Source organism: Pholis gunnellus (genome assembly GCF_910591455.1).
Source record: "Pholis gunnellus genome assembly, chromosome: 13".
Classification (NCBI taxonomy): Eukaryota; Metazoa; Chordata; class Actinopteri; order Perciformes; family Pholidae; genus Pholis; species Pholis gunnellus.
Genome location: NC_136540.1, coordinates 7751408 through 7972018, shown reverse-complemented (window position 1 = coordinate 7972018; position 220611 = coordinate 7751408). Strand labels below are relative to the sequence as shown.

Here is a 220611-nt window from a genome sequence, read left to right as displayed (position 1 = left end):
TCCTCAAGTAGATATTACATTTTGTTTTGCCCGACAGTGTGTCAAATTCTAGTTGTTGTTTTTTTTTCTTTTCTATTTTGGTAAAGAACTTGGTTATTCTATTTTAATGCAGACTGCAGTGAAGCAAGAGGTGTCACTTTGTCTTTTACTTGTGGTTGTTGACACAACTGACATGGTCTGTTTTCTCTGGGTTGCCAGGTTGGTCTGTGTTCAGCAGTCTCAACGGCCCGCTTGTGGTCACTCAGTCTGTGTCTTTCTCAGTTTCTGGCGACGGTGCCCAGATATTGTTGCTGCTACTCTGTGATACCTGTTCGGTGCTTAATTGCATTAAAGTTGACTTTGACTTTTTGCAGTAGATTTCCGTTGACTGAAATATACTTCTCTTTTATTGTGGGAGGCCTAAAGTGCTCTGTCAATCAATAGTATATTTCCCAGTTTTAAGTTTAACAAATTTTACTATGAAACTGCCAAAGCAATTAATCACCGCTAACTCTAATATGAGTGATTTTGAATGCTCCTGAATATGTGTTGGGATGTGCAGCAGAATCAATACCATCATGTTTGGAGTCTCGAGATATATTTAGCCGTCTCTGGGGAGGTTTTCTCTTCCAGGAGGCGCTGCATTTTTCATTTGGTCAGAGAAGGCGTTTCTCTCTTTACATTTGAATTTAATTTTTGTAAAGAATGTGGCCTCTTTCTGTTTCATATTTCCTAAAGTGGAGCAGAAAATGTTTTTCTGTCATCGCATTTTGAGGGCAGAACTGACGCATCCTGTTTTCTCTCTGCTGCCAGGTTTGTCTCTGTGTATCTTCCAGTCTTTATACCCTCCTTCTGCTCGCTCATCTAACTTTGTGTTTGTCTGTTGATGAGTGGTTTGATTGTGTTTAAATGATCTCCCTCTGTTGACATCTACCACTACCGCAAAGGCAACAAGGCCTAAACAATTAGAATGTGAATTGTAACCGTTTGAATGAACTGTAGAGTGTGCGATGTGACTGGTGTGCATGTGGATTGTGTGTTGGGGTAGCTGTGTATGTGATTTGGAGTGGATGTATCGTATGTTGACATGTTTGTAGACTGGGATGTGTCGTTGCAGCAGTCCATCAGTTTATGTCAGTTTAAATTTCCACCCTTCTTTTGACAGTCCAGCAAGTCTTCTTGCCCACTTGATATTCATACATGCATCGACTTTTCTCAGAGTGTATGCTGACAAAAAAAAACAAGAAAAATTAAAAATGAATCTCGCTTAAGTTTTCCAAGTATGAGGAAACTGTCCCCTCGACAGCATCCATCTCTGACGCCAAACGCGCATACAGACCGAGCTTTTAAAGGGTGTATAATTCAATTGAAAGCAGGAGCAAGATTCATCATAGCTTAGTGTTAGCTGTCATTGTTGTAAAAGCAGGGAAGGCCTTCCTTGGGTACAAAACAGTGAAAACTGGGCCTGAGCATCAAGACAGGAGAAAGAGGTGACTGCCCCTATCGGTGCCTGTATCAAAATAAGTCAGACAAGGAACCCATGAAGAGTTATACGTGTACATTTAAATTTACATTTAAAACAAATAAAAAATGTATTTGTAAATTTGAAGTTGTTATTGTGAGCAAACATTTACCTTTTTACACATCCAGCAGACTTGGAGCCACATAAACATTCCTTCTGAGTTGTGTCTCTGATACCTGACAAATGTAAGTCTAATATTCAATTTCCTATTAGCACCGTATTGGACTTTCTTCAAAGTGGTTTGGCCTCAATGATCCCAAAGTTTCCCAATTCTACAATATGATATAGGAATAATTCATTAGAGAGCAGATTTTGAAAATACATTTTTAGTCACTGGCACTAGGAGTAGACTACTATCTGCTCCTAAATGCAAATCATGCATGTTAATTCCACACTGAGATGTAAAAATGAACACATCAGCAGTGCTTGTATCAGTCCATGCCATCAGAGTTCATTTGACTTTTACATGGTTTTGTGAATAGCTGCACTAGAGCCAAATCAGCTCTTAAATGAGCCACAACTCTGCAATCAACAAGAAAGGATTGTTACAGAAAAGAATAATACTCGCAAATTTGCTGTTTTGGAGCATAATAGTGTTTTGTTTTGTTGTTATTGGAGCTCGCTGCAGAATTAATTGAGCTAAATTCAGTGTTGTTGTACTCGAGATTGGTCTTGGTCTTGAAGATCTCGTCTTGGTAATCGATTGCATTTTTACGGGGTTTTGTCTCAATCTCAGAGTCTAGGACTGGATTTTGTTTCAAGACTAATCCTGTCCTGTCTTGACTTGGTCTCAACCCCTCAAAGTCTTGGTTTTGTCTCAGCCTCGATAAACTCAGGACTTGGTCTTATTTTACGTGGTCTACAACAATGATGTATGAAACAACCATACAATTTGTGGGGAATGTAATCTTGAGTCCAGGTTAGGAGACACTCATCGTTTCATATTATATAACATATATATATGTATATATATTTCACATAAGCAAGTATCTATTAGTGTAAAAGAAGAGGAATATGTATAATTTGTGTTTAGTGTTGCAGTCAGTTCTCTTGTGCTCCAGTCAATTCTCTAACCTCATTTAGCCGAACGCTCTGTTTATTTTATAGCTCCCATGATTTGTTGTTTCTTTAAAAATTATGAATTTAAAACTGTTGTAAATTGCAGGTCTAAGCATCCGATTAGTGTATTGAGAGTATCATAAGCACTCTTGTATAAAACGTGGACCTACGTGTCAAGCAAAAACCATGATACATTTGTTCAGATCATGTTACAGTGAGACAAATAAGTGTAACACTTGTATAAGTGGCCTAATAAAATATGCTGTGTGGTCCTCCATAATTCTAATACTTCTGCATTATAGGGCCATAAAAAAGACTGTGTGTAAGATCCAACTCTCAGGTTTTAATGTTATACAAGATCAGCAGCTCATTGTGAGCAAATGGAGAATAGAAAGTGATTTGCCTGGGGCCTGGATGCAGGGTTTTTAATATATCCATTTTATACTTAAAAGTAATGCGCTTTTGGGCCCTATTAGAATGAATCTGCGTATTTTCATGAAATTAAGATGATGATGGATTTGAAGATTTACTTGAGTATTCCAATAACTAACGTTTGACATTCAGTCTTCAGTAGTCAGACTTTATTCGGATGGTTCAGCATTGATACTCAGTATTAAATGACTCTAATATGTCACTAAAAATTGTCTCGCTAATTGTCCAGCAATACTCTTAATTGTGTGAAAAGTTGTCCATAGATGGTTGAGATCGGGGGTCGGATACATCTGTTGAGTAGAATATCAGAAATGTAGTCAGGGCTAGAGTTAAATGGTTAATTTAGGATGATTGCATGTGAAATGAATTATGAATAAGGGCAGAGAGAATTATGTGTAATATAATGTATCTATGGAGCGCAGTGTTTTACACTGAAAAGGGTGTTTGGGAGTACTGCTGCATATGTGGAAAACAAGTTGTAAAGCCTTGTGGCTCCAGAGGGAGCTGTGTAAAGTCTGATAAATTGCCTCAAGTGATGTCACTTGAAGCCGCCTCGGTTGGGGCTCTAGACGTTTGAAAATAAAAGAAATCTGGAGGTGTGGAGTTGAAACAAAGTGAGCCCGCCAGACCTCTGTGGCTGCTCCTCATCGTCACTTGGATGTGTGAGCTTCACAGTGCAATGAATGATGCAGGTGTTTGACGCTGTTATTTAGGTGATTTGCTGAAGGAGGAACATTTCTCTGTGCTCTTCTTAAATCTTAGTTTAACACGTACGAGTATGATTTTGTAACATCACGACTATAATTTTGTAGCCCACCAAGCAAACCTGTGGGATTAAGAAGTGTGATGTGGAAACCTGAAACTACTTGAGTCCAGTAGTTTAACTTTTAAAATGATCAATATTTGCATATGCATTGCGTTCTGGATTTTCCAATGATGGAGAAGGAGTTAATGTGCTTTTAAGAATATCAGAAACTAATTGTTATTCGAGGCATATTATTTTGAAATGTCTTCAAACATTTCCGGAGGGGATCTTCCATTTATTGGTACCTGACAATATTCACACCTCCTGTCGACTGCTATTGCAGTTATGCAACACTATCAGATCGTCAGAATAAATTACCTCCAAACCAAGTTTTACTTTTATGTGTGAAACCTTTTTCACCAAACAAGGTCTTCTTCCTGGTTTTGATGTCAACACCGGTCAGCCACCATCTGTCCATCCAGTCCCTCATCTGCCAAATGTTGCTTAGTGTTATCTACTTACGTGTAATTCTGGCAGCTAACCAACCATTGTTTGGGGATTGTATTTCATGATTAAAACTGGTCGGTGGGTGAAACAATCAAAATCTTGAGTAAATACCAGGAAATGTCTCTGTGAGAGAACTGTGGGCTTTTGAGCATGAACTACAGCAGTTGCTTGTATGGATAAAGTACTGTATTCTAGAGATGAAAGAGAAGTCATCAAGGACATCACATTAGGTTCATTCATCTTCCATCCGATTCCAATAGGCAGTTTGTTACGGCCCTGTTCAGCTTTCCTGATGATGCATAATACATATGAATATGTTTAATTAGAAACATGTTTTTTTCCCCCCTTTGCACTCTCCTCCTCCCTCCCAGCATCCCTGCATCACCGCTGTGAATTACGTGCTTCCCCTCCTTGTTATCTGCTCTTGTGAGGCTAATTTCTTTCTTAACCAGATGAACTGTACCTATTTTCTGTTGTGTTGGTCTCATCTAAGCCAAACGTATACAACACCGAGACATTAATAAACTCCTCTCTGTCTCGCTTTCTTGCTCACCTTGCAAGAATAGGTCACTCGCAAAGATGATGGACAGGTGATCTGTGCCATGCCGATGTGACCTCTATAACCTTTTAGTGACCTTTCACAACCTTCTGACCAGCCGATTAGTGTCCACCCCGGCCCTCTCTGATTAGCCGGAAAATTGGAGCTATTTGGACGACCTTTTCAGCGGAAAGGTCCGCTCGCTACTCTGCTTTCCCTCTTCATACACTCGTCTTTCGTTTCTACCGCCTTAATTTGGAGCAGAACAAAATCCTGCACTCCACAACATACACAAAGTCCAACCCTCCACCTCAAGCAGCCCATCTCCCATCTCTCCTTTTTGCTTCTGAAGGGTAACATGATGAGGCTTATCGACCACCATGTTGTTAACCACAGCAAATTTGTAGTTTTGTTCTCCTACGTTACACTGTGTCCTCGCTGAGGACTCCAGCCCGAGAATGTTCTTCAATTACTCTTAAGTTCCTAGAGCTGCATGCTCTCACTTCATACCTTTTACATTACAGTATGTCATTCCTTGCCTGTTTCATTTAGCTTACCGTGAAAACCGCAAATCCGGCTACATTATAAAACCAGTAATTCCACAAAGCACAAAGAGGCAGTGAGTCACTTTGTGAGGCAACCAGGGGAAACAAAAACAGCATTTCTATCAAAAGAATATCAAAAGACCACCAGCGGAGCTCACAATGTAACTTCATCCTCTGTGGTCAATCAACAGCTCAGGACTTAATTTCAGCCGGAAACAGTGCCACAGCTGCAGATGGAAATGTTCAATAGATTACATAAAGCAGTTACTATAGGCTAGATTGTAAACTGCCGGCAGTATCTGCCCACACACTGCATTTATTCCTCAGAGACTCAACCCAAATGAAGGAGTTATTTTATCTCCCCAATCCATATCTTTCACTTGTCCTATCGTTTATCTTTCTCTCCCTGTTGTATTTTATCACTGTCTATCTTGTTTTACAGGGTTTGGGGAAATGAGATACGGGGAGAGAGAGTGAGGGCGAGAGACGAAGACAAAGTGCTGTGTTTACTGTGGAGCTTCACAGCGTCTGTTGGTCCCTGTGGGAGAGCCCGTTGGCATTCACCTTGAGGTGTTCACATACAGACAAACATGCTCCTGCTAAGACACTGAAACATGCACAAGTGATTTAAGTGGTTGTACAAGTCAAATGTGGCCATACATGTTGTAAACCTAAATCTAAAAGGGTTATAAGCGTCAATTATTATTTCTGTAATCAACATTGAGTTGTTCATTAAAAGGTTCCTGTTTTGTTTTTTTAGGTTTCTATATCAATCTTTAGCTTTCCAGTGGTGTTCCTTATTCAACAATGAACACTTAAATGTTGGTCAAAGTACGCATGTTTTAGCGTCAAAATGCAATTTTCCCAGCAAGCCCTTCTAAAAACATTTCCCCATGTGAGCTGATGTTTCTGCATGATGACGTTTCTACATATACCCTCATATATCCTTATGCACAGTCTTATGACGAAGACACCGACTTCGTCTGCAGATGATGTTGATGTCGATATCTTATCAGAGCTCTGTACATCAGCTTCCGCGGAAGACCACCACTGATATCTCTTCACCAGGACTTCTTGCTAGTAATGACCATTCTGGCACGTCGCCGCCATTTTTATTGCCTGGCTTTCGTCTCGCCCCCTCTAGCAGACATCTGCCAGTGTGTCGAGTCATCCTGGCAGCAGACCCTGAAGATGGGAGGCGGGTTGCAGGTCAGGTGGATTTTCTCGGGGTGCAAGTTTGCATGGAGATATCTAATCGAAGCGTGCCCCCGCACGACAAGGGCCTCGCAGCCCACCTGCTTCCACAGTCAGCCGTCTGGAGAGGTGGCATGAAGCCTCTCCTACCACACTGCTGCGTGACAGGGAGGCGCCGGAATATTTTGACAAATAGCTCCTAACAGCTTGGGTGTGTCGGGCGTTTTGCTGGCATTTCCCCAACCTCAAGCCCCTATACCCCTCCATCTCGGACTGACATTCTAGACAGCTTGTTTGTGCGTTGGCATGTAATGTTGAACACACAGCCACCATCAGGCGCTCTGAACAACTGTTTGTGTGCTTCGGTGATGGTGTGACCGGTAAAGCCCTATTAAAAACAACTCCTGGCAGGATAGCTTTGTGAGTGCATCTCCCAAGCCTATAGGCAGGCAGGAGGACACCCTTCCTATACATGCAGTGTGGCAGTGTGGCAGTGTGGCAGTGTCGGCGGCCTTGGGTTATGTACGGCAGTGTTGTGGTTGATGCCTTGTACATTCATGAGTTTCTATCTGTTGGACATGTCAGGCTTTTTTTTCAGGGTCTGGAACAACACAGGACTGGTGGAAAGGGTAGGATAATGTTGTGTGTAGGGTGTCTACCGCTTGTCTTTTCATCACCTAAAATCCAGTAGAGGGCCTTATAAAACGTAGAATACAATATCGTAACCTTCGATTTGTTTTCTCCAAAACAGTCAGCTGTTTTCAGAGAGAAAGACCTTAAAACCCACTGTGCACTATACCTGCTCATCACGAAACAGCAGACAGACAAAGTCATGACTAGCTGGTGAACATAGTTAAGTATTTAGCAGCTTAAGAGCCAGATATTTCCCTCAGGAGTTGGTGGAGATCAAAAACAGAGCTAAAAGAAAGTGAATATTGGACTTACATTCAACAGGTGGCCAAAAACTAAAATATCATAGTCGTTAAAAATAGGTAAGAAATATATAGGTTCATTTTTTAAGAGCTGGATTGTATTTGCAAATGTAACTCAAACGGGAGTAAATGCTGAATTGTGGACTGAATATGTTGAGTGTTTTATAAAAGCCCCCTTTTATTGAAGTGGTTATATCTTATCTGGATCCAAGTTTTATTAGTACATGTTGTCTTCATTTGTTGCCAGGCTTTCTAGCACTTGGTAAAAACACTGCTTGCGGGGCAACAGTGTCACCTTTGAAGTGGAAGCTGAAAAAGGACTGCTGGACGACACAATTATCTGACTGCTATGAAAACTGCAAGTAAACATTTGCAAGCCGAGCACACCACCCACCACAGAGTGCAGAGCTTTCTTTGCCAAGCGACCGCTCAGCCCCTCGCTGCTCAACACATTTATTCTACTCATAGACAGCAAAATATCACGGACCAGAGCAAACAACTATGATTCACATAACGCCCATCTCCCTCCAACAATTAGCCTTCCCCCACCATTTCATCCTCTGCAGTGCTGTCTCACTAATTGTTTTAAGTTGTGCCACTCATTCTTAACATTCAACGTTTTTCAAATATGAAACATAATAAGATAATTGTCTTCACTCAAACATTTTAGCAATAATAAGCTTCATGAATAATTCAAAAGCAGAGGGATATACAAATAATGTTTAATTGAATACCACAGGGAAATTACAAGCCAACAATACCAAACCAAACGCATAATAACCTCGCAGATAGCCTCTCTGTTTTCATTCACATTCTTTTCTTGTTTTGTTCAGATTTTGAAGAACTGGATGAACTTATTAATTGCTGTTTTCAACAGTGGGCTAATAAACAGATGTGGCTTTTGAAAAAGAAAATTAAACGAAACAGCAGAACATCTTTTGGTTGTGAATAAAATATGTTTGGTAGAACTAACTAAATCAAATTGACATATTACCATTTGAATTTGAAATTGCCATAAGCCATTCAAATATCCCCTGCTCTTTTGGGTAGGCATTTTGAGAGGATAGTGGAAAGTGATACACAAGCTATGGAGCTATTCATGAGAAAGATTTGAAATGGAAATATGATAATTTGCTTTCTTGCAGAGAGTTAGATGAGAAGATTGATAACACTCTCATGACTACATCAGATATGAAGCTACAGCCAGGAGTTGATAAGCTTAGCTTAGCTAAGCATAAAATAGTGGAAGACTATTTCTTGGTCGGTTTAGGACTTTCTCATATTTGGACAGAGCTGGGTTTGCAGTTTCCCTGTGCTTTCAGTCTTTATGCCAAGCTAAGCTAAAAATCTCCTGACTGTAGCTTCATATTTAACAGGCAGATATATGACAGTGGTGTCTGTTGATCTTCTCATCCAACGTCTCAGCCATTTCATTTAACTTGATCAATCCTTGGCTACTGAGAGCACATTATTTGTGTCTGTCACTTTGGTCAATGCATTATAAGGAGATATAAATATATAACATCTTAAAAAAAACACCGTAAGTTTGTGTTTTAGAGACACTGTTGACCACAAATTGACCCTGTAAAGAGGAAAAAAAATAAAAAGCAATTTGTGGTAGTATTTACAGACAAAAGAAAACATTCTGGCAATAAATCAATAAGTGAAAAGATTCCTTCCTGTTAAAATGATAGAGCCCCCTCGGTGGCGAGGGATAAGGGTTGGTTTAGGTTTAGGTGGAGGGAAACACGTAACGACAGGGAGACAGTATTGAACACGACACCGGATTGAGCGATTGCTACTGACTTTAGCTGGTAGTAATTCAATTAAGTGTGTAAGTGGTGGGGCAGTTGCCCCTCCAGCTTGAATGGACATGACACTTCTGACTGAATCAACTCAACCTTTTGTCGTCTTCGCCTTCATATTCATCCACTATCATCCGAGGCCATGCCCAGCTCAAAAAGTGCCGTGGTGAGTTGCTCTTTGGTGTTTGCAACACCTTCTCCCTCAACCTGGACCCTCGGTGGCTGTAGGCTTAGAGATGGTTTTGCTGTAAAAAGCCCAACGCAAATAAAGATTCCATTCAGCCCATAAATGTATGTGTGGCCAATATGGAAAATGCAGCGGTTTCAGTGGACTTTTTAATGCTTACTGTGCAATCATCAAGGTGCTGCCACCAGTATTTTTCGATCGTCTCAGGATGTCCCCTATCTGTGCAACCAATGCAATTCTTAATTAACACTGAAGACGACTCGCCGCTCTTTAGTTGGCAGGACACAAACTCTCACACAAATTCATACAAGAGCATCCGAGGGCGGGAATGATACAGAAAGGCAAAACTAATTTATTAGAATATAAAAAAAATATAAAATTGAGCAGCCAGCTTGACTTAAATGAGTAGTCGGGTTGTTTGGCCGAAAGCTCTGCTTAAGACGGTGTTTTTGCAACGTTAGCTACACAGTGTTGGTGCTGTAGGGTAGCTGAAGAGAGTCAAGGCACCTGGGAGCGTGCATAAACATCACATCCTTACACAGAAATCAATCCGCAGGCCATTATAGGCAATCCAGAAAGTCAGGGAAAGTCTTACTTTTTAAGTTATGTTTCAATCTATTCACACATTGGCAATACAAAGCCATTAATATATGTTAATTGTGACATATTGTACCTTGAAATTGGGTTGAGTCGCAGTGAGAAGTACAGTGAGGAGAGAGGTTTTACATATCAGGTGTATTGAGGCTTCAGAGGAAGAGAGAGGAGTGCTGAGTGAGCTGAAAACAGACACACAAATCTTTAGCCTTCTCTTTTGTCAGTTGTATTGACCCAAGGGGCAACGGCACCAGATCTGTATCACATTTAATGTAATCAACACTGAGTTTTCTGTCCAGAGTGCACTGTGAGTACAGATAGATACCAAAAGCACTCCTAGAGATAGTGGGGAGTAGTGATTAAAACCTCCAGCAGTGAAACTTTAAGCCCCTCCTGGCCGAGGAGTGGGTCCTTACTGTTCCCTCTCCTTGTTGTCATCCCATACTTTTTCTTATTTCTGTCTTAAAGTGAACAGCAGCATTGTATCTCTTGAAAGAATACGATCAGGCAATTGCAGTCCACTCAGACCAGAGGAAGAGCCTGTGGGGAGCATTGTTTTTCACAAATTGAGACTTTCGACTCATGACTTTCTGCCCAGAAATGGCACTGGACTCTCTTTTAAAACTGAGTACGAGAGCTGGTCTGAAGTCCTTGAGACAAGTTCATTTCAAGTCTCAAGTAATTTGACATGTCCAAACCAACACACAAGTCATAGGCAAAGAAGAAGAAATACTTGTGAGTTATTATTTAGGCAGACGTTGCAGTAGCTCAATCTATATTGTCACAATCAAAATGTATGCATCAAACATGTTCGCGAAGTACAGTATTATCAGCAAAAAGGTGTACAAAAATAAAAGTACTCTTCATGCAGAATATTATTATGTGTATTATATTGTTGGATTGAAATGATACATGTGCAAGTGTCATTTTAATGTAGCTTTGTGTACATCTGGGTTATCTATAATTATGCGTGGCATTTTATTTATTGATCATGTTTTGTCAAATCTGAATCTCTAAAATAAATGTAATGGAGCAAAAATGTAAGTTAACATAAAATGTACTTCAAAATTGTACTGTTTAGCAGTGTTGTGGTATAAAATCAGCATACAATATGGATTAGGATACTGTGAATGTGTATACAGTAGGTCTTAGATGCTTTGTAATACACAACATATTACATTCTTCTATCCAACGTACACACACATCACTTCAGCACGCCACCTCGCTTGATACAATGTTATTGTACTAATTAATGATAATCATTAACAACAATGGGCAGCTCCCACATCTTTCATGAAGTCAGGCAGCTCATCGATACTAACACCTACTCTGCAGCCAAACCGAGACAGCTATGTCAGCCAATGTGACTTGGAAGCCATGTCAGGTGAGTTACAATGTGGAAAAGAAATGTGTAGCCTCCCAACAAATTACAAGAGAAGCAAAATGTTTTTGTTGGGAGCTCATATTTCCCCTATACAGCTCTAATTTACTCCTCTCTTCTTTCTTTTCTTCCACTATGCCGGTCTCACCCTGTCTCAATATGTTTTCTGCACTGTTGGATAAAGTAAAAATTATTCATGAAAACCAAGCCAGCAGCATCTCTATTGTATGCAGTCAAATACTGCATGGCCACTCCTAACTTTCCTGCAACTGCAGCTCTGAACTCTCACAGAAACAGAATACAATACCAAAAATACCAGTGAACAATACAGGGTACATTCCTGTTTTCTGGAGCCAAAACTCGTTAGAAAACACTCTTCTCACCACAGGAATCAGAGATGACATGGACAATCTATCTCCTCAAATGAATAAAATATAGCAAGGCCTCTTACTCATTTCCAAAGGGAATTTTGAAGGAAGCTACATGTATCTTGGATCTTATTTTCATTGTTTTATCCATCATTCATACCTGCAATATACACCACTCACTACCCAGCAACATTACTAGAAAGATGTACATTTTCCTGTTGTACTATGTATTTTTGGTGTGGTATGTCTACTCTTACGTCATCTGAATACCTCTTTCAACACTGGTTTCAACAGATACACTTGTCTGTTAAACACATTGTGTACGGAGTCCATGTATCTCTGGTATTAACGGTGAAAGAAAGAGGTAGGCTAAGAATATGTTCTGTCTCTTTCTCTCTCTCTCCCTCCCTCTCTCTCGTCTTATAACCATCTAACCCAATCTGATAGCAACTAATGAGTGTGATTACTTTAGAAGCTGCTAATAGCTGTAGCTAATCCCCCCCTCTGCCCCCTTTCATTTCATCTCACTCCACTCCTTCTGCATCTCTCAGCTTTCTGACTTTGCATGCCATTATTATTAGATGTGTGCCCCCTGAATCCCCCCCCCACCCCCTCACCACCTATTATCCATCACTAATGACGGGAGGAAATGTTGTAAATGTTTTACTTGAAGTGGAATTAGTTGGCGTGTGTCTGTGTGTGTGTGTTGTGAAGCTGAGTGTGTTAATGTTGTGCTGTTCTCTAAATGAGAGTGCTGCACATTAATACACCTGAGTGGGAGTCAGACCGGCTGACCCGTTAATGACAATTTGTCCCGCCACTACAGCACCAAAAGTGTCGTTCACTCTGTGGGAACATTTTCACCATTTGTCCGATTTGAGGAGCTGTGCTTGTTTCTTTTCATGACCGGCATTCACTTCCTCCCTCTAAACGGAAAAAAAAAGCAAAAAAAACGGGTCTATAGGACACAGTTGAAATCACATTACCGACATTTCCCGGTACAGGTTTTTGATGACGTTTTCAAAATGAAGGTTAAAAGGTGGTGCTGACTGGAGGTCCCCAGAGCAGCCAGCGTAAACAAATTGCTATCAAGTTAGGTACACAAAAAATGTAAATGTTCTGCCAAAGTGAAAGATTGATTCGTCTCGTGGTATTCGATATTCTCATTAACTGAGATCAGCAGTCGAGTCCCATCTGTGTACACCAACACCAATATTTCACTTTTATTATTATTATTATTATGTGGTAATTAAAATCTTGGAAATGCCACAAGCTCTCGTACTTGAAGCTCATAGCTAATGTGTATGAAAGTAATGTATCAAACAACACTATAGCAAACCGGCGGGTATGCGGCACATAAACATGTTGGAATGTATGCATTGCGTGTTTGTTGGGGGGTTGTTAGGTGAGACATGGTGCATGAATGAATGTGATAAGGGTGTGAAAGAGGCAACGCAGAGCAATACTTCAAAAGGAAAAACATGGAAGAGTCACATCGAGAAACCTTTTCTCAAGGTTATCGGCCTTTTCTCGCTGTCCTCCCTTTCTCTCTGTGCATGTTCTGCAGTGATAAGGTACATTAAAGCCACTAAATGAGCAATGGATACATGTACACGCGACTGTACCAATGCATGTAAAGCACACATTTCTGGGAAATCCCATAAAGTTGCAGCTCTCACTCACTGAAATGAAATGAAAAAGAAGTCTCAAAATGTGGAACGGACAAAGCAAAGACATCACATGGTGTATAAACGCACAAAGATGTACACAAATCACAAATGCATATCAAAGTGGTGTGTAGGTGCAGCATGTGTTTTACTAAATGTCCACTTACTGTTTTGATGTAGTTTCCTTTATGTTTTGGCTGATAGGAATTTTGCCCCTTTGCCTGACTTGTTTGTCTTAGATGCACATACAGACATTTTAAACCTCCTTATTCTCCTCTCGCTACCATCTCTCAGATTTGCAGTAGCAATATTATAATATTTCTGTTCCTCATAAATCACTGTGACAGGGAAGGGCCACATTACACCTGAGTATAGGAAGTCCCCACTTTCATTCTTCTCCTCCACCTTTTTATCACAGCCCTCTTATTTGCTCTCTCTCTCTCTCTCTCTCTCTCTCTCTCTCTCTCTCTGTGCCTCGCTCGGGGATCGTCACATGGCTCCTCATCAGTACCTTAGAACGTCAACAGCAGCCATGTCCCCTGGGTGTGTTTTTTAACTCTCCCTAATTGGCATGTGCATCACGACACAACAGTAGGCCCGTGTGCGCTTTCACAGCAACAAAAAGACCTTTAATAAACCCAACTAGCACAGCCTATATGTGACACCTCTCTAAAACTAGCGTCATGTCTTTAAGGATATAAAAAAATAGAAAAATAAAACAATCACACACACTGAGAGGAGACGGAGGGGCTGAAAACTCTTCTGGGAGCTTAGTTGCCTTGGAGCAGGTCCAGAGACCACACCTATTAAACAGCTGCCTCACTACCAGGTCCCAGCTGGGCTCTTTGGTAGCATGTAGATGCTCACAAGACTCTGGTTACCTGCAGGGTGCAGCTGTCTGGTCGCTGGCGTCTCTCTTTAAACATGCAAGCATTACCTCATTACCTATTCTTATTTCTATCTGAAGCCTGTTGACAAGGCAGATCAGATGTGTGAGGTGACATGGATATTCCACTGGGATGATTCCCTCTAAAGGACAACCATACCATTGTTTCTGCATGTCTCAGCTAGTATGACAATATTCCAAGTCATGCCGTCTGCTCTTCCTTCCTTCTGGAACACTTTCACTGCAGCGCAAATATCAACTTGCGAAGACTTAAAACGTGCTTGTTGCAGCAGGTGATCTGTCTGTAAGGCGATCGTATGTTCAATAGAGCTTTAACTTTGCCAGAAACAAAGTGGTTCTGGCTTTAGTCTACACTCAGCATGAAGCGATATTATCATCCCATTTGAGTTTTGTTTCTGGCCACCTGACACTCTCGTTTTAGTCCCCCCCCCCCCCAACTTCTGAGAAAATAATCTCGTTTGTTAAATGTTTAATTGACTTTGTTGACATCATTAGATATTTCTGTTCTGTTGATGAGAGCTGGGGAACTGAACCTTCACTTGGTTAGGTTTGGGGTTAAAATATATAATTGTTAGAAATAAAAATAAAATAATCTTGGTTTGAGCTAAAATTTCTATTTTATTAAGGTTATGGGGAACTTCTTCGCCATGGTGACAATATTAACCACGTGGTTAAGGTGAGGGAACAATGGTGATCTTGATTAATAAAACAACAACATTGACTTTTGGAAACAGCTGTCTCCCATGGCAAAGTATTGTGTTTTGTTGACCTATCCATCACCCTCTTCCATCTATGGACTCTGACTCTACAATAGTGTCACCCGACCTTGCGCCACTGGACAAGAGTTATAATTAGTACAGTCTCTCAAGAGGGCTTTGTTGCTAGCAAGTAAACAAATCTTGTTTCAGGGCATTTGTTCAAGCATTTGTTTAATAAGTGATGCTGCAGCCTCATTTTATTCAAGGTTGAGGAGAACAATATTGATTGGTGCAGCTTTTGTTCCCATGGCATGCAATGCAGTTACAAGAAACAACTCTTTTTGATTTGAAAGTTGCTCCGACATCCAAGACTTCATAGCTGCCCAACAACAACAACAACAACAACAACAACAACAGCCTCAAGAAATGAACTAAATCATGTGACTTGCACGAGGCACCGTGGCGTGGGCCTCCACAGATGGTGTGCAATCTACACGCACCACAGTATAGGTATTTGACCATAACACGTGACATTTCGGTATGGTCCTTTATTGTTACATTTTAAGAAATTCTGAGAATGTATTATTTAGAACAGTGGAACGTAAACAAGGTTGTTAAGGAGGTCCCAATAAAATGTGAGAAAGTATAGCCTGCAATTTTTTCTCTGCCTCTCCTGCGAGCCTCTATTAAGTTTCCATTTGCTCAAGGCAATTGAAATGCCAGAAGACCTTTCATGGATGTCTTTCTCCACGGTTTCTCTGAGAGCACCGATACACTACCTCTCTGGTCACCCTTTTCAATCTTCATCTTCATTGCCCACCGTGTCCACCCTTCTCCCTCCCTTGGGACACTTATCCTGCTTCCTCTGTTAGGAGCTGTGAAAACTCTCTACACAACCCAAAGTCACGAATATACAATTCTGCAAAAGTTCAGGGTCGTTTGTCTCTCTGAATGTTGGATGACAGATCCACCTTTTTTTTTCTCGAGAAGATCAGCAACACTAGTGACACTCGAGTCATTGCTTTGTGTTGACAGAGGAGTGGACTGGGTTGATATTTAATAACATATGCAGGGGTTACTTGATCTTGAAGTAAATGTAACACTAAATCAAATATTTAGCAGCATGTGAAGCAGATGATGGCGTGAGGATAAAGAGGGGGATTTCCCATGTTCAATGTTTGATTCCCATGCGTCTGATCATAAAATTTAATTTCTGGTAGGGCCATGGTTTCTTCCCTCGTCTAGACTTTCATCAATTTGATCTCTTTGATCTCTTTTTTTGATGTAAGCCTGCAGCCAAAAGCATCAGGACCACTTGTAATCCACTGAAGTTCTGCTAGCTCTGCATCAGGCAATGGGCTGGGAATTTGGACAGAGAGACATCAGTGCATCATTTTGAAACATACACCAGAGAACAATGTTGAGCAGCTTTCTACAATGCAAGAAAACTTCACCGATGTTCTCTTCCCCACATGTGAGAAAGAATTATTTAAGGCTAAAGAATGTTTTTCTCTTTGCTGATTCACTGAAAGGATTGGTTCACTTACTTTCAAGTCTGTAACATGCATGCCCATATATATATATATATATATATATATAAATGCAGTTTCCTTCTTCCTGTAATTTGTTCTCCTCTCCCCACTGACCTCGAAAATATCTGTTGCTTATGTGATTCTGATGTAAAAGTAATGTCAAATCCACAGTCGTCATTCAAGTACGAGTCGATACAATCAATCAATCCAACCGTGTAAAAATACTCCTGTATATGTAAAAGATCATTTTCAATAGGCTGAGATCATGTATATGACTTTCTTTCTGAAGAGTAATTAGGAGCTGTCAAATGAAACAAAAAGTACAATATTTTGCACTGACATGCAGTGCAAGTACATTCAGAATTGTGTAAAATGCATTCCATCACTTAAGTTCAGAAAAAATATTACGAGGCTTCAGCAGTCTGATTTTGCCAAATTATCCTTCTATCACAGCTCTGCGTTGAAAATCTGTCCAAAGATTGTTTTAAACTTTCAGAACAGGTATTATGCAAAAACACCATCGACATTTGATTTAAACAAACAAAAAGGTTTCAGAGTAGCAATGAGCATGATCTAAAAGGTCGTTCAAAATCAACCGTAAATTAAGCCACACTCAAGAGGGGCACATAAATCATCAAATGCTACTCAGTTACAGGAGAGTCAATTTGGATCCCAAATCTTAACAAATGTAACAGTTGGAGTCAGATGTGGAGTGAAAAGTATTGTTTTAAAACCTATCCTCCTACTTCACCGGCTTCACCTGTTGTATATGAATGAGTGAGGTAATGTGAGCCTCATTCCTACTAGTTGAGTCATATAGCACGGTTCATTCCCAAACACTAACCATTGACATCACAAGGAGTCCCTCCTGTATGTGTGAGTAATCCGAATCTTACTGAATGCTTTAAATAAATACTAGCTCTTAGATTTCAAGGCTGCAAAGAAGAAATAGTCAGTGAGTCACATGGTGTAAGGATTATTCCAGTGATTTCATAGGATGGGGACTACAGATCCAGTCCGTCCATCTCTCACTCTGATTATATCACATACCTCTGATTCTGATTAGCCTAGTGGGGCACGACAGTAATGTTTACTTGCGTTTGGTCAAAACAATAGTCTCACACTGATAAGCCGGATGGGAAAGCGCAACAAAAAACACGACAACAGTGTCACACACTGACATTTTCAGTCACAATAAATGGCACGTGTCCAACTTTTGCTGCCTCACCTGATGACATTTGTCCCACCACATGATGACATTTGTCAGCTGACAACAATACAACAACGCAGCCTTTTGCACTACGCTTGTCTTGATAAGAATCGTATCGTGGTGTCTCCCTCGAATACAACGTATAAGTTAAAGATAAACACTTCCAACAAGCATAGAGATAGGGTTTCTTTTCATCCATCTGCTTTTCTCCGAGGGGCATTCACACTGTGTATGGCCTACATCACCAGCTCCAGTGAGGATCGCGAGCAGACAGGACATTCGTCATACTCCTCTCCGTCCTCCTTTATGTGCACACAGACTTTACAGATCACATGGCAGAATGACAGGGTCTCTAATAATGTCACTGTAGAGGACAGTAGCACAGATCTTCCACTGGAGGACACAACCTGCAGGCCATTCTGACCTCATGACCCCCCCCCCCCCCCCACCCCACCTCTCTATTTTGGTTCCTGGCTCTGGCTGTGAAGCTTAACCTGTGTGTCCTCAGTGGTCATCTGCACTGGTTCCTGCTGTACATCAGCAGATGACTTTACAGTGAGAATAAATGTAGGAGTTTCTTGTTACAGATACTGTAATTCTCCGTCTGTGTTTTCTGAAATTTCCTAATTCCTAACTCCCCTCTCAATCATTAGTCTGTGCAATTACTTGCAGTGGATTAGTTTTCTTGTGTAGTCGCACACACAGGTAGGTTTAGCTTGCTGGTAGTATTTTGCAGCCAGGCAGGTGTGAGGTCTGCTTCAACCGTACAACCTGAAGTTACAGAGCACCACTGCCCCCCTGTGGACTATTAGAGGGAAGACCTGATTTAACCCCACAGCCATAATTGGTAACTTTTTATTTAAAATCTTCTTCTAAAACAGATTTGCCACGCTGTCTACCTTTGCCCGGAGCCATTCTCCAAAAATTAACACAAATGACAGTAATCACAATCTTTTCCACAACGCCACTTGCATGGATTTGAAGGTCTTTTTACATTTTGCTAGTTTGAAGCGCTCCTGCACTTTTAATAAGCCTTGGTGTGTTAAAAAATGTTTATCAGATATTTCTATGGTCTCTGCCCATATGCAAGGCTCATTATTCACTGTTCATCTCATATGTTGACATCTACAGTATAGTCTCATATTATAGCCTAATTATGCAGATTATATTATGTTGCCATTATAGACATATCTAAGGGTTGTATTCTATATTATGTAGGAATTAAGATAATTAACACCGTGGTTTATGATGAAATGCTAATTGTGATAGAAATGTATTTTATGTTCGGATGTGATCCTGCAAGTTTGTTATTGTTGTATTGTTATGTTGTAAGAGCCACATGAGTGCTCAGGATGCTGAGATTTGAATAATGGAAGATGTGCAAGTGTGGAGCTGCAGGACAGCCAGAGAGTAATATGTTGCAGCAAACAAATGAAACAGGGGAGCAGTTTGTCTCCACCAGTAAAGGTGTCTCTCTAGGGGAAGGACACATGGCTCCTCAACAGTGCTGGAGAACATCAACAGCAGCCTTGTCCCTTGTTTTGTTTTTTTCCCTTTCCCTAATTAGCATGTGCGTCATGGCCAGGCAACACGTGAGCTCTTTCAGCAAAAGATTACCTAATTGAGGGAGCCTGTCTGTGAGACCACTCCAAAAACATCATCAAAGTAAACTATCGCTCGTTGATGAAGACGCTGACACAGAAGCAGTGGAAACCGTCTCTCTGAATCAGAAGCTTGCCTTGCCTTCAGGCCACACCTACGAAACAGTCGCCATCCTCCCTACATTATTATCACATCCCAGCTGGGTAAACCCTGACCCTGAGCTCTTTCATAACACACAAATGCTCACAAAACACCTCGGTAAACATAGAAGGTGTGCCCCGGAGCCACGTGAATTATTTCTTTTTTTAATCAGTGAAAAGCAAAATAGGCTATATGTTAAAGATGAGTCAACAGAAAATAACACACCGGTACTACATTAGGAAAACATAAAACATTGTTTTTGGATGTCGGGAAGGAAAACGTGGGCAATGCATGATACATCAATGCAGAGTAAACCAGATTAAACTTCCATCTATTCTGTTTTTCATGTCTCACTGCTTTGGGCCATCCTCAAAACATTAGGAGGACTGGCAGAATGCCAACTCTTGCATATCATTCTGGAGTGAGAATATGGTGTTTGGGATATTGCCTTCATATGTTTGTCAAAAGGGAATCTGGATCAAAGATAATGTCTGTATTTTTCACAGAGTCCTTTGGGAGAACTGCGCTGCCACTGAAGCTGAAAGAGAGTCTGATAAGTGAGCTCCTGTGGCCTAGAATTAGCATTTCACTTTTATCTGTGTAGAAAATAAACTTCCTTGTCAGTTTTTTTTGGTGTTGTTGCAGCAAGATGAAAGATTTAAGTACTGAAAAAATGTCAGGATTTTACCAATAGCTGCTTTAGATGACCTGGCTCGCCTGAGATGTGGCAAGACACATTCTCATCTGAGTCTTTAGGGGTCAGCCTCTCACCAGTTAGCAAAGAGTCAATCCTCCTGCCCCAGAAATGCATGCAAACACTATAGATAGATATTTTTTTTAATGGTTACGATCATGAGTGTGAATGTGTCTTATTTTAAGTCCTGGGTTATGAATACAGATAAGAAACTGAGCTGCTCTGGCTAGTACCGGGCTTTCTATAGCCTGTTTATGGGGTGGCTGAGGCTCAGGAGGTAGAGCGGGTTGTCCTTTAATCACAAGGTTGTGGGTTCCTCGGCTCCTACTGTTTTTGAGCAAGACACCGAACCCCGCCTTGCCACCGCTGGTGTATTAATGTGTGTGTCTATGAGTGAATGAGAGGCTAACTGTTAAGCGCTTTGGTCGCTGGTAGAAAGGCTCTATATAAAGGCATTCCATTATTTAACTTTCAACTCTCAGAAGTTCAACTTTGCAGCATGTTTTGACAAATCTAAATCTTTATGTTATAACATGGAATGTGAATGGAATATAATGACACACAAGATAATGTTTTTTTCCTGTGGGAACATCATGAGGCCAAAACACTTTACCTCATTAAATCAACACAAGATTACAGTCATTTAGCTGAATGGTTGCTGCATCGTATGCATGAGCCATATGTTCAGCAGGCTGTTAATCAGAGCAGCCGCTGCAGGAAAGCAGTAATGTAGAAAAAAGTTTGATTTGAAAGGCTGTCAAAACTTCTGTCACTTTGAGCCACTACAGTCACTGAGTGTCATATGAGGAAAAACAGACTGATGAATGTTTTGACACGTCAGGGTCAAGCGAATCACGTTGGCTTCTTTAAAAACATTTTAAATATGACAATTTTGACAGGGTCAAGGGATATTTTTAAATGTCGAGGTCATGTTCATTTGCTATGTATTCATTTTTAACTGTATTCTTTATTTTATACAGTGGTAATGAGAAAAACATTTCAGTCACGTTTAGCAAGTAGGGTTTTATTTTGAAAATAATAAACGGAAGTACTGTTATTTTTTTCCGGCTGACTTCATGAGTTACACTTTCGGTATTTTATAAGCTACACTACTCTTCGTCTTTCAACTGCTGTGTACATTATCTGACCAGTGAAAGCGGTTTGTTGTATGGCAACGAATTGTTAGTCTTACATACCGGTATTAAAGTAAATATTATCTGAACTGTAACCGAAACTCCCTTCCTTCCCCGGCTAGCTTTAGCTAAGTCAGCTAAGCTAACTCCTCCATGGCACCTCTCCGGGTCCTGTGCATCCACGGTTACCGTCAGAATGGCAGCTCGTTCCGGGAAAAGACGGGAGCTCTGCGGAAGCTGTTGAAGAAACACGTGGAGCTCGTTTACCTGAGCGCGCCGCACTGTGTGCAGCAAGCCAGCGGTGAAGGTGGGTCAAACTCTCCACCTGCCTTCAACCAAAACACACTGTAGGTGTAAGTAGCTAGTTGACTTTTATGTTATTGAAAGTTTAGAAGTTGACAAGCTTGCTCTCTGTAGATTGCTGCATGTATTTAATGTGTGTTAAGCAATGACCCATTAACAACTTAGGAATGAGTTACAAGAATATTAAGAATACAGAATGTTAAAAATACATAGAATTAAGGAAATGTTGACCTATTTCCATGCACTAATAACCAAATTAAAGATTAAATAAATGTTTAAGTCCTAATGTAAAGAGTAATAAAATAAACTTTGGCCCACTACTCATCTGTGGGGCCTCCATTTTTAATTGAGTTGAGACTGTAACACAGCAGGATAACCACTTTCTTCTTCTGTCGTTTCTAAAGCTCTGGAGAAGGAGAAAGGACCCGGAGGCGACGAGGACTCGAGGGGTTGGTGGTTTTCTGATGTCCAGGCTCGGAGCTTTAGTGCTCAGCAGCAGTGTGAGGACAGCCTGGGGCTCGACGAGAGCGTGGAGGCTGTGAGGGAAGCCGTGAAGACCCAAGGTCCATTTGATGGCATCCTGGGCTTTAGTCAGGGAGCAGCTTTTGTGGCCATGCTGTGCTCCCTTCAGGAGCAAAAACTGGAGCCAGAATTCAGCTTCCGCTTTTCCATCCTTGTCGCTGGTTTCCGCAGCGCATGTGAGGAGCACAAGAAATTCTACAACCCTCCCCTCCTGATCCCCTCGCTGCATGTGTTTGGACTGGAAGACCGAGTCATCCCCGACAACATGAGCAGGGAGCTCCTCCCCTCCTTCCAAGACCCTCAGGTCTTGACACATCCTGGTGGCCATTTTGTCCCGGCTGCATCTGCTCACAGACAAGCCTACCAGGACTTTCTCGAGAGGTTCCAGTGAGAAGCCAAAGTTTCAGGAACTCGGGTCAGGTGCTAAATAAGTGAAGAGCCGCGATTCAGACTCAAGCACTTAAATAAGGCAAACATCTTGTGATGCCATAATTGATTGTAGAGGCCCATCTGGGTAAAAATGCCAAGTTCATGTCATGAGTTATGGCTTCTGATCTTATCTGTCCAAAACAGTGCAATGACTGCTGTCCTTCTCAGGGAAGATGTGTTGTAACAGACAATAAAATAAAGTGACAGTTGTTTCTTTCTTTCAAGTCACCTTTATTAACTATTGTTTAAATCATTGCTAATGCATTACTTAACATATATTTCAATTCATCATAGCAGAAAAACGTGTAACTAAAAGCCATCATGATGGCTTTGTTACAATATAAACTGAATTTCAAACGCTGCAAGGCGATCCAACAAGTACTTTGTTTCCAGCACACTGATGCCTTTAGACAGAGACCGGTCTGGTTGGCAGATGGCAGCAATCAGGACATTTTTGGAAACTAAATGAATATAAGGAAATCATTATTTTGGAATCAATGTAAATGTATTTTCCATTCTTTTCCCGTGCTGCAATCTCATTTTTGTATAAGCAACGCCACGTCATCACAGGACTGAATTTCTGAGGTCCTGAGAACACTCCTCCATAATTGCGGAAAGTTAAAACAAGAATTTTATTTCAGAGCCACGATGGAAAAAACCTTGATTTAATTAGTTTGAGAAATATTTTGCATAACATTGCTTTGCAAACTGCTTTACTCGTGTAGCTGTGTAACAATAGAACCTCATACGCAAACAAATAAGGTGTTAAAAATGTCTTTGCCTCAGAGTTTGTACAAATGAAAACGATTCAATTGTTGGAGTCAACTCTACACATCGTCATGTGGTTACTGAGTCATTTTCACCCACATGGAAGTTACATGAATGACAAGTTGGACCGCCATCCAGAGGCAGGGATGCATGAAGGTGGTACCTCATATGGGAGTTATATAGACACGTTTTTGCACAAGTTTAAGGACATGTTGTTCTTTTGCAGCTGAAGCATGTGCGCGTCAGACTGCACTCTTGCGATTGTTTCCAGATGTGTGCTCTCTCTCTCTCCTCCACCTCTTCCTCTCCCTCCTTCCCGTTTTGCTTTCATCTCCTTCTACCTTGCTTCGAACTCTCCGCAACATCCTCCTCCCTTTCACATCCTGTGTGTCATGCGCAATATATGTCTGCTGCATCCATGACATGGACAAAAATAGTCGTCTGGATAACTCGCAATCCACTCTTGATCTGAAAACTACAGACAACTGCGGGCTGTTGTGGGTGGTTATTTGCCACAGTTAAACATCTGAGCATTGACTTCCTTTCCCGTACACGAAAACTCTTGCTCTCTTAATCGGTCTTCATGTTTTTTTTAACATGTTACCTGTTTCGACATCTTATGAGCCACTGCTGCAACTGACACATACACACCCACATACTTATATACATGGCTATGTCGTGGTCTCGTTTCTCCATAATAACCCTCATATTCACTGTCTCCTGTGCTCCCCCGTGGCCCTTGTGTCCCTCCAAGACCTCGCAGCACACACACTCACACACTCATACACATGGTTTTGATAACAACTAGAGGCGAATGGAGAGTGAGAGTGAGTGAGCGAGGGAAACAGTGAAAGAAAAACACAGAGGGTCACTCTTGCCAGTAAGTTTTACAACAGAGCCGTGACTCCCTTCTCAGGAATCTGTTCCCCCTGTTGCACAACAACCGGGAAATAATGGAACGAGAGACAGAGACAGATGAGGGTGGAGTCATCCTCTCTCTCTCTCTCTCTCTCTCTCTCTCTCTCTCTCTCTCTGCCTCCCCCTTTTCCCTTTTATCTGCCTGTCTCTGGCTTTTGCGGTTAAAAAGGGAGAGCAAGGGCACATACAAAGTTTTCGCTGCAATTGAAGGATCACTTTTTCCCTCTTCCCCCGGTGGAGTACGGGGGTTGGAGCAGAGGGGTGTGTCAGAGCACAGATGGGCTCTATTTTGATTATGGAGCGTTTGTTGTTATGGGAGACGGACAGAGGGGAGGGGCCACGTGGTGAATGTGTCTATATAAGACTTGCACTTAAACTCCAAAGAGCCTGGTCATCCCATGGCCCAGGCTCGTCCAGACAAAGCTGACCAACTCTGCCTTGTTACTATTTCTGCCGCTACTGACAGCTCCCACTGGAATAATCTGTGATACTCCGCAGGAGGACTTGAGATTGTATCCCCTGGCCTACAATTTTTGGATGTTTGTACTTTTGTCATCACTGTAATCTACAATTGATCTGATCCCCACAAAGAGAAGATGCTGAAGACGGAGGGATTGTTGTGTAATTTGGATTTTTTAACTTGATGTTTCACACCTCTGAAAACGTAACTTAAGTCTACGCCGTGTCTGCATGCGTGTGCTTTCACCGTAGGTATGCAGGAGGTTGTGATGTAACATCGTGCTGGAGGTTTTCCAGAGGTATGGCCTGTGTCCAGTATCACATGGGATTTAGTCCATGTCTCCCTGCTTCCTGTGTTTGTGTGTATGGGCTGGTGCGTTTTGCGCCTGCATAGTTTGCACAGAAAAAAGAACCTAACCTCATGATGTGAGAGCTGGTTAGATATGCAGCGTGTTTGACGCGTGTGTGTGATGTGTGTTGACATATGAAAGAGGGAACAGTCAGAGTATATTTAGAGTTGTCAGTCAAATTGCTATTTAAAGAACGGAAAAGGCAAGAAAAGTCAGTCGGTGTCAGCTAATGACATGAAACTACACAGTGGAAGAAATCTATGCTGCAGTCATGGTGTGTAATCTAGGCCCATACAAACACGCAGAGGGTGTTTATGTCTGTGAGCGCATGGGTGTGTATCTGCATATTTCCTTTCCTCCATATGGCTGTGATTTGTTAGTTAATGCTTTCATACTTACACACTCTGCTTCGTGGTTCTCTTGTTTGTGTGCACAAAATGTACACTGCCTATAGGACCAAAACATGTCTGGTTGTCGTCCAGTGTAGCATTTTCTACATGCATTGTCTGTCCCTCACACTGATTTCAGACTTACTATATATTAGACTGTCCTGTCACCTGGAAAAACGTCCTGTTAACGGTCACATGTTTGATCTCCTGCAACGTTCTGCCTGTGATTGACCACTCAACCTGTTCATTGCGGTTGTGTCTGGTTAAAACTTTAATACCAGAGTAGCCATGGTCAGAGGTTGTGTGGATCGTTGACTGAGGAGGTGCAGAGGTGAACTAAGGACACAGCTGAGGCCATCCATTTGATGTATGAGGTCATCTGCAGTCGTTTGTCTGCTTGTGTGCTTTACTCGACTGTTTTAGAGGCCGTGGCCGGGCCCTGGCGAGGACAGCTGTGGTTTGGCTGTCCTTATAGGTGCCTAACTGACTCTGATGGGGTAAATATTAGTCATCGAGACTGTGGAGGAGAACTGTGGTAGGTTCTGGATAAAACAGAGAGAGGGGGAGGGAGAGAGAAAGAGGGCGGGAGGGCACGTCTTGGCTCACATTCTTTTGGGGATATGTGAGCCAAGACGTGCCTGTTGTGCAATCTTGTTTGGTTTTATAAAATATGTAAAAGGTTTGGGAGGGGAGGGTGTATCAATAATTCAATCAAGAGCCTTTGCTGTGCTTGTGTAGCTCAGGGATATAGATGTAGAGGAATACTTTGCAGACTAAAGATCTTAAACAAGCGGTAACAATTGCATAGCTACTGAAGTAAAGACCATAATAAAAGCCATAAAACCTAGGTGGGTGTTAAGTTACGCAATACTTTCTCAGTCTTGCTCTGGAACCTGATGCAAATGAGGTCTGAGACTAATACACTATTAATACTTTAATACACACGATATTGATTTGATATTAAAGATGTATAGGCTTCATAATAATTAAACGTGAATTCACTTTGAGCCATGCAATCATATACACATATATTTTCAGAATTGACAAGATTAAGAAATCCAAAGCAATGATAAACAGTAAACTGTGTGGTCTCTCCTTCGTTATGGGGACAAATGTGCACGACCCCATAACTTAAATCGTTAAGACTTAGTTTAGGTTTGGTTAAGGTTAGGTTAGGTTAGGGTAGGTTTAGGATTAGGTTAGTAGTTATGTATAGGGTTCAAGTATAAGTCTCCAGGAAATGAAAGTAAGTCAATGTAATGTCTGCAAAAGTCATGTACGACTGTGTGTGTGTGTGTATGTGTGTGTCAGATAACTTTGCTTCTCAGCCCTGAACAGTAAGAGTTTATGTGCTGTTGTTTATCTGTCAGCACATGAGCTTTTACGGTGCAGGGAGGCCGAGGATAAACAACTGTTCATCCAGCTTGCTTTTTCTTTCTCTCTCTTCTCTTTTCTTTTCTTCAGCACACAGCAAATATGTTACCGTTTTAAAACATCACAGACAAAGGAAATGATGCATAAATGGAATGTGATGGTGGAGGATGCAGTGAAGAGCAAAATAGTCTTTTCTCAAAACAACTTCTGTTAATCTTCAGTATGCTTTGTGATACACAGTGACAAGGCAATGTGTCTCAAATGACACATAGCCCCCCCCCCCAAATTCACCCTCTTTTTTCTTTTTTTTTATTCTAACTTTGAAGAACTGCAACTGTGTAGAGAATATCTTTGAACAGCTGCCACACATTAATTGAAAGACAAATCAACCTTTCTGTTATGGTGGAATCTGGAGTCACTCAAATAGCATCTGCCTTGTTTTAACCAGTTTTTCTACTCAGACCTTAAATACCACCGCCATCTGTCCCATCAGTTACAGACTGTGAACACTAAACACATGTTCAGTGGTACATCGAAAGGTAGCTATGTAAGCAAGTATCCACAAAACACTGGCAAATGTTTTATTTTATTTTATTTCATTCTATTAAATCAGGCACATATTTTGCTCCAAAATATTTCAACTTGGAATAAGTTTAGTAGCTCTGTTATAAGCAGATGACAGACAATTCCTGAACCTGTAGAGGGCAGAATAACTCTGAATATTATAGAGTGGTGCTTGAAGACGAGTAGGCCAAGGACTAGTACATTCTTTGTACACTATGTGTATGCTGGCTGACTCATCCGTTCAGCATGTGCTCTTTGCATTCTTTACTGTGATTAACAATCAAACCATGAAGAAAAAGCAGTACCTAATAAAGTTAAAGTGAAAAGCCATATGTGTCTATATGTGTCGTTGCAAACTTAATCGTTTATATATATATATATATGTATATATATATACATATATATGCAGTTTTGATAAACATCAATCTGACAACTCTGCTCCTCCAGACAGTAGTGTATGTGGATGAGTGAGCGACCTCTGACCTGCTTTTTAAATAAGTAATAATCGTATGCGAACTCACCTATTAGCTACAAACTAACTTTTTACCTTCCTGGTGTCACCTGCCCCTAACGACCATGGCTGTAGACTGTTACCTTGGTGCTGCTGCTAGAGTAACAATCTAAAGCCACGGTCGCCATGGAGACAGCAGGGTGGAGGGAGAGCTGGAGTTGTCATGGTAACTAGAAACCGCAGGTCTCATTGGTTCGAGGGTGGATACTACGCACTTACATGGTGTAGGACTCCCCCAATGCAAGCCCACACAGGTTTCCTTACTGAGCAGGAGAGACACGGAGAGAAATATCTGACATACACAGTGTGCTGAACAGTGTCTCCATGATGTCGTTTTCCCTTTGGGTCGACATCATCATACGGCATGGCCTCTGCATGTCCACGCTGTCTTCAGTGTGGTGTTTTGGTGCATTGCCAGGCTTCAGTAGCCATGACTGTAGACTGTTACTGTACTGTGACACTGTATAAGCAGTAAGCAGTCTAAAGCCAAGGTGCTGATGCTCTGGCCAAGTGAGGAGGCAGAGATGGCAAGAAGGGCAAACACTCCCCTTTGTGGAAACCTGCATTGGCAAAAAGAGGAGAGGATATATAGGTATAACATTACTGGAATCAAGCCTGACACAATTCCCAAGAGGTGGATGCTGATCAATAGAGTCCTTGTTGACCAGGGGTATCCCAGTGACCTAAATAGTAATTGTGAGAGAGTAGATTAGATGCTGAAGGCTACTGCTTTAACCATAATGGTCATATTTTCTTAAGTTGTACCACCATCTCTGCATCATTATGCGTGACCCTGTGCAGTTACTTTAAAACAACATGTTGCTGACTAAAACTTGAGGTCAAGACTCTTCAAAATTTGCTTTTACTGCCCTCCTCTGAACTGGGGTTAAATGAAAAGCGAATACAAATTGGTGGATGGGTTTTTGTTCTTTTCAAACGTTACAAAGTGTCTGATTGGTAGTCTTGTGCTATTTTCAAGATAGAGTCTCTTGTTCTCCAAAGCAGTCAATGAATCATCTAAACATTATACTGATTAGTCAGTCCGTCAAGCAAAGGTACAAACTGGAATAAAATGTCAACAAATATTCCCACTCATCCAGCACATATTTTTTTATCTGAATGTAAGATCCTCGAAAACTTTATGAGGAATTGTTTGATTAATTTGATATAATGAAACAAAGTCACCAAAACAAGAGGAGAATAAGAACTTTTTCGGGATATCTCCCAATCATGTACTCCTATGACCTTCCATTAGGTTGAGATGAAGTTGAGTATTTGGGTTATTGTTGCATTGGCTACCATATCATCAAGCAGCCCCAAACAAGTAATTGTTGAATACGAATTTTCGAATCTGTCTAACTCATTTTCAAAAAACAACTCTCTCCTATTCGACCTCACCACCCTTAAGCTGTTGGGTTGTTCGTCCCTTTAACCAGGAAATGCACTTAATTAGATCAGGTGACTCACTGGGCAAGTATAGGGGCCTTTTAAAGCCAGACAGTTATGGTGCATTATGCTAAAGACGACCACCTCTGTAAGAACAAAAGGCAAAATAACAATGAATCAAGTCTGTCGAGGAACAAGAAACATGAAAGAAAGCCATCACTTCTCACTTTTGTGAGGATATTCCACAAACAGAGCTTAGTTTAATTTCAACAAGCAAATAAACATATTCATTTCTGAGGGGGGTTTCTGCAACAGGTTCCTTGTCATGTGTTTCAGCACCACGGCGCTGGGACAGCGACACAACGGCGCTGCGGCTCGGCGCTGTCCGCGGTGCTGAAGTGGACGACACTGACAGCGGTGAGGCAACAGCAGATCAAGTCAAAGAGTCAACGTCCCAAACCTTAATAGTAATGTGTATTTTACCTTATAACGAATTAAATCTATAGAATGTGGCTCTGAAAGTATATCTCCCAATTAGCTTCTGCAACTTAACCGTGTCTGAAGCGGACCGCAGGCTCTGCAGTCTCTGCTCCCATTACCGAGTGGATGTTGGTCAGGTGGTGAGTACCGTCACGCGTGCCTCACTGCTCGAGAAGTCACGTGCCCGAGGGTACGGGCATATGACATCACGTCACGAGCAAACCAATCGGCTCTCGTCCCATTCTGCTGCCTGGCTTATCAGAGCGCGTGGGCAGTGGCTTGGTCTGGCTCGGTTTCCATGGCACCCGGGAGAAACTGCTTAACCTGACGAGCATCCAGTGAAATATGCTCGAAATCCTAAAAAGTGAGTCGTGAACTTGAGCCGGGATTTTGGTGGATCTTCACTCTTTTTTTTTTTTAAAGCCTAACAATAAGAAGACACCTAAACGCTTCAATTACTTCACAGGATTTCAGCACTATATGCTTTTATATTACACTAAGATATAGCATTCAGTATAATGATGAACAAGGCTGTTTAAATTATTGTTTTGGTATCACACACTGTTCTATCATAACAGCCGGTTAATCTATTCTTATCTCTTCATATTCTATTAGAATATTTCAATATTTCAGGTTGCTTTGCTTTAATTAACATTGTCTGATCAACGTCAGTGCAACAGTAGCCACAACAACGAGTTGTGAATGAACAAGGGGTTTCATTGACTCGCTCCACCCACTCCTCCCTCGTACTGTCCGCGCACGAGCTTCTCACATTGCGCATTCACACCCCCGCACGGCAGAGGATCACACTGCATTGTGCGTGCGCGTGTGCGTGCGCGCTATGCCCATAAAAGGGCTGTAGTAGATGACTGCGTATCATCTGCAAAGTGCGCAAGAATGACGCAGGGCTGACTTCACTGGCTGACGACGTCACAGAACTGAGACTGAGAAAAAAACATTCAAGGAAAAAGCCGACCGGAAGTGTACGAAGGGGAGGGAGGAGGAGGAGGAGGAGGAGGAGGAAAAAGGGAGAGGCGGAGGCGAGGAGTTTACCGCCACACCGGAAGAAAGTGATGGCTATAATGTCATCACTATCACCGGAAACCTCCCGGTGCCACGCGCTCCCGAGAATAGAGGGGTTGGTGAGGAACACCCCCGCCTCCACACTCCCCCAACGCGCTCACACAAGAAACATGCATATACACACACTGTGGGGCTCAGGAGAGGTATGTGCGCCTCTGTTTCTGCGCACGTGCCAGTGTACATTGCACGGTGGCATTGCACATCAGGTATACAATACCGGATAGGCTGCAGAGGATCCAGTGCTGCCTGAGTGACAAAGGGCAACCAAAACAGCGCCTACTTGTTTAATTGTGAACTAGTTTCAACCTGTGTGAACATACATGACCAATGGTGATATTTGTATAAAAGTACATTTGTCCCGTGCGTTATTGAAACAGATTGAGCCAGACTCTGACAGAAAATAACACATCTAGAAGGCAATCTTTGTCTGCAGTTTGTCCAAACTAAAAAAATTTTTTTAGGTTGCAGGCTGAATGCTGCCCACATGGGAGAGAAAATGAGTCACACTGCAGCAACTTCCAACCCAGAGAGTGAAGATGGGAATAGCGTCAGTCAAAGAAGACTATGGGGCTTCTTATTAAGGGGATGGCCCGTCTAATACACCCTCTCTCTTGGTTGCACTTAATCAAGGGGGATTTTTTTTTCCGCCAGGGTTCAGATAAAGTCACACAAAATCAGGTCTTTAGGAATAGGAATTTAACTTACCTCAGTCAAAGTTCCCTCTGTGGCCATGGCTGCGGCGTCTTGCTGTAGAAATATGTCTGCATCTCTAAACTTGCTGTCTTCATCAACATGAAACTGTCAGCGCAAATCTGTGCCATGCCGTCTTCGCGCACAGACGCTGTCGTCCCGATCTTCTCCAAAGTCGCTCTCCTTACAGACAGGGCTCTCCCATCAACCGTAGGCTTTTTATAGAGATCCCGTAGTAACTAGTAGAGGGAACGGGTGAGGGAGGAGGGGGAGGGTGGGAGGGAGGGAGGGAGGAAGGTGGAGAGGGAGAGCTCATTCAAAGATTCACCTACACATGTACGTGCGTATCCCACGTCATTGAAAGGAGTGCAGCTATTTATAAAGGGGGGGAAAAGTATAGCCTGAATCACTGTGCAGGTCTTTAAAAAGGAGGATGGAAATAGCATGTTTGTTGTGTATGTCGCTCTTTACGATGCAATGTCATATATTAAAAGCTCTGACGAGAATATTCCTATAGTATAAAGACATTTGAAGTCTCTGAAGTCGCTCGTTAGTGAGTGGCTAATCGCATTTCCATCTTCCAATATTGCTATAACAGCGTATTTATTGCATCGTGGTTAAATTTCGCAAGGCATACGTTTCAGACTGTCAATTTTTTTTTGCCTCTGTCGCTGGATTTAGTTGTTGCTTCGGTGATGGTGTTTAAATCAGTCAACCATATAATCCCAAAACAATCTTACAGTTACAGTTCTCTCTCGATGCAGTCTATTTATTGGAGAATATCAAAAAAAAGAAAAAGCTATACACGAATATATTCAAAATGTGTTTGGCAAATGATGATAGCGATGAGCAAATCGTTTTGTTTCCATTAGGCGATGAATCACTGCCGCTGTCTGCTTAGAGTGACTGGGCATGTTTGATGCCGTGCGTTGATGTAGTTTTGTGTATATTGGTGTAATTTCATGAATTAAACTCGACCCAACTATCCAGCTTAGTTTCCAACATAGTCGTAGAAACCTCGGCAGAGACGTGACGGGAGTCGTGCGTAAACCATCCCGACGCTGTTGAGCTCACAACACATTCGGGGGAGACCCTCGTGCGTAAAGAAGTGTGTCAGCAGAATGTAGATTAGATTCACTTTGGACGCAGGACTTAAATGCCCCTTTCTGTTTTCTTAAGAAGTCCTCTTGAGTTGAGGATGCACGCAGTGACGCCACGCGAGAGTGGAAGTTGAGAGAAAACTTATATGGCCCTGCACTCCTCCAAACACTCGCCAGGTGAGGATTATGATATGTCGCCCGCAACCCACCTCCACACACACACACACACACACACACACACACACACACACACACACACACACACACACACACACACACACACACACACACACACACACACACACACACACACACCCACACACACGCCTCCTGTATCCAGACATTGCTGAATAAATTAGAGATTTACAATTTATTTCAAAAGAAAAGTTAATTATAATTCCACTTTCAATTTAAAGTCCAAATCAAAGCAATATCATGCAGCCACTGCAGCCTGCAGGGAACGTTTTTTTTTCAGTGTCTCTAATTTGATACTTTAAGATTCAAATATGTCACAGCAGCAAATGTAGAATTACAATTCAATCCATTTAGACTCCAAGGTGTAATTTTAGACATTTTATGACATCATATTGTGCTTGATTGAGTTGTAACCACCATCCGACACAACAAACACAAACCCAGCACTCTTAGAGGAATACATCCTGAAATGAAATTCATAAGTGTGTGACTGTATTTCAAACAAACAGCAGGGACACACCCTGTTACTCAAAGTTATTCAGGTCACTCCCATTGAGACTTAATCTTCACCTGTGAAGAGGCTGCCAGGACTCCAGCAGCAAAGAATCCAGAGTTTCCTGAGCTTGGAGGTTGATTTTTAACATTGACAATACATATATATGCACCAGAAATGATAAACAGGGCTTACAATCCCCCCCCCCCCCCCCCCCCCCCCATACCATTTTCTGTTATCAAGTGATCAAAATTCTGTACTTGACGCATACCACATTACAAAGAGATGTTTGTTTAAACAACTCTTTTTGAGGATGTCGGTACAATTTTGTCCAGAATAATCATATATTTAGAAACTGAATTTGTTATAAAGAACATGTAGTGTTCTCAGCAAGGATATATCAGGTTATTTGCTTGCATTGATGTTTGAAAGATGAGGCAATATGAATAGATGTATTGATGGTTGCTTACTCCACCCATGACTTTAAAATGTACATTCGTATCCCCACTAGAGGCAGCCTACTAGGATGTATGCTTATCGCTTAGCAGAAAAAGAAAGTATCCTTGCAGTACGGTAGGAAATCAACAATACACCCACAGAGGCCATTGTAACATTAAGATTTAATTTACTTTGTTATTACATTTTTGGTCAGTGACTTGTGCTCTGTTTTCCTTCCTCTTTTAGAGTAAACTCGCCTCAGATATTGTTGCAGAAGAGGAGGAGCGTGAATCTCTCACCCTTGGGCCTCAAAGCTGTAGAATATCCTTTGACTGCCACCAAACAGAAATATAAATGTGCTGACGTGAGATGGAGGGTGAGCATTGTGCAAGCGTGCGTACACAAGCATACACAGTCCAATTTTCTCTTTCTACACCCCACATGAATATGCAAGCGAGGGGATGAATGACAAAAAAGTGTGAATGAAGTAGTCCCTCACTTACTCCCTCCTTAATTGTACACTGTCTCTCATTACTGGCCCCATGGTGCCATAAACACACAAACGCTGCAACAGTATCATATCCTTCAACTTATCATTTCAACATCTTTAATTTCATCATTTGTAGAAGTTCACCTTTTGCTTCTTGTTTTGACATTAGTCCTCAGGCAGTCCGCCTTCATCTCGGCTTCAACTTTCAGCTTGCTTACATCTGGAAGCTTGATTGTGTATCAGGATGCAAATAACTTCCTGTTCAAATCTCTTATCTGTCTGTCATGCCCAGTTGTTGGCTCACTTTCTATCTCCTCATCTGTATTCCAAACAGAGATTGCAGTCAGATAAGAGAGAAAGAAACAGAAATTCATCCCTCCCATACACTCTTTTCTCTCTCCTCACGACCGCCTACCTTGCCTTCCCACCTCCCTTGCTCCCATTCTGACTCATATTGAAATCCCAGTGAGCCTCCTCTCAACACCCCCCCCCCCCCCCCCCCCCCCCCTCCTTCCCCATCCACCCCCACCCCTCCGCTCTCATTTGTGTTTTCTCTCCCTTTGATTGCCAAGCTGGCTCAAACGCAGTAAGCAGGGCAAGAGAGAACGAGCAAATGAAAAGATAGAGAGGGAGGCAGACAGGGAGGGAGAGGAGGAGGAGGAAAAGGACTCCGTCCTGCCAAACGTGCCCGTAATGAGGATTCTGTCAAAGGAGAGCAGGGGAGGAGGAGGCGCGTGTGTGCGATGGTGGTGGTGGGGGTGTGTGTCGGAGTGAGATGGAGGTTTAGAAAGAGTGGGTGTTTATTAGTGAAACCCCTCTCGCCCCCGCGTCGTTACCTCCTCTGTCTCTGTGCACTTCTTGCCTGCAAGATTTGTGAGATCGCAAACCCACACTCACACACAGCAGCAACTCCACATCCACCCCCACACACGCGCACACGCGCCTAAGCAGTGACAGATATTGTGAACCCATATCTAGTCAGAAACTTTGGATATTTGTGTGTGTGTCTTTAAGGTTGTGTGACAGACGGGGAGGAAGAAACATGTGTGTAATGGTGCATTTACTTCCTCAGTGACATGTGTTCCTCTGCCTCTGGAGACGATTAAATGGCCCCAGCAAAATTGACTTACCTGAGGTGCACACGACAAGATTATTCCCGTGATTTCATTACATTTACAGAGCATCTGTGGCAAAGGATGCCTACATGGGCCGTCCTTTTGTGAAGTCATATGCCATCTAGTCTCATCTGCTGTAACTCCAACAGTGACTCACACAAAACTTCACAACATTATGCCAAAGTCATATGCTGAATGTAATTACCGTGCAGTGCCAGCTGTACGTGAGTATGTGTGTGTACAAGCGGGGGCGTCGTGTGTACTGCATATACAGCCTAGTTAAAATGAAGCAGGAGTTTCAATGACGGTGTATATCTCAAAATCAACACACAGACCTGTGTCATTACAACCTCATGCTGTGTGCAATCAATTTCATTTTACTGTGTTCCAGTCCTGGATACATATATTAGAAAACTTAAAAGCATAATATTTAAATGCCTGTAAACTAGTTTGTTCTCATGTAGACCAACTGGTTCCAGACAGTGGCACCGTAACACTGGAGGCCACTCTTGATTGCAGAATTATTGGCTGGGGCGAAATATTGTTCAAATAAGCAGAACTTTAGAGCAAAGATCCAAACTGAAGTTGTAAATGATACCAAATATATCGAAATTTGCAGCACAAGAAGAACATATAGGATATTACTATTTGGTGGATAAGTGCAGCCATTTAAAACGTATGGAGTTTGATACATTTACTCAGCTCCAATGAAGAGTTGGAACAAGATAATCCTGAAAATACAATGAGACAATAATTTATGTGGAATGAAATTTGAACAAGCCTGAATACTTAAAAATTGTATATTAAGGGTTGAGGATAGAATTGTTAGTGCACAACATAGTCAGGAGTAATGAAATGTAGGTTTTGTCTTTGATTAATGTCTTTAATGAAACTTTTATCAGATGATTTAATACAGTCGAGAGCTTCCACTGCTACAATATGGGATCCATTCTGCATTCTTTGTTTAAGATTCTCGGTTTTCCGTATGGCTCCTCCGCACCGACACGTCACTCTATCATCTCATATTGTCTTTTAGCTCATTCCTCCCGTCACTCCCTCTATCTCATTTTGTGAATTATACATTAAAAAACAGTCGAAATGGATATACTCCAAACATCTAGTGCCAGCAAATATGTGTCACACAAGTCTTTCTGTCTGCCTCTCCTACACACGCCCTTTCTCATTTCTGTCTCTCTCACCACTTACGTGGATCCCATTTCAGTCATCTCACTTTTCATTCTTGTTGATTTGTTACCCGATTCCTAACCCCAGCGTTTTCAATCAGCTCCATCCTCAACCACAATGTCCCACTCTTGTCTCTCCACCTTTCTCTGCTGACTGTATTCCCCCATCTGTCCTCCTCCTCCTCCTCCACCACTCCAATCATCTCTAAAAGTCATCTCCTCCCACCTCCCAGTGTCCCAGTGGGGGGGAGACAGAGAGAGACAGACAGACAGATAGAGGGAGAGAGAGAGAGAGGATGAGATGGGGGCAGAAGACATTGAGATATGATTGGGCTGGAGAAACCCCCTGGTGTCAGAAATTCACCTGCAAAAACTCCCTGCTTCCCCCGCTTTTCTCATCTGTATTCACAGTGTCTCCCCCTCCTGCATCATGCCTCCTCACCTCTTTACCTCGCTTCCTCTTTCTCTCTGTCTCCCTCCCTCACCACCTCCCTTCCTCCCCTTCTCTGTCCTTCTGTGTCTCTTATCATCCTGCATTGCTCCACCTGCACTGTGGTGCAGCACTGACAATCAGAACTCTGCACACATACACGGAGGCAGCACGCAAGCACACACACTTACAGACTCACGCACACACAGGGAGACACACGCCCACCACTTCCGGCCCCCCCCCCCCCTCTCTCTCACACCTCTCCACTGCAGACACGAAACATTCTACAACCCCTGGTGTGCCAGTGCTTCATCAAGAGACACTGCTCTAGCACTACATCAAAACAGTATTCTGCATTCACACACAAAGTGGCTTATTGTTTATACCTCAAACAAATTAGCGTAATTACACAATGAAAAAAAAAAAAAAGAGTTGATTAACGGAATAACGTGAATCATGATCAACATCTTAATTTAATTGCAAGGGCTTTACATAAAATATGAAATACATAAATAAAACATAATAATAGACAACAACAATAATGAAATAAGACAATGAGAGTAAGACCAAACCTAGAAACATTTTGAAATAAACAGAAAATGCAAACAATCGATAAATACATAAGACTATAGCCCAATTTAACGGTTGCCTGCCTGTTTTGTGGTATGGGACATACTGTAATAGGCAATTTAGGACCAAATTAACTTATATTATACACACACATAAGTATGTTTAGACATATCTGATTACTATGCCAAAGAAGTGAGCCATCCAGCACCTTGGATGAATAATTTAGTGACAGGATGAAGGAGCGTGTATGGAAAAAGAGGAGGTTTGGCTCTGGATAAAGAATCATGTGTGGGAGATTTATAGGAAGGACATGAGTCTCTGTCCCTTTAATTTGGTGTTGCTAGGGAAATGAAGCTGTTTAAACTAGCATCAGCCACACCGATGATGTCTGCCTGAACTCCTCACGCCCCCCCCCCACACACACACACACACACACACACACACACACACACACACACACACACACACACACACACACACACACGCACGCACTACTCAGTCTATCTGTGTATGTCTCTGTCATTTGTTTCTGCAGTCCCTCAATTACCCTCGTCGTGCAATGTGTCAGTTCACATCACAGTCATGAGTGGAAGACATGAGAGAAAAGATGTGATAAGGAGATGTTGCTTCATTCACATAAATTACTTAGATGGAAAACAAAAGTAGATGGGAGAAAGTTTGCTGTTGGGCCAATTCAGAGGATTACAGGACAGTTGAGCTAAAAAGTCAAATAAGTAATCAATCCTGACATCTAGTGGCTATTGTGTTGAATTGAGGGTGTGTTTGTATATAGGATATCTGTCTGTCTGTTTCTTTATATAATGTGCAGAACTTTAAGCCCACATCCCCCAGGCTGTATATGTAGGTCAAGGCCTATGTAAGAATTACATAACATTTTAGATTGACACGCATGTCAGATTAAAACAGAAAATGCATATTATAATTATAGACTTAATTAATAGCTAAATATTTTTGGAGAATTAACCAAGAGTGACTGTGAGGAAAACTTTGTGAAATCATCCACAATCCTTTTTTATTAAATAACACATATATACATAAACACATTTTGTGGCAAGCTGTAATCCCTATTTGATCATTTCTTTTTTAATTTTTAGAAAACATTAAGATAAAATTGAATACACATATTATAGTATAGTATTTAGGATAACAAGAGCTTGACATATCACAAAACCAGCAATTAGCCTACTTCAAAATAATATATGTCTGATAACCTAAGGGGACATCAACAAAAAATAAATATACAGATATGAATACAATTAACCGAAAGGCTGAGAGAGAGAAACATAGTAAGGATTTATTTGAGTATATTCTGTGTGAGACTAATAAGAACGTTTTGTGTTTCATTTAGTCTAAAAAGGGAAATTATTATTAAATTATTATTAGTAATGCTATCGTAGCCTAGTGAAATAGATGTATAATAGTTCAATCTTGAGTGCAAGACTTTTACTTATAATGTAAAATGTCTGATATGGTTACTTTTACCTAAGTAAAGGATCAGAGGCGGAAACCTGTCACTTAGGTTGAATTGACAGGGGACTGTACTCCATTACCCAACTGCCTGCGCTATTGTGTCTCCCGGTGAAACATGTTTGATCCAGCTGGGCCACCATACTTGTTGTGTTTGTTGTTTCAGTGAAAGCAAAGATGGCGAACGAACTGGACCGAGTACGAATCTCAGCTGCGGAACTCAGAGCTGTAGCGTCGAATTCAGTCGATATTATTGACTGTCAGAAAGGTGAGATGAAGTGAAGTAGATAACTGAAAGAAATACATTCGTGAAAAAGTCGATAAATCGAAGTACATAAGTATTCCAAGTTAGATAAAAGTAGCCTACGGAGTTGCTAAGTTTGTAACCAGCTAATGTTGTTAGCTAGCTAGCTATCTGTCTATCCGTTCTTTGGTCCCGCGCGGTCTGTTTTAAACGCCCCCTTTCAACCATAACGACACCAGATAATTTATGAGCGACTGCTTTCACGACTAAACCCTGTTTCTAATAGCCATATTGCTAAATATATTTACTCCATTTACTTTAAGTCGATTAGTAGGACGAACGAGTCCGTATTATTTGAATGCAATGTTGACGTTGAAAGGTGTTACGAGAGCTAAGCCCGACTCTCGTAACATTAATCCTTTAAACGTTCGTTAACGTCAGATATTTAACTGACGTCAACGGTCGTTAACATGTTTTCCCAGAAGAGAACAACAGGTGTATTTGAAACTGAATGTAACATGTTGGCAACCGTGTTGTGTGTTTCTCGTGCTTGTGGCAAGCAACGTTATTGCAAGTTTTTTTGAGGCTGCACGTTTACCATGTGGACCGTTGACCTTTCACAATTCCACAGCTGTCTGTTACTGTAAGGTGTTTTCTGTTTTTAAAACTTTGTGAACAGATTACTTTTTCCATGTGCAATGTTTAGTGAGGGGGGGGGCGTTATTGTGTGTACACGCACGTGTGTTTCCCGCCTAGGTTCTTTATTAAGTTGATATATTGTTTATGTTTCTTATTGTCAACAAATCATACTAAAAGCGCCTGTTGTAGCTGCAAAACACATGCATTGGACACTCCATTGCACTGGATGCCTGTTTCTTTATTGCAATGAAACATAACTTATTATAGTTTTATTAGTCAATTCAACATACACCATTCTGCTGCCACCAATACTTGCTAGATCACTAAATGCATATTACTGATGGCTGAAAATGGTCTCCAACAAATGCAATTTTTTTTGTTTTTATTTCTTAGTATTTGTGACACATTTTAAACATGTTATAATGTCTGGTTGCCACAAACAAGGAAGGGATGTCAGAAAGTACTGAGAGACAGTCTGAGGCATTTTTAAATTAGTTTTTTTGCATGGGATTTATTGACAAGAAGAGAACAACCTTATTCTTTAACACCCATACTCATACTGTTTGTGTTCTTGCTTCTGCAGAAAAGCAGGAGGAGCATCTAGTAAACAAGCAGCATAGGAAGTGTGAAGGAAAACGCCCTGAACTACAGCGCTACCAGCCAGTAGCTGGACATGGACGGTGTCACCGTGACAGTGAAGAGGGAGAAACTGGTCAAAGTGATCCCCTGGCTGCTGATTCACATGATCATGGTCAACCATCACAGAGTAAGAAAAGGGGAGTCTCAGAGAGACATGGGTGCACAGACGAAGGGGCAGACACCAACATAACGGAAGAAGACAGGATGAGAGGTGACGGCAGTAACACTCAGAACTGTAGAAAGGGCTTTCACTCACAGCCTAAATCAGAAGCAAATAAAGAGAAGGGCTTTGTTGAAAACGACAGAGAACACCAGGAAGCTGCTGGAGCTGCTAAGCCAACGCGGAAAGCCCGCAAACCCGACCGGGAATTTTATCAACCTGGGAGCCGGAGGAGCATCCAGGGAAAGGACTCTGGAGTTGGAACGGAGCAGGATATGCCTTCCCCCAAGCAGAATACGCAACAAACTGAGCCAGAATGCCAGTTGAGTGCAGGGGAAGGGGACGGTAACAAAAAAACATCCATTCAGAAGCAGGGAGGGAAAGCTAAAGAAGTAAAAGGTCTACCGGACAACATCAAATTGTCTAAATCCAGTGAAACAAATAGAAAGCATGGGAGCCGTGATGTGGAAAAAACCCCATTACCTTCTGATGCTTCAGTGGAGAAAATTACTAGCAAAGTAGAACAACTCTGTGTGAAAGACAGAGGTAAAGTGGGATGTGAAAGCCAAGCTGTTGAAGAGTTAAGTTGCGGGAGAGGGGAAACAATTGATGAGGAAAGGAGAGACCAAGGGGGAGGAACAAAAGAGGAGGACGAAAAGGTAGAGAAGAAGAGGGAAAGGGGAAACCGCAGGAGAAGAGGAGGGGATAAGGAAAAAGAGAGGAATCAGGATTCCAGAAGAAGAGAAGATGAAGCAGGTGGTGGAGGAAGGAACGACCACGGGAAAGCTGAGAAGCAAAGAGACAGGAGAGCAGCAGAAGACGCAGAAAGGGATACCAAAGCTGGTAAGACTGGAGACACACAACAAAGCAAAGGAAGAGAGAATCACAGAGAAAGCCGAAGAGGAGACAACAACAACCAATCCAGAGACGCTGAGAAAGATGCTAAGATAGAACGAAATGCAGACAGGGCTGTTGAAAGAGGCGATAGGAACAAATCCAATGCAAACATCCCAACACCAACCTCAAAACGCTATTCCAAATCAGATATTCGGCGCTCACGGAATCGAACTTACAGCAGTAGCTCAGCTAGCAGCGTGACCAGCCTGGATGGTCCTCGACTAGGGAGGGAGGTGGAGAGTACCAAGCCCCGCTTGGAGCCTGTGCACAATAACAAAGAGGGGATGGCTAATCGTGGAGTCGGACGAAGGAGTCATTTACAAAGCTGGACAGCCAATGGGGAATCATCTACGGAAGGGAGTGAGATGAGTGATATAGCAGAAGATAGGAGGAGGAGAAGAGGTGGGGGGGAAGAACTAAGCGCAGAGAGGCGGAGGGAAGAAAGGAACAGACTGAAAGGAAACAAAGGTGGAGGTCGAGGAATCCTGCGGGTGTCTCTCGAAAACATGTCTGGTACCGCGCCACATAGCGGGACGTCACAGCAACGCAAGCCAGCCGTGGTTCCTCGTGGCAGAGGTGGAGGTATCCTGGTGCTTCCAGCTCGCACAGACATCTCCAATTCACCTGAGGTTGGGCAAAGGCTTCTTTTTGGTGGAATTAGGGGAGGCGGAGCTTGCAGGAGTCGAGGAGGCCGAGGAGGAATGAGACGACTCTGGGATCCCAATAACCCCGACCAGAAACCTGCTCTCACCAGCTCCCAGTCCTCGCAGCATTTAGCTCTCCAACAGCCTATATATCTCCAGACCGGGACCGGATATGGACAACTTCACTTTCTGGACACAGACGACGAGGTAGCAGGCAGTCCTCCGGTCCCGCAGGGTGAGCACTTTCGCACCCAGCAAGCTGCTGCCATGGCCTACTACAAATTCCAAAACTCTGACAACCCCTACTGCTACCCCATGTCCACCAGTAATTCACATAGTCCTGGCACTACCATCAACCAGCGCTATCCATACCCGTATCATATGGGGCCCTACCAAATGGCTTCCCCTAATGGTATGTACCCGGGTCCTGGTGTGGGTCAGTTCGGTGGGAGTTACAGGGGAGCAGGCTATTCCCAGCCTGCTGCAGGAGGTAGTTTGACATTTGAAGAGGTGGAGCAACAAGCCAGAGGAGAGCTGGGGAGGCAGCTGAGGGCTGCGGATGCACAGGAGCTCCAGCTCAGTAACCTGCTGTCCAGGGACAGAGTGAGTGCTGATGGACTGGATCGCATGGCCCAGCTCAGGTGAGGACAGGGGACGAAAAGATGTGTTAGTGGCATTTTTGCTTTGTGTGTGTGTGTGGTTGTTTTACTCTTTTGTCTTATACTGTCCTGTTATGCCCTCCCGTTTTTCTAGAGCTGACCTTTTGGGGCTATATGAGCAGATCATCCTGACAGACATCGACTTCTCAGACTCCCAGAACGTGGATCAGTCTTTGTGGAAGAATGTCTTTTACCAGGTCATAGAGCGCTTCCGGCAGCTACTTAAAGACCCAACATGTGACGACACCCCTCATATCAGAAACATGCTGCTCACGCTGCTTGATGAGGTAAGGAATGTGTGGAGAAATTCAGACAGGGCAGGGTTTCTCAAAATCCGGAGGTTACTGCAACTAGCATCGAACATCTGTGTGCCGCATTCTTGCTTGAGGATATGTCAAGACAGATTATTGCTAAACTAAACTTAATGGGATACACAGTTGGGAACTTGCTTAGTATTTGGTTAAGCACTGGATCAGTAAACCAAAATGAGTACAATACACAGTGCATAAATATGCTATATATATTGATTGTCTGGTGATCATTGTTTGTGTTTTACAGGGGGCACTATTCTTTGATGGGCTGCTTCAGAAGCTGCAGACAGTGTACCAGTTTAAGTTAGAGGATTACATGGACGGCATGGCTATCAGGGCTCGGCCACTACGTAAAACGGTACAGCACCTTCTATTCTGTGTTTGGTTGTGTGTGCACTTAACATATGTTCAAAGATTTATCAAACTATGCATATTAAAATGATTGAATATATATTTCCAATGCATATACCTGAATTGGGCAATTTAAATTCAAAAGTATATAGTGAGTTGTTAAATGTTTTTGTCGTGTTTCTGTCTTTTCCAGGTGAAGTATGCGCTCATTAGTGCACAGCGTTGCATGATCTGTCAGGGAGATATAGCACGTTACCGGGAACAAGCCAGTGACTCGGCCAACTACGGCAAGGCTCGCAGGTAGGCTGTAACATTCAACACTCAAGCATTCTCTACGTATTTTTAAATTTCTTAACACGCATTCAAAAGCACTGGATGTGTATTGGCATTGAATATTTGATTTCGACTGAGTCGGGAGGCTACGATGTAAATATCTTGTAGCTGGTGGTCAGGAGTCAGTCTTGGATTTGTCTTTTCTGAGATGCTGGCTGCTAAAAAATATTAAACTTTGAACTGGTAGATAAAGTTCCTTCCGAGCTAAATATTACCAATTAGATAAGAACCAGAAGCAAATGTTGAAAGTCCACATTGTCTCTCTGACGGTATCTCATGATTACACATTTTCTGTAGCTGGTACCTGAAAGCCCAGCAGATTGCCCCCAAAAATGGACGACCATATAACCAGCTGGCCCTACTGGCAGTCTATACAGTAAGTGATGTGTAGTTTAAGTAGGGGTGGTAGGTTGAGAGCTGGAAAGGCTCTTTGCAGGCACAATTGGATAACTTGAATGTCACTGACTGTATTTTTCCTGGCTTGTCCATGGGATAATTGAAAAACACAACTTAAAGAATAATGATCTGTTGTCACCCACCCAGTGTGCGTCCATCTGCAGGATGCCTCCCTCCGCTTACTTGCTTTCCACTTTTCACCTTTACAGAAGCGGAAGTTGGATGCTGTGTATTACTACATGCGCAGCTTGGCAGCTTCCAACCCCATCCTGACTGCAAAGGAAAGCCTGATGAGTCTGTTTGAGGAAGCGAAGCGCAAGGTCAGGCATAAAGTTAAGTCGTTTAAATGTGCCCAATATTTTACCATTTGTTTTGGACCAAAAAGTTTCGGCAGCGTGAGTGCTTCTTGTTGACAGGCTTTGTTCTTGTAGGAAGAGCAGCTTGAGCAAAGGAGGAAGAAGGAGCACGAAGGAGGCTCCAGGGGGCCGGCAGTAAGAGGAAGAGGAAGAGGGGAAGATGGAGCACGTGTGGAAATATGGATTCGCACCAGCAGACATGTGGCAAACCCATCATCTCAGAGGGGAGGTAGTGAATCCAGCAGAGACTCCGAACAGGATGGAGAGCTGGGAAGTCTAAGCGCCAGTGATGTAAGATCCCTTTCTTTCTTTCTCTCTCTCTCTCTCTCTCTCTCTCTCGCTCTCTCGCTCGCATTCTCATCCACATCCATTCTCATGTGTCTTATGCCTTTACATGTATGCACTCAAAGACAGTATTTGTCAATGTATCCTGTTGGAAGAGGCATCTGTATGTGTGTCCTCTTTGCTCTTTCCAGCTTCAGTACCCTCTCAGTCCGCTTCCTCCCACTCCTATTGTTCAAATCCTCTGGTGCATTTTAAATGGTGACATCCGCTCCAAACCTCTCTCTGTGCTTCGTCGCTGTCACTGGATGAAGTCATGTGTTTTCTTGTCATGTGCTGTCGGGCTTTTAGCTAAATACAACTTGTTTCCCAAAGATTAGTAATCTTTTCCTTTTTTTCCAGCTAAATAAGAGATTCATTCTGAGTTTCCTGCATGCACATGGAAAGCTCTTCACTAAAGTGGGGTAAGTGTTGTCTCATGTATTCCAGCTCTTAAATTCATAGACTGAATAAGTCTATGGATTATTTATTTTTGTGTGTGTTTTTTTTTCTTCCTGTATGTTTTATGAATGTGTGCGTCTTGCCTACACAGCATGGAGTCTTTCCCTGGAGTGGCGAGCCGCGTTCTGCAGGAGTTCAAGACGCTGCTCCAGCATGGCCCCTCCCTACTGGGCTTCACACACATGCTGCAGATCATCACCATCAACATGTTCACCATACACTATGCCCACAGCAGAGGTGATACTGCACACAGGATCGCATGATAATAATACAAATGAACACGCACGTGCTGGGGCTGCACACAAGTCATTCGTAATGTTGATAGAAAGGGTGTTGAGGAAGTACTGTCTCAAGTACTTGTTTGTGTTTTGTCAGGTGAAGACGGAGAAGTGCGGTCCGTTTTACAGGAGCAAAGCACTGCCCTGGGCCTCGGCATGTTCGCACTACTGGTGCAGCGCTGCACGGAGCTGCTCAGGGATACTCCTGCAGGTACGGACACAGACAGTATCAGCCACATTTCTTGAAGTTGTGGCTTTAGACTGAAATTAAGGTTCTATTAAGTGTATTCAACAAAATTATCTTTCCCGCTTTTAGAACCAGTCCCCATGGCAGATGGAGACGAGCAGGGTAAAGGGGAGGAGCGTGAGGGTATGGTGCGGGTCTCTGCCTTTCCAGTGGACCTTCGAGAACTACTGCCAAGTATCAAGGTCTGGTCTGACTGGATGTTGGGGCAACCAGACCAGTGGAACCCACCACCCTGCAGTATAGAGTGAGCATTTTAAACCTGCAGTACCTAATGTTTTTTGGGCCACTTCAGAGCAGTGGAAACAAGTCGAGAACACAACATTGACATATCGTGTTTTTAAATAAAATGAAAAGGATTAGAGAGAATTATGTATTGATTTATAGTCTCTTTTAGATTACTACTATTGGTTCTGCTCATAGCCTCTACTGGTACTTTAAAATACTCATTCCTCAGCATCAGTTTTTGCTTTTTTTCTCTCTCTCTCTCTCAAGTTGCAGCCCAGATGTTTGGCAGTGCCTGGCTGACCTGTGTAACATGCTGGCCCGTGTAGACCATGAGGAAGTGCCGCTGTTCAAAGTCGACACTGAAGAAGTTGAGGGCGATGAGGAGTTGACTGTGCTGCAATTGAAGGAGGACCGGCTGCTTGCTGGCTTTGTCCCTCTGCTTGCTGCTCCACAGGAGCCGTGTTACACAGACAGACACACTGACACGGTGAGGGGAAAGTAAAGGCGTTGTTTATTTTTGATGGAACACTTCAGCCCTGGTACATGCTTCTTGTTAATTCTTCTGTCACCTTCAACGTGCCAGATTTGACCGGGTACCACTAATTGTCCTCTTCCAGTTCTCATGCACATCTACCTCCGTTCTCGTTCCTTAGGCAATAGCAGCAGATTGTAAGAGAGTGACGGTGCTGAAGTACTTCCTGGAGGCTTTGTGTGGACAGGAAGAGCCTCTGTTGGCCTTCAAGGGAGGCAAATACATCTCTGTGGCAACTTCTCCATCTACTAACTCAACGGATACAAGGAGCAGGCAGGATTCTCTAACGGAGAAAGAGGTGACAGATTTTCTCCTACTTTCCCTCTAAAATATTGTTTCCTCCTCATTAACTGTTTTCATCTCTGACTGCACTCCTTTCTTTTAAAACTTTAGCTACACAAAATGGTGTAAATTAGATCTGACTGTTGAAAATACTGGAAGCACAATTGCTAAAAATGTGTCTTAACCGTGTCTGTTTGGCAGGCTGATGATGTCATAGTGGAGGCGGAGTCATCTCTCTCTGCATCAGAAGGCGAGGATGAGGCGGGAGACAGCGAGAATGACATAAGACAGCTGAAGGCGCGACGCCACGACCTCACAAACAAACTGGCACAGCAACAGAAGCGCAGGGACAAAATACAGGTAAAACAGACGTATACATTCATAATAATTCATATTCAAACATGTATATTGTAATGGGTTTTAGTCTGGTTGTCTGAGATTCTTTATGTTCAGTGATTAATCAAAAAACGTGTGTGTTCCAGGCGGTGCTGCAGACAGGCGGGCAGTTGGAGCTGGAAGTGAGGCCTCTCTTTTTGGTTCCAGACACCAATGGGTTCATTGATCACTTGGGAGGGTTGAAGAAACTCCTTCAGTGTGGAACATACATAATAGTTGTGCCACTTATCGGTAAGACTGAAACGAAAAGAGGAAATACATGAAAGGACGAGTGAAGACGGATTAAATCGTGGTGTTGTGACGTGTGTAGAATCATAAGAATTCCCCATTTGGCTGACATTAAGTGTAGAAAAGGGACATCTTTGTTTACGTATACTTATTACTTTACTCACACGATGTGTGTTCTCTCTCACAGTGATTACAGAGTTGGATGGCTTGGCTAAAGGCCAGGACAACTTTGGTGGAGGAGTGGGCTCAGGAGGACGCGGCACTGGCGGTCGCGGCAACTATAATGTTAGTGCGGCCCATGTGCGGGCCGTGCAGGAGAACGCCCGGTTGGCTGTGGCTTTCCTGGAGAAAGGATTTGAGGCCAGGGAACCGTACCTCCGAGCGCTGACGAGCAGAGGAAATCAGCTTGATTCTATTGCCTTCCGCAGTGAAGACACCTCTGGACAGCAGGTGAGAGCCCAAATAATTATAGCTCAAAATGTTTTTTAGCTGGGAAGCAGTGGTTGACTTCTGATTGGAAAATGACAACTTATATCAAATGTTTGTACCGTTTTTCTATTTTTCCTCAGGGAACCAATGATGATGTGATTCTGTCCTGCTGCCTCCACTACTGCAAAGACAAGGCAAAAGATTTCATGCCTGATCAGAGAAGTATGTAACATTGCCTGTCATTCATTCAGCGCACAGATTTCCTAACACGCATGTAATCTGATGTGAATAACGTTTATCCCCCCCCCCCCCTTTTCCACTCACAGATGGGACAGTGAGGCTCCAACGGGAGGTGGTGCTCCTTACAGATGACCGTAACATGCGCGTCAAAGCTTTGACCCGCAACGTCCCAGTGCGAGACATCCCTGCTTTCCTTAGCTGGGCCAAAGTGGGCTGAACCAGGCTAAGTTGGAATCAAAGGAACCCAACTGCTGAAGCCTGCTTGCCACTCAGCCACGAGAGAAGACACACTTAAGCAGAAGAAGGAGGAAGAGGAGATAACAGGGGAGAGGAAATGATAAAGAGAGCGTAGAACCACTTCATATGAAATACAAGCAGATGCAATGACAGCAGGGTGGTTTCAATGAGCTTTTACCCTCCTTGTGATGAAGTGTGCGTCCGTGTGTGTGTGTGTGTATGTGTTAAGATCAGTGGGCTTCCCCAGAAAGAGAGAGGGAGACTTGACAAGTCTCAGGAAGGCCGGACTGGAAGGAAGGTTGGATTTGTAAGTTGTCCGGTCCGGCCTTGAGCATCTGCGTCTAGTTGGTGAGTGTGTAGAGAGAAGGAGTGTGTTTATGGTCATTTAATTGATTAAAGACGACAGTAATGAAGGCCATAACTGGCACTTCCACACTTCTCATAGGGCCCAGTCGCATACACTGCTTTGGCCTCTACAGCAGCGGTGAGATAAAGGTAGTCGGAGAGAAAAGCGCAGCTGGAGGCTCTTTGTCGGGACAGTAAACAGTGGGTGACTGTAGTGAGGGTTAGTTGAGCCCTTGTGCAACTTCAGCACCTCCAAGTCATCACCTGCAGGTGTGGTATTTCCTGCAAACACAGGAAGTGCTTGATGCTTGTTTGGTAGCTTGGGTTGTTCCTCCAGCTTGATGCTAATGTTAAGTCTGGATACTGTCAGGACATGTTTTGATGAAGTCAACAACAACAACAACAAAAAATTGATTCGTACCTAATTTTTGGTTTTTACTTGTTTTTGAGCTTCTGTGTAAAAAGTTTAGTTTCTTCCTCGGGGGGCCTTTTCTCCATTTGGTTGACTCTGATAATAAGCATTTGAAGAAATTTCCCCAAAACAGAACCATGATTTTATCAACTTGTTTTATTTTTACAGATCTGGGTCCAAATGTATTTGTGAATTATCATTTGTTTCTGGGTTTGAGCAGTAAAAACATATGCATAATATTTGATATATCAATACGACTCTGTTGGTTTGTAGTGAGTTTTCAGTTGCAGAATATTACGCTATGTTGACTATCTTTATGGGATTTAGCCTTTTTTGAACAAAATTCGACCCCTTTATCATTTAAAACCAAACGATACGAAATGAAAGGAAAATGTGCAACTAGTGTTTGACCCAGGTCTGCCTCAGACAGCCATGATGTTAGAACAAGGCTTGGTCTCTGATATTGATTTGCAGACGCTATTATCGAGTACTTTTAGTGTCTATTTTGCTTTATTTTCTATTTAGCTTTCCCCTCATTCTTGTTGTGCTTTTCAGTTCATACCACCACAGAAGTAATGTTTTTAATCACCAATAAGTTTTCCTTCTCAGTGTGTGATTTTTCCTTAACTTTCTTTCAAGGTCACATGACCCACTTTTCTTTAGTCGAAATAAGATACATGAGATATACCGCCACAAATGACAGCATGTACAATTACCATCGCGTTCAAGCAACACTTCACTGATACGCTGTAAACAAACATTTAACACAAATGTAGCATTCGTGTGTTTGCTTGCTCTGCAATGATTTGGGAGACACTTAGAAGAAGCTGAGTTATATATATATATAGTGTGTTTCTGTGTGCATATGCTGAAAATGCATGTAATCTACACCTATGTTCTCTTGTTATGTTGCATCATACACAACTCATTCACCCGTCACAGTTTGATCATATGGATTTAGAATAATACTGTGTGTAGAAGTGGCTTCCTTGCTTTGTATTTGTGCTGTACATCTTTCAGCTACAGTTTCCGTCAGCAGTTGATGTTAAAGTATTTGTGAGAACCTTGTTTTTTTCAGACCCTCTGTTCTGGTGCTACTGTAGTGTTTAGCAATCTACTGTGTTAAGTGGCTCTGCTGCAGATGTAGTAAATACATAGTCAATTTGACACATTACATTTTCATCATCCATCATTAAAAATGTTTTCAAGGCATGTTTTTTTTGTGACATTTTTGTAAGAAATCTGCCTTTTTCACAGCAGACATTTTTGACTTTTCTTGACAGGAAAGGCACAGGTGTTATGAATAACACTAATGAGGCCTTGTTATATTGAAGTGTCCTAGTAAGCGACCAGCGTGCACAATACCAGGACCCTGACATTGGAGCAGATAAATGGAACTCAGCCATCATTCTTGTAGCATTTACACCTGTACGTTTCCTACGGTGACCTGTCGAATGTCTGCAGTAACAGACAACCTGCTGCTTCTTCTTATTCACATTCACTTTATCTTAAAGTAGTAACATAGAGAGAGCCAGATCACCAAAACTTAACATTTTCTTTACTTTTTAGAATCACTAGATTTGTGAAGGTCATGTTTTTTCCTACATTCCTGCAAATTGAACGACAATTTAGATTACAACAAACTACTTTGGACAGAGTTGAAATACTATATATATACGTATATTTCTGAATACGAAGATACATTTTGAACATGCAAAATGTTGACACAATATAATAGCATCCAGTAATAAACCCAGATAGTCAAAATGATTACAAGAAATGCATACTACACATAACCACATTTTCTGCAGAAAGATATATATATATATAAATCACTTCCCAAAACCTTGACATGTATGCCCTCATGTGGTAGTAGAAGAAGGTGACACAGGCGGGAGTGATGGAACCAAAGAGCCAGCATTGAGTTTTGGGTATAGTACTTCAAAACAGGGAATATCTTGATAAACTGATAAAATAGACAAACATGAGAGATGTATAGGTTAAGGACGTCTTTGGGGGAAAAAAGTTTAATGACTGTAACTATTTTCCAGACATGCCTCAAAATAATTAACTGCTCTGGTTCAGTCCTGATATATATTCTAAGGCTGATAAATGGTCAAATATACATAAAACTCCCCATGATTTAACTCACTCTTCTATAACAAGCAGTTACTTGTGAACGTGCATCTTCAGAGAGCATATGTGAAAGAGATGCTTCTTCAGCATGTCACATCTGTAAACAAGCAGAATATGTTCAGTTCTAGTTTGAATAAAACATCTATACTCTGGGATTAATGCACATGTATGTGTGTGTATATCAGGGACAGGACGTTCTGCAGCCTGTCCATCCATATCTTTTGCTTCAGTGTACTTCTGTGCCTGGATACAGACCACACAGACAGGACCCGATTCACATCATCATGACAACAGGGCTACCAAGCAACCAATCAATGCCCTCTGAGCCCCACGCTGTAAGCTGATTGGTTCTTCAGCCTGCAGCCTGTTGTGGAATGCCCATCTTTAACCTCTTTGCTGCCATGCACACTTCATATATCCTATATTTCCTGCATGCAGATTGCAGTTACTCGTGTAATCCTTTGAGATGTGGTGTCACGTCTATGGTGACATGAGAGGTTGTTTTTCATGCTAGAACTGGAACAGCTTAGTTAAATGTATTTCTGTGTATATATAGAATAAACAAAGGCTTCAGCTACACACGTGTTTGCCTCCCTGATGTAATCATAACATGATGTAAAACTCAAAGTACCTGAAATGGAAACATATGTACCACACCAATGGATTTATGTCATTTGCCAAACTGTTGGAGACTGGGGTATTGAGCCCCCTTAAATTATGTATGGCATCCACTTAACTCTTGAATCATACTTCATATTATATAACCATGTAATAGCTACTAAGTCATATCCCGCCAGGTCATGGACTATAAAGTACTGTACACACCACATGATTTCATAGGATTCAGAGAGTGCAAGCTGACAGGTCCATCAGAGGATATAATAGTATTGGAATTAAATGTCAGTACAAAGTTAGACTGTATTGTTTTGACCACACTATTACTGATACTAGAAGAAATTATGGTGTTCTGATGCAAACCCCAATCTTCACATCACACTAGGGTCAAGGACTGATGAACTGCACAATGTTGTCCCTGGACAATCAGTCCTGACATCTGTCATTGTTCCAAATAGTTTTTAACATTAGTTAAACGAGAGGCTATTTATAGTAGACACCAGATTAGGACAGAAACCGTTAATCAGGTTAGGAGCTCAGTGACTGAAAGTGCATAAAGCCAAACACACAGAGAGTGAGAGAGTGAGAGAGTGAGAGAGATAATGTGCAATACTTTGTTATCCCCTGCTATAAAATGCATGTTGTGTTGACATTGTGTGTATGTCTCTCTCCATTCAGACCACAAACCTATGCATGCATTTGCTGGATGGCACAGCAGTACCAAACAGTGGGATTAGGGAGGGGGCCACACTTTCCCTGCAGGATACAGCGAGACAGCATCAACAAGACCCCAGACCTGTCACACGTGTACAGTCAAAGCTGACTGTACCGCTACGACTTTAGGCTTTTCCTATTCATTAGCTCGTTGATTCCTTGACGATGGAATGGAGGTGATTCTCATCGCCGCCATTTTTAGAGGAACTGCCTATTGAAGTGAGAAACTTTGCTAGCTACTGCCTAACGTTAGCAGCTAGCTGGTTGCCCGCTAGCTTGCCTGTCGTTGTGACAGTTAACGCTTGACAGTCGTCACTAGCCAGAGCAGCTTGCTTCACGTTGATGCAATTATTCCTGCGGCCGACCAGTATTTTTGACAAAGATAACGGTTATTGCTCAAATGAACAATTTAAGCTAACGCTAGACTTGAAGTCAGCGTGGCCGTCTTTATTGGGTAGGGCACAACTGTGTGGTTAGATGAGCGAATTAGCATTGCTAATTTAGCTTGCGATTTCACACTTTGATTTCTGTGGACTGCATCGCCTCGTCTGTGATTTATCGCCGCTGCCACATCCTCTGTTCAGGGGGACTGGACTCATCAGCCGTCTCAACCTATGTGGATTCATTTTAACCAGGTGAGTCGGTTGCTAACTTTAGCTTTCTGCTAACGATGGGTTCAACAACACGCTGCGGTGGATTTAAACATAGGTTAGCGAGAGCTAGCCAGCTAACTAGATTGGTAGCTACTCGACAGCTAACAGCTAACCAAAAGTTGCTGTCACAACTTGTATTGGTCTGTCGCATCGACACACTAGTATTCAGTGATCCATTGTTAGCATACGGGTGTTTGTTTTGAATGCCAGGATAACACATCAGCAACATATATCATTGTGCGATGAGCAAGGCAAGCGAGCTAACGCTACACTGTGAGTGGTGTATTGTAAATAGTAACGGTAATGATTGCTCTGCCTAAGAAGCGTCAGCTAGCTACGTTAGCTTGCTAATCCGCTTTATGCAACTATCGTTGCAAGCAGTGCCACTCCCTCATGTTTGTTTTTGTCCACTGTTGCTGCACGTTAAGTGAAACTCTGCTGTTGGATGTGTCTGTTTCTGAAGTTTGATTGTTCATCATTGATTCACAATCTGTTCGTATAGCTATAGCTGTGTGACGGTAGGTGACATTGGTCAGGACTCTTTCTGTGTCTGTCGCGCGTACATGTCCTGACATTGTGATTACAAGCATCGTTAGCCTGACAAGTCATTGTGATTATCAGTGTGTCAGCGACACGGAGAGCATCTATCTGCAGCTGATGGCTGTTGTTGTGCACCGACGTGAGTCGCATTCCTCAGTTTTCTGTGTTGATATTGCGTAACACTGGCTATTACTCTGCGAGCTAACGTTACCCTTCTGCTTAACTTATGCACGACACAGTGGATCAGCACAACACAACGACTTAACATACCTCCTTTTAATGTGCTTTCAAGTGCGTGTTTGAACCACAGGTTTACCGTTCACCCAACGTTAACCAAGACACTTTGCCATTTGTGGGAGTGATCTGTCAACTTGTGATGCCCACGATTTGATGGCTGATACACCCAAACTCCTACACATGCTTTATGTTGTTTGTGACATATATATACTGCTGTTTTATTGTTCAATAAGCACTGCAGTATTAGCAGCCCACCTATCTTTGTTGGTGTCGATGAACAGACTGTCCACGTTATTAATGCAGCCTCTGACTTGTACTCTCACTCTGCTATCACAGTTTTCGGCTAGGCTGCCTGTCCCTGTCTTCCTATGTTCTCTGCAACCTGTGCGGTTCTGTACACGTTTCAATTGGTCACGTACACCTCTGCACGCTTGTCTAAACAACAGTGCATTTTCAGGCTGGAACAGTTCCCCGTCTTTACTTTCAAGGACTTGCTGGTGGCTGATGATGATGATGATGAGAGGTACGCAGCTGTTACCTCGGTGCACGAGAAGCCGATGCAAAGTTGTGTATTCTTGTGTGTCAGTGTTATATCAGGGGGTGCTGAATATGGGCACACTGCATAATGGATTTAAGTGTCTCCCAGGAAAAATGGATTAGACACCGGCGCAAAGCCTGCCCTGCTCGCTAAAGTCTAGATCCAAGTCAGTGACAGTCAGCCACTGCAGAACAAGTGCTGTTTCCACAATATGAATCACTGCAGTACTGCCACCATAACTTTATTTTTTAGTCATTTGGAATATGTTACGCATAGTATGGACCTTATTTAGCGTACTGATTGTAAGACTATGTGCTTTTATTGTATTTCATCTTTTTCTTAACCTGGCAAAACTAATTGCTAATCAAATGACAGTCTGTCCTTAGGTCTTTGCTGTGTGACATTCTTCAGTAACATGGCAATTAAAGAACGAGTGAGATAATAAAGTTACGGTCCTCTTCCTTAAAGGAGTTCGTAAGCACCAGCTCAAGGTCTTTGATTGAGGCCGGCTGCTGAACAGTTGGATACCAATCACGCATTTGATGAGTCAGACTGAGAGAAAGAAGACACGTGAGGAGGGATTACGCAAACGACACAAAATATCCACCATAATGAGGGTCTGCATGATTTTCTGAAACTACAGTGCACATTAAAGGTGCTACATTTTACATTCAGAGCATTAATATGGAAACTTTTTGCCATGTAAAGATGTAGTGAAGCAATAACTCTGTGTATTTTTATCCGGGCTGGCGGCACGTGCAGATTGTCCTCTTTTTTTTTTTTTTTTACCCAAGTGTTGTTAAGAAGAAACGTGGTATGCTATTGATGTTTGGGACATGTGTCCCACACAGGAAGAGTGTAAATGGAGCTCAGTGAGTGAAATGGGATGGGTCAAATCCTCTTAGTGTTTGGTCACTCCTTTCCTCCCCTCTGTCGCCATCATCTTTATAGTACCACAAATGGGGATGTGTTGTTGTTGTTGACGTCGGTTAGCTAGAGAGCTTTCACTTCCTCCACTCAGTGAAAGCCACACTCTGTGATCAGGGTGGGGAACAGGAGCATGGTCACCCCACCCTCCATCATAAGAGATATAAATGTAGTGTGTCATGTAAAGCAGTTTTAAGAACAGCGCACATGTAGGTCATGAAGTTAACATTGTCCCTAAATGAACAGCTGTGGTGTTGCAGTGCTGTTTGTAATGGTTGTCTTTAAAGCAGAGATCCATCAAACCTGTCTTTTCTCCCTTGATATGTAATTTAATGCCTTAACTCAACATGTTTTATTATTAAAAAACATTTTAATGATATTGTTAATACAATGTTGCATTGTTACAGTTTTACAACAAGAGACAAGAAGTATTTCATGTGGACCAGTTACATCTGGATGATACAAGATCGTTTAATAAGCTGTATCCGCTCTCTGCATTCCTACTTTTGAATTATTTAGCAATTTAGCATCTTGCTGAGAGACTTTTTTGAAAATGTGTATGACAGAATATATGTAGCATTTGCTGAGAGGCTCCACAGTGTAAATGCCCTGCACACCCACACAGGTGATATCAGTTATTCTGGTTGACGGGATCTTCTTCTCAGGTCGACATTAAAGGTTGAAGCTTTGCTGAGATCAACTCCACGTACCTTTTTTTGTTTTTAAAGAATCATTACGGGAACACGTTGTCCCGCCTCAGCAGGTGCAGCAAAACAAGAGTTAGGGAGACGTCAATCAAGTACAGTATGCACAGAGGCGGCGTAATCAGCCCAAATAAATAAAACTAAAAACTATAATTGTAGTAAATTAAAATAAGAACCAGGACAAAGAAAACCAGTGTTACATTTGAGTCTCCTTACTGAGTGTTAAATGGTTTTATGTAGTTGTAATGGATTTTAATGAGCGAAAACATACAGGAACTGGGATGGATCATTTGTATTACTCTTGTGTATATCTCTCCTATCTATATTTTGTTCTCTGCGTTTTAATAAATCAGCAGCACGGTTGCTGCTCTGTAGCTGGCCCTGTGCAGCTAAGAGAATTCCACTATGGGGATCAATAGAGTATTTGATTATTTATCATCCCTCTCCATTTCTTTCTCTCTCTCTCTTCCTGTCTGTGACATGCCTTGCTACTCAGCTCGGTGTATTGGCTGCCTCTTCATTAGGCTCCTTGGTGATTTTACAGTGCAGAGGAAATCAATTCACATAATACACCGAGAGAGAATCCATTTTCTCGAGCAGTAAAGCAAAACAACTCTCGGTGCATTTCTTGAACACACTGTTCTTTGTGATAATGTGTGCTTGCGCACGCACGGATTGCAGTCCAGTCCATCACTTCCAGATTCAGTCTCATGACTTAGTGCTGTGTGTGTGTGTGTGTGTGTGTGTGAGTGATACCTGATTGTATCTCTCTGTACACACAGTCCAACTTAGCCAAAGTCAAGTCTTGTCTAGTTAAATTATTATTTAAGTAAAACAGTGAAGCACTGGTAACAATCCTCTTCCCCATGCCTAATAAAGTGGCCAGGAAGTGTATATACTGTATATTATAATGTATTTTCTTTTACTTTACAATATTATCTTACTATTACCAGCCAATAAAACCATCAACATTTTTTTTGTTTTTAACAACTCAACCCTTTCTGTTCTATCATCAAGAAAAACTGTGAGTTAGTCAGTATTAGGAGTACAGCAGTGATCTTTCCCTGCCAACTCTACTTCTTAGCCTTTTTGCCTTTCACACAAAAATGACCAACGTCTCTCTGACAAGTTAATATATTATATGTCAAATTCTCTAGAATGTGTACTGTTTATCTTAATCGCTTAAATCCTGAATGTCATTTAAAAATATTGTTATAATTCTTCTCTCTCGGGAAAGTCAAGCAAGCCAGCCCTCCTTGCTTCTCCTTTTGACTTTCTACACATCTGGCATATTCATTCACAGTGCTCAATTAAGACCCGCTTGAAGATGAGTCATTTTCCACCATTCAGTCAGATTGGATGCCGTATCTATGAAGGCAGTGCTTATCACCAAATGCACAGCTGCAGTCATCTGCCCTGCTACCGGAAAGCAAATGTAAAGTTCAAACTTTGATTTCTTTTTTCAACCTTTTTTTTTTTTTTTTTATAAAGTCAAAGTTCGGCGTTGTTGGTCCACATTTAGCAGCCAAACAATATACATTACAATGCTTATCTCATAACACTGCAAGCATTGTGACAGAATGAGACAAAATAAATGTTCAATGCCAAAAGACAGGATTTCTGCTCGTGTTACTGAAGTTTGCTCCCAGCAGCAGTTTTCTAGCTTCTCTCCACTAAGATATGTGTTGTCCTTGAGGACTGTGTATGTGTGTATGTGTGTGTGTGTTGGTATACCAGTTTCCCCTCTTGTGTTTTTTGTTTTTTCTCTCTCAGTCAGCTGGATAGCTTTTTTAGCAGGATGAACCTTGTGACATCAGCCAGCAGTGTGGTTTTGGTACAGCAGGCTCCCAGGCTGTACTGATAACTATAGCAGACCCAAAGATAAACCGAAGGAAGCAACTACTTTTCCCACTGGTTGTTTTTGTAATGATATCCGTGTGGTGTTTAGGTGTGGAGGGGGGGGGGGGGGGGGGTTGCTTCCAATTTCTGACCGGCTGAAGACGAGACACAGAGGTGAGGTTGTAAAAGATGGAGTAGTTCTTTCAGGCTGTGTGTTGGTGGTTATCTTTTGATAGGAAAAGTACAAAGGAGACGAGAGGAGAGTGCTTGTGTGTTCCCTACATACACGTCAGGCATGTTTAACATCAAGCCATAACGTCTCATAGGAAACTTTGCGCTCGATGTGTCTCTGCTCAAAATGTAAACGTGTCTCAGATAACTCGGGGTGATGTGGGTCTGTTCAATGAATGTCGGTAAATGTAGATGTTAGACACATACAGTAAAAGCTACAACGTCTGCACGATTTCAGTACTTATTGTAACTTAATAAAGCCGATGGGACCCAACAAGTCCAACCAAAACATTTTAAACAAGCAGCACATGTACATCAGAGCAGCGTCACTTATACAACACGGTATATAGAGCGTTGACATGCTAATTTTGATTGAACCTAATATAACCTCCATTTGTATAACTCTGTTTTTAGTGTTTGTACAGTTTATTCCAAGGAAATAGCTTTAGTAGTTTGCAGTGTAAGGTTCGGTACACAATATGCATACACTTGCATGTACGCACATACACAACAATGATACTCCTACATGCATGTTACTAGACTTAACTAGAGCAAAACATCTCCTACTCTTTAGAGTACACGGTAACTCTAATTGATCATCCGATGCAGCTCTAGACCTCATTACTGTCGGCCCCCTCGTGGCAGTGGACATGAAATCGACCCGTGAGCTGGGATATTTGCATTGCCCAGTCATTCCAGTAGCTTACATATCTGCGATAATTGCCGAAGCAACCTGAACCGATGCACTTGCGATGACTCTGCAATTAGTGGATTATATTAGGGTCAGCACTTGAAGGTGCGACTGTGACCTTTTCTGAAGAAACTTTATATCGCTCTCTTCAGGCAGTGGGATGTTGAATGCCACCCTGTTACATTTTATTATTGCTATGTTCCCAAAATATACCCTTTTCAAACGCAAATACTGCTTTAAGGGAAACTGGGGACATTATGTAGCCAAATTCATTTTTTTAATGTTTGTATGTAGACAAATTGTGTGCACGAACATGAAATCACTGAAGTAAAAAAAAATGTCAGGCTGGCACCGGTCCACCCAATGGAGGAGTTGTTCTGGAGGCCTGCAGCCTCGCTCTCCATTCCTGCAACGCCTTTTTCAGACTTATGTGTCGCAGCATTTTTCTTTTGCTTCATTTTGTAGCATGTCTTTTGTTGTGTGTTGTGGTTGGAATGGATGAAAATAATTTTTTTTTGGTCTATAAAATGGTGAAGAATGTAGATCAGTGTTTCCCAAAGCCCGAGACGATGTCTTCAAATGACTTGTTTGGTCCACAACTCAAACATATATTAAGTTTACAGTCGTAGAGGAGCGAAGAAACCAGAAAGTATTCAGATTTAAGAAGCTGGAGTCAGAGAACTTCAAAGCGATGAATCAATGATCTAAATAGATGGTGATTAAATCAAGCGTTGATCAAATGTGACTTTGGGTCAAGATTTGGTTTTGTGTTACAAGTTTAAAGTTGTGCTGAGGTTTCCTCCTTTCAAAGTATGGCCTTCGACTTTTCATCAACTGAGCAAACGGACTCTTCTTCATGCTGTGTTTTATCCTGTCCTTGCTTAACAGCTCTTGCTCTCTGCTTCCCCTCGCCCCTTTTTGTCCATGCAGGTGCCCATGTGCTGGTTCCTTCGGCCCGTCAACTACTGCAGATGAATCTTCAGCTGCTTTGGCGTAGCTCAGCAGCCAGATAGTCCCCATCCCCTTCTGCGTGGGTGATAAGGGACTACATTAACCAGGATGCCCTCCACTGTAAGGGCGGGGAGCCTGAAGGATCCGGACGTGGCCGAGCTTTTCTTCAAAGACGACCCAGAGAAGCTTTTCTCTGACCTCCGGGAGATTGGCCATGGCAGCTTTGGAGCCGTCTACTTTGTACGGCAAACTTCATCTTGACTGATTGTAATCAGGGTCATGATCCGTTGAATACAAGAGATGTTTATTCTGTAAAGACAGATTCTACACAGTCCCATGGTGGAGTTGAAGTGATCAATTGTGTGATCCAAATGTCTCTTTATATTTCATTAGCCGCCGTATTCCTTTCTGTGAATGATACAGTAACTCAAGGCTACTTGACTTTCCAATTACAGATAGCAACGGAGCCAAGTATCGCTTATATTTCCTTTAGGTACATCAGTGGGCTTACAATGTGCCAGAGTTTGTCTCAAAAGTCTTCAAAGTGTAGCTAATTCATTAAAGAACAGAAAACAATTTAAATATAGTATTTTTTTGCCAATGCAGATTAAATGTAATCGCACCAAGGTACAGCGGAGTAAAGTGACTCAAACTAACTTTTCTGATCTGACTCTTGCTCTTGAGCGCTGCACACAGTGTGGTTAAAAAAGTACAAGAGGTCTTGAAAAACGACATCCTTAAAGAGAGAATGAGATGTAGTGTATGTTGTGTTTGAAATGTGTACTGACAATTTACTTTTTGTCTCCCAAGGCACGGGATATACGCACAAATGAGGTGGTGGCAATTAAGAAGATGTCCTACAATGGCAAACAGTCTATTGAGGTGAGACAAAATGTGTTTTATATATATAATGTATGTATGTTTGTGTATATATCTCTCCACACATTACAGAAAGTATCAAACTTTTGAATTATTTACCATTAACTCTTTATTCTAAACTTACACCTCACATAAATATACCTACTCTTTGTTATACTCGCCGCAACTTCCGTTCTTTCTATTGACCAGAGAAGCCTGATTGTATAGAAGTCTACGGGAAAATTGCCCAACTTCTCTCTTGATTTGTTACCGAAGTAAACATGGTAAACATGAGTTTATGGTCTCCAATGCTAGTTTCAAGACTTCTTCAAAACAGCATGCTGTTGATTTAGTAAATTGTAGTCCTATTTAGAGTAAAATAGACCATAAAGCTGGTTATGCTTCAGGGCTTAGCTACCTTGTGATTAACAGGTCGCTACTATGGCGTTGTCCGGTCTGGGAGTTGTCTGTGTTTTTGTCTTACACCCTCTTTAACCCTTTAACAGTGTATTTTCATAAAAGTTAACTATAACATTTTTATATTCAGCATATTAACATATTCAGCGTTCGACTGTATCTAGCTCCACCCTCTCGTGTCCCTTCTGGTTGCAATAAGCCAAGATGGTGACGGCCAAAATGCAGATTTCGAGGTTTCAGAACGGCAGTCCACAAACCAATGGTTGACATCCCGGTGACCACGTCTACTTTTTAAATACCGTCTATGGTTATACCTTCTGTGCCACGTTCTGACAGTACAGGATCTTGATATACAGTACGTATATCTTTTACTAATGTTTGCAATCAGATATGAAATGGTATACAAATTTCATATTACCATTATTGTGACCAAAAATGATCTGCATTATTGTGTTTTTAACAGTACTGATACACAGTTATTATTATTATTATTATTATTATTATTATTATTATTATTATTATTATTATTTTGTATTATCATTCTCTCACTGATACATATGCACACAGTCTATCTTCTGTGTTGCAATTGAGTAATTGCAACGAGCCCAACAATAAACATAAATACAGAGAAGTCTAGAGCAAGAGTCAACCCTCGTTTCTGAACGGCTGGTCCACCTTAAAGATCAGTCCACCTTCAGGTTAAGTTGTTGCTAACTTCAGGGCTAACCTTCACTTTAATCCTTTAATCAGCAGATAGCAAGCAAGACACGGGAACGTCGCTTGGGTCTTGAGGAGTTGTGACATTCACACACCGAACAAATAGCTTAAACTGTGCACGCACTGCAATATTCACAGCTATAACGTGACCGTTAACTTCATAAGCACCATGTCTGTCTGTCTCTCTCTCTCTCGCTCACATTATGCACACAACCTACGCACAAGTTATTCCTTAGAGAATATCGCTTCTTGTATAATACATTTTAGTTTAAAAACGCCTTACAAATACATTATAAAACCCTTGTGGTAATCAAACGGTAATACTAACCGTCGGGAATTATGCAATGGTTTATCATGAAGCCGGCGACCGTTACATCCCTGTTTGAAACAAATTGTGACTGCTAATGTCTTCAATGAACGTCCACGTCAAATAGCCAAAGGTCACCCTTGTGCGCTCACTTTCAGCGTTGTCGTCCCACAAACAGTTCACACCGCTCATGATTTCAGATTAGCTATAATCAGATTACACATAATCTGTGAAGAGAACCACGATACTCCTATTTGACACACACACACACACACACACACATGCAGTCACCTCTAGTGCATAAAGCCAAGCGATGCATGGCGTGTTTTATGTTTTACGACCCTTCTCTCCCCCAACAGAAATGGCAGGACATTATAAAAGAGGTGAAGTTTCTGCAGAGGATCCGGCACCCCAACAGTATAGAATACAAAGGTTGTTACCTCCGTGAGCACACAGCATGGGTAAGTCAACGGCTAACAACAGTCGGTAACAACTGCAAGATTATCTCATTCTGCAATGTTGAAGGGCCTTCATGTGTCCATACATAGCTATTCACGAATCTATCGCTTGTTTCTAGCTGGTGATGGAGTACTGTCTCGGCTCAGCCTCAGATCTGCTAGAAGGTGAGCAGGTGTTGCATGTTGTTGTTCAAACAGATTTGACCCTTCCACAAGAGGTGAAATGTAGGACCGACTGTGTGAGCCCGCAGGAAAAGAAGCACGGACATTGTTGTGTCTTCATCAGCTGCTTTTGATTCCTGCTCAAACTGTTCTTCCTCCTTCAGTTCATAAAAAACCGTTACAAGAAGTAGAGATTGCTGCCATTACACATGGTGCTCTGCAGGGGCTGGCCTACCTTCATTCCCACAATATGATCCACAGGTGAATGCTTTTTTACGTGACCTATATTCTTTAAGAAACCTGTGAACACTACATCCCCCCCCCATGTATCCCCCTGCTTTGACACATCTTATTGTTTTTCTCTCTCTCAGGGATGTGAAGGCCGGTAACATTCTGCTGACTGAGCCCGGGCTGGTCAAACTGGCAGACTTTGGCTCCGCTTCCATTGCCTCACCTGCCAACTCCTTTGTGGGAACGCCATATTGGTAAATGTAAACCGAAAGAATTCAAAGTATATCATGGTAAATGTTGACGGTCTACTGCAAGAAGCATGGACTCATGAAAGTGGATTCGACTGTAAAGAGTATTTGCTTATATTTGCATATCCACGCACGAGTTAAAAGCGGCCTGCTGATGTATCCCAATGCTCTGCTGCTGTGACTGTTGTATGCTCTGGACTGAGACATAATTTTCAGGATTATGAACTCTATTCTCAGAAAATTGTGCTTTTTGTTTGTTACTTATGCTTCTGAGAAAGTGCTTAGATGACTCATGAAAAACACCATTATTTAATTCCAAACAATGAAGTGACATCGCCTTTTAGTTTGCAGATTAATATAATTATAAATAAAACACATTTAAAGACGTGAGCGCGACTGTGTATCCATTAAAGTCTTCTCGCTCTCTTTTTTTTAAATGGACTGTTAACCTACTTTTTTTTTTTTGTCCTTTTCTATTCCTCACATGCACCGATCTTTCTCCTCTGCTACATCCAGGATGGCCCCAGAGGTGATTCTAGCTATGGACGAGGGCCAGTATGATGGGAAGGTGGATATCTGGTCCTTAGGGATCACCTGTATAGAATTAGGTAGGTTGACAGCATGTGTGTATTTTATCTTTTAAAATGGAAAGTGTAAAGTTAATGCAAAGTATACTTGAATTTGTCTGTGAGACAAATGTGACCAAATCATGACTTGCTATCTGTTCTAAACGCATGATTTGCTGTTGATTAACAGGTCTTTGAGTGCAAGAACTAACGCCAGTCACTACATTGTCTATTGTTTATTATCTCCGCAATTGAGAAAGGCAAAACATTTTTTTCTTCTGAAACTTTAATAATTACATTTATTTAGTATCGCCCCCAAAATCATGAATCACAAATTTGCCTCAGAGGGCTTTACAATCTGTACACATACGACATCCTTTGTCCCAGGAAAAAAAAGGAGGGATCCCTCTCCCAGGATGGACAGAAGTGCAATAGATGTCATGTGTACAGAATGCTTGCATATCTGGAAAAAATCTGTGATTTCATAAGAAGGAACACACACACACTGACTTGTCATTTCTGTTCCAGCGGAGAGGAAGCCTCCCCTGTTTAACATGAATGCAATGAGTGCCTTATACCACATAGCGCAGAATGAGAGCCCCACACTGCAGGCCAGTGAATGGTGAGATGCCACGCCGCACCACAAGCATGCTTAACTTTTGTTAAAGGCTGTCGGTATCGGTGTCTTACCCTACAGCGTGTCATCTTTGTTACAGGACGGATTACTTTAGAAACTTTATCGATTCTTGCCTTCAGAAAATCCCCCAGGACAGACCACACTCTGACGACATGCTGGGGGTGAGTGCGCGCACATACTGTACACACTGCAACGCATAAACGGAGAGCGGGGTCGGTGTGTTAAGATGGGAGATTGACAAAGCCCTCTGGCGATGAATCTGCCTCTGATGTTTGTGCTCTGTTCTCTCCCCCATAAGCTTCTATTTTGATTCACTAATCCTCTACTTCCAGTTTCACACACACACACACACACAACCAGAACTTGCATAGACACACACAGAGCTTGGTTTTGTGGAAAGAACAGAGATGTAATTACTGTAGAGATGCGACTTCTGCATCCACTGTTAAGTAACTGAGCAGCTGTCACTAATGGACTCACTCTTACTAATGGAAGTTGTCCTTAGGGTACGAAAGCACTGCACACTGTGTCTTTCTTCTTTAAATGTCAACTTCCCAAACAATACTTGTTCTTAAACTGAACACTCTTTAAATGCTTCTAAATGTGATTTACTTCAGTTGGACTTCTGGCCCAACTTAACCTCCTAGTGCTGGAGAATCTTAAAACGAAGTTATTGAATTTAAATATATTTTTGTCAATTTTGACAATCGGCCGTCATCTGCATGATCCGCCATACTGCACAGTTTGCGTTGATCATAGAGCCTGACAAATGTTGGCAGTGTTAAACAAACGGCAAAAAAAAACAAGTTTACATGTTGATCTCCTCATAAGCTCTCGGTCACTCCAGTAGTTTTAGTTTTGAGAACAATATTCTTCCTCCTCCTCCTCCTCGTCGACTCTTGTTTTCATGATGCTCTGTCTCTTCCCTGTCACCCTCCTCTCCAGCATGCGTTTCTGCAGCGTGAGCGTCCCGACTCCGTGCTGATGGATCTTATTCAGAGGACCAAGGATGCCGTGCGAGAGCTGGACAACCTGCAGTACCGCAAGATGAAGAAGATCCTCCTTCAGGAGGCCCACAACGGACCCACAGCAGAAGCTGCTGATGGAGACGAGGTGTGTGGATGCTTGTTTGGTAACATCAATTTGTTTTTGTTTTGTTTTTTTAGCTCAGAAATACATTTGCCACTTTCAAGGCATTTTACCATGTTGAGAAAATAACCAAGCATGCATTGGTTTGTATGCATGTCTGTCCGTGTCTCTTGGACTTTCTTGCGTTCTCTCTCTCTCGCTCTCTCCCTCCCTCTCTCTCTCTCTCTCCCTTGCTGTCTCTCTTTGTGCTCTTTACTCTCGGTCTCCAGGAGCTGGAGCCAGGCGGCGGTCGGACGGGAACGGTGAACAGTGTCGGCAGTAATCAGTCCATTCCCAGCATGTCCATCAGTGCCAGCTCCCAAAGCAGCTCTGTAAACAGCCTGAACGAAGCGGCCCAGGACAGCCACAGCGAGCTGGACCTGATGGAGGGAGACCACACAGTCATGTCCAACAGCTCCGTCATACACCTCAAACCGGTGGGTAAAGTCACGCGGACACACACCTCTTTAGAGAAAGTATATCGGTTTATATTCATGATTTATTAAAGGGGCACTCCACCGATTTTTACACATGAAGATGAGTTCGTAAAAATGTCTGCGGCTCTAGTGGGAGCTTCGTGTACGGCATCAGTTTACTACAGAAACCCTGTATTGCAAATTGGGGATGTCAAGTTAAAAGGACATATAAACGTCTAATGAAAGATTTTATTTAGTTACACTACAGGAATAAAGGATCCAGTGTTTTGAGCTGAGTCTGACCCATACGCCGGACTAAAAGTCAGGATGTCTCAGGCTCTGCTGCGTCGGTTTTGACCGTCCTTCTTTTAATCTGTCTCTTGCAAACACCCAAGATATGACCAGAAACATGTTGATGGATTAGAAGGTTGAGTTAAAAAAACAAACACACAACGATGTTTTGGCAGGATTGTGTTTTCACGTTAGTGAGAAGTTTTCTCACAGCAGTCTGAGACACCGATTCGGAGTAACACCGAGCACTTAACTGCTGTAATATTAGTTTTTTTCTGTTTCTCTTCTGTCTCAATCTCTTTCTTGCCTTATCCAAGTTTAATCTGTGAAATACAGTAACTAAATAATTTGTTATTTCTGCTGCCTTATGTCTCCAGGATGAAGAGGAAAGTCTCTCTGGGGAGCCGGCAGCCAGCAGTGAACCCTCTGAGCCCCAGCCAACACCAGCTCCGGCCCCGAGGAAGCACTACCGCAACAGAGAGCACTTTGCCACCATACGCACAGCGTCACTCGTGAGAACACACTTGCTTACTCCTCCATGCATCTCACTTACTATTTGCATTTATTAGTGGCTGTATAACAGAAATGGCCAGATATTTAATGCGTTATGTTGGACAAAAAGGTCAGAAATAATTAGAAATGTTCTATATTTAACAAACTCTTTCAGCATTGCAGTTATACCTACACACTTGAGTAGGATGTCTTCATCCCCATGTCATATTTTTTATATTTTATAACCCTTTTCAAATAATCTGAACCCAAAGAGACTGCGCTGATTCTTACCTGCGTCCGCATCCTGCAGGTGACCCGTGAGATGCAGGAACACGAGCAGGACTCGGAGCTGCGGGAGCAGATGTCCGGGTACAAACGCATGAGGCGGCAACATCAGAAGCACTTGATGGGCCTGGAGAACAAGCTGAAAGGGGAGATGGATGAGCACAGGCTGAGGCTGGACAAAGAGCTCGAGAGTCAGAGGAACAACTTCACCCAGGAGATGGAGAAGCTGCTTAAAAAACACCAGGCGGCCCTGGACAAAGACGTAAGTGGACAAAGGAAAAATACTGTGATATTCAACTATTAATGTTTTCAAAGCACGTCCTTACAACTGAAGCTTTTTTTTTGTCTCCGACTCAATATTGGTGTTTGGTTTAGCTGAAGACTTTTGCCAACGATGAGAAGAAGTTCCAGCAGCACATCCAGGTGCAGCAGAAGAAGGAGCTCAGCAGCTTCTTGGAATCACAGAAGCGGGAGTATAAACTACGCAAGGAGCAGCTCAAAGAGGTAACACACTTGAACCGCACACATCTCCACCACATGATTAATACATGGCGACCACTACTATTTACCCAAATCAGCTAAACATAAATAATTAAGTATATACTTGGACTTCTTTTAGGTGTGTGGTCGAGGTCAACACCTGGAACCAGCTCTGCTCTATGTATACGCGTATTCCTAAATAATATTTCTTTTGTTTTAGTGCTATGTTTTTGGTTTAGATAGTTTATTTCTATACTCTTGTGAAGAGTTTGCTGAGCCCAACTGACAATATGTTCGGGCTACTGGTTATTTTTTGATATTTTTTCTTTTGGTATACAATATATATACAAAATTGCAAAATTACCCATCACACATCCTTAAAGCCCAGGGTCATGTCTTCAGACGTTTTGTTATGTTTGACAATCAGTCCAAAACCCCAAAATATATTCAGTTCATTATCACAAAAGACAAACATTTGCAGCAGATCCTCACAGCCGAGTGGCTTATTTACCGATATACTCTTTTTGCATTTTTGTTTGAAAAAAGGATTTAAACAATTAATTCATTACAAATTAGTCGCTGATTCCTTTTCTGCTGGTTGAGTAATACATTAATGGACTAATAGTATCAATATCTGTAATATCTATCAATGCCCTGACATACTGAAAGAAAACAAAATAACACCTGTGTGGCAGGAACTGAACGAGAACCAGTCCACTCCCAAGAAGGAGAAGCAGGAGTGGCTGTCCAAACAGAAAGAGAACATCCAGCACTTCCAGGTCAGGAACTCTCAAACAGTACACTTGACAAGCCCAAGACCAAAGGCTGAATTTTACACAGGCCTGGCAGTGAAGTCACACCGTCTGTAGAATCTGTGACATTACCAAAACTTGATTCCCAGGCGGAGGAGGAGGCCAACCTGCTGAGGAGACAGAGGCAGTACCTGGAGCTAGAGTGTCGACGGTTCAAACGCAGGATCCTCATCGCCCGACACAACGTGGAGCAGGATCTGGCCAGAGAGGTACTTAGTCACACAGAGAGAACCAGCCACCACCACCCACTCTACTGTTTTTCATTGATTTTACTTATTTGATTGCTGTCAACCAGCATTTTCTCCTCTTGTTTTAGGAGCTCAACAAACGGCAGACGCAGAAGGACCTCGAGCACGCCATGCTGCTCAGACATCACGAGTCGATGCAGGAGCTGGAGTTCAGGCACCTGGGGACGATCCAGAGGGCGCGGGCAGAGTTGATTCGGACCCAGCACCAGACCGAGCTCACCAACCAGCTGGAATACAATAAGAGGAGGGAGAGGGAGCTGAGGCGCAAGCATGTCATGGAGGTCCGGCAGCAGCCCAAGAGCCTCAAGGTACGTGTTTTTGAACACGGACCCCTCTACACACTCTCACTGATACAACACGTGCAGGGGTCAAGCTCCCTTACTCAACATTTTAAATGTTTCCTTTTTTTATTTTTATTTAGTCTAAGGAGCTTCAGATTAAGAAGCAGTTCCAGGACACTTGTAAAACCCAGACCAGGCAGTACAAGGCCCTCAGAAACCATCTGCTGGAGACAACGCCCAAGTCTGAACACAAGGCCGTGCTCAAGAGGCTGAAGGAGGAGCAGACCAGGAAGCTGGCCATCCTGGCCGAGCAGTACGACCACTCCATCAACGAAATGCTCTCTACGCAGGCTGTGAGTACCTGGAAGAGAAGGCCTTAAGAGTTTAGGAAACTAAAATGCAAAAAATGTTTCTACATTTCGTCACGGTCGTTTAAACTCACTGTTGATTCGGGTTGGTCATAGTTTTTAAATTGTCAGTACCAGTGCCAATACAAGAGAGATACCAAAGCATACATTGTCAATACCTCACATTAAGGGACTTGAAATTGTTTTTCTACACGACCATTTTACATTCTAAAGGTAAACTTTTCAAATGCATCAATGTTTAGTTTAGTCACAAAGCAGTTGTACAAGACCATGATAAAATACTCGAATTAGGAAATATCTAATTTAAGAACATGGAAACAAGACTTAAATGAACAGTGGGTAACATTTAGGAGGATAAATTGGCAAAAATTGAATATAATATGTATAACTATGATTTATTGATTACTATGACTTTTTGATGAGTGTATAATGACTGAAACTAAGAATCGTTATGTTTTATTTAGCTTTATATCTTTAGGATATAAAATATACTGCTGGTCACTGACATTGAGCCAAAAACAATGGTGCTTATAAAGAAATATCTGTATCGTCCCGTCTTTATGTCTTTCTCTTACTTGCCCTCAGCTGCGGTTAGACGAGGCTCAAGAGGGCGACTGTCAGGTCCTGAGGATGCAGCTGCTGCAGGAGCTGGAGCTGCTCAACGCGTACCAGAGCAAGATCAAGATGCAGACTGACGCTCAGCACGACAAGGAGCGCAGGGAGCTGGAGATGAGGGTCTCTCTGCGGCGGGCACTGCTGGAGCAGAAAGTAAGAAATGGCAAATGGCAGACTTTGCTTCGTCACTTGGCATGTATTTCTAACTAATTTAGTTCACTGTGTTTATCTCCGCAGATTGAAGAGGAAATGCTTGCGCTGCAGAACGAGCGCCTGGAGCGAATCCGCTCCCTGCTGGAGCGCCAGGCCCGAGAGATCGAGGCTTTTGACTCGGAGTCCATGCGGCTGGGCTTCAGCAACATGGTGCTCAGTAACGTGGCTCCTGATTCCCAGGGAGGCTGGGGGGGAGGAGGTGGAGGTGGCCAGGGGGCTCAGGGTGGAGGCCACTGGCCCGGTGGAGGTGGTGGAGGAGGAGGAGGAGGCGGCGGAGGCGGCCACCAAAGTCATCACCACCAGGGGGGCACCAGCTCACAACAGCCCTGGGGTCACCCCATGCTGGCTGGGGGCCCGCCACCTTGGAGCCTCCACCACCCCGGAGGAGGGAATCAGAGGGGGAGCGCGGGAGGCGCAGGAGGGGTGAGGAACAGCCCACAGGCTATGAGGAGGACGTCATCAGGGGGGAGAAATGAACAGGGCATGAGCAGGAGCGCCAGCATCACCTCTCAGATCTCCAACGGATCCCATCTGTCGTACACCTAGAACACACACACACACACACACACACACACACACACACACACACACACACACACACACACACACACACACACACAAGCAACACGATAATTGTCTTAAAGTCGAATCCTTGTGCACCGAGGTGACACTACGCAGACGCACACTATGCATGCACCACACATGCACCACACATGCACCACACATGCACCACACATGCTTTACATACACTTATGTCCCACAGTGCGTCTGACACATACTGCACAGTACTGAGACTGGGTTTACGGCAGCCCAGTTGCTCTCCCATCACCACTGCTCTCTTAAATCAGTGTACTGATAGCGGTAGTCTGTGGAAACCCAAAAGTCTAGAGACTAATCCAAGATGGCTGAGGGCCATATACCGTATGCCACAGTGCAATAGTGTCATTTTTACTGTATCTTACAGTGCTATTTTATGCGTTTTGCCATGTTCGTCTCTGTTGTCATAGACCCAAAGTAGTATATTCATATTATCTACCACGGAGTTTGTTTTGCAGTACGCTGTTTTATATATATGTGAGGTAAACCTGAGGCTTTCAGATGTGCATCATGGGAAATGTTGCATTCAGTTATGCAATTTTTAGAATCACATAAAAAAAAAAAATGTGATCCCTCAAATATCTCGCAGCTTGAGATTGAAGCACAGACATCTTACCGTTTAGAACGTTTATTGAGATTATTGTTTACGTGCAGTGACAGAGGAGTGAGAAGGCAGGAGGTGATGTAGGCGTCTGATTTCAGATGGAAGAACAGAACGTTTCGGAACACGTTGGAAAGGTCTAGAAGCATAGAGAAATGACGAGTGTAAGTACAAGTGGGTATCTCTGACTTCAAAGAAGTAGCACAGGAACAGCTAAAAGTATGCAATCTTAGTTAGTTAGGGCTGCAAAGATGCCAAAGGTTAAGGTGCAGAGTCAGCGTTGTCCTTATAATTATCCATGCCAACATAACTGTTGTGTATTTCATGAGATTGTGCCAGAGATGTAATTGGAAGTTCAGGTAATACTATGCGGAACAAGTTAGACGCATGCGTTGCTGGATTGGAGGCGAGGAGGGAGTCCGTTCTCGTGCGTACTCGGCCTCGTTGGCTCGGCTCTTGGGTTTCCACAGACCTCCGCCCACTCTTTGCTCATGCCCGCCCAGTGAACGGCCCGTCTGAGGGATACCGTGGCCTTACCAGTCCAAAGCCCTCATGACAGGGATGGGGTTTTCAGCAGCACCTAACCTCTACTTGAGTAGAGACTAGTGTTCACCTCTCACTCGTTTGCAGCAGTTTTCCGGTCTAATCTGGCGCCGCGTTGGTCGGTGAAAGCGACGCCTGTTGGTCTATACCTCAAGAAACACTCAAGCAGAGCTTCACCACAGGGTGTCGTGACTTGACTAATAACTGGCACTCTGGCACAGGCTTTCATGCACACGAAATGATTGGTCGATCAGATTTACACACATACATATAATAGTTATTGATTGCTATTCCCCAGTCAAACAGTATGTCCCTTTGCACACTTAGCTGATGAATGCATGTACAGGAGAAACATTTGTGAAAATGGGATTGGGACATAAGTGTTTGAAAAAATAAAGAATGCACTTAGCAGTTGTTAGCTGAGTTGGCTGTTAATGAGCAACACAGCAGCATTTCTGTCGGGGCAACAATGTCCATTTCATTTGCCTAGAAATGTGTGTTTTTAATTACTAAAGTAATAGTTTTAAGGGGGCTAGAGTTGCACTGAATGAACAGGGAGCGTGAAGGAGGAGCGTCACTGGTCCTCTGCTGGTTGGTGACTGCTGAATGTTGGGTTGATGGGCGGTGATGCTGGGATCTCCGCTGCCATGCGCCTGGAACCCTCTCTGGTCTGACATCCCGCTCTGTCTCACCCCCGCTGACCCCCGAAGTCGTGTTCTGACCGATGACCTCCCTGATTCCCTCCACGTTTGTTTCCTCCCCTCCTGAGCCTGATGTTGTCCTCACCCCTCCCTGATCTATCTGGGAAGAGCTCTTTAAGTGAAAGAAAAGAAGAAGAACAAATAAATATGTGTTATTATATAAATCTATTAAAAAGAGGATTATAGAGATAACGGTGGAAGTCTTAATTGTGAAATGCAGAGATTATGCATCCTATGAATTTCAGAGGTGGAATGTACAGTAAACCTGTTAATATTGTATATTTTGAATTTGAAAATATGGAAATATCTAATTGACAAATCAAAGACAAATGAAGTAGTTGTGATGCTGACACAGTGATGTGGTTTTGGACCAGCGGTATTCAAATAAACATTTGATTAACAGCCGCTGGGTTTTCACGGTCTTACTTGCAGCTGCAAGTTCTGAAACTTCTTACAGATATTCTGTTGTGAATGATAACAACACAACTCTAGGTCGGACTGCCTTGAGTATAAGGGTAACTTTTTGTTTAATGCCGAATTAGGATGATTTTGCCCCCTTGTTAGGTGTAGCCTTTGCCTTAGCGATGGTTATATTTAATAAAAAGTATGATACCCAATATAGAAGACTCGATCTATTTAGGTTTTACACGGTTTAGGCTCTGACCGAAAGTCAAGGTTATACCGTAGAACAATAAATGTCTTTAAAGATCTATTAAAATTTGGAAAACAATATTTTGCTGCATAAACAATGTTTCGTGCACTCCACAACAGAAATTCTTGCACAAGACGGTGAAAATATATCTGTTGTTTTGATATCTATAAGGGTGTTGTGGGGTCCACGGATATCATTTGGACTTAATTTATGAAACATGTGATCCTCCTCTGTTGTGGTTATACACAAAGCATTTTCACACTACACTGAAGTATCTGCCTTTTTTTTTTTTTTTTTTTTTATATCTTACCACCCTGCGCTCAGTTTGTCTGGGCTCAGTTCCAAAAACTGAAAAGAAAAACCCAGAATGTGGTGGTCCCATATTTCTCTTCAGCCAGTATGCCATTATTTCCAACATCTTTTATCAAACCTTTTTTCCAGTTCTGCCGTGTTTTATTTGGTTTTATGCCAGAAAGGGTCCATTTTTTTATTTTTTCCAGATGATGTCTGCAGAGGGCCAAACGAGTGGCGGGTTTTTACACCCTCTCTGGTGTTTACTAGAACTCCCAGGGGTTTTGCGAGGTGGTCGGGGGCAGAGTCTAGTTTTAGACCTTGGTCACTCTGAACTGGATCAGTTGCACTGCTTGCACAAGTGATTGACCAGATTAAAGAGTCTACTGTGATCCCCCTCACTGTTGCTGAGGGATGGCTGCCATTGGTTGAAAGTAGGCGGGAGGCAGGGTTACGTCTCTGTACAGTCTGTTTATCAGTATTCCCTTTATTGCTCCTGTCATTTGGTGGATCTTGCTGTTTTATCTCCGTAGTCCAGAGACCTGTATTAAACTGTATTAAATTGTATAGATTGTGCAAAAAGCTGAATGTCGCATAGCAGAAGAGAAAAGCTATTCCTTACAGATGACAGTGATTTAAAATGTATAAAAGAAATCGAGAAACAATGTTTAGGGGATAAATGTAATATTTTGTTTGTAATTACTATTTTTTGTTGGAAGAGGGCTACTGGATAAAGAATGAGCTGTAATAAAGTAATTTTAATATTTCTTTGTCCCTCTGTGTGTTTGTGTGTGAGGAGCATGACGGCTGAAAAACAACAAACTGACTTAATAACTTTAATATTTTAATTGTTTTATACTGTCATGAATGCCTGAGTTATTTGTGATTGATACAGTGCTACTCTCGACATGTATTGGACATGAACTGCTTGCTTAATTTGCTTCATTGCCTGAAAACCTTTCTTTAGTAAGTAACATTTCTGGATTCATCTTTTTTTATTTTCAAAGAAGAGTTGGAATTTCAAACGAGTGAAGTTCTGACACCATGTTTTCTTTTTTGCTTGGTTTACCAAAAGTCATGTCTCCTCTTGGATCAATTTTACAGATTGTACGAAGCAGTCCATTATCCTTATTTTGCTGATTTTTTCCCCCAGTTGTTTGTAGGAGTACTTTCATCCTCTTTAAACTCCAGCTGTGGATACCTTCCAAATATTGTCCAATTCTTTTTTTTAATGCAGAGCTCATCTCTCACCATCTCTACCTCCTCAGCGTGTGTAGGACCTCTTCCAGGTGAAGTTCTCTTCCTCTGCATCTACACTGCTCTCTTCAGGTGTCTCCAGTCTTTGTTTCCTGATCATGTTGGCTCGCCTCCTACGAGGGGGAGCCACGTCGCTGGTCCTTCTCCTCGGCCCAGCCTGACTATATTCTCCTCGCGGACCATCCGAGCTCACCCCATCCCTCTCCTCCCTTTTCAGGAAATCAGCCACCACTCTGAAGTACTCCAAAACTGCAATATGACTCCAGTTACCTTTCTCCTCCACCTCATTCCCATCCCTCCCTCCCCCCGGCTCTTCTCTGCCCTCCAGAGTGAACCCACAGTGCCCTCCTCTGTCTGTCAGCACCAGAAGGAAATAAGGATTGCTCAGGAAAAGGGGGAGGGGCAAGGTGGAGGCAGGCGGGAGGAGAGGATCGTCCCGGCTGCGGATACATAGCACAGGGACCGCCACCTCATCTGCATCCCTCAGGGGTTCGTTCCTCTCCCAGTAGTTGTCCCAGTCCTTGGCTGGGTAAGCCCTCTCTCCGAGTGCCCAGGCCACTGTGGGCGCCGGGCCCTGTGAGGAATGAGATCCAGTGCTCAGTCGAGACTTTCGAGAGCTTATTGGAGGGCTCGGGGCCCTCTGCTGAAGCTGGGCCGGAGAGCAGGACAGAGTTTCCTCCAAGTCTCTGAGGGAGGAGCAGCTGAGGGCCCGGTCCACATCCAGGACTCCTCTGAAGGAGCTTGCGTATCTTATGACGGCGACATGTCAAGAAAAAAAGTTTTAATAATCCTGCCCGATATACCATTCATGTTATACTGTTAATACATTTTGCTTTAATTTCTCTCACCTACTGAGCTGCAGTTTCCGGTGAAACAACACCCCCCAGCGATAAATTGAAGGCATGGCTGTTTCGAACCACAGTTGGCCCTGGAGGACAGGTGAGATGGCTGCAGCCGCCGTCAGGTATGAACTTGATCCACATTCCCCCAAGTAGGAAAGAAGAATCCCCGAGCCTGAACCCTCGCTCACTGCAACCATTACAGAGGACGGGTGGCGGTTGTGGACATAAGCCACTGCCTGAAAGTAGAAGACATCAAAGTTCTCGTCATTGTCAGCTAAAATAAACCATTAAAATATTGGGCATTTTGCAAAATAAATGACCAAAAAGTTTACAATGGTTTAATAAAATCTCAATCTAAAAAGAAGAGTGTACACTTGGCATCTTTCTATACCTGCTCAAGATCAGCTGGGTCTCCAAACTCAGTCAGCCGAGCTGTGGTCAGCGGGCATCCCGCTGTGCCTCGAGCGTGAACTACTACCACATAAAAACCCAGACGCATGGCCTGATGGCACAGCAATTTTAGATGGGGGGTCATCCCTCCCCAGGACTCAGGTATGAGGAGGAGGACAGGAGGCGTCGCCGTGAAGCAGCCTAGCGACTTTCCCCCTGACTGATGCTCCTTCCTGCCCTCCCACCGCCTCCTCCCGACCACCTCATCCAGTCTTGTTCCCACCGCCCAGTCCAGAGCCACAATACCCCCGTCTCTCAGGAACAGATTGTCTCTAGTGAACTGTAATGTGTGGCCCTGTTGTCCACATAGCAGGCTGGAAAGAGTCTGGAGGTGGGGGTCACCCTTGGGCCAGGAGGCCAGCCTCGGCCTGGCCAGAGAGCCACAGTGGTGGAGCAGATATTTGGCCAGCGCAGTGGGTTTGCAGATGAGCCTGTGACCATCTGTGGCCTGACCTGACCCAGACAAAATATCTTCCCCTGGTGATTTGGGCTCCGTGGTCCATGCTCTTATATTCCTGTCTAGCGGCAGCTCCAAGATCGCGCAAATAATGACCCAGAGTCTCCAGCTTGCGGCCCTGACAGCCAGCCTCGTCCAACCACGTATCCTGGGCCTGCGCAGAGCCAGATACAGCAGCAGAAGTAGCAGCGATGGACACAACCAGAGCAAATAATCCCATACAAATGATGCCATTGGTAAACAGAGAGGAGATTGTAGAAATCCAATGTTTTTCTCTGGGAAAGGTTGCTGTGATTTCCTCAGCGACGTCTGACCCCCATATTTGACAAACTCCTGCCTTGTTGCATCACGTACCAGAGTGAAATCGTTGCCTCTCAAGTGGACTGACGTTCTGGATTGTCGTCTTCTTTCTCCAGTTTGTTAAGAGGAGTAAAGGGAAGTCTTCAACGATTGGCAAACAAAGAAACAATAAGAACTGGAGAAAAGAGTGGGTCATGTAAACTGTTGTTTCTCAAATCCTGTTGCTGCTCCACCCACCCACCCACACACACACACACACACACACACACACACACACACACACACACACACACACACACACACACACACACACACACACACACACACACACACACACACACACACACACACTTTTTCTCCTCCCTCCATAAATCATTTACTGCAAGCACGAGTTCAGATAGACAGAGAGCAAACACAGGGCGCATAAATCTGTCCCATTAATGTCATGATTACAGTCGTTGACCTTGCCAAGTCTTTGACAGTTTTATTCTCTCACTAATGATACAAAGAGGTCTTAAAATGAACATTAAACTGTCATTCCCTTTTCAAGTTGGTCCGGGAGTATTGTTGATTTCATCATGATTTTAGAATAACTTTCTTTATCAAAAGCAGTTTTTAGGACCGATGCACTTGTGATTCATGCACTAACGACTCTTCCTTTATTCAACGGTTTGTGAGTTGCATGAGATTGCTTTGAAAACATGCATTTAAAGTTATGACTACTTCTCTTTGCGTTATAATTAGATAATTAAAAATTCTATGCAAGTATCCGGTAGTGGGTGTGTTGTTATCTATCGGTCCTATAATTATACTGTAGCACATACTATTATCTGCTGTCAGGAACATTAGGTTACTCACACAACTTGCTTGAGAAGTGAAAGAATAAAAACGGACACAGAAGAAATCTCTGTTTGCTTCTTCCAAAATGAGCAGTAACTCTTGAAGCATCCAGTCCTATGGTAACAGAGAGCAGTATGTTCAGCTGTAATGTATTGAATGCAGAAGAGAAGTCTATGAACAGCACTCAGCATATGGTTTTAAACTGGTTTATCTTGTGTAGACCGTGAAGATGGGACAGAAGCTCAAGCTACTTCTTTTTGCATTTGAATAAGTCAATTCAAATTCCAAAAGTGTTTTCAGTTGTAAAAATATGTGATGGGTGTATTGTAGCACATACTATTATCTGTTGTCGGGAACATCAAGTACAAAAGCAGGTTACTCGCACAACTTGCTTGAGAAGTGAAAGTGAAAGAATTCAAACGGACACAGAAGAAATCTCTATTGTTTGCTTCTTCCAAAATGAGCAGTACATCTTGAAGCATCCAGTCCTATGGTAACAGAGAGCAGTATGTTCAGCTGTAATGTATTGAATGCAGAAGAGAAGTCTATGAACAGCACTTAGCATATGGTTTTATTTTCAGTACATGCAGATGTTTTGAGACAAGGTGCATGACGGTGGCAACAACATCTTCAGTGCTGTCCTCTCGCTTGTACGCAAACTGGTTTATCTTGTGTAGACCGTGTCAGCGTGGGTTCCCTCCGGCTTCCTCCCACAGTCCAAAGACATACAGCTTATTTTATTTAAGGACTCTAATTTGCCCATGGGTGTGATTGTGAGCGTGTATGGTTGTCTGTCTCTATGTGCCCTGTGATAGTCTTGGGACCTGTCCAGGGTGTACCCTGCCTTCGCCCAATATCAGTGGAATCGGCTTCAGCCCCCTTGAACAGGATAAACAGTTCAGATAATGGATGGATGTTTACTTGACATACCTGGCAGGTCTGACCCCTGGGCCAATCAAACCCTTCTTCAGCTTGATGACCTCCTTTGGTGTCCAACAGGGTCAAAGACATACGGCAGAAGAACTGATAATAGGACCACAAAGTTGATCATCTATCTTTGGCCTGAGGTGTTTTGCTACCAAGTTCATTTATGAATCCCTCTATGCTCAAACATGGGGTCTGATATGGGCAATCCATGACTAGCACAGAAGTCCGTTGAAGTCCCCCAGCAGAATTATAGAACCCCTCTTAAGTTGGCCCCTCCTAAGGGACCAATTTGCGTTGGGAGACCCCACCAGGAGCTATTGCCCCCCACAACACAGCTACTGGACTCATAGGGACACACAAACCCCTCCGTCACAATGAGGAGGCAATTCTACAAGGGTCTAAGTGAAGTTACAACAAGCAAAACACATTTCTGAGTGGAGCGAGTCTTTAATTGTCCTGACCTCTCCAGTGATTTTTGACTTGCAGATATTGTCTCTCTTTACTAATGCAGAGCCATGAGTCGATTTCATGAATGATGCACTTATAATTCATGCACTGACAAGTTTTCCTTTATTGAACTATTTGTGAGTTGCATCAGATTGCTTTGAAAACATGCATTAAGGTTATGAGTGTCACTGCAAACTATACATGAGCAGAAGATGGGACAGAAGCTCAAGCTACTTCTCTTTGCATTTGAATTAGTCAATTCATATTCCAAAAGTGTTTTCAGTTGTAAAAATATGTGATGGGTGTATTGTAGCACATACTATTATCTGTTGTCAGGAACATCAAGTACAAAAGCAGGTTACTCGCACAACTTGCTTGAGAAGTGAAAGTGAAAGAATTCAAACGGACACAGAAGAAATCTCTATTGTTTGCTTCTTCCAAAATGAGCAGTACATCTTGAAGCATCCAGTCCTATGGTAACAGAGAGCAGTATGTTCAGCTGTAATGTATTGAATGCAGAAGAGAAGTCTATGAACAGCACTTAGCATATGGTTTTATTTTCAGTACATGCAGATGTTTTGAGACAAGGTGCATGACGGTGGCAACAACATCTTCAGTGCTGTCCTCTCGCTTGTACGCAAACTGGTTTATCTTGTGTAGACCGTGTCAGCGTGGGTTCCCTCCGGCTTCCTCCCACAGTCCAAAGACATACAGCTTATTTTATTTAAGGACTCTAATTTGCCCATGGGTGTGATTGTGAGCGTGTATGGTTGTCTGTCTCTATGTGCCCTGTGATAGTCTTGGGACCTGTCCAGGGTGTACCCTGCCTTCGCCCAATATCAGTGGAATCGGCTTCAGCCCCCTTGAACAGGATAAACAGTTCAGATAATGGATGCATGTTTACTTGACATACCTGGCAGGTCTGACCCCTGGGCCAATCAAACCCTTCTTCAGCTTGATGACCTCCTTTGGTGTCCAACAGGGTCAAAGACATACGGCAGAAGAACTGATAATAGGACCACAAAGTTGATCATCTATCTTTGGCCTGAGGTGTTTTGCTACCAAGTTCCTTTATGAATCCCTCTATGCTCAAACATGGGGTCTGATATGGGCAATCCATGACTAGCACAGAAGTCCGTTGAAGTCCCCCAGCAGAATTATAGAACCCCTCTTAAGTTGGCCCCTCCTAAGGGACCAATTTGTGTTGGGAGACCCCACCAGGAGCTATTGCCCCCCACAACACAGCTACTGGACTCATAGGGACACACAAACCCCTCCGTCACAATGAGGAGGCAATTCTACAAGGGTCTAAGTGAAGTTACAACAAGCAAAACACATTTCTGAGTGGAGCGAGTCTTTAATTGTCCTGACCTCTCCAGTGATTTTTGACTTGCAGATATTGTCTCTCTTTACTAATGCAGAGCCATGAGTCGATTTCATGAATGATGCACTTATGATTCATGCACTGACAAGTTTTCCTTTATTGAACTATTTGTGAGTTGCATCAGATTGCTTTGAAAACATGCATTAAGGTTATGAGTGTCACTGCAAACTATACATGAGCAGAAGATGGGACAGAAGCTCAAGCTACTTCTCTTTGCATTTGAATTAGTCAATTCATATTCCAAAAGTGTTTTCAGTTGTAAAAATATGTGATGGGTGTATTGTAGCAAATACTATTATCTGTTGTCGGGAACATCAAGTACAAAAGCAGGTTACTCACACAACTTGCTTGAGAAGTGAAAGTGAAAGAATTCAAACGGACACAGAAGAAATCTCTATGATATGGGGCGAATAGCAGCGACCTTGTGAAGCACCGCAGCTGTGACATGGGGGGGAGTAGGTGTTTTTAAACCTAACCCGCTCTTGCCTGTTGAGCGGGAATAAGCAGCTAATTGAAGAGATGAGGGTTCATTTTAAATATGTTCGGCTGTATTGTATTGATTGCAGCTGAACATAGACAGAACATGTAATCTGCTAGAAAAAAGCTTTTCATAGTCAGACTTGATGTTATCGCCAAGGCAACAGGTCAAACCGGTTCATCACAGTAATGACTCCTCCCTGGACTTGGGGCATTATAAAGTAAGTTGGCATGATGGATAATCAACAAGAAGACATCAAGACCTAAGGTACAAGACCAAGGTGCAGTATATTCTTATCTGATCAGTATTTGTAATGTAAGAAAAATACAATTTCAGATTTTAATATTGTCTAAATAAATGGTGCAAGTGTGTGTTGTGACTACATTAGATATCGTAAAATAATTTAGAAATTGTATTTTTATTATTTATTATCAAAACAAATTAGTCACTGTTAAAGTGTTTCCAAGTCTTGGATTTTTAAGGACTACCCTTTAGTAGTCAACATCAATTCACCAAATTCATTTTCATGTTCATTTTGTGTAAATTAAAATAAGTTTTTTTACGAATGATGTATAAGCTACTATGATTACTCAAGTGCTGGAGGGGATACTTTTTATGCTGTGGTAAAATTATTTATTGCGTTACGTCCAGTTCTATGCAAAGATTTGTCAGCCCGAGAAAGAATTGGTTGATGTTTCGCCACTGGGGATTAATAAAGCCATCTAATCTAATGTTCTCAGTAAAAAAAAATCTAAATTTTTTGTGCAAGCAGTAAATTTCATCTTAATTTTGGTTAAATGATGGTTTAGTAACGGGGCTGTACGTTGGTGTAGTGGCTAGCACTCTAGCATCAAAGCAAGAGGGGCCAGTGTTCCAGGCTGGGTCTCTTCGTCTTCCTCCTACGGTACAAAGACAGTTTAGGTTAATAAAGAACTCTAAATTGCCCATAGGTGTGAATGTGAGCGTGAATGGATGTCTGTCTGTATGCGATAGTCTGGTGACCTGTCCAGGGTGTACCCTGAATAGGATAAGCGGTTACAGATAATAAATGGATAGTTTAGTAAAATATCATTAAGAGGAAAAGATAACCTAAACTGTGATTCTCAGGGGGTCACTTAAGGGGGTTACTTTAATATTGGGATAAATGAAGATCCTTACCAAATGTCATGGCAGCCTAACAGACCATCTATGATAAACAATAAAAATGGCTTCTTTTTTTATCTCTTTGACAGGTTGTGTAGCAATGTCTTGGCTGGCTGCGTTGTGTCTCCTTCTTTTGCACACTGAAGCTTTTAAAGTTCACCTATTTAGGGGAGACTCTCTGACTCATGAAAAGATCACTGAGAGAGCGATCTTAAATGTCACTGCGCAGGTGTGCCGCGCTCTGGCCCGGGCTGAAGGCAAAGACTTCACTTTTCCTGTGAGGATAAAATTAAACCATATTTTTTATTTAAATGACCAATATATTTATTTTTTTGTGAATATTATTAGTTATTAATATCATTAATTGTGTCCACAGCGTTTGACTGCTGAGTCTGTTGCTGTTGCCTGTGAAGCGCCAAAATCATCCAAGAGCTTTCTCCAAACCATACAATTAATCCGAACCAAGAACAAGCGAGTAGATTTGTGGTATTTTTATTCCCCACGCTATCACTTTGACAATGAGAATTTTTCAGAGGGAAGAAGAATCATCACAGAAGGACTATCAGTTATTAAGGCCAGCAACAAGAAAAACAACTTTGAAGCAGCGAGAGACAAACTGGGAAGAATCTTACACCCTTTACAGGTACAAATACAGTTTAAGGTAGCTTATTTTCTATTGTTAGACAGTTTCTTACACAAATGTTATATTTCAAAACTCAAGTTCAGTAAGCAGCAGACAATCTATTTCTATTGGACCGTTGGAGATTTCATTTCAAATTGTGTGCACTGCATTTTTTTTACAACTGCCTACTAAAAAGGACATTGTTAAAGTGAATAATTCTGACAAAAATGAAATTAAGATATGTAAGAGTGATGCTGCCGTGTTGCAAATATTTAACTTGTCTTCCTCTTTAAATAATAGGACTTCTACAGTCATAGTAACTGGGTGGAAATGGGAAACAACCTGCCAAACTCCAATCTGATCAGATCAAACGCAGTCATTGGTGAAATCGCAGGTAAAGAGATCCAGAAATGCCAGTGTGTGTTTGGCTTTGTTATCGAAACTAAGGAAACCAAATCGAGGATGGATAATGATGAAGAGATTGTTTTACAAAAGAAAACTGTCAAAATATTCTTTCCCACAGCTAAAGACAGAGCAACCTGTCGCAACTGTATTGGAGACGACTGCACAAACAACATTTTGGAAGATATCCTACGGGACAAGATACTTACCTCAGGCTATTTTGGTTTAACCAAACCAACAGGTAAATCAAGTACCTACCTGCCTAGGTTAAGAATTGTATTTAATTAATTGACAGTACAAAAAGTTACTTAGAAAATTGAGAAATTCATGTTTGTCAGGGTTGCAAATGTAATTGGACCATTATGTCATCGCTCTGAAGCTAAAATCGGTGTCATCGTCCCCATGTATGAAGAAAAAACAGCTGTGGGCAATGGTAGCTGGCAAAATTGTTAAACTGAATTAAATACCCCAAAGATTTGTCCAACCTGAATCTGCTGCTCCCCCTCGGTACGGCTTAGTGTGTTGCTGATAGACCACAACTTTTGGTTTGTGATCACTGCTGTCAAAAAGCTGTAAAAACTCACTAAACCTGCTCAGCACCAAAGAACAGACAGACACATTTAGCAACTAGCTAGTGAACATAGTGAAGCACTTTGCAGCTAGCAAAAACAGCACAGAAGAAAAGGGTAAACGTTACATTCATCAGATTGCCAGAAACACGACACCGTATGAATGATATTGATAATGACAACAAATGGTTAGATTAAAATAAAAATGTATAATTTTTGGAAATACAAAGCAAGTTATTTGTATATTTAAATGGACTCAAGAATGCATATACAGATAAAACACAATAAGTGAAACAAAGCATAATTAAAATGACCAGTTGCATATCACCATGACAATCGTGACGCATCATCTAATCGCCCAAATTTGTTTTGTCGCTGTTGGCTACATGAAGGTGATAGAAAATGGGTTGTTTTTTAAACGAAAACGTGATCTGAGAGACAACCTGTGCCATTAAAAGCTGAGGTAACATGACCCTGAATACATTACATTTGGATTCATAGTGGCAGTCTGTGGTGGGTGAGGTTAAGCACAATATGTATTCTGGTCCTCATAGCTGATAGTGGCATAACGTGTTTACAGCGTAGTTTAATTGTTCTCCTTTTTATTTGTCATGTTATGTTTTGTTTTCTTAATTTTTGTGAAGGTGGTCCTCTGATTTTTTTTAACAATCAGAAGTGGGCCTAAAGTTAGGAAAGGCTGAGAAACCCGTGTCAGTGCATGAGCGTGCCCCACTGGCTCGCTCATGGCCGCTACTCTGCACTGTGCTCATAGTTACTATCAACACCAATTTCATATTGAACACCTTTTACTACTTTATAAAGCATAGCTTGTGAATACCCCCTGAGGATAAATAAAGGCTTAACTCAATCCCTAATGATATATCATTACTCATTTATTCATTAAATTGTGTATTCTTAATCTGAATCTGCAAAGTAACTAAAGATATTTTAAAAAATTGTAAATTAGAGTAAAAAGTAAAATTTTCTTGTAAAATGTTTTGAAGTATAAAGCAACAGAAATGGGGAAACAAGTACAGTGCTTGGGATAATGCATTTAGTGACTTTCACCACTGTTTATGGTATATTATAATTTTTTTCAGGAAGCATAAAGCAAGAAATCAATATATTTAACTTGTTTGTACTAACAGGAAATTACACAATGCGTGCCCTGCAAAGCAATGAAGTGACTTTAAAATATGTCTGCCAAATAAATTAAACAGAAACTGCAACATTAAATAGTTTTTGTTTTCTGAGCTTTTTCTGGATGTTTCATCACACATCCACAATCCGTTTAAATTCATTGTAGTTGTGAGCGGCCCACCCCCTTTGTTTCCACTGTACATTGAGGGAGAATAGTTTTATCAATGGCACACACATAGTTTGTATACTGCCTGTTTTGTTACTTTCCAGCGAGAACCCACTAACACTACTAACTCAAAACCTGCTAGAATTTGATTGAATTTGGGACACAACGCTACGTTTTCTGGATATTGGTGATGTCATTATAATTAATCTGCTGGGCTCTCTAATTGTCTGCACAAAATATAATTACAAACTATCTGTTAGTTGTTGATACTTCAGTCTGGGCCAAAGTGGTGAACCGACCAACAGGCAAACATTGCTACTAGTGTGGCTAAAATCACACGTTCACAGAGAAGTCTTTTCCCTAATATTTTCTTAAAAAGAGGATTTTTTAAAGCTGCATAAAACATTTTGTTCTTGTTCTGTTTCCAATGCTGAACAGGAAAATGCAGCCATGGAGGTAAACCTGACTTAGCAAGTTTGTTTGAACCTAAAGGTGGGATCAACAAAGACAATTTGGTTGCCAGCCACGGACACCTCCACATGAAAGCAGCAAATTTGGCGATTGCTGCAACCAGTGAGCTACTGGAGGACATTCGAGGGGCTGCTGGTGACAGACCATTCCTCCAGTATGAAACCTATTCTGCATGTTTCATGTATATCCTATGAGCAGGTGGATTGCAAAGTGTTTTTTTTTATTTCTTATCTCTTTTTTTCCGCCCTCCTCTCTTCGTCCCTCAGAATGATGGGAATCTCCAAAGGTAAAGCTCTTTGTTTCGTGATCGACACGACAGGAAGCATGATAGATGACATTGCAGCAGTGAGGACCGTCACTTCCTCTATAATCAACAGTAAAGTGGGAACAGAAGATGAGCCTTCAGTTTACATTCTTGTACCTTTCAACGATCCAGGTAGGATCCAAATGTCCCAGACTAGATGTTACAATCCCGTTTGTTTTTTCCCTCTGAAGTGAATTAAAGGGATTGTCGTATATTTCAAGCGACAGTGCTGTTGAAGTGATGAAGAAGGAAGTTCCGCGGACACTGCTCTTGCTGGTATAATGAAGTTTATTACAACAAGCAACACATGCCATACGGACGGTTAACACGACCGGAGAGTCCTCAGTCAATTCAAAATGGCTCTGCCGACCGGAGAGATCTCGCCTCATTATATAGGGATGATGGTCACTCCCCATCTGATGGAGAGTAACATGCAGTCCCATATAGGACTTCCAAGCAAAAGCATGTCTCAGACATGGGCCTCCGGCCCCCCCCTCGTAGGCCTGTTCGATAATCTAAACATCTGTACATGCCTCATCCATGGGCCCCCCTTTCTCCCATACACCTGCTCCTTGTAAGGACATATGCATGCAAGTATGCTGTTACATAAGATGGAGGAAAATACACGACATATTCTTTGCAAATGTATATCAAATTCATAAATTTGCTCTTTATCTGCTTGTTTGCTGAACTGTAACCAACAGATTCCTGTGCACTGAATATTATGATTGTTCAAATCAAATGTAAGCAATAAGAACAAAAACAGTATCTGTAAATCCTGAGGTACTTAACAAACATGAGCACAAGATGAAGAATAAAATAATTTATTTTTCCTACCTGAACCCCAGAATTTGGGCCGCTGACAAGGACTACAGACCCAAACGTTTTCAAGAACGCTATTAATTCACTATCAGCAACCGGTGGAGGAGATTTTCCAGAAATGGCTCTTTCAGGGCTTCAGGTGCTGTGATGTCTTTTAGACTGCTTCCTTATTTGTCTCTGCAAAACCTGATTATAAGAAAAAATGAAGAGTTAATCTTCTGCAGCATTGCTGTCCTCCCTTGCTCATAGTTGGCTTTAACTGGTGCTCCTCGAAATTCTGAGATCTTCGTCTTCACTGATGCACCCGCTAAAGACCAACACCTGAGAAGTACTGTGATCGCACTCATAGAGCAGACCAAGTCAGTGGTGAGTATCTACTAGATAGGCCTGCTAAGATAAAACATAAAAGTGATAATTTTCACATTCAGTGTTTTGTTTGCTAGATAGCTAACATTAGCTTTGATCTTGATCACATTGTAGCTAACATTAGGGCAGTGAGCTGAACATGTGCTCAACGTCGTTGGTACATTATTAGTAGTTGTTAATAACAAGGATCTTTGAATGACATTGTATAAAGTCATTACATTATGCACAGTTAACTTTACTCTATATATATATATAGCAATAATAAAGATATAAGTATGTATATTTGTACATATATAAACAGCTATTTAAGACCTTTCTGTTTTCGTTAACTTAAAACTTAAAGCCCTTATGAGTGGACTTTACACCTTACATTTTCAGACCATTTTCCGTTTTTTCAGGTGAACTTCATGATAACTGGCATTCTGGGACGTCGTCGTCGAAGACAAAGTGGTGATGGCCAACAACAACAATTAAGCAGTCGGATGTTGCCATCAAATGCCCAGCTGTACAGAGACCTGGCTCAGGCGTCAGGAGGTCTGGCTATTGAAGTCTCAAAGAGTGAGCTCCTTGTGGCCACCAGCATCATAACAGAATCCTCCAGCTCCTCTCTGGTATTAACACTCTCACTGGCCAATACTAATCACTTTTCTAGTTTAAAAAAAATCCAGTTGCGTCACCAGGTTCATTTAACCTCCTAGGTGACCATCCTGCAGGCAGCCAGGAGTCCAGGAAAGGCTGAAAACTTCACCTTCATGGTTGATGAGTCAGTAAGAAACCTCACAGTTTACATCATTGGGACCTTTGTCACCTTAACTGTCATCAGTCCCTCAGGTAAAGTTTTTATTTGCATCATTGTAGCATTTTAATAAGCAAAAACATCCACTTCACTGAAAAGCACAGTCATTTTAAAGCATTCAAGTATATTGATCTTGTAAATTGGCATAGAAAATTATTTTAAAGTCTCCTTATGTGGAAATTCTTGACTTCAATTTATTTCCATGGCTTTGCTTTTAGGTGTCTCTCAGGGGAGCGCTGACACCACAGGATCATTGATCACTGCATCCCAGTCAGTGGGAAACTTCAAGACTCTGAAGCTAAAAACACAACCTGGACTTTGGGAAATTAAAATGATGTCAACAAATCCCTACATTGTGAAGGTCATCGGTGAGTTCTCCATGATTATAGGGTTGAAACACATAATGACACAACTACCCATTACCTTGAAGGGCTGGTTCTTCCAAATCACAAAATGCTAATGCAGTGTTCTGCATGTGACCTCTTTGGTTGAATTTCTTTTGTTTTTTTTATTTGCAGGGGAGAGCCCCATTGACTTCCTGTTTGACTTTTTGGAGGTATCACAGGGTCCGTTTGGAGATTTAGATGTTGTAGACAATCGTCCCAGAGCCGGTAAAGGAGACAGAATTGTGTGATATGTCAAAGTAATTTGCTTCACGTATGTATTTCAGTGGACTTTCTTATCTTTCTTTGAAGGTGTTAATGGTAGCCTGATCGTGACAGTAACTGGGAGTGACTCCACCACGGTGACAGAAGTCATTTTGGTTGAATCGTCGGGCTCAAGAGAGGTTAATGGCAGTGTGGAGGCTCTGGGCGGAGGAGAGTTCTTAGCTAAGTTTGACAGGATACCAGCAGAGGAGTTTGTGGTGCTTGTAAAAGGGCAGAACAGCAATGGATCCTCAGGGGTCTTGCAAAGGCAGTCTCCCACCAGCATCAAAGCGTCTAATTTGATTGTTACTTCTGTAAGTAAAATGCATCCATCTAAAAACCTATCATATGACTTTTGAGTATATATAAGTTGCACTGCCACAGTCTTTTCATATAAAACAGATACTGACTGTTTCCTCTCCTTTTTTAGCCTGATTCAAATAGCGTCTTGGTTCCAGGAATACCACTTTCGGTTCCTTTCTCTGTGATGACGAGCGGTGCAGGAGGAAACTTCCGCATCCAAGCTACCAATGACCAAGGCTTTACTTCAAGTTTCCCGTCCAGTTTATTGCTGGAAACTGGAGGCAGCGCTAATGGTACAGTGAACCTCACAGCACCCTCTACCACCCTGTCTGGTACTGACGTCACCCTGACCATTGAGGTTGAGGCTCCGGGGAGTGCAGACAACAACTATGTTGTGCTGCGTTTCGCTGTCCTTAAAACGGTAACTCATCACAAATCACATTTCAATATATGTTAAAGGCAGTGAATGATCATTCTACCTCATTTAATCCTTTCATCATTGTGCCCCAAGCGAGGGTGTTCGGGCTCTTGTTCATGAGTGAGGGTAAAATTAAGCAAGAGATGGATGGTGCAGTACAGCAGTGATGCAGGCGTTGTACCAGAATGTTGAAGGAGGGAGCTGAGCCAGAAGTCAAATCTCTTGATTTACCGGTCCATCTACATTCTGACCCTCACTTATGGCTGGGACCGAAAGAATTAGATTGCAGATAAAAGTGGCCGAAATGAGCTTCCTTCGTAGGGTGGCTGGGCTCACCCTTAGAGATAGGGTGAGGAGCTCATCCGGAGTAGATGACCGAGTAGAGCTGCTGCTCCTTCCAGTCGAAACTGGGCCAGTTGAGGTGGTTTGGGCATCTGATCGGGATGCCTCCTGATTGCCTCACATTAGAGGACTCCCAGGGATGTCCAACTGATAAGAGGCCCCAAGGCAGACCTAAAACAGCAGGAAGAACTGGAAAATGTTGCTGGGTAGAGGAATGTTTGGCATAACCTGATAAGCCTGTTGTCCCCGCAATCCGGCCCGGATAAGCAGAAAGATAATAGATCTATGGAATAGATCATTGTGTTTATTGGTTGTAGGATGTAAAACCGGCTGTATTCATCCACATTTTCTCCTCATAGGTGACCGATTTCACTCAGCCGGTGTGTGAGGTGCTCAGCCTGCAGTCAAACTGCTCTGACATCTGCAGCTTGTCGATGTGGGAGCTCTCTGTTCAGGTGACTGATGGGGCTGAAGGGACGGGTGTCGACCGTGTCAGCCTCAGACAGGGCAACGGGACCATGAACATCAGTTCGACCACTGGCAGCGAGAACATAACTTTGGTGTCCTACAGTTCGTCCTGCTGTTCACCTGATGTAGAGCTGCTGGTTGTTGATCAGGTGGGTAATGTGGCCTCCTGTTTCTACAGCGTCCGGATAGCGGCCAGCAGCAGCCCACAATCTGCAACCACCAATAGCCCACAGAGTCCAGCAGCTGTTGTGTCTTTGTCTACCAGAGCTGTTCAGTCTATTGTTCTTTGCTTTAGCATCACAATCCTAGGGCTCAGTTTAACATTTTAAATGGGGATCAACTGACCTTCTACATGTTAGTATGAGGAAGAGTTGCATTTTGTAATGTTCTTTTGGCTTTGGAAAATCACCTACATACTATATGCCCTCAGTTTCCAGTTTATTAGGTACACACAGGTAAAACCAATGCAGTCTGGTACAACAAAGTGATGTTTTGTACAACCAACACTCAAAACAAAAAGATGTTCAACTTAGAAGCTACACATGTGTAATATTAGATTGGCCAGCACCATGGCACATAACCATCAATGGACAGTAGCATGGTAAAACTGACTACACGAGCAGTTAACTTTACTATACCACGCTAGGTTTTTGTATGGTAAAAGTTATAATGTTCAGCTCTCTTTATAAAGCATTTATAAAGAGGTACAATTGGATACAAATGGATTTAGCTCGATGAACCTAATAACCTGTGTATGTACAACTGGGTGATATACTGTAAAATGAATGCTGAAATCTTTAAGCTATGCTATATTATCTACATTATGTGCTGTATGTATTACAGAGTACTTTGTTTCATTGTAAAACTTTCTTTAAAAGCTTAGTGGGGTTATAAAATTAAGACATGGGCCATGTGAACACGTACATTTTATTATGATACTTCAATCAATCAATATTTTGATTACTACTGTTTATATTACATTGTGGAATAGTAATGCTGATTGAAGGACTAAATCTATTTGGTCATTTAAACATTTATCATTCAAAATCATATTTACATCTGAGGGTTGCTTCTTAAATAAATGACACAATAAAGCAAAGAAAAAAGGCTTATGTTGACCACTGTGGTTCTTTTGGGAAAAAGCCGTATGACAACATTTGAAGGAAGATGTATGATGTACAAGTGTCAGATTACATTACACCATCAGAGGGTAACATCTTTATTAGATATCCACACAATTGGTAAGAAGTCTATCCCATTCAATACATTGGTTTGTGTTGTATAACTAAATGTGACATAACAATGAAAGAAATGAATATGACATTGTTTCACATGGGGAGCAGCAGAAAACAAAAAATGATTTCCTCTTCAACCAAACAGGTATACAATCATTTGAGCTCCCACTAGTGGAGGAGCAGTTTTAAAAGTTATGTGTTTATACAGACAGTACTGTGGCCCTCAAATTATGCATCTTCTGCTGTAAGTGATGAGTGTAGCGTGAACGGATCCTGCCCCGGGGAAAGCGGGGCAGGCTTGCGCACCTAACACGGTGGTAACTCCATCGGCTTTCCCACCTGCGAGGATTAGGTTCCTCTTGGAGGTGTCAGAACAATACCTTCGGCCTTTTATCTCACATCGTAGCTGAGTCGTTAGGATTTCGGAATTATTGTCTTTTTGAAAGTCTTTTACGGCTAAGGATATAACCCTTTAACACTCCTACTGTAATAGGTTTTTTCTATTCAGCTTTCGCTGATTTGCTAAAGAAATATAATCCAGCTTCTACTCTGGAAATCTCCCCTCCTCTCTCTCTCTCTCTCTCTCTCTCTCTCTGACAATCGCTTGACAACAAAGCTGTTTTCAGGATCCCTCAGTCAGCTCTCGCTGTGAGTATTTTCTTTTTTTCATGCTGTCTTCTGATAGCAGAAAGGTCTTCTATTCCACCTCTGAGTGGGTAAGACAGCAGAATGTAATTATATTCCCCACCCCTAAGGGTCTATTAAAGAAGTCTCTCCCAATGTCTACTACTGGGGAATCGCCTTTTTTTCTTAAGTATGATCCAATCTCTACCATGGAAAATCCCACTCTTTCCTGGGAATCTCTCTTTTTTTCTCCTCCCTTCTCCATCTCTCTGCTCTTTTTATGCTGATCTAAGGCTGGTACCTCCTTCAGGTTCATGCGTCACTCACATACTGTATGAGTCCTCCTGCTTTTAGATCTGCAACAGAATGTAACTGGTTTGATCCTGTTCAGAAGAGGAAAGATTATATAAGTTTTGAATGACTATTTTATATAAGGCGTCTGTGCAGTTTGGTTAATCACTTCTATCATAAAATAAAACAGGTTATAGGTTTAATCACTTCTATCATGAAATAAAACAATTTATATGTTTAATGGTTGTACTTTTTAAATCAAACAGGTTATGTTATAATAGTTATACTTTTATGCTTTCATACTTTTCTACAATCTCTTAACATGAGGCAGGAGCAAAAGAAGGACACCTCAACTGGGCATACAGTTTGGGTTAGATTAGATAACATTATCAACCACGGTGCACAAAGATAAATTACAGCAGACAACATATGAAAGACACACTGTCACAACAGCAGTAACACTATCACACAAATTAATACATTTGGTATAGATCAGTAGCCCCCATAGCCATATTATACAAAATTATTTCAAATAATGGCAAAGAAAAATGTTATAAATCATGTTTCTACTGCATTTATCACAAATATCAGATGCTGTCAGTGTACCTGTGGTGCTAGAGGAAAGTCACTTTCAGGAGCTGTGTTCTTACTCGGATCATGATGGATAACATCATGATCTGTTTTCAACAGTCACATTAAAGGAGCCGCCCAATGCACATCTCTACAGTATACCTGCAGTGTTTGCTTTGCTTAGTGTCAGTGTGTGTTTTAGTTTAATTTACAGCTCTTGCCAATTTTTTGTTCATGTTAAGAAGAATGCGGGATGTCATCCAAGACCTTTCAACAACCTGTCAGTTTTGTTTCAGTCATTCCCACACAAAACAAATATTGAGTATGCAGCAGACACAAGCCTTACAGAGACCTTTACATGTAGATAATGTGATAATAATTGTATTAGGTGAATAACTTGGCATCACTCTGCCTCTGTTACCACCCAGACAAACACTAAAATCATACCCAAGGGAACAGGTAGAACGACTCATGCGTGACTGTAGCTGTGGAGTGCTGCAAAGCAGGTGTTTTTTTACAAAGACTGTCAGAGTGTAGAGGACCGGATTAAGACCTAAGGTACGTTACTCTTTCAACTCATAGTTATCAGTAATGTAAAGATAGACATTAAAGTTGTATTACATTGAATACAGACCATATTCTCTTATGTAGTACTTATCCTCTATTATGAACCACAGTTAGAAAATCTTTAAGAAAAATGTTACCAAAGAAAGCGTTATTGAGTTTAAAGTGCTCTTTCTTTAATTTAAGATTTGATGGTGAAATAAACAACATTGATACTCAATAACAATATATTATTGTGAGCTATGAGGAGAAGTATGAGGGCTAAAACTATATGTGAAATGTGATATGTGTGTAATCACAAATTAAGTTTGTTGCATAAAGTAGGTTATTTTAGTGAGGTGAGTGTTTGTGGCATTGGTAGAAAGGTGCTCCACTGCATCAAAATGATGTTTTCAGAGTTTCAGGTCGACAGCACTGCTCGTGTTATAGAAACAAGTGATGTTACCCTCATATCTATTAAGTTACAATTAAAAAAGAAAAACATAAAATCATTTACACTCATTTGTCTCCAGCAGTTGTGACCTTTGTTGTGACACACCTTTATGAATTTAGTCGACTGTAGGAATTGTCGAGAGCACTTTTGTTTGAGACTAAATAAAGAATAAATGAAAGGACCAGACACTAATATACAGTCTACCAGGTAATGAACCACTGAAGGAAAAATGGAGAGAAATGTGTTTCTATCTCCTGCAGACTATTCAACAGGTTGAGCAATGATGTCTTGTGCTGCGTTGTGTCTCCTGCTCCTGCACACTGGAGCGCAGGGCTTTGGGATATTGCCAGGAAACTCTCGGAATCACCAGGAAATCACGGAGAAAGCAATATTAAATTCCACCTTGCAGGTGTGCCGTGCTCTGGCCCAAGCTGAGGGGACAGACTTCACTTTTCCTGTGAGAATTCCCTTCAATTAGGTTGTTTTACTGGAAATGTTATGTCGTCTTTTAGCAATGTTAATATGATTTGACTTTGTGTGTTTAGGCACAGCCTCTCACTGCAAAGGCTGTTGCTGTGGCCTGCGGCGAACCAAAGGCGTCCAAGAGTTTCCGCCAAGCCATTATATTTATCATGTGGAGGAATATACGGGGGGATATTCGCCGTGCCTTTAATGCAAGCTTCCACTTTGATGATGAATTGTTTGTTCAAGGAAGGAAAATCATCACTGAGGGATTACTGTCTGTGAAAGCAAGCAACAAACAAGAGAACTTTGAGGCGGCGAGGCAGAAAGTGGGAGAGATTTTACATCCCTTACAGGTTCATTATTTCTCAAAGCATTACTGAAGCCGTAACTGTTTTAAAATATTCAAGGAAACGTGATGGATTATTAACCTGTGTCTTCTTTTGTCAACTTTAAGGACTTCTACAGTCATAGTAACTGGGTGGAACTAGGAAACAAACTCCCAAACGCTAATCTGATCAGATCAGACACCAGCATTGGTAACATAGCAGGTAAAGAGATTGCGTAATGTCAGAGATGGTAGGCTATGATGTGATGTCTGTCTCTGTGTGTTGACAAACAGATATGCAGTTTGGGACACACGGAGGAAAACATAATTCAAATGTTTTTTACTCAGATAAAAGCAGGGCGACATGTCGCAACTGTGATGGAGACGACTGCAGGAACAACATCTTGGGGGACGTCATAGAGGAGAAGGTACTGACCTCTGGGTATTTTGGTAGTCTGCCTTTTCTCTCAACCAAACCCAAAGGTAAGTGATTCCTTACATTTAACCGCTAATGCCACAGCATTTTATATTCAGATTTATAACTCAACACGTTTAAGAAGTTAAATCAAACAGTCTTAGAAGATGGTTCACATGAACAAGCGAATACATTCTTGAGATTTACTATAAAATATTTGGATACAGTATAATGTCTTGACTGCAATAGATAATATGTCCTTTTGACAATGTTTACTTGTTACTTAACCTAAAACACGTTTTGCATTATGTCTCAGTGAAGCCGCAATAATGTTTCAAGTGCATTGTACAGTATAATATGTCCTGTTAACAGCAATGTTGTTAAGTGGCCTAAAATGCACAACCTTTCCCAGTCAGGATACACATCCATTGGCTGTTTGGGGCCAATAAATATGGACTATAAGATCATCTCAGGAGTCACATTCCTCTTCTATTGTTTTGCCCTCTTCAGTTTCACTTTCCCCTGTTGTGTTTTCTGTTTCTGGAACATTTTCCACCCCCTCCACTTCCACAGTCATAGGGGATATATCTTGACCCTGCCTAGGTTGTTGTTTTGATGCTTTTTTTAAGCTTATGTTCTCAAAATAACTCAGGTGAAACTTTCCCTAATTACTGCACAATATCTAAAGTTAAAAAGAGATCTATAGAAATAAAAGCACACATTTAACCAGAATGCTCCTCAGAAAATGACTAAAAAAGGAAACGGATCTCCCTCTTATGCTATTTATTGCAAAGGAAAATGCAGTCAAGGAGGACCATTGGATCAAACAAGCAACATTGAACCTAAAGGTGGGATCAACAAAGACACTTTCTCAGCCAGTCACGGACACCTCCACACTGACGCAGTAAACTTGGCGATAGCTGCAACCAGTGGGTTACTGGAGGACATTCGAGAGGCTGCTGGTGACAGACCATTCCTCCAGTATGAAACCCATTCTGCATGTGTCAATTATGTACTATAAGGAGGTATAGAGTATGTTTTTCATCCATTTGTTCCATCTCTCTTCATTCCTCAGGATGATGGGAATCTCCAAAGGGTCCAGCAAAGCTCTTTGTTTTGTAATTGACACCACAAGAAGCCTGAGCGATGACATTGCAACAGTGAGGACCGTCACTTCCTCTATAATCAAAAGTGTAGTGGGAACAGAAGATGAGCCCTCAGTTTACATTCTTGTACCTTTTAACGATCCAGGTACAATCTTGAGGATGCTATACATTTTGTTGTTGTTCTTGTTGTTGTACATCATCATCGAGGTGTTTTTCTTTCTCCTGTCTCCAACTGAACCCCAGATTTTGGGCCACTGATGAAGACTACAGACCCAAACGTCTTCGAGTCTGCCATTAATTCATTATCAGCAGCCGGTGGAGGGGATGAGGGGGAACTGAGTCTTTCAGGGCTTCAGGTGATGTGATGTGTGATTGTTACTACTTCAAAATCTGCCCCCAGAAGCTTGTTGAAGTGTTTCCTGTTTTAACTAAAGCTGTCCTTGTTATTCCACACTCTCTTCCTCATACAGCTGGCTTTAACCGGGGCTCCTTCAAATTCTGAGGTCTTCCTCTTCACAGATGCCCGAGCTAAAGACAAACACCTAAAAAGCACAGTGATCGCACTCATAGAGCGGACGCAAACAGTGGTGAGTGTCTAAGTACGAAATAATTTATGGTCAGTATAGAATTTGTTGCAATATCGTGATAATTTCTCTTTTTTTTTTACAATTTTCATCGTATTTTTTGCATTTGTTATGTTTTGTCATTGATAATTCTCTGTGTACAACACACAATGCTGGCCTGGGATGTGCTATGTTGAGACAGACAGACTCAGCGGTGTGCATCTTTGTATGTCGATTACACACACCCATTTGATTCCTCTAAACCTGACAAAACATTGTAGAGCTGCAGCATTCCATCAACACATTAGTTGATCGAAGATTTTTTTTAAGATACTTTTTTCTCACTTCAATGGTTTCTCAAGGCCGTTCTGATTTGGTTGATTGTGCTTCTTGCTTTCCAGGTGAATTTCATGATTACTGAGTCAACTATGCTCAATCGTATGAAACACGTTAATGACACAAAGGAACATCCCAGGATAGCAGCATCAGATGCTCAGCTGTACAGAGACCTGGCTCAGGCGTCAGGAGGTCTGGCTATTGAAGTCACAAAGAGTGAGCTCCTTGTGGCCACCAGCATCATAACAGAATCCTCCAGCTCCTCTCTGGTAACATCACTTAGGTCTCACTACTACTGAGTTTGGTCAGTTCAAAGATTTCAGCTGTGTCATCTATTTAATGCTTATTTTCTAGGTAACCCTTCTGCAGGCAGCCAGGTCCCCAGGAAAGACGGATAACTTTTATTTTATAGTTGATGAAACAGTAATAAACCTTAGAGTTTACATCACTGCGCACGACATCACTTTCACGCTTACCAGCCCCACAGGTAATACTGCCTTTTTAAATTAAGTCTTCGTTAAGGCATAATGTAGATTATTTCATATTAAAAAAATAAAGTTACAGTATAGTAAGTACTTCATAAAAACGTCATAGTATAGTGTCATAAAAAATGCCATAAAATAGTATGCCATTAAATGTCATACAGAATTTAAAAGAGTATGTCATAGTACAGTATGTCATGAAAAAATCACTTTATAGTATGCAATAAAAAAATGTAATTGTATAAAATCAATCACATACAATCTCATTAAAAAAGTCATAGTATAGTGTGCCTTAAAAAAATCTTATTTGTGACAAATGTTTGAATCAATGAAATCATCATCAGTCTGTCAGATAATTAATTATTCTATTAATTGTAATTTCTGAAGGTGAATCTCAGCAAAGCACTGACACAACAGGACCATTGATCACTGATTCCCAGTCAGTGGGAAACTTCAAGACTCTGCGACTAAAAAGACAAACTGGACTGTGGAAAATTAAAATGGTGTCGTGTAATGATTACACTCTTAAGGTCATAGGTGAGACCCCATGAGTCATAATGTGATCACAAAATGAATGTTAGAGCCATGTTGATGTACGGCTACCAACAACTACCAACATTCTCATCAGCCTCAGCTGTATTTATTTTCTAGTGCTGCTCAACAACTATTAGCTAAATTGAGATGATGAACACGGTAACCATTATACCTGTTAAACATTAGCAATGTGAGCATGTTGCAGTAGCATGCTGATGTCAGCATTTAGCTCAATCAGCTTTATATGTCATACATTCACGCAGATATTTGAACCCCTTGTTATTTTAACAAAAATAAAAGGCGATCTTTTAGAATTCAGCTCCCACATTTAAAAATTGCAGGATATGTTGCTCATACAGTACTAGTAACCCATTTAATAAAAATAAAAAAGATAGAATACTCCAGTATCATGTTTAAGCTTTGTCGAAATAAACACTGAAAGAAACTGTATATTTGATCCTTTTTTTCTTTTTCTTTTCATGACTTTATTTGCAGGTCACAGTCCTATTGACTTCCTGTTTGACTTTGTGGAGGCATCACAGGGCCCTCTCACAGGATATGATGCTCTTGACACACGTCCCAGAGCTGGTACAGAAAATTGTTAAGATGTGAATTTGATGATATGCTGAGGTAAGGTAATCAAGTCAAACATGATGAATTTCTACTTTCTTTCAAGGTGTCAACGGTAGCTTCTTGGTGTCTTTAACGGGTAGTGACTCTGCCACGGTGACAGAGGTCACTCTGGTTGAATCGTCAGGGTCGGAGGAGATTAAAGGAGTCATAGAGCCACAGGGGGGTGGAAGCTTCTTAGTTCATGTTGACACGATGCCGTCGGTGGAGTTTGTGGTGCGGGTGAAGGGGCGGGATGACAGTGTTGCCCCCGGAGCTTCATCGATATTCTTCCAAAGGCAGTTATCCACCAACTTCAGAGCCTCTCAACTGACTGTTATTGTGAGTACCCAGACCATCACTGTGTCACAGGAACATCGCATCAAACATGAGAGGAGATGCAGCAACAACAAATTGTTGTAATGTTCACTTAAATCACTGGTCCTTGTCTGATCCCCTCTGTTTTTAGGCTGATTCCGATAGCATCTTGGTACCAGGAACACCGTTCTCTGTGCCCTTCTCTGTGATAACCAGTGGAGTCGGGGGAAACTTCACCATCCGAGCCACCAACAACCGACGTTTTGACTCAACATCTCCAACCAATTTATTCCTGGAAACCGGGAATAGTGTTAATGATACCGTGACCCTCTCAGCACCTCTTAACACCCCGTCTGGTTCTGACGTCACCCTGACTATTGAGGTCGAGGCTACCGCTAGTGAAGATACAAACTATGTTGTGCTGCGTTTCTCCATCTTTAACGCGGTAATCCTCACGCTAAAGAATCCCATTTATAGATTTGTAACTTCCTAGATGTGATTTTTTCCTATAGAGAATATATTATAAAAAACTACATATATACTTTTTCTTCTCCTCATAGGTGACTGATTTTACTCCTCCTGTGTGTGAGCTGCTCAGCCTGCCGTCAAACTGCTCTGATAATTGCAGTTTATCGACGTGGGAGTTCTCTGTTCAGGTGACTGATGGGGCTGAAGGGACGGGTGTTGAGCGTGTTAGCCTCAAACGGGGCAATGGGACCTTGACCTCCAGCCTGGCCGCTGGCAATGAGAACATAACACTGGTTTCCTACAGTTCGTCCTGCTGTTCACCTGATATGGAGCTGCTGGTTGTGGATCGAGTGGGTAATGTCGGCACCTCTTTGTACACAGGTTCACAAGCTGCTGTCTCTTCTTCCACAAAAGTCATTCAGTTACCTCTTCTTTGCCTAAGTATAGTGGTATTCGGCCTCCATATACTTTCAGAACTGGGCATCCACTGACTCCATGTCAAAGTTGTAAATCGTTAAAGCTGCATTAATATATATTCTTTATATACTGAATCAATTAACTGTGTGTAATATGAAAAGGGTTACCTACAGCTTTAAGCTATTTGTGTGCTACCTGAACTGAACCCAATGGCTGTTTTTGTGTGTGTGAGCATCGCCAACAGACAGACAGAAGAGGCAGGAATGATGAAAAAACACTGTTTTTTAATTGTTGTTATAATGTGTCATACATACAAAAAACTAAATATTCAGCTTTTCACATTTTGCCACAAATTAAACAAGTTTCTCCTGTTTCCCTTGTATTACTAATTCAATTTTTCAAAGGTTTTCAGAGAGTTAATAGACTGGTCAGTGATCATCTGATTCAGTGTCTGGTCTTTGCTTGATGTCTATCTTTCATGGCGATATGTTTCTTACACTATGTAATTTCCAGGCAGAAAGTATTTTTCTCTCATAATGTATTTCTGTAATAACAAAATCACAGTTCAATATGTAAGAAAAAAAATGTAATCAATATGTCATAAAAAGCCACAGTATATATGCCATGAAAATGGAAAAAGACATAGTAAAGTATGGCACAGAAAAGGCATAAAAAAGCCATCATATAGAATGCCCTAAAAATGTCATGGCAGAGTAGGTCATTAAAAAGTAAAGAAAATGGTATAGTATGTCAGAAAAAGCCACAGTCATAAAAAGTCTTTAAAAAGTTGTATTGTTGTGTTTTATTTAAAAAAAAATCATTATATTGTGTGAAAAAAAGTCATGAAAGTACATCGAAGTCAGTAAAAAGTCAGTCATAAACAGTCTATGAGTCTGGCTGTTGTCTCTTTTGCGACGGGTTGTTACTGTTTGTGTGGCGTTTGGAACACATTGTTATTGCGAGTGAATTCCAGTGCAGCCGTATGCCCATGTCATGATGTGACCACAGGAGCCACATGGTTACTGAAGTTATTGTAACTTCAGTAACAATCTTACTCGACTTGACTCTCGTGTCAAGTCGAGGGTAACCGCGGACGTTCTTGCTTCATTGTGAGGAAACTATTTGATGTAACATTTACGGTAATTCTGTGGCATCCCGGATGCCCAGGTAGGAAATAATATGATACGTTTTGCTTCATAGGAGAGCTCACTTTCTGGCGGTGTGTTCTGGTGCATTGCTGCAAATGAGGTACAGAAAAGGCAGACATTTTTAAAAAACACGTTTTTTTTTATTGTCATAATGTGTCTAATGTATAATCCTTTACAGAACACAAAACATTATGCTTTTCACATTTTGCTACATTTTTTCTACCGTTTCCTTTTATCACTATTTACATTTTGAAAAGTTTTCAGAGAGATTTAATGAACTGGTCCGTGGTTGTTTGATACGGAGGGACAAGGCAAATACATGTGCCGAGTGTGTGCGCTTGCTTGAGTCTTTTATGGTGACGTCTGTGTACTATGTAGTTTGAGGAGATTCAACTTAACAAAAAAGACTCCATTTCATGCAGAAAAGTATTTTTCTGTCATTTGAGTTTTGCTACTTTTTGTATACCTGTCCTTCTCTAACAGTATTGTTTTAGTACAGATGTAATTTATTCAAATTTGTTGGACTGCCAAATAACATTTACAATGTCCACATTCATATTCTTACACAATGGTACCTTTTAAACTGGACTTCTTAGGTGAGTGGTTCTTTGTCAAGACAAGGGACAAGTTTTTTCTTTAATAATCCTATAGATATTTTATGTATGTATGTAAATGTAGACCAGTTCTTCAAAAGGTGTGTGTCATGCATGTCAGTCAGTGCCATTGGTGTACTGGGAAAGCTTATTCTCCAAATCACAGATTCGCTTCTCTTGGGACAAAACTGTGGCCTTTAGATTATGAATTTCCTCCAACAGCCTCTCAAGCAGCTCAGGCTGGACGGGAAGAGAGTGGAGAGAAGGAAAAAAGGGAAACAGAAGAAGAAGAGAGGAAAAAAGACAGTGACAGGGAGGGGGGAATTAAGGATAAAGAAAAAAAAGATGAAAAATAGGTCAAGGACAGTGAGCAACTAGGAGAAATAAACCAAAACAAAGAAGGGAGCTTCTGGAGAAAAAAGGTTGAGGGCAGGTACAAATAGAGAAGAAATAAACAGAAACGTGTTAAACAGAGAGGCAGAGGTTCAGGAGTAACTGTGCATTCAGATTACAGGCTGAAAAGCTAAAGTGAGTCTTTTATTGAAAATGTATTAGTAGGTACCCGAAGGTATTATAATGGATGCCACAACTTACCGGCAGACTGTTGGTGTCCAAAGTGGACAAGCTTCGCCGGGTGGTGGGTCTGGAGTCCAGCACGTTCTTCTTTGCCACTTTGAGCTCCCGGCTCTTGGGCGGCATGTAGCCGTCCCTCATGGACACCAGAATTGGATCTTCATCACGACCATCCAGCCACTCTTCAGCCTCCATGGCGGGTTCGGCCCCTGCCGTGTCCGGGTACAGGTCATCTTGGAAGAGATCCGACTGTGAAAGGGAGTTGGCGAGACGAATAAAAGAGAGACAGATGTGTTTTTTTTTGTTTTTGGAATTTACTGTACAGTGGTTAATAAAAACGATTCATTTATTTCTGTCTGTCTTTCTTGGAGGATGGGTGGAAGATAAGATGAAAACACAGCAGAGCAGGAAACAGTATCAAATAAAACAAAGAAATCAAGGGAAAATGAATAAGACTCAAAGAGCATATTGTGGGAATGAGAATCAATTAAAAGTTCAGTAGTGGAAGTCTTCAGATCCTTTGCTTTAGTGAAAGTAGAAATACCACACTATAAAATTGCCCCACTGCATAAAAGTAAAAAATATTTACGTAAAACTACAGAAAGTATTGGAAACAACAAAACAAATCATTGAAGCATTGAAACAAGCAGCTCATTAATGTTGTAGCTGGTGAAGGTGAGGCTAATTTGAATCGCGTTACATACTTTTGGGGAGTTTAATCCTTAACAATGCATCACAAATCGCATATTTTGGAAAATTATGAAAAATATTGACCAGAAGCTAACAAGTAACTGCTTTGGAAAAAACAAATATCCCCTTGACATGCAGTGGAAGAATATGAAGAAGCATAAGATGTAAATAAAATAAAAGTATCTCAAAATCTTACTAAAGTACATCATTTGTGTAAATGTACTTAGTAATCCTCCACCACTGTCAAAGTAAAACGCTTGTAGAGTATGACCTTACTTTTCTGGGCACTGTCATTGTGATGGGTTCACACTTCTTGTCAAGGAGCTTGAATAACCTAAGAGGACGTTAAGAGATGAGACAGAGCAGAGAGATAAGAGACCCATCAGTTGTGCTTTTGTTACACATGAGTGTATCAGTTTATATTTAGTCTGAAATGATCTTATACACACCAGGGGTCACAGTTCAGTAATGATAAGAGAATAAGTAATGTAAATAGACAATTCATTAATGGACCATATCTTCAGTGATGGACAGTGCAACAACTTTAACATATATGTAAATGCCATTAAAGCACGGAAAAAGCGACAAATGGTTGTAAAGAAGACAAATGGTCTGCACTTTGAGCTGTTTCACGACTCTCATGCAACATCTGTAGCCTTTACATCCCATCAAACAAATACAATCCCATGAAACAATGCTGATTTTTATCTCACCTAGCGATCTCACATTTGGTGACGTCCACACCTCTCTTGGGCATGAAGCCCATCCCTCTCTGGGGCTCCTTAGTGCTGAAGGTACTGAGGTAGTGGACGTATGGCGGCTCATCTGTGATCTCAAAGTAACGGATACTGCTGTCCCCCTACAGACAAACACAGAAAACACATATAAAACATGTCAATAACGTGTCATTATTAAGGCTGGAAACACAATGGCTCTGCACACATTTCTGTATATATTACACAGTACATTTACAAACATGATTTGAACCAATAAACCAGTGTCTCTGTACCTTTCCACAGAGGTAGACCATGTTTGCGTCTGCGTCATAATATGGTAACAACACTCCGTTACTTGTGTCCAATTCCAACAGTGCTATGGGCTCCTCAAAATTTGTCTGTGGAGAGTAAAAGGGATGAACAAAAGCATACAATTTGCATGTAAGTGCATGTACATTTCTGCACCTTTTCATGTGCATGAACAGCACATGAAATGTTATTGTTGGTTACCGGGTCCCAGAGTCCGAGCTCTCTCTGGCTCATCCTGGTGAATCCTGTGGTGAAAATGTTTCCGTCTCTGGTGAAGATGGCTCTCATTGGCCGGATACCCTCATGTGGAGCCAGACGTTCCTGTCGATCGGACGAGGGACAGACAAGAGTTACTTCCTTGTTCACCTTTTAGGTGTTTATTGGACTGTATGTGCGTACTCCAATGTCAGCGGCTTTAGATCAACAAACCTGTACATAACCATTGAATTGTTAATCTAATGATCTATAATATAAACACTGTGCTTTATGTATTCAAGGAATAGTTCAACATTTTGGGAAATACGCTTATTTGGTTGAGTTAGATGAATTAGTACTGATCAGTATTCTTGTGTGTGTCCGTTTAAACGTGAAAGTATGCAGCTGGCTAGCTTAGCTTAGCATAAATACATGAAACCGTTAGCCTGACTCTGTCTTAAGTTATCAAAATCCGCCTAGCATCAACTCTAACGCTCAGTAATTAAGATATTTCATTGCTTTTCGTTAAATCCAAACAAAAACTGAAGGAAGTTACTTCTCCCAGCCAAGAAATAGTCATAACCCCTGAAAAACGTCCAGATATAACGAAACAAGTTATAACTTGTTAACTGGTGAGCTTCAAAAGGTGCTGGTTGACTGATTTTGATTCAGTTGGACAGAGCTAGACTAGCTGTTTCCCCCTGTTTCCAGTCTTTGTGCTAAGCTAACAGGCTACTTGTTGTAGCCGTATATTTAATGGACAGACATGAGTCTGGTATCAATCGTCTCATCTCAATTAATCCAAAATATCAAACTATTACTTTAATGGGTCCTTTCCAGTATCAGTGTTCAACAGATAGACAAATATTATACCCCTCATATGTTGCGCTCATCGTGGTGTTATTGTAATGGAATTAATTATACTGTGAGATATGTATTTATTAGTATTTTCTACTCACTCACCGCAACCACCTCCCTCTTGCGCGGGTCGCAGACACGCAGACGTCGGTCCTTACAGGTGGTGCAAAACAAGCTGCCGTTTCGGTTCCAGCTGATGCTGTAGATGAGGTCTGGGTGGTCGTCCATGGTGATGAGGGGCTCGCCTGTCCCCACGTTCCAGATTATAACCAGGTTATCACTGCCTGGGGAGAGCAAAGGACAGACATTTGAATGTATTCACACTCCTAACTGCTTACATAAAGTCAAACGTTTATAAAACTTTCAAGGAAAGTGTGTGTGTGTGTGTGTGTCTGTCCTACCCGCAGTGAGTAGTATGTTGCGTGCGGTGGGGTGCCAGGTGACAATACCGACACGTTTGGAGTGTCCCTCCAGGACGACAATGGGGTCGGAGATGGGGCGGGTCAGTGAGTGATCTGGGATCTGCCACACCTGGAGAGGAGGGAGGAAGGACAATCAGATGGATTCTGTTTCTGATGTTACACAAGAAGTGTTTTCTGTCAGTGTATTGTAAATTATAGTACATGTTTAATCCATTTAACCTATTTAATCCTCCTGGTCATAAGTATTATAATCACAATTACAGCTTTTATAATTTAATGTGAGAAGTGAGAAGAAGGCACACATCAAGAGTTTGACATTCTGCTATATAACAAGAAGACCCAGATGATGGAAGATGAAAGTAACTGCACTTATATACTGAATCAGAGTAAAGTATTTATATGTCCCTACTCTACACCTCTGTACAAACATCCCTTGCACATCAGATGATTCAGAGAATAGTTGTTATTAGGCCAGCATCTTTCATTGTTCCATTAAACTCAGCACACTGACGCAGATTTACTGCTTCGTCATTTTAGTCGGTTCATAAATTTACTGGCAGTCACTGCCATCGAAATACATTTCAGTTGCTTCATAGTCAAGGTGACAACCAATGACACCCACACACTAATGTCCACACACCTGTGTGCCACTCCAATAGGCTGCTTACTTTTGCTCTTAAAACTATGATTAACACTAATTCATAATTAATATTCACAAATACAATGGCATGTTTTTTTTTAATATCAACACTTTTTTTTTAGTTGTTTAGATACCTGTCCCGGCATACACTGGGTGAGCCAGGAATGTAACATGTAACAATTAAACATTGAATCAATTTGTTTAACTATTATATTTCGTGTACATTTCTTGTCTAAATTATGTTCCAAAGCCTTCCCCTTACTGCGAGGAATACATCGTAGAAAGTCCCTTTATTTATAATTTAAAAACAGTTTTGTCTGAAAGGGTGTAATGTAGAGATATTGAGTTTAAGACAGAATCACCCTTTAAAAAAGACATCATGTGACATTTCTGTTTCGCTGTATAATACACAGAAACAGAAACAACAAAACATATTCCTCATTAATGTCAGCATTCTTTTTTTTAAACCAGTTTTTAACCAGCTTTTTAAAATTCCATAAAATGTCCATTACAGCACTCAGTAGGTGATTGGTTGATCCACATATGCTCAAACACACACACACACACACACACACACACACACACACTCGTGAGCCTTTTCAGATGACACAATGAGCCGTCTCTGTGAACTGAAGAGGATGACTTCACAGTTATGACCTTTCTGCTTCACAAACGCAACACTGCCAAGACTGGACAGCTGGAACTGTCACGCGCACACACACATGCGCACACACACACACACATGCACACACAGCACTCAAACAGCATCCCAGCAGCTGTTGCCATAGGAGAAGCAGCGATTCAATCATGCGATTGCACGAAGATTCCTGCGATGTCGTTGTGAACAAGTGTGGGCAAATCTGTCCTCAGTGACAACTGTGCTGATGTACAGATACATGCTGAGTCAAAACACATGTTGTCATAATACAAACAAAAAAGGTTTAAAGTTGACACACGCTTACATACTGCACATTTGTGCGCACACACACACACACACACACACGTACACACACACACAGAAAGCAATGTAATGCGTCTTAGCATATCATCTCTTAAAACCAAAGGGATTATTTTATCTGTCTATTAAGCTGAAAAGACATCTGACATCTGACTTTAACATTGAATATTAGAGTAACTGATATACAATATTTGTGTTGCATTTTACATCAAGTACACGTTCATTTGTGCTACCATTACAAAAGAAGAAGAAAATATATCTATACTGACACATGGTGTAAACAATTCATCGATTAGTCTGTCGACAGAAAAATGAATCAGAACCTCTCTTGACAAGTTATTTGTAAAGCTTGCTACTGCTCCTCCAATGAAAGGTTTTTCTGTTTTATATAATTGGGAACTGAATATCTTTGTGTTTTGTAATCAGGCAAAACAAGACATTTGAAGATGTCATCTTGAGACTCAAGGAAACTGTGATTTAATTGTTTTTGTGATTTTATGACATTTTATCAACGAAACAACTAATTGATCCTTTTTTTGTGTCAGTGGAGCAGCCAAGCACTTAATTACATCCCAGACACTAAACCTGGTTCTCATTTCCTGCTTTTGAAGACTTTATGTTTATGTCGTTACTCATCACTGTCAATACATTCCTGCAATAATATGATTAACTGTCAAACACTATGGAATGCAATTGTGTTCATAATGGCAGGGTGTGAGAAAATATTGCACAAATAAAGGGGGATTATAAATCCTAGATGCCAAAATGGAATTTCACGATGGTTAATTTGTCATTCAGGGTCACAAGTTATTTGCATAAATAATAATACATAGTCATAATTTATCCGTCTCTACTCATCTCTCTGTAGTCCAGGTCTCACAGTGGCCCCTGCTGACTGCACTCAGTAATGAGCTTCAGGGCCACAGATGCAGCGTATCACAGCAGGTTTGAAAGAACCACCAGAGCCTCCGTTTTGTCTTCAGTTTAAAAGTGTAAAATGTTGTGTTTAAGATGGAGTTATAAGGTGTGTTTACAATCCCTCGTGACTAATCCTCTATGTGTGCATGTTTTAAGATTTGTTGTTGTGCTTTTCCTTCACTGTCAGAACTAACTTGTCCAAGTTAAACACAAGAAGACTTGGATGCCACAACATAGTTGGTGACAAGGTGTCAGTGACTTGGTGATTTGAACAGGTTATTTCCTGTAGGTGTGAGGTGATTGACGGCAGGTAGAGCAGAACATAATCACTGCAGACTAATGGTGAATATCTATTATATTATTGTCCTCCTGTGTGTACCAATCCTGCGTTCTCCAGCATTTTCTGATCTGATAAAAGGAAACTGACCGATTATCAAAATATTTCACGTAGGCACAGGAAAGTATTAGAACACAAGAGTCTGTCATAAAAAACATCCCACTGTGCCAAAAATCTGCCACAAACCCCCCCCCCCCAACAAACACACAAACACATGGAGCAGCAGGAGTAGCAACAGCCTCAAAATGACGAGGTCGGTTTCAGACAGACGACGTCAAGGACAAAAATATGACGAGCAGCTCGATGAAGAGATAGAGATGCGACTGAGCAGGTGGGTGGACAGTCAGACAGGTAGACACAATGATGCCTTGACTGACTCACTTCGCTCATTTAACAGCCAGCCAGATGTGACAAACTCAGCTCAGCTCACCTCTGTGGCTGTTGTCTGAGTCATCGAACAACAAACTCCTCCACATGCATTTGCAACTTCTCTCTCCCACTCAGAACCTTTTTCTACACACACACACACACACACACACACGTTACCATTGCAGTACAGTCCTCCGAGCAGCTGGCCAGGATGTTGTCGTCATGTGGGCACCAGTCGATATCGAGGACAGGTCCAGAGTGCCCAATCACAAGCGGGTAGTTTTTATCCACACGACCTGACTGCAACACACAACACCAGTGACAGACAGGACTGAGTTGGGACTGTGTTTTGTACAATAACCTACCATTAATATTCATCAATTTCTCATAAGTAAAAAACAGTAGTAAGCATTGATTTGGTGATTTGCAGGTCAAGAAATGTCTAGAAATGTAGGTTTAAACCAGGCTAGAAGTGAAAGGTTATTTAATCATCTAAAGTTACAGTGACTTTATTTCAATGTGAAACAGTTCCAAACTAGTTCAGATTGAAAGTATATTCATGACTTCGGAAAAAAGCAATCTCACCCTAAGGTCCATTAAGTAGATGTTCCTTGGCTTTTGATCATGTCACATATCTTCTTCAGCTGATGAAGTTTGCCTAGTTGTCATTAAATTCCATTTATTTTTTGAGTATTTTTATGGTAAAACTTTCTCAACTACTATTTCCGCAGTCATAAATGAACTTTCAATCTACATTTTTCAGCTTAGATGAATGAAAAGTCCCTAAAGTTTTCAGAAAAAAGGAAATTTGAGCAGCTACAATGCCACAACAACTGGGCAAACTAACTCTGATAAAGGTCATGTGATATGATCGAAAGAATTGACCTTGCGGTGACATTATTGGTCCAAAGTACATACAATGAAATAGTCAAACACTGAAATGGAGTAAATTAAATGCGATTGAAACAACCATGGATTTATCCTGCTATCGAGTCACAGAGTTTAAATTACTGTTGGACCCTCACCTCTTGCCCTCAGCCATCACATTTTGACACAGGGTTCCTCGACTACAAGATTAGATAACAATACAGGGCCCACATTAGTAGGTATTGAACTGTAATGGTGCCCTGTTTAAGTCAAGGCTGCTAAAGGTAGCGTCAAAACCTTCAACATGCACCCAAAACCTCTTTTCTTCTTTTTTTTTTACTTGCAGCAGTGTGGTGGACTTCCAGGAAACAGATAAAACCAATTTTAATATGATGCACACTAAAATCATGATGTCACATCGAGGTTAGTCCATGTTGGCCTGTTTCTATAGTGTGAACACATGTACTTTTGAGGTATCACTCCCCCCGCACACATACAACACACACCCCAAGTGAGGTGTATTTATAGCCGAGCGACGAGGCGTTGAAAGGGGAGTTTTTCTTGAGGCCTGTTGGGGACTCAGTGGGGAAGATGGAGGACGGAGAGCACGTTGGTGTGTATTAATAGCGTGTCTGTACACCATGACTCCAGTATATAATCACATCCATTTCCCTGTGCCTCCAAAAAGCTCTTTGGAACTAATTATCACTGCTGACACACTGATGAATCTCAGAAATGATGACCGTGTTACATCCATGACATTAAAAAATGACTATTGTTTGGACTGTAGTCAATTAACTTCTCAGTTCTCGTAATGCTGGACGGTGATTGGCAGTTGGTGTTAGCAGCACGGCTCAAAAGAGACCTGCTGAGTGAGTGGAGGTATGTCACAGGGCAACGAAAGTGCTGCAGACTTGGCTGGTTATAGCGGAGTCAGTAGTGATTTGTGGATTCACACCATGAGCTGTGATCTGTCGTTAACTGGACTGTGAAAATGAATCATTTTTTGAACACGTAATAACAACAACTACAACTGCAGTTTTATTGAATCACCTACAGCAGTGAAATATGGATTTTTAGTTCACCATAAAATTTGATGTAGCACCACTAATCTATTTTACTTCAATCGGATCACTGGAGTAGCATTACTAACATGATAATGGATTGAATATTATTTCCCTCCACATTAAAATGTTAACGTGTTTAGTTTTGTCTTTCTGATGTCCATTGATTAACCTAAGGCAATATTTGTATCATCCCAATGCAATGTTACACTGAAGTATCACATTTTTAAATGTCTGATTTGTGGCTTTTCCTTTCTGTATTTCTGTTTCAGCAATTATGGCGTCCTTCCCAAGGCTTCCCCAACATGACAGCAAAAGCAAATATTATATCTTCTGTTATTAGAAAGAAATCATGCAAAGACAAACAAAAAGTAATATACTAAAAAAACCATTTCTTTGCCGATACCATGACGTGGCACTGATCATTTTTTAAAAGCAGCTCGTCTTCCGTCTTCTTGCCAACTTTAGAATTACATTCATAAAACAGGAGATTGAGACATCGGCTTTTATGTGTATTTTAAATACCTGGGGTCACAGGAATTATTTGACCTCGGCACAGAGCTTCTTTACTGTCCCCGTTACAGTCTGCTGATTATGTCACGCAACATCGATCCCGTCATAGCTCCTTGTAGCCAAACATTACAGAACGTCAGTTACTGGACTACAGCTTAGTCAAGGAATCTGATGCCACGCCTGTGAGAAATGAGTGTAAGGTGTTTGTAGTTTGGAAAATACACTATAGCGTAAAATGTCATGGATATATGAGTATTCTTAAGGTCTGTCTAATGTGCCTGTAAGATTAGCTCAACCTTACGGTTACTTATTTATTATGTGGATATCATATAGTGTATTTCCCAAAGATCCGAAACTAAAGAGGCCGCACTGATTTCAGTATTCAACATGGCATTGCCTTGCATGATCTTGATGAGCTGAGCAATAAAGTCAGCTCATGAACACCGAGATGCAAAAGGTTACATACTGTCACTTAAGGGAGAATAAATAAGCAAACTATCTTTATTTGTCTTTCTGTTCTTCTTCGTTCCCTGTAACGTTCTGCCTCTCTTCTCTCTCGTTACTTCCCCTGACACATGTACGACACAGACAACCCATGCTGATAGCATCAGAGATGTACGACCCTGGAAGTTGATTAGGACTCCCGTTTTCTTTCATAAAACACAATTTGAAAATGTATATTTGTTCGCAGCGTTCGCAACCAACATCTTAAACCCACACAAATCCCATCCGAACGGGAAGGAACAGCTTGTCGCTTGAATTTATAGAACAAGAGGATTATTTGTCCTTGGTGATCTTCATCTGTTGCCATGTGCCAGCAGTGAACCAACAAGAGTCTACAGACAATAGATCTTTACATACAGACATGTTAGTGGCTGTATTGATGTGCAGATTTGATCCCATAATCAGCGTTTTGTCTCATCTTCAGTGGAAGTTATGGTCACATGAAAACTGAACTCATAGACACTGTGTTGTGTTTCCAACCTGCCACCAAGAATTCTTTCCCCTTTGACCATACTGACCTTAGAGATTGGCAGCACCAGGAACGCTCCTCCTCCGCTGGATTCAACGATGACTGCCAGGAACTTTGGGTTGACGGCGCAGAAGGAGCTGTCCCACGTCACCTTGGAAACACGAATGTCATCGTAGCCCTGCTCGGCCTTGACTGTCTGGCCGAAGACGTGGCGAAACTTACTCTGCCGCACGATGCTGCGACTCATGGCTGAGGCCAGTGGAGGACGGTGGGAGGATATAAAGAGGAAGAAACCAGACATGGGAGAGGATGAGCGAAGGGGGATGGGGGAGTGAGTAAATGGTGAAAAGGAGGAAAGAAGGGACGAAGAGATGTCAGAAGAGGGTCAGAAACAAAGCCGTTTAAAAGTAAATGTGATGAAGGTGGTAACAAGTTTAACATTCACCAAAACTTTTAGCAGTATGTCTCAAATTAGGCTTTTAGCAAAAGAATTTGATCAGATCTCAACCGAACCAATGTATTTGGCCTGTCACTGTCATTAAGGCCGTTGAACAGCTTTGGAGCAGCTTTTATTTTGCTGAAAAGTAACTCTGTTTATGTGTTGTTATGAGCAGCCGTCTGCTGTTTTTACTTCTTTTGTTTTCAAGGGTGAAGATCATGACTTTTATATACTTTTTATTCAGATTGAAAATCACATAAAATAGATACAATATTTGGTCTATGTGATGCCAGCAATGACTGAATGTCTTTTGTTTTCTACTCCATTCATATTGTATGTCCATCAGTACATTGTAAAGAAAACCTTTTTGTCTCAATCACCTTACTGTGAGTGACGGGATCCAAATGAACACACTATTTTCTGCATTTCTTTCTCTTTTTTTCTATTTTTGCTCCGATTACGATTCAGCAACATTTGATGAATGAGAATCTGAAGGCAGTTGGTGGGTCGTCACTATCAATCAAAGCCGATGGAATCACACCCACACAACTCTTAATAAATAATAGGGTACATAAAGATTTGTTTACTATTTTTTACACCGATGTTGCTTGTTTATTAGTCTTGAATACTTGATGTTGTAAAGATATACTTTGAATTGAAGCCAAGGTTTCAGTGACTTTAAATAACCTTCTGCTTATCTCTGAACGACGATCTCTGCAATGTGTTTGTTGACGGACAACTTGCTATTCTGCGGCTGTCCCAGGCACCCGGCCAGACGGCCTGTAATCCTCCAAAACTCAGGAGATATTCTATAACAGTGCCTGCCATCAGTGCAGATATTAATAGTTGATTGTCCCACCAAACACTATGTGATGGCTGAACATGAAAGACAAACACTAAGTAGACACAGAGAACCGATAGAACGCAGGGACAGAACAGATACAATGACCATACACAGCACATCAGTCACATTTAATCACACCCATGTGCTACAATCCTTATGAGAATATTTAGTTTAACACGTATCTAACCAGACTGCACTGGCTTACATAAGGCCAAAACTAAAAACCCAAATCTGGATATAGGTCTGCATCGTTCCCTGAAGACGTCTGATGAATGCAGCAGAGTTCTTCCTCTTTTTAATGGAGGATCATAATTCAAATTATCAAATCCTGTAATCAAATAATCTGGCTCCACACAATCAAAAAAAAAACCACATGAAGTCCGGTTCTGGTTCAGGCCTGTGACAAAGTAAACATAAAGTGACCCAAATGCTGCTGTCATCAGTGATGATATCTGAATGTCACACTAGAATATACAACATTTAGCCTAAAGACTGTGGAATACCCGACCAACCCGACTGATGAGACAGAGGCTCTCGTTTCTTTCCTGGAAGCTCTCGGTTATCAAAAGAATTTACATTCCAACGACCACTTCAGTCGGGCAAGCTGTGAGGCATTTCAGGGCGGGCTCAATATTATACATACTTATATATTCTATATATATTAACATATAACAATGTTTTTTTATACTATCTTTTTTTTCCTCAACATATCTGTCAAGATAAGACACTCCGCGGCATGAATGAAATACACCTCTCTTCATTTTCTTAATTTGTTTCAACCATTTGACAAAACAAGTAATTAGAAAACTGAGTATTTATTTATGGTACATGCCTTATCATCTAATTTGAAAGTGAAAATGCCTTTATCGTGGTCTGCTTTCAATAAAGAGGGTTTGAAAAAGTCAAAAAGCAACAGGCAGCATTATTGAAATGGGATAATAGAAGATTTGAATCATTTAACAATCTAAAAACATGTATGCTTGGGGAATATGTGATGTGAGTTATAATAGGCCTAAATTAAAGGGGCATTACGCCAAATACCAAAATGCATACATCTTATTTCTGTGGTTTAAGACAGTTAAGAAAGTATTAGTAAATTAAAAAAACAACTTTCTTCCAAATCCCAAAACTATTTGGACTAAAATTGTGATGGAACCGCTCCATAGACAATGAATTGATGTTTAATTCATATTCATTCATATTCATTGACAATACAGCACCTCCAGAGTTGATAGTGTATACTTGATGATATAGGGTTAAGCTTCTTTTCTGTTTAAAAAAAAGAAAAAAGAGTAGCTCATGTTCACAAATACTTCAAGAATTCCCCTCGGTCATGGAAATGCTCCTTTAATTGTGCCTCAGGTTAATGAGATAGCCCTCCTCTGTCGCGCATGGCACGTCTCTGGAGAGTCGACACAGAACGAAAGAATGACACTGCCACTTTCCTAATATAGCCATGACAAACTGCGCTGTCCCACCACGGCCAGCCGCTCCTCCCACCCGACAGCCTGATCCTAAATAGTCCCAGAATGAAGGCAGTGCACTCTGTGGCGCTTTATCGTTACTGAACCGGACCGTAAAACGCAGCTTATACAAACACACATATAACGGGGGGACATGGGCTGTCGGGGGGCGCAGGAGGTGTGAGAGAGGAGTGTGTGTGTGTGTGTGTGTGTGAGAGAGAGAGAGAGTGTGTGTGTGAGTGTGTGTGTGGGTTGTAGGCTACAACGTGCTCCTTAAAGTAGCCCACAGACGCCATGTACGACGAAGATTCTTTTTTAAGATAACCAAAGGACGCACTCACTCCTCTCCAGCAGTGCAGTACAGAAGCTGACGCACCTCTCAGCACCACTGCAGTACCGAAGCTGACACACATATTAAGAAAGGTAGTCTGGACAGCTCACCTCACGTTATGGGGAGACCCCTCTTCCCTGGACAAACTCTCACGGTTTATGTGCTGTGATCTACTCCTCCACCTTCGGCTTCCCTTTTGAATAATATTCCCCGAGATCCGGTTTCCTGGAGTTGCTGAGGAGACTCCGTGCGTGACGCTCCTCGGCAGGGAAAGAGAGAGGGGAGACTACCCGGGCCGAGCAGGGAGAGGGTGTGGGTGGGTTGGTGGGTGTTGGGTGGGTGCCGTCTATTTTGGAACAGGCTCTCTCAGTACGGGGGAACGTGACGCGCGCCGGTTACAGGGGGCCTGCTCGTCCCCTGGGCGTCAGTGTCACAACTATGGTGGATCTGGACAGTGGGACATTTAACTAACGCACGTATTAAGACGCAGACTAAATAAAAAAGGTACACAGGTGATCTGATCTCCCATGATGCCAACAAGTGCTCCATGTTTACTCCTGCAACCAAGGTTTCTTGTATGGCCACAAAAAAATAAATAAAAATACTTTGTTGACCTACAGAAGAAGCACCTGCTGAAGCTGGTTTGAATAGGGCAGGATGGAAAGAAAAAAAGAAAAGTTAAATTACCCAAGTTTGTGTTTGTTATTTTAAAAAGTGGGTTATACATTTTAGTACATATTTAAAACTCAGTTCTCTGCACCAACTCAGTGCCGTAATCCAAAATGCACAAATGCAACCACAACACTTACATACACATCTCAGGCTCACCATAACACTGACATTTGCCTCCCAACAATACATTTCATAAAAAATTTACAATTAAACAATGAGCGATAAAGAAAGTATCCGAAAGTAGCTACTATGTATTCACAAGGGACAAGCTCTCAATTTGCAGTTGTTGTTCTAGTTTGTAGTCCAAAGGCTGTGAAAAATGGTATTAAAAAGTAGTTGTTGTTTGTAGTGAAAGCGATAGTGAGTGTTGCATGCTACATATTAAACATACTGGGGTCCTTGTTGCTGTCAATCTAGAAAGAGGTCAAACTTTTCACTGCAAAAAGAGAAAAATGAACCGAAAATCAGAGAACTTACCTTGCAGCAGGATTACTCTACTACAGGACATCTACGCTATCAATGGGTAGTGAACTGCAAATAACTTTGATCAACACGATCACAGAATATCAAAGTTATAAAAATGTTACGGTGGTTGTTTCTGTTATATTATATTGGTCAGTGAAGATACTGCACCGTACACACTGTCATCACATTCACAGCAAGTCCCAAAACACATAACTGAGCCTACTGACCTATACTGAAATATAAACATCGAACAAAAAGTTTGGAAATTTGTGTTTGGTAGATTATTTCTCTGTTGTAACAATGCTTCTTGGCAATACATTTTATACCGTTGGAAAGCCGGTTTATTTCCCTTTTAAACGATGCCCCATTTGTAAGGAACATGCATTTCTGGGATGAGCAGCACAGCTGAGTATGTGGGTTGCGCCCATGAAAATGTTGCCAGATCTTCTCTGCCAATGCCAAACAGCTTATTCTGCTGTTGCTATTGATTCTTGTTTGGTGTTGTTTGGTGGATTGGATGATTGAAGTCTATCAGTAACAAGGAAGAAACAAGACATATTGGCAATTTTACAATGTATTCATTTAACGAACAGTCAGGAGCCTCAGTAGCGTGTGGAAGAACCATGGAGGCAGTGTGATGGTGTGGGGCGGCATCTCCATCACTGGGAAAAACGAGGCTTGTCTTCATTGGAGGCAATCTCAATGCAGAGAGATATCGAGATGAGATTCTGCAACCAGTGGCAATCCCATTTCTCCACAGTCCGGGACCGAACTCCATCCTCCCAAGATGACAACGCTCGCCCCCACAGAGCGGCGTTTATCAGAGACTGCCACCAGAATTTGGGAGTAGAGAGAATGGAATGGCCTGCCAACAGTCCTGACCTCAACCCAATTGAACACTTGTGGGATCAGCTGTTCGTGCTAGAGTGACCAACACAACCACGTTGGCTGACTTGCGACAAATCCTGCTTGAGGAGTGGAATGCCATCCCACAGCAGTGTGTGACCAGGCTGGTGACCAGCATGAGGAGGCGGTGCCAGGCTGTTGTGGCTCTGTATGGTACAAATCGGGCGTCGTTTAAAAGGGAAATAAACAGGTTTTCCAACGGTATAAAATGTAATTGCCAAGAAGCATTGTTACAACAGAGAAATAATCTACCAAACGCAGATTTACGAACTTTTTGTTCGATGTTTATATTTTTCTCTATTTATGGTTTAAGGCATTTCCACTGGTGTGTTATGACTGTTTAGATTACAGTACAAATGACAACAGTAAGTTATTCTGCACTGTTTGCAAGATATTGTACATTTACAATATACATGTCAACTAACAAACCCTGCTGTATACATCAGTTCTGAGTTTCCAAATAACCTTAAACTGTTTATTTTCCATTTTTACTCACTATTTAATCTACTTATTTGAGCTAAAAAGCATACTTTTGTATGATATTAAATGTACCACAGACTGAATAACTTTCTTCACTATGACTAGATAAATTTTTTATATATATTAAAAGTTTACCAGGCAGGCTTGACCTGCAATTTTGTAGTGTATTAAAGTAAACAGTTCTCCATGAAACTACTTTCTATCAAAGAAACGGGCATTATGACAACTGCCCATGTGCTCTGTGGATGATCAAGAGTAAGAGTGACGCCTTTAACATCACCAAACTGAAAACCTACAGCTGTTTAAAGTAACAGAGAGAATACTCACCTCATAGAATCCATATAAAAGTATGGATTATCTGCTTTTTATTTTATATATCATAGTAAACTGAACATCTTCGGGTTTTGAATGATTAGTCGAACAAAAGAAGCAAGTTGAAGATGTGACCTTATGGTGTAAAGGGGAAATTATGGACATTTTGTAGACTAAACCAATTAAAAAACATTTGCTAAATGTCAAATACTCAGCAAGATTGTTAAAAACGTATCTTGCCATGACCTTACATGAATGTACTCACAGCAAAACAGACTCAATAATTTCCATTATTTAATGGTCACAGTTGAAGCACATTATATAAAAGAATATTTACACTGATAGTTTAAAATAAAAAACACAAGAAAATCTGGATTTTGACAATACACACGCATACCCAACAGCTGCTACTACCTAAGCATGCTCCCCAAAAGTAGCAACCATACATTAAAAGAGCCACATTAAAAAGAAAAAGGGAGTAAAGTGCATGTATGACAGGCCTCCCTGTACAGACATTTCTGATAGACTGCCGAGAAGCTTCACTTGCCAGTCACAGGCACACTCCTAAAATTTGTACAAAATAGATAATTATCAAAAAATAAAAGTTACATAGTAATGTTGTGCTACAGTCACACACTGACAAACCAGATACAAAAACATGTACAGTTCCTAAAATGTTAACACTCACAATATAGACCTTTACATCCCAAAGAAAACATCGCAGAAAACTCACAAATATACACGGTGCCTTCAACGCCCAATCCCCTCTAACCCACCCTTCCTCCCACACAGCAATGCATACAAATGTCTCGCTTGAGAGACGAGTGTGCTTACTTCAGTTCATCAAGCTGTGAAGTTGAAATTATTTCTGAGACGTTCCAGGAATCCTGACGTTTATGCAGGTCAGACTATGTTCACACTTACTGAGGTATTGAGAAGTCAAAACGAAACATTAAAAAAAAACACCAGCGTGCCTCTTCTCTTTGCATTGTGTTGCAAAATAAAATCCTGCCGCTATTTTTCAGTAGATTTTTCCCTGTCACAAAGCTCTGCATACATCTTCATTTCGGGTAAAAACACGAATCTGTTGCGTCTGTGGTTCTACTGTTAGCATAACCCACGTTTAAAAATCGGTCTCCAGACAGCAGAAGTAACTTTAATTGGAATGATTTGCCAGTATAGTATTTCTGCCAAGTAATCAAAGTTTCTCTTTACATTTTTGAACCAAATCTGCAGGTTTGAGAAGTGTGTTTGAATGTTGAGTTGATGTTGGGCGGCTTCATTTACCTGTGAGATTGTACCTGCTGTATGATTTTCTTGGCAGCAACCCAGCACAACCGGCAAATATTGAAGAAGAGACATGGACGCAAAAGAAGAGGAAAACAAGAGGCTACATTCCACCTAACACCGGGTCGAACTATTCAATGAACAAACAACAAGTAAATATCAAGTTCACGATGGAGAAACCAGCGATGACGTGAAGAGAATATGTGCAGGCTCAGGCATGTTAACATTTGAAACAAGTTCTTAACTTTTGATGATCGTTTTTGCTGCTCTTTGAATGACTTCTTCTGAAAGTGTTCAAACTGCTGCAGCGCTTCCTCCAATTTGATTCAAATGTTTATTTTCAATTGACTGGACCCTTCATAGCCTTGCCACTGTTCCTACAAAGAAAAGCATCTCATATCTCGGATTTCACGGAGAGGAAAACATCTTAACATATTCTTTAAGGCAAGAGGCATTGGTTTGTTTTTGCTGAATGATTCCAACATTATGCGCTTGATTTCAAATTCTCACAGGTGTGCATGATCCCTCTTTCTCTCACACACACGCACACAAACACACGCACACACACACACACAGTGAGGGTTACATGGTGTGGTAAAGGGTACTAGCAGTATTTTTCTTAAGCCGCCGCAGGGGGTGAGTCCTTCCATATTGCTGCCTTGTTGCCATAAGTGTGAGCCCAGACACATGCAGAGATTCTTGGTCAGAGTTCGGGAGTTCTCCCGTTTGCGGACTGGATGGTGGAGAGGCTCCTGGTGAGGTTTCTCCAGCTTCCGAAAGCCTCTTCACCCCCGTCCCGAGGACTTCCGGCTGCTGGCCGGCTGAGGAAGAAGAGTTGTGGACCCGTTGCTTCTTGGACTCGTCGCTAGCTGTGTGGATCAGAGGTTCTGCCGAGGACGGAGCTACAGAGGAGCGGCTGAGCTCCCACTCACTCAGGTCCTTGGCGAGCAGCTCCAGACAGCCCAGTTTGGCCAGAGAGGCGGAGCGCTTCATCAGGGATGGAGGGGTCAGTCCAGCCTGGCGAATCCTCGCTTCCACCTCTCTGACCCTCTTCTGGAAACCGCTCCCTCGATTCTGAGCGGTTCCAGCACTGAGGCCAAAAACCTGGCCCGCACACCTTCCCCTACGGGCTCCGTCCATGCTCACCTGCTGCAGGAAGGCACCCAGCTCGCACAAAGTCTCCCATGTCTCCCTCATGATGATGTCACTATGAGGGCCCTCTGTGGAGCAGTCCCAGTCTGTGCTTGACTCCAACTCTGTGACGCCCTCCAAACACAGGAAGTTCACAGAGGCAAAGGGAGAATGGGCCGAGCGGTGGAAAGGAGACGAGGTAGAGAGCGATCGAATATCAGCAGGCTTGAGTTTGTGTCCTTTTGTGCTTTTGTCATTGTTTCCTAGTGCACCCACATCAGCTACACCACCACTCCCCCTTTTAACTGGTCCAAACGTATTACCGTCCTCCTCCTGCACAGCGCTAACTTCTGACACTTGCGGGCCAACTGATGCGTTCTGTGGATTCGACATTGTTGCAGCATGGACGCTGGTTGGGCGCCGCTGAGAGCAGGAGGAGCTGCCGGAGAGGGACGGCGGAGATAAGGAAGGTGACGGAGTCTCATGCTCCTGTTTCATTCTTTGCTCCAGCTGTCGCGTGACGCGCCGCACGGACCCCCTCGTCCAATCACTGCACAGACGAGCAGGAGTCGCCTCCTCCTCCTCCTCTTCTTCTTCTTTGTTTTTCACTTCCTCTTTAACATTCTCGGCTTCCTTCTGTGATAAAACATCTCCATCATCAATTTCCTGGCTGAACTTGCTCACTTCCTGGTCCTGGGGGCCCTGTGGCTCTGTGTGCACGGAAGGCTTCAGTCCTGTGACCTGCACAGGGATGGTGATTTCCTACAAAGACAAGAGAGATAATATAAAAAGATGATTTGGTTTAAAAGCTAAACAAAACTTGTCATATATCCGTATATTTAAAAAAAAAACATTCAAGTAAAATGGATTCTGATGTTACACCAGTAGATGGCGCCTTGGACTACAGAAAACACAAGCAAGCAAACAAGACACTCATTTGAAAACAAATTTACTTGCTGTGAGTTCAATTCACTTCCAAATGTCGCCAAAATTCTAATTTTATCTAAGAATTATTTGGATAAGCTATATTAAAATGTGCATCTTACACAAGTGGAGCCACGAAAAAAGATCAAAACATCCACACACTTAACTCCAAACACCCAAAATGAGACCTTTGACAGAACATAAAAAGATTTTTTTTTTAAATAAAAAGTTTTGCTACACGCAGTAACCGTACCTTTCTTTTCTCTTCATCCTCCTCCTCCTTCCCCTCACTAATGGAGACCTCCTGAGGCAGTGGTTGTTGTTCCTTGCCACAAGTCTTCAGCTGCGGCGACTGCTGCACTGCAGCACAGTGACTTTTACCATCTTGACTCATTTCCTTGAACTTTTCTCTGGCACTGAAAAAGTTAATGTGATCGGGGCTGTGGCCGAACAACACCTCGTCGTCGTGTGGAGTGGCACCGGGGTAGCTCGTAAAATCACTAGTGGAGGGAGACTGTGCTGGTAAACCGTCCACAGACGAGCCACACATGTGCTGGTCACAGTCGGTTTTTTTGACAGGCACTGGTGCAGACAAACACTGGGGTTCAGCCTGTCGTGTGCTCGGTGTTTGTGTTGTCAAGGGCTCAGCCGACGTCGGTTTCGTCACAGGTAGAGAGCAGGACAGCGCCTGCGGTTTGATAACCTCATCCATGCAGACTGGAGTTGGGGATGGATCAGGGGAGAGGGGGAGGTGGTGACAGGATGGAGGCAGGTGAGGCTGGTCCACGAAAACACCTTGTGCAACAGTCGCCACGTCTGTCTTTTGAGGTTCAGGCACCACGGCGGTGGCCCTCGTCTGGGGGAGAGGAGGTGAGGAGGGCTGCTCCTCGGAGTCACATAAGCCGTTAGAGAGCGGAGGAGATAACGGAGACACAGAGCCAGCTGTGGACTCGGGACAAGGGGAGTCCAACTGGCTGAGTTGGACTTCAGCAGAAGGAGAAGGGGCTTCGAGCTTTCGAGCTTTAGCAATGCCTGATCGAGCTGCCGCGCCCTCAAAGGACGACGAGCTGAACTGATTGGAGTGGATGCCGGTATCTGGCTGGCTGGTGGAGTGCGTTGGTTTGCCAGTGATGGCCGAAGTTCCCAGGGAATCCAGCAGTTCTTTCACGGAGGGACCAGGCGCGCTGCTGGCCTGGTTATGGGGGTCGGAGCGACCCAGGCTGTGCGGTTGGGCGTGAGATTTAGACAGTGGCTCGTGGTGCTCAGACAGGTCGCTGTCGGAGTGAGAACGCCACAGTTTGTTGTGCCTCTGCTTACTGTAGGAGGGTGGGAAGAAACATGAACAAAAAATCTTATAATCTTTTCACATAACTACTATCCTCTTCATGCAAACATATCCACACACACGCTTGTAATGTCATTTTATAAGGTTATAGTGCTAAATGTGTCACAAATAAAATAAAAAAGCTGCACTCATCAATATATTTTCTTAATATATCAAAACCCTGCTGTACATGCATCAGCTACACCCTCAACTTCACATTAAATATGCGTGTGCGTGTTTGTGTGGGTACCTGGCCAGCAGTATGCCCTGATATTCCTCCAGCTGTCTCATGAAAGAGGGGTTAGGTTTGGTCACAGCTCGCCGCTCCTTGACGTAATCAAAGGCTTTTTTCAGATCCCAGCCGTGCTCCTTCATGGCGTATGCAATCACTGTGGCTGCAGAGCGACTTACGCCCATTTTACAGTGCACCAGGCACTTGCCTCCGGCTTTCCTGGAGTAGATTTGAAGAATCAATCACATCGATCAGTCTATCAGTGTCAACAGTTCTGTAAGGCAGTTATTTATTTCACGTGAAAAGACACTGCTCTCACGAGATGAGCAGATCTGAGAAGAAAAAGAGGAACGTGCAGCCTTCAGAAACTCACTTGGCTCTAGATATAAACTTGTAGGTGTCATTCCAATAAGCAAGCAGGTCGGTGGCCTCCTCATCGTAAACACGGATGTTGTGGTACTCAAACACACCGGGGAAGAAATTATCTATCTCCCTTGTTACATTCAGGATGTACTGGACCCTGAGTGAGAATGAGAGGAAACATCAGAAGGTGAGAGAGAGATAAGAAGCCTGTTAAGAATACAGAGTGAAGAATATTAACAAAAACATTTAATTCTAACAAAATGATTGCTCGGGTCTTATCATATCTTTATTGACTTCAGTACAGCTTGAGTTGTTGTTTTTGTGTCCCCCCCCCCCCCCTTACCCGCTCTTCTGCAACTCCTCCATATTGGATGCATTCCACTCAGATCCCTTTAGGAAACAAAAGCAATATTCAGACTAGTTCAGAGCCTCCCAGTGATTTCTTCATAATGCTTAAATCCTGTTGCAAAGCATGCCAGACATCCAATGTGCACTCCAAACCAAACAGGAACCTCAAGTTCCTCGAAAGTTCAATTACGAAAGACAATCTCATATTTTGTCAAGTTCCCCACACACGGATTAACCCTGTTCATACATTGTAATTTTTAAAAAGAACTGAGAGACTTTCAATACTTAAGTGTTCTTGTCAAATTGATTTGTGATCCAGCTTTTCTGGGAGTTTTTCGTCCTGTGGACTTCAATGTAATGAGACCATCACTGTTGCCAGATGCAGCAGTGGAACTCGAGAGGTGTTTTGAGGTCACCTACCAAGAAGACGTGATCAAAGATCTCCGTAGGACTGTCCATCTGGCCCAGAATGATAATCATCTCATTGTCAATGAACTCCTTGAACTCTCGCAGGTTGCACGTCATGTGCATTTCCAGCTCTGTTCGAATCTACGGAACACAGACAAACAGACAAAATCTTAAAACAGCAAATCTAAAACGAAGATATTACATTTTATTTTAAGATAGATACCAGTGACTAAAATAAAAATGTCCCTTTTTTTTAATCCTTTTTGAGAGTGACCCAATTTGTTGCAATAAGTCTTTCAGTGATGTGTGCATCTGTTTGAAGCATCTTCACTGACTCACCTCTTTGCAGGTGACATTCTCAAGATCCTTCTGCATCATAATCTCCCTCAGACTGGTTTTGATCCGACGCTCTGTCAGCTCTCTCTCTGTAGGTCTGCACAAACAATAAATCATTATTGCCAGATTGTCTAGAAAAATAATTTCTAAGTCAAGGGAGGAAAATAAAAAGTGAAAAACAACTTTCCACATGATCTCGATACTTACGCATCAGAGAAGAGCACGGGCGAATCGGCGCGGTGCGACTGCACGTCCTGCATGGCGTTCCACTCGTTGATGCGCACCTGGTCGGAGCAGACCCTGCTTTGATAGTAGCTGACCCAGGTGAGGAACAAGCTGCCTGGGAAGTAGTTGTGACAACGAGCCACGTCGCATGCTTTATGGAGCGACTGGAGGGCCGACCTGCGAGTAAGAAAAATGACATTGAGAGACGGGAGATGAAGGGGAGAGTCAAGTAAGTCTCTAAAGCGAATCCCTGGCACTAAGATGAACGCTTGCAAACAATAAAATGGCAGATATGGATATCCGTTTCTACAGAGTAGTGTGATTAATGCAGTGTGACTCACCACATGGCCTGCACAGAAACCGGCTTGAAGACATGCACTTTGTTATCAGTTGACACACTGAAACCCCTGGGAGCAAGAAGAGAGGAGAAAAAACAAAAAGACGCAGTCAGACATCTTAGCATCCTGGTGGTTAGTGTGTGTTTGCTCTGCGATTAAAACATGCTGGATATTTTCTTACCCATCTCCGTCCAGATGTATCAACGTGTCACTCCATAAGGGCAAAACCATCCCTACAGAACATGAGCTGGGGAGGAGAAAAAAAAAACTCCACATTACAACTTTATGCAGAGTATCAAACAGGCAGGTACATACATATACATACATACATACATACATACATACATGTGTATGTTTCTGTCTCACCTATCTACAGGACTGAAATCCATTCCCAGCACCACGCTCTCCTCCGTGTCTTGGCGACCGTTGGTTGAGACCACCACCATGTAGCGAGTGATCGGTGTGTGTACGCTCTCCAAACGAACCGCCTGCAGCAGGAAAAACACAGCTGATGTCTTAGCAGCTGATTGGCAACCTTAAGACTGAATTGTTGTGTCTGCGCTGCAGTGTGTACCCACCAGTTTGATGTTGTCCTCTGGTCTGAGGAGAGTGAACATGGTTTGTAGATGCTGCTGGATGTCTCCTGATAAGATACGAGTAATAAAACACATCTTTGATCAGAGTCTAAATCTGCAGCTATGCGTAAATGACAGCTTCTTTCTTTTTAACCAACAGCACTATCAACAGTCGAACAGTCGATTGTTCTTGAGTAGGACCCTTTGACCTCACCTGCATGTTTGCTTCGCAGCTGTGAGAAGCGAGAGACAGACGAGGGAGAGGAGCCATTTCCTCGAGGTAAGAAGAGAGCAGCTCCTTTAACAGTCAGGAAACTTTCACTGATGCTGGACAGAGAGAGAGAGAGAGAAAAACCAAATGAGTGATCGACACCCATAAATAAGACTCATCCTGGAAATTACTTTTTATTATTTTTACAGTTAAGTTTACCCAACAATCAAACACTATTGGCTCCAGCTTAAGAAGAGATGAGTTTTTGTGCAAATGTATAGTTTGCATCGACAGAAATCTAATCAGCAGTGCTGGTGTTGTTGGGATGATGTCTTTTTATTCCCAAACTTAATGAAGCGGAATCTTTTGTTCGTCATCATGAAAACATCTGCTGAATATTGAGTGAGGTTTTTTTTTTTTGTCTAAAGGTTAAATGTGTTTCAATAATAGTGATTTCATCTTTTGTTTTCTTAGAAAACACACATTACACCCCCTACACCCAATACATACACGACAACAATGGGAGAAATAAAGTACCTTAATGAGTTCAAGATACTTCACTGTGTAGTTTACTACACACTGCAGCTGCTTCCAATAACCTACTGGCTTAACTGAACTGGACATGTTCATAAAATGTCAGAAGGTACAACACACAAAGACACTGAGTCACAGTGAACAAACTGGTCACCCATTTAACTATCAAGTTCATTTTTCACATGAACCAGCAGACATACCTGCAGTTGTTATCTTTGTGCTCTACAGGCAATTACAAACTGGCTGTGTCTGAGCCTTTAGTACTTTATGGCACATAACTAAACAAATATACCTGGCATGAAATCGGCATTTCTGGCTAAGTTACTTGGAGCTACTGCTCTCTAAACAAAGAATCATTGAAACGGACTACAACTAACCGATGCAAACCTTTGATTTTGACGTTGCTCTGGCGTTTTTTTTTTTAAATCACAGCCGAAATCATAGCAAGCAACGATACCTCCAATGTTCGACAAAGTGTTTTCTTGCCTTGGCCTTAAGCTGACGTCATTGTGTTATGAAACAATGGAGTGAATGCACCACTAACGCCAGTAATACTGTCCATACGTGTCACTACATACTGAAGGCAAACGATAAATATAGGCTAAAGAAGGACTATAAGAAACAGGAAGTCCTATTATGTCATCTTCTGTTGTGAAGACAGAGGGGGAGAAGGAACATAGCATGAATGTCAGTAAGCAGAATTGTCTCCCAGAGATACTTCTACATTTTCAAGTGCAAAAAGCCTCTACGTCCTCCTCAGGACAACAGGGGATTGTGTGCCGTCAGTGGCTGACAATTGAGTTTGCGCTCTGTCACCAAGTATAAATCCACACACAGTGGTACTAGACAGATGCCTTATACCACTAAACTATGGCTTGACTCGGTTGATCAAAACACACACAAACAGAAAGAAAATGCCAGGGTTCATTCTCTGGAGACACTCGGCTGGAATATCAAACATCCTCTGATGCATGAACATTCTGTACACAGTGTGCCTTTCCTGTTGTGGCCCCTCGAGATGCATTTTAGTCACATCAACAACAAAAACAAAGTGGGTGGAGGAGCATGCATGTGAGCAGATGAGAGTACAGCATCTGGCAGACATTCACATGGAGCAAAGGGAAGGAAACCTCTTCCTGCAGCCACCGACTCTGCTGCTGATGTGCCGTCACATCCTTCCCTTTAAGTCATCATGGGGGGGAAAACCACATGCCTTTGTCATTCCAGATCACTGGAACCAAATATTGGAAAGCACGGTAATTGAGAATATAAACCGTGCCCATAGAGACTGTGCCAAGACGGAATATAAGGAGACTGTTTAAGTAAGCTTCAGCTGGCGTCATTGGGCATCTCACTAATGATAATCCAAATAGCCTCAAGACTGCAATTCTTAGTTAATTATTTGTACACAGAGAGCCTGCGTCTCTGGATCCAGTTTAAACTTACAGCTGATAAATTTCCCCCTGAGAGATCACGGCGTTCTCGGTGAAATAAGGTCTCATCTTAACCCCGCTGCAGGCGCAGAAGCATCCGGCTGATGAGCTCCGTGGCGCGGTCACAACACCGGGAGGCATCGCTGCTCTGGTGGCGGGGGCAGGTCGCGCTGTAGTGGAGGACGTCACTCCGCACTTAATAGTGAAAACGCAGAAGATCTGGTGAAGTCCCACTTTGATATTTTGCGTTTCGTGGACATTCAGGATTTAGGGAAATATCCGATAAACACGATAAAGCGTGGTATTATAATATTCAGAAGCGGCAACAATATTGACATGTTTAGCACATGTCGTGGCAGGACAGGTGTCTCCACATCTGCTCAGTGTGATAGTGTTATGTCTGCAGCAGGCTGCAGTAAAAAAAAATAAACTCCAGCGGGAGGGGAAGACACATTCATGGTCCAATCGGAGAAAACAGCAGTCTGTCTGTATCGGGGATTATTAGTGCCACAGTGAAAACAGAGAACAGCATGACAGTCATTGACAAAAACATGACTCTAACAGGAACAGCTCTTAGGCAAGAAAAAACTAAATTGATTCTTTTGAAAACAAAAGGAATAAAAAGGAATCGCTTTACTGGCAATCATTGAATTTGTTCATGTGACAAAATGTATTAAGACATGACAATAGTCTCAAGATTTTACTGCAATTCATTAATTCATTCCTTGCAACTTGAGTCCCAACTGTTCCTTAATGTAGCCTACTTTGGAGAAAATATTACCAGAAGAGAGATTCAAATAATATGATTGTGTACCTTGTTATTTTTTATGCTTTTGCATCATTTCTGTTTCTGAAACGTTCATGCACATTGAGTCGAGTTGACCCTGTCCAGGATTGGGGACTTGGTGGTCATATATGAATGCCCCTTAAGAAGCATCATTATTAACTGATGTTTTTTGTCACCCAGCTTCACATTCAAGATGCAAGCAAATTAAAAAAAGAACAGCAGAGACATCTCAGAGGCTACTTGTGGAGACAGTGAAGCGAGTTGACGACAACTATGCTCGTTACTGTAAGTAAGTGTAATGAAGCCGTCATGAGTAAAAAGCCATTACTTTAATACACCGGTTCAACAAGCATGAACCTGCTTTAAATATGTAGAAAAGCAATATTTTGATCTGCTCAGTCTCTCATCCACAAGCACAGCTGGCAGCGAACTGTTAAACAGGTGTACGCTATTTTGTTGAGTTGCCTGATAGTGAATGACTTTAAGTTCCCTCGAGTAAGCACTAAGCAGTGTTAGTGTGTCCAGGGATTTTATTGAGAAATGTGGATCGGTTGTTGCCGTTTATAGAGCCTTCGTGTTAATATTTCATTACTTTCATAAAGTATAAGTCCAACGCAACCCTCGGCTCCACAAGATAAAACCAAAAGCTGTCTGCATGTAGCCTAACGGTTTAGTTTAGTCTGCCACGTTTCTTAAAAATTGGCAGATCTTGAGAAAAGGCACCCCCTCCTCCACCAGCTGTACCTGCAGGCAGTGATTAACGTCATCGGATGGAGTTCAGTTTGGTGAACAACTACACAACATCACATGTTTTTTCCTATCAAGACATTGTCTCCATCTGTCAGGAGAGAGTCTTCTTGGTACAGGAGAGTATAATTTTTGTCAATAACTGACAATTGTACATCTTCTCATGACTACAGCAGCATCAGAAACCAAGTAACTTAGCTTCCACGACAACACTTCTCCTGATAAAGCATTAATTACTCCCCACAAACACGGGGGCATCCTCTGGAGAGTTTAGGCCACACACATGGTGGCGAAGTTGTGTAACCTACTCTAGGTCTGTAGCCTTTATGGAAACTTCTCACCAGAGTAGGAGACACCTGACACCTAAATGTACTGTTGCTTCCAGTAACAGAACAACAACAACAGCAGCAGCAATGGAAAAAGGCTTGAGAATTACTCCATGATGTTACAGACCCTCAACTGTCTCAGTGGTTCAACATATCAAAGTGTGTATCCTAAATGTAACAACACCATCATTAAAGGAGACAAGAAATATGCAGCGTAAGGTCAAGAGTTCAGTGTAGGCGTAATCACGGCTAAAGATACACTAATTAAAACTTAATCTCGTGAGATACTCATCAATGACTGATGTATGCTGCTTAATCTGACTGTCACCCAATCAACACCGCCGCTTCCTGTTCAACTCTCTGTGCTCGGCCTTCCTTTACTTGTCATGAGTTTCCTTTGCACATTGACCCCCACTAATCCCTTCCATCTCCCTATCCTCTTTCTTTCGTTGGTCTTATCCATTAAGGAAATCTCTGTTACAACTGTTGTCAGCGTCTATAGCGAGGAACAGTCCTGGGTCATAGTCCTGGTCTCCAATCCCATCCGTGGACTCTTAACAACCTAAATGTTTATGTTTGTGGTGTTGGACCCATCTCTCAAATTCCAGCTTATAGTTCTTTCATTCGACTGCTGAAATGTACACCGTCCAATGACAAGCAGGGAACGGCTTGTGTGGTTGTTACGTACATGCAGACGGACACCGAACACTCGTCTGTTACTCTCGTGTCTCCATGTATACAAACAGACAGGCAGTCACCTTAGTGATTACAACATCACATATATAATACAGTACACTGCACCGCTTTTCACAACTTTGTTTCAATACACACACACACACACGATTGATTAGCACCTATCCTAGTCAAATCAATCTGCCAGAAAACATTAGATCACATCAAAATGAGTGAAAATCGTTTTTTGGGGGACTTTTAGAGGCACACAAACTAAACTGTAGGGCACATGGGAATGATTAATGATTGCACTATTATTGCATCTGAAACAATGTAGATTATAAAAGACAAGAAATAAGCCATGTCATAATAAATTCTCTCTCTCCCTCCCCGATTTCCTCTCTGTACTTCCACCACTGACGTTGCTGCTTTAGCTGATGTCACCGGCTTTAATCAGCAGCGCTGCAGCCTTGCATATGCAGACAAACACACTGCATCACTAAAGCCTTATTACAGTGTGAATGAATGTTACTCCCCGTGTCAAAGATGAGCTCTGCAGCAGCTGCTGGCTTCTAAGGCACAACGAACACAGACGACGTCATCATATGGGAACATTAAGTCAGTATTTTCAGTGGGCGGGATCACTTATATTGAATGATTGTTTTTGTCTCTTTGCCAAAACACCTCAGAACATGTGAATACACTACAGCTACAGCTTGGACTTAATCAAGACACAGTCAAATGTACAATACTTTGTGTTCCTGTGTTAGTTCTTCAGAATTGCTCAACAAAAAAATACGTGACTATTTTATTAGACACGACACAAGTGCTGGCCCTAGACAAACAGTTAAACTAATACAAAATAGTGTAATGATCTTGAGGAACAAAAACTGAAATGAAAGTGTCACACTAGAACAATACAAATGACTTGCAGCACAAATTAACCAAATTTAACGTCTAACAACACTCCACTCAGATGTCAAACTAATTCCAATATCTCCTGGCGTCTGCAGCCAAGAGATAACATAGCTATCCTGAAGTCAAGACAAGGTCCAACTCCTAACTTGATATGAAACATTTAATGGCATGTCCATACAAGTAAAGAGGTCGTGGCGTTGCATATTCCATGAAGGACCGCTGCTTTTACAGTCTATGATTGAAAACAATACATTTAGCTAAATGTGTACGTCTGTATGAAAGGGCAGCATCAATGGTCAAATAGTCTAAGAACTTCAAAACAAGAAATTTAAAAACAATATTAGTTGACAAAATACCGTAAATGACATCTGCTCCCATACCTATCTGTGTGCAAACACACAGCCTCACTGTGTGAATATAGATTTCACTCCCAGCTGCACAAATACAGAAAGCCCTCTCAGTATGATGGCAGAGAGCTCCAATGACCAGACAGACACAGAGGCGCTCTGACTTTGGGAGGGGCTACCGATCTGCCCCTGGATCCCTTGACCCACATACACAGACCAGACTCACATGGAGCCCACTGCCCTCTATTGGACAGCTAGCGAAGCGCAGTTAATCGTCTCAAAAACGTTAGAGGATTTCAAGATTACATCTGTTATTAAAAGGGCCAAACAAAACAAAGCTGGAAGAGTGTCACTGAAATTTAAGTTCACGGGTATCATGTGTGTCTAGAACAAATAAACACCGTAGGCAGTTGAAGGAAATTGCTGATTGCTGGTGGACTAAAAAACCAGTTGCAAATGTGATTGAGTGAAACAGGATAAACCAGATTCCGATTCCGTACAATGCCAGAGGCAACGAGGGACAGAAGCTGATTGTAAGACCACAATAGCGCAGCAGCTCACTGTATCAGTACGGGAAGGAAGTTCTGCAGGGTCAGACACATTCAGTGATTCATCATCAAGTGCTTCTTCACGTAAAGTCTATTTCCTCCGCCTTTCGTCCAGGTCAGAGGTCAGGGGGAGCAACATAACCGGTCCTCTGTTCAGACACTTCAGTAGACGCTCATTGTCTTATTAACCACTCGGCCTGGGTTTTTTTTTTTGCACTGAGGTGACATAAGGGACATGTCTTACCTCCTCGGCTGAGAGCGGCGGTCATCCTCCCCACTACCGGACTCCTGAAGAGAGAAAATGACAAATATGTATAAGTACAGTACAATATTTGACTTTCAACAACTGAGCTTGGTGATAGAGACACGACATTAAAATCAACACATTGTTATTTGGATGTTGACTCATTAGAATAATTGCATAATTATAAAATATCAACCGTATTTTCTATTTTATTGAGAAATTTTCATTTTGAATTTGTTTTTAGGATTAATAAAGATCACTTCATTGTGTAGCACTCTATTTACATCACAAAACACACAAGCTCTTATCAGCAACGTGCAAACATTCCAGTAATAATCGCGGTAAATAGCGGATACTGTGTGCAGTAATAGTAAAGTTGACATAGATTGAGAATAATAACTGTTAGCATAAGCATCATTTTGGTCTTACAAAATTCAATCAATTTTATAATGCTCTGTAAAGGCCTCACTTTTAGAAAAGTGCTGCATCTATCACTATTGTGGCAAAGCCCACCTTCAAATTAGAGAGATTATAATCAAAAAATGTAAATGTTTTAGCAACATTAAATAAGCTTTGACTTGAACAAAAACAGTAGTAAAACAAAATGTACAATCGTAAGGTTCTATGTTAGGTAAAATAAAAAAAAGTAGCTTGTGTATTTACATACTAGCAAGTACAAAATACAGACATTAAAAGTGCAAGTAGCATCCAACACAATATCCATATACTGTCTGAGCAAAGAGCAACAGTGCAGAGAAACGGGAGGGAAAGAAGAGTTCAGCTTCAACTCAATATGTTCACTCTCCAGGAAAATGACCTCAGCCTGTTTTTAAGGTGTGGCCGGTCAGAGAACAACATATTCACATACAAAAACAAGCAGGAGATAAGGAAGAGAGAATGAGAGAGAAATCAAAATCACACTGTGAAATATGTAACTTTGCTAAATGAGAGGGCGAAGGATTAGTGGCGGATTAACACCTGGCACTTATCTCGCAGGGCCTGAGTCTTATCTTGTTTACAACATTACAAAAACATTAGCAGCTTAATGCAAGAAAGAAGTGGATTACAGGTTGATGAGAACAGATACAAAACGTGCACTTGCAGAGCTGCTGGTCAATGTAATTTCCAGTAGGAGTGTAACATGGTCTAAAATTGTTAGGTTTTCACATAGTTATTGTTGAAGCAAAGTAGGAAAGAGTCTACCAGAATTGACTTGTGACTGTGTTGCAGAAGCACTCTCAGCCACATTATTCAAAGCAGGTTTCCACTGTGTGCTCTCTGACTCAACAGCACAAGAGATACTTAAAACTGATCTTGTGGATAGTTGAACACTTCATGTAAAAGTATGTGACTCTGGAGACGACGTGTTCAAAAGATTTCCACATTCAGAATCTTGATTGTACATCATTATGTGACTACATCATAGTGGAGTTTGTATTTTAGTTTTTATTTCAGTTCACTAGACGGAAAAGGGTTTTAGCGGTTGTGCCCTACATCAACCAAACTTTGTTTAGCTGGCAGAAACCACTGAGATTTTACATATATGAAAATGTGCGAGGATTTTCCCAAAGCTTATGGAAATGTGTAGCCTGAATGTGAAAGCTGGGCCGGGATCTTCACAACAGGAGACAAGTCTGTGCTGCACTGGGAGTCACAAGTTACAGCATCGAGAGTCACCGGGTTAAAACTAGCAAAGCCCCCCCCCTCCCTCAAGGCAAAATGTGTAGTACACCGTGTGTGTTTTCTACAAACACCCTTATTACAACAAAGCAGACACACACCAGTGAGGCTGAACAGGTTTAACATATGGTTCAAGGAAAAACAGCTAGTTTGCATCTTAGAGAGACATAACACACACACACACACGCACACACATCACATGACAGCGATACACAGGAAACCAGACATGTCTGTGCGATGCGTTATCACTGTATGTGCGTGCGGGTTGCAACTTGAAAGCATATTTCCACAAGAAAATGATTCACATCCTTCGCCACCCCGGTCTGCCTCACCTTGCTAAATTACACATACACATCTTCTTCCTCCTCTACTTTTACAGCTCGTTGTGATGAGAGACGTCCCGGCTCACATCTCTAACATACGTGAGTCAGTCAAAAGGAGAAGCTATAGTGAACACTGAGTTACTTAGATTCTGTACTCCTTTATACTGATGTTGACAATCTAAGAATGCTTGTTTCTTTTACTGTTGTATACATTTTGAGTCGCTCTTGATGATAGAACAAATAACCTAAAATGTGTGTGTACAAAGCAAGACAGTTATTATGCTTACTCACACAACCTGTTTTGATGAGAATACAAAAGGTGTGAAGGATGGGGTCCCTTTCAAGGCCACATAACTCAGAGCTTTTTAGTGACTGACATTGTTGGTTCAAACAAATTACTTGACTGCAGTTTTTGTGACAGTGGGGGTGAAGAAAGTACATTTTAACAGTTATATTAATAGCTAGTAGCTGGTTTTACTGTAGGGTTGGGCAATAATATGCTAATACACGCCGTTAAGCAAGATAAAGTTATCAGCAATTAAAGATGTTATTCCATGGAAGCTATCTCTTGGGTGTTTTGGGAACTTGCAAATCAATGAGCAAGACTGCTTAACGACAACATTAGACTTTTATTGGATTTCTTCACTTGATTTGTCAGGTCTTTTAATTCAAAAACAGACACTGCAGTCTGGTCATCTCATTCCAAATACACCTATATCAATGTCACAATATACAATTATACATATATAATAGACCTTAATACTGGATTGTATCCATATCGGCCACTCTTCTGGTCTATGTCTTACTGGTAATATACCCATATAGAAGTTACGAACAGTAAAGCTGCCTAATTAACCAGCTATGGGAAGTAAAGCAGATCATTTATCACATAATGTCACACTGACTGGCGAAGACACGTTGTCAACAACACACGCAGCAGAACTGATACAGGAAGTGTGTAAAGTTGTGTGAAACAGACCAGAGAACACCGCTTGAATGGGAAACAGAGAGTGTTACTTCCTGATTGTCTGGTGGGATTCCTTCTGTAGAAACAAGACGAGCAAAGAGAAGAGCAACCAGAAAAAAAAACACCTGCTCCTCTGCTTTGAAAGGGCACACGCACACGCACACACAAACACACATACAAACACACAGGCAGAGAAAACGTGCCGAAAAGGACTGATAGTCTGGGGAGGAGACAGACTGAGAGAGACAACACACAACAACAGTTCAAGAGTAAATGCCCGCATTTATGCAGGTCACAAGGCGCTTATTACGAGCGGAAGTGCATGACATATTTCTTGGTAGATATCTAAACTAAAACTCTATTTACGCTAGTTAGCTAGCAGTATAATTTGTTGTTAACTCCACCAGCCTATCGATGAATGTCGGTGTTTCCTCCTTTATTGGACGGTAACGTTAGTAGCTAACGGTAACGGCCACTCGGACCTTTGAACTGGCGGAAATGTGCACACGGGAACCATGTCAACAGTAGAGTACAATAGAAACACTAACGGAAGGCTGTGCTTTCTAAGCGAGTTAACGTTGCTAAAGGCACTTGTCTTGTCAAACTGGAGTAAAAAAAACAACCATTCCCGAGCAGGTTGATTTAGCAGCGAGTAACAATACTGATAATGATGAGCGGCTATATGTCACGCATGCGCAGGAGTACAAAGGCAAGGCACTTATGATAGTCGGCAGCCGACGAAAAAGACAGCGGAAATGGAGCCTAAAAACCACCTTCGACAGCTAAAGACATCTGTGTTTGGTAGTGGTGTCAGCGGTAGCGGAGGAGGGTTAAATAAAGGCGACTCTTACCGAAACGCAGGGACTGGAGCTGGTGCTGGGGGTCGGTGAGCGCTGCACGGTAACCAGCGCCATTCAGCGACCGGGAAGCGGACACCAGAGATAAAGCGACAGCGGCGAGACGAGCATAATGGATTTGAGACCCGGGTTGTTGGTCTACTCTCGTTTAGATCGCTCCTATCTATCTGACTGACCGTAGACTATTTGACTACTCCCCGGCTCTTTCCTCAGTTGCCGCCACCTGCGCATGCGCAACTGTCCTTGGCTTGTCAGTCTCGGTTAACCCTATGTGTGCTGGACGTAAACAAAGAAGCCAGAGTAGTGTCTCTCAGTCAAACAAAAAGCCTGCTGCAGCTACTGGTTTAGTGGTGAATTATGTTAAAAGATGAGTAAATATCGACCTCCATTGTCAGGCAATCAACCAACAACAATTACTTTCAGATAATTTATATTGGATTTCCATAAAGTTAGGGGATTTGAGAGACACTAAATCTTTTAAAATATTGGTCAAAATTGATGCAGCAGAGGCCGAAATATCCTGACTTTTACTCTGTTAATTAATTCTGCCCGCCCACTTTTAATTGTTCCCCTCAGTGTTGCCAGATTTGGCTGGTTTCTGCTCAACTGGGCTACTTTTGTTTAAGTTGAGCAGGGACAAATAGCGTTGGGCTGGCACATGAACTTTTTGTCAATATTTTTACCAACCAAGCTCATTTATTAGAACAACTCAGTTGTGTCGACTCACTTAAATTATTGACTCATTAGTCTGATGCAGATATTAAGTTGTGTATGTTGATGATGTGTTTTCTATTGCGCATTTAATGGTTTTAGGGTTTTACATGTCTTTCTTTTAATGTAATGATTTCGACGTTTTGTAATTGAATTGGGCAGGTTTTAAGTTGTGATTCCTGATCACTGGTTCCTCACTTCCTCTAAACTGTCACGTCAACTTCTAGTAGCTTAGCTGGTCAGACGATTTCGATATCAAAACCAGGATCTGCTTCTTAGCTTTATTTATTTATTAAAACAATTAACATAATATACCTTTAAATATATGTTAATTTAAGTTTTAACAAAAACAGAAAAAGCACGACACCCTCCACACCCGGTAAATCCTCAGTCCAAAGTCAGACATAAATCCAAATCAACATAATCCGGAAGACTTTGAAAAGCACAGAGCAAAGAAAAACACTATACAACTGTGTTTACAGGCTGAATTGTGATCCTCATGACGAGTAAACTGATCTGGATGTGTACAATTGGTTGAGATCCCCTTTAAAAATCACAGTCAGCTCTTCCGTAATTTTCTTCACAAGTACTTAAAATCGACTCAAACTTCAGGTTGAGTAACATAACTAAAACATATGTAGGTTTACTGTACAATATCCATAGAGTGTATTCATGTATTGGTTTCAGAGAGTTAAGCTGTGGTACTCTAACGTAAGGCTGCAGTTTAGAAAAGAACAGAGGAACTGTCTTCTGATTCCAGTTATCAGCCAGAGGTCATATGATCTTCACCTATATGAGCTTCAGTGTAGTGGTTGCAGTACTGACCAAGGGGAAAACATCAGGTGATATTTCATGACTCTTGAAGTGTAGCCTGCCTGACTGAACCTATTACACTGCTATCTTCACTGCCTGAAGGCACAGATCAGGGATAGCTGCAAAGCCTGCCGCAAAACCACACACTCAAATTCGAAGTATGTGTCGTACACAGCAACACAACCCGGATCTCAATGCATGCAGGTAAGCACAGATGTGGGAGGAGATTCAAAGGTCTGGAGCAAGGCGAAAACAATACACAACAATCGAAATAATGAACTGTTTTAGCTTGTCTTTCATCAGCAAGAATGGGCCTCTCAGTTAAAAAAGGTATTTGTTCAATTGTGACGCTAACTTTACCATGTGTAGTTTCTTTCCATAACTCCATCCATCCTCCTGTCCTACCAATCCATTTATCTGCATGCCCCGTAGTTCATTTTACGACCGTTACATCTGTCCACCCACCCTTCCATCCATCAGGCAGCTTTGGTCATTCTGTTTGTACCAGAGGGATTAGCAGTGAGGCCAGAGATGAGATGGAGATTACGACAGAGATAATGGTGTTTGGATTTAGAGTCACTCAGAGGAGGCAGTGGGAATTGAAAGCTGCAGCTTCAATGACAGGTGAGCCACGTGGTCTCTGATCTGATTTAAGACAAACAACAGACCAGCTGACATGATCGAAAGTAACATAACATCATATAAAATCAGCGAATAACATGAAATGAGAATTGCTCTAAAACAGATAGTAGCCGCAGACTGTCATGTCTCACTTTCATCGCAGTATTTTCTATATTTTTAGTGTAGCACTTTGCAGCTATATTATGTGTGGTTGCAGGAACATTATATAAAATGCTTATCTACTCTACTTATCTATTATAAGCTTTTATGTCGTCATTGTGGTTGTATAAAGTAGTAGACTGGTTCCCAACCTGAAGGTTAGGACCCCTTCAATGGGTTATAATGTGAGCTTTGGAAGATTACCAGGATAGGAAACATGAACAACTAAATTCTCCTACACAAAATGATGTATACTTTTCGTACTTTTTTTTATTGAAATACTGTATAGATTTACATAATCAGGCATCAAAACATTGTTCTTATAGTCAAAGCTGCCTCTTTGATTGATCTGCTCACAGGATGTACCATGTGATGAGGTGTACCAACACGACATATTTGGTATCAAAATTAAAGCTTGGGAATCCACTATCGAATTAAATCAATAAAATCCCAGTGATAAATGGTGCCTAGGATTATCAAAATAATCATTGGGCCTATCTTTTAACAGTTTTAAATTAAAAGCATTTGTGTTCAGATAAATTCTGTTATCCTCAATTTCTTCAAAGTGTACAGATATCTGTATCCTACTTTCCTGGATAAACTTTCATTTCTGTGGATTTAATTCAACGTTAATCACGACTATTAGAGCCGAGCCTTACCTGGATTATGTTAGGCTTTTTGCAAGAGACTAATAAATCATAAAGTATCATTTGGAGAAATAGCGCCATCTTTTGGTAATCAAAATACTTCCTTTGTCATTGTAATATTTTACCCATACAGTAGTCTATGGTTTTGACCATAGGGTTTTTAGCCGAACATAAACAAATACAAATATATTTTAAAAAAAGTAAAACACCGCAGTGAACTCAGCAGGCACTCTGATCTCCGTGGTCAACCCAGCAGACACTTGAATTTGAGTGCACCTATATGCTGAACTTCACGGTAAACTCATTCAAACGGAACGATCGGGAGCGAGCGAAGGACTTTGCAAAGTTAGCGGAGGGATTAACGTGAGACAACATACGTACAACATACAAGAATATTTTCATAGCACCTTAAACATTTCAGAAATTTGCTATTTGAAGGTGCAATTTCAGTTCACAGTTTATACTTCATAAAATATCTTAATTGGTACAGTTAACATGTTTGATTTTTGTTTGGATGTGGTCAGAAATGTCCTGAACACATACATCACATACATACATAAGTAAGTCAGATATTATTAATTCCATTATCTTTCCAGCAACCCTCAATTTAGTTGTATTTTCCCTTTAACTGACGAGATGCAGGTAACACGTTTTATACTTAACGTTAATACAATTAATTTAATCTTATTTCTACAAATGCAATTTGTATATACGCTTAGTTAGTTGACATCTTATTTTGAAAACCGGATGTTGTCTCACGTTAATCCTTCCGCTAACTTTGCAAAGTCCTCGCTCGCTCCCGATATGTGTCGTTTGAATGCGTTTACCGTGAATTTCAGCATATAGGCGCACTAAAATTGGTATCTGCTGGGTTGACCACGAAGATCTGAGTGTCTGCTGATTTGACCGCAGTACAAAAACATATATGTCTGTCGTGTACATAGCAAAACTTGTCATTTATGAGTTTACTCAAAGAAAGTTATAGAGCATATTAATAAAATATTGTGTCGAATCTGTCGTTCTCGTTCACAGTCAGCAGAGCAAGATGGCGGCCCCTACTAAACAGTAAGTTGTAGAAAAGCTAATACAACTACGACACTGTGTGATACACATTTAAAGACGACTGTTTCACTTGGTCGGGGTTGTAGTTATAGTAATTTCAAAGAGTTTAGTATTTTATACCAGCCGTATTGTTACGGCTCAGGATTGTCTGTGAAAACGGTGGTTCTGCCTCTGCTGCTCCTGCAGCTAACGCTAACTGACGTTAGTTAACGATATGCTAACATTATGCTAACCTCGTTATTAAACCAGCTACGTTAGTAAACCTACACAAATATCGTCCTTTTCTTTTGTACGATGCTTTGGATTTGCACCTTTTCATACCTGTCATTTATATATCAACTTGCCCTTAAATTTCTTAGTTTTTTTACCTCACCAGAGACAACATGTCAGGGACTGTGTCACAGCTAAAGTTAGTCATTCAGAGTTAACCTCATTTTGGTAGATTTCGTATCGGTTTTAGGCGATTTGTGTTTCTCTTTCTCTGGTGCTTAACGCACTGCATTAACCTATTGTTTGCAGAAAGTCAACTGTCTCATGAAGCATTTAACAAACTGTAAATATCGCTGCCGTTGCCACTGGAAAATGGAAAATACATACTTAGCTCTTTACGAGTTGTGTTGTCTAATTCTAAGATAAACTTTATTGATAACAGATATGTGTTTTGTTTTTTTTTGTTTCTAAATCCTGGAGACCAAATCTGTAACTCTCACTATGCAGATAGTCAAATCACCCACTTTAAGGCCATTTGCTGGTCATTCAAATGCTTTAGTTGTCAGATTCGAAGCCTTTGCCCCCCCCAGTAGAGAGACACCTTTTCTCAATGAACTACGACTCGCATGTGAAGTACAGATGGTTTTGGTATGACCTGGTTCACGAAGCCTTGTTTCCTTATTGTCCAGGTACGGGCTGATCTTGTCACAGAAGAAAGGAGTGCAGAGCCTGCAGAAACACTCTGTGTTCGAGGATGACTCTGATGATGAGGTGGGTCAACTTCTGGATTTGTTCCAAGCAGGACAAAATAATTTGTCTCTTGTCATTCACCAATCACTGCATTGGAATTTAATGTATTTTCCCTATTATGAAAACTAAAAAGAATTCTGTAAAATAAATTATGATTAAAAAAATACTGTCACAAAATGTACTGAATGTGTTTTGTTCCTCAGGCCACAGTTGGGGAGACTCTGCAGAAAGAGGCCGTCAAAAAGAAGATGATGAAGCAGGTGAGAGGAAGAACTAAAGGACCTAATGTGATTTCAGTCCATGTAGCTATAAACTAGTTTACTTTTTGTTTTTTAACAGTCACACCTCTGTGATTTACACTTCTCTGGTCTTTCTCGCTCTCGTTCTACAGACCCGTTTGGAGATGCACAAGGCCCTGGAACAGGACAGCACTGTGTATGACTACGATGGTGTGTACGATGACATTCAAAAACAGAGACTTGAGAGCAACAAAAAAATGCTGGGAGGCGCTGACAAAAAGGTAATCTCATTATGTCAAACACCTGCACAGTCGTCCGCACACGCATTTCAAAGTGATGGTTAGAGAGAGACTAAATATGTTATATGTTGTGCTGCCGATATTGACTTCTGACATCCTACTGGTGCGTGGTTTTTGTTCCAGCCAAAGTACATCCACCAATTAATGAGAGCAGTTGAGGACCGAAAGAAAGAACAAGAACGAAGGGACGAGAGGAAGATCCAGAAGGAAAGAGAGGCAGAAGGAGAGCAGTTTGCAGATAAAGACGCTTATGTTACGTCCGCCTACAAGCTCAAACTGCAGGAGCAGAAGGAGGAGCTGGAGAAAGAGAAAAGAGTGGACGCGATGGAAGGTTAGACCGATACTCTACAACTGTTTTTTGGGGATTTTGTCGTAAGTGAAATGAGACTTTAAACTCCAGATATGAATATATTTTAAATTGTATTTGTTCATAGCAACGCTTTGTAATCTCTAAGACATCTGGTTATGTAAAAACAATTTCGTACTGACCGTCTTCGGTTAACTTAACTTGTTTTGCGTATTTGGAGAAGTATCTCCTTCCTTAGGGCACACAAAGCATGACCTGAAGAGACCGTCTTAAACATGTTGTGGAAAAGAGGCCACTTCATACGAAGGTATGTCAATGATGTGTTTTGAATCATTTTTTTTGTTTTAATTAGCGGCTTTGGACGTGAAGAAACAAAAAGATCTGAGCGGCTTCTACCGCCACCTGCTGAATCAGACCGTAGGAGAGGAGGCGATACCGGATTGCTCAGCCAACAAGTCAGTCACAGCTTCGCATTACTTGTTCATCCATAAAAGGAACAAAAAGAACACACGCATCATTTTAAAACTGTTCTTTATGTGCATCTCTCTGTTTCTGCTTCCACAGAACTCAAAACTCAAAGGTTTCAAAAGACACGGAGACGACTTCACCTGTTCCCTCATCTACGTCCCATGACAATATTCCAAGCTCGTGCAGCGACAGCGAGGAGGGGCACGAGCCGAAATCTGGATTTAGCAAGCCCGGGGCAGGCTCTGCACACTCCAAACGCCAATATAGACAGAGGTCACCTTCCTCTGGGAGCGGAGAGGAGAAGGAGAGAGAGAAGGAGAGAGAGAGACAAAAGAAGAGGCACAGAGATCAGGAGAGGGACCGAAACAGGGGAAGGGAAAGGGATGACCGACACGGGGGAAGGCGAGATGACAGGGACGGAAGGCGAGACGACAGGGACGGAAGGCGAGACGACAGGGACGGAAGGAGAGACGACAGGGACGGAAGGAAAGACAGGGACAGAGGCAGAGAGGACGACAGGAGCCGAGGCAAGGATACAGACAGGGAAGACAGGCATGGGAAGAGGGAGAGGAGCCCGAAGGAAAGAGAGAGGGATAGGAATGGGGAAAGAGAAAAGAGAAGGAATCAAGAGGAAGACAAGCGTAAGGACAAAGATCAGGAAGAAGAGAAGGAGAGAAAGAAGCAGCCAGAGAACGAGAAGGAGGCAGTGAAGAGGGAGGAAAAAGATCCAGAAAAGAAGGAGGCAGTCGGAGAACCGAGCACGGAAAATAAAGATGAAGAGAAAGAGAAAGGCGAGGAGAAAGAGGATACGGAGGAAAAGGCGAACAAGTTTGCAAAGCGCTGCACGGATCATACCGTCAGCTCGGCGAGGGACAGGTACATGGCCAGACAGATAGATCGCTCGTCCTGTAAGACTTATATAGAGAAGGAGGAGGACTGAGAGCTGTGCAGCACAGTGTAGAAGATGAGGCTTATGTTATTTTATGTCTTTTGTTTTTCAACAAATCCTATAAAAATACCAAAAACCAACATTGAGTTAGTGTCTTCTACTGTCAATGCCTGTTAGCCAAGCCCACTGGTTACTGAAGATGTAAATCTTAAAAAAAAAACTTTTCAAGGCTCACTGATTTTGCTAAACAGCTGAGCACTGTAGTTTTTGAAAGCTTTCTTCTAGCAGGAATAAATATGTTGTATTGCGTTTGTTGGGTATTATTTTTAGCCTTCATTTTTGGTGCTCTAGTGAGTATTTACTGGAACAAGGTATGTGGAATTAACTCAAAATAAAGTCATGGTGAATGGACTGTACTTGTATAGCGCTTCTCTAGTCTTCCGACCTCTCAAAAGAGCTTTAACACCACATGTCATCACTCGCACCCATTCACACCCTGATGGCGGGAGCTACCAGCTGCCCCATCAGGACCATCTAACATTCGTACAACATTCACAAACGGAAGGTGCTCTACGGGAGCAATTTTGGGGTTCAGTGTGTTGCCCATCACACATCGACATGGACTAGCAACGCCGGGGGATCGAACCCGCCGATTGAAGGACGAGCCTGCTCTTCCGCTGAGCCACAGTTGCCGGTATAAGTCCCGGTGTTCGTTGTAATCAAAGAACATGTCACCCAGTTCCGTAGTGTGGCTTATTGATGTAATAGTTTTGGACAGTAGAGGTAGCTGTGGCATCGACTAACCAGACAATTCACCGTTTTAGTCTTTTTGTGGGATCTGCTGACAATAAGAAAAATATTGAAAATGATTGCCAAGCTTATCCTGCATCTGCTAGACTCCACTTATTCACTGCAGTGGACGGATCCAAACAGCAGAGTGTGCTGGTCTTCATTGACGAGACGGAGAGCTGGACAATATCTTTCTGTTGAACTTGAATTGGTGGATTTGGAGTTTATTATTTTTGAAATAACACAAACGTCTAAATATGAGTTTTGACAGTGAGACCCACATCACACACAGGAATGAGTGTATTTGATCTTTAAAGCGTAATTCAGAAGAAGTGTGGACCGACGTGTGAGCCAGTGATGATGTTTCTGATCACTTGTTGATTTGTTTTTGTATTTTTCCCCTGTAGTCAGTGATGAGTTAATAAATCATTTCTGTTCCACAATTTCTTCCGTTGCTTCCCGTTTGTTCAGCCACCACTTGCAGTTTGATGTTGAAATGTGTACAAAAATTAAGATTTCAATTCAGAGGGTAACAACGTTTATTTCACAATGTGATCACAGAAACGTGTTGCTGCTTTACAGGCTGTGCACAGGAAGACGACGATTCTAAAAAGCAGCATTTGGTTGCAGTAATCGTCTCTTGTGTGTCTCCTGTGTCGGCTTCGGTCTAGTTGTACATGGAGAAGTTGGACCACTGAAACCAAAAAAAGGCAGTTTGTAAAACAGTTTAGTTGTGCATTCCTGTGAAGCATTATGACAATAAGTGATCCTTGAATCCTTGTTATGGATTGGATATAGAAGTGTCAAAAACTAGGCAACACCAAACATCTACAACAGTAAAATGTTATTTATACATGACTTCATTGATAGTAGTAATGCAATACTTACGAGTACTTTTTACTTTTGTGACTTAACATACATTTGTACTAATAGTTACATTGTCAATGCAGCAGTATTTGTATTTGGCAGTGGTGAGACTTTTACTTCAGCAGATGATGTGAATATTTCTGCGACATGTGGTTCTATGTGTGTTGGATGTCTTGAGAAAGAAAAAGAAGAACGTGTGGCTTTAAGTGGAAACAGACTTGCCTCACTCCAGGACATGTGGATCACTCCATTTGATGATTTGTCCTTGAAAACACCTGTAAAGAAAACAAAACCACAAATAACATAAGTCTAAAACATATTTATTTATAATTGTTGATTGATATGGATTAATTACTCCAGAAACGATGCCACTTTGCACTGTTTGCAGTGCAGATTTGCAGATTGAAGGTGGAATCAGTTCTTTAGTCCCGCTGCTCTCTTCAGCATTCGGAACAAATAAAAGCCTAATTTCTCAAAACGCTGAGGTTTTTCAAAGCGCGGTTGCCATGTCACTCACCTGAGATCTTTTCCAGGCGTAGCATGAGAGTGATGAAGCTCTCCATGGAGGTGTATGACGAGCCTGAATACCGGGCCATCATCAGTTTAACCATGATGTTGTCAGTGTCCATTTCTGGTGAGAAAGTTACAAGTACTCCAGTTACCATCGTGAATATGAAGCATGTTCCCTTTTATTGTATCGCTAGAAGCTTATTATTAAGTCGTAATCATATTTTAAATGGTTAATTACCTGCAGCCTCAATTGCCTTCTGGAGCTCATAGTCAGACAGGGATCCACTCCTGTTCGAATCTGCACGCTGAAAGTTTTTCTGCAAAAAAGATGAATCTATATTTAGAAACTAAGAGCACTTTAAACATGTATATACGTTGTTTTTATTAACTGCACTTCAGAAAGTCAGTGTCTATAATTTTCAAAGAAGTATCTTGAGTAAATAAATCAATACAAACATGACATAAAATACATCTTCATCATGCCTATATTAGCTGCATTACCTTGTAGTTGTCAATCTTCTTCCAGAGGGTTGAGAACTCAGTGAAGGTCATCCTCATACTTTGGTTGGTCTTTGCACGTTCAGGAAAAAATTTGCAAATTTACAACTTAATTACTTTACTTAATTTAGACTTTCTGTCATGAGAATGTGTTGAGATTTGTAGGATAAGAAGAAAAAAAGCCACAACATGACTAAACATACATCCACCATAGCCATCATGCTCATGCAGGTATCCAAACCAAAGCCGTTCCAGGTGCCTGTGAATGGCACAAAAAGATCAATTCGAAATCCCTGAAGTAACTCGAGGATTTTGTGTCCGTGAGTTACGAACGAATTAAGATTTGAAATATTTTCAAAGCAAAACGTGACACAAATCAACTCACCATGAGGGAAGTTGTCGTTCAGGAGCTTCTGCAGCTGTCTGGCTTTCAGCTGACCAAACTGACGACAGAAAGTGTGATCGATTGATATCAGAGAGAAACGGACGAATTGACAAGCGGATGGATGAGCAGACAAAGCAAACGACGCACCTGATCAGCGTATCTGTTGAACATGGCCCGGATGGTTCTCCTGTCAGTGGTCTCCTCCTTGTCCTTGTCCTTGTCATTGTCCCTGTCATTGTCTTCTTCATTGTCCTTGTCCTCTTCATTGTCTTTGCCATTGTCGGTTGGCGGCTAAAGATGACAAGTTGATGGATCAGACATCAAATTTGCAAACTGACCTTGCTCTCTATAACTTACAGCTGAAGTGTGCACTATACTCTTTTAATTCATACCTCGGGAAGAATTAAGTTCTCCTCTTCTTCGTGGTCATGATCGTCGTCATCATCTTCATCATGGGGGCTGAATGCAGTGGATAATGTGTTTAAAACCAGACTTCTGATAATCTGGGGTTTGTCACTTAACAATTCAAAGACCAAATCAGAGACCAAAGAGCTTAGCTGGTACTTTAACTTTACACGTGTTTCAATTGCTAATTTAATTGCAAACTTTGGGGCAGAACAACAAGCGGCAACGCAACATTATACTAATAATGCTAATTATGCTAAAAAATACATGTTGGCAACCCAAAGTCAGAACATGCTAATTGTCGCTAAAGTTAGGTATGAGAGGCATCTTAAGTTCTGTTTCTATGTTAATCCAGTTGTGTTGGCCAGAAGGTAGTAAACACAGTGGAATCAGCCTGTAAAGTAACCATCATGTTTACATTTGTTTGGTAGAATGGAGACTTGTCCTCAGTTTGCCAAAACCCTATATTCCTAAAAGATATATTGACCTGAACTCAAGCATCCTCAATGATAGCTTTGACTCATGACCCATCAGATGATATCGCAGCTTCAAATGGTATCAACCATTTTGGCACGGCATGGGTCATATGATCAAATGAGCAATCCTTGATTTGGTGTAAAAGTCTCCATTGGGACTTACAGTATAAGTGAAATATCAGTGAGTCCTGACCTGATCTTAGCCTCAGCCTTGGAGTAGACAGTGAGAACAAAGTCTGCACTCATGTAGGGCTTCATGGTGGAGGGGACGATCAGATACTCTCCCAGGTCCAGACTGTGCGGCTCAACCAGATCCCTCCCATAGGTGTAAAGCTGTCTTGGCTTGATGGGCCTGTTTCTATCGAAGAAGGAGCGCCTCACGCGTCCTTGTGGTGTCTGAGAAGAATATATAACCTTAGTTAGTGTAATGAAACTGGTTCCCGAGCATTAAATTGCATTATTCACATTCTTTAAATGTGGACTGTGCTTTCTGTACATCGGTGTGATATTTGTTCTTACCCCTGGTGGAATCTGTTGGATGAGAAATGGAAAAAAGAAAAAGTCGTTTTACAGTTTTCAAGTGCTTGTGACAGAAATACTTGCTAATTGGTATTATGTGTTATTTAACCATGATTTAATATTTAAAGAACCTAAATTCAGGCTGCAAACCTTAAAGACGGTGAGTCCGATTGGGTGGGATTTGACTCTTTTGCGATTCTGTTGCTGAGGTTTCTGCATCAGAGAAAGGAAGATGTTTTGGTCTTTCTCCTCCTTCTTGTTTATTTTAGACACCTGCAAGCGATACTGAGGATTCGTTGCAAAGGAAGCTAAAGGTGATGAGAAACATTAACAATGTCAGAAGTTTTTTTGCACACATAAAAGGAAAAAGACACAACAAACATCAATGTAGTTATAGAAGAAGGGGAAAGAATTTGGCTCACAGGAAGACACGTTGCCGCCTGCAGATTTCCCTGCCACCCAGCTGCCATCGTAAATCATGGACTTCCACTGGCAGGTGAGGTCACCATCAATAAAGTTGGGGTTCTCACAGCAGATGAACAAGTTTTGGTAATAATGACAGAAGTCCTCCAACTCCATCCTAACAGACAAAGATAAACAAAAGAAAAAAGGCCAGAAATCAACCACTGAAGCAAATATACTGCATTCCACATCCACACTAAAGAATGGCCGTTAGTTCTGCTGTATTCATACTTTATCCATGAAGGGACCAGTTTTGCTCCTGTTCATCATCATATAGAAGCGTAATGCATTCACTTGAGAGAAAAAAAAGTTTGCCCTGGTTTTTCTGAATTGACGAGATACCTCAAAATCCCAATAGAAGATCTCATTTACTGGATAGATCTGTTTCGTTTATCATTGGAAGATAGTTATAGAAATGTAGATGTATTGTTGTTTGTCTGCAGACTTTGCAGTTGTTCAGATGCAAAATTCACGCTAGCAAACAAAGATGTAAACAGTGTGGTTTCAATTTATTTAAAAAAATAACAAACAAGTTTTTTATGAGGAAGGAAGCACATTCCTCACATTTGTTAGACGTCAAAGCTTGGTGAGATACACTGTTAACAACGTTTATTGAAGCTTATTTACCAGAACTCTCCGTCGTCGCGGTCAGAACACTTTTCCCGATCTTCTGGGCTGACTCTCTTCCACAAGCCGGACCTGGGCACCAGGGGAAAATGAATGTGTTCTTCAGCTGTGGTGCAGTGAAAGTTAGTTTTATTATTGGGTGAGTGTCTGATTCATTCAAGGGGCCTACTTGTCACTCCACTTTCCGTTCCACTCTGTTTTGCCCCAAGGATTCATGAGGCGCACCAGCTGCACTTTGGAACCGTAATAACTGACCTTAAGATAAAACGATAAAAGGACGAATCAGAAGCTAAATCTGGCTGGCAATCAAACTCCAAAAGCTCTTATTTTAACCCTTCTCCTGCCATATATGCACAACATAAACTGTACCTCAGCGACTGCTGTGACAGAATAGGCATGGGCATCCACTATACCATTATCCTCCACAGTGTTCACCAACTCCCCCTGAAACAGAGAGAACGGTTAAATCAAAACCAGTGACTTTCATCTGCATTTTTTACCTCCAGGATATTTTTTTTTTACCCCTTTCTGGGCCGTCCCGCAGCAAATCATGGACTGGCACCCGGTGGCTCTGCTCAGTGAGTTCCACAGCTCCACATCATGGCCTACAGAGTGATCTTCCTGGAGTTTGTAATCCATGCACAAGCCTCCACTGAAATCCTTGCAGGCCTCCGATGGCAAGCCAGCGCTCATGTCAGCGTATGAACCGCACACTCTGTGGGAGACAGAGAAATTAGCCATCTTTGCAGGTGGCTGTCATGTAAACCATTCATCCGTGTTGAGAGTTTAGCTAATTGTAACACTTTAAGTCTTGAGACTTGGTTTCATACTTGGCATAAGCTTTCTCCAGCAGAGGAGCCCAGAACTCATTTCCATTCATGGAGCGAACAAACATCAACTGGTTGTTGAGTGTTGGCAGGTGGTCATCGATGACAACATCCACCCACTTGCCGAACCTCCAGAACTGACACAAAAAAAGGACAAGAATTACAAGTTAGACCAGAGTGTATTGTGAAAGCCTTGTAGTAACACACTCATGTATCATTAATCCTTTACCCTGAAATGAAATAGCCCAGCATAATCACGGAAGTTCTGGTCCTTGGCCACAACTTGAGCAAACAGGCCTTTCTGGAACGTCAGTGAGGAAATTGCAGCCAGAAACCAGCAGTTACCTGGTGAATTAAGCGAACAAATCAAGCGCTGGCACATTGACCAAATTTCCACCTAAGAAAGGTATTCATGTGTTGTTGTCTTTGGCTGTAAGAGAAGGTTGCCTACCCACACTGCCTTGACCAAAGTCAAATCGGGAGGCTCCTTTGCTACAGAAAACAGGATCACTGCTGTTGTTTTGAGCTTTCAAGATGTCCTACAAAAACAGGAAATAAATCAGAATTAGACACACATATACAAACATATAGATTGCATAAAAAATGCTAATATCACAATGTAAAAAATGTGTATTTCTCTCCATCATATATATACATGATGTATAACAATTGGATTTACACAAGTAAGAAAAAACTAATTTTAAGTTTTCTACCGCTGGTCGAAGCCACTCCACTTGGGCTTCCTGCCGACGGCTGAAATCACTCAGGTCTCCCAGAGATTGGTTGTTAGGTGGGAAGGTGTTGTCCACAAACAGCCTCCTTCTACGGAGGGAGTTATCTTTCAGCTGCGCATAGTCTTGGTTGTTGAACTTGGCTGGGTTGGAGGGGCTCCCCTCGCTGCCATCTTGGTAACGCAAGTTGATGATGGAGGTGCAGCTTCCAGATTCAGGCATGTTGACAAGAGGCTTCAGACAAACTCTGTGACACAAGAGAAAAGACAAAATAAGAGACTTTGGAATCTAATTTAAAAGGCAAAAAGCTGTGTTTCAGAGAAATATTGAGATAATTACCTGCTAGACGGCTGCAACCAACTTCAGCTTCCTTTCAAGAGAAGTGACTTGGAGGTGCTCAGTCTGGTCTCTGCAGCAGACTATATATTCAGGACACCCCCCCCCCCCCCCCCCAGAATGTACAGAAAAGCAAACATGACAGGGGGCTGAGGGGATTGTTCCCTTCAGTGAAATGTCACCTGACACTACCATCCTCTCCTGTCAGGTTTGCTAAACTGCAATTTTTTCACCCTGTGGAATTCACACACACACATATATGCTGTGTTTGTACTTGTTTTTTACCTGTTCTTATTGTGTACACCATAGTACTGTAGGAATGACAATAAATTCTACCTTGAACCTTACATCAGTGGCTTTGTGTATCACATATCTCTTGCACATCTTATGAAATCTGCCATGAATCATTTTGAACCCAACATAACGAAAAAAGTCAAACTTGATGAAAATACTGAAATGTTAAAACTCTACACCTAATTTATTGGCAAACAAAAAATGTCATGTCAGATTTTAGAAAAAATAATAAAATGATTTATATTATATATATATATATATATATATATATACACACACATTAATACAAAATATGTGTTGAAGCAACATCTATGGCACAAATGTGTTCATAAATAATGAGTATTAAATATCAGGGCTGCTGTACGGGATTGCCTAACAGATACACCGGGTTACTTTTTTTTAGTGCACGGAAATCTTTGGTGCCATTATTGGATCTGTCTTATGATGAATTTATGCTTATTTGTTCTTGGGTTGTGAAATAACTGAACTGTTTGAATCAATGCACTAACCAACTTATCACCCTCTAATTAGAAATGTAATATGACACGGAGCAGAAAGTCACGGTATAAGTACCAAAGCAGCTGTATACATCAACGCCTGCAGCAGCAACAATAATAACAACCTGTCAGCAAGTCTGGACGTATGACAGTTCATCTCTCAGCATGTTCATTTTTGTTGGATTTTTTTTTCTTTAACTACCAGGTTTACGGTTGCCCTCGAGGCAAATCGTGTTGAGACTGGATCGACTATATGCGTGACAGCCTTTCAGAGAGTTATTTGAAAAGCGCTGCAGCACTATATGCAAATAATCAGAAGGTAAGCAGCAGAACCGGCTCAGGAAGTACAGATCTACAGAATTGGTATCAGTGCAAACCACAAAAAAATGAGAATTTTGTTATTGCTATTAATCGTCCTCCATGTCTTGTATACACTGGAGTAGTGAAAAATAGAAAGGTACAACAAACTGATACAAACATGTTGCCTGTTTAAAGCCTCACGCCTGCAAGGAAAAACTAGCAGCTGCTGCTGTGCAGACTGTTAAACAAACATGCTTTTGAAATAAAGATTGCTTGCGACGTTACAAGACAAGTCGTAATACTGAATCGAAGAAAATATTGGATCTCGGTTTATGTTCTCTTTTTGGTGTCTTCACTAGTAAATGACAAATCACAAGCGTACAACGGAGAAACAAAAGCTTCCACTAATTCCTGACATGTCAGCACTTACCTCTGCACATGCTGCCATGAGACATTATAGACTTATGTCTGTCTCTGTAAAGGGATATGCAAGAGTAGCCCGCGGGACAAAGTCTTCCTAAACAAGCGGTTGGCACGCTATGCTTTGAAACAAGCTTTTTATGATGAGTTCACACACATACTTCACATTTTCCTTTCACATTCATTATGTAACGCAAAACATAGAGTGGAGGCAGGAGTAATTGAAGACTTGCAAAACGTGTTTTACTAAAAATGCTGAAACAACAATATAAATACTGTAAAGCAAAGACAGAAAGTACTGATGAGCAAAGCTTTCTTTATTCAATGTAATTACATTGTAATTAGTAGTAGAAGTAGTAGCAGTAGTAGCTAGGGTGCCAGGAATGTCTGCCAGCTTTACTTCCTGGGTGTGGCACTAACGTAATGTGAAGCCAATTCCCAAGACACCAAATTATAAACAGTAGCTTATATAATGAAGCCTTTAATAGCTGAAAGCAGGAATGTGAAAAAAATGCAGGTGTTTTAAAGGAATGTGGATTACTGACTGCATACTTAAGAGTGTATAAAGGGATGGATATTATACATAATGCAATAACTGCATTGTGTTATGTTGTGTATAATCAGCTATAATGCCATGCAATAAAGGATATTTCATTCACAATTTGTTGTTAGCAAGTTAAAAGTCATCTGCCATTACTTATCAACACTGAACACAAATGTCTGCACACACCAAGCCATAATCGACATCAGTTTACTTTCTCATCTGCAGGTTTGTTGAAACTTGTTACAGCAGCTTTCACAGGCTACATTAATATTGGTTCAAACTGGTGACGCTTTCCTCTGAGTCTTTCGTTTATTTTAGTTTGCAGCGCACACTAAAGGAAATACGTGAATACAGGACATAACAAAGTTATTAGTATTACGGTAACAATACTAGTGATTGGATTTCACTTATGTTGAAGTCATCCTTAATGTTTCCTTTAAGCCATGACAATACCTTAAAAGAAATGGTTGCGTCTAAAATAGATTATGAAATGAAGGTAACACTAACTCTCAAACATCAGGACATGTTCGCTGCAGTGAAACAGGAACGCAAACTAAACTTGCTTTAGATCTAATCATCACTGGGTAGTGCAACATGGTATGTTGATCATAGGTGATAGGATCTACATTCTCTGCACAATACTTTCCCAAAACTAATGAATGCAAGTGCCAATCGATGGTCTGCCCACGTTCGTGATGTGGTTCTACGGGTCCATCTTTTTGGCAGAAATACTGAAGAGCTCAGTGACTTTTCATTGGAGTCATCATGAAATATCTGCCATCTCAGGTTGGCCCTGATCAACTTCCATTGAAAATGCATCCGCCTATCTGACATATCAATGATTTACTGATATTCTTGTTGTTGATTCATATCTTCAGGGAATGATCGAGTACTCCTCTAACTCCAAACTGTGGGACTCGATCAGCTCTCTCGACTCACTGACTTTTAGAAGGTGACATACGTGAGTTACACCTGCATGCGCATTCCAGAAACTACACAACCCCATAGCCGGCCTTCATTGCAATGCTGTCAGACCTACACAGGACTCTGAGCTGCTGACTTGACACAAACATCGATCAGCCTGACCAGACTTGTTATTACTGTCAAAATAATCTCCATGTCTTCAGAAAAATATGGGCTTTTGGACTTTTGTGTAGCCCAATGCCCTGACTGTTTTCAGGTGCTGCAAGCGATTATGTTTCTCGAAGATCCACAAACCCCGACACAAAAAATAAACAGGTAGCATTGAAAGTTAAAGTGTATAAGAATTAGCTGCTGCAAACAACGTTGAGTCTTTGATATCCGGCTGACTAGACGTCAGCTTCAGGCGGAGATTGGATTCAACGTGTTACCTTAGTTGGTCTTTAAGGCCACAAGCACTAAAATACACTGCTGCACAACTCAAAATAAATCTGCGTAAAAAAATGAATCCACTGTTGCAGTCTAGAGCAGAGACTTTCAAAATGGGTTGTGGCCGAGTGTAGTGTCAATATTAACCCCGAAGTACTTCTAATAGCACACCCGGTTGATGGATTAATTTTGAATAACCTAGGATGACCCGCTGCCCTAGAGGCAAACACCATCTCCTCAGTCTTCTACACATTAAAAACAAGATGTTTATTGCCACACAAATCTGTATTTCACAGTGGTTAACTGCTGTCTCTGTGCTTTAGGCCCAAGATGGCTGCATCGTCTGAGGACTTAGTTATAGTGCTTTCAGAGCGGAGGGGCCCTGAGGGGCACCAGTGCTGATACATCTGGGCTTGGAAAGGACATTGTTGGGTAGATTATGGGTACGATCGGTTAAATTATATCCCAGCAGCAGAGTATGCAGTGTGAATAAAGTCTCCCATACTTAGTAAACGCTTTCTCCAGCAGAGGGACCCAGAACCCTTTTCCAGACCTGGAGGAAACTGACAGGTTCTTTATCACATTTGGCAACAATTAAGAGACGGCATCTATCTTCCAGATTTACAAAAACTTCAAAAGAGAAATGAGGCGTTGTAATTAGTAACAAGTTATATAAATACTTCCATCTTGAAAGCACATTTTAAATCAAATTATCCACTTAGAGAGGCGACGCCCCCATCAACTCACCTGGTGGAGCAGGCGCAACATTTAACCAAGGCTGAGGCTTTACCGACTGACAAGAAAAGATTACTTTACCGTTAAGTCAAATAACCCAGCGTGGTTATCCTTGAGACTTTGATCCAGAGGCACCACTTGGGTCATCGGCAACTTACAAAGCGTTAACGCTCCAATAGAATAAATAAACCAGCAATTGTCTGCAGGCAAACAGGGCACATTACAACATAGTCCGAATTAAACTAATCCTAATACCTTCACTGAAGGCTCAGCCCAGGGTTTTACAGTAAACATTGTAGAAGTTTGCATCATCAAACCATGAAGTCCTGTCAACAAATCATGAGGGTTAAGGTCCTGTGAAAAGTCAGACACTTGAACAGTTTCTAAAACACACCTGTTATTTTAGACAATGGCCGACTTACATCTAAACCACTTTGTCTTTGAGCCGCTCAGCTGTGAGATCCTCAAGTTCTCCCAGAGAATCATGGTTTATCCTCAAATGTGCCACCAACCATTGAGTAGTTTCCTTTAACTGTGGATTGTCTTGGTCTTTACATTTCACAGGATTAGAGAGCTTCCTTCGCCTCAATCCTCATGAGAATGAGAATAATATTGACAGGAGGATGCTAGGTTAAGAGGGAAGTAGCGGTCTGAAATCAGATAAAATGGCAACTGTTCAACAGCTTTGATGAAAGACTGAATGTGGCTGAATCATGTTGAAGGCAAATACGTAAACATGATACATCAGGTGACTGGTGGACACTGACCAAACTCTTCACTCAATTTCAGCCAATTCAAAACTCCTGCAAGACTAACATCTGGGGAGTGAGTTTAAACGTAGTTCTGAAACAGTTGAGACCGTTGCAGCTGGGAATGTTTTTTTTCTTTTAAGTCAGAGCACTAGTCTTTTCAGCCAAAACCTCTTGTGAAGAACTGAATATGCTCATTTGCCCAACTAAAGTGAACCTTTAACAGTTTAGATTGGTCTACATGTTTGGACTGAGCACATATTTGTTGAGTTTGTGGTTCCTTTATTCCACCATGTTAGATTATGTTCCCTTTGCGATTATGTGACCAGGTCGGATAAAACATGGCATCAAAAACCTGTCCGACTGTCTACTCATTCCATGACAGAAGCCTTTTGTTTATAGTAGACGCCTGAACATAAAAAAACAAAGATATTTCAATCATCTGTCATCTACCTGCAGCCAACCATGACTTTCTGGTCACTAAACTCAGTAACTTGTGTGTTAGTGTAAGCTCAACAAAAGGTAACACCATTGTTTCAGTTTTAGGCCGTTATTACTTTATTGACAGTTAATTCTGCTTTGTACACAGTGAGATGATTTTTAAACAAACATGTTGACATTCATCTTCAGATGGTGCCCACAGGGCTTGTCAGCTGAAGAGGGAATCAGATGGCTTTCTCGCCACATGCAGCTGGCAGGCTTACAAAGGCCATCGCTGCAACCACTTGATCCAATTCTGAGGGATAAGAAAGAGGAAGTTGAGTCCACAAGTTCAGTCACACCAGTGTACTGTGTGAAGCCGCCACTAAAAGTTCAGAAAACCGAGTCTCACCACCAACAATCTGCCGGTAATTCCAGCTATTTCAGTTTAGAGTTCATCACAACAGAAGCAGCTAGTTGTAGTTTTTTCAGACATAAGAAGCGTATTCACCTGCACAGCATGAATCTGTAGTCATCTGGTGTAGTTGGGCTCATACACAGGATGGCAATTTCACATCTTATGGCAGCTCACAGGCCCTTTTATCTACGGACGGGTAAACAAGGTTAAGATTAGTTAGCGACATTAGGTAAATTAACTTTGAGTTACAGAACTAAATCTTCTCATGTTCAGAAAACCGAATCTCACCACTAGACAATCTGACGGTAATTCCAGCTATTTCAGTTTAGAGTTCATCACAACAGGAGCAGCTAGGTGTAGTTTTGTTCAGACATAAGAAACATATTCACCTGCACAATCTTTAGTCATCTGGTGTAGTTGCATCTTATGGCAGCTCACAAGCAGTTTCATCTACAGAAGGGGATAATCAAAGTTACAATTTGTTAGCGACATTAAGTCAAATAACTGCGTTACAAGTTACAGAACTGCATCTTCTAAAAGTTCAGAAAACCGAATCTCACCACTAACAATCTGACGGTAATTCCAGCTATTTCAGTTTAGAGTTCATCACAACAGAAGCAGCTAGTTGTAGTTTTTTCAGACTCAAGAAGCATATTCACCTGCACAGCATGAATCTGTAGTCATCTGGTGTAATTGCATCTTATGGCAGCTCACAAGCCTTTTCATCTACAGAAGAGAAAACAAGGTTACGATTTGTTACCGACATGAAGTCAAATAACTGAGTTACAGAACTGCATCCTCTAAAGTTCAGAAAACCGAATCTCACCACTAGACAATCTGACGGTAATTCCAGCTATTTCAGTTTAGAGTTCATCACAACAGGAGCAGCTAGTTGTAGTTTTTTCAGACTCAAGAAGCATATTCACCTGCACAGCATGAATCTTTAGTCATCTGGTGTAGTTGGGCTCATACACAGGATGGCAATTTCACATCTTATGGCAGCTCACAGGCCTTTTCATCTACAGAAGGGAAAACAAGGTTACAATTTGTTAGAGACATTAACTCAATTTGAGTTACAAGTTACAGAACTGCCTCTTCTAAAAGTTCAGAAAACCGAGTCTCACCACTAACAATCTGCCGGTAATTCCAGCTATTTCAGTTTAGAGTTCATCACAACAGGAGCGCTGAGGTGTAGTTTTTTCAGACTCAAGAAGCGTATTCACCTGCACAGCATGAATCTTTAGTCATCTGGTGTAATTGCATCTTATGGCAGCTCACAAGCCTTTTCATCTACAGAAGGGGAAAACAAAGTTACAATTTGTTAGCGACATTAAGTCAAATAACTGATTTACAAGTTACAGAACTGCATCTTCTAAAAGTTCAGAAAACCGAATCTCACCACTAGACAATCTGACGGTAATTCCAGCTATTTCAGTTTAGAGTTCATCACAACAGGAGCAGCTAGTTGTAGTTTTCTTCAGACATAAGCAGCATATTCACCTGCACAATCTTTAGTCATCTGGTGTAATTGGGCTCATAGACAGGATGGCAATGTCACATCTTATGGCAGCTCACAAGCCCTTTCATCTACAGAAGGGAAAACAAGGTAAAGATGTGTTAGCGACATTAGGTCAATTCACTTTGAGTTACAAGTTACAGAAGATTGATCACATAATCAACTGCAGTTTTTGACTCAGAACAGTGAGAATGAAACATCGTCAGTTGTCGCATCAGACGGCACTTCCTATTCACAGCTTTCATCACTGACAACTGCATTAAGACACATTATAGTTTTAATCACTGTAACTGACCTTGTAGACACATCAGGAGACCCAGTTTATCCAATGTATGGCTTGTAAAACCTGTGCAAAGAGCTGCCAGCAGGAGGGCAACCTATGGAGAAAAAAACAAATTCAACCAATATTAGAGATATATCTAATAATTAAAAATCACGAGTTTAATTTAGGATTACACTAAAAGGCCAAGATTTTAAACTAATTGGTAATGTTTTAATATATCATGAAAAACCAACACGGTAATTTTGACAAACACCAACGAGTTTGACTAAAACAACTTTTAGATGAAACACGAGTTACAATAATGCAGTGAAACGACAGAAAGTCATTGAAAGAAAGGCTGAAAAACAAAATCTCACTTGTTTTTCATCTTGTCCATCTTTCGGTGTTCTCCACGTGGCTGCTTGAGGCCCTGTCAGGATAAGGCTAACGTTACACTTAAGCTAGCAGACACCTCGTGTCAATCAGTCTCAACCTACAGCTCTACCAGCGTGTTGCTGTTAGTGGTGCGTCCTTCTATACATTGAACACTTTTAACAAGTTAAATGAAGACCGCGGTGGCTGACGCACCTCTACTCTCAACAGACTATTTAGAAAGAGGCAGAAGAGTCGCGATGGCGAAATATTTAAACCCTTGATGTCGCAGGAATATAACGTCACTTGGTCTTTAGCTTTGGCGCGCGATCAACCGACTCAAACGGTATTATGTCGCCCCCTGCTGTAACGGAGGGTAAACATCACGACATCATACTGGGTTTTTGGATGAATTTACTCTAGTGTGAATAACTAATTCAAGTCAAAATTAAATACGTAATATACGCCACTATATTTAAGTATAGGGTTATGGAAAAATACTACAATCGTTCACTTTACTAAAATTGTATATTGGGGCAAATTATTTAATTACTTTGGAGATTAAGATTATAACCTAAAGACATGTTCTTTGTGAAGTAATTGATTAGTTAAAATGACTGTTGTTTACTCATTAGAGCATGAAATGATAATATTGTGTCGGTGTTTTAATTTATTTTAAAACATAGTTTATTTAACTGAACGTGTGTTCAACTCTCGGGCTCCTATGTCCTATGTTAAATCTCTGCCTTTTTGTTTTTACTGTAAACTTGCTTTCTTGGTTGATAGCGTTCTCGAGTTCTTCTGGACTGAAGACAACACATTCTCTTGTGTTTGGACTTTTTTTCATCAACACCAATACGACACTATGATAAAGACAGTGAAGGCTGCACCCCACTGTTCCACATGATACTCACACCAGGTAGAAACTAAAATGACTCTGAAGCATGCTATGGCAACTTAAATGTTGCACATGTAAATACATATCAGTCACGTGCTATGCATTATAATGGCAAAGCCAAATGTTTGTAGGCCACACTATAATACACCTTGATTCTGTAAGTAATGAGTAACAAGGTGGAATCTTTCAGTATAAAGTATACACTAGTATGGTAAACATAAGTCATTAAAATAACACAAAAACGCAATATTTACAGTAATTAATGTTACAGTAGTTCAATAGCTAGAGAGGAACAAAAAGACTTCATGTTGTGTTTGTATTCATGTGTCCCAAAGATACCTAAATACATCCTTTCTTACCTCCCCCTCTGCATCACCTACTCACTACCTTTTTCCAACTGAACGGGAAAATTGAAAGAACAACATCTTATTCAAGTTACATTTAAGTTACATAAACGAATCTATTTATCAGTAAATAAAGTAAAAAATACCAGTTGGCCACACGTCTGCGCTGTTTCGCGGTTTATTGGCGGGTTTTCCCACTAATTACACGGAGAGTCTCATTAGTTGCGTGTCTGCGAGCTTCTCAGTCCGGAGACTCAGTTCGTTGCTGTGAGCATCACATCTCACATCTTTCCTTATGCATTTTACCACCCAGCAGTTTCAGGTAAAGCTGTTCAACTTACTTCAACCTGTTTTTAGATTAGTTTTTGTTTTACAAGTTTCTTTTTTGCTCCATCCTTTATCTGCAAACCCACTTATAACACACTCCTTAAATCTTGGTCTACAAATTGTCCAATGAGAAATGTCACGCAGTGTTGCCACATCACGATTTGATCCAACCTGATTTGATGTCAGTTCACTGCAAACTGTTTCTGATCTAGTCTGCATATATTTAACAACATATTAACATTCTGTTAATTGCTCTCTTTCAGGAAAACTGTGAAGACATTACCTATCCTTTCCTAGTTTTGTGGAAGCAGTAGTGGAGAAGAAAGTTGACTGTGTGCGCGTGTGTGTGTGCGTGTGTGTCTTCTTGAAGTGAATGAAAAGTGTGTGTTTGCTGTCAGTCAGAGTGGCACTTTGAAGGTGTGTGCGCATTGATCCACTGCAGCAGCATGTTGCCACCTGTGAAGAAGGACCGGGTCATTACTCAGCTCCCAACTGTTAGTGACACACACTCACTCACACATGCATTGTAATACAATTACAGCTATAGTGTTACTGCTGCTGATGAGGGTATTTACAGTCTTAAATGCTGCTCTTTGTTTCTCTGGAAATGGACGGCTGCACATTTGGAAAATGTTGTTTGCCTCACAAAACCTAGTTGCTCCAGCCTTCGATATGTGATATTTGAGTTACATTTAAAGATAAAGCAATGCCTCTTTTCATTTCCATATGTAAAGCTGACTGTTTGGAAATACAAGGTTTTCTCTGGACAGCAACAATTGAGTAGCCAGAGGAAGGAAGGGATGATTGAAGTTTATAACATTGCAACTTCTCTGCTTTTTAGATTTTCTAGGATTGTTTTAATAGCCAGGAAAAAAAAGCACTCAGTGTACCTCCCCTCTACTTTTTTTTTTTGACTGTCCAATTCATTTCTTTTCATTTCCTCTCCCACTTTCTTTACAGTGTTTCAGTCCGAATGCAGCGCTGCACACCAAAGGTGGCTTCCACCCACAGGTGAAGGCTGCATGCCAGGTACAGAAGACAGACACGGTGAGGTAAAGTCACAGAGGGGGTGAACCATGACAACACACCACCCCGGCCGCCCTTCCTGCTACTACACACACTGTGATGTCTTTAAATTCAATGAATTAGTTCAGGCCGGGCCCTTCGAGTCATGCCGAGTCAGCTGACAGACCTCGACCTCACCCTTCACATCTGACTGCATCGATCTGTTGGTCTATTTAAAGGACAAGGCCGATGACACATACAAAAGTCGAGAAGTCGATCTCTCAATACTACCCTACTGTAGTTTCGTAATAAAAATGAAACCTCAAATTGCAAAATCAGCCGGGTGCTTTAGTTTTTCGTGAACGTTACTCAAGATTATGTGCATTTGTTGGGGACTGTTTTACGCAGAGGAGTGATACACATCTCTCTCTGATAATACAATTTATGCAGAAACCCTTGAGCTTCACACACAAAAGAAATAGTGTTATGACTTTTAATATAATCAAATTGTTTTTGTTTGGTAAGAAAGATTTGGAACAAAACTGCCTATAAGTTGAGTGCATTAATTGAGTGAAGAAGCGTGTGATGGTGGGAGGTTTCAGGACTGAGTGATGCGTTCTGGGTTGATTGTGAGTGTTGTTGTCAGTAGAGTAAAGGGACCACAATGTGTTATACAACCCTGTGTAGTAGAATAATACAAAATGTAACCTTGCACCTTGAAAACCGATACATTCGAACAGCCGGTAGATTTGACCCATTGGCGGTTTTAGCTTCACAGCGACTCCTGGAGTTCCAGTGATAAGAGCGTCATGCATTGAGTCTGTTCAGGATCAAATTTAAAGCTACTTATTTAAGAATATCTAAACGTTTAAGGGGGCTGTAAGGCATACAAAGCCGTTAAATAACGTCTGCATGTCGTTGATCACGTTGCTGTGTGTGTCATGCTATTGTTGTATGGAGTCGTGAATGACTGTTCAGGATTTCTGTTGCCAGCTTTAATATCGCGAAGGTCATCGTGGTGGGAGATGTTGCGGTTGGGAAAACGTGTCTGATCAGCAGGTAAGAAGCAGTCATGACTAATTAGATCACTTAAAGCATTGTGTGGCTGTCTTTAGTTGTTAATAGAGTTTAGTCTGATTTTAATTATGGCTGTATTACTTGTTTAAGTGTTTTCTCTGCAGTTGTACTGTATGTAGCTTCAGTGCTTTTGGGCATCATTACATTTTGCCCCACAAAAACACTTGAATTTAAAGTTGAGGTTGTAGTTCTACAAATGATATGTCTTAGTTCTGGATGGCTAAAATCATTACAGGTCAATGCATGTTTTGCCTTTTTTCATTTCACATTTTTGTGGAAGTGCTACAACACTGCTGCTACAACGGAAACACTCAAATACGTAGAAATATCTGTAAGTTTATTAAAGCTACACGTGTCAAGATAAAGTTGTGTAATGATGTGGCGTTCAGTCACACACGGAAACACAGACTTGACCAATTTATATGCATTTATTAGATCTCCTGAAATTAGGGTTAAGACTATGATGATACTGCAGACCTGTGACTATTTGTTTTTTCTCCACTCATTTAGTATTTAATTAATCAGGTGAGATCACATTTATTTATTAGGTCTGACTGTTGATCAGTCAAATATTTCCATTTATCAGAATGAGTAATCTCTTTAAAATCACCTCATAAACCCGTTTTAATAGACTTGCTTTCTCTTGTCTTTTTCTTGCTTTTATTCTTTTTTATTTGTATTAATTTTATTGACATGCTTTATGATTAAGATTGGGATTAAGATTATGATTATTGTTAAGAAGAAGAAGAACTCAGTTATGCACCACAAACGTTTAAGACCTTTTCCAGACATGTCAGAAACGTTTCTCTCTCTCTTTCACTGTTCCCTTGTTCCCTTAAGGTTTCGTAAGGGTGCGTTCGATAAGAAGTACAAAGCGACCATAGGAGTGGATTTTGAGATGGAGCGTTTCGAGGTGCTCGGTGTTCCCTTCAGCTTACAGCTGTAAGTATGTCGCCACACCACAGACACACACACACACACACACACACACACTGAGCCCTCCGCAAACTAACTCACTTCCTGCACTGACTGATCATCGGGGTCAAATGGGTCAACAAGGTCTTTTTAATGCTACATGGCCAAAGTTTAACTTAAATTGAAGGCCTGACATTATGTAATTACATTTCTCTGTGTTGGCTTTGGTCATGCATGTAAGTGCACGTGTGTAGAATTAGTGTCATTTTAAAGGGGACAGCGTCCCACAACTCTCCTCTCTCTTCTCTTCCCGTCATCTGCACCAAATATCTCACAGCTGCATCTGATCTATTTCAGGTGGGACACTGCAGGTCAGGAGCGCTTCAAATGCATCGCTTCAACGTATTACAGAGGAGCACAAGGTGAATGTAGCTCGGTCTCCAAAGTGTTACACGTTTTACCTTTTATAACAGTGTCGTCTCAAACACCTTCTCATTGTTCGCACTGTCTGTCTCTCCAGCCATTATAGTGGTGTTCGACTTGAGCAGCGAGAGCTCTTTAACACATGCCAGGTAAGGAATTATAATCTAATTATTGTACCACTAAAATGTCATTTGAAGTCTAGTAATTGTCTGTCTGTGTATGTAGGCAGTGGCTGGAGGACGCCATGAAGGAAAATGACCCGTCCAGTGTTTTACTGTTCCTTGTCGGTACCAAGAAAGACCTCAGTGTGAGTGAAATTAATCAAAAATGAGTCACTTAATTGATTTGTCGATCGACGGAAAATAAATCCACAACTATTTTGATATTCGATTGAAATATTGTTGTTTTAAGGGCTGCAACTAACAATTATTTTATGATCATTAATTCAATCATTTCTCATGAATTGAGGCGTCAATTGTCTTTGAAAAAACTAAGGTAAGATGTCAAATCGACTTAACTGTTTATTGGACTAATTGTTGCAGCTCTGAATGTCTTCCTTAGTTTAGTTTATGACCAGCCTATTTCTAAACGGTCTGAAGCTTCATCACGTTCATCCTCTGCTCCGTTCCAACTGCCTTCTGTCTCCCTCCTCAGTCTCCTGATCAGTTGGTTCAGATTGAGGAGGAAGCCATCAGACTCTCTGAGGAAATCAAAGCAGAGTACTGGGCTGTGTCTGCCAAGTCAGGTGGGAGTCAACCACATATTATCATGAACAAATCCCCATCAGTCATCATCCCTGCATGCTTTTCATGTTGTGCTTTGTCCTCTTTCTGTCTCGCTAAACTCTTTCTTCCATCTCTTTATTGATCCAGGGGACGGTGTCAGGAACTTCTTCTTCCGCGTGGCCTCTCTGACATTTGAGGCAAACGTTTTGTCCGAGATCGAGAAAAGTGGCTCGAGGCACGTCGGTGACATCATCAGTGAGTCAGTTTGCTCAATTAAGTCTCATTAGCAAGAAGGCAGCGTCACACTTTCAACTATTTCTGTTGATTTATTTACTAATTGATTAGTTCCATAATTGAAAATCTGTTTTTCTCATGACATGTGAAACGTATCTCTGGCACGTCTAAAGTTGGGATCAGAAAATGTAGAGGACAAGACATGTTATCAAGACACAAAAATAACCTTTTTTTTGATTTTAAGACTCATTCCTGCAGCTCTGTGTGTGAAACCACATCAGGAATACGTATCACATCACATGCGTCCGTTTGCACGAGAAACACAAAACAGGGACGCACCCTCCAGAGTACTACTAGTGATTGTAATCTCTTACCACAGATTATACAATTGAGAGCAGTTTTATGAAGGGTTTTAGACATACTGGATGAAAAAGACTTCTTTCTTTCTTTTCCCTTGAATCATTTTGCATCCTCCAGGCTCTAATAGATATATATATATATAGCATCCTTCATATACTTAAAATGATCTACATCATATGGCAATTGAAGGGACACGTCTCCCAGTACAAGTGTGGCTCATTTAATGTTCGTTTGTATTTGCTTCACACAGGACTCACAGACAGAACAGAAGGCGATCACAAACCGAGCAAGAGGAAATCCAACTGCTGCTGAGAACGGGCCGCTTGGAGACACTTTACTGACCACACAGCAACACAAAACGGCACAGTGAGGCGGGAAATTAAACTCTGCACGCTCATTTGTGGATGTATTGAATAGGCCCTGTCAATAGCGATGTCATATCTGTAAAAGCTGCATTTGTGTTGTTCTGCTAAACAGCCTGAGAGGAGGTTGTACATAATGAGTGCTAAGACGAGGATGTAACCAACAAGACGTTCCTCTCAGGAATGTTTGCGCTGCTGACCGGGGTTACAACAAATAAAGCCTTGTGAGATGCTTGTTAACATTTTTTTGAGAGAAAATTCCTCTAGTTACGTTATTAAATGGCTCTTGCTTTCATAAATAGTCCGTCTGTGGCAACATCTTTCTCACACATTGGAGAAAATATCAGCACCACACGTGTTTTCTTTTTTTTCTGTTTCCTCGCTGGTCCTCTTGTCATGTGTCTGTGCTGCTAATGTGATGCATACGCCGGCTCCCATGACCGCAGTCAAACCCACAACACATCTCTCTCTCCTGTGAGATAACCGTTCTCATGATCTCGAAAAAAGGAGGGATTGTTTCCAGGGACAGAAACAAACAGGAAGTTCCATCCGAGACTAATTGATTTCCTCACTCAGTTAAGTCAGACAGGAGGAAGACGTCTCCATAAGTCTGCATATGTTCTCTCGTCTACTATTAAACAGACTTTTTATTACAGCTCTTTAACTGCTTTTGATCGCTGTGTTGTGTTTCTATTGAAGTGAGAAAAAAAAAAAGAAGATAGATTGTGTAAACGAACCATGAAGAAAAGTCCTCACATTCTGTTCCCTGCTAATCATATTTGTACCATGAAGAAACACACACACACACACGCGCTGATATGTACATCACATGTCCAGACTGCCAGTTTGTTTCCCAAATTAGCACGAACGAGACTCAGGGTTTTAATATGAACACTTTTATTAAAGGGCTCACAGGTAGAAAAGGTCATCAGCAGTGCCAGAGACATCATTTCTCCTCAATCGCCAACTACCGCCGAACCAAGTCACAGCCACGCTGAGAGAGATCTCAATCTGGCGAGAGACGTAAAACCGGGTTTACTCCAAAAACATAATTATTTAAAACAATATGCATATTATGGGACCATGATACTTTGCACACCATTGAATACCAGCGCTGCTCGTTTGTAGTGTGGCACAGCAAAAAGTAAAAACAACCCGATGCATGAGTCAAGAGGGATGCAGAGTGCGGCTTAAAACTGCCACACGACGATCACAATAGAGATTCAATGTGTTTTAAACAACAATATATTCATTCTACTGAAATAGCTGCGTGCAGTTCAGAATATTATACATACAAACGCAGTGGGAAGTCAGTTTGATAGTAGCTTCTTCTGACAGTGAACTCATCCACTGGAACATCTTAATTTGTTTTGTTTTTTTACTGTTGATACTGTCTTGAGCTGAAATGCAGCAGCTGTGTTTCAGGAGATCACATCCTGCAAGGTGGCAAACATCAAATCCCAGTGTCAAAAGCTAAAATACTCACTGAACAATGAGGACACATGAGAGACAAATTTGAGTCAACTTCTCAAAAATGGCCTTTACACTGACATGACGAGGTACTTCCACTTATGGTTACTAAAATCAACCGTTTAAAAAATGCAAAAACCGGCTTCTTCTGCGCCGCCTCGCATAAACGCAGACGAAGTCTTCTCAAACAAGCACTGGTGCCTTGAACGCGGCACAATTTCAGTCCACACAGAGTCAACAATACAATAGAGGCTATCTACAGGAGCCAAATAAATGAAGTCAGCTGATCATAATACAGCACGCGCTGGAGACAGACGACTAGCAGTAACTCAAGCTCACATGAAGGTTTCTCTTCGAATACATTTTTTTTTCTCTTAAAATCAGCCTCAGCCCTCACACTTGACGCGCGTGTCGGTACGGTCCCAGGTGTGGTTTGTTTTGACAGATGTGAAGAGTAGAGGCTTAAGGTTTAAACAGAAAAAAACAGGCTTTATTTATTCTGACGCATTCCATACAAAAAATTATATTTCCTGATTGGCTTGGCATAACGCTATTTTGGCAACTGCTCGCAAAAATCCAGCAACCGTAAAAGGAGGAAAAGCGGATTCTGGAAACGGCAGCTGTGCCCCTCTGTCAAAGCCATTCATGGATCAAACTAAAAAACAATCGCAAAAGAGAAAGAAAGAAGGACAGCGTGTCTGACATTGTCTGTTTTAGGTCCATATCCTATATTAAACTGCTGTCTGATATTCAAGTTTCTTTATTTTGCCATTGTAATGACTTTCTGCATGACACGTAAAGTGTTAATCTGACTGTACAGAATACTGTGCAGCCAGAGGAGTTGGCTGCATTTCAGGAGGTGAATCGTCTGGGGTGACATACGGGAAGACAAGAGGGAGGAAGGAAGGAGAGGAGCCATGATACCAGACAGATACACTGCAGCTACAATATCAGCGGGCGAGTATGAATGGACAGTCGGGGGCTCATGGGTTGTGGGAGAGAGACAATAAAGGTGGAGGGTTATCCAGACGAAGAAGCGGCACGAAGGATGGAGTTGAGTTGGGGGGCGGGGGGTGTAGCGACTCCCCCCTCCATGTCCTATCGGTCCATCTCGTCCAGTAGGGGCGTGGCGTCTCCGGCGATGGACATGGGTGTGCTCTCTATCATTGGGCTGGGCGACGGTCGTGGCGTCATCCTCTGGGTTTTCTTCCGCCCCTCCGCCTCTTTTTCCTTCAGCCACTGCTCCGCCATCTTGCCCCAGTCCACTGCAGAGGCGTTGCTGCCGCCGGCCCTGCAAGGAGGGAGGAGAGACGGGGAGGTGTTTTTAGTCAAAGACAGTGACAGATTGAATGGCAGGCTGCTGCTGCTGCTCGGCCTTAAACGATGCAGATTGTGGGTGTAGCACCATCTAATGGCAGCAAAACAAACACTCATCGATATCGTTCAACAACTGGTTGGATTTGAGTTGTTGAGTCTTACATTTCTTATAGCTGGGGTGATTACAATGATCACTGTCCATGAATACATGAATAATCAGCTTCACTACCAAAGAACCAGGATATATATTCCCCTTGTACTTACTTTGGCGGCTGCGGCGGCTGCTGCTGCTGCTGCTGCGGTGTCCTTCCTCTGGACGAGGTAGAGGACGTCGGCGTGCCGGATGAGTGGCTGTGGTGACTGCTGTGGCCGTGATGCGACACATGGCTTCCGTGGGGATGGCCTTGTGCGTGAGAGTGTGAGGACTGCGGAGTGGTGCTGGTGTACTGCGGCGTGCCCAGGGCCTGCTGGCTCGGCGTGGTGTAAGAGTAGCTGGGCGTCATCAAGGGCGTCGCCATGGGCTGCTGGGGTGTGGCAAATACCTGCAGAGGAGGAAGGACTGGTGATGAATGTGGCTCAAGGAGTTACCAGAGAAAAGTCATTACATGCAGCCGCACTCACGTGATAAGCAGAGGAGCTGCCTCCCCCTCCTCCTCCCGTGCTGCCACCGTAGCCGTACTGGCTGGAGCCCCACTGTGCGGGGGTGGTGTTGGGGTTCTGGCCCTGGCCTGTGACTGCGGCGATGGCACTGAACATCTGGGAGGTCATGTTGCGTGGGAGGGCGTTGACAACTCGCGTCAAGTCTGGGGCGGAAGGAATACATTAGGGAATAAGTCAAATGTACTACAACTCCACTCAAATGTAGATTGTGCGTGTACGGAAGAGAGGACTCACCTGCGATGTTGATGTTGGCTGGGGTGGCGTTCAGGGACGCAGGTGTCCTTGTTCGGCTACTGTTGCTGGGAGTGATACCTTTGACGGAGGGGAAGTCGTTGTTCATAACCCACAACATCCTTCGACTGCCATAATATACACTACAATTAACATTAGGTACAGTGCTTCCATACCTGGCACAGGCTCTTGGTAATGGTCCTTAAACCAACGGAATAGTCCATTCACTGTGGGAAATATCTGTGAACGATAGCGGAAGCCATCCGGGGTGATGGTCACATACTCCACCCTAGACAAAGAAAGTAGATGGCATGTTGAAATTCTGTTCTACTTGTATTTAAACCCTGTTGTCTATCAATAAAGTAAAACATGTCTCGGCAGATAAACAGCTGGGCGGTAGAGTGGAAAAGAAGGATGTGGCGTTTAGTAATTTGGCACAACATGAATGACTTCTGAAGTCACTGTGGACCTGCGCATGGTCACCATATGTGACTGTGATATTTAGAGCAGCGCTTCTCAGCCTTGTGTAGCTTAAGGCCCACTTCGGATTGTTACAAATATTCAGAGGACCTCCATCCCGTATAAAAAAAATGAACAAAACATAATAAAAGGAAAAAAAAACGCCCATCACTGCCGCCATTATGAATCTAAATGTTGTGTATTCTCCCACATCCCGAATAATCAGAAAACAGAAGAGTCAAAAACATTCCTGCTCACCGTGGTTTTCCGCGAGGCTGGTAGCCCAGTATGAATTTTCCGGGCATCTCTTTACACGCCGAAAGAAAGTACGGGATAAAAGTAGGCTTCTCCCGCTTTGTCTTCACCAATAACTCCTCCATTTTCTATTAGAGAGAGAACAAGACAAAACGAGATATGAGGGGTGCAACTCGTGGCAAAAACGAGTAGTAGAATGAGATGAGTTATGTAAGAGTAACGAGTAATGATATCAGAGTAAACAAGTATACCTCCTTGACCCCCCAGAGGCCGTCCTGGAAGTACTTATGCCCCAGTAGATCCCTGGCAAATGACGCCATTGGCTGAATATACCGAGCAGTGATCTCATCCAGATCTTCAAACTCCTGCAGAGAATACAACAGACTCTTGAGGAACATGCAGCAGCCAAAACAGCGCTGATGTGTCACAACACATCTTCTGTAGGTTTGACTCATGCTAAACAAAAAGAGGGAAAACAGCGTACTTCACTATTGATCCAGAGCGTGTGGCCCAAGCTGAACGCGTTCTCTTTGCCTTCTTCTCTCACATCCACATGCTGGTAGATGCCATCCGCCACCTTCAAATCGTCACACAGTTAGACTGGGATATGTTGAGCGACTGCCACGTTAATAAGGACCTCTCTATGGGTTTCTTACTTTCCAGGTGACTGTGAGGTGGTTCTCTCCCTTGCTGCTCGGTCTGATGATCAAGTCTCCCTGGTCCAGGGCCTCCATCATCTTCTCTGCCTGGTTGAAACTAATATTGTGGAAGTTGGGGTGGGCAATCACACGCTTTATGTATGCTGAAAAGACAGAAAGCAAACAAACCGTATAAGGACAGTGATGTGGACGTAAATGTTAACCAAAGTGTATTATGAGGAAACAATACCCAAACGTAGCACACTGATCTATTAGTTATTTCTATTCAAACAACTTTTATCATTATTATCTCCGCCAGGAGGGCCGTGCAATCGCTTGTGTGTGTGTGTGTCCACAGCTAATCTTGCATTCTGCTGCAGCAAACCTAGTATTCTCAGTCGATCTGCATTCTCGTTAATCCTGTTATTATACTAACGTGTTCGCTGTTGTTTCTTTTTGAGCTCCTCCTCCTGTTTGTGGTCCTCGGACTCTGTGTCAAAGTCATAGTAGCTGTCTTTGGGGAGCTTCCACTCGTTGGCCTTGTCCATCAAATCGGACGTGCGGCACGTGAGGTCGACGCTGAACTTCTCAATGTCGATTTTCATGATGCGGCAGTGAACCGTCATGCCCACCTGAAGGAAGAGGAACAAGCTAGTGTTACACAGGTGACACAATAGAACGAAACAAGACAGGAAGCGCAGAAATAAGACAACGATTAATCACGGATAATGTCGGGATTGGGAAGTTTAACAGGCACCAACTGCAAACTCTCAGACATTCAAATGTTTACAGGTGCCATTGATAAAAGTAAAAGAAAAACATCAGCAAAACAAATATCACAAAAACAAACGGCGCCTCACCTTGACCCTCTCCTCAGGGTGTTTGACCACTTTGTCACTGAGGAACTTGGTGGGAATGAATCCCTGGACGCCATTATCTAACCTGGACCGCACCCCGATGGCCTGACCTGGACATGAACCGCTGTCAAAGTGATTCCACACCTAAAGCAGGGACACAAGAGAGTTTAGATGTCAAGACCCTCGGCTGTTTTGTACCACCAAGTCGTCAAAAGAAGAACACTCGGGTGTCCGGTACCTCGCTGAGTTCAGGGAAGTTGTCCTGCTGGCAGAAGGGACACTGCCACAGCCCTGTAGAGTCATTACGGATGGCCTGGTCGTAGCTCTCTCCCTGAGGCCGCCGGTGAGCAATACCAGTTACTATACTGGTGATCAGCTTACCTGGAAGAAAAGGAGGAAAACACATCAACCACACCGGCCGACAGAGCTGCATCTGTACTGTGACTGGTGCTCCGGCGACATCACTCTGCGCTATCGTCTTAGTGCTAGTGGTTGAGAACTTATTATTGATTTTTGGGTGAAAATGAATTCAAGAGATGTTTACTTCAGTGTGGTGTATATTACCAATATAAAAGGTCTCCGGAGTCTCCTTGGTGAGCAGGTTGAAGACCTCCTCAGTGTTGGGGACTCTGTAGGCAACTCTCAGGTCTTTGTATCTGCAGCTCAGCTCTGCACGGATATCATACAGAGTAATCCCCTTGTTGCCGTATCCCTACGTGGAACCAAGCAAAGAAGAAAACGGGAGTGAAAACTTTGTGAGAGGTGAGTGGGTGTGAAACACTTTTGTCGGACGGCGTTTAGAGTGCACAGCTGGAAGGAGCCTGGTTTGTCTTGTTCTTTATACAAATTGAATATATATTCGAATTAAGAATATTCTGTGACAGCCCTATTCTGCACTGTACAATATTTTACCCAAGCTGTTCATACATGTCAGACATTGCTGCGGTCAAAGCCACAACACACACACACACACACACACACACACCTGTCTCTCCAGCTCTTCAGCAAAGGCATCCAGGTCCAGATCTTTGAGACGTTCTGGGTTTTCCAAAATCTCCTCCAGAGCTCCAGCTGGGTTGGCATCTTCTGCCGACTCATCATACTCGAGGGCGTCCACAGCCATCTTGCGAGCCCACTCGTACGTCTCAGGGTGGACGCGGGATCCATCCAGAACCTCAATGTAGGAGTCAGTACTGTGTGGAAGAAAGAAAAGCTGATTTAAAAAGGCTGAATGGTAGATCACAACTTTGTCTGACAATAGTAGTATTAGATACGATGGGAAATAGTCTGAGCGTGTAACAGATCCCCATTCAAGCTACCAACCTGTCCCCAAGCGATGCCGTGTCGATCTTGATGAAACCAGCGCAGTTGATAAAAACTTTGGGTCCCATGTGACACATTGTGACCAGCTGAGTTCTGTTTTCAAGTCGAGTGTTGTTTTGCTTCAGAATCTGCACCGAATACAAGGACCATGGTGATTATCAGTTCAGCAGAAAGGGCTCAATACTTTAGTATGTGACACAATAAAATGAATGACAGCTAAATAAAAACATACCTTGAGCAGCTGGGAGCCCTTTCTTGGTCCCAGACCACAGACATACTGGACTAGGCTCTGAGTGTGAGGATGGGCGATGGCCTTGTTCACATCCACTCCGACCTCATTAACACGGTTGATGAACTCACAGTAAAGAGCGCAGAGCAAATCTTCCTTCACCACATGTTCCTGAGAAAGACAAAAACTCTCTTTCACACAATTGTAGCTACAGCATCATGCTTCATTTTATGTCTACAAGCGCCTAATTTTAAGCCATTAGTGATGTTCAGGAGGCTGGAGGAGCAAAACGTCACATTACAATATATTTAATGCTTGTTCCTGACGGATATGTGATGGTCTGTGTGACGCTACAGGAGAATACAAGGTGGACAAACAAGGCAGGAACTTTTATCTCTTGTTACCAAATGTCAAAAAAGCAAATGTGACAGGAAACATTGTAGAACTGGCCTTGGTCATTTTAAACAAACCGTGTTTCAACAATGAGCAGTAAATATATAGATGGAGATAATAAAAAAAAACCTTCTTCAATGTCTCACCTGCAGCGGGTGTAGTTTGAGGCAGAGAATGTCATCATCACTGCTGCAAACCTGAGCATACTCCATCAGGGGATCCTGGATCTTCCTGGCTATCGACACAGCCTGTCGCAGTAAGGGAGGGTAATCCCTAAAATCCATCTGCGCAGATAGAAAGCAGAGGGTCAGGAATAAATGAGCAGCAAAGGGAGCATTGAGCCACATCCGGGATCCACCAGTTAATTAAATTGCTGTGGTTACCTGCCATAGTCAAAGAGCAAAACCACTGATGTTCCTGTGCTTGTGTATGATGAAGATAGCACGGTGAGGTGTTAAGCATTTACCTCAGATCTCTTGCTGTTCATGTACAGTGTGGCCAACTCATTGTCAACAAGTTCCACACCAACAGCAGGCAGAGAGGACTCTTGCTCAAGCTCGCTGACAGCCCTCTTGATGTCCTCCATGATCATTTGAGCATCTCTGCACACACAACATTATTTTACCATCTCCTTTAGAACTTGTAAATGCTGTTCAAAATGTCCAGATGAAATCCAAGTATTTACCGGCTTTCCCCAGCGACAGCTACCACATGAGGCTTCTTGCCCGACAGAAACTTCTTGAGACTTTCGATGTCGTGGGCCTGTAGATAACACACACACACACACACACACACACAAATGAGTGATCATCTCAGAAGATCCATCCATCCGAACAAAAGCATCTGCTGACTGCAGAGAAGCACGTTTGTGTGCTCTGCGTGTACCTTCTTCTCTCGGTCATCCTCCCTAAAGGCGTTCCTCCTCTTCATGAAGTAGGGCAGACGCAAGAAGTCGACCACCTCCCCTTCGCCATTGATCAGAGCACAGAACACCGGTGTATCCCTGCTGGAGTAAGGTTTGCAAGTAAGAACTATTAGTCTCCAGTAAACTGTGCTCGGTCTTACGCGGTTGTAAGAACGTGCAGTATTTCTCCCACATTTTAAAGTGAGCACTCTATTGTTAATACCAAAAATTGTAGCTACCAACATATCTGAGAAAAAGAAAATTCTGTTGGGTGAATACCTGCTGGGCGCATAGGCTACACCCAGCACGCGAATGCCTTTGCCCTGACTCTCGTCCATCAGATCATCGTCTTCCTCAACCTGCTGATCCGGCCGGTAAGGAGACACCTTGAGCCAGTTATACAACCGACGACAGCAGGACTGTGAGGAGAAATGAACAGCAAAATGTTCACGAGTGTTATTTTTCTCTGCGTAACACTACTTCAATAACGTAATATTACAATGTATGGCGACAGATATCATGGGAAGTTACCCTGACAATGCTCTCTTTGGCCTCAGTGATCAGTTTGCTCTTGAGCTCCTTGGCCATCTGAGGGTAGAGGAACTGAGTGAGAGCTCTCTCTATGGCTAAAGTTCGCTGCCTGTTCCACTCCTGCACCTGGTGACTGAACTCATCCCTGTAGTAGAACTGCTTGATCTCATCAAAGTACGTCTGGTCCCCAGCATACCTGAGGGAAGACGCAAGAGAGAGGCGGAGACAGAAAGGAGAGCCTTAATATTTCCACGGTCATAATTCAAAAGCGCCACGTTCCACTGACAAGGATGTGGAATAAAAAAAATGTAAGCTGCAGCTTAAAAAGAAATTAAACTTGAGGGACCTATCCTACTTATCAGCCCTCCTTTTCACCAACGACCAAGCAATACAGATGCTAAAAATGGCACAACACATCAGGTCCTGTGCTTGGTAAATGTCCTATGACCAAGGGATGTGTACAAACAACAGCAGTGACAAGAATTACAAGACCTCGGGATGTTTGGATATTTATGATTTCCTCCATCTGGTTGATTCAATCCGACTTAATCTAAGTGGCCAAAATCATAAATTATTCAACATTGACCTTTCGCCATTTTCATTTTTGTCAGTGTTGTCACTGTGCTTACCCTTTGACCCCTATAAGGTCGATACAGATGTCAATGGAAAGCAGTCCCTCCTCCTCTGCCAGGCACATCTTCAAGAACTGATCCCCATTCAGCTCTTTTACAGCCTTGTTCTTAAGATACTTGAAGGAGTAGGCAAAATGAGCCTCGTCTACCTCCTACAGGAAGTAAGCAAATGGCAAAGCAGATTTAGATGAACACTTCTCTGTTTAGGATTTTTTTGTTTTTAAATGTCTGTGAATAAATGTGTCCGTACCTTTTTGCCCTTCTTCGTAGGCTTGATGTTGATCTTGGCCCTCTCCTGAAAGGTCTGTCGGAGAACATGTCTGACCAGCGGTTCACGGGCAAGCTGCATGGCCACCATGTACCTGGTTCCTTCCAGCACTGCCTCGGGAGTGCTGAACTGACTGCAAACATAATCTTTGGCCAGCTCCACAGGCTCGGCCGGGAACTGCTCGGTCTCGTGACGCTGGTAACTGTCTCTCAAATTTTCTCCAAACTGCTCTGGAGTTAAACCAAACTTTTTAGCCAAGCCATCTGCAGGAAGGAAGAAACAGAGAAAGACGTTGAAGTGCTACCAAGCTAGGAAAAAAACAACAAAAATAAAAATGTATATCGTTGATACTTGTGGTGAGCAAGGTAGAAAAGAAGACCAACCAAGTCCCACGCTCTGACAGATGGTGTACATATCTCTACGAGACGCCAGCTTGAGGTCAGGTCCCTTCTGCTCTTCTTCTTCTTCTTCTACCTCCAATTCCTCTTCTTCACCTAAAGAGGCAACAAGCAAAATCAGTCATGGAGCAAATTGCTACAGTAAGGCTCAACGCCTAACTGAAAAATGTGTTTCAATTAGAACTGAAGAATTCTGCAGTATCTGTCCATCATCTAATGAAATGTTCCAATTCAGACGCGTTCATCTTACCATCCTCGGACACTTCTTTGATCTTCTTGAGCCTCTTCTTGCTGGACTTGGCAGTGTTCTGCATCTTGGGGATGTCTCGGCCATAGTAGAGCAGGAAGTGGTTGTACACATCACCCAGCTCTTCAAGAGTCTGCACATCTTTTAGCCTATAAGAAAATGATAAAATAGGTTTGAAAGGGACAGAAAACTGTTTTTGTCGTCGACCACCGTGTGAACTTTATCACTTTCATCTCCTGCAATTATTCCTTGCTTCGTGCAGCCACAACCAAATACAGCACACAACACACAATAAGAGATTATCTTTTCAAGCCTCGGCCCTTGAGACGTACCTCTCCGTGTCAGCGGTGTCCAGAGGACGGACGCCGTCAGCCAAAGGTTTGTCGGGGTCGGCTGAGATCTGCTCAAACTGGTAGGACTGCATCTTCCGAAACAGGCGGGTCAGGTTCTGCTTGCGTGACTTCAGTTGAGTCCACTGGTGGATGACAATGTTGAAGTCAAGAAACCAGAAGTGGCAAACAAACGCCAAGATGGTGAAAACAAATGATTGATAATCACTTAAAACAATGTTTAATTCATCTGAGAATTGATTATTATAAGATTGGCTGTGCACCCAGAGGATCATACAACGGCTTTCCGTTCAGTCTGTAATCTATTGCAATACCAAGTTTACCTTTTCATCCCACTGCCACACCTTCCACAGGTCATTGATGTTTAGCTCAGGCTCCACATATTCTTTCCTGTAGAAAGCGATGAATGGGACCTGGGGAGAAGAACACGATAAACTTGGTTCTCTGCGATAATGCATCCTTTCTTAAAAGACATAATGTAAAAATGTAACTCAAAGGAAACAGATGAAGGAAATGTATTACATGGGTACGGTGAGCTCACTGTACCTCAAATTGTTGATTCCTCATGAAGTTGAGGGCCTCTTTGATCTTAGCAATCGTGCTGGGGCCTTTCCGGCTGAAGTTCGTGGTCGTTCCTCTGTCTAAATAATCTGTGCTCTCCTGGTTAGGGCACAGAAAAAAGAAGAAAGCATCTAGATGTGATCTAGACCCGAGGAGAATCCAATGATCTATCCCACGGAAAGGAGAATCTAACCAGGTATCATGACTGCATATCGCATGGATGCATTCCCGAGTGTGTGTGTCAAAGGACGTACCTGCATGGAGATAGTAAGAGTGGAGAAGCCATGTCTGAAGATCCACTCTGCTTCCTCTTCCAGCTCGTCATCCTCAGCAGGTTTAACAGGGATGGATCGTAACTATAAGACGGAGTACAGATCAGGAAAATTGGCACTCAAATTTGATCAGTGACTAAATGAGATGTCATGGATTAAATATACATAAACCTGAGAAAGCAGTCGTTAAGAACCTACATAATAATAATAACAACTTTATTTATATGGTCCGTATAACAACGTAACAAGAGTAAGTCAACACTGTTAGCATCAAAAACACTGACACACACCTGGAACCTTTCGGGCATATCTGTCGAGCGGATCTCATTGTCTTGGTCAGTCATGTGACTACTTTCCAGCTCACTGGGCTCGTAGATCTCAAAGATGCTCTTCCTCCCCTGCCTCCTCTTCGTCTGCTTCTTGGGTCGATCCCAGCTCTCTTCATCCTGGTCCTCTTCCTCCTCCTCCCCCTGGTCGTATGCGTCTGCGTCAAAGTCAGCGAAGTCAAAGTCTCCGCCAAAAATCTCTTGGGCCTCCTGGAGGGCTCTGTGGGAGGATGAACAGCGAAGAGGAGCGAAGCCGTGATTGAGTGGTTCACTTCACTCATGTCTTTAAGCAGTTTGCCATTTTGTTGTCTCATTGTTATCAAATATAAATATGTATTAGCACGCTTCTTGTCCTGCCAATGATGATCTTTTATTGGATAGATTTGCTGTATAAACTATACTCACGCGTCTGTGTATCCGGAGAATTTTTTGCCCCTCTTTTTGGTGATGGGTTGGCCATCATCATCAACAATAAAATCGTCTATATCTGTAAGACAAAAGCAAAACATTTAAAAACAAACCAATTATATACCACGTTATTTAGAAATCAAGCGTGGGACTGAGTTTACATTACTCGTTTTCTCTATTATCTCGCAGCTTTTCAGATACTCAGGTCTACGCAGATCTAAGAACCTTTATTCCTGGCCTACCTGACTCCTCGTCCTCTCCTTCTTCTTCGTCATCTGCGTGGTGAAGAGGCTCATCGACAGCCTCGCCTTCCTCCAGCTCTCCCTGATCATCTCCATGAAATATCTCATCTGCGATCATGTCCTTCTGGTCGTCATCCTCTTCGTCATCATCAAGCGTTTTTACACGGTCGTATTTCTTTTTCTGTGACACAAGACAGGTACAACATCAGTACTGCTAGAATAAGCTTCTTCAAGAGTACGAGATAGTAGTAACGAGAAACTATTCTTACCCTTCTTTTCACTTTTACACCCAGGTTTTCCTCAATTAGGTCCAGATCATCGTCGTCGAGGTAGTCGTCATAATCTGCAAAGAGGAAAAGTCTCAGTCAGAGGAAACAACTGCTACAACTGTAAAGACAGTGCTCTTGTTCTTGTGTGTGATACACGTGAATACGTGTGGAGGAAAAAAATATATTTAGACATAAAACAATTTCATAAATATTTGGCACCTTTGTACGACAATGATTCAAAATCTATATTTTCAGTCTTAATAGATGCTGCCAGCAATTATCTGTTTACAGAGTTAAATGCAGGTAAATGTGCCTGAAACAACATTTACACTTTGTTTGGTAATGAAAATATTTAAAGCAGAGAACTAACATCAAACACCACCTGCTGCGGTTACTGCACCAGAGAACTTGTTTAAAGAACAATTAAATGTTACTGGAGTATTACAGAATGGCGATTCATCTTGAATTGGCACCAATCGATTCCATTTTGAATTGGGAAATAACTGCTGACTAAGATACTTGGAAAAACACTAATATGAGGTTAATTGTATTATTTCTTCTAGACAAGGTACACAATAAGGACCTGATCTGTTCCGAGTTAAGTTTGTGTACTACGGTGACTAACCCTAACCCGGATAAAGATATACTGGCCGTTTTAAAAAACAAACACATTTTATTTTACTTTATAAACATATGATGCACTTACTGCGCTTTTTACGGCGATGCCTGACTTCCTCTTCTGAGTCACTCCCCGCTGCACTTGCAGTTTTTGGAGGCTCTTCCTCCTCCCCTTCCTCTTCTCCATCATCAATGAGTCCGCGTAAATTTCCTCGCTCATCCTGGTCCTCTGTGTTCTCTTCTTCCTCTTCATCTGTTGAGAAATTAGAGATAACGGGTTCACACGTCATGCAGCCCCACCTTTGAAACACATACCCAGAACTTAACAATTCAAATCGTACCATCTTCCTCCAGAAACCTCTGGGTCTTTTTAGGCTTGAGGTCTTTCTCATCAAACTCCTCCTCTGACTCCTCGGCCTCGCTCTCAATAAAGTCGGACATGACTGCTAATCCTGTGAAGATAGATAGATAGTTACTTTATTAAGAAGTGCAAGAGGCTATCAGTAAACAGTCCCAACACCATCAAAGCATTAGTCACAACTACAAAAGCCAAACACACACAATAACCCATGGAAAATGCTCTAGTGTTATGATGTCATTGCAATATCACAGCACAACATCCAATTTCCTTTCATTCCTGCTTCAAGATTTAAAAAAAAAAAATTGTATTTCACACTGTCTGGGAGAATAACATATATTCTTCATCAGCTTGTTTGAGCTCTTTGTTAACATTAAATGATAATGTTAAGTGAAATATTAAAATGAAAGACTTGTTTTTTATGGCTACACCACTCCACCAAATGGAGACAGTATAATGTCATAATTGCACGTGTGTCTGACATTTAGGCATCTTTCTAAGGTTTAAGATCTCCTCCAGAATATAACAATAAAGTGCTGTGTTTGAACAATGTTGGATTGTAGTATTTTATTTTCATTTAAACTGATCATTGTTTTCATTCTAACTCAGCAATATAGCGCGAAACAAAACTAGATTTAGCTGGCGTTTGAAAAATAACGTGACACCTAACGATGTCGCATTGCGCATACACAACACCGACGGAGTCGATCACTGAAAACGCATTAGCGCCGTGCTTGAACGTTAAATGCAACAGTAGCTAACATTATCGAGATGATAACTCGGACAACAAACTGTAACGCTAACGTTATATTGGGAGTTCTAGTCAACCACGTTAGCTTACTTTACTGTAAGTTACCTGTGAGCTAGCAACCACCAACTAACGTTGAGCTACTACCTATGCTAGCAATGCTAGTTAGCTAGCGAGCAATCTCTTACCAAGTAACGTTAGCTGCCATTTAACGTCATTCTCACGTTGTTGGTTTGAAATATATGTTGTACGTAGCAATACACCGGCTGACAATGAAATAACAACTAAAGCTATTTCACTGGTTGTAGAAATAGACCAAGGCCTCTGAGCCAACTTCGCAGTCTAACGTTTAGCACATCAGTGTGTTAGCCTAGCATAAGCTAGAACGAAAACAACAGCCAACTGCATACACGTTGGCCAGTTAACAGCGGTTAGCTGAGCAGCACAGTGATAACATCGCAAAGTATCACGGAACGATTGGACTTACGCGTCTCACGGCAGTGGTATACTCCGTTTATGTTTACAAAAATAACGGGATTGTGTTGTGTTTAGTGTTTCGGGGTGCCTGTACTTGTAAAAATGGCCGACAACGAGCGGCGTGATGGCAATTCCGGGATGCTTCCAACCTTCTGAGTAGAAATGTGACGCCCCCTGCTGGTTCACCTTGATTCTACACAAAATAAAACAACAAAATAAGACTACACAAAATAACCACTGGTAGTATTTAACGGGGATCTTGATAATATTATCATACACATAAAAACATATCACAGTGACGCCAAATAAACCCCAAAATAAACTAAAAAACCTCGAGAGGTCTGTGCAGTTCGTACTCCGAGTCACAAGGGGGCGCTGTTTCACGAGATCCCCCTTGGCATACAGTACCTCTTTAATGACGTAAGCGAAAAATAATACAAATCTTTAACAGTCATCGGCGGCTGTATTTGGATTTAATAGGAATGGGTTCTTTAGAATGTGCTGTTCTTCCACACTCTCTACCAACCCTGTTATTATTGCTAACCTGTATATTTGGACTGTCACTTGGTACGGAACTGGGTTTTGTGACATGCGGATCCGTCCTTAAACTGTTAAATACAAAGCACAATGTGAGACTACACTCGCACGACGTACGCTACGGCTCCGGTGAGTTTCCTCTCAGAAAACGATTATGAAGCATTAATAAACATAAATCGTGTTTTTCATATACATTAACTTAATTCACCGTTGCCCACCTCTGTAATTTTAATGACTGATTTCTATGTACAAAGGTTAACAGTGTTTGACAAATAGTGAAGGCTGTTTCCATTATATGTAACCAGACTGTCAAAGAGTGGTACACATTAAATATGGGTGACATAGCCTCTTTTCGGGGATATTTATAAAATAAATATTTATTAAGTGATGAACATGAAGTCAGTATATATGAACAAGATTAACGTTTGGATTTCCCCTAAAAAAACATTAACTTTTTATTTTAACCAGCACCTCAAAAGCATAAAAAGTCCAAACTTTCTGCAAATATAGAAATGTTGTAGCCCTCAAAGATAACCACGATCTGTTTGCCAACATGATCCCATGGGTTCAAAGTCAAACCCAAAACAACAATCACCAATTCAACTGGAAGTGACTTTACAGACCTTCATACCATGAAGGTCTTAAGCTTCCTTAATTACACAATATTTATAAATATATATTGTGTCAGAATCGTAGTTTGGCCTTCTGCTCACTGCGTGAACTTATATGTGTGTGTGTGTGTGTGTGTGTGTGAGGCAGGTAGCGGGCAGCAGTCTGTAACAGGGGTGACTACAGTGGAAGACAGTAACAGCTACTGGAGTGTCCGTGGGACAAGGGACACCATGTGCCATCGTGGCACCCCGGTCAAATGCGGGCAGAATATCCGTCTCACCCATGTCAACACAGGCCGTAACCTGCACAGCCACTACTTCGCCTCCCCGCTGTCCTCTAACCAGGTGGGTGGTGTGAGGAGTACATGGGAGAGAGAAGAGGTGTCATGTTCTGTGAAGCATCATCCACATAGCTGCCTGCAGAGATTGGGAAGTTATGTTAATGTCTTAAAGATAGTTTGACATTTTCAGTAAAATTCAAAAAGTCGAATGTTGAATGTTAATATTGTTACTCATCTCTTACCTGTCAAGTCCGCTGATCGGTTCATTGCAGTGACATATTACTGATATGCAGTAATTTATGTAAAATACCAAAGATGTTGATGCTCACATTTAGTGAAGACCAACACTTTGAGGTGGAACTGATTTGACAGCAGCTGTTTACACTTCAGGAAATTCACCAGACTCTCTGGGAAAACAGCCTCGGGTCAACAAAACCCTCTCCAATGCTGAGGAAGTGTGAAAACACTGTGTCGTTGAAGTGTAACAGGGTTGGAAGACGTGTACCAGACATTTCTGTATACTGTTTACACCATGCTAGTTATTCTCTTAACATCCAGCTTGTGCGGCGTCTTAGATCAGCTGATCTGAGCCCGACTGGTGACTAAGAGCTATCTGGCTAATATGTTGTAAATCAATAAACAGGTCTGCTTTATGTCACTTTGGGATTTTCAGGATTGTTGCATCACTGTGATGGAGTTCCTTTACAGATGGGTATGGGAAGAAAATAGACATTCCTGTCTGGTTGTTTTATTTGTGAAGCAGCTTCTCAACCTGGTTTCCAGAACATGTACAAAATGACGTTTTTCACATTCCACAACAGAAGATTTCATCCACATGCACACGACGTATACAACGTAGCCTGTCTGGCCTCCCTCATCCACTCGAGAAGTTTGATGCATTAGTATCAGTAGTATTAGTACACCCTTCACTGGAGACTAAAGGGTGGACGTAACTGTACGTTTGGGGAAGAAACAAGAAGCCAGAGAGTGTTTGACAAAACCAAACATGTCTTTACGTTTACTGTGTTTGGATATCTAGCTTGGTAAATATTGGCGTCTGTGAAAGCTGTTCCTATTGTACAAAAATGGAAGTCGGCTGATAGCTGAAGATTGAAATTAAAACAAGTATTATCTATGTAGAATGTCACAAAGGCAAGGTGTGCCACCCTCTCCTCTATTTATTCTAATCTCTTACTCTCTTGTCCACAGGAAGTGAGTGCATTTGGCGACGAAGGGGAAGGGGACCACCTGGACGAGTGGACGGTTCAGTGTGGGGGATCCGTATGGAAGCGCGAGGAGGCCGTCCGCTTCCGGCACAAGGCCACTGATGCACTACTGTCAGTGACGGGGGAGCAGTACGGACGGCCGATCCACGGTCAGAAGGAAGTTCACGCCATGTCGAGCCCCAGCCAGCACAGCCTGTGGAAGGCCATGGAGGGCATCTTTATGAAGCCCAGCGAGAACCTGGCAGGCAGCCGAGACTACAGTCACCTACACACGGAGTTCTGAACGCGACTTTTCTTCTTTGTTTCCGTCACTTCCCATTGTCCTCTCTGTCTACCATCGTATTCCTTCCTCTGTCCCTAATTACACATGTTCCAGCAACCTCTTGTCTCATTGTCCTCTCCCATCACCTTTTTGACTGAGACTGTGCCAAAGTCTGTCATGGATCAGGGTGCAATAACTTGATCTTATCAATCCATACCAACCTCTCTTCATTCATTGAGTTTTACGAAACACAACTTGAATCCTCAAAGATCGAGCAGCTAGAGCGCAAATAACATTTGACTAGAATTATAGTTTGCCTTAAGAGATACAAGGAGACATAAAGGTATTAAAAATGTACAAACACACATTTTTAATCACAGTTTTGACGCTTTACATCCTCTCAGCTGTTATTTTTTGTTAAATAGCTGCCATCAGCAGTCACACCATAACACAGCAGGCAGTGCAGGTTTTGCAGATAAGATTCATCAAGTAAGTCTTGTGCTTTGTTGGATTTTAAAAAAACATGTTACACTTGTGCCTTTATCCTTTTTAAAATGTAGTCGGCTCGGTGTTTAAGCTGCGGAGCATTTTAAACTTTTGGAAACATAAGAATTTGATTGTGTTTTTATGGCATTTGTAAGCCATATTATACTCAATATAAGCAGTGTTACCTTTGTAAATTACCTTTTTTTCCCCCCTTGAAGTCTAATTAAGTGTTTCATATAAATTATTTACCACTAACTGACATGACAGAATAAGCAGTTTTTCTATATGGACATCATTGAACTGGATGCTGTTTGTTGTCATGGTTTGATCAGTTTCTAAGTGCTGGGAGAAAGTACAGTATTTTTCATTCATGCTGTCTGTGCATGCATACGTGTTATATCAACTCTTTGTTCGAGAGGTTCATGTGAGCAACAAACATGCAATGAATACCTCATATTAAAGTGATTTTTATGCATACAAGTATTAGTGTGTCTTCTTTATTGGATTACTTTATTATTGGTGCACATTTTCCTCTTAATATAATTAAAACATTAATTTAAAGAGAGCATCTGCCTTTTGGAGTTTTATTGCAATAAATAAGATCCACATCTGTAAATGCAGCCCTCCCACCCAGCCGGTCTGTTGAAGAGCGAGAGCTACTTAATGAAGTTCAGATAAAGAGATATTTCCCACCTGAGTAGGTGTCCTTAAACACATCTTCTCAGTGCTGTGGGGAATAACAAACACCACCTAGTCTTATGATCTCAAAACGAATGGGCAAATTGCAGAACATGTACACAGTGTCTTTATGATCCAAATCTAGACATGTCAAGGCAAGAGTAAAGCAACTACCAGTTGTAGTTCTCTTGGGATCCTGCCCGACAAAAAGCCAAGTTGTGGTGTAAATCTTCCTCTTAACAGAATAAAACTCAGTGCTCTCAGTGAATTTTATATTCTGTTAAGAGGAACATTTCCACCAGTTACCACGACAGTTGAGACGATCTGGCAACTCTTCTCAGCTGGTCCTTCATGCATGATTACTTGTAATGAATCACTGATGTCATCAATGACTCTCCTGATAACTGCATGCCCAATTTGCCAACATGAATTATGAGATAAAAGCAGCGCACTGAAGATGGACAGATAATGTAAAGTTTCTTTTTTACGGCTGTCCCTTTACTTGATCATACATTAATTGAGCAAGTTGGAATGACTTTATAAAAGCCAACACCCTAATTTGACCCACAAAGTTAAAACCAGACAAGGATTTGCATGTAAGGCATGCTGTTAATGTTTGCCTGGGCCATTGAACTTAGCATAATTCCTTGTTTGTCCACTTAATGGAATGTTTTGGTTCATTATCTGGCAGTCAATGGGGTTTAGGGGCATCTGCTTTGAGGCTATTCTCACTTGTGTTTGACCAATGCTCCCTAATTATCATGATTTAGAGTACTGACGTGTGCATTGCTCCAGAGGATGCCTTTTTCTAACACATGTCGAAAAATGACCAAATTGATCTCGAGCCATCACATATGGCATCCAGCTAGTATTTTTAAGATGCATACCTCAGTGGTGGAGGGGGTAACCTTTGTGCGCATGTCTTTCACAAATGCCAAGGTTAATCCACTCAAAGCAGTTATGTTTGTAGTGCTACATGACCTGCATATATAAGATGATATGAGAGTGTTCTGCACTTGAAGAGGCTGCTCCTCTGACTCACAGCTCCTTTGTGTACGCTCTGGTACCTGCATGGGGAAACTGCAGTAAAGGGCGCTCAGTGAAAACCATGCTGTGTTGTCCTATTTTTAGGGTTAGTATTCAAAATGGCACAGCGAGTTTGATAACAAGTGACAAGTGAAGCAACAAGCCTACCTAATACTGAGTTTTAATGTCCCTGCTCACCAGCTTATTGAAAGCCAAAAGTTATATGAAATTTGGAGTCTTATGTAATAATGTTTCATCTTTGTAGTACTGGGTATTATTGTTTGGTTATTAGTTACAAAATTGCAGAACCCCAAGGCACACACATCTCTCAGAAATAAATACAGATGCTTTATATTTCTATCAAAACAAGGTTTTATTGCATAAACATATATGGATATATTTTTTTAGATTAAACAGATTAAACTTGTCATTTGCATTTTTAAATACCCATTCGGTTGGCAACTATTGCTGTTTTCTTTCTCCTTTTCTCGGCAGCATGCCACGGTTGTATTACATATCTGTGTTTAGTTTTATCTCCATACAATCTACAAGGTAAAAACATGTTTTGGTAAAAACAAAATCTCCAAAGCAACTTTCAAAAACATGAAAATCATGAACTGATTCCGTCCTGTTACAGATGTACAGTATTCATAATGTAAACTTCAAAAGTGTTGATAAAAGGTCTTCCAAATAAGTTCCCTTACATAGCCATGCAAGGATGTCTGAATGGCACAATTATTAGAGAATTGTAAAGATAGAGTGGTCTATGCTGGTTTCAAAAGGACCATGAAGTTAATAGACAAAGGTGAAAACATGGTCCGTTGGTCAAATGCCAATGTGCTGAGAATATCAAAGACATAAACTGACTCACAAAGATTAGTGAAGCAAACATTATACAGCAGTTTATACAGGACTATGAGGCAGTGAGAACATTCAATAAAAACCTAACGTGACTAAAACACAATATATTGTATCCAATGTCAGTTTTAACCAACCACAGTGAGGCCTACAGACTCTAACCTAGATGACGTGAAACATAGATGATGATGATGTGACCTTGTATTTGCATATTTATGAAAATGCCCTCTCCTGCACTCTGATTTGATTAATAGCTGGTAGAAATTACAAAAAAAATGGCTGTTACAGTATAAACTGGAAAGTCAAATATGTGGGAGTAGTACATACTTACATTTAAACCAAGGCAGTGCCACCACAAAGAAAGATTAAATGGATTTCCCTGTCTTTCAAAGACGTGAAAATCTAAACAACAACATGCATACTGATTTACAGTATAATACATTTTTGCTGTGATACTTGATCTTACAAAGCTATTTTTTATTTCAAGAGAAAGCCCTCTCCCCTTTATATTTCGTCTTACCCGGACAGCGTATAAACTCACATGGCTGCACATTAGTGTGATTGAAATATCTAGTTTGGTTTTCATCAGAACAAATAATGGCTTCAAAGGTAGTAATAAGTCCAAACCAGTCTCTGGTCCAATCATGTCCAACGGGAGCACCGTGCAATTTAGGAATCCACATATGTCGCTGTTATGACACATAATGTTGCAATCCGTATGAACGAACAGTGTATTCAAAGATGGCATCCACATAGGGCGAGGTGATGTGGTAAAATGAACTGTCACAACATTAATGAAAATATGTTTACCATATCTATTAATATCGCAAAAATATTCACATATAAAATCATAGAAATGATGTTCACTGGAATGAACGGTGTTCCACTGACTCTTTAAATGTGTTTAGTAAAAATGTAACCGTAATCTTAGCTTTGAATGACAAGAAATGTTTGGAAAACAATACCAGAATATGAACATATAATTACAACACTATTCCAACAGTAGATAAACAATGATGTTTCTCTGTCTCCCAGCTCTAGGTGTCACTAGGATGTTCAACATCGGGAAAGGGTGTTATTATTATCCATAATAAAAGAAGAGGAACATGATTGTAAACTCCTACAAGGTCTTTTCCAAACATTTTCACCACAGTATGGTTTATAAAATTGTAGTGCTATCAGGTCTAAACCATAAAACATAGCTATGACGCCAAAAACTACCACAGGTACTGCAGCGGTCACCTTCTCTCTCATCCAATCCTGAGCTGCACACTGTTACGACAACACAATTTGGGTTGTGGGGGGAAACTACTTGTAGATTTGCCATTCAAAATAGTGAACGTTCACCTACACAGACCGAACTGCTCCAGTGACACTGACACAACACATGTCAAAAGCTCAAATTCAGTGGTGTTGTTCCTCCCTTCTGAACACCTTGTAAACGTGGCCGTTGAAGCGTTTGGATGCAGATCTCATTTCAACCACTAGACTGCAACCTTTTCTAAGAAAACAGCTGCTCGTACAGCATGTCAAAGCTCTACTGTATATCCCTGAATTATCTCACTAGTTTCTACCCTTCATACACTCTGCTTGAGAAAAAAAATGCATTACACACAAAAAGTACTACTATATATATATATATATATATATATATATATATATATATATATATATATATATACATATATATACATACATACAGTGAAATCCATGGGAGTTAGAGTATTGTTTGATATGGCAGTATATATACTGGCATGCTTTTTGTGCGGTCTATTTTACCACAGTTGGGCAGTATTACAATGAGATGCTGAGGTGAAATATATCTATCTGGTCCTACTAATAACCAAAACCATAGCTCCGCCTTCATACATTTTTAACCTCTCAGACAGCCTGAGCTGACATTATGTACTCTCTTACACACCCACACAAATGTCAAGGGATCATTCAATCAATCAATCAATCACTCAATCAATCAATCAATGCCAAGACTTAATAGTAGAGACAGGCGGACAGGGATGATTCTTAACTGGTTCCTCACTGAGTATTGAGTTGTGCTCCTTGTAGATACACATAAAGACTTCATGTTCCCCTAGATTAGTGGACGGAGTCGAGTATGTCGATGTTTCACAGAAGGAGTGATGTTAAAACATCACTATATGAGATGTGAGGGATTTACTTTGCATCTAAATACTGTGCCCAACATTCAGCGCCCATATTCACTCACATTTAACGCTACTTCTCTGTAAGGTAAATAATATGCATTTGTCCATAATAACCACTGTTTGATTTCCAAATTAGGAATGACTCAAAGCACCTTATAAACATTTTCGTAATTAGAAAATCAAGTTTAAAGGCCGGTCAAAATAATCCCTTCAATTTATTCTCACAGTTTTTATACAAACAGAATTATTTTCCAGTTCAGGTTCCTTGTGACCAGTGAGTCCAGTAACTCTAACGTGATGACATCTTCAATGCAAAACAAATATACCTTCATTTCTCTTCATTTCACCCACGATGTCTGCTTCTATAAGGTAAGTTCAAATTAAACTGAAAAAAACTCAACTGATTGTTTGGAGAAGTGCTCGGGTTGTGGCTGGTCCTGCTTTGGCTACAAAGACAAGATGTGAGGTCATGGCTCTTCTGTCCACTCCCCATGCTCACAGTGCATTTGGTTACTCCATGCCGTTCCGCAGCATCTGATTGGCCGCGATGAGCATGACACTGATGATGAAAGCCATAGCGAAGGCGCAGATCAGGCTTTTCCTGACGCACGTCTGTCGATTCTTCTTCTTAGGATGGACTGAGGGGGAAGAAAAGAGAAAAATAGTAGTCAGGAGTATGGTTGTTATTCTTTATCCCCAGTTTGTGCCTCTCATGTGATGGTGATTAGTTAATTAATTGATTAGTTTATTGACTACAATGTAATGATACAAAAGAAATACAAAATACAACCTTAAAGGACATGCACTTTTTGCTTTCTTGATGGAAGTTAGAGCGCAAGGCCGATACCATAAGGAGCAAGAGACCAGGAGACAGTTAGCTTAGCTTAGCATAAAGACTGGGAGCAAAGGGAAAGAGCTAGCCTGGTAACACGTTATATTTCACCCATTTAATTTGTAAAAAAACAACAACAGAGACTCCAGGAAGTCACTAGAAATAGTCCAGCACATAACCAGCTGTACATTGTAGTTTTTACACTTTGTTTTTTTTGTGGATTGAATACACAAGTTATTACATATTAAGTTGTGTACGTTAAAAAGAGCTGATAGGCAGATTCTTTGGATAGAGCCAGATACATTTCACATCAATGACCATCCTTTAACAGCGCTTGGGGTCATGATCTCTCACCCACACACAGTACGAACAGCTACCGAAGCTAACATGATGACTCCTACATACAGTACATGCAGTCAAAAGCTTTGAAAAAGCAGGTAACTGGACCTTTGAGTTAAGGTGAACACATTTTAACCAGTGTCTCAAGACGCACCTCCGAAACAAATACATGTTTTGCAGCTTATCTGTGACCCAAAAAACAAAAACAACGAATACATGAAGGGCACAAACTTGTTCAAATACTTTCTATGATGCAGCAGAAACAAAGACAAGAGGAGTGACGTGGAACTTTTCTGTTCTGCTATAGCTGTGGAGGCTAAAAGACTGTTTCCCCCCCCAAAGACAGATAGAAAAAGGAAGCGGAGCAGAGGAAGATGTGTCGTCCAACAGCAAGAGCAAGCACCAAAAGTGTCCTCCCTGTCAACCTCCTTGTCTCAGTTTGTTATATCACACGCTGCATCAATAAATCAACTCAGAGCTCTGAGTCGTGGATCTAAGAGGGACTGTGGAAGGCGTTGAAGTCCCGACGGACAGGAAGAAGATGGAAAGGAAGCACGCATGAAAGGAGGGAAGGTGAGGATGAAGAGGATTGAATGTAGGGAGTAATTCAACTGTTCCTTACAAGAGAGGCTCTTTACCTCGTCATCCCTTCTTTACTCTCCAGCTTCCTACTTCTCCTCTTTCAACGCCTTTCTAGTTTCCTCTCACTAACTCCTTCCCTCAACCCCAAAAACGTTGTGAAAAAGAATGCCAAGCCAGCAGTTCCCTGATCCCTTCTTTAGCCTCTTATCTCCTCCTTCACTGTCCCTTCTCTGCTAAGTTTCCCCATTTCCTCCCAGCTGTCTCTTTTTAGGTTTCCTTGAGACTGTACCCAATGGATTCATTAAGACTTTCCTGGTTTTCTAGCGTGTTTGATCCGTCTTTACTTTTGTACTAGTTTAACTTGTGGATGTTTCACAGCAGAAAGGCAATTTCTTGCTCTGCACCATAACTGACACAGGGTCAGATGAAACCCTCTGTGATGGATATTCATGTTGGTAGAGCAGCAGATTAAAAATGAAGAATTTCACCTTGAATATTTCCAAGGATGACTGAGAAAGTCATTTAAAAGTGTGTTAGTTAAGAAGTGTTTTTTCCACTTTATTCTTACTGAACAAAAACTTCAGAAGTTTCCGTTGCTGTGCGATCTTACTTTCTTCTTGCCATCACACTCCACAATATTTTTTCTTCAGTATTTCCCTCTGCCTCTGTTGTATCTCCTGGTCACCAACAAGTAGTTACAACTTGTGGTAACTGCAATTGTGTTTGTGTCCTGATTGGACAAACGAGAGATAACACTAGTGAGCTTTAGAAGTGCTTATAGTTGAATGTTTGAACTTTGCAGGGCCAGACGAGCTGTGACTAGTCATGTCGGCCGATGTCTTGTAGGGAGGGTATTTTGCTTCATTTTGCCCCAACCAATAAGTAGTGACATATCTCCCCCCATGGACGTCATTTTTAGTTAATGCAAACTCCAAGTATATACCTTATAAACCTGTATATTTACAAAAGCAAAGTTTCCACGAGAACAGCTTCCTCACCTCCCTCATACTCAGGGCAGTTCCCTGAGTTTTCATTGAGGCTCTCCTCCTCGGTGATGATGATGTTCTCAATGTCCTTCATTGTCAGGTGGTCCCGGAAGGCGTGGAACAGCACCTGCTTCAGCTCATCCAGAGACAGCTGCTGCATGTCAAACTGCAGGGGGGAAAGGCGATCAATGCAGAGACACAGTCATCCACAAACTGGCGTTATGAGGGCAGATAAATACAGAAGATACGAATGAGTCATGAAATGTATAAGCTGCACACATTTATGACATGTATGAGTTTGTGTTTTCTTGCCGAAATGTGTAATTTACAGTATGAACGTTGGAAAGGTGTCAGTTGTAATGTAACGGCAGCATGATGCCTAGCATTACTGGTGCATTTTTGGGTGCCTGAATCAGTATGCAAACCAGTGTGTGTGTGTGTGTGTGCGCATTGATAAAGGAAAATAAATGTATGCAAGCCCAATTTGTTTAATGGATGTTTCAGTGGCAAAGGACAGACAGGCACATTTACGCCCCTTTATTAAGTGGTTGTATTCTCAGTTCACGTTTGTGTTTAAAATGATTAACGGGCTCTGACACCAATTCCTGACTCGAAGTCTGAATCTTAGCCTCTGTCCTATTCCCTGTCTGCCTTTCCAAACCCCCCCCCCCCCCCCACCCCCCACACACACACACACAGCTGATACCCTCTAAAACCCATAGACACAATTGAACACACCATCCTCAAACCCACTAGTATCTATGTCAAGATTATTTACCTCAGTGACAGTCTCAAATACAATCAGTCGCTTGGTTTAGCACAACAGATGGACATACTGAGGCAGGCGAAGCATAGAGGAAGAAATGGGGTTTCATATCGAGAGGGAGAGAAAGAGATACGTACTGTGAGATGAAAATAGGAAAGTATGGTGTGGTCAGAGCAAATGAGGCGAAAGAAGTAGTGGGAGACACAGATGGAGAAAACAGAACTGGTAGACAAATTGTGGTAGAGACGTAAAAGAGTTGTGATGGTGATGAGATGTTCATTTCAAGAGGGAACGGTATTCTCATGCTCGCTAAAACCGGTTTTAATAGGTTAAAACAGCATCTTTTATGTTCAACCGCCTTAGATAAAACATCAGATGTTGTTTACCAAAGGACAATCAGCTGATAGGACTGGGCATCGAACCTCAATATTGGCACTGAATGAAATTACTGAAACTTGACCTTGAATGCTTGGTCAGATTTGTAGTTTCATTCAAAGGAATAGTTTGACATTTTGGGAAAGCTGCAGAGCTGAATAGCTCTCTTGCTGAGAGTTAGATGATTAGATTGATGCCACTCTTATATTTGTCCGTTGAAATATGAAGCATTAGACCGAAGCTCAACCACTGGAAATACTCCACAGTTCTGATGTGACTGATGCTATTGCAGCATCTACGCTAACACACACATTTTATACATGCATTAAAGTTGGAATACTGAGTCTGTTTTGTAATGTATTTTGCATGTCTGCTGATGTGCGCATATGCAGTCAGAAGGCACTGCAAATGTGTATTAATTGCAATCATTCATACTGCTTTTTCAGGTGATTTACACCGTAATTATGGAAACATGCCTGTGGATGCACACACATGTACATCACAAACAAAAAATAACAGCAAACCTGGGACATTTCAGTAAATAGAAAAATAATTTCACTCGTACATAAACAGACACACTCATGAAATCATTCTGGTGTTGATGCAACGTGTTTTTGTTTACTCTTCCCTCTGTCACATGCAGAACACTCCATTTGGTAACTACAGTAAATAGAAAAACAAAAAACAAAAGAGCCTAGCATCAATATTATTCTCAATTTGGCAAACTTGGATCGAACCAAAAGTATCCCTTTTCTCTTTGTTTTCAAAGGGCTCGGTTTCACGAGCAGGCCTTTTTTGAATAGCAAACAAGCAAAAGTGACAGAAGAAGATGAAGATAGAAAAGTTGTCTGACACAGCAAAGACGGTTAAAAGTTGCTGCATCATAAATGATATGCACCTTTGCCAAAATCCAAAATGTAATTGTTGCATGCTGTTGTCCATGGACTAACAAGAGACAAAAAAAAAAAACTTAATCTCAGATTAATCTTCAAAATGGGCCTACAATTTTAATGCTAATGTTTTTGTTGTTGTTTTGTCTTTGTTTAAGTTATTCTATTGCATATGTGATTACACCTTGAATTTATACAGTAAAACAAAAATACGGATTGAATGTTTAACTGCTCTGACTCATGTAACCTTGTGTGGCCCTCCAGGGCAGAGAAACAGGGAGCGGTTGGAGGGCCTGAGCTGCCTGAGCTGCTCACCTTCTTGCCAAAGCAATCTCTGAGTTGAACGGATGCTGGAGGAACAACTCTTTGGACTGCAGCCGTAGGACAGACAACATGACAGCTCAGAGCAGGAGCACGGAGTATGTGCAATGTTCCTATCTGTCTGTCGACTGGTGAAAAGGCCACAGTGGAAAAGCTACCTGTTACAACCAACAGAGTGATATCTGGTCTCTGAAGGACATTCACAGCCACAGAGAGAAAAACAAGTTTGTAGAACTTGGCTGGCAGCCAACCACTATATATCACTGCTGTTGTCCTGAGGACGCTCGTTGGACTACTTTCTTCACTAAGTGATCCTGGACAACCAGTATCATGAAGCTGGTTATCACCTGTCACTGTAAACACCCGGGTTTCCAGCTACGAGCAGAAGAGGCGGGTAGCTAACCGCTACAAGCTACATAATCAGAAACATGAATGAGGTATTGAGATAAGATATAGCGGTCAGGTGATTGTGCAGCGACAATTAAAAGTCATATTAGACAAAAGTAAAATGCAAAAAACTAGAAAATAATAATAAGCTTTAGAAAAATAAGAAATCATCTCCAACTCTTACTCACTCACTCTCTCGCTCACTCAGCCAGAATGAGGGTATTGTCCTTGGCGAGCAGTGACTGGTGACATACCGAAGGAGCCAGGACGCATCAATCAGAAGAACAGGTGCTTACACTCCGTCCCTCCCGTCTAATCCTTCCTGCCCTCCTACAGAACAAGCTTGTTTCGCCAGTCGTCCACCTGCTTTGTCTTCTGACCCTTCACTAAAAAGTCACCCAGAGTGACAACCTGCAAGCGTTGTTTCTTTTATTCTGTACTCCTTTTGTCTTGTTTTTTTGTCTCACAGCAGTGCTGTCAGGGTTAGCTGGCACGTTCAAGTGAAGTTTCACACACACACACACACACACACACACACACACACACACACACACACACACACACACACACACACACACACACACACACACACACACACACACACACACACACACACACACAGAGTGATGAAAAGGGGATGCAAAGACCCAAGAGTCTTTCACCGAATGAAGTAAAACATGTAATTATAATAATAACAGCAATTAACTTTATTTGTATAGCACCTTTCATACAAGATTTGCAGACCAAAGCGCTTCACACATAAAACAGGGAAAATAAGATGGAAAATAAAAAATACATGATCAAATTAAGATAAGAGGAAAGCAAGATGAAATAGAAAATGATAGAATGCATAACATAAGATGGAAAATAAAATCCCCAATAATAATATTGAAATCAGTACCCATACATGCAGCAACACTGCAGCAGCATCAAAAGCTCTTCATTATCTTCTATTCTGTTCTTTTCTTGCTGCAGTGGTGGATATTTGAATTTTGAAGACAAAAACTGTGTTGTGCCTTGAGAGCACTCTCTGCCAATCGGTGCCTTGGTCTCTGAGGCTATAAATAACACACAACAGAAGCTTTCCCCATGGACACAGACTCACCACAGGTCTTGATTACACTGAATTTATTATTTTTCGACTGCCTCAGATCGTCTTCCCTAGGGTGTAACCTCACGGTGGGTCTTAGCTGTGTCGGGCACAACCCAAAGTTTACTAAGAAACCACCCTCTCGGTGAAGCTGTGAGGTTTACCAAACACGCCAGCAGTCATATCGTCTCAAATCTAATGGCCGACCACTAACCACTGTTTTTATTTTCATGTATTTTGCATGCCTGCTTCCAGCTTTACGACAAGAGGAGGCGGGTTTTAACCGCTACGTTACGCCACATAATCACATACACGGATGAAGTATTGAGATTGGATAAAACGGTCAGGTGATAGTAAAGCGTCAGTAGAAAGTGTTAGTTCAGGTAAAATGTAATCACAAAACTAGATAATAATAATAAGCTAGAAATAATGTCCAACTCTCTCTCACTCAATCATAGGATTTCGTCCTACGTGAGCAGTGACCGGTGACATACTGAAGGAGCCAGGACACATCAATCAGAAGAACAGGTGCTTACACTCCGTCCCGTGACAACCTTCAAGCATTGTTTCTTTTATTCTGTACTCTTTTTGTCTTATTGTTCTGTCTCGGGGTTGGGTGGCACCTTCAAGTTCAGGTTTCTGTCTCACAATGCAAACACAAAGATGCACACATGTCTTTTCCTGTATGTGCACAGATACAAACATGTAGGTGACAGATCTTAGCATAACATTCGAGGTGAGGTAAGTTATTTTTAACAAAGTAAGCAGGGGCTACAGTCAACCACAAATGAATAATGCATGAATAAGATCCACAGAAACAAAATCAGTCACAATTCAATGTGATGAAAAATATTCCACGTTCGAGGCACTAAAACCAAAGAGGCCCTATCCCAGTCACTGTTTATATACTAGTGTTAAAATAATTGCACTCACGGTACCGCACTATGGATGAAACCATCCACCAAATGGCAGTTATTATATAATGTTTTTCACTCTACATTTGGCATCACCGGTCGTCAGTATGAACACTGCAGACTGTCTCAACAGATGCAGACGTCAGCGATAAGCCTGTCACTGTCCGTCTATTTCATTCTCTTCAGTTTCTGTTTTCATCAATACTGACAGGTAGTCGACCAAAAAGAAACTAATAAAACATGTAACTAACTTGATAAAACTTTAACTTTTGACACAAATGAGTGCAGACTGGATGTTCACAAGTTAAAAGAGTCTGTCATTCTATTTTCACACTGAGTAGATAAAGGGACAATTGGCTGCTTGGAGAGACTGTCCTCACCCAAAATAAATGTCATTGTAGATTTTTGAAGTGCTGGAAGGTGCCTAGGAACCGAGACTGTGCGTATTTTGATTGCCTCTCAACAGCTCTCAACACATCGACGGTGAGCCGGCAGCTCATAGCTAAACGTGCTATAACAGTGCAAACAACCAGCTAATAATGTCCAACCAGGGGCGGCGTTGTCAGCTGTAACCGCCGTATGAAAGTAGCGCAAAGCAAGGAGAAAATGGGATTGCAACACACAGAGAGGGAGAGCAACTTCATTCTCCTCTCTCATTTTTGTGTCTAAGGGACTACTGGCGACAGTCATTTTTTAAATTGGTCCAGTATTGAGGGAAAACACTGCAGCCAGCAGCTGCTAAACATGATGCAATGTAAACTCTTGGGGCCACTCCTCATCGTCAATTAACGTCAACTAAAAGTGTTTGTTTTAGCCACTGCAGGCTCAGGTTGTTATTAGAAGTTCCTGACATTTAAGAAAGGACCCTACAGAGAAATAAAACTGTTTTCTTTGCCTTTGACTTCCTGTTTGTTATTGTCATGTGCCCTGTTGCCCAAAGACAACGATGGAAACGTAAGTGACAGTTGGAGAGAGGAGTCTTGTGTTGTCAGAGTTTGTGCAGAAAGAGGAGCTAGTTTGTTATCTGAAAGTGGTTCAATGTTCAGCTGATTTCGACAATTCTCCAAGCGAGACACACAATAACAAACAGACAGGATCAAGTGAAAGATAAAGAAAATAGTCTTATTTCTCTTTAGGGTCGTTTCCATAATGCTGTCAACCACTAAAAATAAAAATCAGAGATTGTCAGTGGCAAAAACAAGCACTTCTAGTGAAAGCATACGGTATATCGCAGCATCAGCCGGCTTTAACGAGGGGCAACTAACCGGCTCTGCACCGTAGACTCTCATGGTGTTTTAGATGTTCCTCATTTTCAGGGTTGTTTTGTGGATTTCAAGCTAGTCATGGTTAAGCGTTGTGTAATAGTGATACTTGTTACCCGGAGAGGTTGGTAGAAGATAAACAGTTCTAAAACAGTACGTTTCTACTTAAAATCTTGTGACGCTAACAATAGCAGATGATGTTCATTATTAACATCATGAACAAGTGTCAGCACGTCTATGCGATGCTAGCTACTGAAGGTTTACTGAATGTACACACATGCTGCTTTTTCTTTTTAACGATTGTAACACTGAATACAGACCTACCTGACATGGAAAGATCGGAATTTAAAAATACCAAAGTTTCCTCTACAGCTTGAACTAAGAGACCGGTTAACTTAGCTTAGCATAAAGAGTTGAAACAGTACTATTGCTACCATGGTGGCAGTAATATCCTGGAGTCATGACGGCGGAGACTCCAACAATTCACTGCACCTGCACAAGAAATAGTCCTGCACATAAAACAACAGCTTTGTTTTTTTACACTACACTTTTTTACCCAATATATAACATGTTAATTAATGAGCTTTAGAGGTAAGTTAACCGGCTGCTGGTAGTAGCTTTATATTTGATGAACAGATGTGAGAATTGTATCAATCTTGCTTATATCAAGTGCATGTCCCAAAAAGTTGAACTACTCTTTTACAAAGTAGTTTTAGTTGCATAAAATCAAGCGTATAGCCAACAAAACACTACAGCACGTACCGTTTTCAAAGTGGGCACTTGTAAGGTTGAATAGTGTTTCACTGCCCTCTCACGTTGAGCAAATGTGAGAAATGATACTTCTAAAGGTCAGCAATACCCTAATCCTAACCCGCAGAAAGATATTGGCTCAAAGGATAGTAGTTGTTTTCCATCTGTAGGCACTGCAGCTTCATTTGGCAGGCAGGATGCTGACTTTTTCATTTACCGTCAGCACAGATATCTAAATCTCCCCGGCAGCTGTTATTCAGACCATGCTACAGAAAAACAAAACAGTTTTTCAGATATTTCACCTGTACACTCAATCAAACAACAGGATACAATCACCTTGAATCACACAAAATGTAATTACACTCAAAAACTACCAACTCCAGTCCCTACGAAGAAGTCAATCATTATACATCTCACTGTGAGGGGATATTATCTGAACATTGTAAACTGAGTCATTATGGCCCACCATGATGGGCCTCCTTCTCCTCCATCCCTCTCTTTTTAATACAATGACACTCCCTCTCTTCCTGTCTCCCTCTGAGGTCTGTGAAATATAAACAGACACACAAAACACACACACAAAACACAGCTCTCACCGTCCCCAGAGACGCACTTCCTCCCACCATTTCATCCCCTCCTCCTCCTCTCTCTTCCTATATTCTTTCGCTCTGCTTTAATTTCTCCCTCTCTCTCCGATCCTGCTTTTCTCTTCTTTCCGTCTCTCATTTCTCCTTCCTCTTCTTCCTGTTTTCTTTTAATCCATCTTCCTCTTTGTGGGACGTGAATATTTTAAATCAACCCTGAGACGAACACTGTCTGCGACCTTCATGAATCACGGGCTCTTCTCATACCTCTTCTTTCATTCTTTCCGACTCTCCTCCTTTGTGATTTTCCTTTATATTCCTGTATCGTTATGTGGGGCACCCCCCCCCCCCCCCCCCCCTTCTCCCCTTCACCAACACCACCCTCCCCATCCTCACATATTGTCCATCTCGTCTCTCTATTCTCTCATCTTTCAGCCTTGCTGGCTGGCACGCTGAAGTCCGTCTTGCTCCATCCCTCCTTCAGATGCAATGTGTCACATTTATAAAAGGTGTTCCATTTCACACGATTCAGAAAGAAATTGTGTTGGTGTTAAAATCTTAAGTTTCCAACATGTGAATGGCATAGATAGTTGTTGTTGTTGATGTTTGTTTTTTTTCTGAGGTGATTGCACAATAAAAAGCTAAGATAAAAAAACTCTATGTAAATGTGGTCCAGTATATGTTTGTAACCTGAAACACACAAACACACCTCCTCATTTTAGTGAGTCACCCTCTAAATGTTTCTCCTCTCATTTGACTCAAGGAAAGCAGAGAACTGCTTCCTGAGAGCTGTCTGCTCAACCAGCCGTCCTCACACTCAACCCCCCCCCCCCCCCCCTCTACACACACAAACACACACTCAAAACCCTGCACTTTTCATTATTGTCGCATGTCTTACCTAAGAGGCAAAAAAGCACTTTGAGAGCAGCAAATTTTCTGTCAGGAGAAATTTTCAAAAACAAAGCAAGCACGTTCAAAAGCATGCAGATGAGTTGCAGCCTTAATAACCACTGAGACAAGTTTGGACACTTGAAAGCACACGAGCTCAGACTTTCCTCATACTGGGTCACGTCCCTGACATCTTTATTATGGAAATACCCTCTGCAACACTGTGGATGATAAACACACACCCAACCCCAAAAACATACACACATACTCACAAAAAGAAACACACTTTAATGCTCAGCAGGTATCTTTTCCTTCGAGGCCCTGAGTCGAAAGAAGAAAAAAAGTCTCTGTTTTTGTCAGAGAACAGAAGAACGGTGTGGGGGGGCCTGAGAGTGTTTGTGTTTGTGTGTGTGTGTGTGTGTGTGAGCATTTTTGCTCTTAAGTAAGTGCGTGCCTTTGGAGAGTCCCTCAGACACTATAGGGTCTTCTTAAGGATGTAAGACTTGACCTGACTGCTGACATACGCAGTGAGAGGGGAGGCAGAGTTAGAAAAGGAGCCGTAAAGGACGTAACTCATAAGTGATAGGGATTGTGAGTGATGAGAAACTCCAGCGTAGGGAGGAGGAGAAGGTTTTGTCTTTCACCTGCCAGAAGATGTTGTCAATGGTGTTGCCCAGGAATCCTTCTCTGTTGTCAGATGACAGCAGTTTGGGCCCCAGTATCGTCATGAACTCCTCAAAGTCCACCTGGCCGTCCCCTGCAGACACACACACACACACACACACACACACACACACACACAGACAGGCAGAGAGACATACCGGGACAGAAAATCAGAAACACAGACAGGAACGCTGGCAGAAAAGAGCTAAATAATGCATTTCATGCTGAAGTTTATTCGCTTGCCGAAACAAAGAAAAGCGCCCTGAGATAGATCAACAGATGGATGTTCCCTCATGCATCATCAGCACTAATTCACCTTTCAAATAAGGTGTGTGCACCTATGCAAAGTCGTGCCTGTGTGAGTCTGGATGGGAGCGATTGTAGATAGCGTTTATAGATTTATTTTGTGTTGAAGTGACATTTTGCAATTTTAAATTCAAAGGACACAACTTGTGTTTGCATTTTGTATTCTACTGCTGCACGTTGTTTGAGATAACAATCAACAGCCAGCGACCCGTGGAATTAATACTCAGTGAACATCCCCACAACAGAGTTACTACATAAACAACTTATACTCGGTATCGCCGATATTGATGTTGCCACCCTTCTATTTATTGTTGGCAATAAGTAGCTTATTAGAATAATTACATGCAGTCTGTACACGTCTCAGTGCTGCTGTGCTAGTATTGGTAGTGAGATACTTTATTGTATGGGTCTGTAATTTCTGAATAATTTCCAAGAACTTCTCTTGAATGAACCATGTAATTTGGTGCTAATTACAAGAGAAATAGAGACAATATTCAATCGGTACACTTCTAATCTATTATAATTAGTCTTCTAGTTAGTGTACAGCAGGCCAGCTGAACAGACGGAAATGTGAAATGTATCCACAGGCAAGCATGCAATTCAACATGTAAGGAGAATTAAGTTTTCGATAATATTTAGGTGGGTTTCATTTTAGATGTTCTTTCCAGGAAATTCATTTTTTTCCCCACAATTAGTGCCAACTTACACAGTTCTTTGTAGGAAATGTCTTGTAAATGATCAAGAAATGACTTGGAAATTGCAGACCTGTAAAATGAAGCGTTACCTTGTAATACAATATTATTATTATTACAAACAGCATCAGTTCTCTGTTCTGACTGCAGCTTTAAATTAGCATAATATAATCTTGTGTTTTAAGACGACCTTTCCTTAAACCTTAGGGAGGGATAAAAATATAACGCAAGAGATCAGTGGATTAAGATTTCTGAAGCAAGGATTTAATGACGTAAAATTAATCATCTGAAGGACTGTGCAGGTTGTCTATGTCCTGATAATAATTGACATTCTTGAACTAATGGTGCTGCGACCGCTTTCAGTGCTTTATTAGCGCCATCTTGGAGATGATATAAGTCAGAGGTAGAGGATTTCAAAATAGATACCGTCTCCTCTCAGAACAAATGGCAGCGCTGCTTTCAGATGGTCAGACTCATGGAGGCAAAAGCAAAAAGCTTTTAGCTTTGACATTTGATATTTACCGCAAGCTGTGAATCAAGAGCAGGCAAAAAAGAACCAGATGAAAGATTGACTAGCTTGTTTGTGATTCAGGGACTACTTTGGGCTAATTGCAATCCTCTGTGGATTTACAAGCACAGCTGGATTTTAAGGAGCAGCAGCAGACAGGTTCTCTCTTTATTGTCTCCAGGGGAATTTATTTTTGACAATTGTCCACCTGCTGCTATTAAGGCAGTTTAGAAACTGTTTTGCTGGGACATTTAGAAGGTGACAGTAACACAGAATATCTCATTTTGCCTCAAGCAATTAGTAGAGGCATTAAAATTCAACACAGAAAATATTTATACTTGTATTTATCATACTGTAATATAGACACAGCAACTAAAACAAACATTATACACATGCAGTATATATTGAACAGACTTTTGTGAAAAGGCTCACTCTGTGTGTTTGTGTGCTCTGTGCATGAGCCCGTGTGTGTGTGTGTGTGTGTGTGTGTGTGTGTGTGTGTGTGTGTGTGTGTGTGTGTGTGTGTGTGTGTGTGTGTGTGTCCTTATGTAGTGCCTCACCATCCATATCCAGTCTCTGCATGATGATGGCCAGCTCCACTTCGCTGGGCATGTAACCCAGGGAGCGCATGGCCATGCCCAGCTCTTGTTTGGAGATGAAACCATTCCCATCACGATCCAAAACACGAAACGCCTCACGGATCTCTGCACGATAAAACGAACAAGATATCACTGTGTTGTCAGTCTGCCTGCCTGACATATCATTTATTTTCCTCTCTGGAGAAAATGTGTTTCAATGACCGATTTACTTGCTGTATAGGATTGAAGATTTATTTTGGATCTTAACAAGTTGTAATTGCTTAAAGTCTTACACATCGTAACAGTGAGTCATCAGGTGATGTAAATGAAATGAGTGATTAACAGATTTAACAGGTCTGTATACACGGTGCTGAAATGTGCTTCCCTGGTGCTGATTACAGGCTTTCCCATTAACTGAAAGTGCTGCATCCTTTAACTCAGGCAAGTCAAGGTGATGATGTCTCCCGCTCTCCCTCCCTGCAGTTCCCCCTCTCACTCTCTCTTTCCTTGTCTCTCTTACATCTTTATATACTTATTGTATTTTACAAACCCCGAGGGGTCTGTATCAATCCCTCGACAGAGCACAATCTCCACCAGCACTGCCAAGAGCATTTCCGATTCTCTCCTCCCACATAAAAGGCTTCCTAACTTGAAATTGTCAGTAAAGGCACACAACTCATGAGGCATCTATCTGTTCGTGCAGCAGAATTACTCAAACCTCTGAGGACCTTCTTAGAAAATACCCTGGTCAATCTCCGGCTAATTACCTGTCCATCAGTTGGCACTTTCTGAGCGGAGGTGGAGCTTTGGGCTGGGGTGGAGGTGGTCAAATGTATCGACTTTATGAAGACAGCAGAGACAGGACAGACTTTGCAAGTCTTTATTCAGCATCTTTGCACGGGCGAGCATTTTCCTGTGGATCTCTACACTTCAGGGGTGGGAGAAGCTGTCATTTCAGCAAGCATTCACCATTTGTGCAGATCTTTGCAGAGAAACACAACTGAGAAGAGTAATAGCATGCTGCATGAAGGAATTTAAATCAGAATTTTCCCAAGACTAATCTTTATTCCTAACTTAAACAATGCATTTTATATGAAGTTTGTCTCCCTCAGGCCATGTGTCAGTAATATTCTCGTCCTGACATGCTGCTCCTTCCTTCCTCTGTGTAATAAGTCAGTTTTAGATCTGCCTCCAATGACTGCCTTTACTCTGTCAGCTGCGTGAGACCCGAAGTTCAGTCGCAGCCCCCATATAAGCCTGTAAACATCCCCAACGGCTGATAACTAGACTCGAGCGCCAAGCCACTGCCTCTAAAGTGAGAATCAGAGGCCAGGGATTGGGAATGCGGGCGAGTGTGCAGCCTCCCAAAACAAAGTGAGACGTATTTGTATGCAGCTCAACAGTGAAGAGCACATTTTCAATCAGGTACGAATGAGCTGGTCGTGGACATATTACAGCGCAATACCTTTGTGTGTGTTTGTATCAGCACGCGGCCCTGCCTGTGTGCGGCGGTGTATTACGAATTCAACCCCCCAGGATTGTACATGTTCTCACTGTGATTGATGAAATGCCTCAAAACCAGAGAAAAGGATAGCGCCGATCCAACACAGGGGTGATTAACTAGCCTTCTATCTGCGCTAACAGATGATAGAAGAACCTCCAACATCTCTCTGAAGTGGGATTAGGAGTTTTCAAAAGCTGGAAGCAAACGCCCCGGATATTTTGTCCACATCAAACAGTCCAATTGGTTGCTTTGGATCTGTGGTTGACAGGGCTTAGATAATGCCTCATCATGATGTCTGGAGCCTAAGAGTCCAAATTTAATTTACCTAATAGCTCTGCACAGCTCCAAACTATCTTAACCTTCTCGCTGCCCTTGACAATCCAAACTGACAGAGACTGATGATGGTGAGACATTTCAGTCACTGTACCAGCTCTGCTTTCATCACACCAAAGCAACTGTTTTAGTGAACTGGGTTGAGTCGAGCTGTGCACAAGGGACATTGGATTAAAAGATTTATGCAACAAAGTACTTCATACCAAAGCTCATTCGAGCAAACTACAATAGGCCACATGTATAAACACAAACAAACAGCCTCAGTCAGAAACAAACTCATGCTCTTTGCCCGCGTTCAGTGTCAGGGTTAGCTATTTCTTTCCCTCCAAAGCAACCCATGTGAGAAACATATCCACTCATTGCAGTGAAGAAGTCTTTGTTTTGTGCAAATGGAACATGTGAGGTTATGTCATAGTCGATAATCAGGACCTAAATGTAATGACATGCAGTACGCTTCAGAATCCTTCAGCCTAAACCTGCAGTTGGTTACTACTTGGGTAACACAGATTTGATACCACTATATTTGGAGGTAACACTGAAAGTGAGTACATCTGTAATGCTGCTGCTAATAATCGAATGCTAATGCACAGGAAAACTGTGAGTGCACACCATAGGCTGTGGTGCACACAACTACGCCAGGTACTGTCAGTCAAAGATGAAGTCTGTCTGTACAGTTTGAGTTTGTTATTTCACTACATCCGCCTTTGTCTTCTCCTCATGATGAATTGGACTAACCTTGTTTACAACTTGCCTGTTGTCGAATCGATCATGCTTGTAGCCCCGATGCCACATTCAAGATCTCAGGAATTACTAGTACAACGTTATCATAGCTGATACAATCAATGTCCAGAGCTACGAAAATAAAACCCATGTTGTAATAAACCATAGTTTTCCTTCAATCATAAGGGTGTTGTTTCAGAAAAACACGATGCCTTTTCGATGCAATCATATTGAGACATTTTGGTAAACTTTGGACTTATTGGGCCCAACCTAAGGGCTCTTGCATTGACTGTAGAATAACATACTTGTGTAAGGCTGCATTCAATACTGGGGATTTCACCTATGATTTTGGTTGTTTACAGACAAAACACATGGCTGTGCTTTACCTCAAATTGTCAAAGTGCAGTTGTGTTTTCATACAATCTATTTACCAAACAGATCTTTTTGTGCACTGTTTATGCAATCTTCCCGCAAAATGGATTGAAAACTTGAATGTAAAATATAATATCAATACACTACTTCAGGCATGGTCATATAGATCTTATTTCTGTCATTCTGAGTTCTGTGACTGATTTTCATTCAAAAGCACCATAATTAGAAACCAATGCATCCAGTCAAGCTCTGACAAAATGGCTAAATGGAAAACTGTTCCCCAGGAGAATTGAGGCATTGTAACTGCATTGTTCCAGTAGTGAAACATTAATTACTAGTATACCTCACACTCTATTCAGCAGCCTCACCACCTCCCAACCCTCTCTCTCTCTCTCTCTCTCTGTAAGCACACTCACCTCCCAGCTCCTCTGTGGAGATGCTGTTGAGCTGGAAGGCTTCGCTGCCCTCCGTCAGGGAGCCGCTCAGGTAGTTGTCTGGATAGAGCAGGCCCGCCCGTACATGGTGGAATGGCATCTTCTCCCTGCAAAGTAAACACACATACAATCTAAATACACTTTGCATGTGCATGTGCATGTGTGTGTGTGTGTGTGCGTGTGTGTGTGTGTGTGTGTGTGTGTGTGTGTGTGTGTGTGTGTGTGTGTGTGTGTGTGTGTGTGTGTGTGTGTGTGTGTGAGCGAGCGAGAAAACTACAAGTAAGACGGATTTGAGTCTCAGTGTGTGCATGTGTATTCAAAACCTGACTACCAGCACGGTCATGAGCCCTTTTTAGAAACACAAGCTCCTGTGAGGAACAGTGTTCCTTCCACTCTGCTAATTCTCATTCCTGGGAGAAACCGCTGTCTCCTCATGGCAGAATCACAGTGACAAATTATGTAATCACATTATAATTCAATGGATTCACAAAAAAAACAAATCCACTGTTGTTCATTGTTCTGGTAAAATACCATCATCTCTAATTCAGGAACTCTGAATTATCTAGCAATCATTCTCTTGCTGTCTTTGTTTTGCTGGTTCTTTGTTCACAAAAAGTACTAGGGTCCTGTCATTCCCTATTGTTTCCTTTAACCCCGCATTGACACCTAACACCTCACCTAGAGACCTCGGGGCTTGACAGGGCATCAATCAGCCACAACCGCTGCCGTCGTATGATCAGAGTGAAGCGCTGCTTTGATTCATGACAGTTGCCCCTCTGAGGGCTTTCCCTGTGTAATATTTGACACTGGCGATATGCTTCATGCAATATTCCTGCCAATAGTACATGATGAACTGTTGAGGTGAGCGATCGAAAGAAAGTTACAGAGGGAGGAAGAGATAGAGATCCCGAGAGCATTTTGTGAGTGTGTCAGTGCCAGACAGGACAGAAAGAGATAGAAGTCTCGCTCTCTGGAAACATGGCCCTCTCCTCTCCTCTCCTCTCCTCTCCTTTCCTTTCCTTTCCTTTCATTTCCTTTCCTTTCCTTTCCTCTCCTCTCCTCTCCTCTCCTCTCCTCGACTTGTTTTGCAACACAAATCGGAAAAAACATCTGTTTTCTAACAACTGCAGAGGATACAACAGAAAGGTTGACTCAAAAAGAATCACATCACACATATTCATTCTAAAGTGATGGACAGAAACATTTGACAGGGAGCAACAGGTTTATATGAAATATGGCTGCAAATAATACTAAGCGAGAGACAAATTGGTCATATTTCCCTTGACAATAATATGTTGTTGTTTATTTTAAGCTGTGAATGATAAGGCCGACAGTACAGATGCATATACTAAAGTTAACATTTTGGGGGTATGTTTATGTTGCTCTTTTGGTTAATGTGTTGGCATGTATACAGCAGATTTATACATGTGTATTGTAAATGTATATGTATGGGCACATTATTTTGAGTGTATTTCTCTATATGAGATGTACCATTGTTATTTCCTCCCCTTTAGGTGGTGGTGTTGGTGTGAAGAGACTGGTTGGTTTATACTGGTTTATATTATGATGTATGAAGTTTGTACAATATGTATAAGTGATCTGTGGTGCATTTAAAGAGGATAAATGTATGGAAATTAATTAATTAGTCGCAAGATTAAAAACGAGTCAAAATGAAAAATTAACATTTAATTGCTGTTAAAAAAGCCACAGCCACCTGAAATCCCTAAATTCTTCAGCTCCTCAAATGAAACAGGATCTAGCAATTATTCAATCAGTCCATATGCTCTCACAATTGTTCCACTGATATAAACACCCACTCACTCATGACAAAAAAACAAACAGCGGAGACGCATACACATACATCAAATTCAGTCCCACACTGATTCAATATCTTTTTTCTACCTCTCCTTCCCTCACTCCTTATTTTTCTCCCATATATTTTTGGATAGTTTTTTTTTCTACATGTGAAAACACAGACTGTTGTCACAGAGACAGGCATGAGAGCTGACAATGACAAGCTTTAGCACAAAATCTCCATCTGATAAGCCTCATTGCCTGGCTGAGAGCAGGAAGAGGAGTGGCAGACAGACAGACAGACAGACAGACAGACAGACAGACAGGTGAGAAAGAGAGGGGGGGGAGGGGGTGCAAAGGGGATGAAAGAAGCAAATGAAAGTGGGCTGGCTGACAGTGTTTGAACTGTGGGGTCACCTGCACCCCAGGGAGCCGAGTTTCAAGTCTTTAGCTTGGGGATCAGAACGAATTGAAGCGCAGACTGTAGGGGAGAGGCTGAGATGAAGGGAAAAGGAGCAACTAAGATTGAGCCAAAAAACTGGGAATATGAAGAGAGGAGAATCATGTTTTTTTCTCACCTCCGTCTGTCCCCATGGAGAGCAATACATTAGCAGAAAAGCAGAAAAGAGCGGAGGGGTCACAACGGTGTTTTTCCCCAACAGCACATGCACAGCGCTGCCATCACAGGCAGCCCAGACTAGACAACAGTATTAACAGAATCAAGCCTTATTCGTCAAATGAAAGGAAACAGGTTGTTACTACATGCCGCAGTCACAGATTAACCATCAAAACATACAAAACTGTGTGATTTAACATCATCCAAGGATTGTCTGATGTGGGATGTGTTGGCTGGCCAGACGGACTTCAAGATAAATCAACAAATTGTTCTATTTTTACTTCAAGCCACTAAAACATCAGTTAGCTCCCTCTTCTCCAGTTTGAGAGATAAGGCCCCTTGCTAAATATAATGACAGACCACAAAAAGCCAAACAAAAAGGGAAAGCAGACACATTTTACACAGACAGACATGTGTTACCTCAATGAAATGGCTTCTTATAGAGTTGCAGCTAAATCAATAATAAAAACAATTAATGTAAAGCAAATAAATCAATGTCATATTGTCAGTGTCCTCCTGGAGTCACCTTGGGCAAAGACAGGCAGCCTCTACACAGCGGTGATCACTGCCTTCTCTCTCTTACCCATCAAGGTAGTACTCTAAAAACCTTTCCTCAACAGAGGCACTAGATGGGTTGCCCATCTTGTCGCCTACAGCCGTTTCTCGGAGGTCAACATGGGTCATCCAACACATTCTATCTGACCCCACCACCAGCTGCTGCGCCAATTGGAAAGCTCTGGTGCTTGACCACCAGCCCAGGCAGAGTAGATGTGGACGTGTGCGCCCTTGATCTTCCCTCAGGTGATCTGAAACGACGCTTGTTGGATGTTAAAAGAGTCCTAACCGACGGGAAAAGAGTTGGACACCCACGGTGAGCTGCCACACTGCACGCATCTGCAGCGGAGGGAGCGTAGCTGAATTCACACCGCCTGATGCTCAAAGTCGGCGCTGCATGTCGCCCTCATTGCACCGACAATGGGGTGTCTAAGAATGAAAATATAAAAATAACACTCATGCGCGCGACCCTCCAAAATGCTCGCACCCACACTGCCACGCACGTATACGAACAACGTACACAACACATTCCATCCGTTACCATCAACAGGCGGGTCCCCCAGGGTATCAGATGATGAATGTGAGGCAGGTGACAGATTTGGCGATCGCACATTATGGCTGTGGAGTTTTAGGGCATCTGGCAATTAGAATGAATACAACTGACTGCAGCCAGTCCCCGTTCATCACAAACAATATGTGAGCTGTCAATATGCGTGCTGAGACAATTATACTGTAATTACACTTATAACGCGTGTGTGATGGACCTATAATCACCTCATCACACCGATCAAACCCACGCAGCGCGCACTGACGCGCACGGAAACAGCTGGAAAGAGATTTTTTTTTTTTTTTAGGAGCAGTTGAAATATAGCCGAGTCGGATACTGAATGCAAATAGTCACAGACACTATCACGTTGTCAGCCATTAAAACAGCACAGCTCATCTAGGCTGTCAACACATATAGAGGTCTATTTACACACGCACGCGCACAAGCACGCCCCGCACATTTACACAGAATACAACAGGTGCAGTCGCCTGCGCGGCTCCGCGGCCGCCAGCGGTACCGCCGCATGGGCGGTCGGTCGCGGTAATCACCTTGATCACCTTTAACGCACCAACCCAGAGGTGGCACACTAATAAGTCGTCGGAGTGTAGCCTACCTGCCTGTGAAACGACTGGTTCCCCGGTGTCAGGTTCACCCCGCTCGGTTAGAACACCGTCGGCGGAGATGCTGAAGGTGTTTTGAATTTCAAAGATGTGTTAAGTCTGTTTGCATCCGTCCTGTGCTCTTGAGGAGTCCGTCCGACAGCCAAAGATGGACTCATTCAGTCTGTGTGTGGGACCTGCCTCGGGGATTCACCAGTGTGTCATGTGCTCTACACTTTTTAGATAGTTATTCAAAAAAAAAACATCCACTGGTGAGACGAGGAGGAGGAGGATGATGATGGTGGTGGTGGTGCTGCTGCTGGGAGATTTTGTCCGTTTTAGCTGAAGCCCAGACCCACTCCCATCAGTTTTCTACATCTCACTTCTTATCGCCATATCTTGAGAATTTGAATTGAAGCAGTTGGTAGGTAGAGTGCCAAATCTTCGTCCTATCAGCTCGCCCAGACGGACGCCACCCAGCCGCCCACGGGTCTGGGTCTCACAACCGGAGCTGCGTGCTGCTGCTGTTGACAGTCACCTCTTACAAAAAGATGAATCACGATTTAAATTTAATCTCTGTCGAATCAACACTGGATGATGGCCGTTGACAGCTTTGAGCGCAGATCGGTAAAACAACGGAGGGATGGGCAGGGATCTCCCGACGCTTCTGGTGCATTTATCTCGGCAACTCCCGGAGACAGATTTAACCCATTTATCAGTCCAGTCCGGTAAGGGAGGGGCCACATGGGGGCCACGGCACAGAGGTGCGACTGTGTGTAGGTAAACGGGGAATATGCGACGCCGTGGCGCTCAATGGGAGCCGCTTGCAGGTGTGTGTGGAGAGGGAGTCAGAGGGAGAGAGGGAGAGAGAGCGAGAGAGAGAGAGAGAGGGGGGGGGGGGGGGGGGGGGGGGGTCGGTCCAAGCAATGAAGGTATCAATGGATCATTGAAGCAACAAGATCTCCCCTGGGGAAGTGTCTGTTTTCATAGCCATTCTTCGCAGCTTTCAGAGTCATTGATGACCAATTATGGTGCTTAGGAAATGACATCAGCTGCAGTAGGCTTTACTTAAATGATGCAGTGTATGTCTAATCCCCCCTCCTCTTTCCGCCCCACTACCCATCCTAAATGTTCATCTTCTTCGTGGACCAGGCGTCAAGATTCAAGGCATCTTCCTCCACCCAAACCTCTCTTTTTGCCACGGTTTATCCCCTCCTTTTATCTCCCGATCAGACTGTCTGTGTCTTTTGCCCCCTGCCTCATTAGAAAACCCCACCACTATCATTTACATCCCCTGTACTAATTATGTAATAGCCTGTGACGCCTCTGTTTTCCTCGCCAGTGGGACCACAGCGGCTCAATTGCGGTCTTGGCCCTGAGGTTGAAACTGTGTCTCACGCGCTGCTGCGCTGTTATAATTAAAAGTGGTAACAGCAACTTATTTAACCAGCCAATCTACCTCCCTCCCGCTGATTGCAATGGGTTAATGCATTTGCGCCTTGGGGGTTTAACAGTGTGGTGGACAACTAGACTGCTGTTTTTCACTGGGCGTTGAGGCATCAGTGAAAAGTAGATCACTCGAATGATTCACGGATGTTTCACCCTGGTGCGATAACGGCACTGCGGGCAAATCTAATGAGCACAAGAGAGGTTTCGAATAGAGTTTCTCAAGGTTCATGCGGCCAATCTGAGACACGGAGTTAACAAATGTAACCTTTAATTCTCACAGAAATAATGTTAAAGTGGGTGGAAGTTATCCGGACACGTGCTTATCTGTTGCGCTGATATTTCGTTGGCGCTGTCCATGGTCCTGAAGAGCTTTCTCTAGCAGAGGCCAGACAAATGAAGGTTAAGTGATGCGCCTCATGATTGCATTTACAGACAATCTAAACTGCATGACAGCGATTTATGCGATTTTACATTAGGTTTGAGTTTGTTCAAAGGTACAGCATTAGCTTGAGAGAGAGTTAGAGGCCTTTTCCTTTTACATAACCACTTCTATAATGAATCCATAAATGTCTTTTGGTAGATGCCACTGAGGATTGATGAACCCTAGCCTAACAATAATATAATACATCAGTCCCAAAAATACCACTTTAATGTCCCGTAAATGTCCCGTACATTTGTGGACTGAACATGTACAACTGGGTGACCAAATGAAGGAAAAACCGTGGAAACAGTGGAAGAAGGTATTAAATCACAAACTACTACAATAAAGTTTCTGACTTATTTCCATTATGGTCATGATGAAAAGATACAGGTGCAGGACTATAAAACAATAAATACAATAAATATGTCACAATCTCAACACTAAAAGCTCAGAGCCCTAAGTAATACATTAGACAGTGTAAACTGAACGTTTATACTTGTAGCTGAGGTTTTATGTATTGAACGATAACTTCTAATACCTCAGAAATTAAATTAAAGAGCTAGTTCTTTGCTTAATTGAGTGTTGCGCTTGTTTTTACTATTTTTTTAGTTTTATAAACTCAAACTGCGTTACGCATCTTAAGTGGGTATACTCTGTACTCTTTCGTAGCATGTGACAGTTGCCATGGCCGGTTTATGTTGTAGGACAGAATATCAATGAATAAGCAGCCACAAGCCTACAGAGCAGCATCAGTGCTCCTTCTCATAGATTCAAGGGATGGAAAACATTCTTCCAAAATAAATTCTGTCATTTGGTGTTTTGATGGGAAAGGCTGTCTGACATTTCGCTCAAAAATCTCCCATAGGTGTTCATATGGGTTGAGATCTGGTGACTGTGAAGGTCATAGCTCATGATTCACATCATTTTCATATTCATCAAACCATTCAGTGAGTCCTGTGGCATGTTTCCTTTAATTTGTCGCCCATCAGTTGGTTGAAGGGCAGATTCAAAGGTTCAATCCACGACTGGGTCCCATCCAGGTCCTAGTTCTGTAAGGCTTGCCATGTTACTGTCCATCTGCTGTCCTAACTCGACACAGCTGTGTGGCGGATATATGGCCAGGTGATAATTTAAATCTCATGGTGAGCTGAGCACAATTTTCACAGGTACTGAGAAATCCAATTTAGTTTTTTTTTTAGGTGGATGGTGAATACACTGTTCATTATGCTGCAAAGAAGAAGAATTTGCCATTCACATTATAAAAGAAAGAAAGAAGTCACATAATAACAAAATGTCAGCCGCTCCTCTTTGTGACTCCATCAATACAAACCGCTCCACTGAGTCAAAGAACTTGACTTATTTTCAGCTGTGTTGCAGTTCCCTGCTGACTGGCTTTTACACTTCACCCTGAGTATAAGATGGATTTGACATTCACAGCTGGCTCCTGCTAAGTGATCTGAGAGATTTGGCAATTGGAAAAACCTCAGCCTTCACAAATAGGAGGAGTCATGAGACAAAATCTAAACCATCAAATAGAGCCACAGGGACACACTTACATGGACTCTGAACTTACAATAAATCAATACAGCGAGTCATGTCTGCAATCAAAAGTGGCTGCCCTATTTCTTCCAGTAATGTTTGCTTTGTCAGACCATTCATTGCTCATTAATAGAGATATGCCTTTATCCTGCCATCAGAGCTTTAATCACTACAGAACCGTGACTAAAACATAGCCTGAAGTGACGGACTTAACACACTGGATTATTTTAATTAGATTGTTGACAGTGGAGAGTGCCAAAACATATAAGGGAACGACATGCAGTAAAAGGTCTAAGGGCTAAGAGTGAACTTATTGATTGAAATAGTCTCTGTTGAGGTCTCACTACAACAGTCTTCTGAACAACAACATTAACATTTAAAAGTTCACAAGTCAATTTATTTCCTCCGCAACAGTGAAAGGAGGTGATAATGTGCTGCTTTAATAGCCTCTTTCAGAGTAGTGTATTTATCAAAATGAAAGGATTATCTTGAGGGGTGGCAATGTTTGGGATTTCTGTTGAGTCTTATGATAAAACTGAAACTGGAAATGAACTGTACCTTTCTGTCTTAATACTGCGGTGGAAAGCTGCAGACGACAGACGGTCCTCTTCTGTATACACGTGTGGCACTTCAATTACTTCTGATATAAATTCTGTCTACTTTGTAAAGTTGCAACTGCCTTGATCTTGTTTCCTGCTCCCTCATGAAGTGGGAACCAGGCAGCCACAGGAACACGAGAAAGCATATTACGGTTTCAGATCACAACCCTGCTGTATAATACATTAGCATTCAAATATTGCCATCAACCATTCCACTCCTCATCACTGCCATGCTTATTCCAAGTCCTGCAGCAACGATGACCTTCCATGGGGAAAAAACTGGATATTCTGTCAGCTAGAGTTTTGCGCCGTAGGCATCATCGAGAATTCAATTTTAAACCCCCAAGAAGGTTAATTCACATTCACCTATGTACCCAGGATTGTGAACATACTAAAACAATCAGCAGATAAACGTGATATAGTGCGTTTGTGTGCATACATGAATAAGTAAATGATTGGAGAATTAACAAAAGAGAGAGATCAAGGCAAATCTGTGGTAAACAAGTGAATGCTAGACTTGGACTTGACATAAATATATAATTCAATCACAACATTACAGCTCAAAGGTCAACCAGCCAAACAACAAGCTTGGTTATCATGTGTCCTTATTAAAATCTCTATCTCGCACTGCTCCTCACGCAGAAACGCACAATTCATGTCCTGTAAAATATGCAATACCCTCAAAAGGGTAAAATGTAAAGTTCCCCCTCCGGGAGGTTATGTCTGCAGCACCTCATAAGTAATGCAACACTGACTGGATTTAACATCCGCATGTAGAGAGCGTATGTGCAGACATAGACGTGACATATAGAGACATTAAGATAATGAACGTTATGACAGATTTAGCTTCACACAGTAAAGATGACTGACATTGTCTAGGTTGTGGAATTTTGGGCTGTGTAGAAAATTTAATTGCATTTTTTTTAAAGCATCATTTTGCTTGGGGCACTAAGGTTAAGGCCAGAGGCATCTTTCCCATGGTACATAAAGGCGCTACATATTTAACAAGATGGTTTGTCACACAGAACCATCTGAGAAGCCATCATTGGAAACTGTTTGGAAAAGGGCAGGCCCTTAAAAAAAATATTTGATTGAATGAACCATCTGTCAATCAAATTCTACAGAAACCATTGAGGAGTAGAATGAAAAGATCTTTTCCATCCAGAAAAGCCTTCGGGGCCGTTCTCTGCTTTTCTTTCTATGAAGAAATACTCTCCAATTCTGATATAACTGATGCTATAGCAGCATATACATTAACCATTTTTAGAAGCCTCCATTGTAGTTTGGAACGAACAGTCATTTCTCATTATTATCTCGCACACGCCCCTGCCATGTAGCTGCCAGTAGCTCCTCACAGGACACTGATTAGTCCATGCATTGGCTTGCTGGACACAAAACGCATCCCTTGAAGCCTGACAAGATGGATTTTTTATGTGATATGTGATCCCGCAATTCTTGCAAGATTTCATGACATCTAGAGAATCCAGCTGCTAGTGCAGGGTAACTACACATTTCCAAAATACACATAAATATGTTGTACTTGATATGTTACTTAAATAATTATAAGATTGGACTTTTTTAGTTCACCAAAGCAAGAGCAAGATGGTCAAAAACAGTGGCAAACCTTTGAAATGTTTAACAGATATCTCAGTAAATAATGTTGTACTTGCGAGCAACGCTGTATATCTTAAAGGTATCAATGTTGAATGTTGTATCTATGCTTTAATGCCTCAGATATGAGGCTAAAAAGTAATGTGATCACAATACATTACTGAGGACTAAGGAGGATTCTATTACTGGATACAGCAAGTGCCTACTTTGTAAGAAGAAGTAACCTTATTCTGTCAGTCAATGACTTCCCCATTCCATATTATGTAGAAATAGAATAACATACTCTGCATAGTAAATTCTGAGATTTTTGGCAGAACCATCACACCACCATTTTCCAATCACTATTTCCAGCTGTGAGCAGATCCTCTATTTCCTTTGCAGAATGAATGATGTGAAAACAGTGTCCATCTGCACCACATTCAGAAATGGGGCAATTTTAGATTTCATGCTTGCATTAGTGAGCATATGTGATTCAAGCATTTTCCCCCGACTAGGAATGTGCTGTATTTGCATAATGGAAACACGGAATTAGTCGGAATTAGTATATAGCATGCAACTAGGACCCAAAGAGTCTATTTGAGAAAGTCAATGAAGCGTCACCTGCTCACTGTTTGTAAACTGTCAGCTAAATTACTAAACTAAAGTGTGTTTGACAGCCTGTAATGACATAAGTCACTGCAACTTTAACGTAGCTTGTCGCTCGTGCTGTCCACAGACCATAAAATTAGGAATTACTGCCAACTCCGGAGTAGTAATAGGCAAAGCGAGAGGCTGGTGGAGCTGCTAACGAGTTAGCTGTGCACCGCATTACCCGATGACCTGCGTGTACCTGCTGGAGACATGATGGATGTATCCTCAAAATGTAACACTGCTTCCATTTGGAGATTACTGGGTGACTCATCATCTCCCTAAAATAGATGGATACACTCAGGAATACACACACACACACACACAATATATCACAATATATCATCTTGCTACGTGTCAGTCAGTCAGTGTTGTTTATCGCTGACATGACTGATCTACAGATCCATTCTTTATGTTCTTTGCAGATCTCATTTCCTCATCTAATTATCTAATAGTGTGTTGGTAAATTAAAAGCTCAATTTATCCCTCAGTTTACCCCAGCATTCAATAGGAGATGCTAAACCCTGGAGCAATTACATTTTTAATGGGGTTTCAGGGGAAGTTTTAGTGCAACATGAGAGTTTAAATGCTATTTTAGAAGCACTTTCCATCTGAGAAAAAGGAGGTGATATATATATATATATTGTCATTTGTTGGCATGAAAATGCTTAAATATAATGGAAAAAATATCAGCTATGCAAAAATATCAAGAATCAGCCTTTACAAATCTCATATCAGCGGAACCCTGGCAAATATAAACACATACACACGCATGCACCCACGCACACACACAGCATGAATACATCTCACACCTTGGTGGGTTTAAGCTGTTCTAGACCGTTTCCTCTTCTGAGACAGGCAGCTGCCAGTCCATCATCCCTCCAGACACCCAAATTCAGCTGCAGCAAAGTGCTTCTTATCCTGTCTGGTTCCAAATGGTTTGAGGTTGGATCAGCCTTAATATATATCCAAAACGCACACACACACACACACACACACACACACACACACATACACACACACACACACACACACACACACACACACACACACACACACACACACACACACACACACACACACACACACAGAGTACGTGGACAGAGTCAACAAACAAATAAAAACATTTCTCTCTACACATTTTGTGTGAGTGTTGCTTAATCTCTATATATCTCTCTAACTGTATGAACAGAGACAGTAAAGGGGCACATCCAAACCTGATTAAATTCAGGCCGTTGAAAGGTAAATACAAACCAACAGCAAGAGATGAGCAACAAAAAGAAAAATGGAAAAAGTAACAGAATCAATGAAATGAGATAGAATTGAGAGTGCAGCCAATAGCCCTTCTCCGTCTGAGCAGCATTATGAGCGCGTGCACGACAGGGGTTCATTTAAAAAGTGATGCTGGAGTCACTCATGTGCACAAGACACACACACGCACACACACAGACTCACTTCTGTAGACACACAAACTAATAAACCCCCCCCCCCCACACACACACACACACACACACACACACACACACACACTACCGCATGCTGGTATCGGACCTAAATGAGGATTAATTAAAACGTGATTACATGACTTTTAATTCATGATATGGAAATGTTCCTGGCATCACCGCTGCTCTCAGGGAAAGTCTGAGGGATGAAAATTAACAGGATTAGAAGTTCATCTGAGCTCAAAACTTCATGATTTGCAAAGTAAACAAACTATTTTGATACACAGCGGCAAATGAGTTCACACCAAAAAACACTGCCCAAGAGGGGAAAAAAGCAGGAAACGCAATACAGAACCACTTCTTAGTAAAAACCTTTTATTTTCCTGTATTCTTATTGGTTACCAAAAGGAATTTATATTAATTAGTTTAAAAAGCAACTCAACAATGCTGCACAAAAACATTTTACTCTATTCAATTCGCAAATAAATGATCTGGAACATGTTTTGAATCCTATCACGCAAGACTCACAGCACTGCAGTGGCCTAAATAAAACTATGTTAAATAAAAACTGATATATATTTGTTGCTACAATCAATTCTTTGTTTGACATGAATATTCTCATATGACGGGAGCAACAGGTTAAACAAAATTGATAAAGCAGGTCTTTGCTCGCGGCCTCTTGTTTCAGTAGATACATATCACAGATAACACTGCATGGACAAGATTTTACTTTATCTCAGACTTTTGGATCTGTCCTCTGTAGCTTGTAGAATAGCTCCTTTGGGATGAATTTAAATGGGAAATTCACTTTTTTCTTGATAGCGTACTGCTAGCAGCATGTCAAAGCAGTCTGGAGATTATTGCAAGTGAAGACCATTCCCTCCAGCTAATACTTTCCTTGTCAATAATGCATGCGGTCATATAAATCACAATATGTCTGTTTATCTGGCCTCCCCAAGGTCACTTCTCTTCCTCGGCTTCCTCTTCTCATCTATTTCTCATCCTGCAGCCCTCATTTCTTCCCCACAATGGCTATCTCAATATTATCCCTTATCATCCTTTCAATCCGGCTCTTACTCCTAACTCCTAACTCATACTCAGCCGTGTAAATAAGTAATGACCATCTTGGCATGATTCTAAGTTAGTTTGTTTTCTTTGAGACAAATTCAGGCTGCAAAGATCAAACATCTCTGCTCCGCCGAAGGGCATGTCTGTGCATGTGTGCACACTGCAGACCTGTAAATGCATGCACGTGCGCGTGATCGTACACAAACAGGGGCACTCACACACACACGCGACAGTACAGCTTCACCCCCGAATCCCTGCTGAGCCATCACAAGTCACGGCTCTCTAAATTAAATAACATCAAACTAGATTAAAGTAAATGAAACATCACTGAGGCGCAGGGGATGGAATGGTTGTGCAGGGATAGTTGGGGGGGAAGGAGAGAGGGAGAGAGGTGGGAAAGACAGGCAGCTAAAGAGTTTATTTAAGGTGAAAGAGAGGTCGTGGAGAGAAAGAGGTGAGGAAGAAGAGAGAAAGGGGGAAGGTGAAGTTAAGGAGAAAGAGTGAATAATGGAGAAGCGAAGAGCGGGGACGAGCAGGAAGGTTACAGTAAACAAACACTTGATGAGGAGTCAGGAGGACTGCGCGTGTGCATGTGTGCGTTTGTCTAAATCTGTAAAACATCTCCCTCTGTAAGCTGAATCTGAATAGAAGATAATGTGATGGAAATACACGTCGTTTCATGTGTGGCCAGCTATTCAGACTCAAGCGACAGGAATATTCAACTCAGCCGCCGTGGGAATTGCCATGGTAACATATTAGCGTTCTGAGTCATATGTTCATTGGACCAAACTCGCAGCTGAAACCAGAGCTAACTTCTGTGACAACACTTTCAAATGTTTTACAGTAAATGTACCGTCACCCGACAGCAAAAGTCTGTTTTGTTTAATTCAGGTTCTGGTGAAGGGCCATAACAGCGCGGTGGAGTGTTCTCTATTGCTAAACAGAAAATAAATTTGCAACTACATAGTACTACACTTTTTTTGTGAGTAATGCTCTTCCTCTCTGGCAGTGAAGTGCCCTATAAAGTCCCCACTGCAGCAGGTGAATAGAAGCGCCGTGTTTCCTCAGGTATTAATATCACCCCTGGTAGGGAGCACTAAACGGGAGACGGATGCAGACGACAGTGGAGGGGATCTTCATTCGGTGCTGGGCAGTAAATCAACGCTAGAGGCTCAAGGAGGCAGAAACCAGAGAGAGCGATGGACCTCCATGTGCCCCATCACCCCCAATCCCACCCCCATCAACCCATTCCACTCACCTCAATCCGTCGACCTGTCTTCCACCTTAATTCCCCGTTCCCCTCCACTTTCCCACCTCCCAGGATTTTCTCGTTCACATGCAAGCCCCGTCTACAAGTTTCCTCGCCCTCATCTCATCTCATTCCAGTGCTTTTACCTTAGATTTCATTAAACTCTTTTACCTCACCTTTTCCTGCCACCAACCCAATCTTACCAGTTCATCGTCGACAGTTTCTCATTAAACACGTCTCCCAAGATTCCTCCCCCATCCTCTCTTCTCACCTCATGCTGGCAAAATCCCCAGAGATGCGGAAAAGGAGGTCAGCTTTGTCACAACACAAGTTAACATTTCATTGCCACCGCGTTGGGGCTGCAAGGATGCAGCATTGATGTTTTTTTTGTTTTTTTCTTTTGCTGGTTCAGAGAGTAGCTGTAGAGAGCAGAGTAAATGCAAAAAGAGCCAGAGATAGCCAGGTAGAAAACAAAGAAGGAATAATATAATACAAAAATATTATAGAGGGAGACTAGAAGACCGAGTGGGAACCACTGGTTCCGTTTTGAAAGGGTTAATATGTAAACCCCCTTTTTGTCACTCATAATGCGAGGTCTATAAATAAATTAAAAACTAACCTAGGTAAATTATTAGTTAATCTTACTTCTTCTAATTTGTGTCCTTTAATTCTTTAAAATCTTGAAG

General features: G+C 41.9%; 14 protein-coding genes and 1 long non-coding RNA gene across 19 annotated transcripts; 8 read left to right on the top strand and 7 right to left on the bottom strand.

The window, feature by feature from the left end:
- Nucleotides 1–21328: 21328 nt before the first annotated feature.
- ovca2 (OVCA2 serine hydrolase domain containing) lies at nt 21329–22836 on the top strand. Its single transcript, XM_079172183.1, has 2 exons — nt 21329–21679; nt 22080–22836. The coding sequence occupies exons 1-2, from the start codon at nt 21526–21528 to the stop codon at nt 22586–22588; spliced, it is 663 nt and encodes a 220-aa protein (XP_079028309.1). The 5' UTR covers nt 21329–21525; the 3' UTR covers nt 22589–22836.
- Nucleotides 22837–39278: 16442 nt separating this feature from the next.
- smg6 (SMG6 nonsense mediated mRNA decay factor) lies at nt 39279–50570 on the top strand (the record flags this gene model as incomplete). 2 transcript variants are annotated; one of them, XM_079171456.1, is made up of 19 exons in its annotated part: nt 39279–39369; nt 40568–42965; nt 43078–43270; nt 43542–43652; nt 43839–43945; nt 44276–44354; nt 44584–44694; nt 44806–45021; nt 45415–45476; nt 45605–45750; nt 45889–46002; nt 46108–46282; nt 46531–46750; nt 46917–47093; nt 47279–47437; nt 47560–47704; nt 47889–48151; nt 48271–48352; nt 48457–50570. In XM_079171456.1, the coding sequence occupies 19 exons, from the start codon at nt 39279–39281 to the stop codon at nt 48585–48587; spliced, it is 4980 nt and encodes a 1659-aa protein (XP_079027582.1). In that variant the 3' UTR covers nt 48588–50570. The 2 variants fall into 2 exon arrangements, with proteins under 2 accessions (XP_079027582.1, XP_079027581.1); XM_079171455.1 differs by having other exon boundaries at nt 44584–44706.
- Nucleotides 50571–53344: 2774 nt separating this feature from the next.
- taok1b (TAO kinase 1b) lies at nt 53345–74512 on the top strand. Its single transcript, XM_079172079.1, has 21 exons — nt 53345–53464; nt 60120–60380; nt 60951–61022; nt 62799–62900; nt 63017–63062; nt 63224–63320; nt 63431–63544; nt 64055–64146; nt 64633–64726; nt 64821–64902; nt 65687–65854; nt 66100–66306; nt 66954–67088; nt 67379–67615; nt 67729–67857; nt 68529–68612; nt 68735–68854; nt 68962–69201; nt 69315–69527; nt 70128–70310; nt 70395–74512. The coding sequence occupies exons 2-21, from the start codon at nt 60249–60251 to the stop codon at nt 70914–70916; spliced, it is 3069 nt and encodes a 1022-aa protein (XP_079028205.1). The 5' UTR covers nt 53345–53464; nt 60120–60248; the 3' UTR covers nt 70917–74512.
- Nucleotides 74513–75019: 507 nt separating this feature from the next.
- LOC306704724 (protein ABHD15) lies at nt 75020–76995 on the bottom strand (the record flags this gene model as incomplete). Its single annotated transcript, XM_079171220.1, has 3 exons — nt 75020–75761; nt 75861–76090; nt 76246–76995. The coding sequence occupies 3 exons, from the start codon at nt 76993–76995 to the stop codon at nt 75020–75022; spliced, it is 1722 nt and encodes a 573-aa protein (XP_079027346.1).
- A 4181-nt stretch (nt 76996–81176) lies between these two features.
- LOC306704879 (von Willebrand factor A domain-containing protein 7-like) lies at nt 81177–91226 on the top strand. Of its 3 annotated transcripts, none has more exons than XM_079171462.1 (16): nt 81177–81417; nt 82370–82557; nt 82657–82923; nt 83203–83296; nt 83426–83545; nt 85672–85804; nt 85917–86086; nt 86803–86915; nt 87026–87142; nt 87541–87753; nt 87841–87973; nt 88157–88306; nt 88457–88549; nt 88634–88899; nt 89016–89309; nt 90008–91226. In XM_079171462.1, the coding sequence occupies exons 2-16, from the start codon at nt 82381–82383 to the stop codon at nt 90443–90445; spliced, it is 2778 nt and encodes a 925-aa protein (XP_079027588.1). In that variant the 5' UTR covers nt 81177–81417; nt 82370–82380; the 3' UTR covers nt 90446–91226. The 3 variants fall into 3 exon arrangements, with proteins under 3 accessions (XP_079027588.1, XP_079027587.1, XP_079027586.1); XM_079171461.1 differs by having other exon boundaries at nt 81180–81404; nt 85618–85804; XM_079171460.1 differs by having other exon boundaries at nt 81180–81417; nt 85618–85804.
- A 2890-nt stretch (nt 91227–94116) lies between these two features.
- LOC306705183 (von Willebrand factor A domain-containing protein 7-like) lies at nt 94117–99945 on the top strand (the record flags this gene model as incomplete). Its single annotated transcript, XM_079171885.1, has 16 exons — nt 94117–94290; nt 94379–94651; nt 94753–94846; nt 94972–95106; nt 95833–96019; nt 96114–96289; nt 96388–96500; nt 96615–96731; nt 97109–97312; nt 97398–97530; nt 97913–98062; nt 98555–98647; nt 98736–99010; nt 99138–99431; nt 99547–99835; nt 99929–99945. The coding sequence occupies 16 exons, from the start codon at nt 94117–94119 to the stop codon at nt 99943–99945; spliced, it is 2724 nt and encodes a 907-aa protein (XP_079028011.1).
- Nucleotides 99946–100184: 239 nt separating this feature from the next.
- Nucleotides 100185–115383, bottom strand: coro6 (coronin 6). Its single transcript, XM_079172283.1, has 11 exons — nt 115202–115383; nt 112064–112263; nt 108775–108897; nt 105355–105484; nt 105059–105237; nt 104102–104221; nt 103885–103989; nt 103589–103734; nt 103152–103209; nt 102207–102434; nt 100185–101852 (listed from the first exon to the last, which is right to left on the bottom strand). The coding sequence occupies exons 2-11, from the start codon at nt 112259–112261 to the stop codon at nt 101730–101732; spliced, it is 1410 nt and encodes a 469-aa protein (XP_079028409.1). The 5' UTR covers nt 112262–112263; nt 115202–115383; the 3' UTR covers nt 100185–101729.
- Nucleotides 115384–118017: 2634 nt separating this feature from the next.
- Nucleotides 118018–136209, bottom strand: ssh2b (slingshot protein phosphatase 2b). The gene is made up of 15 exons (XM_079172300.1): nt 136006–136209; nt 132185–132228; nt 125632–125744; nt 125421–125485; nt 125209–125330; nt 125024–125089; nt 124846–124911; nt 124487–124681; nt 124283–124376; nt 123956–124084; nt 123531–123577; nt 123198–123344; nt 122843–123043; nt 121522–122584; nt 118018–121106 (listed from the first exon to the last, which is right to left on the bottom strand). The coding sequence occupies exons 1-15, from the start codon at nt 136066–136068 to the stop codon at nt 119796–119798; spliced, it is 3726 nt and encodes a 1241-aa protein (XP_079028426.1). The 5' UTR covers nt 136069–136209; the 3' UTR covers nt 118018–119795.
- Nucleotides 136210–139819: 3610 nt separating this feature from the next.
- On the top strand, nt 139820–144410 carry nsrp1 (nuclear speckle splicing regulatory protein 1). Its single transcript, XM_079171701.1, has 7 exons — nt 139820–140027; nt 140924–141005; nt 141188–141244; nt 141376–141504; nt 141646–141853; nt 142182–142284; nt 142394–144410. The coding sequence occupies exons 1-7, from the start codon at nt 140008–140010 to the stop codon at nt 143235–143237; spliced, it is 1443 nt and encodes a 480-aa protein (XP_079027827.1). The 5' UTR covers nt 139820–140007; the 3' UTR covers nt 143238–144410.
- Nucleotides 144411–144642: 232 nt separating this feature from the next.
- LOC306705182 (calpain-2 catalytic subunit-like) lies at nt 144643–150504 on the bottom strand (the record flags this gene model as incomplete). The annotated part of the gene is made up of 21 exons (XM_079171884.1): nt 144643–144669; nt 145065–145117; nt 145360–145473; nt 145591–145669; nt 145854–145922; nt 146054–146109; nt 146236–146293; nt 146383–146526; nt 146628–146694; nt 147310–147512; nt 147636–147647; nt 147786–147943; nt 148058–148215; nt 148725–148796; nt 148894–148979; nt 149094–149168; nt 149247–149439; nt 149555–149688; nt 149781–149896; nt 150003–150090; nt 150265–150504. 21 exons carry the CDS (start codon nt 150502–150504, stop codon nt 144643–144645), a joined length of 2202 nt encoding a protein of 733 aa, XP_079028010.1.
- Nucleotides 150505–156044: 5540 nt separating this feature from the next.
- On the bottom strand, nt 156045–158722 carry LOC306704631. 2 transcript variants are annotated; one of them, XR_013767318.1, is made up of 9 exons: nt 158501–158722; nt 158157–158238; nt 157846–157932; nt 157470–157635; nt 157272–157364; nt 157005–157071; nt 156735–156795; nt 156439–156531; nt 156045–156243 (listed from the first exon to the last, which is right to left on the bottom strand). It is a non-coding gene; the product is annotated as an uncharacterized lncRNA (long non-coding RNA). The 2 variants fall into 2 exon arrangements; XR_013767319.1 differs by having other exon boundaries at nt 157569–157635.
- A 1788-nt stretch (nt 158723–160510) lies between these two features.
- Nucleotides 160511–165191, top strand: rab34b (RAB34, member RAS oncogene family b; the record flags this gene model as incomplete). Its single annotated transcript, XM_079171756.1, has 10 exons — nt 160511–160558; nt 161025–161116; nt 162063–162128; nt 162987–163088; nt 163419–163483; nt 163582–163633; nt 163710–163791; nt 164139–164229; nt 164357–164464; nt 165054–165191. The coding sequence occupies 10 exons, from the start codon at nt 160511–160513 to the stop codon at nt 165113–165115; spliced, it is 768 nt and encodes a 255-aa protein (XP_079027882.1). The 3' UTR covers nt 165116–165191.
- Nucleotides 165192–166051: 860 nt separating this feature from the next.
- On the bottom strand, nt 166052–180710 carry supt6h (SPT6 homolog, histone chaperone and transcription elongation factor). Its single transcript, XM_079172060.1, has 37 exons — nt 180617–180710; nt 179365–179475; nt 179112–179276; nt 178406–178479; nt 178137–178317; nt 177892–177973; nt 177451–177706; nt 177143–177244; nt 176874–176987; nt 176651–176740; nt 176310–176452; nt 175981–176126; nt 175716–175826; nt 175315–175595; nt 175062–175216; nt 174433–174628; nt 174181–174320; nt 173883–174003; nt 173683–173759; nt 173464–173599; nt 173144–173281; nt 172608–172775; nt 172376–172503; nt 172038–172245; nt 171617–171764; nt 171291–171433; nt 171056–171196; nt 170632–170827; nt 170214–170359; nt 170042–170134; nt 169809–169922; nt 169561–169685; nt 169020–169132; nt 168847–168924; nt 168574–168755; nt 168217–168494; nt 166052–167926 (listed from the first exon to the last, which is right to left on the bottom strand). The coding sequence occupies exons 2-37, from the start codon at nt 179462–179464 to the stop codon at nt 167734–167736; spliced, it is 5262 nt and encodes a 1753-aa protein (XP_079028186.1). The 5' UTR covers nt 179465–179475; nt 180617–180710; the 3' UTR covers nt 166052–167733.
- Nucleotides 180711–181068: 358 nt separating this feature from the next.
- Nucleotides 181069–184453, top strand: sdf2 (stromal cell-derived factor 2). The gene is made up of 3 exons (XM_079172313.1): nt 181069–181272; nt 181903–182099; nt 183245–184453. The coding sequence occupies exons 1-3, from the start codon at nt 181089–181091 to the stop codon at nt 183542–183544; spliced, it is 681 nt and encodes a 226-aa protein (XP_079028439.1). The 5' UTR covers nt 181069–181088; the 3' UTR covers nt 183545–184453.
- A 4790-nt stretch (nt 184454–189243) lies between these two features.
- On the bottom strand, nt 189244–205912 carry caln2 (calneuron 2; the record flags this gene model as incomplete). The annotated part of the gene is made up of 5 exons (XM_079172269.1): nt 205792–205912; nt 202429–202572; nt 200344–200456; nt 191485–191638; nt 189244–189371 (listed from the first exon to the last, which is right to left on the bottom strand). The coding sequence occupies exons 1-5, from the start codon at nt 205907–205909 to the stop codon at nt 189244–189246; spliced, it is 657 nt and encodes a 218-aa protein (XP_079028395.1). The 5' UTR covers nt 205910–205912.
- Nucleotides 205913–220611: the final 14699 nt, after the last annotated feature.

Coding starts and splice junctions, on each gene's coding strand:
- ovca2 (XM_079172183.1), top strand. CDS start 21,526: ATGGCACCTCTCCGGGTCCTGTGCATCCACGGTTACCGTCAGAATGGC. Junction 21,680..22,079: donor GCAGCAAGCCAGCGGTGAAG/GTGGGTCAAACT, acceptor TCGTTTCTAAAG/CTCTGGAGAAGGAGAAAGGA.
- taok1b (XM_079172079.1), top strand. CDS start 60,249: ATGCCCTCCACTGTAAGGGCGGGGAGCCTGAAGGATCCGGACGTGGCC. Junction 64,727..64,820: donor ACACTGCAGGCCAGTGAATG/GTGAGATGCCAC, acceptor TCTTTGTTACAG/GACGGATTACTTTAGAAACT. Junction 68,855..68,961: donor AGCAGGATCTGGCCAGAGAG/GTACTTAGTCAC, acceptor CTCTTGTTTTAG/GAGCTCAACAAACGGCAGAC.
- LOC306704879 (XM_079171461.1), top strand. CDS start 82,381: ATGTCTTGGCTGGCTGCGTTGTGTCTCCTTCTTTTGCACACTGAAGCT. Junction 85,805..85,916: donor GGTGACAGACCATTCCTCCA/GTATGAAACCTA, acceptor TTCGTCCCTCAG/AATGATGGGAATCTCCAAAG. Junction 87,143..87,540: donor TAGAGCAGACCAAGTCAGTG/GTGAGTATCTAC, acceptor CCGTTTTTTCAG/GTGAACTTCATGATAACTGG.
- coro6 (XM_079172283.1), bottom strand. CDS start 112,261: ATGAGTCGCAGCATCGTGCGGCAGAGTAAGTTTCGCCACGTCTTCGGC. Junction 105,238..105,354: donor CAACATACTACTCACTGCGG/GTAGGACAGACA, acceptor TGCTCTCCCCAG/GCAGTGATAACCTGGTTATA. Junction 101,853..102,206: donor TGGACACCAACAGTCTGCCG/GTAAGTTGTGGC, acceptor CTTCCCGTCCAG/CCTGAGCTGCTTGAGAGGCT.
- ssh2b (XM_079172300.1), bottom strand. CDS start 136,068: ATGGCGCTGGTTACCGTGCAGCGCTCACCGACCCCCAGCACCAGCTCC. Junction 132,229..136,005: donor GCTCCAGTCCCTGCGTTTCG/GTAAGAGTCGCC, acceptor TTCTCTCTTCAG/GAGTCCGGTAGTGGGGAGGA. Junction 121,107..121,521: donor AGGATGAAGAGAAAAGAAAG/GTACGGTTACTG, acceptor TTGTCTTTGTAG/GAAATCACCATCCCTGTGCA.
- nsrp1 (XM_079171701.1), top strand. CDS start 140,008: ATGGCGGCCCCTACTAAACA. Junction 141,505..141,645: donor TGGGAGGCGCTGACAAAAAG/GTAATCTCATTA, acceptor TTTTTGTTCCAG/CCAAAGTACATCCACCAATT. Junction 141,854..142,181: donor AAGAGTGGACGCGATGGAAG/GTTAGACCGATA, acceptor TGTTTTAATTAG/CGGCTTTGGACGTGAAGAAA.
- supt6h (XM_079172060.1), bottom strand. CDS start 179,464: ATGTCCGACTTTATTGAGAGCGAGGCCGAGGAGTCAGAGGAGGAGTTT. Junction 176,741..176,873: donor TGAGGAATCAACAATTTGAG/GTACAGTGAGCT, acceptor TCTTCTCCCCAG/GTCCCATTCATCGCTTTCTA. Junction 169,686..169,808: donor GCCTCTGGGGGGTCAAGGAG/GTATACTTGTTT, acceptor TCTCTCTAATAG/AAAATGGAGGAGTTATTGGT.
- sdf2 (XM_079172313.1), top strand. CDS start 181,089: ATGGGTTCTTTAGAATGTGCTGTTCTTCCACACTCTCTACCAACCCTG. Junction 181,273..181,902: donor CGACGTACGCTACGGCTCCG/GTGAGTTTCCTC, acceptor TGTGTGAGGCAG/GTAGCGGGCAGCAGTCTGTA. Junction 182,100..183,244: donor CCCCGCTGTCCTCTAACCAG/GTGGGTGGTGTG, acceptor TCTTGTCCACAG/GAAGTGAGTGCATTTGGCGA.